General features: G+C 43.4%; 17 protein-coding genes across 29 annotated transcripts in view; 8 read left to right on the top strand and 9 right to left on the bottom strand.

Annotated features, from left to right (window-relative positions):
- myo3a (myosin IIIA) overlaps nt 1–12,404 on the top strand; it is a gene marked incomplete at both ends in the record, with an annotated part of 18,731 nt that extends 6,327 nt beyond the window's left edge. The window contains 13 exons of the mRNA XM_079292382.1: nt 147–220; nt 1,837–1,917; nt 2,238–2,443; nt 2,565–2,676; nt 3,028–3,190; nt 3,270–3,356; nt 3,440–3,563; nt 3,637–4,984; nt 5,077–5,221; nt 7,891–7,982; nt 8,899–8,939; nt 11,673–11,903; nt 12,308–12,404. Coding sequence (XP_079148508.1) covers nt 147–220; nt 1,837–1,917; nt 2,238–2,443; nt 2,565–2,676; nt 3,028–3,190; nt 3,270–3,356; nt 3,440–3,563; nt 3,637–4,984; nt 5,077–5,221; nt 7,891–7,982; nt 8,899–8,939; nt 11,673–11,903; nt 12,308–12,404 — 2,801 coding nt within the window. The remainder of the gene's footprint in view (nt 1–146; nt 221–1,836; nt 1,918–2,237; nt 2,444–2,564; nt 2,677–3,027; nt 3,191–3,269; nt 3,357–3,439; nt 3,564–3,636; nt 4,985–5,076; nt 5,222–7,890; nt 7,983–8,898; nt 8,940–11,672; nt 11,904–12,307) is intronic.
- Nucleotides 12,405–31,697: 19,293 nt separating this feature from the next.
- On the top strand, nt 31,698–42,186 carry gad2 (glutamate decarboxylase 2; the record flags this gene model as incomplete). The annotated part of the gene is made up of 16 exons (XM_079292504.1): nt 31,698–31,872; nt 32,169–32,231; nt 32,388–32,546; nt 33,174–33,407; nt 34,744–34,834; nt 35,683–35,795; nt 36,386–36,501; nt 36,835–36,914; nt 37,057–37,111; nt 37,258–37,374; nt 38,023–38,087; nt 38,193–38,271; nt 38,389–38,538; nt 39,343–39,450; nt 40,529–40,618; nt 42,013–42,186. Exons 1-16 carry the CDS (start codon nt 31,797–31,799, stop codon nt 42,184–42,186), a joined length of 1,770 nt encoding a protein of 589 aa, XP_079148630.1. The 5' UTR covers nt 31,698–31,796.
- An 8,759-nt stretch (nt 42,187–50,945) lies between these two features.
- nell3 (NELL (neural EGFL like) family member 3) lies at nt 50,946–56,347 on the bottom strand. Its single transcript, XM_079291992.1, has 4 exons — nt 55,383–56,347; nt 54,256–54,815; nt 53,888–53,954; nt 50,946–53,746 (listed from the first exon to the last, which is right to left on the bottom strand). Exons 1-4 carry the CDS (start codon nt 56,014–56,016, stop codon nt 52,215–52,217), a joined length of 2,793 nt encoding a protein of 930 aa, XP_079148118.1. The 5' UTR covers nt 56,017–56,347; the 3' UTR covers nt 50,946–52,214.
- A 2,607-nt stretch (nt 56,348–58,954) lies between these two features.
- On the top strand, nt 58,955–97,741 carry apbb1ip (amyloid beta (A4) precursor protein-binding, family B, member 1 interacting protein). Of its 2 annotated transcripts, XM_079292502.1 has the most exons (14): nt 58,955–59,197; nt 64,184–64,243; nt 64,756–64,843; nt 65,868–66,163; nt 67,542–67,619; nt 69,534–69,693; nt 92,707–92,828; nt 93,933–94,007; nt 94,104–94,247; nt 94,583–94,693; nt 96,132–96,230; nt 96,315–96,438; nt 96,533–96,594; nt 96,738–97,741. In XM_079292502.1, the coding sequence occupies exons 2-14, from the start codon at nt 64,184–64,186 to the stop codon at nt 97,347–97,349; spliced, it is 2,031 nt and encodes a 676-aa protein (XP_079148628.1). In that variant the 5' UTR covers nt 58,955–59,197; the 3' UTR covers nt 97,350–97,741. The 2 variants fall into 2 exon arrangements, with proteins under 2 accessions (XP_079148628.1, XP_079148627.1); XM_079292501.1 differs by having other exon boundaries at nt 96,132–96,438.
- Nucleotides 97,742–97,748: 7 nt separating this feature from the next.
- On the bottom strand, nt 97,749–103,092 carry LOC306794431 (protein adenylyltransferase SelO-like). The gene is made up of 19 exons (XM_079292503.1): nt 102,253–103,092; nt 102,028–102,146; nt 101,814–101,942; nt 101,544–101,608; nt 101,390–101,446; nt 101,045–101,143; nt 100,897–100,964; nt 100,713–100,800; nt 100,551–100,620; nt 100,287–100,359; nt 100,092–100,175; nt 99,872–100,001; nt 99,638–99,682; nt 99,443–99,524; nt 99,259–99,351; nt 99,084–99,160; nt 98,864–98,907; nt 98,679–98,758; nt 97,749–98,292 (listed from the first exon to the last, which is right to left on the bottom strand). The coding sequence occupies exons 1-19, from the start codon at nt 102,470–102,472 to the stop codon at nt 98,170–98,172; spliced, it is 1,746 nt and encodes a 581-aa protein (XP_079148629.1). The 5' UTR covers nt 102,473–103,092; the 3' UTR covers nt 97,749–98,169.
- A 112-nt stretch (nt 103,093–103,204) lies between these two features.
- On the top strand, nt 103,205–107,223 carry pdss1 (prenyl (decaprenyl) diphosphate synthase, subunit 1; the record flags this gene model as incomplete). The annotated part of the gene is made up of 11 exons (XM_079292544.1): nt 103,205–103,363; nt 104,094–104,161; nt 104,400–104,535; nt 104,651–104,781; nt 104,908–105,049; nt 105,138–105,249; nt 105,672–105,781; nt 105,873–105,953; nt 106,111–106,224; nt 106,323–106,403; nt 106,673–107,223. The coding sequence occupies 11 exons, from the start codon at nt 103,205–103,207 to the stop codon at nt 106,811–106,813; spliced, it is 1,275 nt and encodes a 424-aa protein (XP_079148670.1). The 3' UTR covers nt 106,814–107,223.
- A 69-nt stretch (nt 107,224–107,292) lies between these two features.
- Nucleotides 107,293–148,135, bottom strand: abi1a (abl-interactor 1a). 7 transcript variants are annotated; one of them, XM_079291993.1, is made up of 12 exons: nt 147,944–148,135; nt 137,986–138,153; nt 126,028–126,204; nt 123,245–123,259; nt 122,553–122,656; nt 121,914–122,063; nt 118,627–118,727; nt 117,521–117,655; nt 114,394–114,675; nt 112,036–112,119; nt 110,951–111,139; nt 107,293–108,840 (listed from the first exon to the last, which is right to left on the bottom strand). In XM_079291993.1, exons 1-12 carry the CDS (start codon nt 148,058–148,060, stop codon nt 108,665–108,667), a joined length of 1,698 nt encoding a protein of 565 aa, XP_079148119.1. In that variant the 5' UTR covers nt 148,061–148,135; the 3' UTR covers nt 107,293–108,664. The 7 variants fall into 7 exon arrangements, with proteins under 7 accessions (XP_079148119.1, XP_079148121.1, XP_079148122.1 ...); XM_079291995.1 differs by lacking the exon at nt 112,036–112,119; XM_079291996.1 differs by lacking the exon at nt 117,521–117,655.
- A 1,336-nt stretch (nt 148,136–149,471) lies between these two features.
- acbd5a (acyl-CoA binding domain containing 5a) lies at nt 149,472–155,003 on the top strand. The gene is made up of 13 exons (XM_079292458.1): nt 149,472–149,543; nt 149,781–149,909; nt 150,196–150,316; nt 150,944–151,016; nt 151,092–151,209; nt 151,544–151,750; nt 151,839–152,012; nt 152,250–152,344; nt 152,433–152,634; nt 152,718–152,914; nt 153,295–153,354; nt 153,488–153,597; nt 153,686–155,003. The coding sequence occupies exons 2-13, from the start codon at nt 149,813–149,815 to the stop codon at nt 153,696–153,698; spliced, it is 1,467 nt and encodes a 488-aa protein (XP_079148584.1). The 5' UTR covers nt 149,472–149,543; nt 149,781–149,812; the 3' UTR covers nt 153,699–155,003.
- A 235-nt stretch (nt 155,004–155,238) lies between these two features.
- mastl (microtubule associated serine/threonine kinase-like) lies at nt 155,239–160,899 on the bottom strand. 2 transcript variants are annotated; one of them, XM_079292591.1, is made up of 13 exons: nt 160,660–160,899; nt 160,342–160,479; nt 160,117–160,256; nt 159,941–160,029; nt 159,744–159,850; nt 159,496–159,649; nt 159,158–159,306; nt 157,925–158,929; nt 157,622–157,763; nt 157,483–157,497; nt 156,575–156,688; nt 156,327–156,428; nt 155,239–156,118 (listed from the first exon to the last, which is right to left on the bottom strand). In XM_079292591.1, exons 1-13 carry the CDS (start codon nt 160,825–160,827, stop codon nt 155,961–155,963), a joined length of 2,481 nt encoding a protein of 826 aa, XP_079148717.1. In that variant the 5' UTR covers nt 160,828–160,899; the 3' UTR covers nt 155,239–155,960. The 2 variants fall into 2 exon arrangements, with proteins under 2 accessions (XP_079148717.1, XP_079148718.1); XM_079292592.1 differs by lacking the exon at nt 157,483–157,497.
- Nucleotides 160,900–161,664: 765 nt separating this feature from the next.
- On the top strand, nt 161,665–168,150 carry LOC306794254 (ATP-dependent zinc metalloprotease YME1L1-like). 2 transcript variants are annotated; one of them, XM_079292276.1, is made up of 18 exons: nt 161,665–161,866; nt 162,399–162,518; nt 162,708–162,876; nt 163,005–163,106; nt 163,203–163,312; nt 163,429–163,579; nt 163,670–163,753; nt 164,200–164,373; nt 164,510–164,662; nt 164,755–164,887; nt 164,979–165,041; nt 165,403–165,515; nt 165,680–165,835; nt 165,975–166,126; nt 166,236–166,362; nt 166,644–166,717; nt 167,054–167,140; nt 167,233–168,150. In XM_079292276.1, the coding sequence occupies exons 1-18, from the start codon at nt 161,831–161,833 to the stop codon at nt 167,383–167,385; spliced, it is 2,157 nt and encodes a 718-aa protein (XP_079148402.1). In that variant the 5' UTR covers nt 161,665–161,830; the 3' UTR covers nt 167,386–168,150. The 2 variants fall into 2 exon arrangements, with proteins under 2 accessions (XP_079148402.1, XP_079148401.1); XM_079292275.1 differs by having other exon boundaries at nt 163,670–163,777.
- A 2,012-nt stretch (nt 168,151–170,162) lies between these two features.
- pks1 (polyketide synthase 1) lies at nt 170,163–177,265 on the top strand (the record flags this gene model as incomplete). Its single annotated transcript, XM_079292381.1, has 6 exons — nt 170,163–170,220; nt 170,308–170,461; nt 170,555–170,715; nt 171,187–171,390; nt 171,489–171,670; nt 171,773–177,265. 6 exons carry the CDS (start codon nt 170,163–170,165, stop codon nt 177,263–177,265), a joined length of 6,252 nt encoding a protein of 2,083 aa, XP_079148507.1.
- Nucleotides 177,266–178,628: 1,363 nt separating this feature from the next.
- LOC306794347 (phenolphthiocerol synthesis polyketide synthase type I Pks15/1-like) lies at nt 178,629–186,453 on the bottom strand (the record flags this gene model as incomplete). The annotated part of the gene is made up of 6 exons (XM_079292380.1): nt 178,629–184,169; nt 184,425–184,606; nt 184,772–184,978; nt 185,129–185,289; nt 185,715–185,868; nt 186,396–186,453. The coding sequence occupies 6 exons, from the start codon at nt 186,451–186,453 to the stop codon at nt 178,629–178,631; spliced, it is 6,303 nt and encodes a 2,100-aa protein (XP_079148506.1).
- Nucleotides 186,454–192,954: 6,501 nt separating this feature from the next.
- On the bottom strand, nt 192,955–197,515 carry rdh12l (retinol dehydrogenase 12, like). Its single transcript, XM_079291651.1, has 7 exons — nt 197,370–197,515; nt 196,996–197,111; nt 195,743–195,898; nt 195,551–195,655; nt 193,904–194,113; nt 193,627–193,819; nt 192,955–193,310 (listed from the first exon to the last, which is right to left on the bottom strand). The coding sequence occupies exons 1-7, from the start codon at nt 197,381–197,383 to the stop codon at nt 193,211–193,213; spliced, it is 894 nt and encodes a 297-aa protein (XP_079147777.1). The 5' UTR covers nt 197,384–197,515; the 3' UTR covers nt 192,955–193,210.
- A 21,787-nt stretch (nt 197,516–219,302) lies between these two features.
- Nucleotides 219,303–225,446, bottom strand: LOC306793879 (carbonic anhydrase 1). Its single transcript, XM_079291674.1, has 7 exons — nt 225,285–225,446; nt 224,836–225,033; nt 223,359–223,477; nt 222,966–223,058; nt 222,799–222,861; nt 222,552–222,707; nt 219,303–220,825 (listed from the first exon to the last, which is right to left on the bottom strand). Exons 1-7 carry the CDS (start codon nt 225,316–225,318, stop codon nt 220,706–220,708), a joined length of 783 nt encoding a protein of 260 aa, XP_079147800.1. The 5' UTR covers nt 225,319–225,446; the 3' UTR covers nt 219,303–220,705.
- Nucleotides 225,447–226,607: 1,161 nt separating this feature from the next.
- rad51b (RAD51 paralog B) lies at nt 226,608–228,240 on the bottom strand. Its single transcript, XM_079291716.1, has one exon. The coding sequence runs from the start codon at nt 228,235–228,237 to the stop codon at nt 227,146–227,148; it is 1,092 nt and encodes a 363-aa protein (XP_079147842.1). The 5' UTR covers nt 228,238–228,240; the 3' UTR covers nt 226,608–227,145.
- Nucleotides 228,241–228,349: 109 nt separating this feature from the next.
- rbis (ribosomal biogenesis factor) lies at nt 228,350–230,234 on the top strand. Of its 2 annotated transcripts, none has more exons than XM_079291717.1 (4): nt 228,350–228,448; nt 229,501–229,616; nt 229,703–229,819; nt 229,919–230,234. In XM_079291717.1, the coding sequence occupies exons 2-4, from the start codon at nt 229,506–229,508 to the stop codon at nt 229,985–229,987; spliced, it is 297 nt and encodes a 98-aa protein (XP_079147843.1). In that variant the 5' UTR covers nt 228,350–228,448; nt 229,501–229,505; the 3' UTR covers nt 229,988–230,234. The 2 variants fall into 2 exon arrangements, with proteins under 2 accessions (XP_079147843.1, XP_079147844.1); XM_079291718.1 differs by having other exon boundaries at nt 228,391–228,460.
- Nucleotides 230,235–252,106: 21,872 nt separating this feature from the next.
- On the bottom strand, nt 252,107–287,626 carry LOC306794081 (RNA-binding Raly-like protein; the record flags this gene model as incomplete). Of its 3 annotated transcripts, none has more annotated exons than XM_079291973.1 (8): nt 252,107–252,263; nt 253,629–253,667; nt 254,565–254,734; nt 255,794–255,910; nt 259,444–259,622; nt 260,252–260,299; nt 261,220–261,295; nt 287,371–287,626. In XM_079291973.1, 7 exons carry the CDS (start codon nt 287,624–287,626, stop codon nt 253,635–253,637), a joined length of 879 nt encoding a protein of 292 aa, XP_079148099.1. In that variant the 3' UTR covers nt 252,107–252,263; nt 253,629–253,634. The 3 variants fall into 3 exon arrangements, with proteins under 3 accessions (XP_079148099.1, XP_079148100.1, XP_079148101.1); XM_079291974.1 differs by having other exon boundaries at nt 254,565–254,731; XM_079291975.1 differs by lacking the exon at nt 287,371–287,626 and adding an exon at nt 273,194–273,284.
- Nucleotides 287,627–288,358: the final 732 nt, after the last annotated feature.

The following is a 288,358-nucleotide window of genomic DNA, read 5'->3' as shown; positions in this document are numbered from 1 at the left end:
GTTCCGAACAGTAACTCGTGTTCAGTATGACGGGACTCTATCCTCATTAATTGATCCCATCGATTAAAAATGTGCGGTTCCTGTGGATGAATCCTACATGTATGACTAACTCACGGACTCTCACCCTCTCTTTGTTTATGTCACAGGTAACCTTGCCCACACAAAGGGTAAAGGCATAAACACAATGCACACCCCGACACGCACCATCACCTTAGCCAAGGTACTTACAGCCCCGTCTGCATTACCTCCGTATTATCTTCTTCATCAACGACTCTCCTCTGAAAAGTCGTTCCATCTATTTCTGTTTACCGTCTCACTCTCACGACCAGAGCCACACACCGCTCTTGATTTAACATTCTGCCTTCGCTTGTCTTTTCGCTTCAACTGTAATCACAGCTTCTTCTATTCTGACCTTTTTTTGTCTCCTTTTCCTCCACATCTCTGTCTCTGCATTTCTGTCGTAAAAGATGGGAGTGCTGACCTTATTCAATTCTTTCTCGTTCAGCGAGGTAATCGCCATGTTTCCGTGTAGTTTGTGTTTGAGGTTATATCTGACCAGTGCAGACACTCTAGATCTCCTTTAAATGCACATATGGATACTGACTTAGTGGTTTGTATATCTATTAGACTCAGTGACGACTAAATCCTGTGTAGATCATGCTCATTTTACAGTGTATGCAAAAAATAGGTATTTTCTACGGAGTTGTATTCGGGCCAGGCTCTTTTATTTAGAATTTTGAGAATAAAGTTGAAATTTCAGTTCATGAATTGATGCCCGTAGTTTCATTTATTCAGAAAGGTTTGACATTCATACTCTTAAAGGGTATTTTTACTTTATTCTAAACTCAAAATGCAAGAAAAAAGAAAAGCAGCCTGGCTCTAATACTCTTCCCTATAACGTTCACTATATGTATAATGTATGTGTGTGTGTGTGTGTGTGTGTGTGTGTGTGTGTGTGTGTGTGTTGTCGTGCTCATACATGTGTGCAACCTGTAGAATGCTGAAGGCATAAACGCTTCCCCATCGTCATCAAGTCCTCTGAATGTAGAAGTTTGTGTGTTACACCCTTTCCCTCGTATCCATTGCTGCAGTAGATTGTCTGTTTATAGCTCCAGACCTCATGCTGAGAACTTAGTGAATCAAAGAGACACTACTGGTGAACGAGTAAAATAAACACCTCAATGTGCATTTTCCATGTTGTCTTTCCACTTGTCTATAGACTAGAAATAGCTCAAACATCTCAAAATTGACCAGTGCATGAAAACCATGTTTTTGCCTGCGGTGCCTCGCCTTAAAACGATTCGTTAAGAAAGTATCAAAACTTTTAATTTTGCATTCAAAGCATTCAATAACCAGTCCGATTGTTGCCAACGGGCAAATAAGCCCTTTCCTTGAGTGGATATGTTTAAACTCTGTTCGTGCACGATTGCGCTGCCAAACGTAATGCTGGAGGTGATTTGCTCACCTAAAAGCAATTGACAGTAGCTACGTTAATGAACAGTGTTTGATGAGCTCCTGAATCTATTTCCATTCATCTGCATATGTTAACGGTGAAAAAGCTCATCAAAGGCGTCGCTCTGAAGAGGCACAATGAGCATCGAAGCAGCATCGGGCTGATGGCTTGCTATAAACTGGTTTCCCTCGGGGTTATACTGCTGAGAATTAGATGTGGAGCTTGTTAAAATGTTACGAAATATGTGCAGGTTCATACAAATGTATGTGGCATTTGTATATTTAAATTCATGCATTCTGTGTTGTTGTTTTTAGGTCTGTAGAGAAACAGTTCTTCGTGAATTATTGTGATTTTTTTGACCAGCTTTGTGTTTGTTTGTTCAGCCGGGTGAACCTGGAGACGCACCTTACCACCCGAGAGAAACCGCCAACATGAGAACACAGACGGTGGCCTCCTACTTCAGAGTAGGTTTCTGTTCTCAACTGCTGATATCAAATTTCAAATTTACGTTTATAGGTTCATCTTTTTTTGCAGATGTAAGCAAGTTATGGAATGTTATTGTCTTTTTACTGTTTACTGTCATTTTGTTGCTTTTTAAAAATTGTTTAAAACTATTAAAAGTACTAATAAAGTTACATAAGATGGAAATACTCAATACTCATACCGCGACCCGACCCCGGATAAGCGGAGGAAAATGGACGGATGGATGGAAATAAAGTAAAGTAAAAGTACCTCAAATGTATACTTAGTTCCAGCACTGCGCTCTTCTTGTACTCTTTTCTAGTACTCTCTGATGGACCTGCTGTCCAAGATGGTGGCGGGGCAGCCTCACTTCGTCCGCTGCCTCAAACCGAACAACGACCGCCAAGCCAACAAGTTCGACCGGGAGAAGGTCCTGGTTCAGCTGCGATACACCGGCGTGCTGGAGACCGCCAAGATCAGACGGCAGGGCTACTCGCACCGCATCCTGTTTGCTAACTTCACGAAGAGGTCAGCAGGCTTCACGCTTCACAACGACACCAGAAGGAAGCAGACGTTGTTTGTATCAAGTGGAGATCGGTGTGTGGTGTTTCGGTGTTCCAGCTGATTGCGGTGTTCCCGACTGTTGCAGGTATTACATCGTGGCTTTCCATGCTCACGAGGAGCCGCCGGTGACTCAAGAAGCATGCGCCGCAATACTGGAGAAGGCCAAGCTGGAGAACTGGGCTATGGGGAAGACGAAGGTGAGTCACTGAAAGTGTTGTTTGTAAGCCGTCATCAGGTTAGTTATATATGACGTGCCATATTTTCATTTTAAGCAGCGAAAGCAACAAATTTGAAGCTGCTTTCCTTCATGTTTTGTTCGCTGAGCTTTGGTAATAAGAGCGTCAAAACTCGCAATCAACAGTAACAAGTCCCCTTTGCAGCCTATGGCGTTATATGTTGTGTTGCACAGTTAGATGGAGCATGCCACAAGAACAAAAGTCTCTATTTAAGTGTCACTGAGCAATGCAAATGAGGCATTATCTTCAGGGGAAATTTACAGATGCAAATTGACAAAGTAGTAAAGAAACACTATGTGTCCCGACTCTCAGGTGTTCCTCAAGTACTACCACGTGGAACATCTGAACCTGATGGTGCAGCAGGCCACACAGCGGATCATTCTGCTCCAGGCTTACGTCCGAGGCTGGATGGGAGCCAAACGATACCGGCGGACATTAAAGGAGCGAGAACAGAGCGCGCTGGTGCTGCAGTCAGGTTAATAAACCGTACGCTCTGTTATCGAATGTTTTTCATGCCAATTCATGTTTTAAATTTTTCGATTCACACTCTCCAGCTTACAGGGGTCATAAAGTTCGGAAGACGGCGGCTGATGACAAAAGCAAAGCAAAGTTTGAGGCCTTCGTCGTCCGGTTTCAGGCTGGTACGAACAAGCCGAGATGGAATCAGATGTCCAACACAATCTAAAGTTGTCGTTGGTTTACGTACTCATGTCGTCTCCTTCAGTTTGCAGGAGCTATCTTGCAAAACAGAAATACAAGGAGCTGGTAGATGAGAAGAACAAAGCTGCAACCAAGATTCAGGCTCGCTACAGAGGCCACAAGGAAAGGAAAAGCTTCAAAAGGAAACGGTATGAAACGGGACATTTTTGACAATAAAGCACTGAAAGAAAAAATGTTCTTTGACGATGTTTTTGTTTGTAGGGAAGAGAAAGAGAAAGCAGAGGAGGCCCTCAAAGAAACAGAGGAAGAGACTCCTGAACCCGAGAAGCTCACCGATGAAGAAAATTCCCCTCCTCCCGTCGACGGAGCGGCTAACGAGGAAGATGAAACTAAGGCGGCCGTGGTTCTGCAGAGCAACTTCAGGGGCTACAAAGAGAGGAAAGAGTTTAAGGAGAGAAAAAAGACGATGGCTGGGGAATTGGAGTTACCACCGAATGCAGAGGTGGAGCAAGAAGGTGGGCCAGAGGAGCAAAAGCCAGCCGATAAACAAGAGGTGAATGACGACGAAGACGAAAGCACGTATGAAGCGGAGGAGAATGACGGCAGTGATCACACACAGGTGGCAGAAGAGGACGAGCACACGGAAGTGGCAGATGAAGAGGAGATGGCGGCAGCAGATGCTGGGAAAGCAAAGCCGGCGGAGGACGAGAAGGAGGAGAACGGACAAGAACAAGCTGCGGGGGGAGAGGTTGTTAACGTAGAAGAAGAAACCAAGGCTGCCACTGTCATCCAGAGTAACTTCAGAGGTCACAAAGAGAGGAAGAGGTTGCAGGACGAAGGCAAGATCCCAGCTAAGAGACAGAAAGCAAAAAGTCCCACTGGTGAAGAAGAAGAAGTGCCCGCGGCGAGCAGCGCTGCAGGTGAGGAAGAGCTGCCCGAAGTTCAAACGCCAGCAGAGGAAGTCGCCAACGAGGCGACAGAAACAGAAGAAGAATCAACGAAAGCTGGAGATGCAGCAGATGTTTCTTCAAGTGACGTCAAGTCAGCAGACCAAGACGAGGCCAAAGCAGCTGTGGTGCTTCAGAGCAACTTCCGCGGCTACAAGGAGCGCAAACAACTCGAGGAGGAAGGAACGATCCCGAAGAAGACGAAGAAGAAGGAGGAGAAAGAAGCAATGCCAGAACCTCCAAGTGAAGAAGAAAGGGTAACACAGACAGAAGAATCGGTGCCAGAATCCCAGCCGGAGAACTCGGGGGGGCCGGACGAGGAAAAAGCCGCGACAGTCCTACAGAGTAACTTCAGAGGCCAGCGGGACCGGAAGAAACTGAAAGCAGAGAGAGAGACGCAAGAGAAAACAGAGGAAGAAGCTGCCGAGGATGCAGAAGAGGAGGCCGAAGAGGAGGCCGAAGAGGAGGCCAAGGAGGAGGCCTTGGACGTGATTATAGAACATAAAGAGGAGACAGACGCCGAGAGAGAGAGACTGGAGGAAGAGCAGGCTGCGGTGAAGATCCAGAGCAACTTCAGAGGCTACAAGGACAGAACGAAGCTGAAGGCCAACAAGAAACCAGCGCGGACAGAAGCTGCACGACTGGAGAGCTTCTCCAAACATGTAATATCCTTCAACACCTTTTTATTTTTGCTCCCAATCACCTCCTTTCCCCCCCCCCTTCATATATTCTCTTCTCAAAATCTCTTCAACAGATCACAAAGACTTCTCAGGACTTCGTGGCCCTGCAGCAGAAGTTGAATGAGATCATCCACGCCCATCAATCAAACCCCGAGAACAATGGCATGTTCATGAGAGGAAAAGCAATCAATAGCTACGCTCCTCCGAATCACCAATCGAGTAAGATAATCGAGATTGGCTCTGAGAAAAACAGATTATAAAGCAATAAATATAATTCATAATGTTGGCGCCGCTTGACCCGAGGTTAATGTGCATTCTTGGTTCTGTTGTTGTAGCCGTCAGATAATTAAGGAAAACAGGCTGCCTGTCTGGAGGACGACATTTATCTATTATTTTGCTCCGTCCATCCTTAACTACTCTTCACCCCCCCGCCACACTGAAAATAACATAAATGATTATTCTCAAGCCTTGATTGTAAATGTCCAGATTTGAGGCAGGAATTGCTGCTTTTTCCGTAGTTATTATTTCAGAGTTGAAGGACTGTGTCCACACTGCGCTTGTTTTCTTTATGTAAAGAGGACGCAGAGGTTTTATTGCCGTCTTCTCACAGAACAAGTTGATGTTATCGCCGTTCTCGCTTCTCCCTCGGGATCCTCGATTAGATCGATTAGAAACCTGGGAAAGTCAAGTGCCGACACAGGAAGCGCTCCTCTCCCCGATGTGTCATCAAAAGTTAAATTTGATTGGCGCAGGTGATCGGTGTAATTGCTTTCGAGGTGGAGAGCGCCGGGGAGACGGCAAAATTGAAAGTTCACCGTCTTAGCAAAACGGAGCTGGCAGCTAAAATGTCAGCGTCGCCGTGGGGTTCAGGTGTCTTGAGAAGATAATGTAATAATTATGTAATAATATCAATCATTGCCTTTTGTTAGCTGTAATTGTGTGTGTTATGCCATTCATTTGATCTTCGGTGGCTTTTATAGTTTTTTTACAAAATATAGAGTGTAGGCATCTTTGTGTTTTGACATTATTTGTAAAGAAAACTCATGAAGTCCAGTGTCTTTAGGAATTACGTTCATATTGGACAGGTCTGCAGCTCACTGATTACGCCCAATTCCTTAATATTAACCTTGATTTAGCTTCCTTAAACTTCACCGTACCTTAAAGCCAGACCATGGAACTTTTGGCCATTCTGGTAAATGGCGTGTGTGCATGTTAATGTGAGTCTCACCCTCCGGTTCCCCCGCGTCAGCTCTGTTGCAGTTGTTTGCATTGTTCATGCTGTTGGCACTATTAGCTCTGTTGACACTGTTAGCCGCTAGCCGCCGGCTCAGCCGTCACCATGTTGAGCGCCGTTAGGAGGCAATTCCTCAATCCTAGATACGCTCTAAATGTTCTCATACAGCAGCTTTAAAACATGCTGTAGTTGCCATGCACAGATTTAAATACATTATTTGTTGATGTTGACATGTAGCACAATTCATTGAGAGTTTGCAGAGTTTGTTTTACTTTCAACAGAGCCAGGCTAGCTGTTTCCCCCTGTTTCCAGTGTTTATGCTAAGCTAAGCTTCCTGGCTGCTAGCTCCAGCTTCAAATTAAATGAACCGAGCAGACACGAGAGTGATGTTGATCTTCTCATCCGACTCTGGGCCTGAAGGCAAATATGCATGTTTCCTAAAATGTCCAACTATCTTTCAGTGGAATTCACTTCCATGCAGTTGCGCTTAAAGATCTGCTTCTGTCTAATTTTATATTGATGACAAACATAAGAGTCAAACCTGATGCACACGTCACTCCACATAGAGTTCTCTGTGTACAGTCCAGTGTTCATTTCATCGGGCATGTTTGCCCTTTACAGCCTTTTCTCTAGCGCTGCGCGGTGCCCGAGGTCAAGCAGAATAAATAATCCGTGTTATTTCCAACGGCGACTGTAACTCCCTATTAAATTCCGCTTTGGTCATTTCCCTTCATCAACAGTCCTAAGCGACACACGGTGACCTTTTTAGATGAAGTTGTTCAATGATATTACAAACTTTTCGCCTCTTTCACCTGAGAGCTGCTGCACGTGATGGATCGCGTGGTTTCTTCTCGTATGAACAGTGATTGATAATCGGCAACAAGCAAAGGTCGTCGTAATATGTTAATAATTGCAATTACGATCACATGCCCGAGGAGGAATATTGTAACGGTCATGACAAATATGATAGATTGCAACTCACCCACGACAGTACGGAAGGTTCTGGCCCAGCTGGTCTCTCTCTCTCTCTCTCTCTCTCTCTCTCTCTCTCTCTCTCTCTCTCTCTCTCTGCTGTTTGATCACGATGGTCAGACACAAAACTAATACTAACCCGTAGCTTTTGTCCCGACGTCCTTTAAATTCCATCACAATGTAAAAGAAAGAAATCACCAGATAACTGAACATGTTGTTAAAAGTTACAATCTCGAAAATCTCTGTTTTGTTCTCCGTTTGCTTGCTTCTAAACGTCGAGATTTGTTCCATGTCTTCGGATCGTTTTTTTGAAGTTTCATCGTTTGTAGTCATCGTTCTTTTCTTAGTTCACACCGAGAGAAATCCATCACAGAAAAACACTTTTCCCTCCTAAACATGAACCTCAGCTGACCATAGTTCATGCAGGCCGATCACAGACTCTAAACCTCTTAGTTGTTGTTGAAAAGCATTTTGGGAAATGTAGGAAATGAGAAGATGCAGCTAACCACTTTTGTAAAAAGCAATAATAAACTGAATATTGCAGATGTGTAAAAGTGTGTTTGAGGTTTAGTTTTCATTTTAGTGTCTGTTCCTACAGGAATCATATTGTCTGGTTGTACCTGCTCAGTATGATCAACATACCTTTTGTCTGATGTTTTTAACGGTCTCTGTCACTCTCCAGCTGACAAGAGACAGTCGAGGACCCCCCGCAGGACCCAGCAGCCAAAGACCCTCAACACACCAGAGGACTCCACCTATTACAACCTGATTCATGTGAGTCACAAAGAGAAGAACGATGTCAGATACTTTCTGTCACAAAGCTTTGCTGCCGCGTGACGTTGTGACTACTTCCCCAGCTGTCGGCTGCCACAATGCGGCGTCGATCGGCAATTATTTCCCTTTGCTTCATATGTTCCAAGGAAAGAAACACCGGACTGTGACAACGATGTTCCAGAGTTTCTTCTGTACATTTGACCAACAATTTTCTTCAGCAGTTTGTTATTTTTATGCTTCTTATTCAATGTTATTCTAACGTAATTACGTATGTTCAATGTTTCATGGTTTCAGCGAGCAATAGCTCCTCACAAAATATCTCTTTTTGCAGCACTTAAGGTTTGTTAAATGCCGTCACTACTTTTTAGATGACCTAGTTATATAACTTAATCAATGAATAATGGAGACATTCAACTTTTGTTAGAGTAATGTTTTGCCATGTTTTAAGCACTATTGTTTCTCAACATGATTGATCAGATGATTATTTGTTTGATCACATGTATTGGAGCCAAATTCACTCAAGATCTTTAATCTATCGGCAATGAATTCATATTTTAGAAATGCTTTTATTGATTGACAAATGAATAACTGCAACAAAACGTCTCAAACAGTGGTTCCCAATATGGGTTCACAACCCCCCAAGGGGTCACATAGAAGAGCAGGTGAGTCAAACAGGATATGCTGAGAATAAATGCAGTATCTGCATCACAGAGTCATGTTTTTCTTCAGCCACGCTGGCGGCGCTTTGAAGTTGCACTTAGTTACAACAGTGCTTTGAGTTAAAACGCCAACACTATCAAGTCAAAAGGTTGGGAGCCACTGTTCTAAAACCACTTTCTTTTGCTTTCCCTGAACACTGAGATTCAGAGTGTTTGATTGACACGTACTTATCTGTGCTCTGTGTCTCTCCACCCAGCGGTCTGTCCAGGATGATAAACGCAAGCCCAGGAAGGAGGAGTAAGTGTGGCACTTCTTACTTCAACCTAATTTTAACAAGCTATCGCTACTGTTTCATAAAGAGGTGGGCCCGCTGCCCAGTAATGACTGCAGCTCAGCGCCAACATAAGGACGGTGTCCGAGTCCAAACTTAATGATCTGCAGAACCACGCACATCCTCTGTGAAATTAATTAGCCTCGGGTACATTCGCTAAATATACTTACACTTCATGTCAGGCATCAGAAATATTATTGTGGAGGTAAGAAAAGAGAAAGAAGCGGCCACAAGGTGAGCGTACTGCCCAGAGTGAGGGGGTGAAGATAGAGCGATAGGGCTGTGCTGAACAAGAAGGGACCTCGGTACTTCATCACAGCAGTCTGAAGACACACACACACAGCGCTGAACATCAAGGGTTATAATTTGTTAGCAGATAAATAAAGCCGGCGATGGACAGGAGCCGTTTACATGCATCATCGAGGATGAGAAGGTCAGCAGGAAAGATAGCGTCTCTGGCTGCAGCTGACAGCAGAGGAGGCTGGGACACGGGAGGCTGGGTGGTAAGAGGACCGAAAACTGAAGAAGACAAAGGTGACGATAGTAAACGGGAGTAAAGGCGAAACTAGGGAGGCAGAGTTCATCAGAAACAGTGATAGAGAACCGCAGATGTTTCATTTTATTGCAATGATCTGTGACATTTCTGTTTTGTACCCTCTGTGTAGAGATTTGACAAAATAGTTATTTTAATAATAATAATAATAATGTATTTTATTTGTAACGCACTTTTCATTTAAAAAAAAAAGAAGAAAATCTCAGAGTGCCACAGAGCCAGTACATAGTAAAACATGGTAAAAAGCATAGTTAAAACATAAAAAAAACTATAAAAAAAAAAGAAAACACAAAAAAACACAAAAAAAAAAGCTTTCCTATGCTGCCGTTCCTGTGGAAAATTCCTCTGTACCAGGAAAATAGTAGTTTGTGTTTCCAACAGCAGCAAAAAGCAGTTTGTTGAACTTAAACAGATTAAAGAAAAACAGGACGTGAGCATGACTCGTGAACCAATGATGAACCAGCTGAAGCAACAGTTAACAAATCTAAAAAAGCTCAAATTCCTGACCTCCAACGATAAAACGTAGAATTATACGATGCTCAAAGTCGGGATTCCTACTTGTAAGATCGAAACAAATCCATCTACCACGACTTCACAAAGAATTGTTCAGCGGTTTGGCCGCCGACATCTTGGATTACGGCCGTCGCCCTTTTTTTGCAACCAGTCAAAGGAAGTTACCATATTTGAACGGCTGAGGAACGACCTGTCAATCACAGTAGCCCCGCCCTAAAGCATACTCTGCTTTATGGTCCGTTTGACTCTAAACGGACCATCATGTACTAAATGAACATCATGCTGTATTGAAGAAGACTTTAAACTAGAGATTGAGACCATAAACTCATGTTTACAATGTTTACTGAGGGAATAAATCAAGAGAGAAGTAGAGTCATTTTCTCATAGACTTCCATACAATCTGACTTCTTTCTGAAACCGGAGGAGTCGCCCCCTGATGGCCACTAGAGAGAATGCAAGTTTTAAATAGACCACACCTACTGAGGCAAACTGCTGCAATCAATGCAAACAGATCACAGGTGAGACAATATCTAAATGAGAGACTTAAAGAAACACTATTTCTACTATGTTTTCAAATTAAGTCTCCAAGATCAGATGAGAAGAATTCAAACAAAGATACAAAAAAAGAAATTTGTTTTACAATGATCTTCATAAATGAATAAATGCCGAAAAAGGAAGAAAGACTGGCACATCTATGTGCTGTTGTCTGATAATGAATCCACTCAGCTTCTTTTTAAAGATAACCGGTAACTTGTACCACTTATTCCCTTTGACGTGTCTTTTAAGATGCTTTGCATTAATATATGTGGTCTCTTTGAGCGAGGACACACCTGGGATCCATCAGGTCTTGATTGCAGTCAGCTGCCTACAGGAGGAGTCTATTTAAAGCCTCTGTGTTTGTTTCTCTGTAAGAAGTTGGCAGAGGCTGAAATGCATCAGCGGGTCTTTTTAGGTCTCCGAAGTCTCCGAAACTCACCAGTTACATTATTTTGTGTTTGTCGATGCACGTTAACAAATTGGCCCCTCAAGTTTCTTTTAAATAAATGCAAATACAAGTCTTTTGGACCAGTTGGTGTGTTTACAAAACCACTTACTACAGTATACAACCTACATTTTATTGTTTAATCTGGAATCTGCAACGACCACTGCTGTAATAATTCCCGTGTTTTTGTCCTCGCACATCTCATGCAACAGATACGCTCTCGTTTTAATATTCAGCCAAACTGCAGTTCACGCTTCATGTCGGCTGTTTCATCTGAATAGCTGAACAGCCAGCCGTCTTTCAGCCAGGAGACCGCTGTGCGATCCCCGTGTGAAACAAGAATCCATGTTGAGGTATTTGTCGCTTAACTTGCGTACTTCAGTAACGACACCTCCGTGGTTATTTTAACCCAAACGACAATCTTTTCTGAAACCCAACTACCGTAAGTAGTTTTGTTGCCGAAACCCAACTGAGTATTCTCCTGTGAAGACATGATATCTTCCGAACTGTTGTTTGAGGATACGTTGACCCCAGTAGGGTTGGGCAATATGTCACAAATATTCAACCAGCGATTGCAGATATATTTGCACTTGTGTGTCTGTGATTGACACCAAAGTCTGTCCTCCTGACATCCTTCTATTTGTGCTCCAGTCCAGGGAAGCTGCTGGATGTGGATGACCACTACTACCAGACGCTGTCCTCCAGCAGGTCTGAGCCCTGCATCTCCACAGAGGACATGCCCGAGACGAGGCCGACTGTAGAGAGGAGAGGGTCCACGGACGGCAGGCGGTCCCCGGAGCAGACACCAGCCGCTGGCAGCAGACAGACCAGAGAGAGGGCCGTCACCGAACCAGAGCCTTCCAGACCCGTCTGTAACGACAGGTATGTCCTGGATACAGAGGGAAGAACCTCAAACATTGTGTATTACAGCCTCACACGTATCAGGATCAGTCTTTCTTTCTCTACACATCAGCTTATTTCACACACACAAAAAAGCCACACTTGCCTTCTTCAGACCAGTTGGTCAAAGTGACAAATGCAAGAAGATATTTCATCTGTTTTTGCGGTCCTGCGTGGCCACTGACTCAGACGGCCCACGCACATGATAAATGATCGCTGCAGATGATAAACAATATGAAATATCTCTCCTGAACGTGAATCGTTTCGTCTCCTCTCTGGTTTTTGGTTTAAATCTTTCAAACCACCGCTTATGTTTTTTTTTTATCATCTTGCTACTTCACACTCTGTCTTTGCGTTCACTGTTGTCTCCTGTGTTGCGTTGGCAGACGCTCACTTGCCTCCACAGAGAGTCGGACGGAGGACAACCCGTTTGACTTCAGACATCTGCTGAGGAAGACCTCCCAGAGACGAAGGCTCATCTAACACTGACCACACAACTGGACTTTTTAACCATTTGGCACATAATCTATCAAAATTCTGAATGTGGCAATGTATCATCATATGTCATGTTATAAAATACACAAGTATTCTATCGGTCAAAGCTTCTGAAAACAACTGATAAGTTCCGTAAATGAAAAGCACTGACTGCATTGATTATAAGTCGTATTGATCTAAATGCAGACAGGATGAAAGTAAATGTAAATAATGAAATGCTTTGCCCTTAAAACTGTAAATGCAGGTTTTATTTATGTGATTTGTAAACTAGTCATTGCTACTTTAGCTCATTTTGCTGCATCAGTTTCCTTCGCTCAAACATCGAGGTTGTCCGTGTCCATTTAAACACCAAATAGAATTGTAAAACATGTATGTATACATCATGTAAATACAAGATCCATCCTCTTACGCTTCAATACTTTGCATTTTAAGCCATTTTGATGAGTTTCTCTCTCTGAAAAGCTGCTTCACTGTTGTCAAATTGTAAGAAATGTACATTGTCTCCTCTGCTGTAATCTGTGTTTTGTTCATTTAACCGTCAAATATATTAAATTCTTTGTGATGTTTAATTGACCTTACATTTAGCAGAGCTGCAACATGAGCGTGGTAGTGATAGTCGGCAGTACATCCTCCTCAATGCATAACCGAGCTTTGCAGATCTTTGATAAAAGAAAAAGGTCCAAGATATCAGAAGCAGCCTGTCATGTAGATATCACACCAGCCTCTGTAAATTCCTCTTTATGTAGTATTTTACATATTAGCTTGAGAATTTCTTTGAGATTCAACCACTGACCTTTTTATGTGACATTTTAAAGGAGAACCCCCCACAGGGAGTTAGTGAAGCCCCAACAACACGCTGACTGCACACACTGTGTCAAGAAGAGTTGACCTCTCAGAGCTGCCACGGTAACATGTCGACACATTCAAGGGAGAGAAGTCAGGCTATAAGAGCGCAAAGCATATATTCAACGTTGAAGTGTAATCAAACAGATAAAAATGTATGAATAATATAACGAAATGTTCTAATCAATGGTGTAACAAATGTTTAACAGCATAGAAGTGATTTAAACAAATGTAATGAATGTTTCTGTGTGTTCTGTGGAGCTGAGATAGATGTATTGGGCAAGTATTGGGCAAGAATGACATTGCTGTAATCAAGACCAGATGTTGGGTGTAGTCAAGAGAAAGATCTAGAAACTGATGTAATAGTTGAGTCATACAGGCAATGTTCGGCTTAACGCCCTTTCCAGAGGGAGGGGGGATGAGTAATGGACCAAACAGGTGGGGGCTGATCACAGCCCATATGAGGAATATAAGGACATGCTTGCAAAGAGCAAGCTGGGATTTCATCGCGGATGCCGTACCAAGCGCATCGGAGGAAGATACTACAGCCTGCAGCTGATGTATGGAGGACTTCGTCTCTGTTCACGGAAAAGAGACCTCTGTTCGTGGACATTGAGATTAAAAGACGAAGTTTCTAAACTCTCCCCACCGCTCACCTCTAAACATCTGGACAACGGAGAAAGCCGCAGCTGCCTGAGAAAGACTTTGTACTGAGTTTTGAGAACAGCTGAACGGGCTCCGTTGCGGAGCGGGAGGATCGAGGGTCCGGCCGGACCTTCGCTCCTAACAACTCCAAAAGAACTCTTTTCATCGCACCATTGGACATCCAGCTCTAACCGAGCCGTCTCGGCAACTAAAACTAATGAGTATAATCGAAGAAGATAATTAAATTGACTAATCATGTGTAGTGACATTTTATGTGAGCTGTAGCTGTGACCCCTGCAAACTAACTAAATATAACCTGCAATAAATATCTAATCTGCATTTAAAGTGAAATCCTCAAGTGCATTAATTTGCCGAAGTAGTAATGAGTTCCTCGTGACAGTAAAAAGTTAAAGCTATTGTATGCCTAACAACTGAGTTCTGAAAGGTTATCCTAGTGACAGAATCCACTTAACAATCCCTTACGGTTTTAGCAAGAATTAATCCTAGCCGTTAAAACCTAACCTGGCATTTACCAAGAGCGCGGATCCATAAGAGGGAAGCTGCCATAACCGACGCGACTGGTAGGAGCGCCCGGGGCCAGGACTGGTCTCTCGGCCGAGTGCGCTCTGACCGGAGGAAGCAGGGTAGACGTCGGGAGTAAAGGCAGTTAGCGGAGCCAGGCGAGTTCCCTCGCCAGAACACCAGCTCGAGAATCTTTTAATAGAGAGCTGAGTCAGTAATTAGCCCCGGATCGGGCCAGAAGTACCCAGGATCTAACACGTGGCGCCCAACGTGGGGCTCGACGGAAAAGGAGTACGTTGAGTCCAAAAGAAGAACCCCGGCAGCTAAAGAGAGGCTGTCGTTCGTGTACGAAAAGACCTGAGGTGAGGCGTTGGGGTAGAAAGCAAAGCTGCCCAAGCCTCGAAGAAGTCCGATTGCGAAGACATCCACGAATCGAAGCTGTGTGTGGTATTTACAGGCCAACACAGGAGAATCCGCAGGCGACGGGGAGCATCGACCAGACTCGCCCGACCTGTAGAGGGACCAGAGCCTGATCCCATCCCTTCCTCAACGCGCGACGAGAGGCTTTGGGAGGAAGGCGACTCGAGACAACAAAGACAAAGACAAAGTCCAAGATGGACGAATCGCCCGGAGGATCCGATAGCGGCGGAGGCGACCCAGCGGGACGAGCCAACGGCCCTGATGGAGGAAGCGCCACCGGACAGCAGAGAGGACCCGACGGCGACGGAGGCAGCCCACAGACGACGGCGACGCCTCAGCAGGACGTGCCAGCGCCATCGACCCCGGACCAGCAGACGGACGACGCTGGACCACAAGGAGCGACATCGGGAGTACCGACACCGATGCCGTATCCAGGGGCACAACGCAGAAGCGAAGTCCAACATCAGATCATCCTGAATGGCAGAGGATGGGACACCTGGGACAAATCTGTTCAACAACACCCGATCGAGCTGCATGAAGAAGCAGATAAGGCGAAGGTGGGGGAAAAAGTAAAAGCAATTTGCAAAGATAAGGGGGGTTATCTTGCTCCCCTTGCCCTTGAGTCAGGACTGGTGGTGGCAGTAGTAGAGTGTGAAGGACCGCCGAAAAGCAAACCGAAGATAACAGAATGGCTACGTTGGTGGCTGGAAGTGATGAAAGTCATAAAAGGAAAAATAGTCACCGTAATCAGCCCGTCAAAAGACTACGACTCAGTCGTAAAGATGCTGGCCGCAGAAATTGTAGCGGGGGCAGTGACTATACAGAAGAGTGTAAAAGCCACCCCCCGCTACAGAGAAAGTGAAAAAGAGCGAGAAGCCATAGCGGCATGGATAGCCGAACAACCAAGTTACCACACGGCTCCCCACGAAGATCAGCTCAGCGCCCAAGGGACCTCGGTGCACACGGACTCCTCCACGGGGGCGTCCTCGGAATCCGACATAGGGGACAAACAGGACAGCAGCAGCAACGGGGAGATCTCAGAGGAGGACGAAGTGAGGGACGACTCAACGCTGGACAGAAGCGATGCGTACCAACCGCTCCCGCCCTTCATGCAAATCGGGACTCCCGCAGCAGCTGCAGTAAAAAAGGTCCTGCGGGACTACAACGGCCCAGTACCGGGAAGGCACAAAAAAGCTCAGGGTAAGACAAGACACGTTCGCTCCCCGAACCCAGAAGAGCATCTTCAAAAATTGAAAAGAATGCCCGAGGGGACCAAAAAATATGCAAACCAGACAGGGTTAACCGCATATAACCACTTCGGAGAGCCTTGGGACATAGACAGCCATGGACTGGTTGTCTTAACCAACTCACATCTAAAGCCTCATATCTCCCGGTTCAGAAAGAGTCTGGTAAGAGAGGCAGGCAGCCTCTACAAAGAAGAACTTGAGGGGCGCCTCCACGGATGCAGACAAAGACAGGAGGAGGTGGTGGTTACGAGCGGCGGAGCATCAAGCCATTTTGCGGTGCTACACGTACCGATCGAAAGATATGAAGATAGCGAAGATCAGAACGCCTATCGGGACAGCATAGAGGAGGCATTAGAAAAAGGTGTCACCCGAGCAAGCGAATTGTCCTACAAAAGAGTCGTTATATGTAACGACGGGGCCCGGTCCGGCAACCTACCATGGGAGGTGGCAGAAGAAGCGGCAATGAGGATTCTGCACCTCCTGATGAACGCTCCCCACGGGTGGAACAACATCCGCGAGTTGGTGTTAGTCACCTCGGTGGCCCAATACCAAGAAAGAAAAGAGAGAATACTGAGACCCCTCTTCAAAACGGAGGGGCCAAACAACTGGAGGGCAGGACCGCCGGAATACGAGGACGAGAACGCCCCAGTTGCGAAAGCAGTTCTGCCACGGCTCCCGCAATCAGTAAGATTGAAGAAAGAAACCAGGACCGAGCAGAGGAGCTACGAGGAATCAACACCCGGTCCTTCAGCACGAGAGGAGCGACGTCCACAGGTCAGCTCAAGCCAGGAAAAACCACAAAAGGAAAGAAGAACTCCAATCCCCTCTCCCCGGACAGTAGCGGTGCAGACAGAAGAGGAAACCCCCGTGCCAACCAAACCTCCACGGAGGATCCTCAGCCCAGCAGAGTCCGTCGGCCTGCAGACAATGCGCTACTCAGGAGGCGGAGAAGCGGCCATGATAAGGTTCGAAAGTCCCAGCGGGAGCAGGGAAAGTCCCAGGGCTCCACAAAGAACGCCAGAACCAGTTCAGCCGGCCTCGCCGTCAGCAGAACCAGAACGAGAGGCGCAAGAAGAAGCCGCAGATGTAAGTTCAGATGAAGCAGAAACAGCGCCAAGCCTGACCTCCATCGAATACGAGGCTCCGGGAGGAATGACCGACCTGAGAATAGGAAGCAGAAAAGGCAAGAAGAACGCGCTGCCCCTAGTTTCAGTGTGCACGGCTTCGCTGAAATTCCCCCGAGACGATCGTTACGGGCCCATGACCACCAAAGACGGAAGAAAAGCCTATGCTCCAGAGGTCGGTCAAACAAGTTATGATGTTCCAGAAATATGGCTGCACGACCTCGAAGGAATGAAAGGAACAATGGTCTACGCGACAAAAAGAGAATGGGCGAATTTTCTAATGACCCCGACCTACGGCTCCCTCGCAACAGCCACGGAGCTGACGGGTAACTTTCGCACAGGCTTTGTAACAATCGTGTACGACGTCATGTTGCGACGCCTGAAGAAAGCAGCCTACAAGCTGGCAGCGGAGGAAGACAAAGCGCGGCAGCACGACATCTCGGACAGCGAAGACGAACAGCCACCTCAAGGGCAGGGCCTCGCACGAAGCAGCTGCCCCACCACCGCTGAAGAAAATGACTGCATAACAAAGATGCAGGCTTCCACCCAGAGCTTTGGTGAGTTCAAAAAGATCAAGGCGATGGTGACAAACCGAGACCCAAAAGAATCGGTGCAAGAATACCTGACGCAGAAATGGCTTATGGTAAAAGCCAGTTCCACAAACGATGAGGCGAAAAGATTGTGGCTGGCTCATGTGACGGACCAACCGATGGGTCCCGAAGAAACCGCGGAACAGCACTACCGGAGATTAGTGCTGGAAGACTGCGAAGACGAGGAGTCACACATCGACAAGGCAAGAAAAAGCTTAGACAAAGGGCAAACTCTCACCCAGGCATGGTACGCCTTGCGACAGGCGATTCCGCCGGACAGAAGTGTGCAAGTCCTTAGGAAGCTGACAAAGGGCCTAATGAATGACATCGATTTTGTGACCCTAAACATCAACAAAAGTACCACAGAGCAAATCCAAGAAACAGTAAGAAAGTGGGATTTGAAGAAAAAACACTTGGAAGACAAAAGAGAAAAAGGAAACCAGCCGAAGCCGCCGGCTCCCAGGCCCTCGTATGACAACGCAAGGCCCACCGAGGGACCCGGTCCTTCACAGACACAGAGAAGGCAGTCGGGAGGATTCCAGAGGAGTCCACAAAACTACGAGCGTGAGCCAGGATTCCGGAGGGGTTCTCAAGGCTACCAAGGCTACCCGCGAGAGCAAGGACCTCAGAGGGGTCCACAAGGCAACCAGAGGGAGCAGGGAGCTCCAAGGCAAGAAGGCTTCCAGAGGCAGGGCGTTTACCACAGGACCCAGCCGGATCAACAACAGGAGGGGCCACGGCCCCCACCAGCCAACAAGAGTGGTTTTCTCTCTTCCGAGGATTACAACAAGCTGACGACAGAACAGAAACAGGCCCTTCGTGCCTCCCGCCTGGAAGCTGGGAGCGAAGGGCAGAGAAAGTAATGGCTAAGCGGGCGCGGGTCACAGTGGATCATGCCTACTGGGTGGGGGACGACATATACACCGACGTGGATGGAATCCCCTATCAGGTAGATACTGGTGCAGAAGTGTCGATGACCCGCAAATGCCTTGAAACAAAAGGACACCTGACTGTTCAACTAGCCGACGGAACCATCAAAAAGATTCCGTTTGGCGTCTGGAAAGGAGTTGTATGGGCTCTAGGACCCTACAATTTAATGACAATAACAGACTTAAAAGAGCTGCATAGCAGCCCAGGAAATCGAACCCCAATACAACAGCGACTCAGAGTCCTTGGGGCAAAACTAATCCAGATGGGATCGTTATCACCGGAGTGGTACAAACCTGTGAACATTCCAGAAGTGACCAAGCAACAAATCGAAGACAGCGACCTTTCTCCGGAGGGAAAAGAAACGCTAGAAGACATACTTTCCAAAGCCGGAGTGGCTAGGTTCAAAAATGACTGCGGAGACATGGGTGCAAAGTACACCCACACCATAGAAGGGGGGGTACACCCGCCTGTTCGCCAATACCCCCTGAATCCAGGGGCTGTTGCAGAAATGGACCTAATAGTCACGGAGCTCAGCGAACTAGGAGTGGTGCGCGAGGAGCCAAATCCCATCACAAACAGCCCAATACAGGCAGTCAAAAAGCCTGAGTCATCGGGAGGAGGATGGAGACCTGTTATCAACTTCAAGGCCCTCAACCGCAGGACTGTCGCCAACCGCGCCAGCCTGATCAACCCACAAGGGACGCTGAAGACACTAAGACTAAAAAGGTACAAATCCTGTATAGATCTGGCAAACGGATTTTTCTCGTTGAGGCTAGCCAAAGCCTCCCAAGGCAAGACAGCGTTCACCCACAAAGGTAAAGCGTACGTCTGGGAACGGCTACCGCAAGGCTACAAAAACTCTCCGAATGTTTTCCAGTCAGCCGTAATGGACATACTCGACGGCCTAGAGACAACAATCTACATCGATGATGTATTCATTGCCGATGACACCGAAGAAGAACATCTGCAAAAATTGAGAAAAGTCGTAGAACGACTAACAGCAGCAGGCTTGAAATTGAATCTGAAAAAATGCCAATTTGGACGATTCCAAGTGAACTACCTGGGATTCCAGGTCTCCAACGACCTGGGACTCTCGGACGGATTCCGGGAAAAAGTGGAGCAGATCGACCCGCCAACCTCGCTGAACGAACTACAGCAGGTGCTGGGGCTCTGCAACTACGTTAGGGACCATGTCCCTAGCTACCAGAAGTATGCAAGACCACTGTATGTAAAACTACGAAAAGAAAAGCCAGAAGACGCCCACAAGAAGTGGGAATGGACCGCAACGGATCAAAACAGTTTGGAAAACCTGCGGACAGCCATTAAAGACGCTTTGCGGCTGGAGCCACGAAGCCTTACAACCAAGCTGGTGGCAGAGGTCAGTTGCAACGACGACGACGCAGTGGTAAAAGTGTGCAATGAGGGCGGGGGAATAGTCACTTTGTGGAGCTACACCCTGTCCTCCGTGGAAAAGAAATATCCAGCAGAAGAGAAGGAGTTGGCAGTTCTGGCAAGGTATTGGAGCACCCTGAAAGATCTTGCTCAAGGGCAGGGCATCAGGGTCCTCACGCAAAGCCAGGTCCATCGATTCCTAAGAAAAGCCACGGTAGAGAGCACGAAGGCGACGAACGCGAGGTGGGGACGTTGGGAGGACATCCTGCTGGACCCAGACCTCGAAATCGGCCCTGCACAACCCGTGAGTAAGAAAAAGACGACACAGGACGAGAAGCCAGCCGAACCTATAGAGTGGACTCTATACACCGACGGCTCGCGAAAAGGACAAGACGACAAAGCCTACTGGGGCTTCATTCTCAAGCACAAAGAGAAGGAGCGCTTCAGACAACGAGGCCAAATCCCCGGCAGTGCCCAGACCGGGGAGGTGACAGCGATATTGGAAGGTCTGCTCGAGTTGGAGCGAAGAAAGGTGAAAAGAGCTAGAGTCATAACTGATAGTTATTACTGTGCTCAGGCCCTTAACGAAGACCTGTCCATATGGGAAGAAAATGGTTTTGAGAGCGCTAAAAACAAGAAAGTAGCTCACGAAAACCTATGGAGAAAAATAGCCGAATTGAGGCTAACACTGGAGCTCGAAGTGGTGCACCAGAGGGCCCACACGCGAGCAGGAACTCATTGGCAAGGAAACGAAGAAGTGGATCGTTTCGTCCAGATGAGACAAATTGTCTTTGTTGGGATCGAGAAGTGGGAAGATTTGCCCAAAGGACGGGTAGTCCCAGAGGAGAACGTGAAGGAGGTGGTGCAAGCAGTGCATGGAGCACTTGGACATGCAGGCACCGTTCCCACGCGAAGGGAACTGGAAAAGCAGCGACTCTGGATTCCTGAAAAAGAAGTCCGCAGAATCCTTCAAGACTGTGAGTTGTGTGGTCGATACAACGCAGGAAGGAGAGGACAAAGAGTGGGAGGACTCACCATTAAAAGTACCGTACCCTGGGGTTCTATCTGCATGGATGTGGCAGGACCCTTAGGGGTACCGGGTAAATGTGGAGAAAAGTACCTGTTGGTGCTTGTGGACTCCATGTCAGGGTATGTAACCACAAAAGCAGTAAGAAAAGCTAATGGCAACAGTGTTGTTAGCATGCTGGACCAAGTCTGTGGCTACTTGGGGTTGCCTAAAGAGCTCAGGACCGACAACGGAACGCATTTTCGCAACGCTAAAGTGGACCAGTGGTGCCAACAGCATGGGGTAATGAGGATCTACTCTCCCCCATACACCCCCCAGGCTAACGGGGTGGTGGAAAGGACCATTGGCTTGGTGAAAAGTTGGATTGGGAAAAACGCCAACTCGAGAGAATGGAGCACTAAGACCCTGGAAATCGCCAAAACCCTGAACGACCGCTACCGAAGTGACAGGCCCTCCCCAGCGGAGGAGCTGATGCGCCGCCCCTTCACATCACAGGAAGTAGGGCGGGGCTCCGAAGATAAAGAGCCCAAGCTTGAGCAAAAAGTGCCACTTCGAGTAGGACAGCGCGTCTGGATCAAGGCTCAGGTCGGTGCTTCTAACTCTGCAGTCAAAGCCAAGTACGATAAATCAGACATAGTTGTCAAGATTTTGGACAGTAATACTGTTCAACTCAAGAAGAAAGGAATCCAAGGAGTAGGGCAGCTGAAGCCAGTTCCGTACTAGGAGAAAACCAGGAACTCAAGAATGGCCACCAACATACAAGCTTTACCACCCTTTGTCAGAGTGGCCAATGTCAAAGGGGTGGTTAACATGAGAAGGAGTACTACGGGGCTCTGGGCAGGAAGAGCCATGAAGAAGTTGGAGTATGCAAAAAAGGGCTTTCTCTCAGAAGAGAATGAAGTCTTAACATGGAAAGAAATCAAGAATGATTGTGTGGTCTGCCTGCTGCCGACCACCCTTAACCTCACATGGCAGGGACCCGGAAACAAGAAACCACACCGGGTCTCTGGAAGAAGAAAGGAATTTGACCGTATGACCCACAAACCAGTGAAGGTTTTGGATGCATATGTGTGCGGTTTTTGTCGTATAGCGCTTTTACCAAGGTTGCACTTCGTCATCCAGTGGGATCTGCGGGGGACAAAGCTGAACCTTAAGGACTGTGTCTGCCAATGGGATGGACACAGGCTGCTCCTCTGTGCGTCTTGCTCCGTACTCCAGCTGAATGGCCTGCTGGTGCAAGCTGGAGCAGCCGACGGATGGCAGGTGAGAAAGTTTCTTCAGCCAATACAAACCCTGGCACCCGCCCTGTGGGAAGGTGAGGGTGCTGCCGCTCCTGTCGATCTATCACACAAGGAGACTGGAGGACCCTCGGCACCAGCTATGAGCCCACTCGACGGCGATCCACACGAAGCAAGTGGAAACAGTAGTGCTGTCCCCATGAGATCCTGGTGGGAGTCGGTGGAAAGGAACTGGCCATACAGCCCAGGCCAGGCCGAGGTTGCCAACCCGCCCCTGTCTTCCGTACAGATCCCAGGGGCCTTCAGGGTCTATCGCAGCCCTGATGACCCAGGCTACGCAGCCACTGCTGCATCCTTACCCGATTGCCGCTTGGAAATGGTAATACGAGAAGGGTGGATGGGGCCCTGGGAATTAACAACCTGGCGCGTGTTAATCGAAGAGGTGTTTTGTGATCCTGATGTGCCAATACATGAGCTTGCCCCAGTGCCAACAGAGGCTGGTGCTCGCGGCACGAATCTCCAGTATAACACCACGGATCTGGACGCCTTCCACCACACCGGTGCCAGGACCAAAGAAAAGAGTAAGATTTTCACGGTCACCCCAGAGGGGTGGCGGAGAGACGGTGTTATGCAACTACCGGGCTCTTGGGCGACCAGAGCGCCAACGCCTACATGGGAGGCCAGCACAATGCGCGTCATGGTGACGCTGAAAACCGTGATGGTTCCATTCGACGGTGTGTACTCCGTCGGGGTGGAGCTGACCAGAGCGGATGAGGCGGAGCCTCCTCCAAACCCACGCGCAGACGCAAAAGGTTTGACCGCTTGGGCACGGAAGTCATTTCGCAAACTGCAGCGGGGTGGAAAGCCTCGCAGTAGCAGCACTTAGAAAAGTATAGCTGCTGGAAAAAACGGAACTTGATTGTCAACATGTCGCTGCCAAACCCACCAAACAAAGATTGCAGGGACCTACCAATAGTCTCTCTGTCTCTTCTCGCACAAAGAAGGCCATATCTGCAATTGCCTAACGAAAGTGTCTTTTTGGACAGACCCCAGCGCGATTTTGCATACCGAAAAGGCCTCTGTGGATCCGGCGCCTATTTCTGCAGCAATGGCGAATATAGGCGCTCGTTTGACCTGTCAATACCCGGGAAGGCGGAATTACTGACTGCTTTTCGCACAGGATGGCAACTCCAATATGACAGAGCCATAGTCAATTGGACCAATCCGTGGCTGCTGCAGCCAGTCCTCCCTTGTCCTGACCAATCCCCCTGGATCCTGAATACCGTTTTCATCACAGTTATGGGTCTACAGCTGAAGTTGCGATGGGGTCCTAACTATGCTGATTATTTGCAAGAAGACTATATTGATCTTTGGCTGGGTGAAAATTTGATCTGGACCACCAGCCCGGTCATGCAGCGTCTCATAGCGCTCCACGTGAAAAACAGCGCGCGCTGTGTAATTGAGAACCAGGACATGCAATTGCGTACGGTGCATTACCGCCTGCCAGGCCTTGGACCACCGAACCCGGACCCATGCCTGAGCATGAGGGCGTTGCCTCCTTCCATATTGCGGACTTGGAGGCTTGCCCTTCACGAACCCGCTGCAGCGTGGGCTAAAGTAACGGAGCTCCAGACGGACGACGGCCAGCCGTTATACGCATCTCTTGCCAAAGTCCGGAACCTTATCGACCTTGTGGACAGACAGGTGTACGCATGGCTGCGGCGCAAAAAAATTGCTGGGAACGAGGGTTGCTTTGGACCCCCCCCCTGCTCCCCCTCGTTAATCGTCACCTATTACCAATGGGTGTGGCGGGGGCTGGACTTAGCCATTGGCAGATACCCCTCGGTGCTATATCACCAGCTACTGAAGGGCAGGATTAGTCAGTGCGATCCTGACTCTCCCCCGCGCCTCAGCTCCGGATGCCTAGCACCTCTTCCAGAAGTGCTACCGACCCGAGCACTGCAGAACCCGAGACCATGGATCTCCCGCTACTTCACGGGAGAGTTCATGAATTTAGGCGATCCTCAACCTTTACCCCCGTCTCATTAAGACGCCCCGGCAAGCGACTGGACCAATCAAGTGAACGACCTCGGAATGGAAAACGACTATGGCTTTGCTTAATGGCTAAAGTAGTTGCAGTACTTGCAGGACTGTGCTCTGTCCTGGCTATACTGTACTACTATGGTAGTATCCCATGGGCCCTCACTCATGTGAGGGTGTCCTACACTACCACAAAGAAGTTCGACCAGACATGCTGGACGGTCGACTCTGGAACGATCGTTCTCTCTCAACTCGCTGGACAGATGCGCGCCTCGCCCTGGTTGGACCTTGAGGTTGGCTCTAATGCAACCCGTCAAGTCCAAGAAGGGGGTGGGACGGCTCCGAACCTGACAGCTACTATCATCGCGTGGATGACTATCTGGGAACAGAAAATCAACGATTCGAAAATCAACGACACGGGTGAAGAAACAGACTGGGCAGGCGAATTCCAGAAGGTAATAGAGAATTCGACATGGAGAATAGATGAAGTATCTACGCTAGGAGCGGAGATGAAGATTACGGTAATGATGAAGAAAGCACAAGAAGAAAAACGGGCACAGTGTAATTGGATCTACCCCGAAAACGGTGTCCCAGGCTGGTACTGTTCATGGGCATGTGTCTCATGGGCAGAGCAAGGGAACGAGGGATACTGGAAACCCGAGGTAACCTATGCAGCGAGCCACCGCAATGATACGTGTTTGATGATTTTGCCGGCAGACGGAATGTTCTGGGGACACTACAATCTCACCTGTGAGGCCACACAACCGCGGCGTAAACCACAGCGGGTGAAAGTTAAAGTGAGGCCAGTGAGGCCACTAGGTAACACCACACTAGGAAACTCCACCGACTGCCAGCGGAACAACCTCACCAGCCGAGCCGTGAATGTCACGCAGCAGAGGGAAGAAGAAGAAGAGGAAGTAACACCTACGGCTTCAGAGGACAAAGAAGAGCAGCCGCAGCCGCCGCCGGTATTCAAGTCAAGTGACAGTCTTCGGAGAAATCGGAGCAGGAAATGGACGAAGCACTGTAAAACCAGCAAGCTCCCTCTCCTAGATAAGTGCTTCTGGAATGTGTTCTTTTATTGCGAAGGTCAGAATTACTTCGTAATAACTCCGGTAAACAAACCACAGTATCAGGCTCATAAGTTCATCTATCTACCCGAACCTAATGCCCGGCACGAGGCCTGGCTCAACAACACCCTGCCGTGGATATGGATAACCGAGCTAAAGCATTTCAAAGGAGCCTTCACGGAGGGATACTCCCGAGCCAGCTTCGGCCTTTTGGGACCAAGGACGACCGACATGTATGTACAAAAGCTGCCGAAACCCGAGGAGTTAATGACAGCCCCAAGAGGGGATTTCCAAAAGATTGACACTTGTGTGACCAACAAAATGTTCATCGCTCTGAACGGAACAGAGTATCTAGCCGACGGCGCCTCCCCGAGATGCACACTCTGGCAAGAATGGTATCGGGCTTGGGGAACGTGGCTATATGACTGCACAGGCCTGAAGACGAACAAGACGATCAAAGGAACCCTGCAGGCATGGAAAGAGGCCCACACCCGGGACGACGGTTCAACCTGGTGGGGCCTACAGAAGGATGAAGTGTTAGAATGGGTGGTGCCATGTCTAACTCAAACCGACAACTACTGGGTGAAGTATCAGTACCTGGCCACAGTGTACTCGAAAGAAAGAGACATCTGGCCTGGTGCTTGGAGCCGACCAGAACCATATGTGGGCCCGCGGCCCTGGAAGATGGAATGCAATCGAGGAAACACGACCTGCAACATCAGCCTGGCCGGGGGACATTGTGAGACTGTGCCAGGATGGGAAGACCATTGCCAGACCCACTATGGAGCAGAATATGAAACCCACGTGCAAGAAGTAACCTGGGTGAAGGCTAGAGACGGGAAATGGCGACGGTCAGGGCCTCTGACTAGCAGCTGTACCAACTTAATCCTGGGCCATCGCATGAAAGACAGAGTGAACGTGAACGGCCAAATCATTCCCCCAGTAACCGACCCTACAGTCTTTCTAGCTGAGGGCCACGCCTTCAGGAAAAGCCTCTGTGAGGGTAAAGAAGACAAAGGATTTGAATGGGTAGGAGCTAACCGCCTCTACGGGAACGGAACATGCTACGAGCCAGAAGAACACTGGCTGAGTTGCGGGAGCGGCCGACGAGAACACGAGTGCAGTTGGATCGAACTAACGGGCGCCTCCATAGTCGGAACCGCAACCATCGTAGTGGAAGAAGTGGCAGGGAAGATTGGAGAAGGATTCACGGTCATAAAGGGATGGATGGGGAGTTTGTTCTCCTGGCTTTGGCCTTATTTGTTGATGATAGTTGGAATTGTGATCTTGGGCCTGATAATCTGTGCCGCCATTAAGGGCGGGGTAGCAGCCACTGTTGCCTCGTGCTTTAAGGGGAAGTTGAAGGAAAAAGGAGAAGTAAAGAAGGGACTCCTCCCACGAAGGAAGGAGGAGTCCACCCACCTATAAAGGGTGAACAACAGGAGCGCCATAGCCATTGCAGACCCGGAACCTGAACCAAGAGCCTCATACTGAAATAAGAACGAATAAACCTAAGAAAGCCAAGATGACCAACGTGACCAACACCACAACCCTTGCACCTCCCGGCATGAACACCACTTCTCACCCAGGCATGACCACTTTCGGAGTGAGTATGACCAACACCACAACAATTGTAACTCCAGGCATGACCACCTTCGGAATGAGTGTAACTGAAGCGTTACAAAACTCCTCCGACACAGCACGCAGCTGCAGGCCATTTATTCGCTTAACCGACCTGGACTTTTGGGTCCTTGAGATCATATGGTTCTTCTACTGTTGCATGGGCGAATGGTCCATGAATCAGCCGCTAAGAATACTGGCCCTGGTTGTAGGGTGTCTGAAAACAGCGATTGAAAACATCTATCGAGGATCACTGTGGCTTACCCTGACATGGTTCGCTACATACCTCCTGGGGAGAATCCACATCGACTCTACTCGCTGCGGTCTAGTAAAAGGTGGAATGGTGATCATCTGGCTGGTAATCGACGTCGCTGCAGTTTTCTACAACCCCCTGAAGCTGGTCTCGGCAATCGTCGAGGCCTTTCTGGCGGTTGCGGCCCTGACGTATCTCGTGGTCATGACCATGGCTATGAAAGAAAGAGGAAGAGGGCGTTGGCTCCACAAGATCGGCGCCATTGCTCTTTGGGGCATAGGTTGGGGCATAACTGTCGCCATCTACTGGTTGGGTTCTGAATCATCAATCGGGATAGCAGCCTGGCTCATGCTGTATGAGCCTTTGTTTCCAAGAAGGGTTAGGCCTACAAGCCCAGGCCTGACACCTCCTCCAATGGTGTTGGCATCTCCATGGCTGCATTCTCTGGCTCAACGGCGCTCTGCAAAGCGCTCCCATAATGAGAGGGGGCCTTAAAAAAGAATGAAAATAAGACCACCCCCTGCTTGCTAAAGCTTGGCTTGTAAAAATTGCGCTGAAAATGTAATGATTAATGAAGTCTTTGTGTTCAACAACATTCAGGAGGAGGTCTGCTGTGTCCGCTGTGGGATTCCTCCGGAGCTAATGTTACACCTGTGGGAGGTAAACCAAGCCCTATGGTGCACCCAATGCTACCTGGGGCAATTCCCGGTAGGAGCAGCCAGCGGCCTCTTCTGCAAAGGAAGTACCCCTTATATGCCTGCGATGAATGTAGTCGACTGTATGGAATTAGAGGCTAAAGCAAAACCAGTGTGGACTTCCGCTGGAAGAACCCGACCAGAGGTCCTGCTCTATGCTGATGGTGTATACTGCCCAGTATACACAAAAATATGGGCGTATCCTGATGGCATCCGGGTGTCCAGCACCCACCTCACCGATGGCCGCTTCGTCGTCATTGGACCACGCCTGCCCGCCCTGCAGTATCCAGTACCAACTCCAGAAGAAGACGACGACACGGCAAGCATCACGGGTGTGGAACACCGAGACGTGGGTAGCCAGACGATGCTCGCAGGAGTAGTACCAAATCTAATGGGGATGTGGGGATACGACGAGGACTGCGGCGAGCTGGTGGAGGTAATCCCTGAAGGATTGATAGTTCCAAGCAAGGAGGAGGACAAAGCAGCAACCAGCAGCAACCAGCTGGAGATCCAGGAGGGCGTTGTCGTACTCCGGCCTCCCTCTCCCCAGACAGCATTCTGAACCAGAATGTGTTGGCCCTGGTGCTGAGCCTGGACGAGCAGATGAAGGATGCCATAGATGACGAGGAAGATGACAACGCCCTCCTGGATCTCCAGCCACCAGGCCTGGAAGGCCTGATGGTGCTCGACAGCTGGCAACACGAGTCCGAGCCGGAGGATGACGTTCTCATCATCACCGCCGAGGACGACGACGAGTTCCTAGAGGATTATCTGGGGCACGGTGCGGCAGCTTGAGACCTCAAGAAGGGGGTGTCAAGAAGAGTTGACCTCTCAGAGCTGCCACGGTAACATGTCGACACATTCAAGGGAGAGAAGTCAGGCTATAAGAGCGCAAAGCATATATTCAACGTTGAAGTGTAATCAAACAGATAAAAATGTATGAATAATATAACGAAATGTTCTAATCAATGGTGTAACAAATGTTTAACAGCATAGAAGTGATTTAAACAAATGTAATGAATGTTTCTGTGTGTTCTGTGGAGCTGAGATAGATGTATTGGGCAAGTATTGGGCAAGAATGACATTGCTGTAATCAAGACCAGATGTTGGGTGTAGTCAAGAGAAAGATCTAGAAACTGATGTAATAGTTGAGTCATACAGGCAATGTTCGGCTTAACGCCCTTTCCAGAGGGAGGGGGGATGAGTAATGGACCAAACAGGTGGGGGCTGATCACAGCCCATATGAGGAATATAAGGACATGCTTGCAAAGAGCAAGCTGGGATTTCATCGCGGATGCCGTACCAAGCGCATCGGAGGAAGATACTACAGCCTGCAGCTGATGTATGGAGGACTTCGTCTCTGTTCACGGAAAAGAGACCTCTGTTCGTGGACATTGAGATTAAAAGACGAAGTTTCTAAACTCTCCCCACCGCTCACCTCTAAACATCTGGACAACGGAGAAAGCCGCAGCTGCCTGAGAAAGACTTTGTACTGAGTTTTGAGAACAGCTGAACGGGCTCCGTTGCGGAGCGGGAGGATCGAGGGTCCGGCCGGACCTTCGCTCCTAACAACTCCAAAAGAACTCTTTTCATCGCACCATTGGACATCCAGCTCTAACCGAGCCGTCTCGGCAACTAAAACTAATGAGTATAATCGAAGAAGATAATTAAATTGACTAATCATGTGTAGTGACATTTTATGTGAGCTGTAGCTGTGACCCCTGCAAACTAACTAAATATAACCTGCAATAAATATCTAATCTGCATTTAAAGTGAAATCCTCAAGTGCATTAATTTGCCGAAGTAGTAATGAGTTCCTCGTGACAGTAAAAAGTTAAAGCTATTGTATGCCTAACAACTGAGTTCTGAAAGGTTATCCTAGTGACAGAATCCACTTAACAATCCCTTACGGTTTTAGCAAGAATTAATCCTAGCCGTTAAAACCTAACCTGGCATTTACCAAGAGCGCGGATCCATAAGAGGGAAGCTGCCATAACCGACGCGACTGGTAGGAGCGCCCGGGGCCAGGACTGGTCTCTCGGCCGAGTGCGCTCTGACCGGAGGAAGCAGGGTAGACGTCGGGAGTAAAGGCAGTTAGCGGAGCCAGGCGAGTTCCCTCGCCAGAACACCAGCTCGAGAATCTTTTAATAGAGAGCTGAGTCAGTAATTAGCCCCGGATCGGGCCAGAAGTACCCAGGATCTAACAACTGGCAATAAAACACCTCCATGCAGCCAAGAAACATCCATAAAACACAGACAGCAAGGGAGCATCAACTGACTCCAGGGTAAATACTATTGTTCCACAAAGAATGAATATTGCTGTTTTTAAAAATGAAGTAAAACTTCCAGAAAAAGAGCTGTTGATGAACAAAAATAGAAATATGAAAACAATAAGGCCTCTTTGGAGATCACACTTACACCAATAAAACGGGATCAACAAGGCTTTGCCAAAGGGTTGAGTTCATTTTAATGAGTCCTTTGTGTCATTAAATGGTTGCTGGTGATTGCATTCATGAATCATAACAGATGTGGCTCAGGCTACAGCTCTCATGCCCCGCAGGCTCCGTTTGCTCCCATTCATGTTTAAACGACAATAAAACAGTGTTGGATTGTAATTTGAAGTTGATAATTTGTGGAATTAGGCTCTGATACTATTTTAATTTCTATATCTTTATTTACCAAATGTACAACCCAGTGTCCATCTCATTGTAGGCTGAAAACATTGGATATGAATCGTTTATCTCGATACTTTATGTGAAGACTGTGTTGATAATATTGTGCAAAAATAAATCTAAGAGAGTTATTCTCCCCCGAAACAAGCAAACCGAAGCAAGTGAACAAGTCGCGTGCAATAAATACTTTTGGAGTAACGAGCCCCTACAGGAGAGAGGAGGGACCCGTGCGCACTTTCGTGCATCTGAAGAAGCCTCCCCGCCGCTTCCTCCGCCCGGAGGCGCGCAATTTGGAGCAGCCGTTCTCCCAAGAAATAGGTCTACAACTGCCGGGCAGATGGATTAGTTGGCATTCGCTGTCCGTATGGAGGGTAAGTTCAGCGCGTGCAGGGGACAAAATCTTGGGGCAATGGAGTCACGACGCACGACGCAGTTCGTCATGACTTGAAGTGCATCACGACGGGACTTGTTTAGTGACGTGATATTTAGGTTGGATGCAATTAGTCGCGTGTGTGCTGCATATGTACCAGCAGCTGTAGCATAGGTGCGTTATTTGACGCCGCTTTTTTGGGGGGGGGGGGGGGGGCTGCAGTTCGTTTTGATTTTATATTTAGTTCACATTTTCATCCAAAAAAACCCGACATTTCACCGCAGTTTGTTTTCTTTGCGCCTGAACTCTTACCGCTGTAATTTGTAACACGAAGTGAGGAGAGCGCGCGCGCGCGCTGACTGAGTCCAGTGTTTGCGGATTTTCTCTCTTGGGAGGACGCTGCTTTTATTCCTCGTGCACCTGTGGACGCCTGTAAAAATAGAGAGCACACCGGGGACGTCTTTTCACTGTTTCTTTTTTTATTTTCACAATACGTGTTTTTTTATTTTTAGGGGCTCTCCTGCAGCATAGAGCGACTGTCGGATGCGCGGCGGGGTTTTCAGCAGTCGGAGAGGTCTGGTGAGATTCAGCACCACATCAGCTTTGAACAGCTCCGGGTCGTCGCGTGTGGATGGGCTCTGTCTGTCTCCGCGTCTCCAGCAGCTCCTAACTACCGGCAACAATGGCATCACAGGGTTTCTGGTCTCTCGGCGCAGATAATGCGGGGGCCAATACCGGGAGTCAGAGCCCCAGCACGCGTGAGTGGCTGTTTTTTCTGTTGTCTTCACACCACCTCTGATGGACCAAAGACTCTGATTCCAGTGCATTGCCTCGATGCATTGGGTGAAAATGCAAACAGGCCTGCTGTGTCTTTGAGACGTCACATCTGCTTTTACTGATTTTATTGTTTCTGCAGGATGCAATAATTCAGTCTGAGCTATTTTACTGCTTCTTGCACGGCGCCTTTTTTTTGTTTGTTCGAATCTTAAAGTTGGACTCTGAAACCCCAAAGAGCCTGTTCATCCGTATTTGATTCATCCATTCTCTCTTCCAGCCAGGGCTTGGTGCCAGGCGGCGGCCCAGAAATTATCCGGAGGACTCGGATCGAAATTATGTGGTACGTCGGCTCACTGGCGGAGGAAGTGGAGGGTGTGTGTGTGTGTGTGTGTCGGGGTGGGGGGTGGCACGCTGTTTCCAACATTATATTTACGGCTCGGCCTCGTCAGGTTAATACAAATATGTCCATATTTGTATTTTTTTGTGATGTCCAAAGCGCTGCTAAACGTCGCGGAGGTGGAGAAACCCGCCGATCCGGCCACCAAGCAGCCGCCGGAGACAGAGACAGAGACAGAGGCTGCCGGCTCGTGCGGCTGCAACAAATCCTGCAACTGCACCAAAGCTCCCCTGGTCTTCTCCGACCTCTATTCAACAGGTACAAAAGCATGTCGTACAAACCTGGACGTCAAACATCTGTCACATCTGTCTCGTTGAGTTCGTCATTTTAAATGAAAGAAAAGCATCGTGCAATAAATGAATGAACACGTTGTAAATCGACTTTATGTCTATAATGTTCATTTAAACGTCATTTTATTGGTTTTTCAAGAGGTGATCCGCTTCATTCTTTGTTCCCAGCGTGAATTAAAAAAATCTACATATGAAAAATATAATGTAAATAAATGGCAGAACTTGAAATGGATCACCATCCTCATATCTACATTTATATTAAATATCAACAATATTCTGCGAGTTAAAGATAACATATTTCTGCATATTTTTTGGAGAGGTCACCTTCAGCAGAATCTCTTGCTTTGAGGTGTTGAACGTCGCAGAAACTTCAAAAACTTCCTTAAATGTTTAGACCTGTAAAGATGTAACGAAACGTGGGCTTTTTATCCCGATTAAAGGCCTGCAGGATCATTTACCAGCAAAAAAAAAAAAAAAAAAAAAAAAAAGGCCTAAACTTTGTGCATCTTAATGTTGCATGAAAACGTTGAACGAGGCTGCTCTCCACAGTACAAATCACAAGATGTCTCCCACGCTGCTGTTATTCTGTCTACAGACCTGTTACCTGCCCTGGACAGCAACGCCAAAACAATGACCTTCCTGCAGGAAGTCGTGGATATTTTACTGGCCTACATCGTGGAGTCTTTCGACCGGGAAACGAAAGTTATTGATTTTCATTACCCGAACGAGCTGCTCCAGATGAACAACTGGGAGCTGCAGGGCGAGCCGGCCTCGCTGGATGACATCTTGATCAGCTGCCGCGCGACCCTCAAATACGCCATCAAAACAGGTCTGAATGTTGGGCACGTGCGTGATGAATAGCCTGCTTTATTTCTGACTTTTTTTCCAAACACGCTGAAGAGTTTCAGTTTGGCATGTTAGGAAATATTCCCCGACTTTTTTTTTATGTATGTATAGGCCTGAAGTCCGGCCTGCAGCTTGTCTTTATGTCAAATCACCAGACATTTAATATCTTACAATAAACATAAATATTAGAAAATATATTTATAGAGAAAATAACTATAAATGGCACAGAGTCAGTGCAAGTCCTAAATTACTACACTCAAATATGTAACAGATGATGAAATCTACCAGAAAATCAGTAATTGGCAAATACAAAATATTATCCTCCATATTATGAAGGAATATCCTCCCAAAAATGCATAGTACAGACAGAATAACACAATCTTTGTTTAGAATAAATAAATGGTATTTAAAAAAAATCTATCTGGAAGTTGTCATGGTCCTCCTCCTCCTCCTCTTCCTCCTCCTCCTCCTCCTCCTCCTCCTCATCCTCCTCCCCCTCTTCCTCTTGGCCACCAGACCGATAAATGCAGTGACGCAGTAAATCTGGTTCACCTAGTGGGAGATAATAGGCTAATAACCGCTCTTCATAGGCCAAGTCCATTATTTTCTCCTCGCTGACACACTGGAGAACACTTACAGCACGAGACAGATTTCACCCCCAAAACAACATTTTGCTTTTAACAGTTTATAAACATTCAATAATACGCATATAACAAGGACATTTTTAATGCACAGTATTTGTCAGCAATCCTATCCCCTCCTATGAATACACCTTTATATTATCAACTGTCTTTTACTATATTGTCATTTCCATTACATCATATTAACTGTGTATTGCAGTAAACATTTATGAACTGCTTATAAATGCTGCATTGTATGTTTATGTTGTAAATTAAAGTGAGACTTTTACTTCACCTTTTTTAGGACACATTACTTTTTTTTCATATAAAAAATAAATCCACATTTAATTGACTCCGTTTCAAATCTGCTCTGTGTGATGCATTCTGTTTTACAAATCAAAGGTGGGAAAAGCCCGTTTGGGTGTTTACACCCTCCATTAAACTCCGACACTAACAGATGCAGCACCAACTGCATTCATTGTCACTCCAGACCATCCACAACGGCATGCAGCTGCATTCGTAGCTGCAATTAACGCATTTAGAAGATGACAGCTTCTGTGTCTTTTGCACAAACTCAGCATAAACACACGGGAAGCGTATTTCAATTTCCCCCGACACCAGATCAAATGTTGAAATTGCAGCGGCCTCGCACGCTTCCTCTCTCATGTTCTCCTTTTGCTGCTTGTATTTCCCCCTCAGCCCATCCCAGGTACTTCAACCAGCTCTCCACAGGATTGGACATTGTGGGACTGGCAGCCGATTGGCTGACGTCCACGGCCAACACCAATATGTAAGTATGTGGCCCAGTGCTTCATCATGATTTCAAATGGTGATAATGACAATGAATGCCATTTCCGGTCCATCTGTATGCCGTCTGCACGGGCCGATAGCGGCTTCTTCTTTTTTCACTCAATCATGGCAAATGAAAAGGGTGAAATGAAAGCCTGATCCTCCCCCTTACTCCCCCCCTGGACCCCTCCCACCTCTGCCTTTTATCCCTCCCCCTCACCTCGGATCTCCATGGGGATTCAAAGGGAGAAAATTAGCCCTGAAATTAAATTCAGACTAATCTGAAGCTAATTTTGGTGTGTGTGTGTGTGTTTTTGTGGTGATAAACTCTGAGTCAGCCTTGGCAACTGTGTGCCACTGCAAAATACGCCTGCTGTTGACACAAGGGGGTGGGGGGTTAAAATGACTGCAGCTAACACCATGCATTAGGAGAAACATACAGGAAATGTGCTTTTTGGTGCAGCAAGGATGATGAAAATGTGAGATTTCTGTACAACAAAGAGCCCTGAGCCTCTGAAATGTGGAAAAAAGAAAAGCGAGTACATTTTGTTCAAGAGCATGAGTGCAAATCAAGACATTGCCTCTTTTAGAAATGAAGGTCAAGCGTGTGCAACCCACAATAATGCTATATGTTTTGAACACAAAATATATCTTGTTACCCTTCACGTATTTGATTGATTCAGTGTTTTATCCTGCAAGAGCCGTCATTTCACCTCTAAATATGCCCCGAAACACACAAACTGCAGGGGGGATAACATGTCCGTCTACTGGCTATTTTGTACGGGGATGAGTCATATGGCACATTGAGTGTAACCGCTGCAACCATGTGATGTCCCTTGTGTAACGCAGGTTCACCTATGAGGTGGCTCCTGTCTTTGTGCTGCTGGAGTACGTCACTCTGAAGAAGATGAGGGAGATCGTCGGCTGGTCGGATGGGCGAGGAGACGGCATTTTCTCTCCTGGTATGTTACGGCGACGCCAACCCCTCCACCCCTCCAGTTCACTCAAAATGGAACTGCCTGTGTGTGTGTGTGTGTGTGTGTGTGTGTGTGTGTGTGTGTGTGTGTGTGTGTGTGTGTGTGTGTGTGTGTGTGTGTGTGTGTGTGTGTGTGTGTGTGTGTGTGTGTGTGTGTGCGTGTGTGTGTGCTGTAATGTGTCAATTTGCATTTTGATGATATAAATGGAACTCGTTTCAAAAGCCAATTAGCATAAAATGATTTTTCCAACTCAAGCCCCAACCTCGTCGCCCTCCAATCTCTAATTCCTCTCGTGCATTTCTGTGTGACACGTGAGGAGGAGCGACCATTGGGGAATCTGATGACAAAGGCCGCGATTGGCTTTGACATTGTGGCCAGTTGGATGCTGTATCATCCCTCTATACGCTCTCGATACGCTGTAAACAAAGGATGTTGTTGTTGTTTCATTATTTGAAGCGTTCACGGACATTTTCTTAAACCCGGCTCTGAAACCCTGCATCACTCCCATGAGACTCTCCCAGTTCCTGCTGTGACACTGACTGGCTGTAAATGACTGAGCCCTGTCTGTCCTCCAGGTGGTGCTATTTCCAACATGTACGCCATGCTGCTGGCCCGCTTCAAGATGTTCCCCGAAGTGAAGGAGAAAGGAATGTCATCTGTTCCCAGACTGGTGGCCTTCACATCCGAACATGTAGGATTTATGTTTCATATCAGCAGATAAACATTGTCAACGTGTGTATATTGGATCAAATAATGAGCGTTTATCACTATTTGAAGGTTCTTTTTAAATGAAAAGTCAAACACCTTCCTCTTCTGTGCAGGAGTAACGTCAGGTCGTTTTGCACATTTTGGTTGTGGCTGTTTGTGTGTTTTTAAACGTGAAATATGAAGGGGACTGCTGTGAGATGCTGTGAGCAAAAAACCAAACATAAACTGCCGTTTGACAAATGTCCACGCATCAGCTGTTGCACAGATAGTAAATGAAACACGACCTCTCTCTCGCGTCTCCTCCGTTATCTTCCAGAGCCATTTCTCAATCAAAAAGGCATCAGCAGCTCTTGGCATCGGGACGGAGAGCGTGATCTGCGTCAAAGTAGATGAAAGGTAAAGCACGAGAACTGAAAGGGAAAATATTAGAAGTTAAATTCCACTGGTGGAAAGTAACTTAGTGCATGATTGATTAGGTTTTTTCCTACAGGACTTCTACTTCTAACGTAGTATTATTGCTTTTTTGTGGGGCTTTCAGTGGTAAAATGATCCCAGCTGACCTCGAGAGGAGAATCCTGGAGGCGAAACAGAAGGTAATGTGACACACATTGACAACACCGCTCTAAATACTGCAGATATTACTTCAACCAGCCCTCGTTTTCTCCCACTCAGTCGACTGAAACACGTCGGCATTGTTATCAGCTGCTTTCACGTACGATCACTTCCTGTCCGTCTGCAGGGCTTTGTTCCCTTCTTTGTAAGCGCCACGGCCGGAACCACGGTGTATGGCGCCTTTGACCCTCTCATCGCCATTTCTGACGTCTGCAAAAAGTACGACGTCTGGATGCACGTGGACGTGAGTGAAACAAGTTCTGCGTAAACGTCTCCTCTTGCCTTATTTGAAACTCTGTTATACGCTTAACAAATACACCTCGCCACCGGAGGGACTGCGGTGGAGGAATACACAGGAATACTGAGCTCACCAGTGACTTTGACAAATCTATTATGTCTGTCTGGCCTCTAACTGCTGGTGGTTGACCCAGATAGGAGCCAGCCATTTCCTATCTAACACTGGGGATTAGAAAAACTGGAACAGAGGCTGTAAATCACCTCCTCCACTGACTTTGCCATCCTGGGCCCTCTCACTGAAGGAACTCTATCTGTTAATGAAGGTGATTTAGTCCTGACAGGGGGACACCTCTATTAAGAGACATAAATGGCCTGATCTATCGTCACTGGCTGGGATGGAGGAAGAAAAGCATCCTGCTTTGTAGCTGCTATTTCTGTCGGGATTTGTGGATTTGTGGATGCAGAAATAAGAGTGTTTGAAGGCCGGATAATCCAGAGATGCTTGTAAAAAAACATGCATGCTTCTGACATTAAGAGCTTTTTGAAAGCTGACATTGGAGCCCATGTTGAAAGTGAAGAATGCAGTGTCCCTTTGAGGACTTTGAAGTTGTATTTACAGCGTGACATGATCGTGATTGTCGGTCTGTGCCGTCAGGGTGCGTGGGGAGGAAGTCTGCTCATGTCCCGGAGACACAGGTGGAAGCTGGATGGAGTTGACAGGCAAGTTACGTTATTTGGGGGGGGGGGGGGGGGGGTGTACACAATCTGACAAGAAGCTAAAGAGCATTTGAAGTGACGAGGCGCGGCGGTTGTTTTTAACTGCAGGGCCAATTCAGTAACATGGAACCCACACAAGATGATGTCCGTCCCTCTGCAGTGTTCAGCCCTGCTGGTCAGAGAGGAGGTAGGCCTCTTCGTCTCTCTCACACACACACACACACACACATATACACACACACAGTGCATGTGAGTACTTGCTTTTCTTGTGCTGATTATAACCGCTGTGGATGTGATTTCGCAGGGTCTGATGCAGAACTGCAACCAGATGCACGCCTGCTACCTGTTCCAGCAGGACAAACACTACGACCTTTCCTACGACACCGGGGACAAAGCCATGCAGTGCGGACGCCACGTGGACATCTTCAAGCTGTGGCTCATGTGGCGGGCTAAGGTAGTTTGCTCTCTTGCTCATGTTTGCATGCAGCTCTTTGAAATACAGTGTTTTTTTGTGTGACGTCTGCCTCGACCAGGCGGCAACCTCCGGTTCTGTAAAGTCAAACCGATGCAGAAGTGTCTTAAACGTGCATTTCCTCTACTGAGAAAGTGGCTCTACTTCTCTCTTGATTTATTCCCTCAGTAAACATTGTAAACATGAGTTTATGGTCTCAATCTCTAGTTTCAAGTCTTCTTCAATACAGCATGATGTTCATTTAGTACATTATGGTCCATTTACAGTCAAATAGACCATAAAGCAGAGTATGCTTTAGGGCGGGCTTACTGTGATTGACAGGTCTCTACCAGAGCAACATTATATACAGTATGCATGACAGATGCAGCAATGTCAAGACACTGGATTAAATGCAAATTGTGGACATTCTTATCCAATTTTCCAGCAGAAAAACACGATTTGTCTCTTCTTATTTACACTGTCGTAGCTGTCAGGAATGCCCACAGTTGGCCCGCTGTCAGTTAGATGTGGCTTGCTAGATGTTTCTAATAGATTCTGACATAGATTGCTGTTTTTGCTGTACACGGTCTTTAAATATGTAGGATCAGAAATTGTTAAATATTTTTCATAATCTGTGAGTGAGGTTTGAAACAATGGAGAGGCAGAGACAATGGTTCACGGACAAAAGCATTTAAATAAACTTTACCATTTTGCATCACAATACAATGAAGTAGGCGTTTGCCCCTGGACCCCCGTCAACTAAATCAACATTTAAAAACCAACCGATTGACACGTTTCCTTCGACAGGGCACCATCGGGTTTGAGTCTCAGATCGACAAGTGTCTGGAGCTGTCGGAGTACCTCTACAACAAGATCAAAGACAGAGAAGGATACGAGATGGTCTTCAATGGGAAAGTACGTCCACATTTAACTTCCGCTCTCCACAAGAATCCTTCCGCAGCCGCACAACCAGAGGAGAGTAGCCGGCATTGGTCCGCGTTGCTTCTCTTACCTCCGTGTGTTCGGTGTCATTACGGGTGACTTGATTGACGTGCAGCGTGCTCCTGCTTTGTGTTGGATGAATGCCATTTTTAACTCTAGCTGCCAGTATAATACGCTGCTATTATGTTTCATGAATAGCACAGCGGCCTGTAATTGCTCATATGCATATGAATGGCGGCGTCTGAAGTATCCTCTGCAACAGCCCAAACATACGATGGGGTTATTAAGATAAAACAAAACCTTTTACAGGAGAAGCGCTTGGACACCCAGAGTCATTTATAGTGAAAGCTGTTGAATGTTTTCAAGGCTTATTGTTTCCTCGCTGAGCCACAAAGGACTGAGAGCATCATAACCCAGAGGGTGGTGAGGGGGAGAAGCCAAGTCTTCTGGGCATCGGCCCAGGTGTTCACTGGTCTGTAGCTCCCATCGAGCCGTTACATCAATCTGATGTGGAACAAACGACGGCGGAACCAGAGCGGGTCGTATAAACGAGGCTGGTGTGCATGGCCGGTCAGCTGTAGGTAATGAATGATCTACACCTCGGCTGCTCCAGCGAGGCTTCACATGCCAAACAAATAAGAGCGCTGCGTTGGCTTTCAGACGTACAGAGGATGTCTGAGCAGGAGGCAGCTACCTGTCTGATGCTGGGAACACATAATGGGTTTCTTACGCCTGGAAACAGAATCCGCTCTGGCTTGAAGCAATCGACGGGCTGCGGTTACTTTCAGAGCTTTTTATTTTGTGGCATCTGTAGGATTTCCACCAAAGATGATTGTTAAATGTGTGTGTCTACTGCATCTATGTTAATATTGTTTGTTTTTAATTACAATGTTGAAGCCACTCTGTGCTATGGGATTATAGCATCTCCTAAATTATTCTTGTGGCCTAAAACCTCCATAAATGTGTTAATAAAAAGCATTCCTCATCCTTCTGTGTGCATGTTTTGCTTTGGTGGCGGTTTATTGCTCTCACCTCTTGTGTGTTCCCTCAGCCTCAGCACACCAACGTCTGCTTCTGGTACCTCCCTCCGGGGATCCGCTACATGGAGGACAACGAGGAGAGAAAGAAACACTTGCACAAGGTGGGCGAGCGGAGATAAGAAGCCCGACTGTGATATCTACCAAAAACACCTTTCACTGCACCTTTCGTTTGCGCTACAAGCCTTTCACTCCTATCCGGTTTGACCATCACATGTCCCCCCGTCATCAGGGACAACATGGCTACCACTTATCCTCTGGATTAAAACAACTATACTTTGCCGTACATGAGGTGTACTTAGTAAATTGTGACAGTGTTGCTCACAGAGGGGTATCACAGGCCTGACTAAAGAGAGTGAGGCTGTTCAGTTAGCTCACGGCGGCCACTCAGAGGATCCCACAGCAGCGGGGGGGGGGGGGGGGGGGCTACTAATTGACAATTAGGACAAACAAATGGGGGACGTGCGGCCCATAAAAAGAGCTCTCTGCATCTGTAAAACCATCCACCGTAGATCGTTTGTCAAAGCACATCAAACGGAGAGATTTCCTTTTGTTGTTCCAAAGTTTGATTGAAAAGAACGCAGTGGATACGCCTCGCTGAAACCCGAGTGTTTGGACAGCTCGCTGTTTTTCCTGCAGACTCTGACACTCAGATTGAGGGATGATGTAATGTTGAGGAAAACGTCCAGACTGGAGGAGCTTGATTTGCACTTAATGGCTACGTCTGAAGGATAACTGGAAAATTGTCAAAAAGACTGATTCGACAGCAATCTGCAGCCTTTATACTGTGACCCCAGTGGTGGGAGAAGTACTCAGATCCTTAACTGAAGTAAAAGTACTTGTTAGTCCTGCATTAGAAAATCTACTTTGGTAAAAGTACATGTTACATTTATATATAAAAACACTCACGATATAAAATGTCCCCTTTCAGAGCGTTAAGTCATTTAAGATCCTGAATGATTTCATGCACCTTAGAGCGTAATGTTAAGTTCTTATTGCTGCCAGGAGGATCATGCAACCGGTGGCTTGTGTGCGTCTGTGAGTGATTGTGCACCTCTGTGTCTGTCCGCGGCTAATCTTGCATTCTGCTGCAGCAAACAGCATATTATTTTGGGTGCTCATTCATAGCTGCATAACAAGGACCTCTCGTGGTTGCGGTGACTCACATTTTCTCGAAACACCTTTGATGGCCTGTTTTATACCGCTATTGACGTAGTCTAACAGGCCCCCGGCCAGTAGGGCGGCCTGATAGTACAGCTGAGTGGATTTTCTCATAAATTGGATGTACTTAACTGTATTCCAGTACCTCCAAATTGTACTTAAGTAATGCAGCATACTTGAATACATGTACACAACCCTACAAGCTCCTGTCATTGCTTGTTTTGTGCCTGGTAGTAAATAGAAATGAACCAACCCAATGGAACGATGAAGAGTTTAAGCAGTGTTTGATCTCCTCTCTGCTTCTGTTCATTCACACTGTATGTGCTGACCCTCTCAGGTGGCTCCGGTGATAAAGGCCAGGATGATGGAGTACGGCACGACCATGGTCAGCTACCAACCGCAAGGAGACAAGGTCAACTTCTTCCGCATGGTGATCTCGAATCCCGCGGCGACCTTCGAGGACATCGACTTTCTTATCGAGGAGATCGAGCGACTCGGCCATGACCTATAAGACTCGCCTCGCCAAATCCTCCCGTACGTTTCCCCCTTGACGGATGAATTGTTTGTGAATGTACTGGTAAACGTTTTTCTTTTCTCTCTCTTTCCTCCAAACATCACATATTTAAGAGTATATTTGAGGGGGAAAAAAAGATCTACAGATATATATATATATCCACATATTATGTATTGTAGCTTTGCCGTGGACTAACTTGGTCCAAAGCTGTGTAAAAGTGCTTCTGTCTGCATTTCCTACAGTGTAGTAGATCCCAGTAAGTGATGTAACTTGTACTTTTTGTGATATGAAACGCTTGTGCAATAGGTCGATGAGGAAGAGTTTTTTATTTTTGGGATCATTTCTCATTTGCAGAGTATGTTGTTAAGTGCCAAACGTGGTCGTGTTCTATTGTAACTTTACAATTTAAACTTCTGGTTTAAAACAAACAAAAAAAAAGCACTTCACCTTACCTCAGCCTAATCAACTGCCTTTACATCTGCACATAGTACGTCAAGCAGTGATGTTGGTCGTTTTTCTCCTGACTGGTGATGTATAGCAGCACCAGCACACGTTAGACAAACTGAAGCAGGCCGTCGGCAGTAAATATGTACAAAAGAAGGCATTTCTATCAAAATGACACAACAGCAAAGCATTTATGAAGGCGTGTCGCTCCATCGCGCTTCAGCCTCTGACAGTTTGATCTGCAGCTTACGATGCTTATTTGATGTTGCACCAACACTTTACACTCATTTTACATACGCACTTCTCTCCGGTGTATTTGAGGTTGTAAAGGCTCGTTTAGTTTGATGTCATATCAAATTGGGGCAACATTTCCAACCAGGCTGTATATTTGGCTGTGCTGAGTGTACTTTACATGATGTAATGATCTAAAATGAGAATAATCAACATTGAAGAGGCAACGTTAAGTTATAATCCTTAATATCATTCTTTATTTCGAACCCCATTGTTTTGCTACGATTAACATTGGTGGAGCCATTCAAAGTATTTGGAGTTTTTAATCTCCTCTCTTTACAGTACTTTCAATTGTTGGTGGCGGAGCTTTGAACTTTCGCAACAAAACTATTTCTTTAGGGTTAGGGTGGTTTGGGTTAAAACAAGTAAGTTTGTTCGATAACTAGCGTTAGTTAAGTGCCGAAGTTACATAACAAAACGACGGTAAATTTACGTCAACTTGGTTTCACACGAAACATGAACAGCGGTCTCGTGGGTGAAAGTCCCGTGTTTGACAAAGCATATTGCCTCCCGCGGATAACGTAAGCGCGTTGGGCCAGTGGGAATCACATGACCTGCAGTACCGCCTGTGGCCACTACGACTACACAGCGCCGAGTCGCACACTTTCTGCTGTCAAAATGAATCGTTAAGGATTATAACTTTCAAGAAGCCTCTCATCTACAGGACCATAATGAGTGAAGTTATGTTTGTCAGTGGTGTTTTTGGATGAGCACTGAATGAAAGATCAAGGATCTTTAAGAAAACTGGGAACGGGACAATAATGGTGTTTTGTCTGAGTAGAGGAACTTCTCCAGACTTGCAGCTACTGCACACCTGACATCTATTGCACTAAATGAGGAGGAGTATCCCTTCGCATTGCAACTGAGATTTCTTCTTTATTCATTCACGAGCAATATTTGAGTATGGGTCCAATCTATACACCCTGCAAAACAAAAAATCTAATTCAAGCGTACGATAGTTAACGGTAAGTTAAACATGCTTACTGTAGGCAGGTTAGCTGATGGAAAGTCTTTGAAGAAGAGCAGCGCTTCACTCGCATTTTCATGAGAACAAGTTAGAAAAGCACAATTTGCTCAACACGGTCAACAATCACTTTTGATCATAGGTTGTAAATAGTGTTTAAGATGTCCTAAGTACATATCTTTGTGTATAAATGAGTGTATATAAGACGTATAATCAGAGACTATTTGTGAGGTAAAGTTATTCATATTTTCTGTATCTCCAATATAGATGACTTGTATTTTCATCCTGTTTGTCCAAAAGGCTTTTTTTCCCGTGTGTGTGTGTGTGTGTGTGTGTGTGTGTGTGCGTGTGTGTGTGTGTGCGTGTGTGTGTGTGTGTGTGTGTGTGTCTGATACTTGACTTGGTTTGTGACTCTTCTGCTATTTCAAAGAAAACGTGTTTCAGGGACTGGCTTTAAAGAAACCGACAGATTTCACCTCGAAACACTTGCGAGTCTTTTGCGAAGAGACTCTGGAGTTTTGATTTTAAATGAATATGCAAAAGCCTCTTTTCACTCTGAAGCCCTGTGTTTTTGTGAATACTTGACAGTGTGTGCCAATGTGTACCTTAGTGTGTTTGTAACTGTGTTGCCTTAGTATAACTTTGCCAGTATTGTCTAGTTTTCTTCCAAAAGGGGAGGTTGTGCACTTTAGAGTATACACATGATAACGTGCAATGTCCAATCGTTGTTCATGAATTGATGTTTAAAAAACAAAAGCTAAAAAATGTAACTTGGCCTGAATGCGACATGCATCGAGGGGCTTTTTTGTTTGCATTTTACAGACATTATGAAAGTTTTACATCCCAACAGAGATTCGATTTATGAATCCTAATTCCCAGATTTAAAAAGAAACTGGCGTGAACACTGTGACACGGACAACGTCAGATTTATTACAGCGACGCAGGAATCTCACCGCGGCGGCCGTGGAAAGCCGGACATGTTTCTTCTCTTGCTGCTGCTGCCAGACTTGCTTCCTTTGCACGTGCATGCGATGCCTTGCCTATCCAGCTTGTTCGATATCTCCTATATATCTATTTCTCTCTCTCTATATATATATATATGTACAGTATGTGTAGCTCCTGTAATTAGCTTTAGTGTCCGACGTATAGCTTTAGCCTGTAGATTAGTGCGCTGTCGCTCGAGCCTTTACGTGTGATTCTCTGTGTCTTGGGCTTCCTGTAAAGTTTCTCCGTGCCGCAAGCATGCTAACCTCGCCTAGCATTGTAATCCTCTCCGCGCTTGATCTCACTATCTCTATCCTCTCTTTCTTCTTCTGCTTGAAGACTGTCGCAGCTCTGAACGTAAAGTATTATCTATCTATCTATCTATCTATCTATCTATCTATCTATCTATCTATCTATCTATCTATCTATCTATCTATCTATCTATCTATCTATCTATCTATCTATCTATCTATCTATCTATCTATATCTATGTGTGTGTCGTCCCTCAGCATGTCTCTCTGAAAGCTCTTTTCTGCTCTGCACCTGTTCGACCTTTTCTCTCTTTCTCTTCCTGCTTCGCCCTCCTCTAGCGGTGACATTGTCACCTCGCGCTTTCCTCCAACGTTTCCCGGCTGCCCGCTGTCGTTCCGTTGTTTTTCCGTGCCGGGTGTGTTGGCTCGTGTCATGGCGTCGCCATTTTATTTTGGTTTCACCGAAAGGCCCTTGGCCCTTTGAGATGTATGAGAAGCAGAATCAATAAGATGTAAACTCGATTGTCCAAAAACTTGTCCAATACAAGTGTTGTTAGCCTTTAACACAAGTACAGAAAACATATACATATAAACCCTGGTTTCTTGCTTACAGGAATATATTGTTTGTTGAACAATTCAAATCTCGAGTGCTCAGAGTGCAGTTCACTTTCACGTATGATTTTAAATCGTATGTTCTGCAAACTGCTGTGCAAGCTTCTCTCAAACAGTCATTTGTCCTGAACTATATGTTACTGTTGGGAAAATATAAATAAATATTGTCAAAACAAAGATTATTGGAATCTGTGTGTTGTTGTGCTTCAGTCTGCCGGCTAAAAACACGAGTGTGTCGTGATTGAGAAAAGAGATCCGATCATGTTTCCCAATACGTCACCACATGTCCGATATTTCTTATATTTATCATTCCTTATTACTTATATGCTGTACATATATTGTGTTATATGGTGTTTCATTGTGAACATGATTGATATTTTGCAGTATCACATTGATAATGTGATACTGATAGATTAAGAACAGATTCAAACACTTTTCATACAAAATATACACAAAATAATGACAATAATGCAAACATAGCGATTTCATGTTTCTCGTGCAACTCCAGTAAAAAATTCAAGATGTTTATTGTCACTCTGGTTATAGAAGTACAATCGTGTGAAGTGCTTGCGCAGGGAGGATCCATGAAGGAAAGAAAATGTATTGTAAATATATAAAGTTTTATAAAATATGAGACAATAAGCACAAAAAAATATCCGTTTGTGCTATTTTTGTGAGAGGCTCCCTAGATGGCACTGCAGCTCCGCACGTGAGTCACCAGGAGCAGCAGCAAGTGTATTTAACCTTTACTAACAACAGACATGCACAGCAAATGTGGATGGAATTTTTGGCAAATAAAACTTATTTTCTGTTCATTGTCTCATTGAGCTGCTGTGTTTTTTTTTGCTCTGAATCTTTCCTGATTACAACATCCTTTTATGTCCAAATGAAAGAAAGCATGCATCCCAAAGTATGTAAAAGGTTCCCAGATGTTTTACCTCAATGCAATCTGCCCCTCAACATTTTGAGATATATCTTTTTACGAATAAGTAGAAGTTCTGATCTGATGGGGGCTCTGCTCTGGTGGCATCTCACAACACTTTAGAGGATTCATCTTTTGGGGATCATGACAGTCTACGCACATGAGCAGTTTATCACCAGCGTCTCCTGGAGGATCTGCTCCCCCGACCGTTTGGAGCACATCACAGGCCTCGTAAAGCCCGGACGCTCTAATCCCACGTGTGATTACACAGAGAGGAGACGAGCTGCAGCGTCCAAACACACGGCTTGCAGACAGGAGAAATGTAGCAAACATGTCATGAAGTTTAAGTCGGAGAAGTTAATCTTTTTCCAGACTGTTGCGGTGATTTATGAGCAACACACTAGATGGTGAAGTGAAGGCTCGAGAGGCGCTTACCAAAGCATTTTGACTGAAAGGACTGAAGTCTTTCCTCTAAACAGACCATGTGTGAGTGTGTGTGTGTGGCGGCTAAGCCAAGCCAGATGTTGGTGTCTGTTGGAATTGGTGGCGTTCACCTCACGGTCCTCTGAGCCGCTGAACTCTGCCTCCGCCCTGATGTCAGCCCAGGAGCTGCTGGGTCATCCGTTCGTGTTTGGTTTCACTTTGGTGACACTGCACGGCGAACACATGAAAGCCCGGTGACCTTAGGGGAGAGGCCGCATGCTTGGTTGACAGCAGATGACGCATTATTTATTCTCGGGCCGGGAGTTTGCAGCTAAACGTGGATTTGTTGACGAAGTTTCAGTGTGTTTTAGGTCGTTATTCAGGTTTTTACTGTTTTGAGTCACTCTCACCGCTCTCATGGCATCGTTTCCAGATGTGGCATGTGGCGTGACTTTGGTGTGTACTTAGACTTGCACGGCTTAATCTTTGAGACAAGCATATGCTACTGGCAGGATCCACCAGGTAGCCAAACTACACCGACGGGGGGCGGAGGTCCGGCCCCGTCGCGTGCGCTGGAAGTGTTTGTACGCCGCCACGCAAGCCCCCCTGAGGGGCCGACATGTGGGCTAAGCGAGCATCGTGGGTGTGTGTGTGTGTGTGTGTGTGATGCAACAATGGTGGCTCCTGAAGAGTTTTTCTTCATAGAAAGAAGAGCAAAAAGAACAACACCGGAGGCTTTTCTCGACAGAAAATGTGTTTTCACTCAGTTTCATTGACTGATGGTGCAACAAATCATCCGCCAAGTGTCTTTTGAAAGCGACCGCCCTTTTCCAAACTGTTTCCAACGACCGGCTTGTCAGATGGTTCTGTGTAAGCAAACCATCTGGCACCTCAGGTTACGACCTTCCAGTCCCCAGCATTAAGAGCCTGACATGATACATGACCATCCGCCACACTCTTGCTTTCCTCCTCCCCGCATAAAGGCCACAGCTCCTCCTGCAATAACACTGAACGTTGGCACTGGACGTAAATCACGAGGTGCGTGATTCTGGGTTCGTTAGAAATGTCCCCATGTTCCCAGATCTTCAGCAGTTATTTTTGCAAATATAATGCCACCAAAACAAAAAGAAGACGAAAGGTATATGAAACCTGAATTCTCCTCGGCAAATCACCAAATCCATACCCGCTGGGTTGCATCTGCCTCAAAAATATAAATGCTGGACTGTCACGCTTGTGCTGAAGGCTATAAGATTCTCCGTTACGTCCACTTTGTTGGTCAAAGTCAGTCGTACTCATTAGCTTCTCCGACCTCGCAGTGCACCCTGCATGCTACCTAAGCAGACACTGTGTTCTGCTGCAAAGCACTGCACACACACACACCTCCGCTCAACTTATTGTGGTATACGCTGAGTCATTTGTATGGATGCATTCAGTGAGATAGTTAATCTGTAAGCGCCTGCCGGAGAAAGCAATTAACCTCCCGGACCACCGGGGAGTTGATATGAGTGAGAGAGCATCTCTCCGCCATTTAAATATGCACCGGAGGGACTCGCTCGCTCGCATTCAGCCAACCTATTATTCATCATCAGCGCTTTAAATGGCCTCTTCATGAAGACAGCAAGACGGGCCTCACTCCCTGTTGCATAAACATGTGCATATTGCACACACACACACACTAACAGACTGATCCCCATGGCTCTGGAGTTTCAGGTTGCCCTTGATTAAGGTCAGCAAAAGAACGAGAAAACGAAATGCTGCATTGCTGGTGATCGGGGACTTTACCAGACACTGGTGGGAACTATGCAGAGCCCTCGCCAAGACTGGAACAGGGAGATGCAGCATGTCCAGCACGATTATTGTCAGTGTCAGTGTAGCTTTCAGCTTTTCAAAAATGCCCGACAGAAAGCGAGTGTTTCTCATGTTGCAGAAACTCTTCAACAACAAAGAAAATATGAGTAATTTAAGGAGCTTGATGGTCAAGTTTTTGGGTGTTTTGTCACACCATGAAACTTTCCACAGGCGGTTTAATATGAATCCCACTTTTGTGACCTGCCCTCTAATGAGGAGAACAACACCGGCACAGATGGACCAAGGCAGGAGGGCGCAGATTGCGACAGATGAGCGGATGCGCGAGAAAGGGAGGATGATGGAGAGCAAGCAGTTACAGAGAAACCCAGAGACGTGGATGCAATACTTTTGCACTGATACAGTGAGACACATATTGGACTTTTAGCCAGACAAACGTCTCGCTGGTCCCTCGGCTACGACTACAATTGTTTCCTCAAAACCTGCCAGCAAACAATTGATCTTTTCTGTTTTCAGTTGTTCTGGAAGGTCTGGTATCTTTCGCTGGAAGGTGCTGTGAACACACCCGTCTCAAGTCAGCGATTCTTGGCAGGTGAGACCAAACTGAACACGGAGAAATTGGTTCCAAACTCAAACGTAACTTTTTGCGGCACGAGTGTTTTTCAGCTGTAACTCCAAGTAGTATTGAAGACATTTGAAATGCCCAAATGGACTTAATTTCCGTATTTAGATTATTTAATATTATTAATTCTCAAAAGAACCCAACAAGCTGTTTAAAAAACAATCAACCACATCATTACAGACTTTCTCCGCACCCCATAAATCCACTGTGGAGTACCAGTGTAACGCACTGCGGCGGGTTCAGCATCAGACCCGACCACATGGCCTCAACATGTCCCTGTAGACAAGAGGCCTTGTTCTCTTAGAGTCACATCCGCTTCTGATTAAAGCAAGCCTGTCTCCGGCTTTGTCCTTTTTAAGTCAACGTCGGAGCAGACGTTTGGGTGAGGAGGGTGTTCACCTCGACACCAACATGCACCCATGAATACATGACGCAGATGAACATTTAGAGCATCAAGTTAAATACTTTACAAAGATAAAAAAGACTCGTATTCGACGGACTGGATTTCTAAGTTGTGTGGTCACAGTTCTGGACTCATTAGAGACTCTGAAGGAACTCCAAACACAGAAACCCTCAGAATGCAAATAAACTCACAACAGATGCATTGCGGTGATGAATGATGTCTCTGTTTTGCCAGAGAGAAATGGTATGCGGCCCGTCAAACAGCATGGCACATTTTTGTGTTTTCACATCACAGCATTTATAAATTGAATTTCCGAATGGAAATGTATTGGTCGTACAACCAAAACACAACTAAAAGGCCAACTGACGTCTGAGGCTAACTGAAAGAAGCGTCGTAGTGCTAAGGGGAACAACTGAGTTTCGCCCTTTAACATCACAATTAGTCATTTGAACCATTGTTAACTCAGGAAATAATGATTAGAGGAGCTAACGCACACACTCCTCCGTTTTCTCTGTTCTCTCTCTGATGTCTCTGAAACTCTTCAAGTGCTGTGGGTCTCATTTGATCTACAGCGTCACACATCTGGAGCACTGCTCCACTGAAACACATGTTTTCAATTCAGGCAGCCGACAGAAACATTTGATTGTTTTTCACATCCAGACCTTTTTTCTTCTTCCCGCCTCTCCCTCTCATTGACTCACTGGCTATTTGATATGTTGAAACCAAGGAACAGCTCTCCTATAGGTAATAGATGGAAGAATAATTTAACCTCGATTCAGACCAATCGAGAGGAAATATACAGTGTATGACTTTCTGCAATGTTGGCACCGATAGCTGTTTAATACGGTTCTAAAGAGGTTCAGTATGTTTGGGATTAACTGGAATGAGTAACATCTGAATGTTAAACTTTTACCCTTTAACTTGATGGAAAATCCGCCAGAAACTAAATGTCAAATGTGTCTGGACAGGAATGCTTCACGTTATGCTAGATGGAAAAAACAATTAACAGAATACAATATGAACAAGCTGGAGTTAAAGTCATTCTCTGGCTAAACATATGTACATTTTATTTGGTGTTGAAGAAGAGTGCATGCATTGACATGTGCAGGGAGCCCAAACACAGAAAACTAAAACTTAAATCACGAAACATAATGAAATGAGAATAAATCTGAAGAATTTCCGTGGCCGGCTTCGTTGCCAACTCCCTGAAACACTTAATTATGCCGAATGGTTTAGACAGAACACACACAGAGGCAATTATGAACGATATGCATGGGCAACTCCTCACAGGGAACCAGCATTCAGGCAAAAGAATAACAAAGTACGATGTTTGCACATTCCATCATACCATGTTAAACTATACGTGTGCAAATAAACGCGCTGCGTGTGCTAATGAATACCAACACTGCCTATTCAGCGCTTTTACCACATACACATATTTTTATGCTTTTCTCATGACTGACAAATATATATTCTATAGTGTAAATACAAAGTCACGTTTTATAAAAGGCAAATAAATATCATCAAGAACAACATCAAACACCAACTCCTGCTTGAGAGAGTTGACCTAGCATGTGTGTAGAGCGATGTCATTCGTCTGCAGAGCATTAAAGGGATCGTTTGACATTTTGGGCAATGCATGTAGACAGTTTATGGGGGGGGGGGGGGACTGTTGTTTTTGTCACACAAACACGCAACGTCTTTTCTCAGAACGTGAATATAGGTTGATTCTTCTCAGCTTTTTGCCAAAATGTGAAACTATTTTTAAATGCCTTGTGATATAATACAGAAAAAGTTTTTTACGTACGGTACAAAAGTTAAATATGTGCAGGAACAGAAGGATATACATATTAAACGACTCCTAGAAAGGTAGGCATGCCAATGTGTACATAAACACTCACACACACATTCACACACACACACACACATAACAAGCACCACTGCACATGTATGTACACACACACACACACACACACACACACACACATAACAAGCACCACTGCACATGTATGTACACACACACACACACACACACATCCCATGTAGAATTGGTCACTGCTCAACCAGCCGAAGTACTTCAAGAAAAAGCAGTACTTATGTTAATCATATCCAAAAGAGATTTCACAATAAAAGTCTAAACAGGTGATGAAACATACATTTAGAACAATAATATGACAAAATATGTGTAATAGATGAATAACATTGTTTTTCATCTGTCTTTATTTGGTAAATTGTTGAATCTGCTCTGCAATTCAATATTGTGCAAAACTGTCTTCTTGTTAACGATAAAAAGGCTTCTTGGATCACACTGCAACCCAGAGGATTGAAACGTTCGTGCCGCCCTCGTGTGTTATCTGGTTAACTCGCCCGCGGATGCAGTCCAGAGTTACATAGACCGCCGTACCGTTCTGGACCGGAAACGAGGCCCTCAGCCCGATGCTGGCCCACTCGCTCCCTTCCGGCATATGTCCAGACACCTGCTGAGTCACAGGACCCGCCTGCTTGCCCTGATCCCCCGCCCGCTGCAAAGTGAGTTTCACAATATTGCAGGAGTGTATCAGCTTCAGGTTGAGGGCGATGTTCGCCGTCCCTTTCTCGTGGAATATGAAGTTCTTCCGGCTGTTTGGCTCGCCGGAGCGGGCCAATCGAACCTGCGGCGTGTCGGCGCCGATCTGCTGGAACGACAGCGGCTTATTCCTGACCGCTCCAGAGGGCAGACCCGTCCTGGACACAGTAGCAGTCAGCGCCGACGACACCGCCGAGGGAATCCAGATGAGGCTCAGCACGCTGATCCCGGTGCTGTCCCCGAAGTAGCGGATGTTGCACTGGGACGGAGACGTGATCTCAAAGCTCAGCGTGTCGCCGCCGGCTACGCTCACGGCGCCAGAGAGGGTGATGGAGGTGTCCCTGTAGTTGACGCCCGTCTTGAAGGCTTGCATCGCCTCCTGGCCGGTACCGTTGCGGTTGGTGTAGGCAATGAGGGAGAAACCCTCTCGAATGCAGGTGTGGCCCATAGAGTAAAGCGCCTGTTGGAGGACGAACTTCACCACACCGCTCTCTGTGAAGCGCACGCCGCGGTTGTCGTGCGTTAGAATGATCATGTAAGGGTCGGACACTGAGGTAATGCGGAAAGTCGGGCGGTAGCTGGTCTGGTAGTGCGTCAACAGGGACATCTGAGCCGTCATAGCAACGGCACCGGTGTCATGCGACAACCAGAGCAGGCTGACTGAGGGGGCGGCGATATCGTAGAGGTGGAGATCCTTGCTCTCGTTGCAGTGTTGATTGGGGCTCTTCAGCCGCAGAGTGAAGGTGTGGTTGGGCTCCACCTCGACTCCACTGCTGACGCTGACACCCTGGAAGTACTTCCCATCCGGCTGTTCGATGCGAACACCACTGAGGTCCCAACCCTCCTCCTCCTGGCTCCCGTTGAGCCTCATCCCCACCTGGAGGAAGTTCCTGCAGCTGTGCTTTATCGCAAAGTTATGATCCAACCACACGAGGCCGTGCTCCAGGAACGTCACCTGCCCCGCCTCGTTGGACAGCAGATCGATTCTCTCTTTGCCTCGGATGTTAAGTTGAAGCCCGGGGAAGATGCGGCCGCCAGAAGACCTGGCGGATGGGACTCCCACACTGGCCCCCCAAGACTGGGAGAGTCGGCTCTCTGAAGGCTGGCCGCAGACTGAGTCAGCGATAGCTGTGCAGGGAGCAGAAACCGACTCCCCATCACAGTCAGAACAGGCCTGGCACTCCTGCAGCTCCTGGTTGAAGAAGTAGTCGGGACCACACAAGCCCATCACTGCTTCTCTCTCAGAAACCCCCAGACACCTGAACCCCCCTGTGCAGTCAAAGACCAGAGAGAATAGAGAAACCAAGGAGTAAAAAGATGTTTTCAAATTAAAATATGAAGAGGGAGATATTGTTTTTTCCCCACTGCCAACAATTAGGAGATGAATTGCTTTAACCATCGAAAACATACCTGGAGTATTAAGGCACTTCACTCGCTCTCCACAAATGTTTGGTACTTCAAGGCATTCATCTCTGTCCTGCAATTCATACAATAATCATTGTGAATACATTTATACAATAAGTATGAACATTTTCCCTCCAAATCAGCTGTTATTATGTTTGGGCATTGCTGCCACATGTGTGAAAACTGACTGATTCCACCACATCAAGCTTTAACTGTTAGCTGAAACCCATTCACACTTTAGTGAGCAGTGGGTTGGTTTTCACACATCACAGATAAGTACAGATAGCAGTCTCACCGTCATGCAAACAGACAGCAGTGTGTTTTAAATGAAGTGAAACGGGTGTGAAAAGATCAGTATTTTAAAAGGACAGTACCTGGCACATCCTGTCTGCAGTGGGAGAACATTGCGAGATCAGAAAGAAGCCCGGTGGACACATGGTGCACTTCTCACACTGAGGTGGGTCCCTCTGAAAATCACAGTACTCCTCCCCCACACAAGGTGAAGGGCAACCCAGCAGAGGTTGAGGAAAATGAGCCTCTCCGACGACATCCATCCCCTTCGAGTCGATGTCCATCTTGTGCACGGCGTAGGACTTCTGCAGGTGGCTGCGGGCCTGGCTCTGCAGACCCGCCAGGTGGCTCTCGAAGTAGCTCTGCAGCTCGCCCTGCAGGCCCTGGAAGGAGACCTGCTTGACGGTGTCCGACAGGAGGCCGTACTGGGCCTTCACCACGTCCATCTGGTCATACATGCGCCGCTGCTGGTCCAGGATCTCCCTCTGCTGGGACAGCAGCGCCTCCTGTTGGTCGGCGAGCTTCTGCTGCAGGTCGCGGATGACGATCTGCTGGGCGCGCAGGGCCTCCACCAGCTTCTCCTGCCCCTTCGCCAGCTGGAGGTGCAAGATGAGGGCATCTTCAGATGGAACTTCGTTCTCCCCTGAGGGGAAAATAATGCAAAATGAAATATGGGATCAGACAAGTTGTTGTTGTTAAAGACTGCAGTGGAGGAAGGGATTAAAAGAGATTAAGACTGCAGCGATAAAGTTTGAACACCCATTGACCCTGTTTTAAGTGCAATGAACGTTTCCTTTGTGGACCAACATCAGAGCACTCAACATTTTCTGGACAACTGACTCACAGACATGTTTCCAGTTCAGCTGCTCTAGCTGTGCAGATATAATTTAGGGCTGAATGTCAACAAGGTCTTCCTTTGCTTTTTGAGCTTAATCCCATTTTGCAGATCGCTGGTGGAAAAAGGTTGGTTAAAGCCAATAAAGGGTTACATGCATGGTTACATTACAGGCACACTGTTTCCAGAGCAAGTTAAGAATTCATCAACTTCTTTTGAAGCTTGTCACTCAACCAGAAATGTCTGGCAGCGGTTAGATTGGTGCACAATTGTGCACAAAGGGCACTTTGAAGAAGTTAATCAGCCTGAAAGCAACAGTTAAAATGTTAGATGACAATGATGATGATGATGATGATGATGATGGTAATAGCAGACCTGGCTTGATGTCACATGTGAGCTGGACACCCAAAGGTGCGCCGCCAAGTTCCGACGACGGATATCCAAGCTCCGGAAAATCTCCCAGAAACTGCGCGGCTCTGTCGGACAGATGGACCGGAGGAAGCTGGCTCGCGCTCTCCTGTGAACTGCACCCCTCTCCCACACAAGACTTCGCGCGAGCTCTTGGCCGTATCCTCAGCGGCAGCCTGCACTCGATCCCCCTACAGTCTCGGGTGTCATTAGCGGGCTGAGAATGTTTCACAACAGGGGCGCAGTCCGCATCGGTGCATCCTGCAGGTACAACTTCTGGCGCTCTCATCCGCGCGCCGCCGCCGTCGCTGTGCCACACGCGAAGCGGCTTGACGGCGGGGTAAGCGTCCGGCGCTGCTCTTGGAGAGCTCGAGTGTGCATGGTGCTGGCTGGCGACGATCTGCGCCGCTCTCCCTTGCGTCGTCGGGTTGAACTGCCGCGGCGGTCTGGAGGATCTGCTCCCCGGGCAGTGCGCTCCGGTGCACGGTCTTGGATCGCCGGTTTCCACGCGGTAGCAGTACGGCCCCCGGCAGATCTCTGCCACAGCTTGCAGTGAGAACCAAGGCAACAGCAGCAACAGCACTGGTGTTACTAAAAACATTTTTTTTGCGTCAGATATATTTAAATCTCTGCCTGCAAAAAAGAAACAGAAAATGCGAGTTGAGCTTTTGATCACCAAATCTGGGAAAATCTCCAAACTGTTCTTTGATTGAACTAAAACAGATCCTGAAAGTCCATCACGGATCTTCTCCTTTCAAATGAAACGAAGCACAAACTTGACATGAGAGACTCTTGATGTGCACTTCTTCACAGAGCATTACCTTCAGCTCCAGGGTGAGACTGTCAGTACGGAGTAAAACCACCAGACTCACGCACTGGCTCTCTCCATGGCCGAGCCACTCTGAGGGCGCACTGCAACACAATGTCAGTATGTGGCATTCCTAAGACTTAATTAGCATCAGGTTTCCCCGGCCACGAATTAACCCTTCACCTTCCCCGCGCTCCTCGCAGGACATTGCGTGTGAAAGAAAGCAGAATGAAACGTTTTTTCTAAAATGAAATATTTGCTCGAATTTTCATGTTAAAAGAAAACAAACAAACAAAGACTTCCCTGTGACCCTATGGCCATCCACGTTGGGGAAAAAAAGTGGCAGAATGTTGAGACAGCTGCTGGTCTTCAACCCAGTGTCCTTCCGGTTAGACTGGCCTTGTCAACACCTCTTTACAGACGGAGCCAACGGAGGGCAATCTTTTGTTGAAGGGACAGAAGTCAGGAATGTGAGACCCACAGCTGCTTTTTGAAGCCTCTCATTTCAGTGCTTCCCGCACAACAACATGTCCAGACGGAGGTGGCCTGAGGCTGGTGTGTGGTGGGAAGTTTGTAGTTTGGCAGATTCTGATGTAATTTTCTGTTTTGATGATTTCAAAGTCAGGCAAGTATGGAAGCTCATTGTTGCCACGAAAGAGGAAAAAACTATGTAAAAAATAAGACATTATAATAAAGTTATTTAACTTAATAATTCAAAAAATAACTTATTACCACCACATTCTGACTTCTGACAAATTTCTTACCTGGTTTCTCATAATGTCAACATTCTTTTGGAATTTTGGCTTGGCCTCCAACATTTGTTATGTTGACTTAATACATTTGATTTACTATCTCACAATTGTTTTAGTGCCTGTTGACTTAATATTTCATCATTTTTAAATACATAAATTAGACTTATTGTCTAATGTTTACTTTTTAGTGACCAATCATCAAAAGAAGATCTCTTTCAAAAAACAACAAAAGTCCACTGATGCGCCATTTAAATTGGGTTCAGTTCAGAAGTCTGTTGTCCGTGTACGATTAATGAATTAAATAATTAATGAATCTTATTTTCCAGTCCAAAATCAATCAGTGTTCATCACGCTGCCTCTCGCTTGCTCTGGAAATAAAAACATGTCCCTTCCTGGTGCTTCACCTGCTCCCTTTATCCTTAATGTGTTACCTCAACAAGTGCTCAATCTGGTGCTTAGTGCCCCTTGTGTCTACAAAAATAATAAATAATTAAAATTAAATAATCAAACTAAAGAATTATCTCCTACAATCCGTCTTGTCAACCAGTTTTCTGGTGTACCCATGCAGAGGGGATGAGCCAAAGTAAGTGGTGCAGGTAGCATGAGCTGCACTACACCCACTGACTGTTTAATACAGCAGAGCACAAACAGAGGGCACCACAACACTCCCAATGCATCGCGTTTCACATCCTCATTGTGACAGTTTGTCCTCTGCAGTACCTTTGACGAATGCCCACTGGTTTTCATTATCACCCCCCTTTTCTCTCGGAGCATGCACAACATCTGCGTTAAAAAAGAACAATCCTCTTTGTCTTGACTCCGTGCCGAGATGTATGAGCTGCAGCATGCACGTTGTTCAAAACACATGATCGGTACACACTCTGCTGGACTACCTTCAGTGACTGAACACTGGCAGCAAAGATACAACAAAGTAGAAAAACCCTCTCTCTCTCTTTGCTGCCGGGGTGCTCGTGTTCAGGAGATGCTTGGAGCTAATGGGAGGCTGCATACGGTGTCATCTGTTTGTCAACCCCTGAGAGAGGAAATGAGGGTGGTTGGGACACATGCCTGTACCCGGAGTGTTTGTTCAATACATCACGAGTCACGAAAGGCTCTTGGACGCTTTCAAGGATACTTTACTTCATAAACAGATTAAAGAGTTGAAAATGAGGCGAGAGACGGGGCAGCGCTGTTCTTCTAAGCATCGTTTTAACATTCCTCGCCACTTTCTGACCTTTTCCACATATTTTGACGTCTCTGTCGGCTGAAGAGGGATTCAAAAAAAAAGAAGTGAAATGTAGTTTATTTTTATTTCAAGGCCTCCCAGGTTGACTCAAGGAGAAATGCAAATAAACAGAGCTATCTGTATCTGCCTGGTCAGATAAGAGCCAGAGGCTATTCATAGCTTGACAGCTTGGCTCTGCTTGGTTCCCCCCCTGAAGATAAGTGAGCTTGTTGCACCACACCAGTGTCTGAACTCCTTCCTGATTTTAAGAGACGAAAAATAGCTCGAATGTACTTTTGTACGCCTTAGTCTCGGGGCTCGACGGCTGTGCAGCAACTTCAAAGCATATGGATGTGTCTAAAGGTGATGCTGTGTGTTTCATAAGAATTTAGATCACAGGAGCTCAGCTGGAGTCCGGTGCTCACCGCTGTGACGTGCAGTATTACTGTCTAAAGACCTGCAGTAAATCAGCTTCAGTGCGGTGAATTATTAACCGAGGCCGTCACATTCCTCCTGCTGAATCAGCCGTTCTCTCGATCCCTTCGAGACCTCGCTTCTATGTTGTTTTCTTTCTTCCGAACACTCCACCATCCACTCAAGTGCTTGTCAATCAGCAGCCGTGATTGGAAGTCACAGCAAACTCCACTGCAGTTTTCTCCCACTCTGTCCTCGAATGAAAAAAAGTTGCATGAATACAGTGCAGATAGGAGAGGACTGTTGAGTGGGGCGGCCCGGCGTTGCCCAGACAAGACTGTTGTGAAAGTGTTGGGCTTTTATTGAAGGAATGCAGTGGCAGGTCTCGACCTGAACTTCCGCATTGAGCAGGAAGAAGTCAACAGTCAAGAGAGACAGATGCGATCCACATCAACACACCCTGATCTGCCTGTATGTGACTGTTTTTTCTGGTGCTTTATTGGAGAATACAACGCTGAGGTGGAACTGAGGTCCATGAAGCTTGAAACTAACTGGTGAAACAAGGATTAACACATTTGAAAAGGTGAGTCGCACCTCTGCTAAAGTAGATGTTGTACCTTCAGTTAACGGTGAACACATAGCTGCTTTCCTCTGAGCGCGTTCGTGACTTTGACTGTGAATCTTTGTTCTTTTTATCTGTCAAATTAAATCATTTTTTCTCCTCCAGCTGGAAGGATAACACAGATAAAGTTCATAATACAGACAAAAAAAATGTAGCCAGACAAATTTTGTAATTTTAAAACCTCCTCGACACAGACTTTTAAAAGTTGTCAAATTATAACAGTACAAGACGTGTATTGTCCCCCAGCATGTTGTACTCATGAGATAAGGCTTTAATGAGCTTTCTGTCCAGCGATGAGGCCGTCATTACGCTATTCTAACATAAAGGAACGGGTGGTCATATGTGCTCTTTCCGACTGGGTGGACCCGACTCTAATTCCAGACTGCTGTATGACTCAGTGACCACATGAAACTGATCCCCGCTTGGTCTCTTGTTTTAAAGCTAATAGTGCTGTCACCGATGACAGGGACATTTAGTACATTTGGCTCTCTGAGATGAGATGAATTACTGATAAGCTGTGTATCATTGCCAGCGTCTGCTGGAGTGAAAACCTTTCTAGCTGACAGTTTTCTGCTTTTCACTGCTGTCGAGCCAGAAAACGTTGCAATATAGGGAGGTTCCACAGACGGTCCGATGACTCATGTGCAGAGGGGATTTCATGTATGAAAAAAAAAAGATTTTTTAAAGATAACCTTAGTGGAAATTAGTGTCCATGTTTGATTTCCACAAAAGCCCAGACTCCCTTCTTCAGCACACATAGATACGATCTGGTGTGTTATGAAATGTCCGTTATGATTCTTCTTTTTTTCTGCCCTCCAGCTCTCTCTTTCTGCGGCCCTATTGCCTCCTTTACAGTCGAGCAAGTCCACTTCTGTAAACACGGCAGCTCAAGTACAGATATTTGAGTCGAGTGAGAAACTTGAGTTCGACGTGTGTGCATTTATAAAATAAGATTTGAGATTATTTAGGAATGTGGAAGTCGCTTGCATGCTATATTTCTTTGACTTATTATTTCTTTGGATCCCAGCCGTAGAGTGGTGTGTTTTCACAATGCATTGTGGAGGTTTGACGCGGCGCCAGATTCCATGCTCAAGTGTTTCCAGCAATATTCATAAATGCTGACGAATCGCATATTTCCAGAGCGGAAAGAAAGTAGAAATGGTTCAAAGAAACAGCGACATACGTTTATGGTTGTCTTCCTTCAGGCTGCAGCATCGGCCACAATATGAAGGAGCACAAATACAAACATTGTTTTACAGTAAATGCAGATATTGACGGGAAATGAAATGATCCCATTACTCTCTCCATCTCACTTTACACTTCTGTCTACACTTGTCATCAGTTTGTCCGAATAAAATTGTAAACTCAGCTCACTTCCGAGCACTTTATGCGTCAGTCAGGCTTTTGTCAGATAGCGTTAGTCACGCCAACGTTTCCCTTCCTAACGTGAAGCTTCTCCAATATTGCTGATAAAAACCTTTTGCATGATTTCACAACAGATCCACGTCACCTCCGATATCTGCAGCCAGTTCTTTTATTCGCGGTCTTAAAGTTAGGAAAGAAACCCTGTTCACTTTCTTGCTGAAGGTTCGATAAGATTGATACCGCTCAAAATATGAAGCTGAAGCCAGGAGACAGTAAGCTTAGCTTAGCTTAGCTTAGCTTAGCGTAACCATAAAGACTGAAAACAGGGGGAACAGCTAGCCTCTAAAGCTAATTAACACTGACTTATGTTTTGTTTGTTTAATTCTTTCGGCTGATTCATGTTTGAACAGAGCCAGGCTAATATTTATGCTAAGCTAAGCTAATCACCTATTAGACCTAGCTTCACATTCTACATTCCACAGACATATGAAAGTGGTATCAATCTTCTCCTATGACTCTCAGCAGAAAAATGAATAGGGCTACCCTTATTTCTCAGTAAAACAACTAGCCTCTACCGTTGACACTATTTTAAGGCTAACACCTTTTCTGTGGTTCTACTTCCTTTGTGTTTTGTTTGCAATTTCACACCTACGAATGAAAAAAAAGTGTAGGCTACCAGGGCTACTTTCTTAAGTTTAATGTTGACGTGTGAAGTGAGACACGAATACAATCGTGCATTTAAGTGATTATAAACATCACATGAATGTGTTTTGCCTCCATCAGCAGACGCCGGTTTGTTTCTGAGATCTGAGCATTTCTCCACTCTCTCTGACTTCTCTTTACGGTGTGAGAGCTCTTGTGCATTTGGCCTCTGAAAGCAGCTGACCTTACTGACGCTAATATTTTCCTTGTGTGACTTTAAAAATGCACATTGGAAGCGGCATCAGACGCTCCCAGTGTTTACGTGTTCTGCGTGGCTGTTTGTGAGCAAAGAGCTGACTTGGACCAAAACTGTGGTCGCTGCAGTGAGATCTGCAGAGAGCTGCAGATTTTTTATCTGCAGAGTGTTTTATTTTTAAGTCTGCAATCACTTAAATTTATGTTTGGTTGAGCCATGATGCAGAATATCACATGCAAGTTGTGTTTTCAGACCCTAAAAATGTGGCGCAGTGTGAGTGAAAGGAAACAGCATTGAGGTTGCAGGTGGCAGCTCGTGTCGCCATTTCCAACACGATTTCAACATCGCAAGTGGCAGGAAGTTCACCCTGTACCACTTCCTCCTGGGGCGTAAACCAGTCTTGCTAAAAGGGTGGAGGAGTGGGTCACGTGGGACATATTGTCTGACACTCAAAGAAGTTAAGTCATGATGGAAAATACTTTGTGTGCAACGGTGTCAAAACCAGAGAGCTTTTACAAGTCTTTATCTGTTATCTGCACAAAACCATTTGCGGTCTCGGATACGGTTCGTCTTCGTCGAGCTTCCAACCATACAAGCACGCGCCATCTGTTAGATGTTGGAACAATGTTGATCCATTTCACATTCAAATGAGAAACATCACGTCACAGCACTGTCTGAACTCTTGCCTGGAACACAATCAATCACTCTTGTCTCCTCCGCAGTGCGGCTGAGGGGTTCGCCTCGACTCTCTCGCTTTGCTTTTGATTAAAACTCTGCAAATGTTTTCTTTCTTTCTTTCTTTTTTCTTTTTTCTTGTTGGCTCTAAAAGTGTAATGAACAGATTCCAAACTGACGAGTGAAAACGGCAGCGAGTTACACTTCGTTGGAGATAATATTTTCATATCTAATGAACCGTGACGGCAGAAATAAAAGTGAAGACCGGAGGTTAATGCAAACATTACACTGAGGGAGAGTAAATGTCAGTGGTTGAGTTCAACCAATACGATTCAGAGTTGGTGGAGCTTTTTTTTTTGTTGAGTGGCAAACAGCACACGAACAGAGATAAAACAAAGTGTGTAGCTGCGCTGAGGTCTGAGACGTGCAGTGGTCAAAGTCCATTTATTATTACCTTAACTTGAACCACACCAACCCTTCACCTACCCAGCTATTTCTTATTCAAATGTAATGACTGTCGTCTTACAGCTTAACACAACCACGTTTGATCTTTATGCTTCTGTGCTGCACAATGAGTAAAGCCACACTAAGATATCTAGGTTAGCCGGTGAGCCCATAAAAATAAAGACAGCAATTATGTCTCGAATGAACAAAAAGCAGTTTGTTTTCTTCTTGTTTCGTTCTAAGCTTTATACAAAGTATTTCAATGTATTATACAACAACAACAACAACTGTGTTTGCCTTTGCTGACATCTTTGTGCCTCATCATGCGGCCCAGAATCAGACAGTCACGAAATGTATTTGTTTCACGCACAGGGACACAAATTCTCCATTTTTTTCATGTCGCTCAGCACAAAACCAACGCCGATGAAAAGTCAATAAGGATCCTTTTTCGTGGTGGACGCACAAATTAAACGCGTCCACTTTACTGTGCAACGGTCAGAGTGTCGAAGTATTACATCGATGGACCAGTTAAGGTGGGCAGCAGGGGAGGTGGATGGGTCCATCAAACACAGGACCGTCAACCACGAGCTCGATGTTCGACACTGTGTCCCAAAGTGTTCGTGCGGTCTTCTAAAACCTATTTACGTGGTTTTGTGGCCTCAATCTAACTTTTGTTTTGTTGCGTAATGTTGTCCCTGACACCCATTAACACCCACAGAGCCACAGGCAGAAAGCGAGCCTTTAGTGTGTAACCAGGCTGGTTCAGCAGTTACAGCAGCAGCCACACTTAATGTTGAATTGTCCTTAATCAGATTAATGTACAGGCTCTGTAGTCACTGTTGGGTTTACAGGACCATTAACATGCAGTGGAGGTGCACAGCAGCATGTTACAGTTCTGGATTTAGTGAAGTTAAAACCCCATCAAAGCACCACTGTGACTGCATGAACTGCCACTGACCCGTCCCACTGCTGGTCATGTTCCACTGTAAGAAAACAGGGACTCTGTTTTGACTGCACATTCTAGCCCATCATAACATTTGCTCTGAGGAAATGTGGATTCAAATAACACAAAGTGAGAGACGGCATACTGTACACAATTACAGATGTCAAGTGAGTCTTCGGGAGTTGTTGTCGTGGGCTATTTCACGACTTTCAGACTGAAATGATTAGCTGTATCGGGGTTCAAGGAGCCGCACTCTATCCGAGCAGAGAATGAAGTCGCTCTCCCTCTGTGAATGTTGGTATCTGAGCTTCTCCGTTCTTTGTTGACATGGCTGGGCCTTTTAGTGCATGTTATCGCATGTTATCGTGCCCTACTGGACATGTGTATCAACGAACGTTTCATTTCACCAAGCAGATTAGAGTTACCTCTTCATTCCACACATTCATTCACTGCCATTCATATGACAACCAAGTCCAATCAATGGAGATGTTTTGCGTCCTTGCAGCACCGATCAACAACAATGACGCACACGGTGTCCCAACAGTTTATGTCACATGGTGGAAAAGTTAACATGTGGGAGTATTTATTTGTGTCTGACACTTTTGTTGTTGCTTTTAAACAGATGGACGACATCGACGCCATGTTCAGTGACCTGCTGGGGGAGATGGACCTCCTCACTCAGGTAAACTAAGACAGTTTGTCATGACAACTATGGCCGTACAGTTTTATTCCAGCACTTCACTCCACATCTTCGGGGTTTCGTTTTGCACTAATTGGTAGATAAGAACTACCAGTATACAGGGCTTTACACTCCAACAGGCTAGTTTGAACAGTCCCGTAGGAACTTACCTTTTTGTGTCAGTAAATAAAAGGTCAAATGGCATGAACCAGCCAGAGATTACACATTTGTGTCTCGGTGAAAACCCCTGCTGATGACTTTGATGTTGTTTTTAACCCACCAGTCATTTTAAATCACTTCCATTTGGCCAGACGGGCTGAATGAAACACAGAGAAGCTCTGTTTGGTGTAATACCTAAAAACAGATGTAACATTAGACATGTAAACATCAAACATCATCACTTTCTTACATACTGTTTGGGGATAGTTTATGTTTCAGAATGTGTTGTGGATGAATGTACAGAAATGATATCAACGCTCTTATAAACACGCTGCCTTGTTCATTCTTCCCTGCAGAGTCTCGGACAGGAAACAGTCCCTCCTGCGTCTCTCCCCAGCACCTACGACAACGTCAACCTATCCATCGGCTACACTGACCTCAATGGTGACTTCACATTTTGTCCGTCAAGCGTGTGGAAATACTACTAATTACTCAGTGTTTGCCTTTGGCTCGTATGGGCTGTAAAACAAGCAGGTTAATGTTAAAGCCAGGTTGCAGAATGTTGGCATTAGCGCTCTCATTGAACTCTTCCTTTCACAGTTGTTTTTTTTAGTGTCAACTTCAGTCTTGTCACATCAGCACTTCACCACACATTACTCTAAGCTACGAGGACAAACCTTCATGAATCTCAACCGAACGACAATCAATCACAAAATAAATCATTTTCCTAACAAGACTGAAAAGCAGCTCTCAGCCGTGCTTTGAGCTAAATGCTAACGTCAGAATGCTAATCTGCCCATAATGACAATCTTAACATGCTAATGTTTAGCGAGTACTGTTTGCCATGTTTACCATTTAGCAAAGTACAGTACAAAGTACAGTGTTGGACATGTCATTCGTTTTACAGCCATTTTGGTCATAATAAATTGTTAACCTGCGTATGGGGATCACCAAAGTCATTTTGATTCATCTTGAGGAGGAAATGAAATGCCCCCAAATTTCCTAACAATCCATCCAATAGTTGAGACCTTTCACTCTGATATGATGGCAAATATCAACCTCATGGTGGCGCTATGGCGGGAAAGTCAGGGGGAACACCAAAATCGGTAGGATGCATCTTCTGGGGACCACGAATGAAGACTAGAGGAGATGAACGAGGAATGAAATGAAAGAAATGCTTTAATTTTATCGATTTCTTTTATCTGCAAGGGCCCATGTATACTATTAAACATAAATGTTACCATTTGATGCATTGCACCAGATAATTTCGTTGTTATTATGAAACTAAGAGGAACTCTTGAGAAAATGAAAGTTCTCAATGTTGAAAGAAACAGCTCATGTCATTTAAAAAAAGGAACCGAGGTATCCTCTATATGACAACATGTCAAATATGTGTCTCTTCGCTTTAATATACTTACTGTTCTTGGGTCAGTTCTTAACAAATAAACAGACTTTCCTCTAACACCAGAGTCCCTCAATGAACTCGAGGACACCGATCTGGATGCGCTCATGGCTGATTTGATGGCTGATCTCAATGAGTCGGAAGAGAAACTTGCAGCACAAATAGAAGATCTGAAGGTGAAGTCACCGCCCCCGTCAGACCTGCCGCCACCACCGCCCAAGGGCCTGAGCATCCGTCCGGCCTCCTCCTTGCCTTCCCCAACATCACCAGCGAGCAGCACCAGCAGCAACGTTAGCACACCGGCCTCCTCCGCCGCCTCCCCTTTACCACCTCCGCCCCCTCAGGCTGCAAAGCCCACAAAGGTGAGTCAGCCAGTGTGCCGATCGTAAGATGAGAGCAGCATCTCTGCAAATATCTTTTAAGCTCTCTGCTACTGGGAACTGGTCCAAAATTAAAGAAGTGAGAGCTTTAACTAAGGCCTGTCAGAGTGATGGAGAGTTTATTTTGGTTTCCAGGAAAAAGCCACAATGCTGTTAGGCTCTTAAAATCTAAGATCCAACGACAGAGACATGAAGCAGAAAGAGACAATGATAATGTCACAATCTATGACCACGAGAACGCACTTCCTGAGCCGTGCGTGAAAAGACAGTATGACAACAAAAGCATGGCTAGTCCCCAGCATATGAATTTCTAGTGATTCCTTTTTGTCTTTGTGGAACTGGGAAGAGTGGTGTTGCTCTTATAACAGTTGGACGGTGAGATCATGGCGAAGTTGTTCCTGGACGGACGCATCTGTTACAGTTACAGAGACTCGTGAGTCTGTCTGGAACAGATCAAACGCAGACAGACATGAGGCAGAAAAGAGTAACAGGTATTACTTTAGCAGCGCTTGTTACCTCATCCTTCCGAGGTGAAAACACCAGCTGTGCTGAGGCAGAGAGCGTGTCATTGTTGAAGAGGTACAAGTTCATTAGAACTGCACTGTAGGCAGGATTCTAATGTAAAAACACGTTGAGTTATCAGGCAGAGTAAAGGGTATCCCTGATAATTGAGATTTAGTAGATTAGATCTAATGGCCCACATGAAATTCTTCAATGCACGCTTCACATATGAGAAGTTATGGAATTCAAATGAAACACTGCAGCTCCTGAGCAGCACTTAATACGCTGCATCCACAGAGATGAACTCAGCAGTCACATATTTTCCCCTCGTTTACCTTTAGCTCCATCTTTTAAGCAACAGATACACATTTTTGGGGGATAAACTTCTTTGCTTTTAGAGTGAGATGAGAATATTGATACCACTATCATGTATGTACCGGTACAGTGAATATGGAGCTACAGCCAGTAGAAGAAAAACAGAAAAGTTACTTTTTTGTATTGGATTAAACAACAGATATAGATATAGCAAATTGATTGCTGAACTTTAGATGGGAGGGTCGACATATTTTGTTTATTTTGGAAAGAGTCATGTTACCTGTTTCCCCATGTTCAGTCTTTATGCTAAGCTAAGCTAACCGGCTGCATGGTCCATAATTTACACATCTGGTCTTCATTTAATCATCTCTGTCGCCCAGATCTCACACTAGTTTTATTGTGCTGTTTACAGTTTGCTGATATCAAAGATGATTTCTTGCTGTGCATTTTCCAAAGTATAACAAGCTTCAACACAATGATTATTGTGGTATGTATATATATCCCACTTACACCAGTAAGTAAACATTATATTCTTTGTCTGTAGGAGGAAATCGAGGCGCAGATGAAAGCAGACAAAATCAAGCTGGCTCTTGAGAAGCTGAAGGAAGCTAAAGTGAAAAAGGTAAGACGAGACGACTGAGGAGTCCTCCTCTGATCTCCCATCCACTGGCAACAGTAAACTTTAAAGGCGCTGTGAATTAAGGCTACATGGACATCACTGTAAAAGACGTAATGTTCAAAGATAGGACGGCTCTTTCTCTTCCTTTGGCGGAGACATCAATCACAGTAATGGACGACTTAACTTTCATCCAGCCAACTTCCTGCAGGACATGCACGGCTTCCCCTCTTCGGAGGATATGTGGACACTTTCTCATCTTCAAAGCAGTCAACAAAAGCAAAGACATGTGGTTTTGCATGCAAAGCTTCACAGCAGGATGTGCAATTTTACGCAGAACCAAACGTAGGTTTTGTGCCAATTGCATAAAGTTTTATAATAGATAATAGTCTGATGATATGACGGCCAATTTCTACACCCATGTCTTGGCTGACAAGTCTTATAATTTACGTGTGTGGCTGCAATAACAGTCTTATAGGTTAGCAATTATAAATTCTGAGAAAAATCTGAAGAAAACCAGCAGAAAACAGCTCCTCCAAATTGGTGTGTGTGTGTGTGTGTGTGTGTGTGTGGATGCTGAGGAAAAACAGACTACTAGCCACTTTCACAGGAACATCTGTCCCAGGGTTGTTAGGCGCAGAAGAGCAAGGTGCACTCTCAGTGGTTTCAGCACAACCGTCTGTGGGCAGTTTCGAGTTTCATGCTTTTGACACGGACCATGTATTTTAAAGATACCCGCCTCGCATGAGGAAGAACCGTAAGAGGAAAAATAATTTGATATCCAGTGACATTTCATTCAACCGTGTGCCGAACCCATTGTTTTCCAAAGGTCGGGACCGAGGAGCGTGTGATCTAACGCGCTGAATCCTCTGGTGACAGCATCTCTGAGTCCCACATTTTTCATGACACAAGCTCAGCGACCGGCTGACCTGGGTTCTGTGAAAGTCCTCAGCTTCCCAAAAGCTGGATTTGTTTCAGATGAGAGGAAGTGTGAAGCCATATGAGCCTGTGAGGAAAGCAGTGCGCCGCTCCAGAGCAGAATTAATCTGGGGGGGGGGGGGGCGAGGAGGTGCTAAGACTGCAAAAAGGAGACGAATACAATGGGGAGGAAATTACTAAAAAAGACAAAGAGGGTGAACAGAATAGAGAGACAGGAGTGCTGATGCTCCAACTCTACTAGTAGAACTAACATTAGGAAACAGAAACAGCCATTTACTGCACATGGCCGGTAATTAAACGGGATAATAAAAAAGCTGCATGTGCTTATCACACTTTAGACACACCTGCCTCTGTCCACAACGTGTTTTAACTTCACTCTGTCATGCAGGTGACGCAGAAAAAAAACATTTTAGAACCAAAAAACTGACATTTTTATAAATGCACTTTATTGCTGAGAGTTTGATGGAAAGATAGATATTACTTTCATATCTGTCCATTATATGTGAACCTAAAGCCAGAAGACTGTCACAGGAGCCGGAGTATCTTCACCTGTATGTTTTATTTGCAAGTTACATGAAATTTAAAAGCAGTTTAGGCTTAAAACTAGTTAAAGAAATTAAATAAACATGCATCTTTTTAAAAGAATGTAAGGATCCATTAGTCAACGTCAAAGGTAAGATAAGCCAATGACTATTGGGTAGATAGCAGCAAGTTTCCAGCAGGTGTGCACCTGAACTGAACCAACTTCAACCATGAGCTACCCCAGTCAGACCCATTACCGACAGGTAACATGGGCGCTCATGCAACAAACATTTGCTTGATGGAAGTTGTATATAAGTTATATCATATAACTGATAACTGAATTTAGATTGAATCTGGTCATCAATGAATTGAGTTATTTCATTCACAATGTAAATGAGGACGGTTTGCCTTCTGAAATGAATCATTTATTTATAATAAAGTTGTATTTGTTTCGGACAGTTGGTGGTGAAGGTGCTGATGAATGACGGCAGCGCAAAGACTCTGATGGTGGACGAGAGGCAGACCGTGAGAGAAGTTCTGGACAACATGTTCGAGAAGACTCACTGTGACTGCAATGTGGACTGGAGCCTGTGTGAGACCAACCCGGAGCTACAACTTGGTGAGTTACTGCGATATAGAATCCAGTTTACTGTACCTATGGTTGATGCTGCACAGACGGAACTGTTGTAAAATGTGAAAGATGTTACACATGTTAAAATATGAAAAATAATTGAATTGTGTAGCTATTTTCTCTTAGCTGTAGAACTTAAAACTCATATTTCAATTCATCCTAATATCTAAAGGAACATCAGTAGGTGTCGTGTTATCAGAAGACACAGCCACAAAAAGCTGTTTGTCGTCAGCATAGAAATATATTTGGAAGTGTTGTAACGTGGGAGGGACGGATGGTAAACGAAGACATGCTATACTATGACTTTTTTATGACTTTTTTCGACATGCTATACTATGACTTTTTTCGACATGCTATACTGTGACTTTTTTCGACATGCTATACTGTGACTTTTTCATGACTTTTTTCGACATGCTATACTATGACTTTTTTCGACATGCTATACTGTGACTTTTTCATGACTTTTTTCGACATGCTATACTATGACTTTTTTCGACATGCTATACTGTGACTTTTTCATGACTTTTTTCGACATGCTATACTATGACTTTTTTCGACATGCTATACTGTGACTTTTTCATGACTTTTTTCGACATGCTATCCTGTGACTTTTTCATGACTTTTTTCGACATGCTATACTGTGACTTTTTCATGACTTTTTTCGACATGCTACACTATGACTTTTTTCGACATGCTATACTGTGACTTTTTCATGACTTTTTTCGACATGCTATACTGTGACTTTTTCATGACTTTTTTCGACATGTTATACTGTGACTTTTTCATGACTTTTTTCGACATGCTATACTGTGACTTTTTCATGACTTTTTTCGACATGCTATACTATGACTTTTTTCGACATGCTATACTATGATTTATTTATTACTTTTTTCGACATGCTATACTATGACTTTTTCATGACTTTTTTCGACATGCTATACTATGACTTTTTTCGACATGCTATACTATGACTTTTTTCGACATGCTATACTATGACTTTTTTCGACATGCTATACTATGATTTATTTATTACTTTTTTCGACATGCTATACTATGACTTTTTTCGACATGCTATACTATGACTTTTTTCGACATGCTATACTATGACTTTTTTCGACATGCTATACTATGTATTATTTATTACTTTTTTCGACATGCTATACTGTGACTTTTTCATGACTTTTTTCGACATGCTATACTATGAATTTTTTCGACATGCTATACTATGACTTTTTTCGACATGCTATACTATGACTTTTTCATGACTTTTTTCGACATGCTATACTATGACTTTTTTCGACATGCTATACTATGACTTTTTTCGACATGCTATACTATGACTTTTTCATGACTTTTTTCGACATGCTATACTGTGACTTTTTTATGACTTTTTTCAACATTGACTTTTTTTGACACGCTATACTATGATTTATTTATTACTTTTTTCGACATGCTATACTATGACTTTTTTCGACATGTTATACTATGACTTTTTTCGACATGCTATACTGTGACTTTTTTCGACATGTTATACTATGACTTTTTCATGACTTTTTTCGACATGCTATACTATGACTTTTTTCGACATGCTATACTATGACTTTTTTCGACATGCTATTCTATGACTTTTTTCGACATGCTATACTATGACTTTTTCATGACTTTTTTCGACATGCTATACTATGACTTTTTTCGACATGCTATACTGTGACTTTTTCATGACTTTTTTTCGATATGCTATACTATGACTTTTTTCGACATGCTATACTGTGACTTTTTCCGACACGTTATACTATGACTTTTTTCGACATGCTATACTATGACTTTTTTCGACATGCTATACTGTGACTTTTTCATGACTTTTTTCGACATGCTATACTGTGACTTTTTCATGCCTTTTTTCGACATGCTATACTATGACTTTTTTCGACATGCTATACTGTGACTTTTTCATGACTTTTTTCGACATGCTATACTATGACTTTTTTCGACATGCTATACTATGACTTTTTTCGACATGCTATACTATGACTTTTTTCGACATGCTATACTGTGACTTTTTCATGACTTTTTTCGACATGCTATACTGTGACTTTTTCATGACTTTTTTCGACATGCTATACTATGACTTTTTTCGACATGCTATACTATGACTTTTTTCGACATGCTATACTGTGACTTTTTCATGACTTTTTTCGACATGCTATACTATGACTTTTTTCGACATGCTATACTGTGACTTTTTCATGCCTTTTTTCGACATGCTATACTATGACTTTTTTCGACATGCTATACTATGACTTTTTTCGACATGCTATACTGTGACTTTTTCATGACTTTTTTCGACATGCTATACTGTGACTTTTTCATGACTTTTTTCGACATGCTATACTATGACTTTTTTCGACATGCTATACTGTGACTTTTTCATGCCTTTTTTCGACATGCTATACTATGACTTTTTTCGACATGCTATACTGTGACTTTTTCATGACTTTTTTCGACATGCTATACTGTGACTTTTTCATGCCTTTTTTCGACATGCTATACTATGACTTTTTTCGACATGCTATACTGTGACTTTTTCATGACTTTTTTCGACATGCTATACTATGACTTTTTTCGACATGCTATACTATGACTTTTTTCGACATGCTATACTATGACTTTTTTCGACATGCTATACTGTGACTTTTTCATGACTTTTTTCGACATGCTATACTGTGACTTTTTCATGACTTTTTTCGACATGCTATACTATGACTTTTTTCGACATGCTATACTATGACTTTTTTCGACATGCTATACTGTGACTTTTTCATGACTTTTTTCGACATGCTATACTATGACTTTTTTCGACATGCTATACTGTGACTTTTTCATGCCTTTTTTCGACATGCTATACTATGACTTTTTTCGACATGCTATACTGTGACTTTTTCATGACTTTTTTCGACATGCTATACTATGACTTTTTCGACATGCTATACTATGACTTTTTCGACATGCTATACTGTGACTTTTTCATGACTTTTTTCGACATGCTATACTATGACTTTTTTCGACATGCTATACTGTGACTTTTTCATGACTTTTTTCGACATGCTATACTATGACTTTTTTCGACATGCTATACTGTGACTTTTTCATGACTTTTTTCGACATGCTATACTGTGACTTTTTCATGACTTTTTTCGACATGCTATACTGTGACTTTTTCATGACTTTTTTCGACATGCTATACTGTGACTTTTTCATGACTTTTTTCGACATGCTACACTATGACTTTTTTCGACATGCTATACTGTGACTTTTTCATGACTTTTTTCGACATGCTATACTGTGACTTTTTCATGACTTTTTTCGACATGCTATACTGTGACTTTTTCATGACTTTTTCGACATGCTATACTATGACTTTTTTCGACATGTTATACTATGACTTTTTTCGACATGTTATACTATGACTTTTTCATGACTTTTTTCGACATGCTATACTATGACTTTTTCGACATGTTATACTGTGACTTTTTCATGACTTTTTTCGACATGCTATACTATGACTTTTTTCGACATGCTATACTATGACTTTTTTCGACATGCTATACTATGACTTTTTTCGACATGCTATACTGTGACTTTTTCATGGCTTTTTTCGACATGCTATACTATGACTTTTTTCGACATGCTATACTGTGACTTTTTCATGACTTTTTTCGACATGCTATACTATGACTTTATTCGACATGCTATACTATGACTTTTTTCGACATGCTATACTGTGACTTTTTCATGACTTTTTTCGACATGCTATACTATGACTTTTTTCGACATGCTATACTATGACTTTTTCGACATGCTATGCTATGACTTTTTTCGACATGCTATACTATGACTTTTTCATGACTTTTTTCGACATGCTATACTATGACTTTTTTCGACATGCTATACTATGACTTTTTTCGACATGCTATACTGTGACTTTTTTCGACATGTTATACTATGACTTTTTCGACATGCTATACTGTGACTTTTTCATGACTTTTTTCGACATGCTATACTGTGACTTTTTTCGACATGCTATACTATGACTTTTTTCGACATGCTATACTATGACTTTTTTCGACATGCTATACTATGACTTTTTTCGACATGCTATACTATGACTTTTTTCGACATGCTATACTATGACTTTTTTCGACATGTTATACTATGACTTTTTCGACATGCTATACTGTGACTTTTTCATGACTTTTTCGACATGCTATACTATGACTTTTTTCGACATGCTATACTATGACTTTTTTCGACATGCTATACTGTGACTTTTTCATGACTTTTTTCGACATGCTATACTGTGACTTTTTCATGACTTTTTTCGACATGCTATACTATGACTTTTTTCGACATGCTATACTATGACTTTTTTCGACATGCTATACTATGATTTATTTATTACTTTTTTCGACATGCTATACTATGACTTTTTCATGACTTTTTTCGACATGCTATACTATGACTTTTTTCGACATGCTATACTATGACTTTTTTCGACATGCTATACTATGACTTTTTTCGACATGCTATACTATGTATTATTTATTACTTTTTTCGACATGCTATACTGTGACTTTTTCATGACTTTTTTCGACATGCTATACTATGACTTTTTTCGACATGCTATACTATGATTTATTTATTACTTTTTTCGACATGCTATACTATGACTTTTTCATGAATTTTTTCGACATGCTATACTATGACTTTTTTCGACATGCTATACTATGACTTTTTCATGACTTTTTTCGACATGCTATACTATGACTTTTTTCGACATGCTATACTATGACTTTTTTCGACATGCTATACTATGACTTTTTCATGACTTTTTTCGACATGCTATACTGTGACGTTTTTATGACTTTTTTCAACATGCTATACATTGACTTTTTTTGACACGCTATACTATGATTTATTTATTACTTTTTTCGACATGCTATACTATGACTTTTTTCGACATGCTATACTATGACTTTTTTCGACATGCTATACTATGACTTTTTTCGACATGCTATACTGTGACTTTTTTCGACATGTTATACGATGACTTTTTTCGACATGCTATACTATGACTTTTTTCGACATGTTATACTATGACTTTTTTCGACATGCTATACTATGACTTTTTTCGACATGTTATACGATGACTTTTTTCGACATGCTATACTGTGACTTTTTTCGACATGTTATACTATGACTTTTTCATGACTTTTTTCGACATGCTATACTATGACTTTTTTCGACATGCTATACTATGACTTTTTTCGACATGCTATACTATGACTTTTTTCGACATGCTATACTATGACTTTTTTCGACATGCTATACTGTGACTTTTTCATGCCTTTTTTCGACATGCTATACTATGACTTTTTTCGACATGCTATACTGTGACTTTTTCATGACTTTTTTCGACATGCTATACTATGACTTTTTTCGACATGCTATACTATGACTTTTTCGACATGCTATTCTATGACTTTTTTCGACATGCTATACTATGACTTTTTTCGACATGCTATATTATGACTTTTTTCGACATGCTATTCTATGACTTTTTTCGACATGCTATACTATGACTTTTTCATGACTTTTTTCGACATGCTATACTATGACTTTTTTCGACATGCTATACTGTGACTTTTTCATGACTTTTTTCGATATGCTATACTATGACTTTTTTCGACATGCTATACTGTGACTTTTTCATGACTTTTTTCGACATGCTATACTATGACTTTTTTCGACATGCTATACTGTGACTTTTTCATGACGTTTTTCGACATGCTATCCTGTGACTTTTTTCGACATGCTATACTGTGACTTTTTTCGACATGTTATACTATGACTTTTTTCGACATGTTATACTATGACTTTTTTCGACATGCTATACTGTGACTTTTTTCGACATGTTATACTATGACTTTTTTCGACATGTTATACTATGACTTTTTTCGACATGTTATACTATGACTTTTTTCGACATGCTATTCTATGACTTTTTTCGACATGCTATACTATGACTTTTTTCGACATGCTATACTATGACTTTTTCATGACTTTTTTCGACATGCTATACTGTGACTTTTTTATGACTTTTTTCAACATGCTATACGTTGACTTTTTTGACACGCTATACTATGATTTATTTATTACTTTTTTCGACATGCTATACTATGACTTTTTCATGACTTTTTTCGACATGCTATACTATGACTTTTTTCGACATGCTATACTATGACTTTTTTCGACATGTTATACTATGACTTTTTCGACATGCTATACTGTGACTTTTTCATGACTTTTTTCGACATGCTATACTATGACTTTTTTCGACATGCTATACTATGACTTTTTTCGACATGTTATACTATGACTTTTTCGACATGCTATACTGTGACTTTTTCATGACTTTTTCGACATGCTATACTATGACTTTTTTCGACATGCTATACTATGACTTTTTTCGACATGCTATACTGTGACTTTTTCATGACTTTTTTCGACATGCTATACTGTGACTTTTTCATGACTTTTTTCGACATGCTATACTATGACTTTTTTCGACATGCTATACTATGATTTATTTATTACTTTTTTCGACATGCTATACTATGACTTTTTCATGACTTTTTTCGACATGCTATACTATGACTTTTTTCGACATGCTATACTATAACTTTTTTCGACATGCTATACTATGACTTTTTTCGACATGCTATACTATGATTTATTTATTACTTTTTTCGACATGCTATACTATGACTTTTTCATGACTTTTTTCGACATGCTATACTATGACTTTTTTCGACATGCTATACTATGACTTTTTTCGACATGCTATACTATGACTTTTTTCGACATGTTATACTATGACTTTTTTCGACATGCTATACTGTGACTTTTTTCGACATGTTATACTATGACTTTTTCATGACTTTTTTCGACATGCTATACTATGACTTTTTTCGACATGCTATACTATGACTTTTTCGACATGCTATTCTATGACTTTTTTCGACATGCTATACTATGACTTTTTTCGACATGCTATTCTATGACTTTTTTCGACATGCTATACTATGACTTTTTCATGACTTTTTTCGACATGCTATACTATGACTTTTTTCGACATGCTATACTGTGACTTTTTCATGACTTTTTTCGATATGCTATACTATGACTTTTTTCGACATGCTATACTGTGACTTTTTCATGACGTTTTTCGACATGCTATACTATGACTTTTTTCGACATGCTATACTGTGACTTTTTCATGACGTTTTTCGACATGCTATACTGTGACTTTTTTCGACATGCTATACTGTGACTTTTTTCGACATGTTATACTATGACTTTTTTCGACATGTTATACTATGACTTTTTTCGACATGCTATACTGTGACTTTTTTCGACATGTTATACTATGACTTTTTCGACATGTTATACTATGACTTTTTTCGACATGTTATACTATGACTTTTTTCGACATGCTATTCTATGACTTTTTTCGACATGCTATACTATGACTTTTTTCGACATGTTATACTATGACTTTTTTCGACATGTTATACTATGACTTTTTTCGACATGCTATACTGTGACTTTTTTCGACATGTTATACTATGACTTTTTCGACATGTTATACTATGACTTTTTTCGACATGTTATACTATGACTTTTTTCGACATGCTATTCTATGACTTTTTTCGACATGCTATACTATGACTTTTTTCGACATGCTATACTATGACTTTTTCATGACTTTTTTCGACATGCTATACTGTGACTTTTTTATGACTTTTTTCAACATGCTATACGTTGACTTTTTTGACACGCTATACTATGATTTATTTATTACTTTTTTCGACATGCTATACTATGACTTTTTCATGACTTTTTTCGACATGCTATACTATGACTTTTTTCGACATGCTATACTATGACTTTTTTCGACATGTTATACTATGACTTTTTTCGACATGTTATACTATGACTTTTTCGACATGTTATACTGTGACTTTTTCATGACTTTTTTCGACATGCTATACTATGACTTTTTTCGACATGCTATACTATGACTTTTTTCGACATGCTATACTATGACTTTTTTCGACATGCTATACTGTGACTTTTTCATGACTTTTTTCGACATGCTATACTATGACTTTTTTCGACATGCTATACTGTGACTTTTTCATGACTTTTTTCGACATGCTATACTATGACTTTATTCGACATGCTATACTATGACTTTTTTCGACATGCTATACTGTGACTTTTTCATGACTTTTTTCGACATGCTATACTATGACTTTTTTCGACATGCTATACTATGACTTTTTCGACATGCTATTCTATGACTTTTTTCGACATGCTATACTATGAATTTTTCATGACTTTTTTCGACATGCTATACTATGACTTTTTTCGACATGCTATACTATGACTTTTTTCGACATGCTATACTGTGACTTTTTTCGACATGTTATACTATGACTTTTTCGACATGCTATACTGTGACTTTTTCATGACTTTTTTCGACATGCTATACTATGACTTTTTTCGACATGCTATACTATGACTTTTTTCGACATGCTATACTATGACTTTTTTCGACATGCTATACTATGACTTTTTTTCGACATGTTATACTATGACTTTTTCGACATGCTATACTGTGACTTTTTCATGACTTTTTCGACATGCGATACTATGACTTTTTTCGACATGCTATACTATGACTTTTTTCGACATGCTATACTGTGACTTTTTCATGACTTTTTTCGACATGCTATACTGTGACTTTTTCATGACTTTTTTCGACATGCTATACTATGACTTTTTTCGACATGCTATACTATGACTTTTTTCGACATGCTATACTATGATTTATTTATTACTTTTTTCGACATGCTATACTATGACTTTTTCATGACTTTTTTCGACATGCTATACTATGACTTTTTTCGACATGCTATACTATGACTTTTTTCGACATGCTATACTATGACTTTTTTCGACATGCTATACTATGTATTATTTATTACTTTTTTCGACATGCTATACTGTGACTTTTTCATGACTTTTTTCGACATGCTATACTATGAATTTTTTCGACATGCTATACTATGACTTTTTTCGACATGCTATACTATGACTTTTTCATGACTTTTTTCGACATGCTATACTATGACTTTTTTCGACATGCTATACTATGACTTTTTTCGACATGCTATACTATGACTTTTTCATGACTTTTTTCGACATGCTATACTGTGACTTTTTTATGACTTTTTTCAACATGCTATACATTGACTTTTTTTGACACGCTATACTATGATTTATTTATTACTTTTTTCGACATGCTATACTATGACTTTTTTCGACATGCTATACTATGACTTTTTTCGACATGCTATACTATGACTTTTTTCGACATGTTATACTATGACTTTTTTCGACATGCTATACTGTGACTTTTTTCGACATGTTATACTATGACTTTTTCATGACTTTTTTCGACATGCTATACTATGACTTTTTTCGACATGCTATACTATGACTTTTTTCGACATGCTATACTATGACTTTTTTCGACATGCTATACTATGACTTTTTTCGACATGCTATACTGTGACTTTTTCATGCCTTTTTTCGACATGCTATACTATGACTTTTTTCGACATGCTATACTGTGACTTTTTCATGACTTTTTTCGACATGCTATACTATGACTTTTTTCGACATGCTATACTATGACTTTTTCGACATGCTATTCTATGACTTTTTTCGACATGCTATTCTATGACTTTTTTCGACATGCTATACTATGACTTTTTTCGACATGCTATACTATGACTTTTTAATGACTTTTTTCGACATGCTATACTGTGACTTTTTTATGACTTTTTTCAACATGCTATACGTTGACTTTTTTGACACGCTATACTATGATTTATTTATTACTTTTTTCGACATGCTATACTATGACTTTTTTCGACATGCTATACTATGACTTTTTTCGACATGCTATACTATGACTTTTTCATGACTTTTTTCGACATGCTATACTATGACTTTTTTCGACATGCTATACTATGACTTTTTTCGACATGTTATACTATGACTTTTTCGACATGCTATACTGTGACTTTTTCATGACTTTTTTCGACATGCTATACTATGACTTTTTTCGACATGCTATACTATGACTTTTTTCGACATGCTATACTATGACTTTTTTCGACATGCTATACTATGACTTTTTTCGACATGTTATACTATGACTTTTTCGACATGCTATACTGTGACTTTTTCATGACTTTTTCGACATGCTATACTATGACTTTTTTCGACATGCTATACTGTGACTTTTTCATGACTTTTTTCGACATGCTATACTGTGACTTTTTCATGACTTTTTTCGACATGCTATACTATGACTTTTTTCGACATGCTATACTATGATTTATTTATTACTTTTTTCGACATGCTATACTATGACTTTTTCATGACTTTTTTCGACATGCTATACTATGACTTTTTTCGACATGCTATACTATGACTTTTTTCGACATGCTATACTATGACTTTTTTCGACATGCTATACTATGATTTATTTATTACTTTTTTCGACATGCTATACTATGACTTTTTTCGACATGCTATACTATGACTTTTTTCGACATGCTATACTATGACTTTTTTCGACATGCTATACTATGTATTATTTATTACTTTTTTCGACATGCTATACTGTGACTTTTTCATGACTTTTTTCGACATGCTATACTATGAATTTTTTCGACATGCTATACTATGACTTTTTTCGACATGCTATACTATGACTTTTTCATGACTTTTTTCGACATGCTATACTATGACTTTTTTCGACATGCTATACTATGACTTTTTTCGACATGCTATACTATGACTTTTTCATGACTTTTTTCGACATGCTATACTGTGACTTTTTTATGACTTTTTTCAACATTGACTTTTTTTGACACGCTATACTATGATTTATTTATTACTTTTTTCGACATGCTATACTATGACTTTTTTCGACATGCTATACTATGACTTTTTTCGACATGCTATACTATGACTTTTTTCGACATGTTATACTATGACTTTTTTCGACATGCTATACTGTGACTTTTTTCGACATGTTATACTATGACTTTTTCATGACTTTTTTCGACATGCTATACTATGACTTTTTTCGACATGCTATACTATGACTTTTTTCGACATGCTATTCTATGACTTTTTTCGACATGCTATACTATGACTTTTTCATGACTTTTTTCGACATGCTATACTATGACTTTTTTCGACATGCTATACTGTGACTTTTTCATGACTTTTTTTCGATATGCTATACTATGACTTTTTTCGACATGCTATACTGTGACTTTTTCCGACACGTTATACTATGACTTTTTTCGACATGCTATACTATGACTTTTTTCGACATGCTATACTGTGACTTTTTCATGACTTTTTTCGACATGCTATACTGTGACTTTTTCATGCCTTTTTTCGACATGCTATACTATGACTTTTTTCGACATGCTATACTGTGACTTTTTCATGACTTTTTTCGACATGCTATACTATGACTTTTTTCGACATGCTATACTATGACTTTTTTCGACATGCTATACTATGACTTTTTTCGACATGCTATACTGTGACTTTTTCATGACTTTTTTCGACATGCTATACTGTGACTTTTTCATGACTTTTTTCGACATGCTATACTATGACTTTTTTCGACATGCTATACTATGACTTTTTTCGACATGCTATACTGTGACTTTTTCATGACTTTTTTCGACATGCTATACTATGACTTTTTTCGACATGCTATACTGTGACTTTTTCATGCCTTTTTTCGACATGCTATACTATGACTTTTTTCGACATGCTATACTGTGACTTTTTCATGACTTTTTTCGACATGCTATACTATGACTTTTTCGACATGCTATACTATGACTTTTTCGACATGCTATACTGTGACTTTTTCATGACTTTTTTCGACATGCTATACTATGACTTTTTTCGACATGCTATACTGTGACTTTTTCATGACTTTTTTCGACATGCTATACTATGACTTTTTTCGACATGCTATACTGTGACTTTTTCATGACTTTTTTCGACATGCTATACTGTGACTTTTTCATGACTTTTTTCGACATGCTATACTGTGACTTTTTCATGACTTTTTTCGACATGCTATACTGTGACTTTTTCATGACTTTTTTCGACATGCTACACTATGACTTTTTTCGACATGCTATACTGTGACTTTTTCATGACTTTTTTCGACATGCTATACTGTGACTTTTTCATGACTTTTTTCGACATGCTATACTGTGACTTTTTCATGACTTTTTCGACATGCTATACTATGACTTTTTTCGACATGTTATACTATGACTTTTTTCGACATGTTATACTATGACTTTTTCGACATGTTATACTGTGACTTTTTCATGACTTTTTTCGACATGCTATACTATGACTTTTTTCGACATGCTATACTATGACTTTTTTCGACATGCTATACTATGACTTTTTTCGACATGCTATACTGTGACTTTTTCATGGCTTTTTTCGACATGCTATACTATGACTTTTTTCGACATGCTATACTGTGACTTTTTCATGACTTTTTTCGACATGCTATACTATGACTTTATTCGACATGCTATACTGTGACTTTTTCATGACTTTTTTCGACATGCTATACTATGACTTTTTTCGACATGCTATACTATGACTTTTTCGACATGCTATGCTATGACTTTTTTCGACATGCTATACTATGACTTTTTCATGACTTTTTTCGACATGCTATACTATGACTTTTTTCGACATGCTATACTATGACTTTTTTCGACATGCTATACTGTGACTTTTTTCGACATGTTATACTATGACTTTTTCGACATGCTATACTGTGACTTTTTCATGACTTTTTTCGACATGCTATACTGTGACTTTTTTCGACATGCTATACTATGACTTTTTTCGACATGCTATACTATGACTTTTTTCGACATGCTATACTATGACTTTTTTCGACATGTTATACTATGACTTTTTCGACATGCTATACTGTGACTTTTTCATGACTTTTTCGACATGCTATACTATGACTTTTTTCGACATGCTATACTATGACTTTTTTCGACATGCTATACTGTGACTTTTTCATGACTTTTTTCGACATGCTATACTGTGACTTTTTCATGACTTTTTTCGACATGCTATACTATGACTTTTTTCGACATGCTATACTATGACTTTTTTCGACATGCTATACTATGATTTATTTATTACTTTTTTCGACATGCTATACTATGACTTTTTCATGACTTTTTTCGACATGCTATACTATGACTTTTTTCGACATGCTATACTATGACTTTTTTCGACATGCTATACTATGACTTTTTTCGACATGCTATACTATGTATTATTTATTACTTTTTTCGACATGCTATACTGTGACTTTTTCATGACTTTTTTCGACATGCTATACTATGACTTTTTTCGACATGCTATACTATGATTTATTTATTACTTTTTTCGACATGCTATACTATGACTTTTTCATGAATTTTTTCGACATGCTATACTATGACTTTTTTCGACATGCTATACTATGACTTTTTCATGACTTTTTTCGACATGCTATACTATGACTTTTTTCGACATGCTATACTATGACTTTTTTCGACATGCTATACTATGACTTTTTCATGACTTTTTTCGACATGCTATACTGTGACGTTTTTATGACTTTTTTCAACATGCTATACATTGACTTTTTTTGACACGCTATACTATGATTTATTTATTACTTTTTTCGACATGCTATACTATGACTTTTTTCGACATGCTATACTATGACTTTTTTCGACATGCTATACTATGACTTTTTTCGACATGCTATACTGTGACTTTTTTCGACATGTTATACGATGACTTTTTTCGACATGCTATACTATGACTTTTTTCGACATGTTATACTATGACTTTTTTCGACATGCTATACTATGACTTTTTTCGACATGTTATACGATGACTTTTTTCGACATGCTATACTGTGACTTTTTTCGACATGTTATACTATGACTTTTTCATGACTTTTTTCGACATGCTATACTATGACTTTTTTCGACATGCTATACTATGACTTTTTTCGACATGCTATACTATGACTTTTTTCGACATGCTATACTATGACTTTTTTCGACATGCTATACTGTGACTTTTTCATGCCTTTTTTCGACATGCTATACTATGACTTTTTTCGACATGCTATACTGTGACTTTTTCATGACTTTTTTCGACATGCTATACTATGACTTTTTTCGACATGCTATACTATGACTTTTTCGACATGCTATTCTATGACTTTTTTCGACATGCTATACTATGACTTTTTTCGACATGCTATATTATGACTTTTTTCGACATGCTATTCTATGACTTTTTTCGACATGCTATACTATGACTTTTTCATGACTTTTTTCGACATGCTATACTATGACTTTTTTCGACATGCTATACTGTGACTTTTTCATGACTTTTTTCGATATGCTATACTATGACTTTTTTCGACATGCTATACTGTGACTTTTTCATGACTTTTTTCGACATGCTATACTATGACTTTTTTCGACATGCTATACTGTGACTTTTTCATGACGTTTTTCGACATGCTATCCTGTGACTTTTTTCGACATGCTATACTGTGACTTTTTTCGACATGTTATACTATGACTTTTTTCGACATGTTATACTATGACTTTTTTCGACATGCTATACTGTGACTTTTTTCGACATGTTATACTATGACTTTTTTCGACATGTTATACTATGACTTTTTTCGACATGTTATACTATGACTTTTTTCGACATGCTATTCTATGACTTTTTTCGACATGCTATACTATGACTTTTTTCGACATGCTATACTATGACTTTTTCATGACTTTTTTCGACATGCTATACTGTGACTTTTTTATGACTTTTTTCAACATGCTATACGTTGACTTTTTTGACACGCTATACTATGATTTATTTATTACTTTTTTCGACATGCTATACTATGACTTTTTCATGACTTTTTTCGACATGCTATACTATGACTTTTTTCGACATGCTATACTATGACTTTTTTCGACATGTTATACTATGACTTTTTCGACATGCTATACTGTGACTTTTTCATGACTTTTTTCGACATGCTATACTATGACTTTTTTCGACATGCTATACTATGACTTTTTTCGACATGTTATACTATGACTTTTTCGACATGCTATACTGTGACTTTTTCATGACTTTTTCGACATGCTATACTATGACTTTTTTCGACATGCTATACTATGACTTTTTTCGACATGCTATACTGTGACTTTTTCATGACTTTTTTCGACATGCTATACTGTGACTTTTTCATGACTTTTTTCGACATGCTATACTATGACTTTTTTCGACATGCTATACTATGATTTATTTATTACTTTTTTCGACATGCTATACTATGACTTTTTCATGACTTTTTTCGACATGCTATACTATGACTTTTTTCGACATGCTATACTATAACTTTTTTCGACATGCTATACTATGACTTTTTTCGACATGCTATACTATGATTTATTTATTACTTTTTTCGACATGCTATACTATGACTTTTTCATGACTTTTTTCGACATGCTATACTATGACTTTTTTCGACATGCTATACTATGACTTTTTTCGACATGCTATACTATGACTTTTTTCGACATGTTATACTATGACTTTTTTCGACATGCTATACTGTGACTTTTTTCGACATGTTATACTATGACTTTTTCATGACTTTTTTCGACATGCTATACTATGACTTTTTTCGACATGCTATACTATGACTTTTTCGACATGCTATTCTATGACTTTTTTCGACATGCTATACTATGACTTTTTTCGACATGCTATTCTATGACTTTTTTCGACATGCTATACTATGACTTTTTCATGACTTTTTTCGACATGCTATACTATGACTTTTTTCGACATGCTATACTGTGACTTTTTCATGACTTTTTTCGATATGCTATACTATGACTTTTTTCGACATGCTATACTGTGACTTTTTCATGACTTTTTTCGACATGCTATACTATGACTTTTTTCGACATGCTATACTGTGACTTTTTCATGACGTTTTTCGACATGCTATACTGTGACTTTTTTCGACATGCTATACTGTGACTTTTTTCGACATGTTATACTATGACTTTTTTCGACATGTTATACTATGACTTTTTTCGACATGCTATACTGTGACTTTTTTCGACATGTTATACTATGACTTTTTCGACATGTTATACTATGACTTTTTTCGACATGTTATACTATGACTTTTTTCGACATGCTATTCTATGACTTTTTTCGACATGCTATACTATGACTTTTTTCGACATGTTATACTATGACTTTTTTCGACATGTTATACTATGACTTTTTTCGACATGCTATACTGTGACTTTTTTCGACATGTTATACTATGACTTTTTCGACATGTTATACTATGACTTTTTTCGACATGTTATACTATGACTTTTTTCGACATGCTATTCTATGACTTTTTTCGACATGCTATACTATGACTTTTTTCGACATGCTATACTATGACTTTTTCATGACTTTTTTCGACATGCTATACTGTGACTTTTTTATGACTTTTTTCAACATGCTATACGTTGACTTTTTTGACACGCTATACTATGATTTATTTATTACTTTTTTCGACATGCTATACTATGACTTTTTCATGACTTTTTTCGACATGCTATACTATGACTTTTTTCGACATGCTATACTATGACTTTTTTCGACATGTTATACTATGACTTTTTCGACATGCTATACTGTGACTTTTTCATGACTTTTTTCGACATGCTATACTATGACTTTTTTCGACATGCTATACTATGACTTTTTTCGACATGTTATACTATGACTTTTTCGACATGCTATACTGTGACTTTTTCATGACTTTTTCGACATGCTATACTATGACTTTTTTCGACATGCTATACTATGACTTTTTTCGACATGCTATACTGTGACTTTTTCATGACTTTTTTCGACATGCTATACTGTGACTTTTTCATGACTTTTTTCGACATGCTATACTATGACTTTTTTCGACATGCTATACTATGATTTATTTATTACTTTTTTCGACATGCTATACTATGACTTTTTCATGACTTTTTTCGACATGCTATACTATGACTTTTTTCGACATGCTATACTATAACTTTTTTCGACATGCTATACTATGACTTTTTTCGACATGCTATACTATGATTTATTTATTACTTTTTTCGACATGCTATACTATGACTTTTTCATGACTTTTTTCGACATGCTATACTATGACTTTTTTCGACATGCTATACTATGACTTTTTTCGACATGCTATACTATGACTTTTTTCGACATGTTATACTATGACTTTTTTCGACATGCTATACTGTGACTTTTTTCGACATGTTATACTATGACTTTTTCATGACTTTTTTCGACATGCTATACTATGACTTTTTTCGACATGCTATACTATGACTTTTTTCGACATGCTATACTATGACTTTTTTCGACATGCTATACTATGACTTTTTTCGACATGCTATACTGTGACTTTTTCATGCCTTTTTTCGACATGCTATACTATGACTTTTTTCGACATGCTATACTGTGACTTTTTCATGACTTTTTTCGACATGCTATACTATGACTTTTTTCGACATGCTATACTATGACTTTTTCGACATGCTATTCTATGACTTTTTTCGACATGCTATACTATGACTTTTTTCGACATGCTATACTATGACTTTTTTCGACATGCTATTCTATGACTTTTTTCGACATGCTATACTATGACTTTTTCATGACTTTTTTCGACATGCTATACTATGACTTTTTTCGACATGCTATACTGTGACTTTTTCATGACTTTTTTCGATATGCTATACTATGACTTTTTTCGACATGCTATACTGTGACTTTTTCATGACTTTTTTCGACATGCTATACTATGACTTTTTTCGACATGCTATACTGTGACTTTTTCATGACGTTTTTCGACATGCTATACTGTGACTTTTTTCGACATGCTATACTGTGACTTTTTTCGACATGTTATACTATGACTTTTTTCGACATGTTATACTATGACTTTTTTCGACATGCTATACTGTGACTTTTTTCGACATGTTATACTATGACTTTTTTCGACATGTTATACTATGACTTTTTTCGACATGTTATACTATGACTTTTTTCGACATGCTATTCTATGACTTTTTTCGACATGCTATACTATGACTTTTTTCGACATGCTATACTATGACTTTTTCATGACTTTTTTTGACATGCTATACTATGACTTTTTTGACACGCTATACTATGATTTATTTATTACTTTTTTCGACATGCTATACTATGACTTTTTTCGACATGCTATACTGTGACTTTTTCATGACTTTTTTCGACATGCTATACTGTGACTTTTTTATGACTTTTTTCAACATGCTATACGTTGACTTTTTTGACACGCTATACTATGATTTATTTATTACTTTTTTCGACATGCTATACTATGACTTTTTTCGACATGCTATACTGTGACTTTTTCATGACTTTTTTCGATATGCTATACTATGACTTTTTTCGACATGCTATACTGTGACTTTTTCATGACTTTTTTCGACATGCTATACTATGACTTTTTTCGACATGCTATACTGTGACTTTTTCATGACGTTTTTCGACATGCTATACTGTGACTTTTTTCGACATGCTATACTGTGACTTTTTTTCGACATGTTATACTATGACTTTTTTCGACATGTTATACTATGACTTTTTTCGACATGCTATACTGTGACTTTTTCGACATGTTATACTATGACTTTTTTCGACATGTTATACTATGACTTTTTTCGACATGTTATACTATGACTTTTTTCGACATGCTATTCTATGACTTTTTTCGACATGCTATACTATGACTTTTTTCGACATGCTATACTATGACTTTTTCATGACTTTTTTCGACATGCTATACTGTGACTTTTTTATGACTTTTTTCAACATGCTATACGTTGACTTTTTTGACACGCTATACTATGATTTATTTATTACTTTTTTCGACATGCTATACTATGACTTTTTCATGACTTTTTTCGACATGCTATACTATGACTTTTTTCGACATGCTATACTATGACTTTTTTCGACATGTTATACTATGACTTTTTCGACATGCTATACTGTGACTTTTTCATGACTTTTTTCGACATGCTATACTATGACTTTTTTCGACATGCTATACTATGACTTTTTTCGACATGCTATACTATGACTTTTTTCGACATGCTATTCTATGACTTTTTTCGACATGCTATACTATGACTTTTTCATGACTTTTTTCGACATGCTATACTATGACTTTTTCGACATGCTATACTGTGACTTTTTCATGACTTTTTTCGACATGCTATACTATGACTTTTTTCGACATGCTATACTATGATTTTTTTCGACATGCTATACTGTGACTTTTTCATGACTTTTTCGACATGCTATACTATGACTTTTTTCGACATGCTATACTGTGACTTTTTCATGACTTTTTTCGACATGCTATACTATGACTTTTTTCGACATGCTATACTATGACTTTTTTCGACATGATATACTATGACTTTTTTCGACATGATATACTATGACTTTTTCATGACTTTTTTCGACATGCTATACTGTGACTTTTTTATGACTTTTTTCAACATGCTATACGTTGACTTTTTTTGACACGCTATACTATGATTTATTTATTACTTTTTTCGACATGCTATACTATGACTTTTTTCGACATGCTATACTATGACTTTTTTCGACATGCTATACTGTGACTTTTTCATGCCTTTTTTCGACATGCTATACTATGACTTTTTTCGACATGCTATACTGTGACTTTTTCATGACTTTTTTCGACATGCTATACTATGACTTTTTTCGACATGCTATACTATGACTTTTTTCGACATGCTATTCTATGACTTTTTTCGACATGCTATACTGTGACTTTTTTCGACATGTTATACTATGACTTTTTTCGACATGCTATACTGTGACTTTTTTCGACATGTTATACTATGACTTTTTTCGACATGCTATACTGTGACTTTTTTCGACATGTTATACTATGACTTTTTTCGACATGCTATACTATGACTTTTTTCGACATGCTATACTGTGACTTTTTTCGACATGTTATACTATGACTTTTTTCGACATGTTATACTATGACTTTTTTCGACATGTTATACTATGACTTTTTTCGACATGCTATACTGTGACTTTTTTCGACATGCTATACTGTGACTTTTTTCGACATGCTATACTGTGACTTTTTTCGACATGTTATACTATGACTTTTTTCGACATGCTATACTATGACTTTTTTCGACATGCTATACTGTGACTTTTTCATGACTTTTTTTGACATGCTATACTATGACTTTTTTCGACATGCTATACTATGTTTGTCATCAGCATAGAAATATATTTGGAAGTGTTGTAACGTGGGAGGGACGAATGGTAAACGAAGTCCGTACTCACAGGCTGCTTTGAATGTGTTGATACTGCTCCATGGTGGTTCAGTCTGTGGTCATTTTATGAGAGACTGGCTCTATTAAACACCTTATGACATGTTCGGCATCTTGAGGGGGAAATTTAAAATCTTGTTTGTGCGGCAGTTTATAATACATCAAAGAACTAGGCTGCTAGAATAAGCAACTATATTGTCTCAACAGAAAAAAGAGAGAAAACACGAGTGGTGATGCTGCTTTGTTGACAAGTGATTTCTGGTGCATTTAGTGCAGGAACACCACAGCATAGCAGTGAGCTTGGCAGCAAATATATCATCAGAACCAGAAACAACACAGCAGTGATCATACAGATACACTTTGACATAAATGCCTTTCGTGTGTTTTTATATGAATTGTCAACTAAACACACACAACGTGCAGGGAGGAGAGATATTTCATTCAGGTCCAGATGATGAACTGTATTTTTATTGGCGCGATGGCAGCCGTACTCACTCCTCCATCTCTCTCTCTCCCTCCCCCTCTCTTTCCTATACTCTCTCTCTCCCTCCCTCTCTGCCACATTCAGTGTAGACAGGTGGGCTTAATTTGCTGTATCGGACACTGTCAGTCATCCTCTCTGTCATACGGAAATAGAAGCCTTATGATCTCAATCCTCCTTCTGAGCTATATTCACTTCAGACGCCTCATCACCGTCTGTTTTCTTGGTTTTATAACGTTTTTATCAGATTGTTACGGAGATCATTCATATTTTCGAAAGAACCAATGAACGGAGAGTCATTTCACGCCTGTTTTAATGAGGCACAGGTGGTAGAGTTGTTAACCTCTGTGAGCAATAGACTGTAAGTCAATATTGTTTTGCTTTATAATTATATTCAAGTAACTTTATATGCAGCTAGTTAAGCTGTGAAACTCTAAATTAAAGGATAAGCCTGGATTTATTATTCCATACGCTCAACAAGTTCCATTACAAGTCCCGGCCCTGTCTGTCCTGTCCTGCTGAAAACATATGTCTTTAAAAATGAATCATGAATATATAGTTTTATTCTATAAAACTAACTGGACACGGTAGTTTGTAGTTTGTTACTCAAACAGGAGGAAATAGTGCAATTGTTGGGGACTATTTTCAGCTTAAGTTTGTATTTTCATCAGCAGATTGGTGTGTATAACATTAAGGTACAATAAACCAAAGTGCACATCTTCATTGTCATGAAGGAACCTGTCACTCAGGGCAATGGTGTATCTCATTCATGTGTTTTTAATAGTTTTTGGACAGTAATAGAGGTGTTTGGCACATAGGAATAAGATGTTTTGGATACACAGACAACAGTTATTAATCGGTACAATCAGTACTGTAGATAAACCCGAAAAGGTGTACTGACTCTTTTACTTCTGGATATTTAAAATGCTTCTGTTTTTCAGAAAGACGAGATAAACTGCCGCCGCACAATGAATGAGGAAATGCGTGTTTCCCTTTGGTCAACAGTTTATTTTGAACCAAATGGCAGCTCGTGTTTAAATTAGCTGTCTGACACACAGATTTATTTACAGCATGTCGCCCATGCAAAACTTTAGCTCCCTTGACTTGTAATCACGGGGGAGCGCAGGACTTTGTGTCATCTCTGACTATCCGCAGTGTTGCCGTCACGGCGGCTTGACATTTGAGTCGGTTCGTGTTTTAAATGCCTCTGAACCTCCCCAGAGTGTAATCTTTACCAACAGAAAGTCATGCCGAATAAACAGCCACAAAGCTCAACAAGCGACACCGTCTTCAAACAAATCTTCACCCATGTGCTCCCCATGCACTACGAATAGCTCAGCAGCAAAGTCACACCATTCATTTGATGATTGTAACAGTCAAACTATAGACTGGAACCCGGGCAGCGATTTATTTCATGCCGACCTCTGCCTGGGCTGCTGACCTGGAATTGGGGACCACGGCTAAACTACAGTCAAATGCCCGGTGCATTCTGGGGATGTATAGCACCGAGTGTGTGGGTGGGCGGGCAGTGAGCAGGAGGAGGAAAATCCCCTTCATTACCCCTTTGGCCTGTGCCTGTGAGGCCCATTCTGTAATTTATCCATGACTTGTTATGGAGTAGTTTTACATTGTCCCATCAGAGTAATTTGAAAGATGCTATATTCGCATGAAGAACACACGCATAATGACTCTCGCTCGATCATCTAAATGCTGCCGCTACCAATTTGCTGACGTCCAACTTTGATTTTCTTTTGACAGAACGGGCGTTTGAAGACCACGAGAACCTGGTGGAGCCTCTCTTGGCGTGGACCAGGGACACCGAGAACCAACTCCTCTTCCAGGAGCGGGGGGAGAAGTACGAGGTTTTCAAAAACCCACAGGTTGGTCGTCTCATTTGTACGCACCGCTTGAATAACATCTCTAAGCGTATACTGAGTGATCGGAAACGTCCAGCACTGGCCAGTTCGTGTATCCTTGGCCTTGGTTTGTGCAAATCCGTCTCCACGTTGTTGCAGCTCAGAGCCATCTGGCTGTTTTCACTGTCGAAGCGTTGTCTGAATTATGAGACGTCTTTCCTCCAATGCAGGATGACCTCTTACATTTATGTCCTCACTGTAATATATCAGACAAAACGGCCTCAGGCTGTGATATCTTGGCATGTTTGTTGATATAATGGGGACCCTTTATAAACCCAGCGTATTTAATGGATTCGGTCTGTTGGCAGAGACAAATAGTCGAGTTGGAAAACTGGTGAGATATTCTCCTTTTTAAGTACTCCATCATGTCTTCCACATCCCCCCAACAAAAGCCGGATCTGCTTTCATGCAGTATGTCCCCATCGCTATACAGTTTCATCTTCTGACAAGAGCTACCAAAGTAGAATTCCCTGCTGGGCTTTCTCTCACCACAATGAAAACACCGGCCCAGACTACGATATCAAATCAAGCCAGCCCAGTCACACGGGGACAAATCTGCCCGGTGATGTCTTCTTCTGCTCGGTGACGGTTTGTTTAATACGCTTATATTTGATTTCCTTTTTCGGGAAAAAGAAAGAGAACTTGAAGATGTAGTTTTATTTTTGACCAGACAGAAAAAAACACTTGTTGCATTTAGATCAAATTTATTCAGAAAAATCTGGATAATGATCCATATTTGAGGAAGCAGACATTTGATAAATAAGTGTAGCTTTGAGCTGAATGCTAATGTGTACACGCTACAATATTCAAAATGACAACATCCTGATGTTTAGTTTGTCGCGTTAGCATGCTAACATTAGCTACTTAGGGCTCAACATGAAGTACAGTGGCGAGTAATTGGTATTGCAGGTCATAAACCAAAGTATTGGACAAACTAATGTCTAAAATGTTCAAACTTTCATGGCGATCCATCTCGTAGCTGCTGAGACATTTTACTGGAAACCTCTGGTGGCGCAAGAGAAAAAAGTCAGGAGATTTATTGATGCGCTTTGTGTTTCATTCCTGCAGAACTTTTATCTGTGGAAGAAGGATAAGAGAGCCCTGAAAGAGATAAAAGACAAAGACAAGGAGTTATTAATACAGGTAAACAAACTCGTGCACACAAACCAGAAGTGAAGTGTTTTTAAGGTGACACTTCCTCATTGCAGTGACCTCTTTCATCCCTCTTCACCTCTGCAGGAGAACTTCTGCGGGACTTCTATTATCGTGCCGGATCTGGAGGGGGTGATGCACCTCAAAGAAGACGGCAAGAAGTCCTGGAAGACGCGACTCTTCCAGCTGAGGGCCTCGGGAATTTATTACGTGCCCAAAGGGAAAACCAAGGTAAAGGGGACAGACCATAAACACACAACAGCTAACGCTCGAATCCAGGACACTTTCAGCTGGACTCAAGCATGTGGGGAAAGATTAAAGCCCAGCAGATATAGAGATACGTTTGAAATGTCAGCTGACACTTTAGGAATGACACGTTGATTTGTAAAATGTGTCACTGGGACTACATAGTCCTAGTGTCCAGTCTTTCTGCTTTATCAGCCACATGCATCTCTCATGCATTGCACTTGTAGTGTAGATTGTTAATTTAAAAGGAGGGAAAAGGAAAATGTAATTACAATACAGATTCATTTGTACGGTAATATAATCCCTTATGTCTCTTGCAGTCGTCCCGGGACCTCGTCTGTTTTGTCCAGTTTGACAACCTGACCGTCTACTACGGCAAAGACTTTAAGAACAAATACAAAGCCCCGACCGACTTCTGCTTTTTTCTGAAGGTAAATTTGCTTTAAATGTGTTTTTAATCTAGTTTGCCTCAAAGCCACACACCCTTTCACTGTGAACTAATAGAGGCTGCAACTTCCCCTCACCGAAGAACACATTTACAGTAAGACTCTTGAGTGCCTTGTCGTTGTTGCTGTTTCATTCTTTTTCATCACACTGTATGTATCGCGCAGTGCAAGAGGTGTCAATGCAGAGTTGATTATTGCACGGTGGAGCCACACAGCTGCTTATTTAACTGGAACTGTGAAATGCAATAAATACTTGAAATTGAAGAAGTGAAAGGTGACAGTTTTACCAAATTAAGCTGAAAGTGGTGAGAAAAAAACGACTTTTTAAGCAGTTCCTATTATTTCTTTAAATGACCGTAAAGGCCCCATGTCTTTAAGAGAGTACTATCAAACTGAGATGGGAGGTACCTATAGAACTCATTTAAGACGAAAAGAAATGCTGACTGACATGAAAAAAACAAGAATAAGATGAGTTGGTGGTGCGTCTTAAAGGGATGTGAAAGTCCTCTTTCTTTCTTTTCCCCTATCTTCTCTGTGAACTACTGGAATCAGCAGATGTTGAGGATCAAAGCAATAAGAGCTTAGAGAGGCTAAGACACTGAATGAGCTCCCAGTGAAAGACCTCAAGGTGCTGATGGCAAAGGAAAAGGACAAGGACCTGTCAAGGCTAGCCAGGTTTCACGTGGAACGTTTAGGCACCGCACAGTAAACCGTATGACGGTAAAAGCTTCCTCGGTCGTGGTCGACACAATAATAGCTGAAGCTGTTTTTTCGGCTGCCGAAGTGTTGGTTTGGGGTGTGTTTTGACAGATTGGTGGGGTGGTGGACGATTTGAGCAACAAACATCTCATATTTCCTAAATTAAACTGGATTACAGGATGTACTCAACACATTCTAACTTTGTTCATGTTCAGAAATGCTGACTGGACTATTCCAAACAACAGGAATTGAAAATATAGCATCCATTTAACTGGAGTCGGTTAACACTCTGATTCCAGACTCACTCTGCCCCCTCGTGGCTCCCGTAAAGAGGAACTCCGCTGATTTAGCAGGTTTTGAAAATGTTGACGGATGCATGGTTTGAATTAAGAGCTCTGGTCCTGCAGTATTGATTGTGATCCTTTATCTGGAAGAATGGTATCGAGATGCGATGCTGAATCGTTCAATCAATGAGTTGGTTAAGTCTCTGAGTCGAGGAATGTTGTGTTTCAGTAATAATGAAATACAGACAACAGCTAAAGAAGGCTTGAGGCTAACGTTTGTGTTTTGGTCTTTCGCTGCCCAAAGAAATATCTTATTGCACATTAAATGTGAACGATACTCTTCGCGTCATTAAATGTTACCTTAACTTCTCTCAAAAAATCTTAAAAATCTCCTGTTAACTGTATGTTCTTGACTAACCTGTTTGGATTTGTTTCTACAGCATCCTCAGATCCAAAAAGAGTCTCAGTACATCAAGTACCTCTGCTGCGATGATGCTTGGGCCATGAACCTTTGGGTAACAGGAATACGGATTGCAAAGGTACATTTCCCCACATCTGCATTCAAAAGATCTCCATTTGAACAGAACTCACGCTCTCTCGTGATGCGTTTCTTGCACTTCCAGTACGGTGCGTCGCTGTATGAAAACTATAAAACCGCAGAGAAGAAGGCTGCTGCCAGCTCTGTGTGGACGAACCGAAGCACTCCGTCGAGCTCCAATCCGTCAACGCCCTCACCCACCATCAAAGGTAGCACGACACGCCAGCTGCCCTCACTGATGCGAAACAACCCACATGTAGTGATATTAGTTCAAACCTCACCGTGTTTATCTTTCTCTGCCAGCCAAATCACCAAACCAGGCCAATGGACACGCTCAGGAGCCCCAACCAGGACCTGTTTCTACGGTACAGAACTCTTCTTTAGGGGATCATGATCAATCTATCTGTTGATTATCATTGTTCAGTCTATAAAATGTCCAAGAAGTCATAGTATAATATGGCATAAAAAGGTGCATGTTGAATCATTGTGATATATTCTGTCTTCTCAGGACTTCGGACATGTCCCACCTCCACCTCCACCATTGGCAGACTTCCTTCCGCCACCACCTCCGGACCCATTCCGCCCTGTTCCACCGCCTCCTTTGGCTGCCAAGAGTTCTTTGAAACCTGCCCTCCCTCATCGACACCTGCCAACCACCTTCCCTCCGCCTCCACCTGTAATGGACAACCTCCCTCCTCCCCCGCCACCACCACCCAAAGACGACGCTCCGCCGGACTTCCTTCCACCCCCTCCTCCGGCTGCTGGCTTTGGTTCACTGTTTCCTCCTCCACCACCGTTGAACTCCCTCCCACTACCGCCACCCCCAGTGAGTTTCAGAGGTGTGGACCAGTGGCTGCCTCCTCCACCACTAGATCCAGGATTTTTACCTCCGCCTCCACCTCAGCCAATGTTCACAGGGGCTGGAGCACCCCCTCCACCCCCTCCGCCACCTCCTCCACCTCCACCTGCCCCAAAACCAGCGCTACGGCCTTCTGCCTCGGTGAAGAAGATGCCTCCGGTTCCGCCGAAGAGAACTACACCATCTATGCCTGGAGGTGGAGGTGGAGACTTTATGTCAGAACTGGCGCTGGCCATGAACAAGAAGCGTGGTCTTCATTAGCCTGAGTCTAAAAATAGCTTGAATGCACCACTCCGTTACATCCATAACAATACTGAACATCTCCAAAATGAAGCCAGTGGAGATCATTCCATCTCTTCCAGAGAACAGACGGCCATCCATCCATTTTTATGGATGCCTTATCCAAGACATAATCTTGCATGAATTAAGTGAAAGTGTAATTATTCTCAAGACCAAAACAGTTCATTTTGTACACAGTTTGTAACGTTGCTGAAGAGAAAACATGAATAATGTGGTCATCACGGTTCAAAGAGACATTTTCATGGAATTGTACATATTGACATGTTTGCATGGAAGGCTGTAAATACTATAAAGAAAATTCCCATATACAGAGTACACGATGAGTTTTCAAATGACTAACAAGCTAAATAAAACCTGGCATAAGACATGCGTAAACATCATTTTTTTATTGGGTTTTCTTGTCATTGAGTACAACTTGCTGAAATCTGAAAAGTGAAGGCTCTGGTGTGTGCATAAAGTATATGAATCGGGTGAATAGTCATACTGTATGTGAACCTAGGTCTTAAAACAAACAGTACACCCTCTGCTGTAGCATCTTTGAATATATTTAGGCGTCAATATGGCATTCAAAAAATGTTAATTCCTCTGTTGCACTCTTTTTTGTTCACTGTATCAACATGGTGGGTCATTTTAGTAGAAGAGAACATTTAACAGCCATGACTTTGACATTTTGGACCACTTTTTTTCCACCAGCATGAAACAGTTTACTAAAATATACCATAAAGGCTCAGGTATGCTGTAATCTTCTTCACGAGTGTCTTTTGCGCAATCCAAGAATCTCTCAGGAGGAACAGCTGACCTTTAACCTCTTAGCCCAAAAGGGAGGTCTTGAGGCATAGCCCGCCTCCTCTGCAGTCTCTTGTGTAACAAAGGGGAACGACAGAATATGGTGAAGCAGCTCCACCTAGTGAGGGAAAAATACAATCAGAACAACTTGTAACAGAAAAGTAGTGGGCACTGCTTTGATTTTGGAGAGTACTTCAAATGAAAAACGGTATGTCAGAGCAATATTTAAAAAGTCATGATATGTCAAATAGTCACAAAAGTCATAGCTTAGTTTGTTGAAAAAAGTCACAGTGTAGCCTGTCAAAAAAAAGTACAGTGTGTCGAAAAAAGTGTTACTATGTCGAAAAAGCCTTCATATATTACGTCAAAAAAAGTTAGATAAAAAGTCATGATAAAGTATGGTATAAAAAAGTTATAGTATGGGAAGTCATAAAAGGTCCTAATACATTATGACGTAAAAATGTCCGAATAAATGCTGTTGAAACAAGTCATAGATATACACACCTCAGAAAAATCATTTATCTCAGCTTTACTAATAGCAGACTCCGCCATCCAGTTCCTCAGCACATATCTGGGATTTACATCTGCAAGACATATTTCACAATCAGACAAACTTGTTCCTGGTAGACTTCAAAAAGTTACATATTACACGTTCAAATCAACACTAATATGTACATTTAGTGGCTTACTTCTCATCCTCTGCTGACGATCCAAATCACTGTCATTTTGTTGTCTGAACAGAGAAAACAAACTTTTAAATCCACTTCGATAAAGTTAAAACATTATGACACCAAATAGAAATGAGAGCATAGCAAATAGTGAAAAAACAACAACCTAGTGAACATTTCAGAAAAACGTGGGATACCAAAGTAAGTGGAAGGTCTCATTACTCTGCATCTCTTTGCTTACCGGATGAGCCGGAGCTGGTACACGCTGAGCCAATCAGAAAAGAGCTTGTGGGACGACAAGTCTTCAAGAGCCCACAACTAACACAAAACAAAACAAGATGACAAAGGATGCCAGATACAGATGTTAAAGACGCCACCAACTCCTCAACTAGATCGAGAAGCTGCTTCAGCTCTACCTGTGTGAAGTCCCTGTCGTGAAGCCGCTGGGCTGAAACTTCACTGAGCTGCCTGAAGGCCATGGTGAAGTCTGATTGTGTGTCCTCCATCATCTGACGAAACAATCACAAGATTAGGAGTAAAAATAATGTTTGCAGATGAACAGTGTCGATATGTTATTACAGTACCAATGCAACGACTTGCCTTAAGCAGGAAGGCAATGAGGAAACCATCATCCTCCTCTTCCTCCAGAAGCCCCAGTTTAGCTTTAAATAGCTGATGAATCCTGAAACACATGCATGAACACAGCTCGCGAATAATATACTATCACCGTCACTGCTTGGAGATAGAATTAGGGACAATATAAAAGGACAAATCATCATTTCACACGGACCTTACCTCTTATGGTAAATATCAACGTATCCATTTAAAATATGTTTAGCCCTGAAAAAAAGAAGATTAAGACGACAAGTTAGTCCAAAATGATTCCTTCAAAGGAAACAGTTTGACAAGGTGCTGACCACCATTACTGGGTCCTCATTCCAGGTTAGTAAAGTTCAAAAGGTCTTGTATTTGTTGACTAAATCTCACTTAAAGTTCCCTTAATATAAGCAGCTATGGCGGTGTTCTTACTTGCTCTCCTGCTGTTTAGAAAGCACCGGACTGAGAGCCACCAAGAGCTTCTGGAGGTTAAACAGTCCCACGTCGGCCTGAGCTCCGATGCTGTATCTGCCCTCATCGTCAGAAGTGTTGGGCACAAAATCTGCAAAAATGAAACATTTGTTTGCCGTTTGACAAGAACGGGACATTCCGTTATTGTTAAAGAAACGCAGACGTGCGTCGTCGTACACACTGGGGCTATACGACTCCATGAAGCCGAAAGGTCCGTAATCGATGGTGATGGACAGGAGGCTGAAGTTGTCCGTGTTGCACACACCTGTTGTGATGAGACGTAAAATGATAAATGAATGTGATGAAACACATATATGTATCAGCAGATGTGGATTCAAACTGTATGGTAAAACGATCCGCCACAACAGGTTCTCACCGTGTGCAAACCCAATCGACATCCACTGGGCAATCAGATGTGCTGTTTCATTTACAACTGTGGAATAAAACACCTAGAAAAATGGGAATACAACCAAATACAAAGCATTAAACTAGGAAGTTCCATAAAAAACGAATAACACACAACATGCAGAAACACAACAACAGTTTAATTCCTCCAATTAATCATTTTATAAACTAAATTAAGAAGTAAAACCTTGCATTCAGTTGGCAAAAAAACATATTTCTGTTTCATCTTACTGACCAAATATTTATCTGGGTCATCGGAACTGATTGAAGGAAAATGTTCGTCAATCACAAAGATCAACAGCTTCCTAAAATCAACAGAACAATAAGCTGCAGTATACTTTATGCAACAGGAGGCCTTAGAATGAGAAAGCCTGAGAGATAACGTGAACATAATCACCTCAGGAGATCAATCTCTCCACTTTGAGACAAAATCTCGAAAGATCCGATCCGAAACCATGACCTGGCTAACCTGAGAACAACAGCTCCTGGAAACATTAAAAGAAACATACAGTGAAACATACAGTGTGATGAACCAGTAAACTAAAAATAGTTCAAACCAGTGTTTGCATGAACCGCTGCACCTCTCTCTGTCTTCACGTTGCCATCGTAGAATTGATCCCTCGTCACCGGCTCGTCACTGACAATCAGACTGAAACAAAGCAAATCATCACATCAGTAACATTCAGATTTCCTCCGTAACATTTCACACTGTTGCCTTTCGTCCATCACCTGGCAGCCCGGCTGGTCGGAACACCCAGGAAATGCATGGCTTCGCTGCACAGGAACTCCCGTACAGAGGATCGGATCACAGCTCGGCCGTCTCCCGACCTGGATCAGACATTATCAAATTCATATCTGGCATTTCAGACAGATTAAAGATAGTTGCCTCTTGCTGCCATTTGGTATCACTACTGTTGGCAAATGTGAAAAAGTGAAACAAGGAAGAAGAGAGTGATCTCGATCACATTTAAGACACAGTAACACCAGGTGTAAATGTAATCAGGTTAAATCATATGAACACAATCTGATTACGAGACACATTTTAACTCAAGGTGTAAAGGGAGTCCAACATACCTTGAATAAGGGGTTTTCCCAGAGCCTTTAAGCTGCAGTTCCCACACTTCTCCTTTCCTGTGGCACATTTCATAATGAATACAGGTTTAACGTTGGAACTGTGATGCACCTTGAATACACTTTGAATACAAGAGGAAACCTAATTCGTTTTCACCTGTTGGTATATTGACCAAGGGAATGTGCTCGACCATCACCCAGCTGACCTGCCCAGGAGCCAAACTGATGATGAAATAGTTTATTCATCAATACATTTCACAGTCATCGCCTGTGACAAGACCTAGTCTCAGATGTACGCAGATATTATCTTACAGAAGATTCAGAGACCTCCAACTTTACTTGACTTTGCTAATACACTTGTTTTTGGTATATGTATTCCTGAGTTGATGAGTGACTATGCATGCCAGTGAAACAAATGAACCATTACCTGATATCCTCCATATCTGTGAGCAAGTGGAATTGACCCTGGTGGCAGTCTGCCACCGCTGGCATAATGCAGGAAATCATCCGACTGGGTTACAGCCACATCCAAGTCTAAAATACCCTCGATGACGTCCTGTCGAGACAAATTCAGCCATGATGAAGTCTTCACATTTCACTGTAAAGACTCTGTGATGCTGCTGGTGGTGTTGTAACGTCACCTTGGAAGCTGCTGCCAGTCTCAGCGGGCCTTTCAGTGGTGTTGGAATGGATTTGGAGAATATGCAGTTCTTTACAGAGCGAGCAAAGTTACCGTAGACTACATCGATTGGGAACGCTTCTGCACAGTACAGAAATGATTGAATCACGACATTATCACTGTCAGTAACTGGGGAACACATTTTGTACTGACCTAATGAAAAAATACACGTAAATCACTTCTGTACCTATTAGCTTCTTGCAAGACACTCTGAACCGGTCCAGGTCCTGTATGAGGTTTGAGACGCTCATGTTCCACCTGGATTTGAAAGTGTTTGGGGACAGCTGGCTGTTTGATGCCGTGTTGTCGTGACTGTGGTAGTCACGGTCAGTGCAGAACTCCAGAACATGTACAGGTGTGAAGCTGCATGCTGCTGCCAGAGCAAAGACTAAAAAGGGGCTCCACATGTCGCAGACACAGCGACTGCCTCAAAGCTACTGGACTGTAAGCACTGATGTAACGTTAGTTAGTCGTAGATCTGAAAATGGGTAAATTAGGATTTCCAGCTGGTAATGCACACAGCAATGGAGGGAAGAAGTACTCTGATGCTGTGAAAGTATTAATATCACAGTGTAAAATACTCTACCCTGCATTCAAAACACTCCTTAAGTTAGAAGACCCTAAATTAAGGAAATGTGTATCAGTTTTAAAGTAATAACGAACATAATAACGACTAAGACTCAACCTTGAATGTGTTTTTAACAGCAGTGTGTGAACGAAAAGGTCAGTTTATTCGGCATTTACACTTTACCCAGATTATAGTTTAATAAACTGTTTTGAAAACCCCAGTAAAATCAGTCAGCTAGAGCAAGCTAGGGCTAGCCAGAGCTACAGCTAGCTACAGCCAGCTACTAACGTTAGCCCCTAATAGTACGCTACAGTTTTCCGTGCTATTTCCCCGGAGACCTGTAAGAATACGTATTTTATATCTTCGGTTTAAAGGGAAAACAACCGTTGCTTACATCTACCGCTGCATTTCTGATTAAAAATAAGTAACCTTCGAGGAATGAATTAATGTTTGTCTCAAACTCCCATATATGGCTAGCTAGCAGTAACCTAATTCCTAGTCCGTTGCGGACTTCCGGTTCCGGTGACGCAACTATATAACCTGCCGTCTGACGCCCAGACGCTCCGGGAACATGGCGTGCCCGTGGCTGAGGCAGTGCCGGAGGTGGAGTACGAACTGTACGAGCAGGAGTCTATTAGAAACCTTGAGGCACTTTAACGGCCGGTCCGTGCCCACGTTCTCCACCGTCTGTCTCCGGCGGACATCATGGAGCTCCGGGCCGGGGAGCGAGGTGAGTTGGCCGGCTGAGAATCCAGGAAGGTCACCGCGGAGCTCTCAGTTTGAAAAGTGAATGGTAGTCATTTTCTAGCTAACCGGCGTATCAACGTTACTTCACTGACTTTTTACGCAATGCAACATCAACGATTTTAACCATTTATTTATTTCGCAAGAGTGTCTCGTGTTTCGTAAGAATGTCCTGAATGAATGTGGACATGTTGACTTCTGGGTATGTTGTTGGCATGTGCAGAACTTCTTCAGCACCCATAAAGGTCAGGACCTGCGTCTAATGTTGCACAGACATGAATCTACTGCTGTCCTTTACTTTGATAGTTGTCTACTTTAAATCGAACCAACGTCAACGTCCATCTAGATGTTTTATGTCATTTATTTGTGACCCACATGCTACTTAACACTTAAGTGTTGACTTTTATGAAGACATTGCATGTTGTTAGTCTATCTGTTTACAGTTTCAGTACCTTTTGTTCAGCTTGTTGTTTTTAAGCTCCATGTCCATTTCTATCCTCATCCTAAGTACATTGAGCTGTATTGGTTAAGTATGTGTACAAATACACATAAACATATTTTGATTTCCAACAATAACAGTACAAATGCTAAAAAGAGTAAAAACTACAAGATTTCCACCACCTGTTTGGGGTCAATTGTTCTGTTGACTCTGTTGGCCTTTAAAGTATTTAAATAGTCTAAAATCCTTTTTGGTCTCATGTCCTCTGTTGCTTCAGGGGCAGCCATCGGCTCTACCGACACAGATGCTCCCAAAAACCTTCACCTCCACCACATCTCTACCCAGGTGAGTTATCATAACCAACAACTATTTACAGCAGTTGTGCACATAAATGTGACGGTCACCGTATTAGCACATTATACCTTAGCAATTTTGGTTAAATCTCAAGCAATGTAAGATTTATATCACATGAAATTGTTGTAGTACCAAGGATCTACGGTTGTAGGTATAACAATACTATAAATAGTAATTACCTTATTTTCTGTATATATATATTTGACAGTTTGTTTGTCTTTGTCTCCAGACACACTTCCCGGCTGCTGAATCCAACACTACAGTCTTGCTGTTGCAGACAGAACGTACACACTGACGTGAAGCTGAAGGACCCGTTCACATTAGCACAGAAAGATTTAACAAATTTATATGATGACATCAGAAAGGTACTTTCTCTAATACAGAGAGCGTTCTTACTATTGTGTCCCTACATGTGAAACGCATAACAAGTGAGCCATCCAAGATATTTGTTATAAATGATTTTATTCCCCTGCCTCACAGGAGCTATTTGTATCCAGAGAGGAGCTGAAGTCGCTCTGTGACTACTACTTCGATGGGAAGGGCAAAGCCATACGACCGATGATTGTTGTCCTAATGGCCCGGGCGCTCAACGCTCACAGCAACAGAGCCGGGTAAGCTGTGGATCCCTCCAGATCTACTATGTATTTACTGCTACTGTTAACCCCAGGATGCACCACACCCTGTGATAAAGCACAGTCCAGGTTTTTATTTCCTCTGTCGGTCCGTGTCCTCCGTAGAGATTTGCTCCCGGGGCAGAGGACCATAGCTATGATCGCAGAAATGATCCACACTGCCAGCTTGGTGCACGACGATGTCATCGACGGATCAGATAAACGACGGGGAAAGAGAACCATCAATGAGGTGTGGGGGGAAAAAAAGGTAAGAGAAAATAAATATGCTGGAAAACATTTATTTTTCTCTATACTACTTCATTTTAAGGATATACATATTTATTTTTTATCTCAAGGCCATCTTGGCTGGAGATTTCATCCTTTCGACTGCCTCCATGGCCATGGCTCGTATTGGGGACAACACAGTCGTAAAAGTGATGTCGCAGGTGATGGAGGATCTGGTGCGAGGTACAGAAATTCCATTGTTCGTGCCACCTTAGTAATAAAAGCTGTACTTGGTAGTTTTTTCTTTTTTTCTTTTTTAAAGCACATTGGAAGCAGTTTAAATAAAGTTAAAGTCAAATAGCATTAAAAACCATGATAAGAACTACCTAAAATGACAGAAACCATCTGTGGAAGAAATGTATTCGAGATGTACTTAGATTTTTTTATTTAGTTTGGCTCATGTCCCATCTGCTAACATGGAAGGAGTAGAGCTTATATTCTATACTGCAGCCAGCCACCAGAGGGCGATCTAGATGTTTTGGCTTCACTTTTGGGGAGCTGTCATGTCGCCCATCTTTAAATACAGCTTAGGGTCACAACCCAAAGTCTGCTTGTACAGTACGTCCATTACCAAACTCCCTAATCTGTAAACTCTGGGCTTCCAGGTGAATTCATGCAGCTGGGCTCCAAGGAGAATGAGAACGAGAGATTCAAACACTACCTGGAGAAAACCTTCAAGAAGACGGCGAGTCTCATTGCAAACAGCTGTAAAGCAGTATGTACGTTCTGTTTCACACAAATATCACGGCGCAGAAGAAGAGACTGTTTCTACTCAAATGTTCTTTGTCTCTTCTGTGTCATCCAAGGTGTGCGTTCAGGTAACGTCTGATCCGAAAGTTCATGAAATAGCCTACAAGTATGGGGAGAACGTTGGCATTGCATTTCAGGTAATTTCTGCTTTAGTTTCTGCTTTAATCTTTTTATTTTACTCCTTGCAAGCTAAAGCATGTAAAACATAAGAAACTCCTCTACTGGAAGGATATCTCATCGATTCAGGACATAATTCTGTCTGATTCTATGGGTTAATTCCTCTCTGACCTGTAGCTGGTGGATGATGTCTTGGACTTCACGTCAGGAGCCAGCCACCTGGGGAAGCCCTCGGCTGCAGATCTCAAACTGGGCTTGGCCACCGGGCCGGTCCTGTTCGCTTGTCAACAGGTGAGAGTCGGTCATGCATGTGTCGTAGAAACTACATTTAAATGAAGCTACTGAAACACACAGTCAGCCTTTACATCAATTTCCTTCTCCCTTTCCAGTTCCCTGAGCTCCATGCGTTGATCATGAGACGCTTCAGCTCTAAAGGAGACATAGATCAAGCCTGGCAGTACGTCCTGCAGGTATGACCAGCAACACACTGTAAAATGTGTACATTCAATGCTTCCTGGTATAAGTTTCTACCTAAACTAGACGTTTAAAAACATCTGCTTCCTGCATGAGACACTTTTTAAATGGGGTAGATGAATATAAAAAATTAAGTAATTTGTATTAAGTAAACATTGTGACCAAAACCTTAGCTAAGCTTTCAGTTGGTGATGGAGGCTTTTAACTTGTCGTTATTTGCACTTTGTATAGAACAGTAAAACAATATTTCTTCTTCTGTTTTTAGAGCGACGGCGTGGAACAGACCAAATGCCTGGCTGAGCGCTACTGTCAAGAAGCCATCAGGCAGATCAGTAAGCTCCGGCCGTCGGCAGAGAGAGACGCCCTCATCAGGCTCACTGAGATGGTGCTCACCAGAGACAAGTGAACCTCCAGGAAGCACTTCAGGCAGCTGGCTGTGGAAAAACTAAAAAAAGACTCACCCTGAACTCTCAAACGTTTAAAAACCACGGGAGATTGGTTTGGAAGGACCCCTGGTGCTTGTTTGCTACATACCATAAATAGATACACTTTGTTTTAGTGCAACTCGAAACTTGAAATTCGCAGACTTCTGACTGAATTTGTTCTTACATGCTAGTGTTGAGCCGTGGCGGCGTTGCGAAATCTGTAAATCCAAACAAACTGTTATCTGTTCGTTTGGATCGATGTAAATTATTATTTTTCAAGATCCGTCCACACCTGAGGCCAAACAGTCGTGTCTTTGTGACATGTTATTAAATGAGAAGTGCCCTGTCTACACGAAGGCCTTAACATCGTCAAGGACTGTGTGATCAATAAACCTGCAATTGTTTTTTCAATCTGTGCTTTTTTGATTTCCACCAAGTGACCACACCATGCATGTTGTACATAGAATTGTTTATTATAAAAGACTGTACATTACTTTTTCAATCAACATTATATGTACAAATGAAGGGCAGACGGAGACAGATTTCAATATTTCTACCCACGAGCTTGAGCCGGAAACATTGTTTTTCATTTAATTTGAAATTTCTAAAGCAAGCAGGCAAAATATCAAGGCATAAGCTGCAGTATCCTGAAATGGTAAAAAATAAAAGAAGTCGTCGTGTTAGATGGTGCGTTCGAGGGCCGACAGGAACGATGAATTCTAGACCTGAGTGACAGCTGATGATTTTAAAATATGTACACCTGTGCAGCCCGGAGGATCTCATATTCAACGAGGTCCTTTAAACCCGGAGCAGGTCTGTGAAGGCATTAGTTGTTTATTGGTCTACGTTACATCTGCGGTGTCGGGCACGCTATCTATCCGCTGTTCTATCAGAAGCACAGTCACCGATGGATCCCACGGATTTGATGTGGATTAGTATAAAATAACAGTGATGTGACAATCTTTTAAAATGGAATGTGATCTCCTGCCTCAAACGGATGAGAAAGTAAATTCAGTTTAAATTTTTTAAGACCAAATGCAAAGTGTCATTTAGGACGCGTGAGACCATGTGGGGGAAGCTTGAGAATTTACTTCAGTCTAAAAACGTTCAGTGATTTCAACAGTGTAATAAAAATAAAAGGTGAATACATTTACAACATAATAGAAGCAGAATGGCAATAAACTTAAGATTACATTATATCTCTTAACATTTTGCATGCTTTAATGCAAAGACTGATTTTCAGGAGTAATTGTACTTTTAATTGGTGAGTTATTGACAGGCCATCCTATTTAACGAATGAGGGGGTCGAGGAGGGCGCCACTTCTAATCATATAATCGACATTCACTGAATTCACATTACAGAAACCCCGAGCGGCTGCAGCTCTCGTTATGTACAACTGACAGTAGAAACACTTCGACTGAAGGAGTTTTATTTGTTCCATCAAATCTCATGTTCACAAAAAAAAAAAAAAGGACTTTGACTCGCTAATATTTTTTATTTTTTTTGTCCAGGCAAGATGATGTCGTACATCCTTCAGCTGTGTGACCATCGTCTTATGAGTTCAACGCGTGCAGTCCAATTCTTTAGAAGCATTTTGTTTTGTACATATTCCATAAAAGTCCCCAACCCGCCCATATAACACCAAAAAATAAACTCAATAGATATTACTTTTCATTTTATTTGCAATCGATAAGGGAAAGAAGATTCTGTCATATCAAAAAAAAGGGGGGAGATCATACAGTTACGTCTATCTCAGGAGTCAAGAATGTCGGCGGTCAGTCTCTCAGTGGATTACGATACGACTGAATAAATAGACTTTACTCTTTACTCCTCAGTCCACGTAGTGCATGATGGACTCCACGTAGTTGCCAGGGAACAGCCCGGTGACACCGCCGGACACGCCCTCAAACCAACCGTCGTCGTTCTTCTTGATGACGTAGATGATCGCCCCCTCCATGAAGCTCAGCTCGTCGTCCTTGTCCCTGTTGTAGTCGTAGACGGCCACCACTGAAGAAAAACAACAACCCGGAAGTCAGACGCTTGTTAAGTAGAGACTAGTACCTCTAGTATCCAACGTTTGTTGTTAAGTAGAGACTAGTACCTCTCGTACCCAACGTTTGTTAAGTCGAGACTAGTACCTCTAGTACCCAACGTTTGTTAAGTCGGGACTAGTACCTCTAGTACCCAACGTTTGTTAAGTCGAGACTAGTACCTCTAGTACCCAACGTTTGTTGAGTCGGGACTAGTACCTCTAGTACCCAACGTTTGTTAAGTCGAGACTAGTATCTCTAGTATCCAACGTTTGTTGTTAAGTAGAGACTAGTATCTCTAGTATCCAACGTTTGTTGTTAAGTAGAGACAAGTATCTCTAGTACCCAACGTTTGTTAAGTCGAGACTAGTACCTCTAGTACCCAACGTTTGTTAAGTCGAGACTAGTACCTCTAGTACCCAACGTTTGTTAAGTCGGGACTAGTACCTCTAGTACCCAACGTTTGTTAAGTCGAGTCTAGTATCTCTAGTACCCAACGTTTGTTAAGTCGAGACTAGTATCTCTAGTATCCAACGTTTGTTGTTAAGTAGAGACTAGTATCTCTAGTATCCAACATTTGTTGTTAAGTAGAGACAAGTATCTCTAGTACCCAACGTTTGTTAAGTAGAGACTAGTATCTCTAGTACCCAACGTTTGTTGTTAAGTAGAGACGAGTATCTCTAGTACCCAACGTTTGTCGTTAGGTAGAGACTAGTATCTCTAGTACCCAACGTTTGTTGTTAAGTAGAGACTAGTACCCAACGTTTGTTGTTAAGTAGAGACTAGTATCTCTAGTATCCAACGTTTGTTAAGTAGAGACTAGTATCTCTAGTACCCAACGTTTGTTGTTAAGTAGAGACTAGTACCCAACGTTTGTTGTTAAGTAGAGACTAGTATCTCTAGTACCCAACGTTTGTTGTTAAGTAGAGACTAGTACCTCTAGTATCCAACATTTGTTAAGTAGAGACTCGTATCTCTAGTACCCAACGTTTGTTGCTAAGTAGAGACTAGTATCTCAAGTATCTAACGTTTGTTGTTAAGTAGAGACTAGTAACTCTAGTATCCAACGTTTGTTAAGTAGAGACTAGTATCTCTAGTATCCAACGTTTGTTGTTAAGTAGAGACTAGTACCTCTAGTACCCAACGTTTGTTAAGTCGAGACTAGTACCTCTAGTACCCAACGTTTGTTGTTAAGTAGAGACTAGTACCTCTAGTACCCAACGTTTGTTGTTAAGTAGAGACTAGTACCTCTAGTACACAACGTTTGTTAAGTCGAGACTAGTACCTCTAGTACCCAACGTTTGTTAAGTCGAGACTAGTACCTCTAGTACCCAACGTTTGTTAAGTCGAGACTAGTATCTCTAGTACCCAACGTTTGTTGAGTCGGGACTAGTACCTCTAGTACCCAACGTTTGTTAAGTCGAGACTAGTATCTCTAGTATCCAACGTTTGTTGTTAAGTAGAGACTAGTATCTCTAGTATCCAACGTTTGTTGTTAAGTAGAGACAAGTATCTCTAGTACCCAACGTTTGTTGTTAAGTAGAGACGAGTATCTCTAGTACCCAACATTTGTTGTTAAGTAGAGACTAGTACCTCTAGTATCCAACGTTTGTTTTGTAAGTCGAGACTAGTATCTCTAGTATCCAACGTTTGTTGTTAAGTAGAGACTAGTATCTCTAGTATCCAACGTTTGTTGTTAAGTAGAGACGAGTATCTCTAGTACCCAACGTTTGTTGTTAAGTAGAGACGAGTATCTCTAGTACCCAACATTTGTTGTTAAGTAGAGACTAGTACCTCTAGTATCCAACGTTTGTTTTGTAAGTCGAGACTAGTATCTCTAGTATCCAACGTTTGTTGTTAAGTAGAGACTAGTATCTCTAGTATCCAGCGTTTGTTGTTAAGTAGAGACGAGTATCTCTAGTACCCAACATTTGTTGTTAAGTAGAGACTAGTACCTCTAGTATCCAACCTTTGTTTTGTAAGTCGAGACTCGTATCTCTAGTACCTAACGTTTGTTGTTAAGTAGAGACGAGTATCTTAAATGTTTTGGTGCTTTTGATATCCGGGAAGTGGTCGCGTGCACAAACCTTTCTCCACGTAGCTCTTGGGCGCCCACTGCGGGTCTCCGTCGGCGTACGGGTCGCTGTACTGCACCACGGACGCGTCCTCCTCCTCCTGGTAGTCCACTGGAGGAGGCGGCGGGGGTGGAGGGGAGTCATCGAACATGGGGATGTCGTCTGGGGGCGGAGGGGGAGGCGGAGTGGGAGTATCTGCAACTGATGGACAGAGACGGGAAAAGTGAGGTTATTTTGGGGTTGTCAGGTTATAAAAAGCCTCGAGGAGCACCGGTCAACTGAATCATGCAGAAATAATGACGAGTTTATGAAAGGACGGTATTTGAATGTTAAATTCATCAAGCAGGCAGCATCACCAGTTAGGACTTCACTTAATAAGATTATATGCTGTATGTTTAAGCCTCTTGATTTATCAACACTTGCATGATGTTAAATGATTCCATGCTGTGTCATGCTCTGAATTAGTAGGTTAGGTTTGTGTGACAGCATCCATGTGTTAGTTGTTAACAAATATCTACCGCAGAAATCTCAAGTTACCAATTCTCCCTGAACTGAATATTTGAATGTAATGCGGGTGTTTTGTCCAGCAGGGGGCAGTGAAGAGTCCAATCTTCTCCGGTTGTATTTTGCAGGGACCTCAGGCTCCATCTAAACATTATCATTCACCTCAGCTCAACCCTGCAGAGCTACGTTCAGCGTACAAACACTTCAGTCAGTGATCAAATACTCTGCATGAGACCAAATCACTGAAAACAACAGGTGGCTGCCTCAACTATCTCAGTTGGTGGCTTCTCCACTGCACATATTTAAAAACTGCCATGACAGTGACGTAGCTTTATTGCTACTTAGAAACAGTAGCAGTGCAGTTTAGTAGCTGAAGAGATAAATCTGTCTCCAAACAGCAGAAAAAATGACGGCACTCTAATGAGACCCATTCTTGGACGGTCCATTGCTGCTAAAAGGACAGACAGGGAAGAAGTGTTGGGGGGGGGGGGGGGGGGGGGGGATGAACAAGCACAATGCATGCTGGGTGTTCTAGAAATGGGAGTGGTTGCTACAGATGAGGAGGAAAAGTATGTCTTGGCCTCTTCACTTACTGCTCTCCTGCATCCTGGCCACAAAGCCAGTCAGAGGTATCTGTGGAGTCAGCTGTGGCATGGGGGGAGGAGGAGCAACAGACACTGAAAGCCCAGCAGAGAGGAAGACAGGAAGGCAGAGAGGAAGACAGAGACAGAGAGAGAGAGAGTGTGAGAGAGAGAGTGCACACAGAAAGAAGAGAGAAAGCCCATCAGTGACAAGAAGACAGTGTAAAGTACCTCAATCCCAAGCAAACAGTACTGACAGACGCAAGAACTGTGAGCGTGAACACGTCGTACAGAGAGAGTGATGTGCAACAGAAACAGAGTGACAGCGTCGTCTAATTAGTTCACCCGTCGACTCAAAGACATTTAATAAAGTCCAAATTTGATTTTTAAAGAATATATATTAAAAAAAGACCAATTATTGAATCAACAGATGAATTAAATGAACGGTCTGTAGCTGCAGCGTCTCCACAGATCAGACACGAATGCTGAGAAGTTGAGTGACGTCTGCGATGAGATTTCACATTCACATGGCATCTGGGGATCACTGAGGCCAGAGGATAAACTGAGGATTAGGCTTGATTTCTGTCCATCAGACAGCTCCCACGGTGAGAGGTGCTGGTGGCCAGAGGGAGGCGCTGTTTGCACTGCAGGTCCTTCAACCTCAACCCAGATCCCAGGCAAACCCGCTGAACTCAGATCTGTTCAGAGTGCTTTGAATCACGGCTGAGTAATCGAAATTATTTGACAAGATCACATTATGGCCTGCTGCAATTTCAAATCTCAGTGCGTGTCAAAATATCATTTTAAATTAAATTAAGTTGTGCAGCAGAGACGTCCTGACCTGCACAGCATCTACAGACTCAAAAAAAAACATTTTCTTTGGTACAGATCTCTGATTTAAATATGTTTTTCCATAAAAGTCTGAATAATTATGACTCATTAGATATTGTTCAGCCCTACTTCAAATTCTTAATTTATATTTAAAAAGGATGAGATCAATCCAAAGTTAGTGCCACAGAGACTGATCAAACACATCGAACCCAGGTGCTTCTGTGAATGCACGAGATGAGACACGACGTCGTCCTTCACACCCGGCATGAACGGCGTGTTCATGTCTGGTGTAAATGCACGCCGAGCACACTGTGACCGGAACGCGATCGGCCACATCTGGAGTCTGGCAGGTGGTGTTGTGATGGGATCTCAGCCAGGTGTGAATGCATAACATACAGTGTGACCACATTCTTAAGAGGGGGAAGAAAAATATATATCCTCCCGGCAAGTTGAAAGATCACTCAACTGCACTTCTTGCTGGTTTCTAAAGCGTTGAGTAACGGCAGAAGCTAAGAAGTCTTTTCTTTAAAAAAGTGACATTAATTAGAGGGATTCTGCCCGGACGAGTGTTGTTCATTTTAAAAACGGTTGTAAAAGCAAAGGCCCCCGGAACAGATGTCTTAATCTCTGCAATGTATCCAGATACGGATCACGTCATCACCACACCAAGTGTACGGTTTCAGACTTCGCATATATTGCTTACCGAATATATTGTGACTTTATATTACAAGCAGACATCGAGTCCAAGGACGAGGCGCTCTTGATGAATATTAAAGACATCCCACAGTCAGATAAAAAGCCTTAACCCGCACCATCAGACGTAGAGAAGTACCTCACCCACAAAATGATGAGCATCTTCGCAAAAATCTGTTGAAAACACGTCAGATGACCGTTTAGTGTTTTAAATATATTACGGTTTAAGCGAAGATGTGTTCGGGAAGTAGTGAACAGACTAATGAGTTTGTAAATGAATGTTTTGAGATAGTTTTGTTGTTGTTAAACGTGCTCTTCATTTACTTTTCCACGTTTGTCGTGTAGGCATTAAAAAGTCAAGGTAACACCAGCTGATTAATTAATGTACAAATGATCATTTTGGAGGTCAAGTACTGTGAGTCAGAAGTACAAAATATACTTTATAAATCTACAATCTTTAAGTCTACATTTTGAAATATATACATCTTGTATTTTCTGCTTTTAGAATACAGTCCAGGTGTTTCGCCAGAAACAAATAGAGAAGTAAGGTAAGTGGTTTATTGTTAAGTTGTTTACTGCGCATGTGGAGAGCTTAGAAAAAAGGAAAGTTTTAAATCAGACAAGGTGGGTGTTGTTTTGGACGTTAAAAAGTCAATAATTCTGGTCAATCTGGACCTTCAGACAGCAGTGACTCACTTGCAAAGATGAAATATTGGTCGGCGACTTCAAAGGTTAACTCACTTTAGTTCGTGACTGTGCATGATTTGGAAAAATGTGACGTTTTGTGCTTCGGGGACAGTTGAGGATCTATAAAACAGGCTGGGACTGGAGACAGACGGGCCTTACTTGAGTTCTGGCCATAGCCAGGAGTGCCTCCATTAATATGAGGCTGCTGTTGTTGCTGCTGCTGCTGCTGCTGCTGCTGCTGTAGCTGTTGCTGCTGCTGCTGCTGCTGCTGCTGCTGCAGCAAGGAGAACTGGGAAGTGACCGACGGCGCCCGGCGGTAGGTGCCCGTGGCCGAAACCATAGAGACAGAGGAGTTGGAGGGGTTGTGCCGCGAAATCTGCCGCGAGATGGTTCCAAACAGGGACATTGGAGCGGGGCCCAGACCAGGCCCAGGGGCCACCACTAGAAACACCCACAGACAAGGAAGGAAGGAGATAGGGAGGACCAGAGAGAGAAGGGAGGGGGGGGGTTAGACAGAGGAGACAGAGAGGGGACGAGGAGGGGGGGGGGGGGAAGCACCCAAATCATGAATCAACAAGGTTGTAAAAGATTATTTGAGCTTTTAAATACTGATTAGAGCCCCACACCTTATGAAAAGACAATCAACAACCAATTTGAGGAAGCAGGTGTGATAGGGAAGCAACACAGATCGTGATTCCATTCCATTTATATTATGTATATATTCATTTTTCTATGTATAAGAGCATCTGGAGCACAACTATTTATTTTGGGGATGAATAAAGTTGTTAAATATTTGAAGCCTGCATATAAAATCCTGCATACATATTTCAATGAAATGTTCTGAATATCAAAAAAAAAACACAGTTAAGAGAAAATATCATTTAAGATAAAAGAAAATAGTCAATATGATGCATGATGACACAGTTTCACAGAGATGTTACACGGGCGTACAATGAAAACACAAGAATCCTCAGAGGTCATCTGAATAGATCCTGCACATAGAACTGTAACATCAGTGTCGATCCAGTGAGCAAAGAGAAGCTGCAACAGAACAGACGGATCCCTTCAGGTTCACACGGATAGACAGAGAAAACTACTTCTTCACACACTCGTCAAAGACGTGGGTGCTATCGCAAGGAGGGCGGGGTGGACTTCATGATTGAGTCAATCTTTACACCGGGTGTCCAAGAATAACCAAATAATCTATGACGACAGCAGCATTATTATAACATTAAATCTATTTAAATATTTGAAGATGAAGAGTGCGAATGTGTGTGAGAAAACAAGAGGAAGAGATTTATTTTGGAGTATTTCCTGTTCACATTTCTAGATAACGTGGAGAGAACACGCAGGAGAGAACACGCTCTCAGATCGGAGAGGGTGGAACCGGAGGAGCAAACTAACTTCTCCACATACTGTCACCGGCAGAAGTAATTATAGCTGAACATGTGCATTGATGTTCCGAGGGTGAAAAGTGCATGTTTCAAGTGATCATCCTGCTCAAGATTACAGCACACACACACACACACACACACACACACACACACACACACACACACACACACACACACACACACACACACACACACACACACACACACACACACACACACACACACACACACACACACACACACACCTTTGCAGAGCTCTGACACTAAATCAAAACCAGTATCACTCAGTTTTTCAGAATCAATACCCCACGTATATATTAAAGCTCCATTAGGCAATATTGAATTACCCAGAAGTCATAGTTTGTGACATCAGCTGTGAGTCTAGCAGTCACAGAATTGAGTTTTGTATTTTAGTGTCCTGTTTTTTTTGGGAGCAATTACTTCTTAAAGGTGAAAGATAGGTAGCATTCTGATTGCCTCTCAATGGCTCTCAACATGGCGACGCCTGAGCCGGCATGCTCGTAGCTAACTGTGCTAACAGAGCTAGCGGTGTCGGGACGGCGTTATCGGCTGTACTTAGTGACTCCTAGCTCATTTCAAGGTCGCGGTTAACTAAATCAGGTTGCACCATTAACAGACGATGCGTTGTAAATGTAGGCATGACTTTGTTTCGATATGCAGACATGGAGAAATGGTGCTTTAGTTGAGTTAGTAAGTCTATTAGTCTAGAATTAAGGGGAAATAGCCAAACATGCAAGCTAGTGTAAGGTTGTTGGCTTGTAGTTGGTTGTGCATTCATAGGAAATAAAAAATGCAATTTAAAATCTTATTTTCCTTCTAAATCTAAACAGGTCACATGTTAGCAAGCTAACGTTAGCTCTGGCAGCTGGTTCAGTAAGCTACGCAACATCTGCATTTACTGGGTGTAAATATTATAAAACATAAAGATGGATCTGATGGAGCTCATGAGTGTGGTGCAACCTGTTTTAAATAAGTGATGCATACAGTTATTCACTTCGTAAACACTTGAACTATCACTCGAGGCTAAGTTTGGATTTATCAACAGCTGGTGCAACCGGCTCCAGATCGGCCTTCTTCAGTCCCAGAAATGATTTAAGAGAGAATAAAAGACATTTTCCCTGATGCAGCTTTAACCACCATCACTTTTCTTCCCACATTCTGTGAGTGCCTCAGTTTAGAGGGCTTGAATTTATGTTGTTAAATCATCATCTGGTCTGTCAGCGTGGATGACCCGTCTAGATATGCAGCAGATTGAGGTCAAATTTGTAGAGATTCTGAAGGCCGTAGGTGATACGAGACTTCTTCATTAGCCAATTAAAGCAGATAAGTGAAGAGCAAGGAAGCACCACCACCACTGAGGATCACATAGTATGCAACCGGTCTCCAAAAAGAAGCACATGCAGTCTGTTCACACTGCAAGCACGACTCAGCAAGTCAGTTCCTACAGAGCTGAACCACCAGCGGAAGCTCAACGTGTTTATCGACTGAAAAGCCAATCACATTTACAGCCTTCCTCATCCCCGAAATATTTACATTTCATTCAAACCTCGTGTGTTTTCAAACTTTACATTCAGACACTGGTAATAAAAAAGCTTGTAGAACAGTTGCATCCATGACTCAAGTTTAAAGTTAAGCATTACGTTTTTAATCCTTATTTTCATGAACTAACGAGTGGTCTTTACCAAGCTTTGTTTACTCATAAACCAGAAATAATCTTCCTCTTGCTTGCAGTGTGTACAAACAGTCAGAAACCCATCAACACCCTTATTTGTGCGTCTCCACCAGAAGAAGATCCCAGGAGACGTGATGATTATCCCAGCGTCCGGGCAGAAGAGGCCACAGGAGTGGCCTCGGAGGTCGAGGTGTCTCACCTATAGGTGGTGGAGGTGGAGGTGGTGGTGGTGGTGGTGGTGGTGGCGGGGGGCCGAACCCGGCCATAAGAGGAGGAGGAGGAGGTGGGGGTGGGGGAGGCGGAGGGGCTCCCGGGGGAGCAGACATGGGCGGGACTGAAAGGACATTAGTCACCATTTAAAGCAGAGGTCCGGACAGAGTCGGTCCTCGGCCGCTCTCCTGCACCTCGACTCAGTTACACAACACACTTCTACTTCATTAGGGAACCCCTTGGGAGGCCTTTTCAACTTGGAGACAATGTCAGAGCTGTGCTTAGTTCCGTGCTGCCGGCCTGATCCCCGGCGCCGAGCTACAAAAAGCTGCTCCATAAACCGAAAATAGTTCTTGTTCAGCTCAAAACAAGTCAAAGCGCAGTGGTGTCTGAGGCGTGTGCGTGGTGTAACGCAGCGGCCTGACTGTTCCACTGTAGAGCAGCAGGCCCAAAGCGGCGTGGCCTATTCACACAGTAGAATAGAGAATCAGATGTGCTTAGAACACAATGGGCACTCTTAATCCCCGTCTGGTAAACATGGGCTTTGTGTGTAGCGTGGCCTCACTATCTGCACATGCATGTTACATTTACAACGTGTCAAGCAACGCCCATCATTGGAACATTCATGTGTATTGTATTTAAATTTGTACACGAAAGGCATGTAGTAGTATGAAGTGTTATGCAGCAGCTACTCTGTCTACTGCACCGAAGGAAACCCTCTCACAGGTAGGAGCACTGTGCAAACAGCGCAGTCGCTTTCTCATCATTTCCTGTCAATGTTTAAAGAACGTTATCTCATTTCACACCGGGCGAACACACCAGACTTCCAAGTGCAAGAAACTGATTTTGTTTTGGATTATAAATCGATATTTGTTCTTTTTATATACTCAAGCCACTTTTTGGAGCATGGGAAAGAGTACCACAGATCTTCGGCGGGTTGGCGGCGCTGTAAATCAGGGTGGGGCAGGATCTATTACAGGTTTAAAATAAAGAAAATGCCTGAAGCTGTTCCACTGCATTCCTGCCCTCATCCAATATCAGTAAGGAGAGAGGCTGGTTACAGTCACTGCATGATGTGCAGCTAGCAAAGCTCACCTGGTCCAGAGTTGGGGATGGAGGGCGTAGGCACAGCGATGGGAATGCCAATGCTGCTGCCGCCGCTGTTCTCCCGGCTGCTGCTACCCCCGCTGCTTCCACTGAGGGAGGGGGGGGGGAAGAGAGCGAGAGAGGGCGTCGTTTTATTCAGGGCGACCTGCTCACACTTCATGGCAGGTAACACTGCAGATATATGGACTCTGCTGCATCTGTGCTCATGTTTAATGTAGAATTATCAGACCGTAATCCATTTCATTATCATGATATGAGAGATTTCATGTACAAATGTTTTCTGGTCTAAACAGCTGCACTACAGTAGACACAGTCATAGTTAAGTAGCATGATAAACATTAAACTTGGCCATTATATCCACAAAAGTATTAACTGTTTACAAATAAACTCCTCCCCCCTGTGAGGATATACGACATGAGAATGTAACATGCATGTCAGCTGTGCAGCGGCCTGTCTAAGCGCTGTTCACCCTGTTTGACCCCGGGGCTCGCAGATCAATGCCCCTAAACTAAATCCCCCCTCTCTCGCTCTCTCAGCCTGTCCTTGATCCTCGTCTCAGCTCCAGCCCCACCTCACCCTTTCATCCCCTTTTCTCCCCCCCCCCCAACCCACCAGTCCTTCTCCCTACCTCTCACCCCTAACCATCCATCGGCCTCTTTCCTCTCAACCTCCGTCTCCTCCGATTCCTTCCATCCCTCTGAACCCGCTCCCAACCTCACCTCCCCCCACATATCTTGATCTCCCCCCCATCATCCCCGTCTCCCCCCCTCCCCCTCTCTGATCCATGTCAGTGGAGCCCCGGGGCTCTCTGGACACAAACAGCAGGGGTTGCCCCCCTGAAGGATGTTGGTGGCGGTGGGAGCTAAGTGTCTCTGGGCATAAAGGCTAAACAATGTCACTTCGTACCCCCGCCCCCCCCCCCCCTGCCCTCTTCTGCATGTTTTGGATTAATCCTTTCTAATCCCCCTATAACTTTGCAGCTCCTTTGCCAACCCATTTATCTCCTCCCCGGCTTTTGCTTTGTTTCAAAGCGCTCGCTGTGATATAAAAGCACTCGGCTCCATCTTCTCCACCTTCCTGCCCGCATTGCCTGGCTCATTCAGCCTCCACTCAAAACAGTCAGCCGTTTATAAATCGCCCATCTGTAACACGCAGCGAGGCTTTTCAAAAGTTCCAGCTCACTCGCTCACAAAAAAACAAATCCCAATGGAGGCCAATGGAGAGAGAAAATAAACACTTTTCTCTGTGTAAGGAACCAAAAAGAGTTTGAGCTAAGCCATCGTGACGCGATGGCTAGACATGGGTGGGAAAAATAGACTGAGCCACATATCGATAATATATCGATATCATGATACGACGCCAGACATCTAAGATCTTGGATATCGTAATATGACACAAGTGTCTTTTTCTGGTTTTAAAGGCTGCATTACAGTTCACTGATGCCATTTTCTGAACCAGATGGTTCTAGCTGTATTATTATTTGCCTACATCCACATTGCAGCTGATTATTCAGTCAAAATATCATGTTTGTTTAAAATGAACAAACATTGAAGTGGACGAGTAGATAGTAGTTGAGGGAGAACAGCTGGCACAATAAAAAAAAAATTAGTTTAAAGACTTTATTGTATTTTGATTCCACATTCAGCATCCTAAATGCATCCTGTTTAGTTTGGATAGTCGAAGCAGGAATCCTGTGATCTTCCCCCACAGGAAGATGGAAGATAACAACAGCAGATATTGGATTCAGGCCTCAGTCGAGCACGGCAGAGACCGATGAGCTGAAGAAGCACAGTCGACTTTAAGCCTGCGTAAACAAATAGTGATGCCACAGCAATATCGGTCAGTTAAAGGCACATCAGAGCGGCTGTAAACCACAGGCCGGTAAGTCCTGGACTTTGGTTTGAGTTGATAAAGCAGAAGAAGAAGTTCTGCGTGAACGAGCCTCTTCGTGCAAACACACACGAGCGAGAGAGAGAAGTTGGTTTCCGCAGAAGGGAAAATAAAATACTTGTGTGATATTTATGAGCATCACAGTCAGCATCACAGGCTTTTTAGCTAATGAGGTGACTTCTCTCGCTCGTAACTCAGATTTGATGAAAGAGAGTTCTGGGTAACAATCCTTGAGAGCCGTGTTCCAGGGTTTCCATGCTGCAGGGTTTTTTTTTCAGCACTTCATAATCAGAGGCTTTTACAGATATTAATATCAAAGTGATTCAGGCTGCAGCAACAAATCCCCTGCCAAACACTACATGCTGGATTTAGTGTGGAGGAGAGGAGGAAGAGGTGAGAAGATGATCAAAACAGCTGAACTAAGAGGAGATTAGAACTCTACGACACAGAGGGGAACATGGTTTGGAGATGCTTTTCTCACATGACAGTACACACTTAGTGCTCCGTTTAAAAGGTGAAGCTGGAGCACTAATTCCACTCGCATCCAAAAATGGATGAAATAAATATGACGTACCGGTCTTGCTCGCTGTTAAAAGCTTTGTAGAGTTTATTAATAAAGTGATATTTTACCCATAAAGTTTGTTGTATAACTTTAGATCTATAACTTCATCAATACTGACTCCACATTATAACATCTTTAACTGTAAGCTGTTGCGTCTTAAAGTTGTTTATATGCGACATTTTCTACACATCACGTCCTTATTGGTTTCTGCTCCCACTTTGGTTTGTATACTGTAAAGTACTTGTGTTGTTGTGTATTCAAAGTACTTTGCAGTGTTGCTACTTTGTAGTTCCGTGGAGGTATACTGTCATTTTATCTCTCTACACTGTAATCTACTTCTTCTGTCTACTCTGTACTTGCTGCTCATTTCATTTATTGACTTTTATTTCATATAATTGAACTTGACTTGACTTAAGTAGTGTGTGTGTGTGCGTGCGTGTTTTGATCTGCTGCTGTAGCTAATCGATATACACGTGTCCACATTTTCCTGCGAAGAACGTCCCAGTTTGTCGAGCAAGTAATTATTTTCCATTGTCGACTAATTTATTATCTATTTTTCTGATTAACGGGTGAATCGTTTGGTCTGTAAAATGTTTAAAAATAGAAGTTAATTACGTTAAAGCTCCCAAAGCTCAGCATGGCACCTTGTTGTTGTTTGTCTCACATAACAAAGATATTTAATTATCAACGATATGAAACAGAGAAAATAGTGACACATAAATCAATTATCAAGAGTCTATTATTAACCTGCAGAGCTGCTCTGGTGTGTGTGTGTGTGTGTGTGTGTGTGTGTGTGTGTGTGAGAGAGACTCTTCTCATCTACCTGTGTGTGCGTTGCCTCTGGTTGAGCGACGCCGTGCGTCCGGGGCTCTGCTGGCCGTGCTGGGCGCCGAGGCGGGCGGGGCTGGTCATGTAGTCGTTGGGCACCGTGGGCGGCTTCACCGGCTCCAGGGTCTTGTAGGACGTGTTGCGTCTGCAGCGGCCGGAGACGGAAAGGCAAGTCAATATTAAATCATGGACAGGACCGATCAGTGCAAATCCTACTGTCAAAACAGCGAGGCCGCGTTCACGAGAGCGTTGTAAATCCTATCGGTTTACTCAGCTGGAGGCTCCAGGCTGCATCACCGTTTGAATTAATATCTGATTAATGTCGGCGACTGCTGCTGCGCGTCAGACGACACTAACAGATACAAAGTTCCCAGACTTTTCTTTTGCCTGGATTCAGTTTTGTCATTTCAAATGTGAAATGACGTCCTGGGGCCTCCTGTTAGCTCAGTGGGTTGTGTTTGTTCACCAAACATTTATTCATTAAAAAAAGAACTCTATCTAAAATATGATTAAATGTGACATTTACTTTCACTGCATGCTCTTGTATCGCCCCCATGAGAGCTCTGATTTTCTTTCTCTCATTCAATGTTTCTCAATGAGAGGATTAGTTTTCTTTTCAAACAGAAATCTTTACCCGAGCGTGCCGCGCCCTGACATGGGAGGGCTCGGCGGCTTCTGCGTCGGCGGATTGGTCCTCGATAGTGTTCCTCCTCTGACTGACTGATTGTTTCCATGTTGCTGTGGTTAGAAGAAGAAGGAGGAACACTTTCAATAAACAAATTACTTCACACACGTCAAATGTTATAGGCTGCCCAGATGACGACAGAGAGGTTTATTTCTGTTGCTAATATTTGAACAGTTATGCAACGCCTCCCCAGCTCATGTTCAACTTGCCGAATGCAGGTTACAAACCTCTGGGTTGCTCCAACAAGGCTTCTTGCAAAACAAGCACGTAACCACCGAAAAAAACCAGATAACTTAAAAGCTTTGAACACCTGGATTTAAAGTATTGCGAATTCCGCATAACCGTTGAGTAAAAAAATCAGGATATGGAGCGCATGCTTTGTCTGGGGAGCCTATAAGGATGGACTACAGCACATTTATGGACAACTACACGTGTAGAGTAAGGGACAACATACACAGTTGGTAAATTGACGAGGAGGGTGCACTTATACTAAGAGGACTACAGCACAAGTCTGTTAATGGGAATAACGTGGGAAAGGACAATAATAATGACACGCACAGGGGTTTGCTTTGAAAGGGAGTTGGACGAATCTATCAATAATACATCATGGTAAAATGGGTCATGTGACAAACCAGACTTACCTTGGCTTTTAGCCACTTATGAAGGCGAAGCAAGAAAAAAAAAGAGAGAGAGGGAGAGACAGAAAGAAGGCATGTCAAAATGGCCATAAACGGATCAGAAGAAGTCAAAGTACAAGCGAGCAGGAGGAAAATGATTCCTCTTTGTATTTACACTGAGTAAACATTCAGTAAGACCCGGGCAGGTCAGCGGTTACGAGTCATTCTAGCAGAGGAAACCACTGTGGCTGCAGACCGACAGCACCACACCCAGTGCCACGGTCGGACTGGAGGGAAGTCATAGGAGGAGACGACACGGATAATGTCTTTGTGCATCAAAAAGCTGCCGCATACAAATGTTTTTTAAGTCCACTGAGCATGTATTCGATTCTTTTTTGGGAGAGTTTGGCGATGACTGCATTACTGGCAACGATAAAAACCACCTTTGTACCGATGTCAAAGGGAATACAGAGCCAACAGAAGCAGTGAGAAGGGATTGACAACTGCAGAGTCAAGTGGCTCATCTATAATGCAGCTTCCCCAGTGGCCTTTGCAGAAAGCATTGTAGCTTCTCACAAGTCCATAAGACTTGATAAAATCATTAGAAAAACAGAAAAACACCTTCAGTGCAGCTGTGAATGGTACATTTCACATTCAAATTTCACTCACCCGAGGTTATCAGCGCTAGACGAGATTCACTTTACAATCTAGGTCACGCAAAGGCCCACGACTGCCTTCCCTTATCTTCATGGCTAATGCCGTATCTCTGTTTATTTCTGCACAAACCAGACCGGCAGTGTGGGAAACGTTTTGGGCAACGTCCCGAGTTGAATAATGGAACCGACGGGTTCAGATTAAGGTCATTATCAAGTCCTAAAAACCGGAGCAGTGCAGCCTGTCAGGGCTGGGTGAGTCTGTCCACCATCAGTAGGAAAGACTTCCCGAGTTTATTATGGTAGTCGCCAAGGACACATCCCGAAAAATATCGTCCAAAGAAGATGACACACACGTTGGGGCAAACTGTTCCAGCTGGTATTGATATGATGCTCAGAGAAGAATCTGTTTATCTACGCGTGAGGCCGTAAAAACCAGTTCAGGCCGATGCACACAGTCGGGCACATGTGGCGGGTTTCACAGGTAACCGGCGGCAATAGACATGATTTACACTCCAATAAAGTATTGATTGTGGTCAGTAAGTAAACCGTGGCTATAGATATTCTGTACAAGCCGGGCATCTGACAGCGGCCATCACCGGATACTATATGAATAAATATGGAGCATTGATGTCGAGTATTGATTGGCTCTTTGGGCTGTGACATGCATAGATGGGAGGTGAGTGATGCAGGAGCGTATGTGTGTGTGTGTGTTCCCCATCACATTCACCACGTAAATGCTGCATTCATAAAGACATTTTAAAGAGAATATAAACTGAGATTAGGCCAAGAGTAATATGTAATGTTCCTAAAATAGATGCATCGAACACTCTCAAAGCAGCCATGAATCACTGTGGTTTCAGTAATTTGAGACTTTTGTTCAATGACGTCGTGCTCTCCTAATTTGGAGAGAGTAAAGTCAGACGAGCGGATGATTCACACGGGCCTCACTGTGGTTTAGGGTTAGATAGAGCCGGGTGTCAATTAGCTTAGCTTAGCATTAAGACTGAAAGCAGGGGGAAACAGCTAGCCAGGCTCTATACAAAGTTTCTAAATCTGCCTAAAGTTCACTAATTTATACCAAGAAACAATAACAGCACATGTATGAGACGCAACGTGTTAATAACTTTGTCTTTATGCTAGGTTAAGCTAACAGCCTCTAGCTTCATATTCATCATCTCAAACTTGGAAAGAAAGTGAATTCGCGATCCAAAAATGTAGAACTCTTAATTCAATAATAATGAAACACGTCCAGACTATTGGACTGGTCACCGGCGTGGGAAATGCATCCAAATAAAATCTTCCACTCCCCATTAGCCATGACGGAAGTGTCCAACGTAATTCCCTAAACTGAGAGCGACCCAATGGCTTTCATCCTGCTTTATCAAGGCCTGTAACGCTATGATGGCGGGCCTCTAATCCAATACGTCTGAAAGCTGCAATTGATTGGCTGATTGATGGGGCAGAGGATGCTCGCAAGGGGGGATTGCAAAAAAGCCTCCGGCCGTCAGGAAATGATGTCATTACCGCCCCTGTCGGGACGACCCAGTGACCCTTATAGTGACCCCCCCCCCCCCCCCCCCCAGTGATGGCAGAGAGGGAGTGAACATGTCACACTTGGATCACATGAAAACCAGCTCCTCTCCCGCCTTTCAGATCGTAGCGACGTGAAAATAAACTACAAATCTAATTGGAACAAAATCATTCCAGAGAAACTGGAGAACGAGATTACCAGGGCAGTCCGAGGCCGAAGTGTCTTTAAAAAACGTCTCACAAACTCTCTGAGAATAGAGCTGTTTTTCCTGAACGCGATATGATGTAATCGCTTTTTTAGTTCATCTCCACCCCCAACCCGTTCCCACCAACCCACACTGAAGCATATTCCTGTCGGGTCAGAAGGGGTGCTTTTCTGAAGATGAAAGAGAACGCACAAGAGATGGAGTGTGAGCCAGAAAAACAAGTCAAAGTGGGAGAGAGCGAGACAAGAGAGGGAGGGAGATAGGAATACCTCTGGCAAGAAAGAGAGGAGGGGGAGGGGAAGAAAACTTGATATCGTGGAAGAACAGAAGCAGAGAAACTAATTGAGGGTTGAGAAAGCTGATCAGGGGGAGCAGATCTAAATGAGGGAAAAATCCCCCAAAAATCAGGACTCACCTTAACGCCGTGGCCGACGTCATCCAGTACGTTGTAGTCAACGGGCTTCCTGATGTACCTGACAGGCCGCTCCATGTTAGCCGGCGCTATGATCTTATGGGTCCTCGCGGTGTTCTTGTTGGTGGTCAGGATCCCGATCTCCCGCCGGGCCACCTTCTCTTTGTGGATGTCCACTGTCTGTAAAAGACAAGGAGACAGGAGAGAGAGGGTGAGATCGATGGAACAGAGACGTACGGACCCCTGGGACACAATGAACTCGTCATACAGCAGCTTTGGTTTAATCAAATTAAGGTTTAATTAAATCACGAGGCTGCGCTTTTCATCACCAAGCTTGTAATCTTTTTACGACAGCCAGTGCACACTCATAAAATCGATTGCGCTGGAGACCGGGGCCTGAACGGAATAATAACCCGAGTGTGTCCATCTGGACGTTTGCAACAACGCTGACCCCCTGAATCTAGATTATGAAGTATAATTAATTCAGCAAATTACTAAGGTTATTAAATACACAACAAAAGATCGTGATGAGATGGAATTAAAAGTGCTGAAATGTGATTGAAGTGTGGCACTGCATTCATATTCAGTCTATTGTGTCTCTTCCCTTTGCAACATTCATGGGCCAAATTGTGATGAGTTATTTATGAGTGTTTTCCACCAATTGCACCAATGTTCCATGAATTAGCCTGTCCCTTTTATAAAAAAACAATTCATTTTAAGATGCATAAGGAAAACCTTGCATACAGCTGGCTCCAATTAGCACAAATAACTGAACCCAGAAATACGGCTTCCCTTCTTCATACCCTGCAAGGTGCATGTCTGCAGCCAGGGTTTAATCAGAAAGAACATTGAGGCTTGAACGAGGCAGCAGTTTCTCAATCTTAATATTTTAATTGTATGGTCCATAAAATGTCAGAAATTCATGAAACATTGCCCCCACAAACCGGGTGGACAAACTCATTTTCAACCCTTTTTCCAGCGCGATGCTATGTGACAGGCGTTGAAGTAAATATATAATAAGTACGGTAAAATCAAGAGGGATGTGGACAATTACAATTTATTGACTTGTACAATTACTATGCTCTCCTCAAACCGTCTTGCTGGTATTTTCAATCACCAACTCTGGTTTGGTCAGAATAAACCCTTAAACTACCTTGTTGATCATTGTGAAACACACTTCATTGTTGTTTAAATGGCTTGTTTTGTCTGACTAACAATTCCAGGACCAGAAATATTCAATTCACACTTCTATAAGAAAAGCAATAAATCCACATAATTAAGAAGATGGAACCCAAAAATGATTCACAGTTTTGCGTAATCAACGACTAGTTTTCTGCCAGTTGAACATGAACCATCACGTTCAAACACGGCCAATCTCCTCCAGATCTGAGCACCATCGCACATTTCCATTCCCTGAGCCGGGAGGAGTCCAGGAGCAGCTGCCCTTCCTCTGATAGATGAAAGGCTGCAATGTCTGCTGAGGGCAGAGCAGTAAAACGATGGTCTCTCATGGGGGGGACCAGCCCCAACAGAGGATTCCTTTCATGCCACAGGGATCTGGAGCTGGACTGAGCCCCCTCTCTGTTTCACTGTACGGTCGATTTGAGTATCACTCATCCCAGAGTTGAGGGAGTCAACAACACTGGTGGACTCGTGTGTAGTCCAGTACAGTGCTCTGGACATCATCAAGTGTAATTTTAAAACCCGAGAGCTGACGAGCCAGTGCAGAGTGATGCTAAGCAGACATCACTTCTTACCAGACGGCAACCTCCGGTTCTGTGAAGTGAAACCTTAACCTTAACCTTGCATTCTCTCTACTGAACAGTAGGGGGCGACTCCTCCGGTTGCAGAAAGAAGTCAGATTGTATAGAAGTCTATGAGAATCAATTTTTTATAACAGGAAAAGTTGCTCATACATAATTGCTCCCGCAGAGACTTCTCCATACAAAGAGGAAACATCCGCTCTGTTCCAATGCTTTGTTGTGTCTGTTTGAATTAAAGGGGGATGGCGCAGCGTCTAATACAGTCATCTTTTCTAACCTGAGCTGGCCTGCCAGAACATGAGAGGCTCTTAATATAAAAAAAAGAACTGCGTGACAAAGTCTTCCCCATGAGGCGAACAAACCGATGCACAAATATTCCATTTTAGCAACACTTCAAACTCCAGCGTGTTGCGCCTCCACTGCGACTGGATTCAAGCTAATAGTGTGACTCCACACACAGCTCAGAGACAACGGTCATGAATAACGATCGTCTGGAAACAACTGGGCCAAAATGTAATCAGTCTTTTTGCCTTCCATTTGCATGGGTACAGTGATGTTATGATGGACCCAAGCAGACGAAGGAGTAAAGGAGGATTAGGGAGAATAGCTCAGTCCGTCTAAGTCTGGTTTTACTTCCAAAATACGGCTTTATCCTTATTTCACCTCACTGTGAATCCAACACACCGTCCTCTCCTAAGGCTCTTTCCCACTGGACAAAGAAAACTAACTTACACCCACAAACATCTGGCTTTTGTCTTTAGTGGGAACGGTTACAAATACACCCTTAATTTACAGAGTTGGATGTGAAAAGAAACAGTTATACACACACTCCTCAAAGCTACAAGACTCCATTGACAGAAAGTCATTTTACCTCGATCATTGTGAAACACACAACAAAATAAAACTCATTAAAACCGTCTTTGTTAGTCTTTCCACTGTTCCAACGACCACAAACCCTGGTGTGAGAGTTTAGAGGAACCCGATTAAGTAATAAAAAAACACCGTAACATTTACACTGTTTACTAACCCTGTTTTCCGGTGCATTTGTTCTTGTTACATAACCACCAAAAAAAGTCATAATTGTCTTCTGGCAACCTATACATGCACGAGTGGCAATGGGAAAGGAGTCTATCCTCCATTTTAAAACATGCATATGTGCTAATATTGGTGGGAAAAGGCTATTAGAGACCTTGTAAAATCATGGGACATTGTTATCATTAGATATCACGATGAAGAAGCAGTTTTCAGCCAAAACTCATAAAAGAGGAAAAGTCCCATCACAAACCACCAATAGAAACTCCTCCTAAACGAGAGAACTGGTGTTGAAATATTGCATCTAAATTGGGAAAGCATCTGTTCTTGTCGGAGCACATTCCCCTTATCAGAGAGCAGCCTGTGGACCAACATCATCGCAGCTGGTGAAAAAAGGGGGGAAGTGAGAAGGCGGCGTGGTGTGAGGTAATGTCCTTCCTGTACGCTGAGAGAATAGCCGTGCTGTAACAGAGCGGCCTGAAGATGATCTCAGAGGGGTGAATTCAAAGACCGTAAATGGACCCGACACAAGAATGCAAAGGTCTCAGTCGAAAAGAGTCTTCTGGCTCGACTCCTTTTCGACTGACCGGGTGTGGAGCTCCAATAGCTCCCTTGAATGCTTCCTCTGACTTTTCAACTGGCACTGAAAGGTGTTTACTTGACGGTGGATGATTCACATGTGTTGTTCAACCACCTTCACCCATATGTTTGAGGCCTTGTGGGTGTTTCTCCCAGAACGCTGAGCAGTTCTGGCTCTGGTGTTTGGCTTCCCCGCCGGATTTAAAGGGCCTCCTCTTTCCGTTCAATTCTTCCTCTGCATCCTTTTCCCCACATTCCTTTAATTCCACCCGATTCTCCCCACACCCAGGGAGGACTCGGCCACCTATAGGACTTCTGTGAGGACTTAGGTCACACATCGGAACTGCTGCCAACACCATCATCGTCATCCTCGCATCCAAGCCAGACAGACAAACTACATCCAGTCCAGACCACTTTGGACTGAAGGGGTTCTTCCCATTTTTTGGGATACGAGTGAGTCAGCGCAGCGGTTGTTGCCACGGGGAGAGATTCTTGTTGTGTTGTCAGCAGCAACAAGTGGCTAAATATTTGTGATTTATTTCTTGTTGCCATTTCGGTTACGGCTGCACTTAGAAAGCCTGCAGCTCCAAAGCGGGACGCGAGGTCGGCCATTGTTAATGTTCCAACTCCAACACCCAGGAGTCTGATGACGTCACTCGACGAATCACCGACACGGGCGGTCTGGGATCGGTACTAAGAGACCACACAGATGATGACAAAAGAGCTGGTATTGTCAGCGAATTCCTCGGCTGCACATCTCAAATCCATGACGTGTTCTTCGAATTGTCTTCCGATAGATTTGGTGCAGGAGGAAATGTCGTCCATCCCGTCTGACTGGAAGAAGCATTTCAGTAATTCAGAATTAAGTGTAACGGAGAACAGAGTGCAGGTGATTTTTTTTTATGTGTTGCATCCGGCACCAAGGTATTGAATGAGAATTCGATTCTTCCCACAGTGGACTAACTTGAACCAGCCTCTCCTCGTCACACCGATTAACACTACAGGGTGAAGTATTTGGAGAGCAGGTCACACGAGTGCGTCCATAAATCTCTCCGCCCGGTTGCACGGCCAATCAAAGGCAGGAATGTCGAAGTCTTATGCAAACGTAACTTGACAACTCCCTCCCCCCCCCCCCCCAAGATAAACACACAGCGTTCTGGAGGGTGAGGTAAGAAGAGACTACACATAAGAAAACATGTTGGTAGACTTTGATATGGACTTGAGACAGCCGGTTTCACTTCGACAGATGTTGGAGAAAAGACACCAAAAAGGAGCCTTTTCAGCATTTTGGCAGACTGGCCGCCGGATGATATCCTCAATAAAATGCCAGCTATGCACAAACGCACAGACAAACAAAGAAAAGCTGCCCAGCATGTACTGTAGGGAGCTCACACACAACAACAAAAGCCTGCTAGGAGACAAAAACACCCTACATACCAATGTGTCTGTGTGGCTAACCAGACCAGACCAATGTGCTAATGCTTAATGATAACAGTTTGAGTGCAGATGGCGTGAAGAAATGTGTCAGTGAGGCGTCTCCTTCCTGCTCCTCTGAGACCCTGAGTACTCTCTCTCCAAGAACATTAAGACATTTTTTAACTGCCGCATAATATCATAAAGCAGAGCTACACATAATTATGAAATAAGACGTGCCACGAGGTCTTATTGAAGACTGAGTCTTTAACAGCTGTCCAGGAATTGGAAATCCTTGTTCTGCAGGATTACGAGGAGATAATAACTGCGAAGAACACGTCTGTTAAACACATTTCAACCTCAGTTTCAGGCTCACTGTGCGAGAGGATTTATCTCAACGGTCGGGGGCCGTGAACAGGTGAAGACAGCCTGATGAGGACTATTATCGTTACAGGAAAAGAAAAGTATCTTTCTCTGCAAATCCCTGCGTCACGCTCGCACTGTTACCCACGTTCACCCCGGGGAAGCAGGTTTGAACAATGTGTGATGCTCAATGTGTTCAGTTATTTTATGATGAAGTGCTGAAGTGCATAAGTAGACAGGCGTAGAGCTTTAGGATGTGATCATCGTCATTGAGACATCTTGTGGTGTTGTTGCATTAATGTGTAATCCTCCTTTTGGTGCATCTCTGAATTGGACTTCTGACTCACTGTTTAGTAAAGGTAACAAAAAGACGACGAAATGTGTTTGTAGACGGATTTATAGTCTTGTTTGCTTAAATTTTGATAACACTGTTCCTGATTCAAATCGTGATTTTGCCAATTTTTGACCATGTTATGTAGGCCATGTACAGATGCCTTTGCTTGGACAACATTAAAGGCACATGAATGTCCCTAAAACACTTTTTTTTCATGGATGTAAACAAAAGAGATAACATGTGAACCAGTGAGCTTCAGAGATGCTGTTCGGCAGATTTTGTTTCCTTTGGACAGAGCTCTTTCCCGTGTTTGTGCTAAGCTACGCTAGTTAGTTTCATATTTAACAGTCTTCTTCTATCATCTCGTGACTCCTCAGGTTGATCTTGTGACCCCATCCCTCAGAAACCACTGCTCCAAGACACTGAGATTTGAACCGGTGAACTTCCGGTCACATGCCTGTTTAACAGTCTCTTGGTCGTCTGTCTTCTTCTTCTTCTTCTTACCGTGTTCGGCCTCATCCGTAGGAGCAGTGCAATCCAACCCTCCCACCGGCTGCACTGAGCCAAAACGGCTGTCGCAGCAGAGCGAACGCCTCCTTTGTCCGGTTCGGTTTCTCAGCGTGACTACAGCCAGCACATCTGAAGGCCTTCATCTGCGGAGTCATACAGTTGTCCAAAGGCCCTCCTGTTTGGGCCGTTAGTGCAGCACGGAGCATGACGGAGCGTCCATCCACACTCGGAGCATAAACGGGAGGGCAAGCGCCCGGTGGGGAGCTCTCCGTTTGGCAGCTTCTTGTTAAAACAACCCGTGTGTGGTATGACGGAGCCAGAAGAAGAGGTTGTGTGAGGATTTGAAGTGTGAAACCTTGGAGGGATTGTCTCTCCCAGCAAAGGGAAACAAAACAAAGTAAAGATACACATATGGAAACACCTCGGCTGTCTTTTGTCAATCTGGCTTTTTTGGGTTCCTCTGTGAGAGGAGTGTTCCCTAATCAGCCTTGTCTTATACAGAGCGGTTCAATAATTGCCTACAGGATCCTTAAACAGGGGGAGGAACTGCAGAACAGAGGTGCAATGATTACATGTAATCGCAGCGCGTTGTTAAGTGGGAGAGACTGCACTAGTAATAAGGCTCTACAGTGGGGAAGAGGAAGAGGGCGGAGAAGGAAGAGCAGGAGAGGAAGTGAGACGCCGAGCAGGAGGAGCTGATGAGTCACTGAACAACATCAGTCACCCGTCATTTCACATTTAACCTCTATTCGCGCAGAGCGGAGGCTTGATAGCCGGGCGTGTGATGCAACGCTTCACATCCAGTCACACAGAAACACAGCCCGCAGGAAAGTCAGGAATCGACAGACAAATCAACAACAATTTAATCTAATAAAACGGATATTTGCTGGTTGCAGCTTTTCAAACCTGGAGATCTGCATTTTTTTTCCCTCTTTGAGTTCTGGACTTTTTTGTTTTTTGTTGACTTAAATTTAGGTCTTCTGGGAAATTGTGATGAGCATTTGTCACTTTATTATGACATTTATGTATAACTTGAAAGAAAACATTAAAAGAAAGCTTAAAATATGATTAAAAAAAATTATGTTTTGTTGAAGTACAAGTACATTGAGATTTTAGATGCTCTTGAAAGACTCTGCCACACACACACTCCACTGAAAACAGAAAGAGGCATGAAGACAAATATCCAACAGTGAAAAAAGAAAATACAGACAAACTCCGCATGGAGCTCTGCATTTCACAGCCAGGTGAGTGGGAGAGACCACCAGTAGAGGCAGGAGAGAGCGCAAAATGCACAGCAAGCAGTGGGATCACCAGGAAACACGGAAACACGAGAACACGCGCACACACACACACACACACACCTTCATTTCCTGTTTGGATGAGGGCCATTCTTCCTCGACGGGAGGTCAAAAAGCCACCACTGCAGCACACAGACGCAACCGTAAGCCTTTGCATGAGTGTGTGTTCTCTCTCTTACACACTCACACACACACAAACAAAATAGCTGCAGAGCGTAACGGCATGTGACTGTGCATCCGAGGGAATAAGGACTGGGATGAAAAAAGTAACCAAAACAATGAAATGCGCGCCGCGCTGAGAGCACAAATACAAACAGGGCCTGACTCGTGATCAGATAACAATATTGTTTAACTGTGTTAACAGCATCTCAGTGAGAGACACACACACCGCTGTGGGAACCAGCAGAGTACAGTAGACGTGTCAGCTGCTTCCTGCATCCAGCCTGCTGCTGCATCACGGTGGTCACTGGGTTCAATCAGCACACCGGCCAAGCTCCAAATGTAAGTGCAAGCCATCTACCATCACTGTACGACAACGCAGCACTAAAGGAACAGAGAGTTGAACAATTCATTTTAAACAAATCACACTCACAGTAGTTTTATCACCACTGTAAACTGCTCTTTAAGATATGGACACTCACATGTGCACTTCATTAATTAACAGAGTGGTTAGTTTGTGGTATAATTTTTAAATAAATACATCTTTTAAAATAAAAAGGAAGAAATCCCTCTAAATTTCTTGCATTTGATCCTTGCACTAAAATAAATGTTTGCATTTAGTTTCTATCATATTTTACTGATGCTGGGTATTCGTTATGATGGTTTATTGTCTTTCAATGGAATCATATCACGATGAAATCATGCATCAAATATCATGATACGTGATTGAATTGTCTAAATTAATCATAAAAGGCAAAATATTTCAAATTTCTCCGAAATTCTGACAATTTTGCACTTAAGTTCTTAATTACATGAGAAAATACTTCGTACTTTTCATTTGTTAAGTATTTAATGCAGAGACAGATGTGATTAGACTATTTATGTATTCATTAAATCCCCAGAAAACATCGTGATATATATTGTTATGAAGATATGAAATTACTTATATTGTGCTTAAAGATTTTGGCCATATCACCAGCACCAGCTAAAGACTCAGTTCCCCTCAGCTGCTGCCTGAGCTTGACTCAGTATTTCCTCCCTGACTAACATGTTGCTGTGAGACAGATACGGAAACATTGGTCATTCGTGCTATGAATGTTCCAGTCACAGATTTCACTCTGAAACCAGGGGAAGAGAGCGGTGATGAAAATAGCTTCGACCGGATGCAAACAAACATCTAAAATGCATCGCCGGCTGTTTTGAGGTCACACGTCTTCATGCTCAATTCATCAGTCATGATTTCATCGTTGTTTTGTGGTCGTATTTGAACTGTGTTTCACGGTATTAACTGAACTTAAAATGCTTGTTAGCTCTACCTTTATTCCTCTCAGGGGAATAAAAGTACCGTCAGTTTATTTTCACTTTTCTATAAATATCTTCAGCGGATCAAACCGTGACCGCTGTGTGGTGCATCAGGCTGAACTGTGAGCTGAAGTATTGTTTGTTTCCTCTTTGCATGCACAAACAATGAGTTTATGTTGTTGTACCTCTCCCTGTTGTTCTGAACGCCCTTCATTTTAAGTGTGTCAGAGTTTCTCCAAACAAAGTTGCTTTTATTCCATTGTTATGTCTCAGCACTTACACTCCCCTCACCAAACGGTGTACCGGTACTTGTTTTTATGGCAACAATGGCAAGTTCAGATCAGATTATATCTCACGTGCAGCGTCTCCATACAACTTGAATATCAACAATCAGGACAGAGGAGCTGCAGCTTGAACATTGGCTGTTTGTGCACGAACCCCCCAACACACACACACACACACTCTATCCTCCCTCTCTTTCCTCTCTTTTCGGGTATCACAGAGAGGTTCTCAATGTGGGGCTTTTTCTTCCGCGGGGCAGACAAAGCGCTCCCTGTTCGCAGCCTCTTAGCAGCCACTTCACACGCAGCACAAGGTGGAAGCCCCGCAGGCTACGCTACTTTCCCATCAGCCCTTTCTGCCTCACTGCTGCGGAGAGACCCCGGCTTGTGGATGACGGCAGGGGAGGTGACACACAAACAAATACCTGTCAACACACACACACACAAACATTTGTGCATCTGTCACTCCGCAGTCCGCGCACACACACACGTTTGGCTATGAAGTGATACTGCAGCCCGACGTACACTGAATATCAATAAGCAGCATACTTAATAAACACCATGCGCAGATTCAAACACATTAGAATTCGAGCACATAAGTTTCTACCGGCCTCTTGATTAGTGTTTAGACTATTTCTTCTACATGTTTCTGTCTTTAAAGACGATTCATCATTCAAACTGCATTGGTTCCAACTTCTACAATGGGACGATCATCCTGCTAGTTTTCTCTTCTTTACATCATTGTAATTTGAATATTTTTGGGACCCGTTCGTTTTGTCTAAACGAGTAATTGGGTCCCAGTGGGCTCTGGGAAAACATTTGTATGGATCCAAAAAGTATTCACGGAGGAATTGGTTGCAGCCTTACAGGTGTTTGAATATTAACAGAGGCCTAAAATATTGCAGCAGCTGAAGTTATTAAATTGGACTGCAGCGTGTTTATTTTCGGTGTCTCGAGGATAAAAGGAGTCGCGCTCGTGTTTCACTTGTTATTCACCTGAGAAGACTTCCTTTCCACTGTTAAAACAACGTAGACTATATATAAATATATATATTTCAAGCAGCAGGCTCCATTACACATTCAGCAGAATGCAACGCTAAGGGCGACGTGATAATGATCCACCTCTGAACCGGACAGTGGAGGGCAATAAAACACACCCACGTCCTGCAGAGCTCACAGCTCTGCTTCTTTATTACTAAAGCACGTTAGGAACTCTCCTCTTGCTGTTTAAACCAGAAAGAAAACGGCTCGACGGAGATGAAGACGGACATTAGGCATTCAGCGTTTGCTAACTTATTAAGGCAAAGCTGCTAAATCATTCAAGTTATGCAAATTAGAGAAAGATGAGAAAGATTGAAGGAGAAGAAAATGTGCTCGTAGATTAACTTCACTTTTTTTGCATTTTTCTTTTAAACAAAAAAAGAAAGAGGAAAACATTTATTTGCTGACCATCAGCGTGTCTAGTTCATATTCAACATGGCTGCACACAAAGTACACAAACTGGGGCTTAAATATAGCAGAGGAAGGAGACGGTGATGCAGACAGAAGTCAAACAATGTGAGCTGATATAAAAATGAATGATCTCAACTAAAGCACCATGTCCTCCTCCCTCTCAGACGCTTCTCAGACGTGGCCCTGAGACAGAGACAGAGACAGAGAGGGACCTTGGTGACTGTCGGCTCAATGCTTCAGTCAGGATATTGACTCAAAACCTGAAGGAGCAATAAGACGCCTTTCTTCTCTGTGTGTGTCTCTCTCCCCCTCTCTCTCTCTCCCTCCCTCTGAAGCCCCCTCTCTCCCCCCCCCTCCCTGAAGCCCTCAAGTCCTCTTTCCTTCCATTCGACTGAGAATCTGACCTTCACTGTGTCCAGAAGGAATTTCTGTGTCTCTCAGTGAAGCACCGTCAGAGGACAAACACAGATAGCGAACACGGGAAAGACAAAACCAAAGAGGACCTACTCCCTCCATTCCATCAGAGATCACTCCATCACCGCATAAAGAATGTTTACAACCAGAAACTTTGACTTTACAAGTCTGTATTGAACCACGATGAGAACGAGCTCCAGGTTTGTAGTCGTCCACTTCTAATCTACGAGATGCCACGTGGCTGCAGCTCTTTGTTTGATTTGTCTGAGCTCTTAATGCCTTCATTGGATGAGCGGATGGATTTACCTGCACATGGCAGGAGTCCTCATGCTATACAAAGAAAAAGGTTCGGGGAGGAAAAACCTGATGAATGACCTGATGGGTTCACCGTAAAACTAAAATAATAGCCCGGGCTTATATTCGCATCAATCACTGAACTCAACAGGCCTTTATTATTAACGAGTCTTTATGGGACAGGTCTTTAATTCCTTTTCCTTTGCTCAGCAAAGATACTATTAACATCCTTATCATGAAATGGTTTATTTAATCCAGTATTATTCAACTTCCAAATGTGTGGATCTGGTATTTGTGTCCATCAAATAAGCCGAGGAATTAACAGAATAAGAACTAAATTATCTTTTAAATACCAGATATTACTATACTATACCAGACAGATATGTAACCACGGCCCTCTGTGTGTTTGTGCTGCTCAGTAATGAGTATTACAGACCAATAATTACAAGTTTAGAGTGATTGTGCGCGATGTTTTTTAATGTTTGTACGTCTCCTAAGTCGACAAGAGCATAAAGGAAGAGGCAAACAGAGCGGCAGTCATTTCGCCGAACACACAGCCAGTCAGACACTTGTGCAAGACCGATACCGAATACCGACCAATAAAAAGGAACCATGGAGACTACAGAAGGCCTCGTACTGTGTTTGAAAATAACAGAGTCTGTGTGAAAGTGAGAGGAGAAGTGGGAAGTGTGGGGCACCAGTCTTCACAGCTGTATGGTCTGTGGTGTGTGTGTGTGTGTGTGTGTGTGTGTGTGCGCGTTTCTGACCTGGGAGATGTGGTTGATGGAGGACTCCATGCGCCGCAGCTGCGAGGCCTGGATGTCCAGCAGCTGCAGCACATTGTTGGCTAAGGCATTGATCTGGTAGGCCACGCTGGCCAGGGACTGGGTGGTATAGGCTTTGGTCTCCTCCAGAGCTTTCCTCTTGTCCTGGGCCTGTGCACGAAAAGGGATTAGAGAAAGGAAAATAAATAAATAAAAGAGATTGAATGGGGACCCAGTTACGTTATTATCGCATAACATTCGCATTTATCTTCTATCCAGGTCAGGTTTGTGGTGGATTCGAGCCAACAGAGCAGCCACGGCATCCGTTTCCCACCCCAACTCTCACTCCCCAGACACCACGCTCTCTCTGGGGGGATGTGAGATGATGCAACTCATCCTGCAGCAGCCATGCTGGAGGCTCTGGGAACAGAGCGAGAAGAGCTAACTACAGCTCTTAACAAAGAAAACCTGGCTAGCTTGGTAGAATTTAACATACTTAGATATTAATCAAAATATTGTTGTTTTTACTGACAAAGTATCATTTTGCAAGTGACAATTTTGGCTGAAAAGTTTCTGTTCATTGCTAGTACACTAAACACATTACTTTTGTAGCACCTAGCTATGTTTGCTTGGTCACAAATGACAAATGCTAACAGCTCACTGCACTAGCGACAAAAATAAGATGTATATTTAGCCAAAGTGTGGCGAAAATATAAGTAAACATATTGTACATCTTAATAGATAGAGTGGAAGTGGATTGAAAAGTCCGGTCCTTGTCGTTACTATTATGAAAAGTATGGCTCACGTTTTCTACAATGCTTTAAGCTAACGTAGCTAGAAACTGAGGGGCATCTTTTTAAGTCCTACAGTTAGTAACTGTTTAATACTCAAAACATGAGTTTTGTTGGACTAATCTTTTATGTATTTAGTAGAAGCTAACATTAGTATCAAAGGCAATAAGTAGTTTCGACAATAAATAAGCTTGCTGGCTAGTTAGCTTAGTTAGTTTGTTAGCTTTGCTAGGCAGCTAACTAGCCAGCAGGTTGATTTCTAACACAAGTACAGTACTTGGTGCTTCTGATGAATGATTAATACTTAAAACATTTGGTGGATTATTTCTTAAATGTATTCAGTAGAAGCTCATATAGCATTAGCAACAAAAACACAGAGTGGCTGGTTTCATTCATTAGCCTGCTGGCTAATAAGCAGGCTAATATGGCCAAAAACAAAGTGTTTTTAAGGTTGACTGAGCTGACACAAGCTTCACCCCATAATGCTTTGAGACTTACTAATGCGGCAGTTTGGTTTTCTTGCACCATATTAGTGTGAGAGGACAACAACACACTGACAGTTACAAGAAGTGGCTAAACCAGAAAAACTGTGGTAATGAGGCCCACCGCACATCAAACAGGCCGAGCCAAACTGAGCCATCGCGTCTGATCTCTGCGGGCTCTTCCCAACGCTGCTTGCTAATAAAGTGGAGCCCAAAGAGCGCTGCCTGGAGGGGCCACACTGAGCTTTGATAACAGGCTGCCGTAGCAGGGGGTAGGTGCTGGTGGAGGAGATGATTACTGGTAGTAGTGGTTAGAGGGCTAAACAGAAGAACATTTGGCCGTATGAAGAAGAGAGGAAAGCGGACGGACACGACGAGAAACAACCGTGTCACTGTGTGTCTCATTGCTCATTCGAGCGCGCAACTAATCCCGAAGCAATCCGTACGGCTAAAAGCTCCTGACCCCGCAGGGCTGCTGTGCCGGTTCGCCTCGGAGATGACAGCGTTTAGACGAGTTTCTTTTAGCGGCAATCAGAGCAGCAGATGTGTTGCGCGATAACAGCCTGAGGAAGGAGGAGAGATTCCTCCAGTGGGCTCGGAGCAAAAGGCCATCCTGCTGAGAGCACATTCACTCGTGTGCACACGCAGACACCTACTAGTGACACTGCAATACGCAGCGTGGTAGATGGAGCAACAGCTGCAGGAAAATGTATGAAACAAAACAAACAAACAGCTTTATATGCATCACGGCCATTTCTAAATAGCAACGGGATGCAGTTTTTACCCAAACAGATTACTGGACAACATACGCCTGCCTGTGCAGAACTGCTGGCCTACATATCAAGCTGCATATGAGATTGTGTTTATGTTGCTGAAAACTACTACAATTGTTCAGCATTAGAATATTATTCCTCCCTCTGAATCTATTTGAAATCCTAGAAAATGTAATTGTAGAACAATTATAAGGGCCACAAATTTCAGTTGACCTCAGCGTCTGCTGATTCAGCTTCAACCAGTCGCTTTTTACTGCTGGTGCATCCTTTAACTTGGTTTTGTCAATATCTTGCAGACACCATTGACACAGCAGCTACTGCACACAAACTGTAACGTGTAGAGAAAAAGTAATTTGCAAACCACATTCATTTGCAGAAACTCTGAACGTAAACATACGTTTGCAATGCAAATTACCACATTTCAATACTAAGAAACTGCACAATTGACTTGTTTTTGTCCATATCTTGCAGCTGTAAAAGCGCATTGACAAAACAGCACCATTGATGCTTTCGGCGCACAAATGCTTATTTGTGATGTGTACAGAAATACTAATTCACGTCCTGCATGTCTTACAAACACATTCATTCAAGGTGGTCCTTGCCTCCACACAAAGAACAACATGTGATGTCGTTTAGTCCAACTTCTTCAATGGCTGCAATTGATGTTTTTCAAATGTGTCCAATCCTTTTTCAAACCCATCATGCATTCTGTGTGAATAGTTTGTTATCTATAAAATAGACGGACTGTCTTTTATTTTGAGTCAAAAATGACACTGTGTCATATAAAATTTGCTAACACCAGTTTCAAATGTGAAGCTGTTAAACTAGGCCACCAAAGACTATTCAGTCATCCCCACCACTAAAGTTAGTTTTTCCCCAGTGACTGCAGCCACAATGAATCACATTTAATTAGTCAGGAAAGCAGACGCAGTGAATGGAAAAGCCCGACGGCTTCCTTTCCTGGTTCACACAAGGTTAAATCTTAAGCCTCGTGTTGATCATACAAAGTGTAACTCTTCATATCCAGAGTTCAGTCTGCACGATCAGTTGCACGTTTTCTTAAAGAGTCGACATGTTAAAAAATAAACACGCTTTCTGGACAAACTGATCCGAACTGCACGAGCCGCCAGAGACATGACGCGAGGTCAGCGGTGGGAGTCGGGAGGATGGAGGAGACACTCGGTTGCATCGCCTCCGGCGGCGTCTTAGTGCCGTCTGCTCCAGTTAAAGCCCCAGTCGTCCTTTCACTCGTTCACACATCACAAATCCTCAAACTAACCCGATTTGTTGTTCAATTACCCGAGAATCTTTGCTCCCTATGACATCCATTGTCAGCCTGGATCTTCAAACAAACAGTGCTTGAGACACTCGCCAAGAGCAGGGGGGGGGGACGGGGGACGGACGACGACAACAAAATGAGTGCTTGCTCAGTACAAAAAAAAGGTAAATAACAGCGCTGGAGAGCTTGAGTGTAGTGTACCATAGCGGGAGAGGGAACGAGGTGGGAGCTCCCAGAGAGCCTCGGTGCCCCGGGGGCACTTTATCTCATACTTCTGAGCTGAGTAATGACAGAAAGACACCGCAGAACATCCAGGCAGCATTAGACAGGCTGTCAGCACCTCAGCTGGGTTAAAAAAGGGAGTACAGAGGAATGCACGGGCCGTGTACACAAAGTCAAAATGTAGCTGTGGGAGCTGAGGGAAGACAAGGTAATCACACGGCCGCTTGACTAACGGCAAAGATACCAGGCCAGCGTGGAAATGTTTGACTGCAGACGCTGGAAGGAAGCGTGGATGTGACGTTGGGGAGCTAGAAGGGAGTGGCAGTAAACGGGTTTGCTTTGTTGCATGGGAACCTTTTGAAGCGCTGAATTGCAATTCACTCAGTCACCAATCCAGTCTGGCAAGATAACGGCCAACAACCGCAAGTGAAATGCAAATATGTTTTTTTCTTTCCTAAACAAAGTGGTGCATCGAGTCTCAAACCACAGAAGGGAATCGGCATTTTCATACTTAAAGTTCTCTTGTATCGAAGTCAATTGTTTGTTTGTTTTTTGGTTAAATGCTTGAAATAAGATCTGTGGTTAACACAAGCTTTAACATCTTCTTCCACAACATGGTTTGTTTGCAGCCTACCATTCCTCTGATGGCTGCATTAAAAGTGGTGTTTATTTGTGAAGTTTATCTTGCTGGAAGTATCATTAACGTCTTATTTTCTGCCGTTATCCAAGACCCGATGGGACAATCTCGTTGGCTTTATGTCGAGGGGAAACGGGGCGATGCTAACTTCCGGTGTCGGCTGAAGGAGAAGTCCAGGCTTCCTCAGAGGAGATGCCTCTCCGCCCAGAAGCTGGAGCACAAACAGCAAAACGGAGAGAATGAGTTTTCCTCCCGACTCTCTGACATGACTAAGAGAAGATCTGAGGAAGTGAGACATCAAAACTCTCTGAATCATCCCTCCAAAGTTTGGAACATGACAAACCTCCAGCCTCTTTACTCAGGGATTAAAAGAAAAGAGTTCAACCGTGTGTGAACATTTGATAATGTAACAACATCACGCAGGGTTTCTACTGTGCTGGGTTTGTACAGTTGACGAGCACATTTGCGTTCATGTGCTCCCACTCGTCCGCAGGGGAAATGCTCTCGGTACAAAAAAACAAAAAAGCGTTGAGGAATGTTTGGAATCCTTCAACATGTAATAGGTCTCCAAAGTGTTGCTGGAGAGCTACAGCGTCAGCAGCGCACGGAGGAATAAAAACAAACATGCTGTAACGGAGCAGCCGAGGATTCATTTTCCCTGTGAGACTGACAGGTCGGGTTAGAACGGGAGGGGAACGTCGCGGTACCCAACGCGGTCCGGAGCAGAACGAGAGTAAATCCAGCAGGAAGGTCTCACATGGCACCTCGTATCGACCGCTGCAGACCGGACAGCGTGAGATAAGGGAGGCGGGGGAGGCAGGGGAGAGCCGCTGCTTTATGGGTCGTTGCATTGAAGTGGCTGTCTGACGCCGACTGAGGAATTAAGTGGAGAACCGATAAACGTGAGATTAGAAGGACACGTTTAGGATCTGATGGAGTGGAACTCCAGCTACTTCTTGGTCACTTAGAGCCATAGAACACTGTGATATATTAAATAAAACCCAATGGTGACTCATCTATTACTGCAATGTGATCAGACACGATCACACGGAAGGACAAAGACCAGCATCAGTCATCCCGCGTCTCGTTCCCTTTATTTGGTTCATGATGACGCTGGCATTTTACTCACCAGCTGACATACGCTGGTGAGAACAATACTGATTGGGGTTCACTATGACGGGTAGTTAGGTGTTAGTACACGCCTCATCTTATATCCTTAAATTTAAGGGATCCTGACCAAAAAAACGTTTGTTCATGTCATCCGTTTATGTTAGAAATAATACAACATGAATATATCAAATGTTCAGTATCGGTTAGATGCTGACAAAGACTAAAACATGAGAATAACATCCAGGTTGACAAACACCAGAGTCTCTCTTTAACAGTACAGTTATCACAACCAGTGCTTTCACACTTTGTCAAAACATATTGATCTTAAAAAACATAACCGACGTCTCATCAACAACGTATTCAGGAAGCATCCAAACTGTTCAAAATGAAACGTATGGCCGACACAAAGCCACCTGTGGAGACGGCCGAGGTGGTGAAAGTGACTCTGGGACGTGCGGCGAATCAGGAGAAACCTTCAACCCTTCCTCCGGCGAACTCTCAGCGGCACGCACCGTGAATTCATAATCCCTCCGGGGCAGATGGAGGCCGGCTGAAAGGCCGCGAGGTCTACCTAACCTTGAAGAACCGTCAGCGCAGAATTAAAAGTTCCTTCAGCGGGTCAGAGAGGAGACACGAAGAGGAAGTCGGTGCATGGAGGAAACTAATTGACCTTTCTGGAGCGACTCGTTCAGTGGTCGCTGCTCTGTACCTGAAACAACACACTGAACTGATAAATAAACACAAACATGAATCTATTTTTCAGTGTTTCTTCACCAGCAGGATGTGAGTTTGGGTGGATTACTCGCACGATTCTACACGAAGACGAACAGTGTGAACGATGCATGAAAACACTACTTCTGTATGAATCCAACTACAAGCAGACATTCTCCGTAACAGATCGGCCCGACCGGTGCGGACCGGTGCAGCCCCGGTCAGCTGAGGGGGAAGGAGGGACAGGTGGTGAGAAAGGATGCTGGGAGAAAAACAAGGCCACTCCGCAAAGAGAGTGGGCGAGAGAGAGAGAGAGAAGGAGAAAAAGGATAGGAAACGAGGACAAACCCAGAGAGACACAACTGTGTCAAGGAAGGACAAAACACCTGCTCTCTCATTAATTCACCTGAGAAACCTGCAGAGGACAGGTAGACCTACAGGCTGTATGAACAGGACAGGTAGCCCTACGAACAGGACAGGAGCGACCTGCGTTCACTACCAACACATCAGCACACGTTTCAAAAGACGGATCATTGAGGAGCAGAACCAAAAGCACAAGTGGGCATCGTGCTGGCTCAGCAGGTCACATGTCCTGAGGTTGCAACACGGCATCTGATCCGACCTCTCCGTCTGCCACTTTCACTTCCCTATTCCTGTATGTTTATTCAACCTGAAGTCCTGGCTATGACTATTTAGCAATCAATTGGCATTTTAAATTTAAAAAATCTAAATATTATTCCATACATTTTAACAGATTACATGATCATTGAGCGATTCACTTATCATAAAATGAAACATTAATTGCAGCACAAAATTATAATAATTCATATCAATCCGCTAAAATTATAAATATGTTAAAAGTAAATGAGGATGCTTTTCAGAATGTAATATCTAGACCTTCAAATTATCAATTACCGTAATTGCTTTCTCAATGAAATGTTAAAAAAGTGATAAAAATGCCAAAATGTAAAAAATTCCCAGAGCCCACAATGACATCGTCAGACTGCTTGTTTTGTCTTTGTCAGTACAAAACCCAAAGATATAATATTTACTTTCACACGACAAAAGAAAAGCAGCAAATCCCCAAAACTCCAGCAGCTAGATGTAACAAATAAATGAAATACATTTTCAAAATCGTTGCAAATTGATTTTCTGAATCGTTTTTTCAGCTCCACAAATATGAAATGCAGCTCGGGCACATCTGATAGAAGCTGAATCACAGTGTTTGTGTTGAACAATACAGTCTGCAGCCTCTCAGTGAGCTGCCAACAGGACCAGGTGGCCCACTCTGCATACAGCGCGTATGCGTCCTTGTCTCAGAGGTTAAACAAACCAACTTGCATCAATTAAACCAAAAGAATAATCAATTTCCAGGGGCAAGAATACATAAAACGTATTAAAATACAAAGCCCCGGATTACTCGGACTAATCTGATCTAAAGGGTGTTTCTAGGCTCCGTTATGAAGCCACTTCCTGACGCAGAGCGAAGGCATTTCCAGGGAGTCATTCTTCAGAGTCAACAGGAAACATAACTCTGACCAGTCGGCGTGTCACAGAACATACACACACACACAGGCGTGAAAACACACACACACACGCGTTAAAACACACACACGCACACAAAAGTCACTGTCAAGTTGAGAAAGTGGGGCAGTGATCTGTCTTTGGTAAAATAGAGCTTTCGCCATCTGCTGAGCTGAAACTCACACTCACAACACCACGGCCTCCATGACAAGAACCGGGAGAGGAGAAGAAGAAGAAGAAGAAGAAGAAGAAGAAGAAGAAGAAGAGGGGATGAAAACGTGAAGGAGGAGCGCTGAAAGGACGAGCCGATTCGAGCTGAGGCATGTTGATATGTGCACGGTTCACAGAGTGTGCACAGTATTTGTTGTGTGTTTCTATACAGAGACAGAGACAGACAGAGAGAGAGACAGACAGAGACACAGACAGACAGAGAGAGAGACACAGACAGAGAGAGACACAGACAGACAGACAGACAGAGAAAGAGAGAGACAGACAGACAGACGGAGAGAGACAGACAGACAGACGGAGAGAGACAGACAGACAGACAGACGGAGAGAGAGAGGGAGAGAGAGACAGGGAGAGAGAGAGACAGAGAGAGAGAGACAGAGAGAGAGAGACAGGGATTACGAAAAGTGCACTGTTAGTCTGACACTCGCTTCACACAAAGTGCCGAAAAGCTTAAAATCCTGATTTTTTTTTTACGTCAGCGCTTTGAAAACAAGATGCTGAAACAGAACACAATCCTAAAATGTGTTTGACTCGTGAGACAGAATAAAAGTCAGAGCCAACACTACTGTATATATCCCTACTGTATCTTTATCCACAGCTACATTCAAATGGATTTTACATCTCATTATTTTGGGTCCTAGTGGAGAGTTTTAGCTCATTATGAGCGAAATAGTATTTTTGGATCCTCTTCTATTTACCAACAGTGCTTTAAAAACACTAAATATCAGCAACAAACATTGGCTACTGTGGTCGGGACTCAACGGTATCAGCAGCTGGCCTTCAAAACTTACAAAATACTGTCACGCTGCAAAAGATTGACTCAAAAGTAAACATTCCAGCGTTCCTGCTTTTATACAGAGATCTCAACACAGTGTCAGGGTGGGGACATCAGTGTGTAACACCTTTATCTCATGTCCCAGCATGCAGTGGTAAACAAGATCCACAGCAAAGATTCCCACATGCACATATGTCACTATCATGATCAATACATGAATAAAAGAAACCTTCATTTTAGGGCTCGTGTGGGACAAAGACGACAACCTTCCCGCTCGGTTTAGTTTGCGTGGGTTACGACACAGAGCTTCAGAGCCTCACAAAGCCAAATCACCGGAGGAGGAACCAGAAGAACTGAATTACAGGGAGTCCTCTGGGAGTACAGCTGGAGAGGACACGCCCTCTCTGGAGCTGATATGGTGGCTCGTCTTCCTGCTCAAAAAAAACACCGTTTGTGTGTCACTCAGCTTGTTCTCGGGCTTCTTTTAGAAGTGGCTTACCACCAATATGTTGTGCTAAAAATAACAAAAACACATCCTCTGTGGTCACTGTGACACCACATTGAAGTTTCATTTTGACACATTCACATGAAGATAATCCTGCTAAAAAAAACATGACAAAATGAGCTCTGTTCCCACCAATAAGTTGAGAAAAATCAATAAATCAAACCTTTATTGACCGACTAACAATGGCTTTGCATTCCTCACTCGGCCTCAATGCAAAAACCTGAATTATCTTTAAATTAACTCTCCATTAAGTGGCAAAAACAAGAGGCATTTCATGCATATATTTTGCTTTAATGTGGCATTACAAGTTGTTTAATGGTTAAAGAATTATGCAGCAACAATAAACATTATGGGATGTCCACTGAGTGCTTACAAGCCCATAATGTAGACACTATAGACCTCCACTGTAGTGCTGCTGTAGTGTCCCAATGGGGACTTTTTGTGGTATCAAATGGTGAGTTTAATGACCTTATGGAATGTAATGGACTGCAATGTTAATATAATATTCATGTGGATGTTTAGTTTCCCCACTAATGTAGTTAAAAAAAATATTTAGGCAGTGTCGGCGAGAACTGGAGGAACTTGCTTGTTGGTGTCTTTTTTTTAAACAATTAAATAAATTCATTTCCAGCAGCTAAAACTTGCTGCTGTAAAAAAACAGGCGTTTTCCAAACCGACCCAGTGTGATAATAAAATAAATATAAATACAACAAGTAGACACACCCTTGGAATAAATGTGTATTAATGGGAGCAAACTAGATACTAGGTGTCTAAATGTCCCACGGTTTTGAATGCATCACACTGTTCCTGCAGCCCTTTGGGTGGAGGAGCTCATTCCAGCGTCTTTATCCACGTTTCCTGTCCCAACAACCCGATTCAATCCCGGGCGTTTTACGCGACAAAAGGCGGTAGTTGCTCTCTTACCTGCACATAGTTGGTTTCGCAGTAGTCTGCTACTCTGGTGAGGTTTTGGTAACTCTCCACGAGCGCTCTTTTACCGGCAGGAATCTCTTCCTCTAACAACATTTGTAGCTCTGCCATCTTTCTTACATCCCTCCTGCAGAGCCTCCCTTCTCTCTATCGCTGCCTTCCCTGTGATTGAAACGGCAACCAGCTCAGCTCTGCTTCAAAAAAAAGAGAAGAAAAATCCTCCGCCTGCTATTGTGGGATTCCTGCCCTCGCGCTGGCGTAACATCAATCCCGAAGATCGTCTGTGTTGAGGCGGAGGAGTCACTCTGCGGTGTAAAAGTGGGACCATATTGGAGCGCTGGATTCAAGATGTCTATGAGTTATACGAGTACATTCTTGGGAAATATTTTCACTGGGTGGGTCCATTAGAGTAAAAAACAGTAAATGTGAAATCATTATTTAATACCTAATTCTAAAAGTGACTGTTATACTTTGGTACTTTTAGTATATTTTGATGCCAATAAATTTGTACATTTGAGTGAATGATTGAGTATTCATTTGCCCTCCAGTCTATGCTTATCCTAAGTGCCATTATTATACATATATACCTAAATACTTAAAGTTTATTAAAGTTGTATGAGAGTATTACATACATGGACTTGGACCTCTGCATTTAACCCATCGTACATGTGGAGAGTATAGTCGGGGATCGAACTACCACAAGATTGTTGCTCTTTTGAAAACTTTGTATTGCTTTTTAAACCATGCAATGAACATAAAATACTTTATTTTAAAGATTAAATAGCAACAAAAAAGCCACGGTCACCAATGAATATTTGTAAATTATTATGGCCTCTACTTATGAAAGCAAGTTATCTTCTTCTTTTGTCTTCAGTTATACATGTTCATGAAATTAAGAAATACAATTCTTTTTTGGTCTTTGCATTGTGGCCAAAACAAACCTGAGGTATCTTTACATCTACCGTTACCAATTATTATTATGTTACTGATCCATTCATGATTAAATGCCACAGAATAATGAAAAACACATCACAATATCATCAAGAGCAAAGTGATGTATTCAAGTCTTGTTTTGTCTGACCAACAGTCCAAAACCCCAAAAATATATAAGCAAACCTTTATATTTGAGAGCTGGAACTTGGACATTCGACTGTCGAGTTGTGGTACTCGTAAATAAAGACACAGTGAGAGCTCTTTCTTTTTTGCCCCCGTCTGCCCATCACCCTTCCAACTGTAAAAAAAAAAAAACATGGATCCTGACTAGGGATTATGGGAAGTGTAGTTTTACTTATATCTGTAACCATGACGGGTTCATCTTATGAATTCGAGATAACATCGAAATATAGCACCACAAAAATGTGTATGTTTCACTTCTTCATAGTTTTCTGATTTATTCAGTGCACATTTGTCAATCTCTGTTGAGGCGGACGCGAAGGATTGTGGAGCTTGTAGGAAATATCGATATGCAGTAGGAAAGGAAACTACAACTCCCTTACGACACCTCTGTCTGGCTTTATTACACTGTTCATGGCGTCTGGTCGAAGGCTAAAGACGGGTCGCCTTCTGACAAACAGCTAGGTCGTTGGCTTTAACGGTAAGTGTCGGTTTTTAAGCGGTTTCCGTCGACAGGACAACCGTTACATGTTGTATTCAGCACAGATATTTGGGGTAGTTAGAGGTGTGTCGCATAACAGATGATGTGTCCTACATACACAACATCCTAGTGGTGGCTACAACAACAACAACAACTTGCAAGTTTGCCTCACGCTAGTTGCTAGTTGCACGAGCGCTGTCAAAGTCTGTGTTTTTTTTGTTCACTTCCTGTCTGCAGGTTATTTGTGTTGCCTGCCTCCGTGTGACACCATGGAGGTGGAGAGAGTCAACGTGAAGGATGAGAGGCGTCTGACCCTGCTGAGGTTCGAGGCTGCCGTCAGAGTGATCAAGAGTCTGGCCCCGGATGGTGAGTTCAGGAACGAGGCCAGATAAGCCAGTTGATGGCATCAGAACGGTGTCAGACCTAAGTGCTGGTGCAACAGCTTGTGCGATTTAAAAATAAAGGGGCTAATCCACTTTGCTTGCAGTGTGGGGAGCTTTTCCTCCCTGCTACAGGTCTACAGGTGAATGCAGAATCACCTGTGAATGTCTTGTGTTGTCTCTTTTCACAGAGGTATACAACAGTAGGAAGAGTGCTTAGAAAGTGGCTATTTTGCACACTGTCAGTGTGAAATGTCCTTTATTTCCCTCAGGTCCCTTTCAGCCCTCCAATGATATGATGCTCAAGTTCTACAGTTACTATAAACAGGCCACTGTGGGCGCGTGCAATATACCCCGACCTGGCTTCTGGGATGCGGTTGGCAAAGCAAAATGGTAATGAATAAAAGGAAATATACAACCAGTCAATGTGTTGTAATTGTAGCCTAGATGTGTACATATTTGTGTATTTAATCACACTGATCTCTGTGGTTCTTCTATTACTTACTTTCAGGAATAATTGGCACACGTTGCATGAGTACCACAGTCTTCAGTGTTGAAATTGATGTGTGCACATTGCGCAACCTGTTGCTTTTGTCCCACTTTGACTGTGTCGTGTTTTTGCACAGTGAGATCAAATTCCCTCCGCTGAGTTTTCTGACCAACAGCTCCTCCGCCTTTATTCTCGTGTTGTGTTCGGTGATCTCTGGACTCGAGGAATGTAACCTCTTACCCACTTTGCTGCACGGTTTCTCTCGTGGTCCCGTTGCACAGGGGGGGGGGGGGGGGTTGGATTTGCAAGTTTATCAGGAAATTGTACCAAAAAAAATCGTAGTCATAGAATAACTGTAGCTACAAATGATTTGTTACGTTTCTAACAAAGATTAACTCACATGAACTGGCCTTTTTTGACAAAGTTGAACCCCAATCTAGGCGCTTTAAACTTCTTGACTTGAGTAAAGTGATATGACAGGAGTAATAATAACAACAATAATACAGTTTCTGTTAAATTTGATGATTCAGGGACGCATGGAGTTCTCTTGGAGACATGGCTAAAGAAGAAGCGATGGCAGCCTACGTGGATGAAATGAAGCTGGTGTGTAACTTTTACAGAGGAAGTAATCTGTTTTATTGTACAGAAATAATAACAATTTGTCCGTGTGATGCGTAGATCCTGGAGGGGATGCCCATGTCGGACGAGGTGGAGGAGCTCTTGCGTGTGCTCGGCCCGTTCTACGAGCTGATTAACGAGAAGAAGAAGATCACACAGATATCAGACCTGAGCCCCGGTAGGTTTCAAGCACCTCCTTCCACTTTGTGACGTCAAAGAAACAGCATGCGGAGCTTAACCTTCCTTATAATTTGCCTCTTGTCATATGCTCAGCCCGTTTGACACGGTTTGCTAGACAACTGGAAGGCAAGTATATCCCTGCGTAGATCTGTAGATATCTGGGTGTAGTGGTAGAGTTTGGTATTTGTCTGGTGTTGTAGCTCAGATGCTTTTAATGCTTATTAGCAGTCATGTTGCGCATTAGTGGCACACAACGTACGTGAGGACCCTTAAAGGAAGTGTTGTGTTTTGGTATTCGTGGTTTTATAATTGGGTTCCATTTCTTCTCGCAGGGCTTGGCACGATGTTGAATTCAGTGACGTCGAAGAGCGTCACGAGGAGCATCGTCAGAACGATGGAAATGAACGGCACCCTGGAGACTCGTCCTGCCAGGCTCGAAGTAGAGGAGGAGGAAGAGGAGGAGGAAGAGGAGGAGGAGGAGCAGGAGGAGGAGGAGGAGGAGGAGGAGGAGGGAGAAGTGATACGGGAGGTCAGAAAAGGTAACAAAGTTATAAATACTGTGTCAGAAGATATTGTCAGAAAAACGTTTCGTTGACGTGCTTTTTCTTTCTTGCGGTTTTATTTCAGACAAGAAATCTGCAGCTTCTCAGCCGAATAAGAAGAAGAAGAAGGGTTCAGCCAGGAGACACGAGGCGCCGCTGTCCAACGGCAAAGTGGCCAACGGGGTCACGCACCTGACCAACGGGAATCACTCCAGGGACTCCCAGGAGGGAGAGACTCTGCTTAATGGTCACCACGCGGGTAAGGAACGCCGCAAACACGTTTAAATGGTCACTGAGGACTCTACTCGCCTCGCCCACGGCCTGCGGTGTAGCAGTGCACCATGTGATCAGATAATCTGCTGCGCTCCATTCCCAGTTTAACACTGCAGCTGCTCCTGGGACACTTTTAATGAATGTCTCTGTTAAAATGGCACACGAAGCTCCCGGATTCTTCCGTGTCACAATGCTGAGCTTTTTTTCATCGTGCTGATCTCAGATCCCGGTGATGAAGTGTCGGGCCCGAGCCACGTGGCCAGTGACTCTGACAGCGAAGTCTACTGTGATTCTGTGGACCAGTTCGGACAAGAAGAGGCAAGTTAACGACTTAAAGCTCCCGGTTTAGTGCGGAGGACTTAGCTCTCGCCACTGATTCATTATTAATGTCCATCTTTCCTCCCAGAGCTCAGAGCACAACCGCTCTTTAGACGACCTGGACGAAGAGGAGAACCACGTCCTGCCGGGTCTAGAGGAGCCACAGACGGATGTTGACGGCGCACTGCGGGGCATCAGGTGTGGAGGAGAAGATGGGGAGACCGGTGGAACGATGTCACAGAGACCGAACACAGACCGGCCGGACGGCTCTCTGGTCAGAAGAGGACGGGGTGAGCTTGTCCTTCTTACTGTGTTTTTGTGGTCTGCAGATACAACAGTCTGAAGAGGACACCCCGTGTCAATTCTCTTTCAGGCTCTCTTGGCGGCGGCTTTGAATCTCTGGCGCCCATGTACGGTGGTGGGGACGGGGACGGGGACCGCTGGGGAGGAGCGCTGACGCCCGGAGGGAGCCTGAACGAGCAGATCGTGGTGGCGTTGGCTCGACTGCAGGAGGACATGCAGAGCGTTCTGGAGAGGCTGCAGACCCTGGAGGCTCTCACTGCCAGCCAGGTCAGACCCGTCCGTCCTCTTAAGCCATGAACATGCAACAACAGGCCCAAAAGCATCACATTTACACTGAAACAACTACTTGTGACTCGGTTCTGTGTAAAGAGAGGGCAATATACGCGTCTCAACCACACTATTTTAATTTTGAATCAACACGACACGAATAAAATCCTTCATACATAAAATAGTTTTTATCACAGGGAATGGCAGAGAACACGGTCTATAAATAGCTGATGAGGGTTTTATGGACAGAAGATACGGGGTTTGTACTTTGACTTTGTAAACACTGAGGACCGATAATGACAAACATACTTTCATGTTTTTTACCTTTGACAGAAGTTTATGGACTTTTCTTTTCTAAATTTATTTCTTGCTCTCTGCAGGCGAGATCAGTGTCTCTGCCTCCAACGTATGCGTCCCCCCTGGTGAATAAGAGGAGTCAGGTAAACCTTTGAAGATACTTTTCTGTCTTCTTTTTAATCCGACACCAAAACAATGTTTCAGGTTTTCCGATCACCAGTGGGAATTAAACCGATTCAGACCTGTCTGATATGAGATCGTGCCGATTGTTTCTAGAAACCGTCCTGGTGGCCTTTCGACATTTCTCCCACCAGCTTGGCCTTCGCTGTTGTTTGGCCGTTCGTGGTGCAGTGGCTTATTCGCCTGTACCTGCAGAGGAGGAGAAGGTATTCTTTTACAGAATAATAAAAGCTTGAATGTGGAATTTAAAACTGCAATTCCCACTTTAACTCCTTCTTCAATGTTCTTTAACAGGCGGATCAACTGAACCTGCTCCCGTGGGCATCGACGATGAAGAGGAGTCCTTCACATGTCTTTGGTTGCCTTAGACTCACAGCCACGTAATTAGCTTTTGCACTATGAAGAGTGAAATGAGTGCGAGGAGGATACCGCTCCAGTGTGTTGTACTGTGGATGTGGAATCAAATAGAAACATGAATGTGTGGAGCAGCCTGTGACCGGGATCTTTGTCTCTGTAACGACTGCTTTGTGTTGAGAGGGGGGGAAACGTACACATGTTGTCAGCGTTTTGATCAACCTGAACTGCAGCAGCTTCTCCGTTACTTCCATAACTGAGGCGGCGGCGGCGGCGTTGCACATAAAATAGATGATACTTTGTTGTTTTGAGCGTAACGCTCGATGTGGTTATAAATTCTTACGATTATCTTTCATTAGTTGCCCAGAAAATGCTGCTATAATACAACTGTTGTGTAGTTTAGAAGGGAGGATTGAATGTCGTAATATATTGATGTGTGAGATTCTGATAAGTTAATATTTATTGCTTTTAGCAGGTTAGGATGAAGGCGCTGATGGCCCAGATTCCAGCCGTATAAATGAGGTTGAAGTAGCCGCTAATTGTTGCGTGTAGGTCAGACAGCGTTGACAGCTGTCCTGCTGCACATCAGTCTGTGCTTTACGTCACAGAAGTGCTGTCCGTTCATCATCGTTTCCAAAATAGAAGAAGTGCCTGAACATCATAAGGCACATTCATACTGTAGGTGGCATTATGGTTTTACATTCACAGATTGGAGCATAACTGTTCCAGCGCTGGACCAAATTAACATTAATCATACGACCTCGTGAGAATCTCAGCCGTCTGATTATCAACACTCGTCTGATTATTAACACTCGTCACTGTTTATACCGTCCAGATTTGAATCGGTGATGTAATATGTTTGTAAGCATATTGTGGAAAGATTTCGTGTGAGTGATATTAATCAAAGGTTTGCAAAGCAGTGAGGTCTGTAAATTGTAAACAATAGCTGTACAGTTCAGATTAAAATACAGTATTTTAACTGCATTTCCATGTATTAATGATGTAGAATACCATATAATTGACAAATGTTTGCGTCTGCAATAACACTAATATTTCTCAAGAGCAATTATGTTTTAATAAAGTAATTTACCTTCCTACTGAAACGTGCTGAGGCTTCTCACCTTCTCTGCCTGTGGACAGAGTGGTGTTTGCATGTGATGATCCAAGCCGCAAATAGTTTAAATATTTTAATTTGTCCAGATTATTTCAAAGAACTTGTTCGATATTTTTGGAAAACTTTGTTTGTGCGCTTTCTGTGTGAGAGCTGGATGAGAAGACATGCTACAGCTAGCAGACAGTTAGCTTAGACACTTAGACAAGAGTAAGAGTTGTTGATCTCATCTCTCTGTAATAAAGCAAATATTGCAACAAGTCTTAAACATGGACAGTTTAGATTTGTATCAAATAAGCCGCTGTGATGTTTGAGTTACCAGAAAAGGCACAAAGTACATCATGTTACAAACAAGATTTTATTTGTATTTTTTCTTAGAATAAAGATAAAATGTCACAAGCAGCTGTGAAGTTATCGAAAAGAACTTGTAGTGTGAAAAAGACGAAATTACAAACACAAGTGACATAAAAGCAGCAAAACAAACTTCTATGACAACACAAAGTACTCTACTCCAGAATAAAACAATGACACAGAACGTTAACAAGATTTACATATAAAATAGATTATTCATGAATATATTACCATGTTATTCAGCAGTATTGTACCCTTAAAGAGGGATTCAGGGGGCCCGCCCACCCAGTCTGCTATCAGCAGAAGAACATTACAATGATGAACAGTGCAGCAAAACATGGAGCGGCTCTGAGGCTCAACACCACATGAACGTACATATAAAGTTATCATTTAATCAACACTGCAACAGAAATCAAAGCTAAAGGAGCAAATACTATTCTGCTGGAATAAGATCCTAATTTAAGAGACATAACTGTGACAAAAGAATACTACCGTAAGTTTTAAAAGAAGTTTCTGCAACGCATCCTCGTCACTAACTGAGCAGTCAACAGATTCAGTTTGATGACCGGCGATTGCACATTAGTAAAATGTTTTTAAAAACAATATTATAACTTGAAGAGAAATCAGAATCCACATCGTTACTGCGTATTTATTTGTATAACGGATTTGAAATCTGAATTTCACGCGTCGACCGCTGCTTTCATAAAACTCAGCTGTTAAAAAAAAAAAAAACTAAAAGAAAACTGTGCAACTCTACAGACTGAAGCCGGACACGGCGATGTGCTGAGCGTTGTTTCTCGCATCGAAGTACGAGGTGTCGGTCTCGTCCTCTGGCTGAGGGATGAAAGGCATCGGCTGGTTCTGCAGGTTGTCCCAGTCCGAGCCCTCGAACAGGGGGTGACGCTTGAGTTCTGGCATAAATGATCAGAACACACAATTAGATGTACTGAGAACAGGTGGTGAAGCCAAGGACAAAAATCAGCATTTGATTATGTGACAATTCCCTGACTACAAATACTTAAAAAGACCCAATATTTATATTTCACTACTAGATGCCAGTATTTCTTACACACTGCTCCTTTAAATTTAGAGAAGTAAAAAGATGAACGTGGTCCTCACCCTTCAGACCAGCTCGTTTCATCATGTCCATGGTCAGGAGAATTTCAATGGCATTTCTTGAGTTTACAGACAGTTCCTCGTCTTCCTCAGGCCAGGGGATATCTAAACATTGTGGACGGTGAAAGAAGCAACAAAAGCATTACCAATACGTCCGGCATGTTGCTCATCAAGAGCAGGCTTCATTACATATTCAAGAGGATTTTGCGGTTTTATGTTTGGATGCGTCTGCCAAAGAAACCCAAACCCACCTCTGTTGAGAATATTCTGGAAGACCAGCTGAGGAGTCTTGTCGTTGAAAGGTGGCACGCCTGTGAGGAACTCGAAAAGACACACACCAAGCGCCCACCAATCCACCATGCAGTCTGGACGGAAGCGAAGAAAAGACACATTCCATAAAGCTGCTGCCTCTAAACACAACACATTCCCGTTAATACGTGTACTGCGGTGGCAGAAGCAGGGACTGAGTTAGGTTGAGGATGGAGGGGTTGAAGTCATGGACAGAGACTCAAGCACTTCATGAGATATGTTATTAACACATAAACCTTGATTTGTGTGCTAGCATTGTGGTTCTAAAGAAGTAATTGTGCCTCAAGGATTTTAAATTCATCACAACCATCCATTGTTGAGTTTCTGTAAAACCCTTGACAGCTGATGAATAAAAGCTGCCACACGGGATCCTCCATGTTCACTGTTCACGAATTCAAAGAGCAGCAATCACGCTACAAAATGGCATGGTGCTGACAGGAACCACTGCCCTCGGTGTGTTGAATGAATAGCAGCTTGTGCAATCAATAGGTTATTATTAGATGACATTTTGCTTAATGTCAAAAATAAAGCCAGCGCCATAACACATTCACCGTGTGCCCCGATGACCCAAAATCTGCAGAAAGATACGAGCAGAAAGACCCTTCTGTCCAGTTAAAAGCACATCAGCCTGATTCCACAACCGTTAATGTTGTTAGCTTGATGTTAGAAGACGATCCCATTTTATAAGCCTTTGTAATCACATTTTAAATGCTGCCCCCCCTTCCCTCTGATCAGGCCCACAGTTCGTTCACCAATCAAAGGGGAATCAGCTCATTCCCTCGAGCGTAGCAGCAGGCTGGGGCAACATGCAAGCTCGCTTGCACAAACAGCAACATCATGATAGACTTACCACACCGACAACTTCCTGAAACTCAAAGAGAACGCCGGTCACAAGGACTACAATCCATCCAACGTCAGTACCGTAACACTGTGTTGGGCTATTTTGGTGTTTGTGGAGGTGCTTGGAATTTTGAATTTCCTTATCTTACCGTGCGGTTTTCCCAACAGAAGCTCCGGAGCCAGATAGTCGGGAGTTCCTAAAATGTGTGCACCCACGACAGGCAGCGCACCCCGTCTGACGCTCTTTGGGGTCCTGAACGGGGTGTGAGAGGACGACATGGGCTGAGGAGTCTGGTGGGAGGAGGAAAGAAAAGGAAATGTGAAAAATGTAATTAAAAACCCTTCAAGAAATTACCTTTGTGAGAGTGAGAATGTTGGTATTTTTACGAGGAGTTCTACAACTGTGCAGCCGGCCCAGAACCTTCTTCTAAACGGTGTCCCTGCATGATCACCTGATAGAGCGAGCTGTTGGAGCTCGGCCTCGTCTGCACTGGCGTAGCGATGCCAGACGCAGAGTGGTGAGAAGCTGCGGTGGTGACATCCATGGTCTCGACAGAACCGACGCTAAACCGGGACGCCCCCGACAGGTTGGAGCGGTCAATGGAGCTGCAGTAGCTGCGGAAAGCTACGATATTCCGCGGCTTGAGGAACGACGGCGACTGTGCGACCTGATCGGGGAGCTGGTTGAGAAAGGAGCACTGAGATCCGATCCGGCCAACGTTACCGAGTTTGGGTGTTTCGGTGTTGCCAGCAGACGGAGTTTGTGGGAGCGATTCAGTGATGGACGTGTCTGTATTCCCCTCTTGCTCCGCATTCCTGTTTTTGGAACATTTGCTTGGCTTGACAGATGCCCGGCTGTCGATAGTGAGCGACGTTTCATGCATGGACCCGTCAGAGCCGAGGCTCAGGCTCCTGCAAATGTCCCTGTTCTCATCAAGTGGCGACGTGGACCTCGAATGAGACTGGTCTTTGGCTCCGTCTTCAAACACCTCCTCTGTCGGCTCCTCCAGCTCAGCGAACAGGCTTTTGGCCACAACAATCGGGCTGGAGCGCTTCGGGATCCGGTCTTCAGCTAAGCCGATCCCCTTGGCCATGAAGTCATCCATCTGGACGGTGCAAAATTTTCCAGTGAGGCCAGAGTGAAACCTCGCCGCCTCCTCTGGAATCTCGTAGCATCTCTCATAAGCGGCGTTTCTCTTCTTGGCTTGGATCTCACAAAGCTCGGGGCTTCTCTCCACGTCGGAAAATTTTCTCTTTGCAGACGAGGCCGACGGACACATTTCCTCTGGAGCTGTGGAAACAGACTCCAGTTGGTTTGCACGAGGCGTCTTTTCTGCGAGATGGTCTGGATCCGAGAGAGCGCTGGTGGCCAGCTTTAAGGCCATGTCCGCCCGTTTAGGCCCTTTGGACTCAGAGTGCCTTCTCCCCTTCTGTTCATTAGCATGTTCATTTTCTTTCTGAAGACGAAAGATAAAAAGGAAAATTAAAGTCACATAATGAAGGCAGATCATCAGCATCCAATCCAATCGTATCTGCTTACATCTACACAAAACTATTTGAAACTACATAATAAAATTAAGATTTTGAGGTGACAAAACTGGTGAGGACTCCCCTAATCAAAACATAACATTGTTTAATAGACTGTAAATGACATAACATAAAGTTATCGGTTTAAGATCACTGACCTCCACACACTCCCACAGTGGACTGATGCCACCTTCAGTGTCGGTGGTGCTGCCTGCACTCATCGTCTGAAACCTCTTCCTGGTCTTCAGCAGTGAGGGGGTCAGGTTTTTAGCCAGGTTGTGAGGGCTGAACATCATATTGTTGGGTCCTATAGAGACAATACAGACACAATGTTTCAACACACTTTCAATGCCAAGCTCTCACCATGAGTCAATGCTACGCACACGCCTTTTATAAAAACCAGTTGTTGCGTAACTCGTCATTCCACAACGGTAATTAATGGGCAGAGAGAAAAAAAAGAAGCCAAGATGTGCATCTCTTGATTAACTATAATGACCTGTTTTCCAAGGAACCGGAGAGTACTGCTGATCTTTTTTCCTCATCAAGGGAGAACCAAGAGAGCTATTCCTGTGTTTGATTTTGCCACAGGACATGGGACTGGACACAGCGGATGCGCTGCAGTGACGCTTGCTTTCTCCTGCAGGTGTATTCTGTGTTTGATTCAAGCAAAAAGGAAGAGTCATTATTCAACAGCGATGCATAAAGCATGCATTTCACCAGGCAGAATTATATTAATTCACTTACAAATCCAATGGCGCTGATTAAGGAGAGGACTTGACCCGGGGTGCGGAAGTAACCTTGTCTTGGTTGAGCCAAAGATGGAGTAGTAAGGATATCCATGAGACTCAGCTCTGATAGAGATGAAATAAAGGAAATGTTACAGACATTACAAGCGGGGATAGTCACAATTTGTTCAAGTGTCCAGCTGCTGGGACTCATACCGTGGTCAAGCTTGACTTTAGAGAGGCCGAAGTCGGTCAGTTTGATGTGACCTTTGTTGCATATAAGCATGTTGTCTGGCTTCAAGTCCCTAAAAAAAAAAATGTCCGGGTCACACAATACATCTCACCAGGCGGATAAATCAGTATTATACACATGAACTGACATTAAATTGTACCTGTGGATTATACCATGACGGTGGAGGTAGTCCAAAGCCAATGCAACCTCTGACAGGTATTTCACAGACATATCCTGGTCGAAGTACCCATAGATGTGAAGCAGAGATTTGACATCTCCACCAATGAGGTATTCCATCACCTGTAAGTCACATGCAAATTTAACTCAAGTAGTTACTTTTGATTTGTTGTGTGCAAATGTCATTATTTGGTATTCTTGGTGTTACCAGGTAGATATTGGTGGCTGTCTGAAGGGAGTAGAACAGGTGAACCACGAAGGGGCTTTTGCTCAAAGCAAGTGCATCTCTCTCTGCCTTCATCTGGCCCGTCATATTTTTGTCCACCATGTCTGCTTTCTTCGTCATCTAAAAGAAGAAAAAAAAAACACACATATATATATATATATATACATATATACATACATACATACATATATATATATATAGAGAGAGAGAGAGAGAGAGAGAGAGAGAGAGAGAGAGAGAGTAATTTAAACTATAATGAGAATCGTGAATTCAAAGTCGTCAAAGTCCAAATAAACTCACCTTAATGGCATATAATCGCGTATTGCACTTCTTCCGTGCAAGGTAGACTTTGCCAAAAGCACCGCGGCTGATGGGCTTCAAAACGGTGAAATCCTCGATTGAAGGCGGTTTAGGAACCTTCACCGACTTATTATTTGTACTAGAGTCGTGCTTTTCATCGGCGTCCATTTTTATGAATAAACGTTTGTCAATTGAGGAATTGGGTTGCGTCTGCAACAGCCAGCTAGCTCAGAGCAAACACTTGCATGTTAAAACAACAATCTCAGGTTTGTTTTGAAATTTTTTGAATTCGCTGCTCTTTGGGGTCCTCTACGTCCGTTCGATTTAGCTGTTCAACTACTTGCCTGTATGCAAATCCTAATATTATCTTGCTGTGGGCTGTAATTAAGTACCAGTTATTCATTGTATACGTCGAATTGCTGAATGTATTAAAATGTATCAAGATAAGGTAGCTAGTATGTAAAGATATTGTGTAGTATTTCTGTATTTATATTTTTGTATTGTATTTTGTTGCTTTCTCTTTATTTTGTTTATTTTATTTTGCTCCAAGCTGCTGTGTGTTGACATGTGTATTTCATTCATCAAATACTCTCTCGCTCTATCTATCTATCTATCTATCTATCTATCTATCTATATATATATATATATATATATATATATATATATATATATATAGATATATATATATATATATATATCTATATATATATATATATATATATATATATATATATCTCTTCATATTTTTATATTTTCGTTTTAATCAGGCAGTAAGGAACACACACACAATTGTGTAACATTCAAGCTTATTATCCCTGTAGGATAAATAACGGAAACATTTAAATAAGTAACAATAGTAATATTTCTGTCAAACATCTTTTTTATTCATCTGATTTGAGTAAACTTTGGCTGTTTGGGGTCCAGAAATTGACGATGTAATGACGCAAGATGCACCCGGTGGTAACTCCCGACATGACGTCATATTGTAGTCCATTTGACCCTCAGATGCCGGAGAATCCATTTGCAGTTTGTTAGCTAACGCTAATCTGCTGAAAGTTGTGTAACGAGGAAAACAAAAAGGACACCCCGCTCGCAGGAGGACTCGTTCTATAGAGGGACTCTCTCCTCACACAGCTAGCATCCTTCTAAGCTCCTACATTTGAATTTCATCATGTTTTCACTGTCAACGTCGTTTCAGCCACAGCAGGTGAGCCTGACTGGATAGCAGATTGTTTTATTTAGCTAGCTAATGTGTATTCTTCTGTCAACGTAGTTAGAAAGTCAGCGGTGTACGGAAAGGACTATTGTGGGAGGTGTTATAGCAATAACGAGCTCTGTCTGTCGTTGTGTGTATGTGTATATATGTGTGTGTATATATATATATATTCTGTTATGGTCAATGACAACCTAGCTCGGCTAACGTTAGCATTAACAAGTCAACGGTAGAGCTCTTCATAAGCAGCCCCCGCTTACGTCACGTTATCATAGTGAAGTGTTTCAGAGCATCTGCGGGGATTTTTTTACCTGATTTGATATATTTAGGTTTAAAGTAAATTGACATTTCAGGTTCAGGTTACACCACTGTCACACGTCTGACGTATGTGCACTGATGTAAGCGTCCTGACACCACCCTCCTGGCTGGAAGAGTTACATGAAATAAACATCAACTTATGCGAGTGTTGAGTCCATGCAGTGACAGAAGGTTCCATCGGGACTGTTCCTCTTTGTTTACATTCCAGATGATAGTGCCCATCAGCCAGCTCATCAATGCCCTCCACTCTCTGAAGAACTCGGCCACAGCTTCAGTCCAGACGCTGCACAAAGACTACATTCCAGAGCACAGTTCCTATCTTAAAGAGGTGAGACACGGATACATGACATGATCTCATGAGGGTACAAAAAGTATTTCAATGTGTTACCCTATTGTTCACTGTTTACATTGGAGAACATACAGTAAACAATAGCTTTGTCTTAAAAAGCCAAGCACATGCAATTATTGTCTCAGAAAGGTTTAGATAACTACTACTTTTGCCGTCCTCTCTCCGCAGCCGAGTGTGAGTCTGAGGGAGCTGGGCCTGTCGGAGATCCGGGTGAGTCAGCTGGACGAGCTGGTCAGCAGGTTGTTGCCTCTACCGGGTCCAGAAGAACCTCCTGCTGTTTCCTCCATATGGAGGTCGAGTCACGTTTCTGCCGACAGCTTCTTTCACAACAAGCACGGTGAGCGGCTCAGGCTTCCCAGCTTTCTCAGATAATCATACTCCTATGAAAAAATGTTACACATTTGTCAATATATTCTATCATATAATTATGTAAACAAACTCCTTTTTTTTGTTTTTGTCTGACAGGGTTTTCACACAGAAGGTTGGGAGTGTTCGGCTCCCATATACTGCACAGACAATACCACGGTCCTCTAAGAGAAGCTTGCTCCGAGCTACAATTCTTGCCTAGTAAGAAACAATACTTAACCTGCTGTGTGTAAGTTATGTGTATTAAAAGCTTGACATTTTAGGGTAGTGTTGATCGACGTGTGTCTCTATTTGTAGTATGGGTCCAGAGTCGGGGTTTCAAGACTCTCCAATCAAAGACCAGACGGACGAGGTCCAGTTATGGCGGTCCGGTGGAGTCAGAGGCCTACATGCCATCCTTCATGAAGGTCAGCGATTCTATCGGGACCTATTGAAAGGATCCGTGTTACCAAAATAATTACGGGCGGATTAGGAAGTGAAAAGGGGGGATTTTTGACCAACCAACTGTGTTTTCCCCTCACAGGGATTTCTTCAGAGGGAAAAGATACCAGGAGCACAGTCACTTGACCAGCTGACGAAGCAACAGAACCTTCCTGTTAACCAGCAGGAAGCCTTCAAGTCGGGTTTCACTGAGGGGTTCATGAAGTCTCAGGCCTACACTCAGAGAACACAAGGCATGTGGCTCACTTACTTAATTCAAGAAAGGGAACCTCATTAGGTTATGATTGACATGAAGAACTAATATTGGTGCTCTCGTTTTACAGACTCGCTGAGGAGAACCAGGTTGATCCTGTTGGTCCTGTTACTTGTTGGTATTTACGGCTTATCAAGAACCCCGTTTCTCTCGGGTAAAGGCTCCTTTTCTGATGCTGGTTTGTTGGTTTTTATTCTCTCGCATGCTTGCAAATCACCTCACGACCTCACATGCACCCTGCAAAGAGATCAAAGCCTCTCTGTGTTTTACTTGAGCCCATTTACAGCTGAAATATTTGATATTGTTTTTTAATGTGTACCTTTTTAAGGTAATACCTTACAGCAGCTGATAAGATATGAGGTCTCTCTTGCGGTGTGCATGTATAGTTTGACTGATTATTCTGCTGTGTAGTAATACTTTAATATCTATTTCAACTGTGTATGTTTTCATGGATGTATTTGAATGCATTTGGATCTTCATATTTACATTTGTGCCACAGTAAGGATGTTGTAAGCAGCAGTTATAGTCTGTCACTGTAAAGAAGCAGAAGGTTTTTCCGGCGTACTCTTACTGATCCGGTTGTGTTTTGGGATTTGACAGTGAGGTTCCGCACCACATCTGGTCTCGACTCGGCGGTCGACCCCATCCAGGCGAAGAATGTGACATTTGAGAATGTCAAAGGCGTGGAGGAGGCGAAGAATGAATTGAAAGAAGTCGTCGACTTCCTCAAGAACCCCCAGAAATTTACTGTTCTGGGTGGAAAGCTGCCAAAAGGTATCGTATGTCTTCTACACACGTGTCAGTTCTTCTGTTTTTAATTCTGCAGGAAATTAACGCACAAATGTGTCAATTGGTGTTGTCCTATATGTTGTTATTTTATACTAATTAGCTCCCGCTGTTCTCCTCTCAGGGATCCTCCTGGTCGGTCCACCGGGCACAGGAAAGACTCTGTTGGCCCGGGCCGTGGCCGGAGAGGCCGACGTGCCTTTCTACTACGCCTCCGGATCAGAGTTCGATGAGATGTTCGTGGGCGTCGGTGCGAGTCGAATCAGGAACCTTTTCAGTAAGTTTGCCGAACGTGAGCGAAAGTGAGCGACCAGTTGAAGGTGTATCCAAACAACTACAGTCCTGTTCTTCTTCTGTCGTGGTTTGCAGAAGAGGCGAAAGGTAATGCTCCCTGTGTCATCTTCATCGACGAGTTGGACAGCGTCGGCGGGAAAAGAATCGAGTCTCCGATGCATCCCTATTCTAGACAAACCATCAACCAGCTGCTGGCTGAAATGGACGGGTCAGTTTCTGCCTTTTTCTTTTTTTTAAACTGCAGAAAATGTGGCGATCAAGAAGTTTCACTTCTTCCACTCAATGTTGGTCTTTTACAGGTTTAAACCAAATGAAGGAGTCATCGTCATTGGCGCTACAAACTTTGCAGAGGCTTTGGATAAGTATGTTTACTACCATATAATTCTACTGGAACCATTTCATGCACACAAATAACAGAACATACTCTGTGTACATGTACACTATCGACTACACCTAGACAACAACTTTAAAGTCATACAATCATGTTTACACAGGAAGTGAATTAAAATGTGCTCGGCAGTGGTACGATTTCTCATTCTGGAATGATGGTGAATTCAAACCATAGCTTTGATTTCAGTATCTGAAAACATACTTAATACTCTTCAAAACTCATCATATTTCATGTAAAATAGTCAAATTGAAGCAGTAAAGTCATGTAATTTAGCAGAAAAGAAGAGTATTATGTGCTGTGAATCTTAACACTACTTTGCTGCTACTTTCCAGCGCTCTGGTGAGGCCAGGGAGGTTTGACATGCATGTTACTGTCCCTCGCCCCGATGTGAAAGGACGCACGGAAATTCTCAACTTGTACCTCTCCAAGATCAAAATGGACCCTGGTAGGTCTCAGACATCGAACGTTGGCTTTCTTATCCATTAAAACCTTTTTAAAAGCAACCGGAGCTGAAAACCTGTGAGAGAACCTTTGTTTGCCACGTCGGTAAAGGACAGCATTGTCTCCTGACCACTGGTCACGTCTTCCATTGTGTTTCCCTCTTCACAGCCGTGGATGCGGCGATTATTGCCCGGGGCACAGTGGGCTTCACTGGGGCCGAGCTGGAGAACCTGGTGAACCAGGCCGCCCTGAAGGCAGCCATGGACGAGAAAGACATGGTCTCAATGAAGGACCTGGAGTTCGCTAAGGACAAGATCATCATGGGTGAATATACACAACACCAGGTTTAGATCTGCTCTGCACCTCCTCGTTAGGAGACGAGAAGGATGTCGAGTCAACGAGGGAAAACGAGGACGGGAGTCGAGTGTTTTAAACTCTTTTATTTCTGTCCTCGGCACACCAGGGCCCGAGAGGAGGAGTATTGAAATCGACAAGAAGAACAAGACCATCACAGCCTACCACGAGTCCGGCCACGCCATTGTTGCCTTCTACACCAAAGATGCGATGCCCATCAATAAGGCCACGATCATGCCGAGAGGCCCAACTCTCGGCCATGTGAGCTCTTGTTATTTCGCACTCTCCTTACCGGTAACGCTTGTGTCACTTTCTTTTGTTAAAACTAAACCTCCACCTGATCCCTTCTGGCCTCGTCTCTGTCCTCTAGGTGTCCATGCTCCCGGAGAACGACCGCTGGAGTGAGACCAGAGCCCAGCTGCTGGCTCAGATGGACGTCAGTATGGGCGGTCGAGTAGCGGAGGAGCTCATCTTTGGAGACGAATACATCACCACTGGTGCGCGAATCCAATAAGTTCATGTTTTTGTGTCAGTCCTGTTGATCTACTCTATTGTATAACATTTTAAAAGTGTCTCAGAGCTGAGTCTGTACGACAAAAAACACATTTTGACAGATTAGTATCATTAAGATAAATACACTATTTTCATTGTTTCTGCTGGTATGAAACGAGACTTTATTCACAACTTTGATGACATTACAATGATGATAGTACATGTTTGATAGTCGTTTGTGATGTAGCGTTAGTTTCAATCTCCTCCTGTTATTGTGTGTTTTTAGGAGCCTCCAGTGACTTCGATGGAGCAACCAAAATAGCAAAGATGATGGTGACCAGGTTCGGCATGAGTGACAAGGTAATGTTTTAATTTGTACGGGTAATGAGGGAACATTCTTCACTCGACAGCGCTGCTCTCAGGGCTTTTATTGCTGCGGGGCGTGACCTTTTGTTTACAGTATATTCAAGTGTTTGCACAAATCGAAATGTTTGATGCGTGTCTCCATCAGAGGACTGGGACACTGATGTACTGTTGAGTTGGAATGAAAACCTGCAGTCCTCTAACATTAGTATAACCCATAATTACACCTAAGTCTGGACTCGGCTCATAATGATCAGTAACTACAAGTGACTCAGGCTTGAGAAGGTCTGTTGTTCGTTCAACCTAAAGGGTGTAATTTGGGTTTTGCTGCAGCTTGGTGTGATGACCTACGGTGACGTGACCAAGCAGAGCCCCGAGACGCAAGCTATCATCGAACAGGAAATCAGGGTGTTGCTGAATGTGAGTGTTCCCGCAGCGCTCTCAAATTTACTTTAATTTGCACGAATTTATCCATTTCTTACTCTCCCCCTCATCCTTCCTCTTCCCTCCAGGACTCGTACGAACGTGCCAGAAACATCCTGAAGACTTACAGCAACGAGCACAAGAAGCTAGCGGACGCCCTGCTGGCACATGAAACTCTGGATGCCAAAGAGATCAAGCTGGTGCTGGAGGGCAAATCACTGGAGCAGATGATACCTCAGTAGAGACTTTAGACTCTTGTATCATGTACATACGAAGCTGTGCAAACGACGCACGGGCCCTTTGGAGGCCTTGTATTTCATTTGTTTGTATTCCTCTTATTTTATCCATGTGAAGATGACACTGAAATGATGTTTCACCCCTAATTTTTGTTTTCATTTGTCTTGCATTTCCTATAGAGCAGACTTCTGGTTTCACAGCGATTTTTAAAGCAATCAGTGTAATGGGATGGAAATACATATTCTACTAAAGTTCACAAGGGTGTTTGAGCGGCTGGTTGTCCTTTCACTCTGAAGGCGGATGGTTTCTGTAGTGTTATGAATCGGTCATAGTCGATCTCATAATGAGGTTCTCAGGCAAAGGCATTCGACAACGCTCACAGTTAATCAAGATGAGATGAATGATTTCATGTACGTCTGTGTCTCATTTTAAATTTGTACAGACTGGTGAGCACCATAGGACCTTAAAGTACCTCAATCTAGAATGTACCATTTGGCTGTAGCACGGTACAGGTGGTACCGCTGTTCATATGTAGTTTATTTCTCAAACTGTCTTACAGTTGCATCGATTTTGTTTATTTAAGTGCCCAAAGGTGTGTTTTCTTTTTCTGAAATTAGTGAGGCCCTCATGCCCTATTTTAAGCTCACATGTAGCTGTTAAATGAGGGGAAATGTGTGTGTGTGTATATACACTATGTATGAGTGTAAAATGATTGACTTTGCTTCTGTTCGTTCCTTCTTGGAGCTCAAATAAAGGTTACTTTCACTCATGGATGTGTTCAGTTACTCAGTACATGACTCAAGGGAAACTGATATTAGCCACTTCAGATCAGAAGAGTGGTTTATGTAGCTTACATGGCTAATGTGTCAGCAAACAGTCTCTTATTTACACATGCAGCCGGGAAACTTCAGCGTTCATTTGGAGATGAATGAGATACTGTCTCAGTATTTATTTTCCTGCTGGTTCTCGGCAACTTGTGAGTGAAATATTTGGCTTTTTATCGTAAATTGCCAACGTCTGTCTGCTGGTAGGGGCTGCACAGATAACTCAGCTTTTTACACTAAACCGCTGCTACTGCTGGAAGTGAGATTGATGACAGCAGTGAGACTGAATTAAAAAAAGTTACAGATCGTCAACCTATAAGAAGCTCCTTAAAGCTGGGGGGGAACTGCTAAGTTGGTTTATCATTCAGTGACTCCTTTCACTCAGGTGGCACATTGTCAATTAGTTAACAGCCTTCAGTAATTCAGACCCCCTCACTTTCTTAGTGTTACACTAAAACAGTTTAAATGAATGTGTCCCCATAATCACAAGCAGACAGGATTTGATTTGTTTTATTCAAAAATAAAACAAGACACATCAGTGTCTTGTTTTATTTTTGCATTCAGACTTTTAATCCAGAACTGAGTTGAAGCACCTTTGATGACAGTCTCAAATCTTCATGGTATGAGAGTTTGAACACCTGGATTTGGGGATTCTCTGCAGCTTCTCTCAAGCTCTTCTCAGTTTAGATGGGGACCGTCGGATGACAGCTATTCTCAGGTCTTTCCAGAAAAAACGTTCGATTGGGTTCAAGTCCAGCTTGTTTCTCAGTCCATGAGTCCTTTAAGTGCAAAGGAGGCCATTGTGCTCTTGGGAACCTTCAATGCTGCAGAATTGTTTTTGTCGCCTTCCCCATCGCTGTGCCTCGACACAACTCCGTCTCTGAGCTTTGCAGGGAGTTCCTTCGACCGCACAGCTTGTTTGTTTGTTTGTTTTTGCTCTAGTATGTGTTGTCTGCCGTGAGTCCTTATATAGACAGGTGTGTGTCTTTCCGAATCATGTCCAATCAATTGAATTCACCACATGTGGACACCAATCAAGGTGTAGCAACGCCTCCAGATGATCAGGAGAAATTGGAGCCACCTGAGCTGAATTTCACAGCAAAAGATCTTTATACTTATTTATTTTTCTTGTTAATAATTTAGCAAATAAATCCTGTTTTTACTTTGTTATTATGGGATATTGAGTGATGGTGGATGAGAGAAATTAATTTAAACAATTTTAGCATAAGGTTACAACATAAAATTTGAGAAAGTGAAGGGCTTTACATATTTTCTGAATTCACTGTATAGTATAATATCAATTAGACTGGCTTTAATAAAGACTACAGTCAACACTGTCAAGAGACATTAATTCATCAGCATGCATGTATCTGATTCGTTGGCCATTGATATGTTGTTCTAGGGTTTCTTTGTTCAAGCATACTTTTAAATTAAATCGAAAAGAAAAATGTCTGACTCGTTGTGAATCTCTGTTAACAGCTGATCAATGCATCCTTATGCACCGTAATGATGCTGTGTTTAAGAACTGTGAAGTAAACGTTTTACTATTTCCTTTCAGAGATGATGTGACCAGGTTCCCGTTGAAATGACCACTTAGAGGACTTTGTAATCTGCCAGTGATAAGCAGACTGTAGTATACACTGTTTTCTTTTGTGGAAATAAGAACAAAAACGTAGTCACTACTGCCTTTCAATGATCTGAAGTTACAATGAGTGCATTTAGTTCCAGGTGAAGGCACCTGAGATGCAACAAGGCAGAGCATTGTTGTGTCCTCTTGACCCTTCTCATGGCACAGTCTTTAAAAAGGATGGGAGGCACAGCAGCTCTACTTCTGGCTAAAGACAGCAGCCTGGACTGAACATTAAGCTTCACTATGGACAGGCTTACATTTTTACTTTGGCTTTTAGAATAAAGCAACCAAGACCCCGGAGCAACTTCACTGCTAACTTAAAGGAACAATGGAGGACGCAGACGATGACATAGCTGTTGTCGGGGTTGGATGCAACTTTCCTGGAGGTATGATGCAAGCATTTTGAATTTCTAAATGTTTTTTTCCAGTTGTCTTGAGGTGAATCATAGGTTTTGTGGTTTGTTTTATTATAGGTGAAGGGTTGGACAACTTCTGGAGGGTCTTGTTGGAGGGAAAGAACTGTGTTGTAGATATCCCAAAAGAGAGATTTGACACCACTTTCTGGTATGATGCCGATGACAGCAAGCCCGGAAAGACACAGACAACCAAAGCAGCTCTTATAGAAGGGTAAGCGGTGTCTTTTTTAAGATTGAGTGTTAATCCTTCCGTTGAAAAATGTTTGAATTGTGATGGATTTGCGTCTTTTTTTTTATATTTCAGCTTTAATGAGTTTGATCACAAGTTCTTTGGCATTACTGAAGCAGAGGCTGAATTCATGGACCCTCAGCAGAAACTCCTTCTGCAGTGCACATACAGGGCATTAGAAGACGCGGGAGTGGCTATGGAGAGCATCAGTGGAAGCAGGACTGGAGTTTACATAGGTGACCGCTATCACCGATTATATTTTTAACACTAGAACCGCCAGGGGTCACTGTATACCTAAAAATGTACCCCCGTTAGAATGCACTGATTCTCAAGGTACAAGGTTCAGTTATTTGTTGTTGTTATCTTCCTTTTTTGCTACTCAGAACAACAGTCAACCCAGGACGCAACGCTCAGTCCTGAAATCATTGTATTGTGCAAGTCTAATGCTTGATGTGCATCCATGAATGTTTCTCTTGTCCATCGTGAAGGTTAGCCGATGACTTATAATGCAACGTTTTAACAATAGGGGTGCTAAATAACATACTTTTAGGAAAAGTCACACACTTTTTATTGAAACAAAGTCCAAAAGTTTAAATTGGAAAACACAGGTGGGTAAATTTGACCTGATGGCGGTTCTAATGGTAAAACAAGCACAATTTCAAAATACACAATTTGTGATGTACTCTGCTTTTATAATAATGTTGCAGGTCTGATGAACAGGGATTACGAGATACTTCGAAGCAACAGTCCTACAACGATAACCCACTACAATGGCACTGGGACGGCCATGAGTGTGGCAGCCAATAGACTATCCTTCACCTTCAACCTCACTGGCCCTTCTCTTGCTGTTGACAGTGCCTGTTCGTCATCTTTGGTGGCTCTACATTTAGCCTGCCAGGCTATAAAGCAAGGTATTTAGTTCCCTTTTCCCCTACAAATGTCATGCCCGAGGGCAAGATAATCCTCGTTTAAATGTTCCATATTTAATTGTACTTTCTTTTTCGACTAGGAGACTGTGAGATGGCTCTATGTGGAGGTGTCAGTTGTATAATCGAGCCCAGAGTGTTTGTTGCTCTCAGCAAGGCCAAGATGATCTCACCTGAAGGGACCAGCAAACCTTTCTCCAGCAGAGCAGATGGCTATGGTAGAGGAGAGGGCTGCGGGGTCGTTCTCCTGAAGCCGCTGAAAAATGTAAGCGAGCATTGTGTATATTTCTTTACAGTCATTACATGCCATTATTAAACTGCAAACAATACTGGGTTGCATGCTAATAGTGTGACTTTCTATACAAAGGCGATGAAAGACTGCAACAAAATATGGGGTATCGTCAGCAAAACAGCGGTCAACCAAGATGGACACTCAGTCACTCCAATCACCAAACCCTCCATGACTCAACAACAGGAGCTTCTGCAAAGACTCTACTCAGAGTCTGACCTTGCAGATGTCCAGTACATAGAGGCACATGGGACTGGAACACCAGTTGGAGATCCGATAGAGGCAGGAAGCATTTCAAACGCCATCGCTAAATCCAGACCTCCTGGTTCAGAGACATTGCGTGTCGGCTCTGTGAAGGGCAACATTGGACACACAGAATCTGCTGCAGGTATGGCCGGACTCATTAAGGTACTCTTAATGATGAAGCATGAGACCATTGTGCCCTCTGTTTTCTACTCAGAAGACAATGCCAGTGTAGATGTAAAAGCTTTGAGTATAAGTATTCCGGTTAAAGCTGAAAGATGGGAGACCAAGGGGTCAACAGGAAGGAGAGCTGGAATCAATAGCTTTGGGTTTGGAGGCACGAATGCACATGTGATTATAAGAGAGTACAGAAAGACCACTGAACCCACTCAGATCCCAAAAAGCTGTCCAAAAGTCTTTGTAATATCTGCAGCCTGTGAGAAATCGTTTATCCTGTCCATCACTGACACCCACCAGAGGCTTTGCCGCAATCAATCAGTTGATTTACAGGCACTGTCATACACGTCAGCATGTGGAAGGAGTCATTCTAGACACAAATATAGGAAGGCCTTCCCAACATCTTCCCTCTCAGATTTAGAACAACGGCTAACATCTGCATTGAAAACAAATGTTGACTCAATAAGGTCTGACATCCAGGTGGTCTTTGTGTTTTGTGGAAATGGGGTTGCTTACAGGGGTATGTGCAAGCAGCTCCTGAGAGATGTTCCTATCTTTAGAGACAAGGTCAGAGCAGTTGAGGATCTCTTTCAGAGTCATAAAAGCATCAGCATCAGCCAGTGGCTTGCTGGTGAATACGATAATGATGCTTTCAGCAAGCCAGATGTCGTCCAGCCTCTTCTTTTTGCGATTCAGGTAGGCATTGCCACTCTCCTGAAACACTGGGGTGTCACACCGGATGCCGTGCTTGGGCACTCCGTTGGTGAGGTTGCTGCCGCTCACTGTTCTGGACTGTTGTCTCTCGAGGACGCCGTGAAAGTGGTGTACCACCGCAGTACTCTCCAGAGTAACGTCACAGGGGGGAAAATGCTTGTTGTTGGTAATGTAGCTGTTGAAAAGGTATTAAAATTCCTTCCAGAGTTTTCTGGGAAAATTAGTGTTGCAGCGTTCAACAGCCCCCAGTCCTGCACTCTGTCGGGGGATGCAGCCGCTATAGACATCCTTCATCAGAGGCTGAAGATGTTTACGGAAGAAAATCTCTTCCTCCATGAGTTGGATGTGCCAGCAGCATACCATAGCCATATGATGGATCCTATACTTGATGACATTGAGACAAGTATTGAGCACTTGGATGCCAACAACAAAGAGTGCAAACTCTTTTCAACGGTGACTGGAGACAGTTGTTCAGATGGTGACTTTAGAACAGGCAACTACTGGGCAAGGAACATTCGAGAGCCTGTCTTATTTGAGCAAACACTGCGTGCAGCCACCAAAGACAAGCAATCAAGGGCAAACGTGGTCTTTGTGGAGATTGGACCTCGTAGGGCTCTCCAAAGAAACATACATGAAACTTTGGGGGAAAACACCATAGTTCTTTCCTCTGTCCAGCCAGAGAAAGATTACGACACAATCTTGTCTACCGTGGGAAAACTGTTTGAACTGGGCATCAGTGTGGACTGGCATCAGCTCTACAGGGGTTGTGAGACGTTGCCCACAGTTCTTCCAGTCTATCAGTTTGTCAACACGAAGAAAGAATTGAATTTTGAAGCTTTGAGAAAAGGTGGTGACTCATTTGCCTTTCCCACCCATAAGCTCATATCCCAAACAAAGCAGGACAACAAAGAGTACATGTGCAACCTCTCATTAGAGACTGTCCCGTATCTTTGGGAGCATAAAAACAATGGTGTTTCCATTGTGCCAGGCGCGTTCTATGTTGAGCTAGCTTATGCCTCAGTGATGGCAAGTTTAAGGCCCAGGAAACCGGTTTCTCAGCTCCAGCTCAGTGTAAGATTTGAGAGTCTGTTTACACTTAGCTCAAACTGCCATCAGTTGAAAGTGACACTGGAGCATACAGAGAATGGAGGTTCATTTAAAATACAGTCTTCTGTCGCAACACATACCTCCGGCACATACAGGTGTGCAGATGGCCAACCGCTGTTAGAAGAACCAACTATGTGTCTTGACATGATCTCCCAAAGGTGCAAATTGGTTATGAAGAGAAAAGAGATTTATTCAATTCTTTCTCTCGCAGGATTTGAATATGGAGCTGTCTTCAAACAGCTTAATGATGTGCATTTTGGAGATGAATTCAAGGAAGCTGTGACAGCAATTCAGGTGCCTGGTGAACTTCTACCACACCTTCATGAGTATTTCATTCACCCTGTGTTATTGGACTATTTCTTGCAAATGACTGCGGTGGTAGCTATTGGACGACTAACAGCAAAGCAGGGATTCCCCTCAGCTATCGGTACTGTAGCCATATCAGGACCACTACAAGAAGAAATGGTCATGTACTTACGAGCCACTCAAGAGACTCCAGACTTCTTGGATGTATGTGGTAGCTTTTCCACCCCACAGGGTCATGTACTGGTGGAACTTAAGGGGGTGAGGATCTCATTTTTGGGCAATTGCTCAAGTGCTCTTCAGTCACGGTTCTTCCACAATGAAATAACTGCAATTCCTGACACAAGAGACTTGCAAAATTGCAAGATAAAAGCAATCGTTTTTGAAGACAAACTTGGCGTAGCTAAAGGGCTGAAGCCATACATACACCCAGAGTCAGCACTTGTGGAGAGCAGAGAGCATTGGATGGCAGACCAAGTTCAAAATGTAGTGTTCGATACACTTACCACCAACGATGATATCGGAAATGTTCTCTTCATCTGGGGTGTAGAGGACCTCAGTCACTTGTCATCTGAGAAGATGCTTGAGTGCTTGGTGAATTGCTGCGAGCTGTTTCGCCAGATTGTTTTAGCCTTGAAAGAGAGCAAACGCTCTTGCACTGTCCGCGTCATTACCTATAGATCGACAGAAAAGAGTGTGGACCATGTCAGTCCTGGTTTTGTGCTGTCTGGTATGACAAGGGCTTGTGCAGCAGAGATGGTGGGTCTCTCTTTTCAACTGATTGACCTTGCTTCTGTGACCAGTGAAGACATTGAAACGCTTGTTTGTGTGATAAACACCTGCAAAGAACAAGAGGTTGTGATCAGCAAAGGCCAAGCATTGACAACAAGAATAGCACGGACGCCCATGAGTGACGGGGCTGTATGTGAAGGTGACATGCACTCAGTAAATGTGAGCGACTTTGTTCTACAGACAACTGATCCATACAGAATGGCTCACTTGTCTGCCATCCCCTACGACACAAATGGAAATCCAATCCAAGAGAAGTCAGTTGAGATTCAGATGACCAATGTATGCGTACATTCATCTGATTACTTTCCCGTCACCACATCGCATTTGAATTTTGGAAAGACGATGTATTGGAACAAGCACACGTCACAGAATCACAAGCTTCTCGCTTTAGATTTTAGCGGCATTGTCACAGCTGTTGGGAAAGATGTTCACAGCCTAAGCGTGGGAGATCATATTGCTTCATGTTATCCAGTTGCTGCCACTGCAAAGATTATGATTCCTGAAGCTGTGTGCTACAGCACAAAGAGACTCCCGTTTCTGAAAGAGACCCCGTGTGTGTCTTACTTCATACTCGCATGGGAGATCCTGCAGAAAATGCTGTTTACGGTAAAACAACAACACAGGAAGCTGACCATCATCTCCTCCAACTCAGCCTCTGCTCTGATAAAAGTTTTGGCCCTGACGGCAAACAGGTCCGGCTGGAATGTTTCCTCTCTGTCACATTTCGGAGGAGAATCTCTGCATTTTGGTCAGAGCCATGCATTCGTTTTTCTGCCCCCGTTCGATCACTCTTGGCAAGAGATGCATGACAGCGGAAGTCATGACAGACACATTATTTTTGTATATAGCAATCACATGTCATCCTCCTTCTCCGCAAACATGTTTGCACTACATAGTGAACACATCCACGTTCATAAACTTGATGTGGCTGATGTTCTCCAGCGAGCCAGGCTGCAAGTGCAAAACAGGGATATCTCTAATTGGCTATTGTCATTAGGCTTTGATACAGTATCTCTACCTTTGAAAAGAGAGACTTTTCAATTGTCTAGCATAAAAGAGCCTCAGAACGATGCAGATGCTGAGTCTTACTTCACAACAAAGACGGTGCAGCAAGTTGTTCTGGATCATGGAGAGCCTGATTGTCAAATGTCAGATATCCCTTTGCTTACAGGTTCTGGACAACTCTTTAAACAAAGTTGTGTTTATATTGTCACTGGAGGTCTCTCAGGTTTGGGATTTGAGACAGTGAAGTTCATTGCCTATAATGGGGGAGGTTGTATTGCAACACTGTCCAGAAGTACTCTGACTGATGAAATACAGTTTGAAATGGAACTCCTCCAGAGAAGATATGGGGTGACAATCATGAATGTCAAATGTGACGTTTCTGTGTCGATGCAGGTCGTGGACGCGATCTCAAATATCGAACAAAGATTCTCATTGTGTCCAATCAAAGGAGTGTTTCACAGTGCTGCAGTATTACATGATGCGTTGATCGAAAACCTTGATGAGGCCCTCTTCAGAAAGGTGCTGCAGCCTAAAGTGAGTGGGGCTCTAAACCTTCACTATGCAACACTTCACAACAAACTGGATTTCTTTGTCTGCTACTCCTCCATCTCCTCATTCATTGGCAATGCCTCACAATGTAACTACGCAGCAGCCAATTCTTTCCTCGACACATTCTGTCATTACAGGAGAAACCTTGGACTTGCTGGACAGTCCATCAACTGGGGTCCTTTGAACCTCGGCCTCTTGTTGAACAAAGACCATTTCCAAAAGTTCCTGGAGGCAAAAGGAATGATGACAATGGACGTGTGTGACATCCAAGAGGCACTTGAAAAGTGTCTTCTGATGAACAGACCGCAACAAGTCATATGCAAGTTCAACTTCAAAAATCTTCACATTCACGTTCTGTCACAAAATGCGTCTCTCAGACAGCGTCTGTCAGCGCTGGTGGAAATGGAGCTAAAGGATGAACTAAGTAATGAACCCAGGGTTCAGCATTTGTCTTCCGCACATGAAAGTGTGAGAACTATTGTCAGTGACATCAGCAACGTTGCAGTTGATGAGCTGGATGATGACTTGGCTCTGTGTGCACTGGGTATTGACTCGATGTTGGCCATGACACTGCAGAATAAGATTTTCCAAGAGACAGGCGTAAATGTACCTTTGGTTAAAATATTGGGCCCCAACTGCACACTGGCCACTTTGGCGGCTATTGTAAAGAATAATGGATAGTTTCAATGGACCGCATCAAATAATACTCTGAGACTGCACTCACTGCTGTGGTCTTGTTCTCAGTCAGATTGGTTGAAATTATTTGGAGTTTGTACAAATCTATCACAATATTTTATAGTTAGTAAGTATGTTATAGTTGGGTTTCTGACATCTTGGCTGGGTCACAATTGTTGAATATAACTCAGTACTGACTTATATTGTAATGTTTATATCTTGATGTTGCTGACAAGTTTTCTGTGGTAGAGCTGTACAACAAATGAATCAAAATTGAATAAAATGATTGGAATAAAACAAAAAAATTGGTGTTATTTATTTATAACATATTTAACATTTGTGATCACTGAAGTACAGCTGACTTTCTCAAAATAGGCCTTCGTGATTAAATTTGGAGCCGTACCTTGACAGTTTAATTAAATTCCAATTAAGTAATCTGCATGAAATATTTATCAATGAATAAAGCAACCTTATCAAGTGCATGAATAAATTGGCAGCTTGTTTTATTGTGTCATGAAGAGGCAACAAATAAAAACAATAAAATGAATTAGTATCACATTTTTCATAAAAAATGTTCTTTCATGTCAACACCAAATATATATAGTGTCAAAACTTTCCTTTTATTTGCATGTTTGTCCTTGTGGTGGCAATGTCCTTGTCTGCACATGTGTTAAATTAGTGGTTCAATCAGCAAAAGACTCAGTAATCACACATGCCCCCAATTGAACATTTCTGCGACATGCCAAAATACTATCACATGTTTTGCTCCATCAACATCATAAAAATGATAATCAGAATCAATGAGCTAGCAGTGATAACAACTGGCCATATGAGAGATGAGTGAATGTAAAATCGGCAGATAAAAGTAAGTTGACGTTGGAACAAACCCTGTGACGGATTAGAAAAATTACAGACGAGCTTTAAAGATTGATGAAAATTAAGAGAATAATAAGAATGTACATTACATTACCATTGATACTTAAATTCACACTTCTTCACATCAATCATTCACTATTAAATCGTTACTTATCAACAATAATTATCTATTTAATTGTAATGCTGACAGTTTCATATTTACAAAATGAATATATCACTAAACAGAATCAGTAAAACTGATACAAAACATCAATTTAAAAAAAGTGAGTAAAATAACGGTAGTGTTATAACAATGTAATAATATTTGAAACTATAACACCAAAATTAACAAAGACAATAACCACATCCAAAAATGTACAAAACAACACAACAAAATAGGCAAAATATAGTATGACCATGTGGCATTAACACAAGAATGCTGTTGTATTGCATTGGCTATCATAAGCCTTCTATTGTCTAAGCCTTAAGCCTTATCTGCTTCTTTATTTAATTTTTACAATCTGGTAGAAACTACGCCTTTAACAGGAGGAGACTCTTGGTTATCACTTTCACCGTCACCTTTTTCACTCAGTATAGCTACTATCGTTGATAGCGTGGCATTGGGATCCAACAGTTTTACCAGAGGCACATTCACACCTCTCTCCTGAAAGATAAGATTCTGCAGAGTCATGGCCTGCATAGAGTCAATGCCTAAAGATGAAAGAGGTGATTCATCTTTCAGCTCACTTTCATCCATGCCGATGGTCTCGCAGAGCAGAGAGACGACATAATCTTTAGGTGAGACGGATTCAGATTGTGTAGTTTGAGAGTCTTTCTCTTTGGATTTTTTGAAAGCCTCATCTACCAATGCGGTGAGACGCAAGGTCAAGGCTGCATTTTGAGATAGGATGTTGTACCTGATGTTTCTGAAGTGAAACCTGCAAACAGCCTGTTGGGGTCGATTGAGCACAAGGCATTGCTCCAGACTTTTATGAATCTCAGCCACATCCAACACCATCATCCCCTTTGCCTCCAGAAACCGCTGGAAATGTTCCTTGTTCAAGAGGAGGCCAAGGTTTAGAGCTCCCCAGTTGATAGACTGTCCAGGCAGCCCGAGTTTGCGTCGGTACTGACAGAACAGGTCGAGGAATGTGTTGGCTGCTGCATAGTTTGTCTGTGATGCATTTCCCAGAAAAGCTGAGATTGAAGAGTAACACACAAAGTAATCCAATTGACAGTGCTTTGTTGCATGGTGCAAATTCAGTGCACCGTTTACTTTGGGTTTGAGAACTTTCTCGTAAAGAGATCTGTTAAGGGTCTCAATCAGGCCATCATGTAGGACAACTGCACTGTGAAACACTCCTCTGATTGGACAACCGGGGAATTTCTGGCCGATGACGCTGATAACCTCGTGCACACTCTCGGACACGGATATGTCACACTCCATGGCAGTGATGTGATTTCCACACTGTGTCTCCACATTGTGTATCTCTTGCTGCACATCTACTGTGGGTTTGCTCCTGGAGAGTACGACAATGTACTCACCCCCTCTTTGCGAGATGAACTTGACAGTCTCAAAGCCCAGACCAGAAAGACCACCTGCCACTATGTACACTGCTCTCTTTCGGAAAAGCTGTTTTTTTGTTGGCAACAATGGAATGTCAGATAGCGTACGGCTGACGTCTTTTTCCAGAGCTACAACAGCCAGCTTCTTCGAGTTGAAGTATGACTGTGGTGTCTCTGAATTAAGGCTCTCAATGCTTTCAGATTTCACATTCTGAAAGGTAAAGCTTTCAAGAGAAAATTTCCTGCTCAAGTTCAAGGATTTCAGCCATTGATAAATGTGTGGCCTCTGTGCACTCAAGGATCCTTTTTGCAAAATGACCGGCATCTGAATTGTCTGCACGTGAACACTTTCTTTTACACTTTGGAACACATCCTGAGCAAGCGAACACTGCATCTGAGATTCACAGACGAAGACAACATGTTGGACACCTGGGAAGTTAGAAATGTTTGCAATCAGAGATTCATCAAATGGAGGCAGGACGACAAACACATCCATTTGACTGACATCTACAAAAGAGCCATTGCACTGTGTGCCAACAATCACATTCCAACCGGACTTGTACGAAGTGAGTGCCAAGACTTTCACAAGAGCAGAATCAGGCACAGATGATATGATTCCTAGATTGTGTTTGGCTCTGGGCAACGCTCTATGCAGGATCTCCCATGCTAACACAAAGTAGGAAACACAGGGTGTTTTTTGAAGGAATGGGAACCGCTTGGTGCTGTAGCACACATCCTCTGGAACTCTTACCTTGCTAGTTGCCACCACAGGGTAACAAGAAGCAATGTGGTCTCCCACTTTCAATTTCCTGACATCTTTCCCAACTGCTGTAATAGTACCACTGAAATCAAGAGCCAGTAGCTTGTGTTTCTGAGATGAGTGTTTGTTCCAGTACAGTGTCTGTCCAAATTTGAGATGTGAAGCACTGACAGGGAAGTAATCAGAGGAATGAACACATATCTTAGTGGGCCGAATTTCAACTGATGTACCCCTGATTGGCTGGTCCTCCCCCTCAAAGACAATGGCACTCAGTTGAGTCATCTTATGTGCTTCTGCTGTCTGAAGGATGCAGGGCTCAGACATCATAGAGGTAAAACTGCCCTCTGAACTGTCAATGATCTCAGGTGGAGTACGGACAATGGAAGGTTTCTGAATCAGCCCATCTTTTACCACCAACTCCGGATACTTGCTGCAAGGATGCGATCTTAGGACCTCAGCCAGAGCTGCAATGTCCTCAGCAGAGATCGTGCTTATATCGATCAGCTGAAATGAAAGATCTGGTATCTCTGCAGCAAATGATCTCATCATGCCAGCAAGAGCAAAACCCGGACTAATGTGGTCTACTGTGATGTCAGAGGAACAGTAGGTGACTGCTCTGATGGAGTTTGGGAAGAAAATCCGCTTTAGCTCAAGGACTATTTGGCGGAATGTCTCACAGCAGCTCGCACAATTCTGCATGACAACCTCAGCTGCCAATGAGGTGAGGTCTTCTTTGCCCCACAGAAACAAGACCTCATCAAAGTTTTTCTCAATATCCGTGATATTAAGAGTTTCCAAAAGAGAAGGAAACCCATGGCTCAAGATATCTTTTGCATGTGTGAAGGGAACATATCGAGACCTCGAGTCCAAAAATGGCTGCAGGCCTTTAGAGATCCCTAAACGGTCACAGAAGACCAAGGCCTTAGGAGGAGGAACAGATGTGATGCCTTCAGGGATAACTGTAAAGGCATTGTGGTAGAAATACTCCTCAACCACATGAGAGCGACTGCCAAGGTATTTGATGATCACATGCTTCAGTTCAACCAGCACTCTCCCTTCTTTATCCGCAAAGCAGCCACAAATCTCAAAGTGATCTAAGCCAACGTCAATTGCTCTCAGATAGACAATCATCTCCTCTTGCAAGGGTTCAAACACTGTCAAACTTCCTATTTTGGCAGGAAATCCTGGTCTACCAGCAAAAATGTGCTCCACTGTAACTGGGAGAAGCTGCATGAGAAAATCCAGCACAACGGGATGAATGCAGTAGTCATGTAACTGAGACTGCAGTTCTTTTGGAACTGTGACTTTTGCAAAAGCCTCCTTAAGATCTTCTCCATAGTGCACGTTCCCCTTATTCTGGAAGACATCTCCATACTGAAAGCCTCCTTGAGAGAGATACCCATAGAACTCCTTACAGCTCACTACAGATTTGCATCTTTTGTAGATGGAGCTTAGTGAAATGCGCTGCTCCTCAATCAGCCTCTCTTTCTTTGAAACCACTGTGCCCGATGCATACATTGCAGATGGTGAGAGTACCATGAACCTAGTTTCCATCTCTGTTTGTTCTAGTTGCACCTTCATTTCTGGTGAATTCTGGGCTAAAAGAAATGGACTGTGAAAACTGACACTGACCTGCAGTGAGCTGAGTGGTACTTTTGGTTTGGCACTGGCCATGAATGCGGCTAAACCCAACTCAGCATAGAAGGCACCAGGGATGATGGGTATGGAGTTGTGCTTGTGCTCTTTCAGGTAGAAAGAAGAGTCAGACAGCAGATCACAGCTGAAGACGTTGCTTTCACTTCCTGTCTGACACAGCACAGGATGATTACTTACTGTGTTTTTCTGTGCTGTTCCAATGATAACATCTCTGTCTGAGCAGTCAAACTGGTATTTAGGAATAGGCAGTGGCACTGTCTCGTATCCCTTGTAGAAGGTGTTCCAATTTAAGTGGACACCCAGTTCAAACAGCTTCGACATAACAGACTTTATCGTGTCATGATCTTTCTCTGGCTGCACAGAGGCAAGAACTGCTGTGTCATCACCCAGAGATTCCATGATGTTTCTCTGTAGCGCCCTTCTTGGCCCTATCTCCACAAACACTGTATTCTTCTTTCCTTTGGTTGCTGAAATCACTGCTTGCTCAAAGGCTACTGGCTCACGAATGTTTCTAGTCCAGTATTTCCCAGTGCAGAAATCTCCCTGCTGGACTTCCTTGCCTGTCACTGTTGAGAACAACTCTGTGTCCAGATCATTCACCTGTAAGGAGCCAATTGTCTCCTCAATTTCTGGCAGAATGGCGTCCATCAAGTGGCTGTGGTAAGCAGCTGTGACATCCAGTATACGAAGGAACAGATTCGGACTGTTGGCTGAGGTGCTTAGCTCGTTATAAAGGCTCTCAATTGCATCTGCATCCCCTGAGAGGGTGCAGGACTGTGAGCTGTTGAACGCAGCAAGGCAAATTCTACCAGAGTAACGAGGGAGAAGAGCAGTTACCTCTGACACAGCCATGTTGCTGATCACAAGCATCTTCCCCCCAGGGACTTTGCTCTGGAGAATGCTGCGGAAATAGATGACTTTTACCGCATCACCAAGAGACAGGAGGCCAGAACAGTGAGCGGCTGCAACCTCGCCAACAGAGTGTCCAAGTATTGCATCGGGCTTGACTCCCCAGTGTCTGAGTAGGGTGGTAATGCCAACTTGGATAGCAAAGAGGAGTGGTTGAACAACATGTGGCTTGTTTAAGTCACTACGCTCAAACTCACTCTCGAGTGTGTCCAAGATGTCCAGGGTACTCCGTATTTTGAAAAGTTTTGCAATCTCTTTGATCTTACGTCTGAATATAGGCTCGTGTTTGAGTAGTTGTTTGCACATGCCATGGTAAGTGACGCCATTTCCGCAAAAGACAAACACTAACCTCGGATCTGAGTAGGACGGGCGAATATTTTTGCCCACAGTGGCACTTAACTTCTCTTTAAGATCGACTGCAGATGAAACAACGATGGCCTTTCTGTATTTATGCTTTAGATGGCTCCTCCTACAAGCTGATGTGTACAACAGAGAATCTAGATCAACTATGCTATCTGCTTCTAGCTGTTTAATGGTGTCTTCCGTCATTAGAGTCAGAGACTTTTGTGAATTTGCCGACATGACAAAATACTTCTCCCGTTTCCCACTCTTCTTTTGCTCAATGCGTGACTGTTTGTACTGTTTGACAATGGCGTGTGCATTTGTACCCCCAAAGCCAAAGTTGTTCACTCCTGCAATTCTTGCACTGGAGGATTCCCACTTCTCTGCTTCTTTAGGAACTTTAATGTTCAGGGCTTTGGCATCTACACTGGCAGAATCCTCAGAGTAGAAAACTGAGGGAACGATGATCTCATGCTTCATCATTAAGAGTACCTTAATGAGTCCGGCCACTCCAGCAGCAGATTCTGTGTGTCCAATGTTGCTCTTCACAGAGCCGATACGTAGTGTCTCTGAACCAGGTGGTCGGGCTTTAGCGATGGCGTTTGAAATGCTTCCTGCCTCTGTTGGATCTCCAACTGGAGTTCCAGTCCCATGTGCCTCTATGTACCGGACATCTGCAATGTCAGACTCTGAGTAGATTCTGCGCAGGAGTTCCTCTTGTTGTGTCATGGAGGGTTTGGTGATTGGAGTGACTGAGTGTCCATCTTGGTTGACCGCTGTTTTGCTGATGATACCCCAGATATTGTCACGGTCTTGTATAGCCTGTAAAGCAACAACAAGACTGAAATGGCTATGGATGTATAAAAACATGGGAACTGAATAAAATGCTATTTAGTTGGTGGAGAAACACAGGGCTAACAGGAACTAGTAAGTTGCTGATTAATATAACATTATGGGTACTGTTCCGACTGTTTAATCTTTAACAGAAACACATTTCTTAGTTACGGGAAATGAGAATCAGTTATTTATTGATCCGAAAATAAAAAATTGTTGCACTTTTACTCTGCATATTCTGACCTTTTTCAGCGGCTTGAGGAGAATGACCCCGCAGCCCTCTCCTCTTCCATAACCATCTGCTCTATTGGAGAAAGGTTTGCTGGTTCCTTCAGGTGAGATCATCTTGGCCTTGCTGAGAGCTACAAACACTCTTGGCTCTATGATACAGTTGACTCCACCACAAACAGCCATCTCACAATCACCTGATGAGATAAAAACACATTTCATGGTCTCACATTACAAATATCTGAATGCACTTTTTTTTACGTGCATCCTTGTAATTAAAACCACAATGCTGTGGCATGGTTTGACATTTGAGTTATCTAACATGCACAGTCATTGACTTCAGTGAGACACATTGCACAGACCTTGTTTAATGGATTGACAGGCAAGATGAAGAGCCACGAGAGACGACGAGCAGGCGCAGTCTATGGACAGCGACGGCCCAGTGAAGTTGAAGATGTAGGAGACTCTGTTTGCTGCAATACTCATGGCAAGCCCTGTGCCGGTCCAGTGGTTGATCACACTTGGGTGCACGTGTGCAGCATTTGTCTCATAATCTCTGTTCATTAGCCCTATAATAAAATCAACATGAATACTGGTAAGAAAAGTGCATGTATGGATATTATTAAGAGAGTTAGATAATTCAAAGAACAGTAGTTGAATCTGATGGAAATATTACACAAAACTATAAAAAAATAAAGCAGGTCAATGGCAACATGTACCAAAATACACTCCTGTCCTGGTGCCGCTGGCCTTCTCCATAGGAATCCCAGCATTCTCCAACGCCCTGTAGACACACTGAAGGAGCTGTTTCTGTTGAGGGTCCATTTGCTCCACTTCACTGTCACTGATGCCAAAGAACTTGTGGTCAAATTCATTGAACCTGAAAATATTCAAAAAAGGTTAAATCAAATTGACCTATTTAGTGGTCATGCGTTAGTTTTCGAGACCATATATTGAAGAGAAGATGGACTCACACTGAGCTCTGATCTTATTGTTTAACCAACGTTTCGACCACGCTTTCTTTCTCAAGACAAGTTCAATAAAGTGTCAGTTTAAAGAGTGAAATTTAAAGTATAAAGATACAAAGAAATGGACACACTTGTTTTCATTTACTCATCATAAAAAAGAGTTCAGGGCCCAAGCTAAATAATCAAACAATATAGAGACATGAGATTTGGTACAAACATTAAAATATAATTTTCCCCATATGGAAAAAGTGTATAAGACTATCTGTCCACACTTATTTACAAAACACATAAGTAGGCCGTTCTAAATACGGTAGGTCATAAAGTAAAGTTTAAATACCCGTCAAGGAGAGCAGCCTTGGCTGTGCGGGATTTACCCGGTTTGTTGTCATCAGGGTCATACCAGCTGGCTAAGTCAAACCTCTCTTTGGGAATTGGCACAGAACAGTTTCTTCCATCCACCAGAACTTTCCAGAAATTCTCAAGCCCTTCTCCTATTTGGAAAAAAAACACACACATATATATACATATACATATATATATATACATATACATATATATATATATATATATATATATATATATATATATATATATATATACGGTATATATATATATGCCCATTGTCTGTATTACGTATCTTATATTTTCATGACTTCCCTGGTTATGCAAACTCAAACTCAAAGGTAGAAACTGTTACATGTAATGAAAAACAGACTTAAATTGAATAAAATAAAATAACACTTCGTTTAGTTTTACCAGGGATTCATTTGACCAGCCCCGGCGGTTGTTAAAAGGTTATATGTGTCAAGTGAAAACATTTTTATCTGTTGATTTCAGAGCTGATCTAATAATGTGGAAATGATCTTGTTTGTCTTTAACTTTTCTATGACCACTACAGGTATCTTAATATACGTTGTGGGAGAAGAATTCATCTTTAAATGGCAAATATGCAGATAAAATATGAAGAAACAAAAGAAAACAAGCCAAAACTAAACTATCCCAAATTCAAATGGCTTACCCCCTGGAAAATTGCATCCGATGCCCACCACAGCAATACTGTCTTCAGCTTCCTCCATTCTGACTGAACATCACTGAGAATGAAAATCAAAAATCTTTCCTGAGGTCAACGTCTCTTTTTCTACCAGGCAACATCACATCCAGTAATAAATGTGTTCAGCATTCTTTAAAACTGTGTAATTAGTCCGGCTGTGTCGTGCACCGGTGCATCCTTACATCCATTTCGTTTGCCTTTTTCCCTCAGTGATGGTATCACCGCTGCCTGATTCTTATAGCCAGCTTCTTTTCTTTATTAAACATTAATGATTGATTGTGTTCGTGACCATGGAGATGAAGGACTCCAGTGCACACATTTATGGCCTTGCAAATGATTAGACGTCGTTTAATGAGTGAATCAATATGTTATCCCATGACTCCGGGTCTTGTTTCATTGACGCTTATCACAGTTATACCATAACTAGAAAATCAAACAATCACTCGAGGGCATTTTAAGTTTGAAAGGGGTAACGTTTTAAATCGAAATCTAATTATAATAATTTACCACAATTTAAGATCCACGATGAGTATTAATGAGTCAAAACAACGTTATCATTACTCCAATGCATAATGCATCCATCACCTTAAGGAGGAGAGTGGCCTTAGTTCACCTTCTGTTAGCTTTATGTTGTGATTAAATACGTTGAGTTCAAGGTTGATGTTGGAAGATGCACTCGGATAAACTCTGGAAGAAATGGAGGCTTTTAATGACAAGCCATCGTCTTCAGATGTTTTACGGGAACTGACAAAGACCACTTTAATATACATAGAGAAATTTTTTAAAGTTTTAACAAACGCTGAATGTTAAAGAACCTGAAACGTTCTCTAAGGTACCATGTTTACTGTTATTTCTACTGGGTTCTCCTCAGCTATGTCAAATCAGCGATTTCACTGAATCCCATCAAAACAGCCTCACGCGCTATGACTAAGATTTCATGTTTGGTTTCATCGTTTGATAATTTGACGAATTGAGTTTCATGGAACGCCGTCAGTTCTTGTGATGGTCATCGTAGCTGCAGCTCCCTGTGTATATTCAGTGCATGTCCAGTACACATTGAGCCGTTATCTCCGTTTTATTGCCTTCATCAATCCACCGCATGCACACAGAGATCATAAGGTGGTATTAAAGTTATTGACTCTGATTATCTTTATTACTCTCAGTCAAAAAAGTCCAGAGGTGAGATCAGGACGAGCGTATTTGGGGAAGGCAGCGTGTGCCAAGTCAGTGATTGAGGTCATTTATTTATAAACTACTATGAACAATAACATCACATGTTAGTTGATAGCAGCCTGTGCAAAAAAAATGAAAAGGACTAAATAGTTGCTTGAAGTACAAAATCTAAAAAGCTGACAAATATATAGAACCAAAATACATGGAGAAGAGATACAATAATACATCACATTGACAATTAATCAAGTCACAATTCTGTTTTGTCATGTTGTGCTGCTAGCTGTTCACTTGTTCAATGTCAACTATGTTGTTGACCAAAAATATGTGCAAGTAGGAACAAAAACAAAAGGGATGGATTGTAAAACTTGAGTTTAATGCCATGTTAGATCCTGGGTACTTCTGGCCCGATACGGGGCTAATTACTGACTCAGCTCTCTATTAAAAGATTCTCGAGCTGGTGTTCTTGCGAGGGAACTCGCCTGGCTCTTCTAACTGCCGTTACTCCCGACGTCTACCCTGCTTCCTCCGGTCTGAGTGCACTCGGTCGAGGGGCCACCCTGACCCCGGGCGCTCCTACCAGTCGCGTCGGTTATGGCAGCTTCCCTCTTATGGATCCGTGCTCTTGGTAAATGCCAGGTTAGGTTTTAACGGCTAGGATTAATTCTTGCTAAAACCGTAAGGGATTGTTAAGTGGATTCAGTCTCTAGGATAACCTTTCAGAACTCAGTTGTTAGACATACAATGGCTTTAACTTTTTACTGCCACGAGGAACTTTTTACTACTTGAGCAAATTAATGCACTTGAGAAATTTACTTTAAATGCAGATTAGATATTTATTGCAGGTTATATTTGGTTAGTTTGCAAGGGTTAAAGCTACAGCTCACATAAAATGTCACTACACTTGATTCGTTAATTTAATTTTCTTCTCTGATTATACTCATTAGTTTTAGTTGCCGAGACGGCTCGGTTGGAGCTGGATGTCCAATGGTGCGATGAAAAAGGTTCTTTTGGAGTTGTTAGGAGCGAAGGTCAGGCCTGACCCTCGATCCTCCTGCTCTGCAACGGAGTTCGGCCAACAGTCCACAAAACTCAGTACAAAGTCTTTCTCGGGCTGCTGCATCTTCTCTGTTGTCCAGATGTTTAAGAGTCGAGCAGTGGGGAGAGGAAAACCTCCGTCTTTAAATCTTCTTGTCCACGAACAGAGGTCTCTTTTCCGTGAACAGAGACGAAGCCCTCAATACATCAGCTGCAGTCGTCCGTATCTTCTCATCTGGTGCATTTGGACAGCACGCGTGTTGAAATCCCAGCTTGCAGCAAGCAAACCACTTCTTTTATTCATCATTTGGGCTGTTAGCCCCCCTCCTGCTCAATACATGCTCTCATCCCCCCCACCCTCTGGAAAGGATGTTGGGTTCGAACATGTCCGGACATGTCCAGGCTTCATCCTGTATCATGCCTCTATGACTCATCTCTTGCGACAGTCTGTCCCTTTTTTCTGCAAGTCATCCTGACTAGCACTTTTATCGCAGCTCCGTTTACACAAGACATTTGTTAATCAGTTTTTACATTTGTTAAATCGGTTTGGTTAGTACACATTTGCTTATAAAATGATTATTGATCTCATCCTTCATCATTATTGTGCTTTGTGTCTTTTCTTCTCAACCATCATTATTTCCCCATCCCTTGAAGCCAACACCCTGCTTACTTCCTCTTTCTCCGTACTTTCTACACTCAGACTGCACTATACTCAGATACACATATTATTATTATCAGGTCTACATTTGTTAAATCACTCTATGTATTAAACATTTGTTATGTAACGATCATACACTTTATCTTTAGATTACACTTTAACTATTGATTTCTGATTATATGCTTTTTATATCCTGACCTTCCCCTGATCGTGTATGCATGTTTTCGAGGCAGCTCTGTGGGCTCAACTCTTCTTGACATCCCCTTCTTGAGGTCACAGGCTGCCTCGCCTTAGCTAGTAGGAATCTCACAGGAAGGTTTCGTCGGCCGGGGCAGTGATGACGAGCACGTTGTCCTCTGGTGAAGACGGTCCTGATGCCTGCTCCCAGCTGTCGATCACCACTCGGTGATGAAGGTTAACCTTGTTAACTTCTCCACACGGCATGTACCGCATATGCATGCATCCATAACCTTCACCGGTTTATGGCGCATGCGGTTAAACTCTTTTCTTTTTCCTGTGACCCGGAGTGGTTTCTGGTCTCCGCGTCCCTGCCATGCAACGGCTAGGGTGGTCGGCAGCAGGCAGACCACACAGTCATTCTTAATTTCTCTCCATTGCAACACTTCTTTTTTCTCCGGAGAGAAATCACTTCTTGCATAACCCAACTTCCTCAGGGCTCTTCCTGCCCAGAGCCCCGTAGTGCTCCTTCTCATGTTAACCACCCCTTTGACATTGGCCACTCTGACGTAGGGTGGTAAATCTTGTATGTTGGTGGCCATTCTTGAGTTCCTGGTTTTCTCCTAATGCGGAACCGGCTTCAGCTGCCCTACTCCTTGGATTCCTCTTTTCTTAATGGTGAGTCCTCCCCTCCCTTTGTCCTCTCCTTCCTGCGTTGTATCGACCACACAACTCACAGTTTTTTTAGGATTCTGCGGACTTCTTTTTCAGGAATCCAGAGTCGCTGCTTTTCCAGTTCCCTTTGCGTTGGAACGGTGCCTGCATATCCTAGTGCGCCATGCACTGCCTGCACCACCTCCTCCACGCTCTCTTCTGGGACTACCCTTCCTTTGGGCAATTCTTCCCACTTCTCGATCCCAACAAAGACAATTTGTGTCATCTGGACGAAACGATCCACTTCTTCGTTTCCTTGCCAGTGAATTTCTTCTCGCGTGTGGGCCCTCTGGTGCACCACTTCGAGCTCCAGCGCCGTCCTCCTCCTGGTCCGCGCTGCCGTCTGCTGCCGGGTCCTGGGTCGATGTCGCTGGCACGTCCTGCTGAGTCGTCGTCGTCTGCGGGCTGCCTTCGTCGCCATCGGGTCCTCTCTGCCGTCCGGTGGCGATTCCTTCATCTGGGCCGCTGGCTCGTCCCGCTGGGTCGCCTCCGTCTGCCGGCCGGTCCCTGGAACATCTGGTCCGTTCTGCTGCACTTGCATCTTGGACTTTGTCTTTGTCTTTGTTGTCTCGAGTCGCCTTCCTCCCAAAGCCTCTCGTCGCGCGTTGAGGAAGGGATGGGATCAGGCTCTGGCCCCTCTACAGGTCGGGCGAGTCTGGTCGATGCTCCCCGTCGCCTGCGGCTTCTCCTGTGCTGGCTTGTAAATACCACACACAGCTTCGATGCGTGGATGTCTCGCCATCGGACTTCTTCGTGGCTTGGGCAGCTTTACTTTCTACCCAACGCCTCACCTCAGGTCTTTTCGTACACGAACGACAGCCTCTCTTGGCTGCCGGGGTTCTTCTTTTGGACTCAACGTACTCCTTTTCCGTCGAGCCCCACGTTGGGCGCCACATGTTAGATCCTGGGTACTTCTGGCCCGATACGGGGCTAATTACTGACTCAGCTCTCTATTAAAAGATTCTCGAGCTGGTGTTCTTGCGAGGGAACTCGCCTGGCTCTTCTAACTGCCGTTACTCCCGACGTCTACCCTGCTTCCTCCGGTCTGAGTGCACTCGGTCGAGGGGCCACCCTGACCCCGGGCGCTCCTACCAGTCGCGTCGGTTATGGCAGCTTCCCTCTTATGGATCCGTGCTCTTGGTAAATGCCAGGTTAGGTTTTAACGGCTAGGATTAATTCTTGCTAAAACCGTAAGGGATTGTTAAGTGGATTCAGTCTCTAGGATAACCTTTCAGAACTCAGTTGTTAGACATACAATGGCTTTAACTTTTTACTGCCACGAGGAACTTTTTACTACTTGAGCAAATTAATGCACTTGAGAAATTTACTTTAAATGCAGATTAGATATTTATTGCAGGTTATATTTGGTTAGTTTGCAAGGGTTAAAGCTACAGCTCACATAAAATGTCACTACACTTGATTCGTTAATTTAATTTTCTTCTCTGATTATACTCATTAGTTTTAGTTGCCGAGACGGCTCGGTTGGAGCTGGATGTCCAATGGTGCGATGAAAAAGGTTCTTTTGGAGTTGTTAGGAGCGAAGGTCAGGCCTGACCCTCGATCCTCCTGCTCTGCAACGGAGTTCGGCCAACAGTCCACAAAACTCAGTACAAAGTCTTTCTCGGGCTGCTGCATCTTCTCTGTTGTCCAGATGTTTAAGAGTCGAGCAGTGGGGAGAGGAAAACCTCCGTCTTTAAATCTTCTTGTCCACGAACAGAGGTCTCTTTTCCGTGAACAGAGACGAAGCCCTCAATACATCAGCTGCAGTCGTCCGTATCTTCTCATCTGGTGCATTTGGACAGCACGCGTGTTGAAATCCCAGCTTGCAGCAAGCAAACCACTTCTTTTATTCATCATTTGGGCTGTTAGCCCCCCTCCTGCTCAATACATGCTCTCATCCCCCCCACCCTCTGGAAAGGATGTTGGGTTCGAACATGTCCGGACATGTCCAGGCTTCATCCTGTATCATGCCTCTATGACTCATCTCTTGCGACAGTCTGTCCCTTTTTTCTGCAAGTCATCCTGACTAGCACTTTTATCGCAGCTCCGTTTACACAAGACATTTGTTAATCAGTTTTTACATTTGTTAAATCGGTTTGGTTAGTACACATTTGCTTATAAAATGATTATTGATCTCATCCTTCATCATTATTGTGCTTTGTGTCTTTTCTTCTCAACCATCATTATTTCCCCATCCCTTGAAGCCAACACCCTGCTTACTTCCTCTTTCTCCGTACTTTCTACACTCAGACTGCACTATACTCAGATACACATATTATTATTATCAGGTCTACATTTGTTAAATCACTCTATGTATTAAACATTTGTTATGTAACGATCATACACTTTATCTTTAGATTACACTTTAACTATTGATTTCTGATTATATGCTTTTTATATCCTGACCTTCCCCTGATCGTGTATGCATGTTTTCGAGGCAGCTCTGTGGGCTCAACTCTTCTTGACAACTATGAACAATAACATCACATGTTAGTTGATAGCAGCCTGTGCAAAAAAAATGAAAAGGACTAAATAGTTGCTTGAAGTACAAAATCTAAAAAGCTGACAAATATATAGAACCAAAATACATGGAGAAGAGATACAATAATACATCACATTGACAATTAATCAAGTCACAATTCTGTTTTGTCATGTTGTGCTGCTAGCTGTTCACTTGTTCAATGTCAACTATGTTGTTGACCAAAAATATGTGCAAGTAGGAACAAAAACAAAAGGGATGGATTGTAAAACTTGAGTTTAATGCCAGAAAATACAGAACAACAGTAGCAACATGAAGAAAATCCTTTTATTCCACAATTTCATCCAAATATCCACTACAAAGCCATTATAAAAATGTATAGAAAAGTATTAAAGTGCCATGAGTGTTATGCGACTACTGCGTGTTAGTAAGTAAACAAACACAAATCATAACACGATAATGTTTTGACACGTCAGTGTCAGTGAAATATATTGCAAAGCAAACTCTGTAAATGGAGGGATTGTGTTTTGGAGCCACTCTGCCTCCTCACCACGGTATCGACAGCATCTGACAGCTCAAATCCCAGAACTTCTGCGCCAGGACGTCGTCTTTACCGGCCGCGGAGCAGCTGGCAGGAGCACAGTCGCTGTGAGCAAAGACACGTCAGACAGGTGAATTAAAAATCCACATGTACAAAGCCATGCAGCAGTTATTTCAGATGAATAGCTCCCGTTTATAGAAGACCGAACTGCCCACACACCAAGAAGTCTTTTACCAGTTTTGTGACTATATTGTGAATTAGGTCGGTGGTTCCCAATCTGGGAGGTTGCAACTGATGAATCCAAAAGTTTGCATGACAAATTACAGGATTAATACATTTTACATTCACTTGTTCACCAATCATCCTCCATAAAAAGGTATCGGGTGTTGCCGATGAGCTGCATGTTTAAAACAAAGTGTACCTGTAGTATCCACCGCTCTCCTTCTCCAGCGACGGTTCCACCGCGCAGTAAATGCTGGTCTGAGCTCCCTGGGAAGAGTTTTTGGTGAAGGGGCTGACCATCTTCATTAAGAACTGCTGAGGGCCGCTCAGATGACGCCACAGATCCGTCTTGACGACTCCAGGGTGGAGAGAATACGTCGTCACGCCTGTGCCTGAAAGACACGCCACCACCCGGATTCACCGTTACCGTACGACATGAGAGACACGGCGCGTGAACAATGGAGGACAACGCACACCTTCTAGTTTCTTAGCCAACGAGCGGGTGAAGAGGACGTTGGCCAGCTTGCTCTGAGAGTAGGCGGCCTTCTTGTCGTAACTCTTCTCGCTGTTGATGTCCTCCAGGTTGATGGAGCCCCAGGAGTGAGCCATGGAGGACACCGTGACAATCCTGGCCGGTGCCGATCTTTTAATCAGGTCGATCAACAAATGCGTCAACAGGAAGTGACCTGGGGGAACAAGGAAATGACTTTCATGTTGACTTTATTTGATTTTTTTTCCAGTAAATATGTGTCCCGATGTAAGAAACGTGTCAATTTCTAGGTTGTTTCTGTTGTCGGTCTTTGTTTAAACAGACACTCAGCAGTAAATAATGGCAAGTACATGTCAGCATATTTCAATCTGGTAGAAAACTGGGAGAAACTGTAACTGGCAGGCCTGGGCTGACAAAATGCTTGGTCTAAATGATGTTAAAAATAGTCTTTGATTAACATATGAATACACAATTAAGAAACTGGACAGCTAGAAAAAAAAGAGGGGATTTTATTGATCGATGAAGTTCTGTCCAATAAGACACAAAAGTCACACATTTCTCAGTTATACTTACTCCGTCCTTGTAATTTTGACCTATTTATGGCCTTTTCATACCAATAGTGTAATAAAATAAACCTTTGGACTCTCAGTGAGCGAGTGTTGATCAACACAACAGACCAGTGAAGACTTTTACGGCGAACTACATGGATTATTAGTGACCAAGTTTACAAGGAAGTTATTAAAGCAACATTCTATAAACCTCGACAGGGACAAATGTTCTGCTGGCGGGGTCATAAACCGGACTCTTTATCTTCCCACGAGACTATTTGTCTTATCAGACACCAGCGCAGCAAGCGCTAACACCAACACCAATAAATACTTGACAGCTGGATCAGTGTTTCACAAACTTTTCTTTCTGGGAACCCACTTTAAAAAAACAAAAACAAACCATCAATAGGCCTCATCTATTAATAGTGAGAAGACCATTTTTACTGCCATTTCTGCATAATCTTATATTATCATTTAGAAGCGATCTACGTTTGATAAAACATAACTTTGTTTTGTGTTATTATATACACGTTATATTATACTTTATATAAATGGACCAAATAAATGCATTTAGGTGGAGTTAACAGGAAATCTCATCTTTTCCTCTCATGAGTAGAACAAACAGAATGTGAGCTGTTCTTTGATGTCGTAGACTTTATCAGAACAACGCAAACATTCAGGCTCCCTCGTGAGGCTCAAACATGTACTACAGATATACATCTTAACTGAGGAATGATGGGATGTTTCTGACCCTAATGAAATCTCCTGCGACGTTTATACACGAGGGCCATCTACAGGTGAGTGCGAGAGGTTTTAAAGTGACTTAGTGATCTTTTTTATGAATATCTGTATTTGTATAATTTCTGTTATGATGAAAGAAAGCAGAAAATCTAAATAAATCTGCTGAAAACACAAAACAAAATACACGCAGAGGTTCATTTAAAATGGATTCTATATAACAGGAGACCATAGTAGTAATACATTGGGCATTAAATCAGACACTAGGTTGTGTATTAAGCCCAGAAAAGTCGTTTCTTGACTCGTTTCCTCATGACACAGGTAAGAGATGACATCGTGTTGTTTACCAAAGTGATTGACGCCGATCTGCATCTCGAAGCCGTCGGCTGTTTTCCCATAAGGACAAACCATCACACCAGCGTTGTTGATGAGGAGGTTGAGCTTCGGCTCTCCTGTGGAAAAGGACAATAAGAGGTGAAATAGTTTTGTCTCCTTAAAGTCCCTTAATGTGTACATTGATCTACAATGATTGGGTTCACCTGTATTAATGGCTTCGGCGAATTCTCTAATCGACTTGCTGTCTGCCAAGTCGAGTTTCATGCAAACAACATGTTCGCTGCCTGAGATTTCAACGACTTCTTTCACAGCGGCCTGTCCTCGCTCCATGTCCCTGCACGCCATGATCACCTTCGCCCCTGAACAGAAAGACGAACAGCAGTGAACTACAGCAGCATGAGAAACGGCCGTTTCTTGCCAAGTACACATACAAGGAATGTGACGAGGTGAACAGTGCATGACAACAAACACAGTGCAATAGAGGTTCACATGTTCTATGCCTTAATGATAAAAACGTATACATCTGTGCGTGTGTGTTACACAGATAAAGCACCTCTTATACTTTAACTACCACGGCCTGAAACAGCCCTGACTAATGCGGAGAGTTCAAAGAGCAACTTCACAGAATCCAAGAGAACTCTGACCTCCTTTGTGCGTTATCAGAAGATATTTGCGGCGTAATCAGCCTGCAGTGTGTTGTATACGACCGTGGTGAGGCTTAAAACTGGCCGTATAACCGCGCAGTGACAGCCCTGAGCGGACTCGGTAAGAAGGCTTTCCTGCAATCTATGAACCTGGAAGACATCACACCAAAGAGACATCGAAGCAGGCGGCGGGGCGGACCGACCAACACACCCACACCACAACACAGAGGGTGAGTTAACTTTAGATTCTGACTAGGACAATCTCCCACACAATCGGAGTTGTTTAAGGGGGAGTTCCCACGTGACCCTCCCTCCCAAGAGAATACAGGCAATCCAAAATGTGCCTCAACCACAAATTAAGACACAAATGAGCTTTTAAGGAATGACGTCATCTTATAGACAATGGATCCCAAACTCCTCAGAAAGAGAGGCACTCCTCTCTTCCATGATTCAGGGTAAACATCTTTATGCGCATGACAGACTGACTCCTGGGCTGCTGCCTTTAATGACATAAAGAGCGCTTTACTGTCAGCTCTGACACTTGGACTACCTACACGCTGACCTAAAGGCACGGTTACATGACATCAGCTCGGACTCGGGAACATGGGAGAAAACAAAGACCTGTTGCATATTTCTCTACTAGACTAGACCCTGCAGCAGCTGGTCTTCCCCTGTGCCTGCATGCACGTGCCATTGTGGGTTCTGCAGATGAAGAGATTTGAACTCCAACTAGAACAGTAATATACATGATGCAAGTAACAGTGGCAATCCTGTAAGTGGCTGTGAGGATCAGTGAGAGGTGTCGGGCCCACCTCTCCTCGCCAGGTCGATGGCTGTCTCCTTGCCGATGCCAGCGTTAGCGCCGGTGATGATGGCCGTTCTGTCGTCTAGTCTCTCCGTAGAGGACCAGGCAGCCCGGAAGACGTTTCTGCAGCATTGAGAAACCAGAGTTACCCAACCGTTAGTGACTCAACACAAGCACAACTGGGTGTGATGTGTGAACAATGACAAAGCAAATAGCTAGTACAACTAATTAATACGTTTGCTCTCAACTTAGGCAAAACTAATACTTGTATGAACTATAATATAGCGATTAAATTGTAAACAAAACTAGCTAGTTTAAAACTAAAACTACATACATTATTCAGACAGCCGGAGTGTTTTCATGACTATAAGAAGTCCTCACCTTATTGCCTCCATCTTTCTTTACTACAGCAGTCAGTTCGTTGTCTGATGAAACACTGAACGAGCTAAAACACCTGAAAACGACTCTTCTATCTCAGTTTTAACGGCTCAGGAATCACACAAACTTCTTAAAAGGCGTCAGGTTGAAATTTGGCAATGCGGAACTGTCATTGTTATTGCGTATGATCGGCTGTAATTTCAGCCAATCGGCTGCAGCCAGTTTTCTTTTGGCCAACACTGATTGGTTGAGCTTCGAGCTTTAGGCCCGCCCTTTGTGGTGTGCTCGATTATAAATACGGGCTACGCCGGAAGGGTGGGGAGCAAAAAATAAAGTTTTCCTTTATTGATCATTTAAACATATATCAAATATTTTACATTATTATTATTATTATTATTAATAGCAATAATAACAACAATAATATTAATGATAATCAAACCATCATCAATGTCATTATTATTGTTATCATTATTTATTTTTTCTATATACGTACGTATAAAACGCTGACATCTTCAAAAAATAATTAAAGTATAATTTAATGCAAAGTAAAAAAATGAATAAATATATAATACTATCTATAGATAAGTCTTATCTATAAAAACAAAGAAAAAAATCACAAAGAAAAGCAAGAAAAACCCACTTGCTCTCCAGAAGAAAACCCTCATTATTACTCAGTATTCCTGTCTCTCCAGCAGGTGGCAGCCAGAGACCGTCTACCACCACGAATCAGCTGTGGAAGCCTGTTTCACTGTGACACCAGCCCTGTGTTACTGTGTTGTGTCCATGGACAGATTAACAGGTTGGTATTCGGGCAAATCTTGTCCTTGGCTCAGATCTCACTCTGCTGGCAAATAATTAGAAATGACTGGTCAAAGTTCACCAACACACCATGAATGGTTCATTCATACGCTACAGACAATATCACAGCATACATTGGGACTACATGGTGGCGAGAAGGTCATTAGAACAGGAAACACCTAGCCAGTCATCAGCTGATTGTGTGAAAGCAAACATTTCCTTCCCTTTTCTCTGCGATAGTCAGCAAAGCAGTGTGTGTGTGTGTGTGTGTGTGTATATTGTGCAGATTAAAATACAGATATGTATGTGTTGATGTCAAATCAAGATTGTGTGCATTTATTCAGATTGTGTCCTCCTGACCCACCACCTCCCCTCCTTCACTTCCTTCTCCATGTTTATTTAAGCAACAAGTGGTGGTCAGTCGTACAGGAAGTGGTTGTAAGTGGATTCATTTCTCATATGACAGCATGGCTTATTGTGATGGCCTCTTGTTATGTAACAGGTTGTCTGTGGTTCAAATGGCAACCCAGACAAAAACACTCAGGTGAATATTTGACTATCCAGGATCTCTTATTTTTGCGATTGTTTATGGGCTACTGTTTCGTCATTAGTGGCAAAAAATAAACATCAGACATAACAGTTTACCGAAGCTATTACTGGCGCCGCATTAGCAGCTTCCCAGAGGCCAAAGACAATGGAGAGGCAGGAGGATGCACTGAATAAACGATGAGAACAATCCATCAGCTATAATGGGACTATTAACTTTACTTTGGCAGATGAGAGAAAGAGGATGTGTTTTTGTACACTTTCATACAGAGGGGAGAAAACACAAATAAACAAGTGAGAGCAGAAGGAGAACATCTTGTGATTGTGCAGGTTAGTGACTCGGTTTAGAAGTAATAACTGTTGAATTTAACAAAATGCACAGGAAATGTGGAACATAATCCAAATGACTGCACAGTAAAGGTCACTCTGTTAAGAGTTTGAGTGGAAGGGGACTTTAAATATTCCAACAATAAATGTAGAAAAAGTCCTTTTCATGAAACTGTTTTAAAGAGGAGTTTTTGTCTAAAGACTGACTTTGCAGTAGGGATACACTTAGGCTGAAACGCCCACAATAAACAACTCAAAATATCGTCATTTAGACAACAACTATGATTAAAAAAAACCCAACTGTTTGCATTATAAGATAATCTCTCAGCAGTCTGGCTTGTCCAGAAAGTTCTCATCTACAAAAGCCTGGTAATCATCTGAAGCTGTGGGACACGATACACATCTCCACGTGTCCTTATCTCCTGTGTCACCTTCGCTGTCCAGACACACCTTTGGCCCGTCACTCGCATTCTGTTCAGTCTGGCTGAATGTGCTGCACCCCCCCCCCCCCCCCTGTCATGCTTTAGTATTGAGTTACATAACACATGAACGCTGCCAGTCATTGGCTCAGCCCGTTTCACTTTACTGATCCAATCTCCCGCTTGTGATGGCTTTTGCAACTGCTGCTGCGTTTCCCAGCGATACCGATCTATTCCTTCATAATTACGGCCCTCTTTTCAAATAGAGGTTCTGCTCCACACCAGCTGACGGGCTCCTTCATCTCACCACTGCACTGTTGACTGACACACACACACACACACACACTGCAGCGTTTAGCTCCGCCATCAGTGTCCTTCATCATTGGGCCAAAGCCTTTTTTTGTTTTCTTGTGTTTGCTCTGGATGAATCAGCACGAAGGTGCAAACACAAGAGGGTCATTTAGAGGTTGTCCTGTTTCATGCAGCCCACAGTTGATTTCGGAGTGTTTCCTCCCTTCGTGCAACAAGCAGTACGTGTCGGCAACAACACCTCACGCAGCATCACCCTAAGCACTGGGGCCCCACAAGGCTGTGTGCTCAGCCCCCTGCTCTTCACCCTGCTGACTCACGACTGCGAACCTACATACAGCACCAATCACATGGTGAAGTTCGCAGACGACACCACTCTGGTTGGTCTCATCACCAAGAACAATGAGACCAACTATAGGAAGGAGGTCAACCTTCTGACCACGTGGTGCAGCGACAACAATCTCCTGCTGAATGTCACCAAAACTAAGGAGATTGTTGTTGACTTCAGGAGACGCCACACTGTACACCCGCCACTGACCATCGATGGTGCTGCTGTGGAGCAAGTAGAAAGCACCAAATTCCTGGGGGTGCACATCACTGACGACCTCTCCTGGGCCACCAACTGCGCATCACTGGCAAAGACAGCCCAGCGGCGCCTCTACTTCCTCCGCAAGCTGAAGAGAGTAAAAGCCCCCACATCAGTGCTGAAATCATTTTACAGGGGCACCATTGAAAGCATCCTGTACAGCTGCATCACTGTGTGGGGTGGTAGCTGCACCCAACACAGCAGGAAAGCACTCCAACGCATTGTAAAGACAGCCAGACAGATCATCGGTGCCCCACTCTCCTCGTTACAGGAAATATACACCACCCGCCTCACCCGGAAAGCCATTCAAATTGCAAGCGACACCAGTCACCCTGCACATAGTCTGTTCAGCCTCCTACCCTCTGGAAGAAGGTACAGGAGCCTCCGCTGCCGCACCACCAGACTAAAGAACAGTTTTACCCACCAAGCTGTCAGGACACTGAACTCTCTCCCCTCACTCCCCCCAATCATATCCTCCAGCCTGACGGGAAGCTGAAGCTGAAAGTACAGAAGTACTGTAAATATGTACTCATATTTATATTTATATTATATTTATTGCCCACTTTTCACACACACACATACACACACAGTATTATATTAATTGCCCATTTTCCCATCATTATTATATCAATGGCCCACCTGCCCCTACATTATTAATTATTTATTATATTAATTGCCCACTTTTCCCGTTTTTATGTGTATTGAATGTTTTATTGTAGTATAGTATATGTTTTAACTAGGATATCTGTCTTCACTTAGCCTAGGAAGTGTTTTATGTTTTATGTGTTGTGCTGCACTTTATGTTCCACCGTGGGAGAGTGGGAAACGTTATTTCGATTCCTTATATGTCCTGACATGCAAGAATTGACAATAAAAGCTACTTTGAACTTTGAACTTTGTATCCAAACATACAACATGTTTTTTGAAAAAGAAAAAAACAAGGTTCATGTTACATAACAGCTCCTCCTTCGGGGCTCATATCAGATTTTGTTTTGGTAGATATGTACAGTTTGTGTTCTCTGCAGAAAACTGAGCACAGAATAAATAGAAAATACAGAAAATGGCTCATCGTGAAATCACTAAAACTGTTGCAGAATATTGTGTGCTCATATAAGACTCCATCCTTTGTAACGGAGCCGATTGAAAACATAGGCTTGCAGGCCCTTTGATTCTGACATATGCACCAGAAGCATTAATCAGCTTTCTGCAGATACCCACCTTTCAGCTCCCTCCCTTCATCTCCACCTTTTGATCTTCACTGTTTCCTCTTAGTGGCGGCATGAATCATCACAGCTGAACCTCTGTGTCACTTTGGCACAGAACATTGGACGACAGAGAGCAGCGTCAGTGTCAAGAGAGTGTTTCAACAACAACAACCTGAAGCCGTTAATGTGCTCTGGCTCTGTTCATCAGATGGCAAGATGGCACTGTGGTGGGTTGAGGTTGTGTTGCCCTTTGAGGGTGAGCAGACAGTCATCGGGGCCCCGCTATGAGCCCCAGGAAACAGGAGCTCGGTGCTATTTGTAGAGCTGTCTCATGGAGTCAATACTGTAGTTCAGAGATGTGCAAGTGAGCTCCTGTGGGGGGAAAAGGTGGCACGTTTCAATGGCTGCTTTATGACGTTTACAGCAACATATTTCAGTGTAAAAGATCTGGTGGATTTGGATTAAAACGGTGGCATTTTATTAATTCAGCGGACTGCACCGAGAGAATAAGATGCTGACGCGGTATTTTTCATCAAGATGTTTTTTTAAGAAGCTCTCTTGAAATTCGGTTGAGTTAAAGGGGAATCTCTGTTGACACGTCCTACATTCATTTGAAGATAAACTGTTAACGTTAGCCAGAAAGATGTAAAAGAAACAGACAGAAAGCTGCAGCATTGGTTGTTGCCTCTCCCGCTGTCGTGTTGACAGTGACGTCTTGTTGGCTCTTTGATTGTTTTATGACGTTCGTACTGTGGGAGAATGATTTTTCTTGTACCCTTTCACAAGCAGTGTGGTAACTGAGCCTGCCCTCTCCTCGACACATTTATTTCCCTTGTCTCCGTGGGAGCAGCACACTCATGTCATTCAGCCTTCAGAGTCTGATTTATTATTTTACACCTGCAAACATAATATATCAACCAGTAGGAACCACCATCAACAATCTTTACTGTTATTGCTGTTTACGTGTAACCAGTGGACCCAGTGACAGCGTCCTCGTCCTGCAGACATTCAGTTCAAGGTGCAGCTCCAGAAGTCAGCGTGACGCTTCAGCAGCCGCAGAGAAACAGTGTCAGGCTGCATCGTCTGAGCCTTGTGTTGAATGCATGTATTTAGAAGTGGCTATAAACAATACCTGCATGAATGAATGAAGGGTGATACAGTTCATATTATTTTTTATAATATTAGCTATAGAGTGTGTGTTATTTCATTTTTACAGTCTAGAAACTACGCCTTTAACAGGAGGAGACTCTTGGTTATCACTTTCACCGTCACCTTTTTCACTCAGCTATTTTGACAGTCTGGGCTGTGAGAAAATGAGAAAGAAAACTGTAATATTTTGTTTGTTTGAACTGGGATTTCTGTTTATTTTATGATTATTAAACATCTGTTGTTATCGTACAAGAGATGAAATATTATTTTAGTCAAATGATTAGAAGAGTCTTAGATGCTGTATCTAGAAATGAATATGTTTTCTGCCCGTCACATGAGGTTTGTAATGCTTTCATACTCCACACCTACACCACCTCGTGATTTACAGAAGATCTCATGATTCATTATTAATTCATCACAAGAAGTGGGAGCACTGTTGTGATGGCAAATATATCTTCAGCAACTGTTATTTACTTGTCATATCGCCCTGAAATGAACAATCAACAATTCAGTTGCAATTGTTTGTGTTTCTATGAGTGAACCTCATCTTGTAGCCTCGGTATTCCGGGTTGAGACGGAGCCACATGGAAGGAGCAGCTGCACGCTCTCTGATGAATGACTCTGTGAAGACTGCTGGGAGGATCCACCACTGTGTGCCTCTTTTCATGGATTCTCAAAAGGCATTCAAATCCTGACCAGAATATCTGACTAAGCAAATGACTATCTGTTGGTCAGGATGATTTTGCATGGCCTGGAAGTACTGAGGTTATATTTGGGGTGCTAATGAATAAAACCATTTGATCTCAACCCTCAGCCTGTCTGTCCAACCATTGTGTTCAGGCCAGATTCACCAATTGAACACATCATTTACTGGTCTTGAGGAATAGCAATGTACAGCAACTTCATACAACTGGTTTCACAATTGTATTACGTCAGGAAACACAGACAAACATTTTGGCAACTTACCTGTTAGGTTTCGTACAGGACCGTGTTTTGGGCTCAAATACGTATTATTTTTTTCGTAGGCTTAGTAATTTGACATGATATAAAGTTGAGTACTTTATGAACTTCAGGTAAGTCAGCATTGGTTTCACACAAGAAACAAACACTGGTCTCCCGAGTGAAAGTCCCGTGTTTGTTTGACGCTGATGTCCATTCATACTATGTCCCCTGACTTCCAGAGTAGTTGCTCCGAGTGCCTAATGTTGCTGCGGATGATTTAACATTGGAGAAAACCTGGCGTGTCTCAGATGCTGAAGTTTGCCATGTGAGCGCCGTGAGAAAAAGTCTGTATTTGAAGCCCTGACAATGAAACCGGACAAAAAAAACATCTTGTATTGCTCGGTCATAGATTTCCTCATGTATATTTAAGCTTGCTTATTCACCTGCTACAATTTAGACTGTACAAAGTAATTATACTCGCTTACATTAATCAGGTCATCACACTGAAACAAAGTGCATCCTGTGCCTTGAGGGGGGGTCACACACACAAACTGAGAGGCACGCAGACGGGGTCCAAAATATACACAAAGTGAGACCAGATGATTCATTTGGAGCGATTGGGGACACAGTTTTATGTAATCGGAGTGGAGTCACGTTACGAAACACAAATGAAACACACATCTGTGTTTGGGGTGAAACTTTGCACTGTAATAGAGTTACACATAGAGTGATGAGAATGTTACTGAAGTTAATATTTGTTATTTTTGAGTAATTTAATAATGTAAAGAGATATGAAAGGACCTGAATGCAACACTGTTCTTGCTTATTTTGCAGCCTCGCTTACAAAAACCAGGAAATTTGCCATATTTCTCCTCTGAGGTGAATTCACGACGAGGCGTTATGTTAAACACTGCACCGTGCTGTCGACACACACATACATACTGTACATACACAGAACGTCTGTCCTCCCAGCTGCTCTGTGGTCATCAACAACTCTGAGGGAAATACTCGACATCTTACATGCAGAAGATGAAGAATGGCTGCTAGAGTCCAATACATTATGCTCCTCACCGTTGTCATGCAAAGCACGTCTCCTCTGCTCAGTTTTCTCATTGTCAAAAAGGGAGAAGTGGTCCGTTACAAAAGCAGGGCAAGGAGCTCTTTGCTATTCACCGGACACATTCACAGAAAAAATGAGCTGCAGAGCCGGGGGGGTGGACAGAAAACTGGACTTTCCAAAGAAAACTGAGCCGGAGCACATGGCGGAGAGAGGACCTCGCAGGGTTCATATGCATCTGAATGAGTGAGTGACATGCCGGGTTTAAGCTGTGATCCTTGACGCTTCTTTTCAGTCTGGCAGTTAAAGCGGTTCAGCCTTTCACTATTGATATTCCGTTCATGTCCTCGGGTGCTTGTCCCCGAGCGGATTTCAGGTCTGAGCAGATGTTTAACACGAACCGGCACCAAGAAAGACATCGTATAAACATGTTCGTTGACCAACAGAAACCAGCCAGGCACGCGTGGATTCATTGTGGGTTTTCTCTTGTTTCACAAATTCCCTTTTCAGGAGATTTCCCAAATACAAATATTTCTACATTTCTCATTGGAAGTGACGTCTCAACTTGAGCAATGTGTTAAGCCGAATGAACTCAAGAAGAGTTGAATCAACAACGGTTACATTTACATAGAACCAGTTCTTCATTTGCTGCAAAGACATTGCATCTGCGGTTGCTGCTGTTTGAGCGTGTGCAAAGGCAAAACAGTGACTCTGTGGACTTTCAAGTGTCTGGGCGGAAGGATTGACTTGAATACCTAAAATCTTGGACAGCTTGGTTTTCACTATTTAACCTGTAAAGACACGTTTACATCATGTATGTTTCATTTGAGCTACAAAAGAACACAGACAACAATGCATGCTGGGAAGTATGTTGCTCACGGTTCATTCAGTCAACTCATCATTTCAAGTTGAAATACCTAAAGGAAAAAAAGTAGACATTTGAAGTTGAAATTGGATGGAGTGTATGGAGGCGAATGGGTCTGTAGAAGATGTGTTTAAAAATCCTTTGTTTGCTTGATCGTCACACTCATCCATCAGGAGATGAACGGGTGGCAGGTGGTGGAGAAAAGCTAAAACGCTGCTGAAATCATTACGCATAGACAAAGACTCTATTGCTACTCCCCACATGCCATACACTGCAAATTGAGGGGAAATTGAGGGAATTGTTTGTCACTGCAGGCAACCGGCTTTCAGTCACCCCGGCTTCAGATGGGAAGCACACAATAGGGAGCTGGCCTGGTTTCTGTGCCTCCCCTATAGGACGTGCAACAATGCTATTGGAGGGGAGACTTGGCTCAGAGTGTCCACACTGAATCCCCCACACCTCCCAGCTACATCTCCCCCTGGTTTACATGCGAGAAAGCCTTCTCACTTCTATAAGAGCCAAGAGCCAAACAAGAGTGTGTCTGTGTGCTTGTGCTGGATTTATCCAAGGACTAAACAGAGGAGAAATGGCGCAAAATGTCTTATTTCATCGTATGTGGACGTGACTGACAGACAGATGGTCTTCCTTAGGTGAGGTGGGAGACCTTCCACATGTCAGGAAGACCATCTGTTGAAAAGGAACATGTTAAATGTACAAATTCCTTAAAAAGACGTTGCAACAAAAGGCCTCTGTATGTGATACAATCGAGTGTTTGTTGGATTTTATTATCCGCAAACATTTGCTACACTGTCATTTTTTATATCATGCAGTCTATATGGTATGAGATTTGGGACATGTATGAGTGTTGAGAGTTTCTGGATGGTCACCATATGGTACATTCATCTTTTAATTAAGGACGGATGATGAATTATGGCTCAGAGAAATGAACAAAGGGAGAGAAGACCGACGACTGCAGGGCATCAGGTTCCTGGAAACCCTGTTTTAAATGTTCATCCTACAGAATGATGCATTATCCCTTTTGGTTGGATTCACTCACTATATTAAAATGCACCAGTCACACCATTAGCCCCTGTGTACACTGGTACAATGATATTATGAATCTAAAGCATGCAAATCCTAGTTATTCACTGTCGTTCATGATTTGTGCCCAGAAGGATTTAATGCAAAGAATAAAAAGATTTTAAATATCTACATTCTTTAAGCCCTTTACTAAATACGTAATCAAGTAAATATCATTTAACAGTGATCGTATAAAGAAATCCATACATTGTGGTTTTCATAACACCAGATGCTATTTCTGCTTATTTCATGCTCCTTATACTCATGTTTCCTCACTGCCGAATCCTACATTTACTGCTGCAACGACCTCATTTCTTGACTGATTGACAATGTTTCATCATATCTTATCTTCACCTTTTACTCATACCTGCTAACCACCAGTTACTCATGTGGGTGCAGTGGTAGCCATTAGCATGATGTGGCAAAAGATTGTGGTGAAAGGGCATAACCTGCTCAAAGGCAGATGTAGTCCACCCCAACTGTTGAGGATGCATAAGGTGAAGACTGACTGTTCCCCCTGCAATACTTTACTGCTCCTATCGAGAGGTTAAGACCACGAGACAGTGAGAGAGAACACATAAAATACAGTAATAACATGGTCATTAAAGGAGACATATCCTGCTCATTTTTAGGTTCATACTTGTGTTTTGGGTTTCTAGTAGAACATGTTCACCTGCTTTAATGTTCAAAAAACATTTTATTTTCCTCATGTTGTCGATCTGCATGTATGTTTTCACCCTTTGTCTCACACGCTCTGTTTTGGTGTCTGTCTCTTTAAGCCCCCCGTAGTCTGCTCCGATTGGTCAGCGTTTTTCGATCTTCAATGATGAAGATTGATGACTTCGATGACGAAATGATCTCCGTGATTCAAAGTAAAAATCATTTGCATCGACAGCCATGTCACCCTCGTCACCATTTCAGCATTGCACTCTGCCTTTTTCCAACATTGTCCGTCTCAGAAAATAAATTGGGCGAAATCATTGCAGCAAAACCAGAGATATCGTCTTTCACTTCCGTGCGGTCTTCTTCCTTGTCAAAACCAGCTGCCGACATTACCCAGAATGCAACGCGACTGCAGACGGTTCTGTTTGAACGGCCAGCCTCATTCAGAGATGAGGAGCGGGCGACAGATATCTGGTAAACTCACTCCTTTCTAACTCCTCACCTCCAGATACATTTGACATTTTCAAACTTGTAGTCTTCAGCCACAAATGACATCACAATGACATCACATGAAATGTAATTTCGCCATGTTTTCCTATCTGATCCAGTAATGTTCCAGCCTTGATATTGATGCTTGCTCAAAGGATTGAGGTCTTTGGGAAACTCACACAAGCCACAGACCTGTTTGACTGAAGTGAAAATTGAGATCTCATTAAACCTGCCTGCCTCCGATGTGTAATGGTCAGTGAGCATGCAGTCTAACAGAATTACAGCCAGCGACTGTGCGTTTGAGGCTTTGGATTACAGCTGCTGTGTGCTATTTTAAGATGATGAGATCTACTTTCTAAGGACGGATCTTAAGACAGACCTTGACACATAACTGAGAACGAGACTCTCACCAGCTCGGCACATTATCACAACGCTTTTCATTGTTTCTGAAAGAAATAGTCAGCAATGAGGGAGTGCTGTGTTGAGCCAGAACCAGAACTAAGCCTCAGGTGCAAACCACCCCTGAATTAACACAGTTTAAACTGGCTTAATTATTAGTAAATGCAGACCTTTGTTCATTCATGAATATGTTAAGGGAATGATTGTGCAGGAGCAGGAAATTGGCAGATGTAATCCCTGTTAACCTGAAAACAGAGTTTTGTTGTGACGCAAACTATTAGCCTCTGAAACACCTTTTTAGCTTATTGGGGTAAGTACAGTTCTCCCTTAATTATTGGATGTTCATTTTGTTTATGCACCTTTATTGAGTGCTGTAAGAAACAATGTTTGACTGCACTTCACCTCATTTTGAATTTTAAAATAGAAAAATGCACTTTGACAACATGATGACGATGCTGAACCTGGGATGTAAACAGACATTACCGCAAAAAATGACAAGACAGAGAAAAGAACAAAGGTCAGACTGAATCACTGACTTTCACATCTTTTGTGGCAAAAACAATAACGCTAAGTCGAATCGTGATCTTTTCCTTACTGCCAAACACATCAGGTTTTGCACATTTAAATATTTTGTCCAACGCCTACACACACACACACACACACACACACACACACACACACACACACACACACACACACGCGCGTGTCTCTGCATCCCGTGAACCCATAACCTCTGATGGCCACTCCGTGCACTGTGTGATGTACAAACAGATAAATGTGTGACCCTTATCTTTTGTGGACAAACCTGTTCCCCCATTTGTCTCGGTATTTATACACCAGTATGATATGTGGGTGCCAAACAGACAGTGTCTGGTTGCATAAGGAGGCCGGTCACTCCCCCTCCACAGCTCACTGGGGAGGAAGTGTGACGGTAATCACCCGGCCTCACTCTCTCTGTTTTTACTTCAACTGACGGAGGCATTCGTGTTTGCTTTGCCAACACTGAGACACACTGAGTATCTGGTTTTGGAGCTGGGCAGATAAGGCGGCGACATCAGATGAGTAGGTCAGAGAAATGTCACGCAAAATGAGTCTACTTCAAATCAATAAATGTTGAATATATACAACAAGAAATGCTCATAAAATCAAGCCCCATTTTGAGCTGAATTGTGAGCTTTCGTTGCTGCTGAGGACCCCGGAGCAGAGTGAGTCAAAACATTCTACAAAGCGATCATCCAAACGCTGAATTCAGGTCAGCAGACTTATGCAGCAGATTTGTGAGCAGCATCTCACATGAAGCACGGCGATAGAAAAACAGCACCCAGCCCGACCAGCTTCCTGACGCCCATGTGTAGATACTTAACAGCAATCATCATTATCTGCAGAGACATCAGATCAACTCATTGAAGCAGCAGAGGGGAAACACACTGTTCTGCTGTTACATCACTTTTGATGAACCCATTTTCAAGCATCCCTTGAGCATGGCAGTAACATCCTGAGATATCTGAACGCAAAGCAGGAGATCAAAGAACAACGCATCCTATCAAACGTGTTGAATGCATTCCCTTCCTCATGAAACATATGAAAGGCCGATTGTTTTGGATATTTAAGTTTCCATGATAGTCTTCTTAACCACCTTTTGCTGGTGCATTACTACAGTTTGTGGCGGAGTACGCCATGTTCTTTTCAGTGGTAACATGTTTCCAGCTAAGGTAAGATCCTTAACACCTTAAAAACACAAGTCAACAATCATATTCAACCAAGATATAGATAATTTGTTCATAGTTGCCTGCCCATTGCTGCCTAGTGCTACTAGTGGGAACCTTTAATTGTCAGTCAACCTTTTCCTACATGAATGAAATGTGTCCATTTGATGTTATCGTCACATAAAATGTACTTGAATGGTCAACAAATTGTTGTTTTGAAAATCCTTTGGAGACATGCACAAGAGATCTGTTGCATTAGGGTTTGGGAAACAAGTTGTACAACAAAAGGTGAAGCACATGTGGAGAAATACGCATTAATTATTCATAATGTAAATAGTGACATTGAAGTGCGTGTGTGGTCGAAATGACCTTCAACGTGTGATTACGTGACAGTGAAAATGTTCAACAGATTTAAGCCCCGTTTGCAGAGGACTAGTATTACCAGGAGACCTCATGTGATTTGTCTCTTTCGTGCACTGCATTTACGTGGGATGAGCAAAGGCTGTGTTTTACTAACATTTACTGACATTAACCCCCGGGTTTGATGTCAAAGGCTCTGCGCGACATCCACCTCCTGAACATCAAGAGCAACGGCTGGAAAACAGGTATTGAACCTCGTTATCATGGAGATCTGCGAATGTGTCTCCATGCAGCGAGGCAAGATGAGCCTCCTGATTAATCTGCAGCTAAAGGGCTGTCAAAACATCTTCCTCAGCAAATTCACTTTTAGGGTCCTTTTAAGGACTTCTATGTTGAGAACATAAGATTGTTATTTTCACCTATTTCTTAGAAGTACGTTTGTCATTTAGGAACTCAATACCGTTGAGAAATCAAACTTTTATGATATTTATATGTCAAATCAGTCAAATCAAATAAAACCCATTTAGGGGCATTTGGCACTTTTCCTACAGTCTCAAACAGTTAATCTATCAGTCACCGTAGGTTTGGGTGTTCGCTTTCCCTCTCTTGCTGCACAGTAGTCTCCTCAAAACGAACGTTCAGTACGTTATCATGCGTAACTGTTCGTTATCAGGGAACCAACACGTGGTGCCAGAAGTCTGGAGCAGACAAAAGACAGCCGCACCCTGGTGCATCAGAGACGACGCATTTCTTTCGCAGCATGAACACAGTTTTTAAAAACAAATCAACGGTTGCTCTTTTATAGAATATAAAAATAAACAGAGCTCGGGCTGTCACATGTGCTACACATTAACTCTCTGTCAGCGGTGTGGGCGAAGATCACCTGGGAAACAATTAACCACACAGAAGCAGCGAGTTGTCGGTGATATTTTGTGAGTTTTTATCTGTAAATGGCAATTTATAATTCGCTTTAGTTGCCAAATGTTCTGTTTCCTTCCATTCAGGTATGACTTTTAATTAGTATCCATCTACATATTTAACTTAATAACACATCTTGAAACATTTCTCAAGCCTTACGTTCACATAGTTGTTCCCATTCTCTTTGATAACATTCACATGTGAACGTCTCAATCTGTGGGAATGAGGGTGAATGTCAGTTTCAGTGAATTTAACAAGAAGCTTATCTCTGCTGATGCCGTGTTGATTGTGAAACCCTCCGCGCCCACATGCCTGAGAACAAACCCTGAAGGTCTGTGTGGTGTTGATGACCACAACGTCGCTGGGTGAGAGTTGACGGAATGATGCTGAAGATTAACAGTAGTGGTGGTAGATGATGGAAAAAGGGGAAGTTCACGGCTGAATCAGCACAACGAGGATACATTTACATTGACCGCATCTGAGAACATTCCCCATATCGGCGATAACTAAAGCATGATTATTTTCTGATATGTAGTCATGAAATGTAATGGATATATCATGCTTTTGGTTCGATATCAAATAAACACTGACTAGAAGCATGAGATGGGACGCATTGACTTCCACCAAAACCATGAACTTTGCCAAACCTTAAAGACATGATGTTTTTTCTTGACTTTTCGGTTGCGGTTTGTAAACACAACATTCAAAGTTGGCCCCTCCTCCCCAGTTCAACGACGACAGAAGCCACGCCCCCTGACCGCGTGTAGGGTTAGATACTTGCCAGCGGCTTGTTAGATCCGGGTGTTCTCTGGCCCGATACCGGGCTCCCTACTGACTCAGATCTCCGTTAAAAGATTGGCGAGCTGGTGTTCTTGGGAGGAAACTCGCCTGGCTCTGCTAACTGCCGTTACTCCTGACGTCTACCCTGCTTCCTCCGGTGAACACGCACTCGGCCGAGGGGCCACCCTGGCCCCGGGCCACAGTTACAGTTGTTAATCACTTTACTCAGTACACACTTGCTCATAAAATGATTATTGATCTCATCCTTCATCCTGATTATGCTTTGTGTCTCACCTGGCATGTCATTAATCATGGCTGCATGTGGGTATGCGTTTGCATTGCGGCTTTGAATGTCTCGGATAAAGCTACATGTGCTTCACGTGTGTGATGTGTATCACCTGTCGTAGGATCTCCAGAATCTCTCTGGCATCTCGAGCCTGTTTGAAAGCCGATGAGGGCCGCGGCTGCTGCACTTTATCGCCCCATCACTCCGGGGTGCAGCATTTCCTCTGCCGTTAGATGCTCTGATTGCAGCTATTTAGGCTACGTCGGCCTATCGGAGGCGTGATCTTTCTCTGCGCTGCTGTTTTGCGTTGAAGGAATTTCCTTCACGGCGCCAGACAAGTGTTCCTTTAGACAGTTGTTGTGGCGTTGTGTCGAAGTGGTGAGGGATGTTTGTGGCGTTGTGTCGAAGTGGTGAGGGATGTTTGTGGCGTCGTGTGATATGCGTCTTTATCCGAGGAGAGAACATTGTGCTATGTTTCAGCACAGAATGATGTGTTCATAGAGAGGTTTTCAATGTGTAAGAGGACAAAGCATTTTCAGGCAGCAACGGAATATCAGTTTATCATTTTACTGTACCTCTTATGTTCTGTCACCACTGTGATATTTATTTCGTTGCATTTTAGGCTGCCATTTTGCTTTTAGTGAGATTAAATCTGACTTTTTTCATTTAATTACATGCATTATGACCATAAATACATAAACTGACGGCAATATGAAGTTCTTTTGAAACTCAGATCCAGTTTTCATGATCCAGTCTGACACTTTGGGTGAACACCGTCGACACCAACTCAAACTTTACTTTGTTCGTGTGTTTTTATCCGAACGCGGGTTGAATTCAACTGGTTTCCAATAGTTTTCTTCTTGTTTTAAGAAAACTGCAAGAGAACATTTGAGAGTGTAATAAAAAAATAAATAAATAAATCACTCGCAATTGAAATGGAAGATTTCTATGATTAATCGGGAGAAGAATCAAAGTTTTCAATCTATGGTCAACAAACAGAGTCTTGAGAGAATCAACGATATTTGTTCTTTTATTGTTTGCAAACAAGGGCGCGGTCCCACGCACGCGTATCTCAAAGTACCGAGAGAGAGCTTCGACTAATGTTCAACATGTTATGCATACAGAGGTTCACGCCTCTGAGATAAATCAGGTCTTTTGACGCTGTCGTGATCTGATCCTTATCTCGTTTTTAAAAGATGCGTTCTGCATAGTTTTAAACGCACGGAAGTTTCGTGTTCACAACACGGGCACACATTCAATATATGCCATTATCATCATCCCACCGGCAGATTTTGACGTGAGTATTTTACCGTCACATTATCTTTGAATCAAGTGCTGCCAAATAATTTACAAAGAGGAATGATGATTAAAAAAAAAAGATTCCAGTAATCTCCTGATAGCAGGTGCAATTCAACCGACAGGTAAACCAAACATGAGATCTTTATTACATGATCCAAAACAAACACACACACACACACACACACACACACACACCGTTAAGTACGGATGGCCGTCATGAATTTAATAACTATGACGCAAAGTAAAATAGCTGAACATCATCAAGGACTTTTTACAAAATGAAATGAGCTGTAAATGTTGCCCTACAGACAGGTGGTAATGTGAGAAACATGCCCCCGGGCTCTACAGGAAACCCTACTCCCCATGGGTAATGCCAGCCAGTATGCAACCGAGAGAGAGCACGGGAGCATGAAGTGAAATCCGGCCCATGGGTGGTTTCATTTGACTGTGGTCAGGAGCAATGAAAGGGGGAAATCAATGGATGACATGAAGAAGAGGGAGACGATTTTTTTCCGCTGAGTGACTGGGAAAAAAAGAAAACAAAGGACGGAGGGAATGAGAAAGTGAAGAACACATCCCTCCACCTCCAAATAAGTTGTTCTCCTTGTGTGTGTGTGTGTGTGTGTGTGTGTGTGAGAAAAAGCGAGGGACAAAGAGGACAAAGAAATGGCTGGAGCTGGTACAGGTTTGGCTCACTCTCACTGGCCCGATAGCCTCGTTGAATGGACTCATTCTTCTTATCAGCGTGGCCAGCAGAGCAGCAGCAGGAGGAGGAGGTGAGGTTCTGTGCGGGTGACCGACATAAGGTTGTTCCCCAGCCGCACAAGGAGAGTGGGGCGGCCTCAAAGGCGAACACACCCCTCTGCTATCAACCGCCACGTCTCTGTTATCGGTGGAAAATACTGTCATGTTAGTCAGGAGATATCAGTATCAGGGCCCTCACTCCAAGGAAACATGGCGGATACTTTGCGTTATGTCACATAGCTTTCCCGTGAGTGTCGTGCCTACAGTGACAACTTGAAGATGCTCCCGTTGCTTGGAATGCTGACGTCTTGAGATCGGCAAGTTTGTTTAACTTCAGACCTCATGGAAACATTTACAGCACTCCAGAAATACACAGCTCCAACTGAGTCATTACTACTGGGTCTCACTTGTGATGATGTGCTAAATGCTGTCGTTTCTTCTCGTCTTCTGATACTGAGGCACAGACAAACACAAGACTTTAACCCAGGAGGCAGCTGTTTGTGTCCCGTCTGAAACCAGGTCAACGTTGACTTATTTTACGTCAATTTCGTTCAGTAACTGCCGTACCTTGTGCACATAACGCGGTTCCACTTTGCTGAACTTGTTTAGCAACTGCAAAGAACATTTTTTTCAGAGACATTAAGGGTCTTGAGAGAATGTTGCTTTCAGACTGACTGCTTGGAAGTACGACGGCTTACAGGGCCGACCTGGAGGCTCGTGCACCCGTCGTATAGTGGACTCCAGTTTGTAAGCTTGAGCAGCAATGACCACCGTATAGCTGAGAAGATTGTCCAAACACAAAAGAAAGAAAAACTGATTTAAAGCTAAGAGGAAGCATGTGCATGCGGGGGCCTCTCTGGGCCAAAGATAACTTCCAACACACCGTTGGATGGAAAAGTGGCGCCCAATGAGGCCAACGGCATCCAATTAATAAGCATCTTGTGGATTATGGGTTCAAAACAGACACACAAAATGCTCACCAAAAAGCTTTTTATGATTAAGAATGTCCGATCCTTTAAACAAGTGTGGTGTGACTGATTTAAGACATTATTTTTAACAAAGCAGTGGACGTACTGGACATTGAAATAAAGTGCGGTAAGAGAAGAAAAAGAGGCCACAATAGGAGATGATTAATATCGAGGCTTTCGGTTGATGGACACGATTTAAAACAAATGTTTGTGCTGATTCGTTTTTCCTCGTGGGAAACTAAACAGAGTGCTTCCACTTGAATGAATATTTGCATTTTTACTTTGTTTATTGACATATTTTGTCATCCCCATGGCCTTTGAATTCAACTCACTGAATGGATTACACCGTGACTTTGCCTGTAGAGGTTTGAGAGTCACTCTACGGGTCAGTGTTTGTTAATACGTGCATGTCTGGGAAACAAAGTAAACACTTGCATGTGCTTTATACAAAGGATTAGGCTCTGAGATGTAATACGTTTGTTTCATTTCAATCTATTTCATGCTTTATATTCCCAGAGTGTGTTGAAACATTTATTTCTGAATCAAACAATAAGGGAGAGCATAATGACGCACACTTTTGTCACAGTGGATTTCACTAAAGTCAGTGAAACACTCTACTTGAGAGGTCGGTGTTTACATAAAATGGCAATGAAGACCAAGAAGCAGGAAATTACAGAGGAGATTTCTGTAGAAATGTTTACGTGAGACCATTCCTGAATACTATCTTTGAACTGATGACTTGTAGATGTGGGAATGAGGAGTTTTGCGACAGAAGCAGATATGAAATGAATATGCCATTCATGGTGCTTTTTTACTTTATCATTTGAAGAATGTTCTCATAAAGACAGTTATAAAAACACTGTCTTTATGGCAGAGCTTTGGTAAACAGGTAGGCAGTCAGCAAATACAAACGAACCCAAAACAGGGGTGAGGCAAAACACTAAGACGCACTGGTTACTCAGACGAAGTGGAGCACAGAGACTAAATACTGGAGGGAGGACGAGAGGTAATTGGGAACAGGTGACGCTGATCAGGGAGAGGAAAGGTGATCACACGAGGGCATGAAGTCAAGTTACCTGAAAGGTAAACGACAAAATAAAACAGGCAACCCGAGAAATATATAAACGTGAAACCAAGGAAAACATAACTTCTGGGAACTTGACGAGGTGTTACAGTGAGAGGAGTATCTACTGACGTATTTCACGCCATATGACAAAACTTTAAAATCTCCAAAGCTTATATTGTATATATATATATATATATATATATCCATCTAACCAAAAACCCTTTAAAAAAAAAACCTTCCACTTATATCATCAATAAAATCCATTTAAACGACAATACGCCATCGTCCTCTCATGTATTCCATGTGCGGCTCAGCGAAGTGCAACTAATGCAAATCTGTTATGCCGTTGAGGTTTCTGACCTTGCTGCAGACCAGGACCGGCCGTGTGCTGAACTCTGATCGGTCTATTAAAGCATGTTTTCAGGGAGACAAAACATGCAAGTCAGCGTGGCCACATGTGTGTTACACGATGGTGACCCAGCAGGATATTTCCTCTCACCCAGCTGTCACAACAAGCAAGTGAAATGAAGAGATGCAACACAAAGGCAGCGCCGGTGGGATAATAGGACTGTGGAAAAAGGGACGCTGCACTGAGATGAAGGTGATCAAAACCAGTGTTTTTCAAACAATCCAGCAAGGAGGATGGTAAAAGGACATCTTTGATTTCATTTACACCTTTAGTTCGGTTAGTTTGTGCAGAGAATTTCATTCAGAACAACTGGTTAAGTTCGTCGAAGAAAGCGTTTTAAAATACGATAAGAATATCAAGTTTCTATTACACCAACAGCAAGATACATTTGAGCACGTATGTTAACGTTCAGAGCAAAAGTACAAGCACTTCAGCATTTACACAACATACGAAGACGTTTTCCATTACACAGGACATCTCCATCTCCGTCTCCGAACTATGTTTTTATCACCAAAACACACGCCACTGATACGCCTGTTTCCACACGTCTCTGCTATTTCCCCTATCAGTCACTGTGTTATGTTTATTCATGCAAACATCCAGCAACCTTGGTGCAATGACTGCAAATGCAACACATTGCACACACACACAGGTGGGTGAGGCGACCCATCCGCTCGGTTTTCCCTCAGCTCGTGTCTTGAGCTCTCATTGGCTGTAGCTCCCCAACAGACTCCCCCACACGTCCAGGTACAGAGAGGCCAAGCTCCGCCCCCCCCTTCTGGTGTCCGATTGAAAAGTCAAGAAACAGAAAGGCACAGTTTGTCGCAGTATAATTTAGTTTTGTGTGAACGACATCTCTCGTCTCGCTAAATGTGCAAGGTAACTTGGCTATGTTACCTGAGCCGTGTTGTATCCAGCAACTCTTTCTGTTGTCTTTTTAATCCCATATTTTTACTTACGTGTCAACAATTTTACCAGGTTTTCTCAATTTGGACAGTCCAAATTTATCAGTCGATAGCTCTCATTTCTATTGATATTTTCTGGACACATTGGGCGACTAAGAGTCCACTGGGGATAACTCCAGCTTTAATTAGAGCTCTGTGTGGTCAAGACAACTTTTCCGGTACGTTGGGGACACACACATTCCTCCACAGAGCCTCAAGACCAGCTGACAAAACGATGGTAACACCAACCCTTCAAGCAGAGGAGGTCGAGAAACTCTGTTGATTAAAACCCGTCTCATCTTCCCGTCGAGGGTTAACACGAGAGGGGAGAAGTCAAGCGTCACTCACATTTCACACAGGGCGGAAATCGCCCATCGCCCACCATCGGTGGTTTCTTTGGAGGATTTTTTCCCCACTCGACTTTAATGCGGGAAAATACTCCGTCCCCATTGCTGAAGGTGCAGTACTTTGGACTGTGGGCAGTTTTATTACAGGCAAGTATTTCCACAGGTACTTACACAATCCACCAACGGGAGCTACTGTTTCTGAAAGAGCTACACTACTGCCCAAAATATAGATTGTTTATGAAAGACTTTGGGCTATGCTGCTTTCATAACATGCCTTATTTCAGACGAGTGGAAAGAAAACATCCAAAATACATAATTTCCACATTGTGAAACAAATCCCTTCATGAAAGGATCAGTTCTTCCTCCACCCCTGCATGTTGCACTCACAGCTGCAGATAGTGCGTGGATGTTTGCAAAAGGTGCACAGGAAGTCTGATAACATCTCATTTCTTTTGTGCCACCACATGATCCCCAGGAATGCTCTTCCAGGAAGTTTAACCTCACGTCAATCTCGAGAGACATTTAACTCTCATCCCATCAACTGGGGGTCCCTGAGGGCACCAGAGACATACAGGTGTTTCATTTCATCTTTCATGACTTTGTCAGTCAATTGGTTGCTAATGACTTCATATCATTGTTTCTGTTTCGACTTTTTTTTTTAAATAGAAATGTATTTGGGTTTCAGGGGACCTCAGTCAAAAGCACCCATTTGCAGTCGCTGCAGTTTTAATAGATAAAATAGAATAGATGGATAACATGTTTGCCATGGGTCCTAATTTAAAGTATCACACACTATCAGGGGGGTAGTTACCCTCGGTCGGACCAACACAGGAGGACATGTGTTCAAAATGACTATTTTAGTTTGACACTATATGCAAATGAACTGTAACTTTCCTTCAATGATAACAATCGGTTTCACATTTTGCTGTGATAGATGATTTCACCAGCCAGCACAACCTAAACATTGAAGCACATGTAGACATACTACTGCAGCATGGGTGTCTCTTTGATACATTCCTTCATTTTGAAATTATTTGGCTGAGAAACAAATGATAAAACAGCAATAATATTTAGAGATAGCATACTTAGAATAATCATTTTACAGACTCGTTTTTCACCAACAAGTCATTTGAGAGTGTGTAGTTCTAGTCCTGTTGGGCTTCAGGTGTTGACACAACAGAATACCAAACATGACGCGGTCTGATTGACTCAAACAGGGAACATGGAGGATTCGTTGACTTGTATAGAAAGAAGCGAAACACTTGACACTTGTTAGTCATAAAATATATTTATTTCACGAGTAAAACGTCCACTTCAGAAATAGAATGACAACAACACATACTCATGGGACATCCCGAATAAAGATTGGCATATGGTCATTTTTTTTCCTTTTTATGTGAATTACAATCTTTCTTTATCGTTTCATAAATGCATAAAGGGCGAACACCAGAGGTCTTCAGCCCCTCTCATGGTCTTTTGTTAGTTCTTCTCCTATACAGGGCCTGACAGACACTATAATCAGATCCATTGGCAGCTTCTTTTCTTCCCGTCTTCCTTGGCAGGGTAATTTATTCCTTGGCTTTGTGCATCAGCCACTACGGCTTCGCCCACAAGGCGACTGTGCGTTTTAAGCTTTAGCACTCGCTGGGGTTTCACAACACACATTTCATGTAGAAACTGAGGATCATTCCTCTCTGTTGATATTCCACCACGGCATCAAAATGCAGCCGGGCTTTTGGTTACAAAACAGCACTTATTTCGCATAAGCGGTCAGGTTAGAAAAGACACAATACTAATAAAAACACAATACAGGATGACAAACGCATGAACGATTTAAAAATGAGGCTGCAAAATAAGAGCAGTGAGCCATTGTCATGATGTTCGGTATCTAACAGTAGCAGCAGCCCGTCCTCATGTCCTTTGCTGCTCTGCACTGCATTCAAATCAATAAGCAGGTCAGCGCCTATAGGCATCATGTCTGCACGAGGCTGAGCGTGCCATGGTGTGTGTGTGTGTGTGTGTGTGTGCCAGAGGGGGATTTTCTGAGTCAATTGTTTGTGATGGAGGCGGCTGCAGCGTTTCATTAAGCTGCTGTGATGCAGAGGCTGGCAGTCGACAGTGATTACAGACTGGCAACGGGAGTGTATGTGTCCAGCGTGTGTGTGTGTCTTTTTTATCTGCACTTTAACATCCTCACAGATGGTGATGTAATCTCATCCTCCCCCCCTCTGCCCACTGCGACTAGCTTATGCGTTCCGCTTCCTGCTGGCACCATTTTGACTGCAGCTTATCTTCATATTTTTCATCCTTGTGGTCTTTGTTGACACAAAAGAAGACCTACGAACACCGGTGATACATCTCTGAAAACATTAGCACCAGATGCTGAATCCTATAAACGTGTCGCAGCCATCGTGAAGTGTTTTGTCTTTTAGAATAAATTATGAAATGGAATCTTTGCTGGCTCGTAGCTTACAGAGAAACTTGAAAATCCTTCAAGTGCTTCACATCGCAGTTAGAATGGCCAGCAACGGGCCACAGGAAGTTGATTGCTTTTAAAAAATTGGATGGAGAGAGATATGTGTGCTTCGTGGCTCACTGCAAAAGAGGTAATTCTGACTAACGGGAGGGGGAAGGGAGAGGACAACAGGGCAGAAAGGGCAAAAGGGGGGGAAGGGGCATTACTTAAAGGAAGCACGGACAGAGCGACCCTTGAGCAGCTGGGGAGGGCGGTAGTTGTCCATCATGCAGCACTCCTTCTCGCCCTCAGCAGAGAAGAGCAGGCTGCGGAATTTGGCCATCTGTGAAAAGGGAGAAGACGGTCCCGTTAGTCATCCCTGCTGACCCGCTGTGACGGTCACTCATCAAAACACGTCACGAGTCTCACCGTTGAGTCATTGACTTCAATTCAGAGTTGTGCCCTATAGTTGCATTGTTGATGCTTCAGGAGAAGTTTCACGTTGTGGGAACCAGGTTTTTTTTTTAACTTTCTTGCCGAGAGTTAGATGAGAAGATTGATACCACTGATGTTACCACTATGAAGACGTAGCTAGCAGTCGGTTAGCTTAGCTTAGCATAAACTGGAAGAAATAGCTAAAGTACAAAGTCAACAAAATCAGACCAGCTCCTCTAAAACGCACCAATTAAAAAGATATATCTCATTTGTTTAATTTTACAAAAACAAAAGTGTAAAAACTACAAATTGTGGTCGTCTACTGTTCGTAGTCTTTATGCTAAGCTAAAGCTAGCCCGCTCCTGGCTGCAGCAACATATTTAATGCACAGACATGCAAGTGGAATCAATATTAACTCTCAGGAAGAAAGTAAATTTGCGTATTTGGCAAAATGTTAAATTATTCAGGCCTAGCAACGCCACGTTGTGAAAATACTCTTTTACACGTAAAAATCCCAGATTTTAAAATGTTACTTTTATAGATTTTATTGAGGATGCATTATATTTTACCAGCAGGAGGTGTTTCAAACGAAAAACAATCTATTTTCAGCAAAGAAACAGCTGTTTCTAATATTTATTCTAAGATAAGATAACTGGCTGCTGGCGTAAGCTTCATATTTACCGCACAGACATGAAAGAGGTATCGATCCTCTGACCGAACTCGCTTAGGAAAACAAATAAGCGTATTCCCAAAAGAGTCAAAAGTCAGACAAGGCAAGAGGAACCAATCAGCTGCTACAGCAGGGTGTCAGATGACCTATTTTAAAGGGTTTAACATTAACTCTGGCTCATGAATCAGTCTATTGTCATTACACTGCTTCAGCCACATGATGCACACATGGGGTAACTATTCACTCGTGGGACAAAATAATATAATAATGTTGTATTACCTGACGAGAAACCGTTAACTAATGACATGTATTACTTTGTATGAATGAGTCCTTTGTCATTATCTGCTTGACCTGCCTTACATGGCACCAAGTCTAAAGGTTGTGTCAACACGCCTCACATCTTTGCCCTTGAGGCACCTACTCGCCGCCAGGAAATAAACATTTGAGCAGGCGGTGTTCATTCTCACTCGGCCACGAGTGACAAACCTGCCCAGAAGAGGCTGTTAGTTTAGATTAACGAGTTAGAAGTCAAATATCCATTTCAAGAGCTTGGATTAGGGGTCATTTCGGGGAGTAAATACTTAGCAAATGCAGGTGGTGTGTACTGTGGTTACTCAGAATGAAATCACTCATTGACTGAAGCTAAAGTACAGAATGATACATGTGCGGGGTAGACGTATCCTGTTGACTCCCACGTACTGAAACAGAAACACTGTGCAAGAGGAACGGCATCTGTGTGACCTTTCGTTTGCCCTCGTTCTCTTGGTGGTCTCATTTTGAAAGTGCCATATTGCCTTTCCTCCCATTACAGAGGGGCTCTTCTTCTCGTTTCAGCCGCTTGGCTAATCTGAACAATTAAGCCCTTGATTTAGATCGAAGTGTAAGAGAGGATTTGCAGCCGGGGCTATTCTAGGCCAAGGCTTCTGCTGCCGCTGAATGGGCTCTGTGAGCTACAGCCACATACCTGCTCAGCGCTGACACTGATTGACTCTTTGCAGACAATCCAGGTAACGCTCTCCAGCAGAGGGGGTGTGGTCAGGGAGCCGTCATAGGTCCAGTAATCGAGGCAACCAGGGAGCAAGGTGGAAGGGTCGAAGCCGGCGAACGTGGTCTGCTTGCCCTGAAAACAATAAAGAAAGTGAAGAACACGTCAGTCAAATTGTCATAAATCATCAAATTCAGGAGAATATAGGTTTTTTTTATGGACATACTTTGGTCTTGATGTCACTAAAGGTGTCAAGAACCTTCTGGAGACTGGCATTTGCACCGCCAATCTGAAAAAAAAACAAGAATACACATAAAGTTAACTGTATGATCATCTGCAAACAGTATACAAGCACTTTACTACGGTAAACACGCTCTAATCGTTGCTGCTGACCTGCAGGAAAACTCCAACAACAGCGAGCCCATCAGGCTGGCTAGCAGCGTCACCAAAACTTGGGTATTTTGTGTTCCAGTGGACCAGATGGAGCTGGGAAAAAATGACAGAGATAAATAACAACAACGAATCCCCTCAACAGTAATCTTATTGAGTGGAACAGTGCAAACCTGTCATTTCTGATCTGGTAACCTTTAGTGCAAATAACAATATATAACAAGAAAAACGAATTAAGAATAATAATAATAAAAAATAAATAAAAATAATAATAATTTAAAAAAGAAAAATAACTAATTAAAAATTACATTTATATACATATATATCTATATATATATGAAAATAAATAAAAATAGAAATAAAAACAAAAACGTCAGAGTCAGAGCAGATCCGTACCTCAGCAGGATACTTGGTCCCGTCCACGGTATGTTCGGAGCCTTTGTCGTCAGACGCTCCCCAGTGGAAATGAAACTGCTTGAGCCTGTAGATCCCTGAGATGGGGCCTTCTTTCAGAGCTGCAGGACAAAACACACATCGCCCGTCAGTTCATCCCACACTGCACCCGAGTAGTGCCTCATTGATGAGACTTTGTTGTCTTTATACTTTCTGAACAGAAAACATGAGGAGCAGGTTAAAAAGATGAATAGGACATATGTCATTTATATATAAAGACATATTACGTCAACACTCCTGTCACCGTGGCAGACTTCCTATTTCATGAAAGCAGTCTCAGTTCCTGTTGTGTAAGCTCTAGAGTCCAGACAAATACATTCAGCCCTACATGATGTCCACACACTGCCTTCTCCAAACAGGATATTCGTTTCTCAGCAGTCGACCTCAAATGATAAGAAGGTGCAAAACTAATCATGGAGACATTTGAGGTTGCGCCTGAGTTTAAATGAATCCTGGAAAATATAAATAAAGAGCCTGTGCTGTTCATCTTTTCCACTGTGCATACACATGATGCATGACATGATGTGTGACGATGACGTGCAGACTTAGCTTGTCCTTTATTTAGCAGGGCAGGGTGCAGGAAATACCAAGGGAGGATTTAAGAGGCTCGAACTCATCTAGCTCTTATTCTTAGCAAAAGTGCTTTTGTGTTTTTCATCTTGATGTGTGCACAGAAATAATCCATGATTCTGTTGGTTATGTAATCTGCATTATCCTTTATCAGATAAGCTAAAAGGACAACCAATCCAAAATCATCCAAATCTAAAATCCCTTTTCTTGAAATTAACCAATTTTATAGCAGAAGGGGGAAAACAACCCCGCGCGTCTTTACGTGGTAAATCACTCCCACGCATATTTAGCGCATTAACAGTCTACAGAGCCAAGGCTTGTTTGCAGAGTAACATTCGGGTTTTGCACGTTTGACTATCGCTGCAGAAAAGAGTCGGCGTGGGAAATGTTTGCTCGGGGTTACATTACCAATTAAATTAGTATCTGAATGCTTCGTGCTCGGCTTTTGAATGGAGCCTCTGGAGCCGAATCACCAACATTTATTTTTCTATTAAAAAAAAACACAAAATAAAAATAAAAATGTATGTTCGTCTGTTTGATCACTAATGTGAAATCACTGTGCGCTTGTGAAAACGGGGGCGCATTAAACCTGAATGCCGCATTTTGCAGGTTATTGCATCCCATCAATCATCATGAGGACATTGATTGTCTTTGTTTGCAAACCATTCACCGTAAAGCTCCTCTATTTCATCTAAAACATTGCAATAATAATAATCGAAAATGCAGTAAAATATTGCGTTTTTCTCCAGATTGAGACGAAGCATTTCAACGCACACTCCTTAATCAGATTGTGGAGCGTTGATATCAAGTGCGGGCTCCAGAATTCATCCATTATTAATGTCACACTAACTTGAGCTGTCGGTGTCATCGGCGAAGGTCACTTGGAAGGAATGTCCGTTGTTGAGGATCTCAAGGCAGTTGGAAGGGTCGTACTTCAGCTGGAGCGGCTTCAGCCCCGCGTCGTATGCTGACGCACCAGGTAGGATGTCAATGGGAGACTGGCGGGCTCCACTGGCAATGGGGAAGGCATCGGCCCATGTGTCGGGTCCTACAAATGATATAATTATACATTTGTTATTATTAGTATTTGCCCTAAAATATGAGTTTTTAATGACACATATTTGGGTATGGTGATGCGCGTAAAAGGCCCCCTCCAAATGTGCAGAATTAAAAATCTCTGCAGTGACCGGTGCAATCCCTGTTTTCCCATTCATTCTGTTCCCGCTGGTATGACAGGTTGTAACACCCCTCAGCAATGTCATTATAGCATTATAGCCACACGTGCAATGCGCGCCTCACCGTTGTTAGCTGCGTATCCCCAAGCATGAGACATTGTTATAGAGTTTGGATGTACTGGTATCTAGAGCTGTAATTCCCTAAAGCGAGTCGTCCCCAAAGCAGCCAGTGTCGTCCACCTGACAGCTGCAGACCTTATATAGGGTCCCCTGTGAGCGGTGTGTGTGTCGGGCTGGTGTCAGCCACATGATGTCCGCGCAATGACCGGGAGGAGTTTAGATGCGCCGCAACACTGTGGATCTATGCGGATATATCTCTCTCTCTCTCTCTCTCTCTCTCTCTCTCTCTCTCTCTCTCTCTCTCTCTCTCTCTCTCTCTCTCTCTCTCTCTCTCTCTCTCTCTCTCTCTCTCTCTCTCTCTCTCTCTCTCTCGTGTCTAACGGGTTTAATTTACGTGTCGTGTCAGGAAGTAACGGAATTACGCGGCAGCATATGTGTCACCTTCAAACTGAGCGTTGGCTACAGCTGATGCGTGAAGAATGGCTGCGGAAATATACGAATAAGATGCAAGGTAGATAGGCCTCAAATGGTCATATGTTAAGTTATTATTGCATATACATACGCACAGATGTTACTCGTTGGACTCAGTCTCAACTGATACAGAATTAACTGGCAACATTATCATCACATATTACGAACCTATACATGCCACTAACATGCAACAAGTATGGAGAAACAACAATTATGAAGAAGTAATGACTTGTCTCGGTGAGGAATCTTTTTATCCTTCTATTTTATCTTCTAAAATTTCAATTAGCAGTTTGATTGCAGCCTAGTGGCCAGTAGCTCAGTGTGCAACGACAGCTCCGCTCATCAGGAAATCATTCAGGCTGTAATGAACACTGCGGTGATGGTGGTATGGCGCCACCTGCTGTTGGCTAATGAAACTACAGGCTTTTTGTCTTTCTTCTCCCACCATGCAGCTTTGACAGATAAATAAACTGGAACAAAAGTATTATTCTGTGTTATATCATTGAATTCAGGATATTTTTCGGGTCGGGTTTAGTGTTTAAGAAACAGATTGTTGCAATTTCTCCAAAGTTAACTTCTAAATCTAATATACTTCTACATTTCAGAGGGAAATACTTCACTACATGTGTCTGACAGCTTCAGTTACTTAACAGAACACAAAATATAATCAAAAAAAATGTAGTATGAAACTACCCACCTTAATCTGCAACATTGAAGGGATGAAAACAAATAATCCAATAATTTAATACATAACCTGAAATGGGTCATTCTGCATAATGAGTACTTTTACTTTTTGTACTTTAAGTACATTTTGATGCTGTTCATTTTGAACTTTTAACAGGTTATGAAACCTCAGTTTAACACCGATGCCTTCATGTGGATTATGTGGAGAGCTCTTCCTCCGGCCAGGAGCCGAGCGTCGCCTCGCTGCTCCGCCGGTCCCCGCTGGAAGCAAACACCGACACCACGCTGCTGGAGGCCCAGGCCGTATTGATGGGCCCGCTGGAAGGAAGAGAACCAGAACCAGGACTGCATGAGGCGGACTGTCAGACCCCGCTGCAGTAAAATGGGACTCTGGTGCTTTAGTGAGTGGGGCCGCCAACATCAACACAAAATGAAAGATTTTGAATGCAGGACTTTTACTTGTATTTCTACACTGTTGTACTACTTTTGCTTCAGTGAAATATCTAAGTACTTCTTATAGCTCGGAATTCTAGTAGTAGGGCAATTAGCAAAAAATATGGTGCCAGATATAAACTTTTGTCATCAGTCTGTGATGAGTGAGGATGAAACAAGTCAGGTGAAATGATGTATTGGCTTTAATAAAGTAACCGTGTGTCTCTCTCTCTCTCTCTCTCACTCACACAACACACACACACACACACACACACGCGTCATTGCTGTGTTTGTTCAGTCCGGTCCATAGGTTCGGTCTGGTTGTAGTTGAATTCCGTCTGCACCCTGATTGGCTGGAGGCCCGGATCTGTGCCCTCATACAAGGCCCCCTGACCGTCCTCTCCATCCATACAGATGCCCTGCTTCTCAATGGTGTAGTTCAGCACAGCAAACGGAGCCACGGGCGACTTGGCGATCAGTATCTGTCGCTGGCGTGCGTCCACATACTGGACAATAAGACGCGTGTTGACACTGTGACTCCACGTGTTCCCCAGAGCCGCTGTCACGAACCCTGAACCCCCCTCCGAACCGTGACCCCCCAGGTGAGTTGTGATCTGGTTGGTGAGAACCACAGGTATGTTGAACTGGTGGGCCAGGTACTTGAGGGTGGAGGCCTCGTGGCTCAGCATGTTGCTGCGGTGCATCAGGTTCCCGGGCAACGTCGTGTCAAACTCCTTTCTCACCACTGAGGCCACGGAGTCCAGGATGATGAGACCCGCTCCGGTCGAGATGATGTCCTCTTCCAGTCTGTCCAGTCTGTTGAGGACATTTTGACAGGTGAGCTCCCTGAAGACGTGCACCCGCCCGGCCATCTGCAGGGCTCTCTCCCTGCAGCCGAAGTGGTCTGGGAACCGGCTCTGAGCGATCTCCACCAGCCTCTTAGCAGAGAAAGCAGACTCTGTGTCTATGTAGATCACACCGCTGTCCAGGCCGCCCTGGCTCTTTGGCAGAGTGGCCAAGACGCTCAGCATCAAACACATCTGGGTCTTCCCACAGCCAGAGGGCCCCGTCACCTCTGTGAGGGTCCCACGGTGCAGACCGCCCCCCAGCAGTCTGTCCAGGGCGGGCAACGACGTGGAGAAGCAGGAGTGTTGCCTCCACAGCTCCAGAGCCGTGGTGACAGGCGGTGCGACGGCTCTGCTCACCGACTGCAGCAGCTCCGAAGCTCTCCGGTAGCTCAGCTCCGCGACATTCATCACCTCAACAGGACTCAGAGACAACAGGTCCTTACAACTTTCTATTTGATGCCGCTTGAGTTGCTCACACATGTCGTCTGAGACGCCGGCTCGCTTCAGCTTTCTAGTCGCCATGTTGGCGTCTTCTCACCGGGTCTCCATCAACTGCTTTAACACGACAGCGACATTAAAAAACCCACTTGCCCGCCGGTCGTGTTCTTCTCGGTTCTTCTTCTTCGCCATCTTTGACAGCAGCCGTCGCACGCAGATGACGTAACAAGGACGGTACGTTCGCAGCAGCTAACACGTGAGGATATCAACAGCGACGAGCAGCTCCTGAAATACGGTTTGTTTTTAGGTATTTACGGCTGAATCGTTAAGCTATGAACACCGTTTTATATCCCGTTTGTTAAATGTAATCAACATCATGAGAAAATGACAAAAATATCGAATGCGACACATGTACAGTGTTGGCAACTAGCTGGCAACAACATCCGTGTTAACCTATATTTTAACTGCTTATCCAGAGGGATGTTTCCAGTTGAATGTTTATTTAAATGTTTCTCCAGCAAACAGACTACGAGTTGTATCTGTTCACCTCTAGATATTATCAGGACTCAATTCCTCAGATATTGTATTCCACGGTGTGGAAAAATACTCACTTAAAATACAAAAGCATGAGCATCAAAATATACTTCAGTACCAAACTAAGAGCACTCATACTGCGACCCTTTTCAGACAAGTATTATATTATAATTCCAATTATTAATGCATTAATGTGTTCATTGCTTTAACGTGGAAGCTTGTAAAGGTGCGGCTAATTTTAATTAATTTACAGACTGCTGAATATCTTAATTCATACAACATAACAATGTGTCAAAACTCATTCGTTGATTTATATTTATAACCTGATAATCAATAACTAACACTGTCAAATAAATGTAATGCAGTAAAAGTATAAAGTTGCATTACATGCAAATATTCATGTACTCTATTGTACTTTGTTACGATCCTCTCCTACAATCCATTTATAATTCATATATTTCTCATATGTTGGCAGGCCAATGTCCTATATGTGTAAAAGTATTATTGTCACTTCTGCTTCTAGTGCATTAGATTCACTTGGAAGGTGCTTTTCTCAAAAGCGACTTATATCTTTTACTTATTTGAGACCACCTGTGGTGACGGTTTGTTTTCTTTTTGCTTCAACTCTTTATAAAAGTTGTGCATGAAATCAGCTGAAAAATTGGAAAATGCCCGAATCGGTGCGTTTGGCCTCAATTCATGCAGCGTATTCATCTGAACCTCTTGCATCTGAAACACTGCAGTAAGGATTAAACCTAGAAATGAAATCCCCTCCCGTGAGCTGATCCAAGCTAATTGGTGTTCTCTCCTCAGGTAACATGGGGAAGAATAAACCAAAGGGGAAGAAACAGAAGAACGTCTTTCGAGTGGAAAACAAGCACTTGAAGCACAAGAACAGAACGAAACCCGTGAAGACGACGCTCAAACACGTAAGATGTCTTTGTTGTCGTTTCTTTCTTTCTTGCATATATTTGTATGTAGTGTTTGCTGCAAACTGTAATTTGTGGATTCACAGATCAACGCAGTGAAGAACGAGAAAGTGGAGAAACTCAATCAAGTCTTTACAGAAGTCCAGCGGGATGTTACGAGTATCTCCAAGTCTGTTGCTCCCGAACCAAAGAAACAGACAAAGGTAGGGGTGTAAAGAAGAATTAAAACTTGTGTTTATCATCCAGCATGGTACTCCTCTTAATGTTTGTAATGCTCATGTGTTTTTTTGTTTGGTCTTTAGGTTGTCAGAGAGCCACCAAAGGAATCTGTAAACGTTGACGGTGCTGCTCAACTCCTCTCTCAGCTATAATGGAGCATGAACCGGTCATGAAGTCTGAGGACAAACACGCTGACCAGCGGTTTGTGCGTCTCTCTGTGTTGGACATGTGAAAAAACATAGTCAGCTTACGTCCAATGCATTGAGACATCACATGTCAGAATGAGGACTGCAGATGAGCTGAGAATGAATAGAGGTCATCACATATTAGGAAAACCTTGTGTGTGTGTATTTTTAAGCATTCTGTAAATTCAGTGCAAATAAATGTAATCAATTAACAGACGTGTGCTCGGTGTTAATTGTGATATTGTTTCAGCAACAAAGGAGTTTTCTTGTTGTTATTGATTCATATTATTTTGTGTAGACATGTTTGCTTTATGGGCTGCAACTAATGATTATTTTCCTGATAGATTAATCTGCTGATTATGTCCTTGATTAATTAATGACGTGAGAAATGCCAATTATAATCAAAAACCCACAGTCCGAAACACGCCGTTCACTGTCATGTTTAATAAAAACATCCGCAAAACTCCACATTTGAGTAAATGGAATCAGATATTTGGCTTTTTTTGCTTGGACGGTGCCTGAACCAATTAACAAAATAGTTGCTAATTAATTTCCTGTTGATTGACTAATTGTTTTATCTCTACTTTATTTTCTTACGTGTTGATATTGGCGCCCTCTTGAATGTGGAATGCAATTAAATGCGAACATATTCGAAATGTGCACTTCATCATATTATCTTTGAGTTTGTGTTCTTTTTTGGCAAAGCAGTTCAAGGCTTCACACCTTTTATTCTCATGCTTTTCATTCTCCTGATTTGCTGTAAATGAAGTCACAGAGGAGATCATGGTGACTGCTGTTTGAAGTGATGAAAGTGTTTGCTTCAGAGAGCGTTGTCCTCGTGGAAGTCATTCAAACTTTATGCAGAAGTTTACAAAACCAGAATTTAAATGAGAATTCCACCAACATAATTAAAAAGTAAAATGTTCACCGCTGTGTTTGTTTCAGAGAGGTGTTGAGGTTGTATCCCAGCCATCGATTTCAGGGCTTCACACTGTCATTTCTATTAGGACTGCGCCTGAAGAGGAAGTATAGATTTTTCGGGCTCCAACTGCGAGCAGCCGGCCGGTATCGGCATCAGGGGTCATGTGTGTGCCAGAGCCCAGCTGATTGCTTGTCTTCGTGGCGACCTTTGAGTTAGCTGGTCAATACATTTGGAGCAAGGTGAGAGCAGGAGTGAGGCCTGTAAACAAACCAAACCATGACATAAATGAGCTGAGAAGGAGATTCTCAAGGTGCGGATGGCTAAAATAAAGATTTCTTATGTTGTCCAGTGGAGGTAGATTTTAAGACGATAAGATGAACTTGTTAGTTTCTACATCCAGCAGTCAGGGAGCAACATGTATACTTATTTGGAGTCATGTTTGTGTTCACCGGACTCGTTTAGTCTCCAGCTGCTCCTGTGGGAAATATCTGACTCTTTAAATTCTCCGCTGTGCCATTTGATGCTGAAAACATCTGCCTGTTGTGCTTGAAATCATTGCTGACGAGAGGGCACCAATTCATTCAAGCTTTGATCCATAAAACCAAAACTACGAGCTGAAAGAAGCTAAAACGCCACATAAAGCTAAGGGGGAACTGTTCTTTCACATCAAAAGCAGCAATTTGATCATTTGTTAATGTAAAAATATTGATGAGAGCAGCTTCAAAAGATGTAAAGTGGTTGAAGCAGGATGCTGATACTGAACGCAAAGCCCGTTTGGCGTCAATAAAAGTTCCAAAAAACGACAGCATCCTGCAATGCATTAGATCCACGCCTTCAGGGCAGAGACGTTCATTCCTGATAGGGAGGGGAAGGTCTTCAGCTGGAGACGATGGGCGAGGAGAGTGTAGCAGATGCATTATTAAGGTGTCCGGTGCTCCCCACTGCGATGCAGATGGCTGCACCGCAGCACCGGCTGTGGGGCTGCATCGCTACACCCCCCGGGGAGACGGATATCATCCACACATTGAATTATGAATGCGAAGTGCTCGAGCTGGAAGGGGGTGGTTGGATCTGTGGCGATGGGGTGAGGCGGTGTTTGTGTGTTCGTCAGCAAAAAGAGTCTTTTTTTTGGTTGTCGTTAGTCGTGGAAAAAACTGCTTGTTGCTTTAACATTTTCATTTGATCCAACTTCAAACTTAAGAGGCATCGATATATGAAATGCCAAGGACTGACGGACAACGCCAATGATGCGATATTTTCTAGCAGAGAATTGATTTTCAGAAATTAGATTCATAATTAAAATTGTGTCTGGTGATAAAAAGCACCTCCCAGGCTCTTTTGATTGGACCTCATTAGGCGGTTGCTTAATTGGATGTAATCAAAAGAGACATTTTAGACAACTGGCAGAGTTGGAAATGTCCACAAGATGGTGCTCTGGATGGGCTTATCAATATGCATGGTGACAAGCGAGGAAGTGTGTGTGTGTGTGTTTGTGTGTGTCTGCTTGTGTTTTGCCAATGCAGATTTGCTTTTCACAGCCATTTCGGATCGCAGCAGTTGTGACAACCCAGGCGTCAGTGTGTTTTAAAGAACTGTTCTGTCTCCCTTCCTGTTCACCTTGTACACCACTGACTTCCAGTACAACTCGGGGTCAACTCGGGTTCACAGACTAATTTCCTCTTGGGGATGAATGAAGTACATTTCTATTCTAAAGCCTTACTCCTCTCTCAACTTCTTGATTTCACTTTCTTTTTTTTTTATAAATATGAATGCCGGCGGTAGCAAAGACGTACATGGTCATGGCTAATGCCTGAATGAAATGTGCTTTTGAATGATTGCTGCTCCTCTGAACGCTTGGTCTTGTCAAAAGAGAAGCCGGTGAATCATTCAAAGCAAAGCTGCCTTGATGTAGAAAGAAATGAGCAATGTGCAATTATCGTTTTTAAAAGGTCAAAATTAAAGTATTAGTCAACATGAAATCTGACGCATCTAATGTGTCACAGCATCAACATCTGATGAATCTGCCTGAACAGGATATACGTTATAAAAGTTCAACTTTATTTCAACATATATTCCCTTTAAACAACGGATGCCTTCCCCTCCAGTAATCTCCCTTTAATGTGTTTGAAGGCATTTTGCCAACAAGTTAGACAGCCAAGATTCAAATTATGATTAAAGTTTCCTCCTCAGACCAGAGTCCAGTTGAGCAATGTTCAAAGATTCCCCTCACGCGCTCACGCCTGCACACTTATCGCATGTGAATCTGTATATTTGGCTTCAATCTTCAGATTTGAAGTCAGGGATGTTTTTGGGCTGCTACTGTGCCCTCAGTGTGATTTGCTGTTTGATGGATAGTCTGTCCCTCTGAAGGTCAGATCAAACCCATGTGGTGTTATTCCACAGACACACCTACAGCATCCCTGACTGACTTAGTTAGCAATGTTATTCATGTTCAATCTGAAAAGGTCTCATGGTTCCTGATCCTCAATCCGATCTCCATCCCTTTACCGTCTTGGGACTCCAGTTAGAGAAATATTACAGAATAAATCAAGCTTTTATTCTCATTTTTCAAGTGTTTTTGCAACAGTTGTGATTAAGCTTGTTACAGTGCGGTGCTTAACACCTGGGGTAAAGGTGAAGAAGCCTTGATTAAGAGGGCTCCTCTGAGTTTACAATGTTAACAGTGCTAACAGTGCTAACAGTGCTAATAGTGCTAACAGTCTTTTACCTGAGGGGGAACCGCAGGGTGAGCACGTATAAAAGTGAAGTTGACATTTTGTCACATCAGCCGTTAGTAATGTGAGTTAGTCACGTGACGTTCCCATCAACCACGCTCTTTTCCTAAACCTCACGAGTGTTTTTTGTTACCTAATGGGCCTCTACCACAGAACAGAATTCTCCTCTGAGTCAAGTCCACGCCACAAACCAAATCTGGATCCCAACCAGATGCCAGAACAAACAAACCCAAACCTCTGCAGCTCTTTTCTCCATCTGCAACAAACCACCCGAGCGTCAAGCCACTGCAAGCTGTTTGGCTCGTAGGGAATGAAATAGGCTTTACACTTGAGAGGACACAGCACACACCGAGTTGCCGTTTTAAGGATCCCGAGCACGTTGCTGGAGTCGCCGGTGAGGCCCCACCTGCGGGTCCGGTTAGTGGCTGAGGGACAGCAGATCTGGAGGAGAGTGCAGGCTGGCTTGTCAGAGAAAGTGGAGAGAGAGATTTCTGGTACACCTGTCAGAGACATGAACACAGTACATCTGTTCATCCCCTCCTCCCCGGAGGATGTCACCGTCTACAAAACACGGCCCACTTATTTCTGCCTGCCTCCGTGTCACTGTCTCTTTGTTTTTCACACGCAAATGAGCACAAACACATGCACTCATACGCACACCGACGAGGGGAACGCGGCGCATCCACAGTGCGGCTCTGTTTACCGCACCGACGGAATCCGTGCAGTCGCCAGAAAAAGCTTGTGGTTTCAAATTGACACAAAATGCACGTCTGCAGCAAAAGTGAAAGCGTGCAGAATGTGTCACATCCAAGGGTATCCAGAGATTATTCATTTTTAATCACTACCTCATGGCTTGGACATATTAAACAAACATATAGGTCTATGTGAGAATATATTTCACAGATTGGCCGACACATTGGTTTGCAGATGAGCAAATCTAACACTGTGTGGTGGGCATTGTATACAGGCACTGAGAGCTTTAACGTATGTTCTTTAATTGGTTTCATTTCAAAGGAGAGATTGTTTTGAGGATGTGTTTTTGTCCTGGTTTGAAATGGAAGCTGTGATACCTTCGACTACATTTGAACCAACGCCTGGTGATGGCTGTGGGGTTGTCTTCTTGTGTTGCCGCCACTGTCGGTCAAATGTGACCAGGATGAGGAAAGTGTGACGGCTTCTGGTGGACAGTTGGAGAAGGACTATGATGAGGAAGTGGGGGATGAGGAAGTGGGAATGCAAAAATGTATGTACATTTCCGTTGTAAGGCGGAAGCATTTTCAGCGTTAGCAGAGGAGAGCAAGGAGGGAGCGAGGGCCGTGATTCAGGAGAGAAAGGGCCGCACGTGATGCGCTTGTTGATGAGAGGAAGACTCAGTGGAAGAGAAGGAGACTCTGCCACCGGACCGTCGGGGATCCAGGAGGTGGAGGATCTGAGGCTCCTCAGGAGCAGTGTTGAGTGAGGAGCAGCAAGACAATGTGGAGGCTGAATGGAGCGGAGGTGGTGCAGCTCCCTCTGTAGCCACGAGTCCCAGTGCCAGGATTGTACATTTTGTAGTTATGTTGCATTGTTGGTCACGTTCCAATACCCTGAAGGATGTAAGACTTGCAACATGAAAGAACAACACTTTTTTTCTGGCAGTGTTCAGAAGGATTTAATGTGTCTATTTAATGCTGAGACATTTGGGGTTTTATTTTCTCAACTTTTTATCCACTATGACAACAAAACGTCAGCATGTACCTTTCTTCAAACCACCGATAAGTTGAATCTCGACATATCTGAACCAAAACACCTACCGCCAAGGAGGTGACGTTTTTGGTTCGGTTGGTTCTTTTCTATGGTTTTCATAAAGGAATAAATAATAAATCTCATCTGAATTTAGACAAATGATCTCATGAATGAGATTTTGAAGGGCTTTAATTTTGAAATGCTACATCAGAATGTCCTGGTACTCTCTGAGTGACACCCTGAGGTGGTCTGCTATTAACCTGGAGTGAAATAATGTTATGACTGTCCACCACTTCCTCTAAAATCGAATCTCAAATTAGACAAATTGTCTCACGAATGTGATTTGACGTTGGCTCTTTAAGGAGCAAAGAGGTGGATCATCGGGAAAGCTGAAACAAGGCAAGACGTGTCGGGTCTGCATCTCTCCACTGCCTGGACAATCTTTGCTTTTCTGCAGCACTTCATTTTGCCATGCCTGACAAAGAGTACGAAATATAATATCACTTTTTTCAAATTTAATGTTACATGTTTAACCTTTAAGCGTCACTCAAAATTCTTAAACCAATCATGATATTTTAAACAAATTAAGTAAGGCATGTGACTTACTTCCTCCAAGGACTTCTTGATCCAGGAAGAACTTCAAAGACTCAGTGTAGTATTTCAAAATAAAAGTGTTTTGTGTAGCATTAACACCAATGACGTCATTCTTTTTGACATTGTTATTATTACTATTAAAAAAATATTGTAACCATTTCAATCTTCTATTTGGTAATGTTGAATGTAAACTTAAATACATTGCCAAAATGAAACATTGAACATCAGCTGAAAAAACTATATTTTATCATTGCAAGGACAATCTTTAATGCTTGAACATATATCATTTGTATGATTATTAAGTTAACTTAAAGTATTTTGGTGTCTGCAAAAGTACATAACAGCACATCCACCATTTTTGTAGAATGAGCCATTTGCTAAACTTGATCCTTCTCTCACTTTTAAAGCGAGAGAAGTAGTGAACATCTCATTTTAGAGCCAAACTCATCAATTGATTTCTCCACTAGGTGCTTAGCAAACATGGCAGCACAGCGTTGGAAACAAACCTCATTATCCCCACCGTGACACCGCAAAGTGATCGCAGCTGTGTTTGTTTTGAAATCGGAGGGGGTGATGCGAGTATTTGAACTGCTGCAGTATTCAGTTATTCCAACTACAGCGGTTTAATCCCACCTCATTTCAAACAGCAGCCGCTTCACACGTGGCGGGCCTCGAATCGATCACACCCGCATCCTTTAATTTAAAAAGTCATTAAATCGGACCGGTATTCCAGACATTCTCATCGGCCGTGTCTCGGATTCCTCCTCCCTCCATCACCTTCCCATGAACTCATCCACATTACTCTTGAGCAGCTGTTTGGCAAAATCTAATTATGCACGGAGATGAAATTTAAATTCAGCAGCCACCCTCAGCGCAACTCATGATTTATTGATACTTTGGAGCAGACATTAATATTGTGTGTTAGGATTAAGACTCGCCTGACTCGATTCATGATCGGCTCCCGTCGTGATGTCTTTATGATCTTCCGGTCAGTTTGCAGGGAGGTTAATCTTGTGTTGGGGCCACACTGCTAGTCAGGCAGCGGGGTTTGTACAGTAGGACTTCCCTTGTTATGCCTAACCTTTTGAAAGGTTGCACCGTTTCACTTGGCATTTAAAAAACGGCCCATTTGCTTCGACAAGCGCGCGCCACCACTGAACGGAATAACCTCTTTCTTTGACGTGCCGCCAAACCTGGAACGGGAGAAACATTTTGCCTTTCAAAGCAGCGTGCTCTTTTAATGCATTTTTGGTGATTCATGTTCTTTAATGATGAAATGCTGCAGTTCAAGAATTTACTAGATGTGGTAATTGAAAAAAAATATTAATCACAAAGTAGCAAAACATTTTTTTTCTTTTCTCCACAATCGTCACTTTGTAACTGTCCTTCATCCCTGCTGAGTGTTTCGTGAGCAAGGCTAGGTTGCAATGACAGCTTTTTAATTGCACTGTTTCAATTGATCGTTTTTAGAGCAGCTTATGTACAACCTTGGAAGAAAACGTCTTCTAAAACAAATAAACTCTTTGGTTCACAAAATATGTATGTTCCATCCCCTCAACTCTGCACAGCGTTTTGGCGCCTTTGAGCTCATTGTTTTGGTTTTTAGGCCCGCAACTTTGTCATTTTAATTTAATCTCATGCTATCGTGAGCATTGTTTCCTGATGCCTGATGGATCCACTGTACAATATCTATTCAACACTCAACAGCAGACAGAGGACACAACTAGCTACTGCCAGACACTTCCTCAGGAGTTGGTGGAGACCAAAACAGAGCAAACCAAGAGTGAATATTGGACTTAAATTAATCAGATGGTCAAACTCCAAATGAACGCTAATGGATGCTAATGCTGTTGCTAAGTGTCTGCTGGATGTGGAAACAGGCTTTTGTTAAAAGTTCATAAGAAATACGAACATGTCAATGTTGTATTTACTCGGGGTGTAACGGTTCACAAAATCCACGGTTGGGTTTGGTACGATACAGTGGAGCCACGGTTCGGTACGTTTCGGTACAGTAGAAAACTATAAATGCAGAGAAATGTACTTGATTTTGAAATATATTTATTCATTACAACTAACATCATGAAGTTATTCTTTGACTTTGAACAATGATGGAACTATACCTGAGTGACCCATCTTCTGGGGTGTCTTCTTAGCAACACATAAGCATAAAAAACAAAAACTGCTCCTTAAAAAAAATGTTATGTAGTATTGTTACTTACATCTTGCTTACATCTTGTATTGTTACTTACATCTTGCCAAATAGATTTTTAATCTCAATGGGACTACCTGGTTAAATAAAGGTTTTAAAAAAAAGGAAAAAAAAATCTTTTTTTTATTTATTCAAACGTATTCGGTTCGTCATGCGTACCAAACCGTGAGCCTCGTACCGAACGGTTCAATATGAATACGCGTATCGTTACACCCCTAGTATTTACAGCTTATCTGTTCATGCAGATTTTAATATTATCGACTAAATACACTTAAATGTTCTTAAAGCATTCCAAGTATGATGCTGAAGACTGCATCTGTTAGTGGTATATTACACTAGAAGTCATATAGTATAGTATTATTTTTGAAACATTTATGTGTTCGTAGCATTTTAGAGTTGTAGTGGAGTAAAAAGTGCAATATTTCCTCGTGAATTTAGTAAAGTAGAAGTAAGAAATTTCTTAAAATGGTCGATGTAAGGTACAAATTGTCATGGGAGTTCACAGATCGGACCCAAACGCAAGACCACAGGAGACAGAAGTGAATGTTAAACAGGCTTTATTTATAGACAGGTGGGTGCAGGTGTGGAGCCCGTGGTCCGACACCCGAGTGGCAGATCGACAGTGTGATGTCCCGTGGCTCGACACTGGAGAGTTGACAGATCGACGGTGTGAGTCCCGTGGCTCGACACTGGAGGGCTGGTGAGTTGACGGCGTGAAGTCCCGTGGCTCGATACTGGAGTCGACAGAGTGTAATCCGTAGACCACAACGAGAGCAGAGCGGCAGAGCGCATCCACAAAACACAAGGAGGGCAGAGCGGCGAAGTGTAATCCACAGACACAAGGAGGGCAGAGGAGCGGAGTGTAATCCACAGACACAAGGAGGGCAGAGGAGCGGAGTGTAATCCACAGACACAAGGCGGGCAGAGGAACCACGGGGTTTCAGCGGGAGAAGACGGTACGACCTGACACTCCCAGACTGCAGGACCAGAGTTTATATAGTGGCAGGCTACTCATTAAGGGGCCCTGAGTCTGGTGTGTCAGGCTGCAGGAGGTGATCAGCTTGAGTGTCCTCAGCCGTGCACGATTAAGGGTGCGGCCCTGGGAGGTGTCTGAAGGCAGAGGACAAACAGAGCACATGGCACACCACAACAGACAGGGGAATCCTGGATCCTGACAGTACCCCCCCCTTAAGGCACGGATTCCAGACGTAACACAAGACCCAACACAGGGCGGGTGGAGGGGGTCCGGAGGAGGGATGTCCCCACAGCTATAAGGCCGACTAGGGTGGGCGGCGGGGGTCCGGAGGAGGGGTGACAGGATCTGACCCGCCACGGGGCCGCCGAAGAGCGTCGGCCCCCGGTGCTCCGGCGGCCGGCCGGGAGGGCAGAAGGGCTCCGGACACGGGTGCTCCGGCGGACGGCCGGGAGGGCAGAAGGGCTCCGGCCACGGGTGCTCCGGCGGACGGCCGGGCGGGCGGACGGGTTCTGGAGAATAGGATGCTGGTGCAGCAGGGGCAGGTCCTGGAGGTCTCTGCTGCTCCGCGACGGCAGCGGGCACTGGAGGTCGCTGCTGCTCAGAGACGGCAGCGGGCACTGGAGGTCGCTGCCGCTCAGAGACGGCAACTGGAGGTCGTTGCGCCTCTGGGACGGCGGCCGGGTGTGGGAGAGGCTGCGGCACGGAGGCGGCGACAGGAACTGGAGCGGACTGCGGCGCTGAGGCGGCAGGAACTGGAGCGGGCTGCGGCGCTGAGGCGGCAGGAACTGAAGCGGGCTGCGGCGTAGAGGTGGCAGCGGCAGGAACTAGAGCTGGCGCTGCGGCGGCAGGAACTGGAGCGGGCTGCGGCGTAGAGGCGGCAGCAACTGGAGCTGGCGCTGCGGCGGCAGGAACTGGCGTAGAGGCGGCCGCGGCAGGAACTGGAGCTGGCGCTGCGGCGGGAACTGGGACTGCGGCGGCAGGAACTGGAGCTGCGGCGGCAGGAACTGGCGCTGCGGCGGCAGGAACTGGAGCTGGCCCTGCGGCGGCAGGAACTGGAGCTGCGGCGGCAGGAACTGGAGCTGCGGCGGCAGGAACTGGAGCTGGCCCTGCGGCGGCAGGAACTGGAGCTGCGGCGGCAGGAACTGGCGCTGGCCCTGCGGCGGCAGGAACTGGAGCTGCGGCGGCAGGAACTGGAGCTGCGGCGGCAGGAACTGGAGCTGCGGTGGCAGGACCAGCGAGCGGCTCTGGCTCCGCGGCCGCGAGGTCCGGGGATAGCTGCGGCTCCGAGACCACAGCTGGGACTGGAGGTCGCTGCTGCTCCGGGACAGCAGCGGCAGGACCTGGAGGTCGCTGCTGCTCCGGGATGACAGCGGCGGGAACTGGAGGTCGCTGCTGCTCCGGGACGGCAGCGGCGGGAACTGGAGGTCGCTGCTGCTCCGGGACGGCAGCGGCGGGAACTGGAGGTTGCTGCTGCTCCGGGATGACAGCGGCGGGAACTGGAGGTCGCTGCTGCACTGCGACGGCAGTGGCGGGACCGGGAGGTTGCTGCTGCTCCGGGACGGCAGCGGCGGAAACTGGAGGTCGCTGCTGCTCCGGGACGGCAGCGGCGGGACCTGGCGGTTGCTGCTGCTCCGGGACGGTGGCGGCGGGAACTGGAGGTCGCTGCTGCACTGCGACTGCGACGGCCGGGACTGGAGGTCGCTGCTGCTCTGGGATGACAGCGGCGGGAACTGGAGGTTGCTGCTGCTCCGGGATGACCGCGGCGGGAACTGGAGGTCGCTGCTGCACTGCGACGGCGGCGGCCGGGACTGGAGGTCGCTGCTGCACTGCGACGGCGGCGGCCGGGACTGGAGGTCGCTGCTGCACTGCGACGGCAGCGGCGGGACCTGGAGGTTGCTGCTGCTCCGGGACGGCAGCGGCGGGAACTGGGGGTCGCTGCTGCACTGCGACGGCGGCGGCCGGGACTGGAGGTCGCTGCGGTACGGAGACGGCGGCGGCCGGGACTGGCGCAAGCTGTGCCCCAGAGGCGGTAGGAACCGGAGCTGGCTGTGGTGAAGAGGTGACAGGAACAGGAGCTGGCTGCAATGCAGTCTGACTACGGGGAGCCGGAGTCAACCGGGCCACCGAGTGTTCCGCTACCCTTGCATGGCTCCGTCTCCGGCTGAGAAGGTGCTTGACCCTATACTCAGAGTTCCCCAGAGGGTCAAAAACTCTCATCAGAGCAGTCACAAAGTCCACATACCCCACAGTATTAGGCTGGTCGCTGCTCACTGTGTACATGGCCCAGTCCAAAGCCCTTCCCCGCAGTAAGCAGACCACGTAAGACACCTTGGACCTGTCTGAGGCGAAAGTCAGGGGCTGTCGGTCAAACACCCGTTGGCATAGCACCAGGAAGCCTTGACACTTCCCCAGTGTTCCATCATAGGGACTCGGAGCCGGCACGGGGGATTCCCAGACCGGCGGAGCGAGGACAGGCGGGAATAGTGCGGGTGCTGGAACTGGTGGAGACTTGACTGTCCGGGCTAGTTCCTGCCCGCACCAGCCAACCCAGAGAAACCTCAGCAGCGAAACGTCTCATCTTCGCCAGGGAACGTCTCGTCTCCTCCAGCAGCCTGGTAGTGCTGTACAGCGCAGCTGCTCCTGTGGTTGCTGGGTCCCCCTCAGAGACCTCAGCTTCCATGGATTGCAGGGCTTGACGCATCTCCATGAGCCTCTGCTGGTGTGCCTCCAGCTGCGTGCTATATCCGGCCAGCGTAGCTGCTCCTGTGGTTGCTGGGTCCATTATGGTCAGGTCGTTCTGTCACGGGAGTTCACAGATCGGACCCAAACGCAAGACCACAGGAGACAGAAGTGAATGTTAAACAGGCTTTATTTATAGACAGGTGGGTGCAGGTGTGGAGCCCGTGGTCCGACACCCGAGTGGCAGATCGACAGTGTGATGTCCCGTGGCTCGACACTGGAGAGTTGACAGATCGACGGTGTGAGTCCCGTGGCTCGACACTGGAGGGCTGGTGAGTTGACGGCGTGAAGTCCCGTGGCTCGATACTGGAGTCGACAGAGTGTAATCCGTAGACCACAACGAGAGCAGAGCGGCAGAGCGCATCCACAAAACACAAGGAGGGCAGAGCGGCGAAGTGTAATCCACAGACACAAGGAGGGCAGAGGAGCGGAGTGTAATCCACAGACACAAGGCGGGCAGAGGAACCACGGGGTTTCAGCGGGAGAAGACGGTACGACCTGACACTCCCAGACTGCAGGACCAGAGTTTATATAGTGGCAGGCTACTCATTAAGGGGCCCTGAGTCTGGTGTGTCAGGCTGCAGGAGGAGATCAGCTTGAGTGTCCTCAGCCGTGCACGATTAAGGGTGCGGCCCTGGGAGGTGTCTGAAGGCAGAGGACAAACAGAGCACATGGCACACCACAACAGACAGGGGAATCCTGGATCCTGACACAAATAACCAAACACTTTCCTCACAGGACTTTTAATTGAATATTGCATTCAGCCAGATAAAAACACATCACATTTTAATGGTGCATCTGGTGCATCAAATATACACTGAAGCTGATTCCTTTTCACGGCTCTGTATCCGAGAGATTTATAAAATACAAAACAAGCATGTGAATGAGATGAGATTTCTTCTCATTACCATTAATCAGGTTGTTGTTGTTGAGCGTGAAAGCTGGAGGAGTTCTGCTGAGACTGCAGCTTCACCTGAAATTACCAGGAGCTTCTTTTAAAAATCAATGTGTTGTGTAAAAATATTTTTGGAAAATCTTCATGTGTCCAAACACAGTTGGATTTGAACAGGAAAGAAAATAGCTTTAAGTTCGGAGTTTTCTGTTTTTAAAATCAATCAACTCATTCGAACCAGTGAAAGGCACAAGGCACAGTTGAAAAGGGAGTGTTCTCTCACTGGCTCGCAGTAGGGGGATTTTCCTTTCTTCTGCTTCCTTTTACAATATCACAGTCGAAGTCGTTGCACTGCCTAAGCCGCCGCTCCATCATTCCACTCTGCCAGTATTGATTGCATCAAGGCTCTCCAAACGGATGAATGGAATAACCTTCCTCTCTGTGTCCATTTCCTTTTTCAGCTGATGGCAGAGACACAGAGGGTAGCGTCGAGCCAAAGAAACGAGGCAAAAGGATCGGCCCATTTGGATTCCTGCTCTACCGATCATGTGCATCGACTGCCGGGCCGACACCAACCTCGGACAATCGTCCTCATCCCCTCTCCCATCAACCTTGGCTTGGCCCGGCCAACCACAGCCTGCACAGAATCAATCAGCACTGAGATATGGGCAGCCGTCTCGGCGGAGACTGATTTTGGCACGCAAGACTCTCCCTTAATAGACAAAGAAACGGAGATCAATAGCCAATTTGGGCTTGGAATGAGGCTGGAATGGACCAAGGAAAATTCATCTTTGCCTGGAGAAGTCAGGAAAAGTATGATGAACTCTCCTGACTGGTACAATGAAGAAGTGAATCATTCGTCAGCTGTTTATGGCTGGTCTTGGCAGAGCAGATACGACTGTAAGATTGCTTTTTTGTGAACTGCAGTTTTGGTATGAGCCCTGCTCACGCTTTTACCTCCATACATCTCCACATGGCTATAGAGATAGCTGTCACAAGAAAGAATATGGACATGTGTATGAACCTCCTGAAGAAGCACATTTGATAGGTTTGAGAAATAAAAGGTTTCTCTGTATCTGATTCAGGGCAACATTGTGCATATAGGTTACTTCAATGGAGGACTTGTAATATCACAAGATCATGCAACAATTGTGGGATCCCGTGTCACATGTGATCAGTTTGTGCACGGACCAATCAGCGTCCTTTGAGGAGCCACTCCGGCATTGAGAGGCGACTGTTTGATCCAAACAATAATGGCGGCTCCTGAAGAGTTTGGCGTGGATCAGTTATCTCAAAACTGGTGAGTGTTTCTCAACGAAAGAAGAGCGAAGAACGACACTGGAGGCTTTCCTCGATGTAAAACATGTTTTTGCTCTTCTGAGTTTGACAGACAGAAGGTGCATCCAATCACCCGTCATGAATTTCTTTGCCTGCACTTTTTTCCAAACACTTTCCAAGGACGGCTTCTGAAATGTCTCCGTGTAACAAACCATCTGGCGGCTTGAATGGCTGCAGGGTCGTTCTACAAATGAAAGAAAGCTAAATCAGAAAGTTGGGATCTCACCCTCTGATAAGGAAGACAGGGGGTTTGAGGGAAGCAACCTTCGAGGGAAGATGTCAGAATCAGGTGTGAGATGCATAAAAATACTCCTGGAGTGATAACACCCTCACTTCTACAACCTGACGTCTGATCATGTCCCCGCTCCATTTCTTCAAGAGCTTCTTGTAAAAAGATATCCTTGACGTTATTGTAGAGCAGTCAAATCTGTGTGCTGTACAGGTGGATGCCACTTTAACCTCACTGCCAATGAGTGAATCAAGTATTTCACAATAGAAATCGTTTCGTCATCAAAAAACCCGGATGAAATAGTTTTATTTGATGAAAAAGCATAACCTGCGCAGCACAGGGTTAAGGTTTTGACACAATGCGAGTGATAATTATGACATTTGGGAGCAAAATGACAGTAATTTGTGTCTGTGCATGAATGGACGGCGGCCTCTCCGCAGCGTAATTGGAGCAGGAGCGGATTCAGTCAGCAAGCCTGAAGGGTTCCCTTTCTACCCATTCACCGCTCATGATTATAATGTGACAATTCTCTGTACTGTGCTATCATTTCCCCATTGAGATGCATAATAACTATTTTTCCATTAGGAGTCTGTCTCCATGGAGAGTTATCAGGGGGCGATACTGCTCGCAGTGTTATCAGTGGGGGGGGCGGTGGCCTGCGGGCCCTGGAGGTGTTCGCGTCGCCGTCCTCGGGCTGCGGCGTCACAAAGGAGAGAGGGGATTCAATTATGAAGTGACACCTTGAAGGCATGTAGCAAACAAAAAAAAACAACCCAGAACACACTGCTTCAAAAGAGATCACTCAACATGTATCCCCTCCCTTTATCTCTGCCCGCCTGTCTCACCCTCTCTCAAGTCAGGTATTCCCAATGTGTTGCTCTGGAGAAGGGAGATAAACGTGTCGCCTCTCTCGTATCCGTACGGTGACTTTACTTTTGGACGAGACGGTTTTGTTGATTCAGAGCAGAACTGAAGGGATGACGCGGCCCACACAGCTGCAGAGGTGATGAGGATTACTCCCTTCTTGTTTCCAGCAGTCAGACCTTCCACTGCATGAGGAGATTCATCCTCTTTACAGTTGTCCTGGCTTCTGTAGTTTTTACTTTCCTTTTATATTTGACTAAGAATTCCACTACTAGTACTGCAAACACAGTAACATATTCTATATTGTTGTATTTCTTTGCACCAACAATGAGTAGATGTAATGTGGAAGCCGTCGCTGGTGATGAGAGAGAATTATTGCACGACTTTGCAGTTCCCCACAAAAACAATTGCAGAAAATACAGGCAAAGCAGAAATATCTAGAAAAGACAGTAGCCCTGCAGTAAACACCAATTTGCTGAATGTTTTCTTTTCCATTTGCTCCAAGAAATTGATTCAATGTGATGTTCGTGTTCGTTTAAATTTGAAAACAGATTAAAGTTGATGTACTACATGCGTAATTAAATTCTGTTTCCTCCAAACTTCCAGCTTTTCAAGCCTTGTGACATTTAATTTCTGCTGAAACAGCAAATCCGAACCCCACACGCAGTCAAGCTGTCTATTTCAGGTTTAGATTTAACAGGATCGACCTTTACAGTCATGCTGCTCTCCGCTCCACCTTCCTATACAACGTCACCGCGACTTGTTTTCAATCTTAAATTACTTCGGGATGGATGTCATCGAAAAAACCTGATGACATTCGCAGCTCGGGGACGGGAGGAGGGATTCTTCTTCCCCTGCTCCTGAATCAATGCATTATCATCCAATAGGCATGCTGGCAATGTTACCAATTGATAATATTTTGGAAGCTGCACTGTAGCATTGAAATGCTCTCACCAAGGAGCTGCATGTACATATCTGTTTAGGTTAGGTGAGCAGAATGCTTCTGACCATCTGAGGGTGTAATCACCATGTCAAATGAATAATCCGACTGCATATTTCACACCATCTAAAAAAGGCTGATATTGTCCACCATGACGAGCTAAAGGCTAACATTAGCCTTCTGGCCTCTAACCGAACGTAATGGCTTTGCGACACCTCATCCTTCACTGCACCCATAAATCCTCTGCTGATTCCATTAAAGCCTCTGCAGAGATGAGAATGGAGACTCTTCATTCTTACTTTTGCAACTTGACACTCGGGTTATTGGCAACACGTGAAGATTCATTTAAATATTTTTCAAATCAGACGTGGAGAATATGCTCATCTTCGCGCCCCTGAGCTAATATAATAAAAATGTTAATTAAGATTTGTGCAGCGAGCTGCGGATTTGAATATTTCCAATAAAGCAAATGCTCTCCAACTGGTGAAATGTAATAGAGTATACGGGTTTAATACTGTACGTGTTTTAACTGAGGATACACAGAGATACAACTTATAATACATGGTTAAGATGTAGCGTGAGGTATTACCCAAATGCTGCTTTTGCTGTAAATTTGGTTCCAAATGATGTTTATTTTCCACCACAGTAATCCATATGAGGATTCAAAGATGCAAAGCTATATGTGAGCGCTAACTGACTCATTGATTATTTCCCAAATGGCGAGAAACAAGCAAAAATGAGTGGATTGAATCTGTCAGCTGCTATAAACAAACGCGAGCCGATGGTTACATTTACGTTCACAGCAGCAGCAGCAATCATTTTAATACATTTTTTTATTTCCACAGCTGTGAAAGTTTAAAAATTCAATGTCGCAGACGCTTAACGGCTCCAGTGTGAAGTGAAATCGTGGAGTCGCTTTCATCCTCCGGCTCACTATCACGGCTGAATATCTTCACTTCAGTTCTGTATAAATGAATAAACTGCAGTGCATTGAGCAAAAGGGGTGAAACGTGTTCTCATTTGTGGGTCAAACGGAACCAGCTGTGTGCAATCATGCCAGCCGCCGGTGCTGCGGACGTGACACCGCGGGCTAATTGTGTGTGGCATGGTAGTTGGCCCTCATTAACCTCACTGCGTTGCCTTTTACCGTGGCTTTAAAGCTGCCATCTGTTGCCGCCCAGCTACCTTTACAGACTCGCTATAACAGAGTGGAAGTGACATGCTGAAACCTTTCAAGAACATGAATGCTGTAGTCTGTATAATGAACACACAGGAAACCCTGCAGAGCTCAGACTGGTTCTTTAAAGTCACTATAAACCCTCGTTGATGAAAGGATTGCCTTTAATGTCAGGAGCTTTATTGTTGCTTTTGGCTTCCTGTCTCCTAATGGTTCTTGTTTTTATTGCAGCAGCTGTTGGTGTATTGGATTTTATTCTGGTTTTGATCCTCTGCAAAGCACCTGATGTTTTGAAAAAGAAATCCAGCATCAATCTATTTCTTTTATGAAATGAAGGCGTTGTCTAAAATGGTGAAGAACTGATTTTCAGGAGGAGACACAATCAAAACAGAAGAGTCCACGTGGACTAAAAACATGCACCCAACTGTGAAAATGCTGCGCGTCACACATCAGACCGACGCGCACAAGAGAGACTTCAGTGGACGTCGCTGTTCACCAGAACAATGTTGGTCCCAGCTGTTGCATGCACAGCTCTGGAGAGCGTCCACGCTGTCCACGCTGCTCTGCACAGTCAAGTGCACACTCTCCGCGGTCTTTAAAGAAAAGGCCGAATCAGGGTCACAATCAGCCTCTAGATCACGTTGTGTGTTCCCCAGAGAAGCACAGGAACTGGAGTGAGTGTAATGAGTTTGGAGACGGCTGCTCCACCAGAGGACAAGTCCCGTGTGTCCTACAGAAGTGTCCTAAAGCGAAGCGTGGCAGTGATTCTCCAGCACTTGTTGTGATGGAGGTGATCCTGGACTCTGATCTTCTTTTAAAAAGGCGGCAAACAAAAACTGTATTTCTGTGCACGATAAAGAAATACATCTCACTTTAAGTCTTTCTGCATTTTGGTTAAACTGTCAAAAACATTGTCATGAGGCCTGTATGTCAAGGAACGATCAATTTCTGGTTTCATATGTCTTCGTCATTTACATATTTACACCACGAAAAACCTTAGATTATTTATCTACGAAACACTACCGCTTTTGTCCATAGGGACCGCCAAAAGCAACACAAAATTTAAGTCATTTGTAGAATAGCTTTGCGATTAGGCAACAAAGTACTCGGTGTGATTTTGGAAAATATCATATTTTTGGGTTTGAATAATGACGGAAGGATATTTTACATGGAAGTTACGTGACAAATAAATCAACGTTGATTTCTGGTTTCACACGGGACACAAACGACGGTCTCCTGGGTGACAGTCCGGTGTTTTTGGACCTCATCCCTACATGGAGTTTGTCGCTCTTTATTCTTCCTGCTTAACAATTGTGTGTATGACAAACAAAATGATATTGTGAGTTATATACAAATTGCTTTTCATGGGTATAGCCACGAACAGTGTACGAGAACAGTCTGGTTCATGTGGGATCCCATCACCAGCAGTAAGAAGCTACATTTCAGTGCACGTTGATAGACACCGATTGATTTGATTGGGTTGATGTATTCCTATCATCCACAGTCAGTCAGGTGTAGAATGACCTAAAACCCAGATGACAAGCTGGCGTTATGGTGTCCACTTCCCCGCTGACTGACGTTAATTTGACGTGCTTTCAAACACGCTGCCGTGTATCTTGTTAACGTGTCATCTTGACGGCAAGCGCCCTACATGCCAAACGATATGAATCATAATTAAATCAGCAGTCTGTGTTGACGGAAGATGCGCGGTAATGAAAGGAGAGAATGGATTTTTTAAGAGGCACGCCTTAATGATGCATCAAACATTTACAGACACGTCTGTCAACAATCTGAGAGCAACTATCACGTCTGCTTTTGATGTGCAATGAAGCCAAAAGGTTTCTTTGTCCTTCAGTTCATATTTATTTGTAAAATAAGTGTTATTTGACGAGTTAAACATATATGACAAACATTATATTTACTGATAAGAACACAAGTATTTATCTACAATGACGATGAGTTTTCTAGCCTTACAACAGTTGGAATACACCATTTGTTTTAATACATGAACTGAAAATACAAAGTTACAGTAAACATGCCTTTTGATAAAAATATCTTTACAAAAAAATGTACATTTCTATACAACAGTTGTCAGTTACACTACAATTGTGGTTGAAACCTGCAACGACCCCAACAAACTGTCAGTATACCTTTTCCCGCTTTGTTTTAAACGTCTCTTTCAGTCGATTAGTGTTTGAAATAAACATGAGGACTATTTACAGGGCAAAATAAAAGTCGACTGTCGAGCCAGAAATGTTTTAAAGTGACCCAGATAAATCACAACAGTTAAAAGCAATGAGGGTTTTTTTTCTTGTACTTTTTGCAAAATATTTGACACATCACCATACTGCTTATTAAAGAACAGGCTACCAGCAAAACAGATACACGTGTAGCAGAGCCATTATCCCGTAAACATGTTTTTGTATCCAAAAATAGTGCTAAATATTACACATCATCATTCACCAGACACTTATTTTGAAGGAGCTGCTGGACAGACTTTTTATTCAATTTTATTTTTTTCAGGCAGATTGTTGTGTTCATGAAGTTGAGGCGACCTTTCCTTCACATTTAATTAATTCTCGGTTTAAAGGGTCATTCTAACCAAATCACAAAACAATATTTCCTTATTTCCCGCGGTGGTTTGGTTTCATTTGCCCAGGTTTTGTGCTAATAAGGGTGAAGAGACTTCTGTTCATTGTGTTCGAAACGTTGAACAATTACAAATAAACAAAACATTATTCAGGCTATTAATCCACATTTTGGATGGGATCCATTTTTCTATCCAAATGTCTACAGAGCATGCGAGCATCTCCCAGAGTAATTAAGAAACCCAATAACCAAAATGTTGGCATCGCACGTTTCATCAAACCACGGATGTCGACATTTCTGAACCAAAAACAAGTTTCATATCAGCCGCTATCAATCTTACAGAAAAGCAACAAGGACAAGCTGTTAAATGATTGGAACGATTGAGGCAACAGAACTATTTAAGTTTTGAAAAAGCATCATCTTTAAATAACAACTCAACAGTGTAAATCAACAACAACCGACCTTAGTGGAGTTTCTTACGTAACAAACGTGTTTGTTTCCACCACTCCGACCCACCTTTTGTGGACTTTCTCGCTCTTAATACTCGTTATTATACCACGAAACTTCCCCAACACATTCACAGTGTCCCTTCTTTACAGTTGTGTCCAATGCCAACATTTCTGACTGGATTGAATTGTGTCTGAAAAGAAACACCGCGGTTGAATTCTTCAAATGCCAACGACAAGAGGCCCGTCTGCTTTCTGTAAAATTTCATGAATTAAAAGCAAAAGAAGAAGAAAACGTTTGAGTTTTACAAGCAGCAGAGGAGGAGAGACGATATGGGGCTGCAGTGGGTGCAAGGACAAAGCCAGCGGTTAACGACAGCCGAGCGTTCGACAAGAAGCCGCTTCATTGACAGCTGTGATGAACGTCGTTGGCCCACCAGCCGTTCATGCTGACAGCCTCATCTCCAGCTAATATATAGCAGGTGTGCCAGCTGATACGCATCATCACCGTGATTGTTGCTGCTGACCATCAGCTGGCACACCTGGCCCCACGTTAGCTGTGGATCCAAGCACCTGCCTCCGTCTGAGGCTTTCTATGAAGAAGAAGCTTGAGACTACAAACAGGCCTCTGTCATTGTCTGGAGGAAATTTATTTATTCTATTTTATACATTGGGGGAAAGAAATGGTGACGTGATTTCACTTTGCAGCTGTATGTTTACAGCCGGGTTCATTGAAATCGCTCAGCTGAAGCTGCATTTGAAATGTTTGCACAATGTCACATATGAACCATAGAAATCATGTCAAACATCATGTTAGTAAAATGCACCAAAATGAGTGGACGAATCATCCGACTCTGGCCAGTTCAGATCTTTCCCCAGTCTGTATTTTACTTTATTATTTACATTTAGGGTCATTCTATTAAAAGAGTTTTTATTTATGGTTAAGGCTGCACAAGCCATTGTGTCATGTTCAATTATTCCACATTAATTCATCAGCGATCTGAATCACAGATCACGTCGATAATATCGAGGCATTTCGACTCGAAACGCTCGCTCTCCTGCCTAGAGACGGAATCGGTGCAGCGGGAGGAGAACGGGCGTTGGCTCCCGAGCGGCAGCGGCGGTCCGTGTCGGGACGCACAGGCTGAGCGGGGAGGAGCGCATTGAGACGTCGGGGCCCTGCTCCCCGGCAGGACGCCTGTGCCAGTGTTGGCCCCGGACCACAGGAAGCCCTTTCTGCATCTGGAGCTTGGCAGGAGTTGGAATATATGATGGAACAGCCCCACGGGGCATTTGTGTGACAAACGGATAAAGCCATGCCCGCAGATATTGGCTTATGCATGAGTCAAATCCGAAAATCGTTTGTTTGTGAATACCATTCTGCGGTCGCAGATTGTTTCCGACTGTTCCTTTATTCATTTAGATTTTTGAACACAAAATTCATAGGAAAAGATTTAGAAATTACACCGCAAACACATTTCATCAAAGCAGCGACGGTGGATCAATGTCATGTTCCCCTCTTCCCACGTAATTTAATTTACAAATGAGAATAAATGCCTTTTATTTCATTCCCTTCTGTTTTATTCATTTCACAAACAGGATTAGCACACGATGCTGTCGGCCTCTTGCAATGAAATATAAGTTGCACAGAACACCCACGAGGCCGATGCATTAAAATGGGTCTTGAATACATTTGGCCGTCTAAATGTGATTCAGCATCTCTTGAACACAATTTACAGTCCGGAATGAGAGTCTTGATCCTTCAGAAATCCTTTTCTGTCTCTTGAAGGTGACGATGAATTCTAATACCACTGACCGGGGGGGGGGGGAGGCGGGAGAGGGGGGGGGGGGGTGTCTGCTGCCTCCTCCTGAAGGGATGAAGGGGAAAACACATTATAGGGGCCGTCTGCTCCTCGAACATCAGTGGCTATTTATAATGCTGTAAATCTGAGGAGGATTAGGCAGAGTGTTAAAGCTTGTCCGTAAATATCTTTGTGGTCGCCCAGAAGATGCCTCTCTGATCCTTCTGGACACGACTTATTGAGGTTCTTCTCACTGTGATGTTCTATCCTCGCTTATAGGTCCGCAAGCAAAACATTCACACGTTCTCCGAGTGGGATTGTCAGGTTGTTCAATGCATGGAAATGGAAAACGTGAAGTGTAACGTGGTTTCTTAAGATGTGGATAGAACTGGGACACCAAACGTTTGGACAGGCAGATGGGGGGGGGGGGGGGGGGGGGGGGGAAAGGAAGCTGGGGACATTTTTGCTGAGATATACACACAAAAAAAAACTTTAGAGCAGCTGACAGTTCTTTGACGGTGAGAAGAAAAAAAGATTTATGGAATAAATTCATCCGTAATCCCACTAGAAATGAAAAAGAAGCGGCAACTCAACAGCAAAAAGAGAAGCTTACAGTGGCTGTGGATGTAATGTCAACAATACTTTTACGTGCCGTCAACCATCTACATCTTCTTTTTGTTCCCTGCAGTATTATAGCATTTCATCTTGAAGGAACAAGTTCGACATTTTTGGGGAAATACACTTATCGTCTTTCTGTCAAGAGACAAGACGTCGATTCATCTTCAAAGCTTTCATGTTGTGTTCACACCAAACTGTGGCGTTCTGTGGTGACTCAGCGCTCCACCGCGGCACCTGATCTCTGTAAACTATGAGCATAAACCACAGACCGGCTACGTTACAAACAACAATGTCGCTGTCGTACTTTTTGCCGATAGATCTGAACCTCACTTTCTGGATTCTCCTTTGCTCGCCGGGAAGCAAAAGAAGACATCTTAACTCAGCGTTAACATCAACAGCGCGCGACTCGTAAACACAGCTGAGCACCGAGGCCGACCGAGGATGTGACCACATCATTACCCCCGCTCTCCGCCAGCAAACTCTTTACCTCAGGCCTCCACATTCATGCCCCCTTCCACACAATTCAATTAGATGAACATTGTTTATGGGCAGTTCTGGCCCATCGGAATGCCATCATCGCTCCCTTCTGTTGGATTCGGCATTAGACGCCCTTCAGTGGAGCTGGGCCTCTAAATGTCATCGAGCTCGTGATTTAGGAGATGACGAACGAATGTTTCGAGGTGCTCAAGACAGAGTTGGGCGGATAAGGCCTTTAATGAGGACCTTAGTAAGGCCTTAAATAAAGACTAGCTGCAAGAGCCTCCAGGACCTTTAGCAGGAAGCTCACGCATGCTGGAATGGATTCATCCTTACCTGATCTCAGTTGTCGATATCCGATACATGGTTCTCTATCTGGAAAGGAGAGAGCGAGAGAGAGAGAGGGTTGTAATCATGGGTAGGATTCAGCGTTTTTAAAACTGAGCACACAGGTTGTATTTAATCTTTTCCAAAGGTCAGCGCTGATGAACAGGAGCAGCCGCGCCGACCGTCTTTGTGGTGCGTTATCGCGACCTGTGATCAGTCTGACCTTTCCGCAAACAAATAAATCACCTCCGCCGCGTCCCCGGGAAATAACGTGTTCCATTAGCAGAGGGGCACCGAGCTTTCATCGAGGAACGGCGCGGCCATGCTCGCCCGTTTGAACAGACGGCGTAATAGAGAAAGCCCGTTCTAAAGCACGGCCACACCGCACAACGGAACCCAGGTGAGGCCGAGGACGATTGCTTTGATCTCGGTGCTTGAACTCCAGAAGCCGTGCGTGTGTGAAATGAACCCGAGCGGCCACAAGCTTTACTTGAGAAAAAAAAACATGAGAAATGATGTTTTAACTGCTGTATAATACGGAGCCTTCAGCATGCAGATACCTTTTCATTATTGAATAAAGTTGAAAGGGAAGACATCTGAACACAACAGTGTAAAGACGACGGTAATTAGCTCTTTTGGTTTCGATGCTTCAGCGACATTCTTATTCAATGTTTTTGGGATTGTCAAAGCTAATTGCAGCCTTGGATGAAATATCAAATCATGTCAAAATTAATTGCAACCTTTTTCGAAAGGTGACGACCCAAAAGACAGGGAGAAACTGTCAGTCCGGGCGCTCTCACCATTCACTCATGTGAAGCTCTCTCAGGTCTGTGGCCATGAATAATTTCTCGAAAATTAACTTTCAGAGGGGAAGACTGTCTGCCCACTTGAGATCTCCCAAGGTGCATTGCTCTCTCCCTTCCCGTCAGGCACGTTTTCTCTTACCAGATGGTGGTTTCCCTCCTCGTCGTAGTCGTCCTCTCCCCCGTCGGTCATCTCTCCCGCCTCCACGTCCAGCGCCCCGTCGCCCGCGTCTTCCCCGGAGTTTTCCGCCGTCTCTGACACGGACTCCTCGTGCAGGGAGTCGCAGTTGTCCTCATACTTTCTCTGAGCTTCTGAGTGAAGGAGAAGGGCACAGAGAATTGGTTTTCTTTGCTTCACGCAGCAGTAGAAAAGTTTGGTCGGCTGCTCTTTGTTTCCGTTTTTCAAAATCTGTGCAGAAACAAAGCAAAGTGTTGTCCCGTAGAGTCTGTGCTGCTCCATACGTTCAGCTGGACAGACGTGGTTTAACCTCAACGAGTCAACAACGAACTCATTGTAGTTCTTCAACAGAACAGACGAGCACAACTGTAAGCCAAAGCATCTATTTGTCAACACAAATAAGTATATGATTGAATAAAGTGCAGACAGAGGGCCTTTTCAATTGTTTGTCAAGTGAATTTAAAGCGAACATTTAAAAACGTCGCAAAAAGAAACGCAAATGAGGCGAATGGACTCGGCCGCAGCGTAGCTTGGCCAGACGTTAGCGCTATAAGCTAAACATGGCTCTAAAACACATTCCATCTTTTTCTCTCCCGTTTACAGCAAATTCAACACCGAAATGTAAAGACCAGTTTTTACAGTTAAAACATTTTTAAGGTAAATTCCCGTGACAATAATTGCTAAAAGGATCAGTTGATAATTTAAACACGCGTACCTCTCGCTGCTAGTTGTTCGATACAAACAACAATCTCCTTCCAACCAGAAAAGCTTGGATTGGTTTGTTCTAGTTTCTAGTTCGTCACACAACAGTTTCCCTGGAAGACGACCAAGACATGATTTATTTGGTGTCACGGAGTTAAAGAGAAAAAGCGTCGCGTGTGAATAAACCAGAGCAGCCTGCTGACACATTGTAACATGCACAACAGGAAGTCTAAGTGACCTTCACAGGGAGCTGCTCTCAGACGGCCCCGCGGTGCAGGTCATCTACAAAGCCCTCCCGTAGAAACAGAGTCAGCGTGAAGCTGACGCCTGTCGGCTGTTATGATGGAGAGCTCTATTGCTCTTATCTCCCACAGCGTCACAAAGACGTATGGCCAGCGTGTGCTCTTGATTTCCCTGCCTCGGTGGTGGGTGTCCTTTCCCCCCCCCTCTCTCTCCTCCGACGAGCTCCGATCCGCCGGTCGGCTTCTTACCGGACTCGGCCCTCTGCTGCTTCTCGATCTTCTCCAGGCGTCCCAGCAAAGAGTCGATCTTCAGCTTGATCTGAGTGAGCTCCCGTTTGATGGTCTGCAGCTGGTCCGTCTTCACCGCTGAGGGACAGAGATACAGAAACGGAATTCAGAGATACTTTTGTCCTAATGTCATCCGTGCACTCGCTCTAACGACGCTGCGTCACACGGCGTGACCGCAGTCATCTGTTAATGCTCTCAGTTTTGGATACGGTATCATCACTCCGATTCCCACTGTCCTCGGGGAAGAACATCTCAATCTGGCCGACTGCGGAGTTACGCTGCTGAAAATGTGGACCTGCTGCTTTCAATTTGAAGATTAGTGCGCAGCTTACGCCCACCGTGCTGTGCAGCGCTGCTCACGTTTCGCTCAACGATGCCAATATCTCAACAAACTGTCTGCTATCCTTCACTCAGCGTTCGGCGATTACAAAAGTGTGGAGGTGGTCTACACTTTAGGATAGCATCTGTAGGACTTCAGTGTTTGACTTAAATGAACTCACTACAACTATCTCAGGATATGATCTCTGCAATATACCAAATGACATGCTTCTTTCCAAGACATTAGTAAACCATTATGGGAACCCATAAAATAAACCATTACCAAACGGACTCATCGTGACTGAAATCCAAACAGCAAATTCAAATGTAACACTTGGAGCACAGTAAACGGACTGGAACTCTGAACATTTCACGATTTGAAACATATTTTAGTTTTGCCTTAAAAAAGGTGGTTTTATTGTAGAAACGGAAACAACAAGCAGCGCTTTTTTAGACTGAATCTAATTTTGATGCGCGACACTTGTGTTTAGGACACTAAACTGGATTAAAAAACAATCATACATCATAATGTTATAATTGCATTTTTTTTATTTCATACTGCAACAATAAGCGATCATTGCCTCACTAACGGTGCAGCATGAGAAACAGGGCAGTTTGCCCCCCCACTGCTTCTGTTTACTGCCGTATGAATAATTCCTCTCCTCTTCCTGCGTTGGGTCTCACGCTACAATACATCTCTGAGCTTTGGGTAAATGAGGCGTAACTGCATCGTGCCAGGAGTTTGAGTTTTACCCTTCATGTGTCATATGCAAATATGGAATAGTGAAAATAAAAATGCATCTGTAGGACGTCACCATTAATTCAATCAGATAATCTCATTCGTAAACCCCTCGGCAGCTGAAACGTGTCTTTTTTTTTTTGGAGCGGACGGGGAAAAAACACCAGAAGTTGAGGGGAAAACATAAAATTCTCTTTGACACCTATCAGAGTCTGTCGGGGCTGGTGAAGAGGACGGATGAGCGCTCGGTAAACAAGCCCACGAGTTCCTGTAAAGCTGCAGCCGGATAATCAGCACGCAGGAGGCATGCAGAGAATCAACACACTGCGTGTCTGCTATCATGTCTACATGCGGCTCTTTAAGTTTGGTTTCTTTGATGTTTATTTACACCCACACCACATCCCGATGCAGATTCCCTTCCATGTCCGTACGTATGAGCTGAACCAATGCATCAAACATAAACGGTTAGAGAAGATGTCTATTTATGATTAAAAAAAACAAACATAAACATGTTAGCTTGCTCTAATCTAGCTTCTTTCACAAGAATTCATGCTGAAAAACAACCCAGGTGAGATCCAAGGCATGCATCCTGCACGGTATATAATACATCTTTAAAACGCAGCAGGATGATTCATGCGTGCGAGAGGTGCGTGGAAATCACAAGAATGAGTCGCATGTTTTGTAAAGCAGCCGTCAAACCCAAAGCTACATGCAAAAAACAGAAAATCAAGCTTTCTGGAAACGCAAAAAAAAAAGGAGAAAACAGTCGATACGCAACGATGTCTCGGTGGCGGGCGACACTGAAGTGTCTCTATCGCCTTCTCAGTATCGCACAAGCTGACATCCACGAATGCACGCACGTGAACCCCCACTTCCTTATTCCAACATTATCCGAGCTCGCTCAGGGCAGCTGACTTTGATGATAAGAAAGTGTGGAACACTTTTTAATTTATCGGCGCCTCCAGGCGTTTTTTCCCCTTTTGTGATATCAGTCACAGAAGCTGCAGAGAGACAACATACACATCCTAATCCAGCGCCATCTCATCAACACGCCATCTTTAAATAGCTTGTGTTCAAGGAAAAGGGGGGGAAATGCCATTGCTACTCAACAAGCATTATTAGATAAGATTTAGGGAATGAGTCATGGATCTAATTTTAGGACTTCACGATCAACGTTTTTCATCTCAGGGACAGTGCGGATCTCTTGAATCACTGATCTGGGATCATTAATCCGGACAGAGTTTTGGGGCTGGTGGTGCTGATACAACACAGACTCTAAATAGTCCGGCCGGTTTGGACAGATGAGGAGGATTCTGTGAGGCCGAAACATGATTTTTAAAGCATCTTTATGACATGCACAATATTCAAAAGACATCTGTGCATTATGTATTTGAAAAGAGGTTCCCAGTGCCCTTGGTGATGCTTTCAAATGTCTTCAATTTTTCGATCAATTGTCCAAAACCCAAACATAGTTCATTAATTAAGTATCATTTTTTTCGTCTGTTTATCAGCTAATTGGTTATTGTTGTAGCTCTAATTCAGTATCAATTAACACCACTGTGAAACTCTGAAAAGTTGCCTTTTAGAGCGGAAAACAATCATGACCTAGTTTAAAAGATATTGAGCAACACAGAATTGAATAGATTTCTGTCCCATTCCCAATGCAGCCCGTGACTTTACAAAGTACAGCAAAACAAGTCTTTCAAATCACGCCTTCATAGTTCATCCATCCCTGTGATCCATGCACGAGACGGCCGTTTCTCTTCTTCCCCTCCTAAAGTGAATTATTCCTCGTACAGCCCAAGTGGCACCGACCCGCCCCCTCTATCTCGGCCAAAGTCAATACAAACTGTGATTTCTCACAGCACTGCAGGGGCAAATTAGTCTCCCAAACATACAGCAGCGCTGCTTAGACACAGCAGAGAATTCATTGACTCCGTCCAAAAAAAGAGATGGGCTTTTTTTCCTCCTCTCCCATCCCTGTCTCTATGTAACACCAGCTGCAACTGGGTCCTCCTCACAGATGCTACCAAGCTGCTCGCGCTGATAACACTGGGCCTAGACGGGCAACAATGGAGAACACACTGTGGCCAATTACACGCGCTACGGATAGAGTCTAACGTTTAGGTAAACACAGCTGACCACAGCGCCACAGAGATGGCGCCCAATCTCACGTTAATTACATTTAGGACGCTATAATGCATCAACGGTTAATCAAAGGAGCGGATGAGATCCAGATGGATCCTGGGTGACAGGAATAGCACTGATTCAGTGTTTTGCTCTACATTGCGGTGTGGCTTGTTGTGAGCTGCTGGAGTGAATTAAATAGCTTTTTGTAGTGGCGTAAGTAGCACAGCAGACATCATGCCGCCGAGACATGGATTTGACATCTGCATTAAGCCTTCACTGTCTTTTTTTGTTATGTTTGACGAGGACAGAATGCCATTAGCGCAATTAGAGGGTGCTCTTTTGAAAGATGAATTCATGTAAAATCTGAACAGTAGAGTGTAAAACACAAGACAAGTTTAAAAAAAAGCACCTTATTTGTACGTACGTTTGAGCCCGGAGGCGGATGATGTGGGAGGTCTGGAGGATGAAGAGGAGGAAGAGGAGGTCGTCTTGATGGGGAAGGAGGTCTTCCCGCGGCGGGAGGAGGGAGCGAGCACCCTGGAGCGCTTGACGGGGATCACGGCTCTCGGTGGGGGGGCCACTCTGCCGTGGTAGTCAAAAAGCCTCAAGAAAAAAAGAAATGCATACAATATCACACTTCACTTCTTTCACTTTTATTTGACTGTTTTTCACAAGAGGCCCTGAAGCATTCAGAGAGTCCATCTAGACTCTAGATGGACGTTTGGTGAAGTAAAGCGTGAAGCTCTAGATTCTAGAGCTTCACGCTTTACTTCACCAGCACCTCTTTCTAAGGCGTATTATCTCTTCCCCGTATGGTATTTCATGGTCGATTTTTTCATGTATTTCTGTTGGGTTCTTTCCCTCAAACGGCACACATTAAACAAACGGCAGACATTCCAGTTGAAATCCACCACCATCCCTCTTTTTCGGTGCGACTGCATGCAAATAACCCCATCGCCAAATCTTGTGAAGAGGATGAAGGGAAGAGGGCGCTAAATGCCAGCTTTGACTGTGCTCGGCCACAGTGGTCGTTTGTCACGGCCCTCAACAAGTTTGACATTTAGAAAATGTCTCCGCAGATAAGCAGTCAGATCACTGGCGGATACATGACACAGAAAACAAGTGTTCCTTCACTTCCTTGAATTTAGCACCAGTAACGAGGGATTACAGGAGCAATCAGCTGTTTCCTGGTTTAATCTCAGAGGTGACAACATAACATAAACGACACATACCTGTTGTAGAAATCATCCCTGTAGTACTCGTAGTCAAATTCATAACCGCTGTGAGAGAGATCAACGGAGACACAGAGACACAGGGAGAAACATTTAAAGAAAGAGATGCGTTCGTATTAAGAGCAGCCATTTTGGATCTGTCAAAAGCAAGCAGATCAAACTGAAGCCGTTTTGACTCGAGGGGACACGCTCTAGTTATTGCTTAAAAGTCTCCGCAGGTTAAGAGCAAGCCTAAGCCATGCTGGCACAAATACCACACATAACAAAAGAGGTTTCAGAGGGGGAATACAGTCGGAGAATGAAAGGCAAATTATTTCTTAGACCTTGGAGAAGAAAATCATTGTTAAGTAGGCTGCACGCTCAGTATGACAACTCGTTTATAATTTAGGCAGAGAGATAAAATAAAGACAAGAGGAGAAAAGAAGAAGCTGTTTTTAGACCGCTGATATTTTCGCAGGAATTCTAATTGAGGTTCTTGCATTTCTATTTCAATTTAGAGTGGTGTAGCGTGCCTCTGCTGCTGCACAATTACCACATCACATCCTGGCTGTTTCCAGCCGCGGCTATGCAATGCAAATGAGGGTCAATACTAACATGAAGCACAAACTAATAAATTAGTAAAATTAGACATGCAACGCAACAAACACTCAGAAGGAATTAATTGGTGGGAATATATACTTTGCTATTCGACACACAAAAGTGTCCCAGTGAATTAACACGTCTGCCCCGCCGTCACATTAGACTGCAGTAAACAAGCACTGCTTTCATCTGTTTGTGATGCGTACGGGCCAGAACATCAGGGTCTTGCTTAATGAAGCTTCTACAACAGCATCTCCTTTGAGCTTCACAAGAACAAACTCCAGTCGTGGCTGAGAAATGTGGAGAGCGTCACAAACTCAATCGGAAAGTCAAGGTTCACAAGAAGAAAGGCTGCAAGTGAAGGAGTGCGTTCGGAGGGCAACTCTTACCTGTAAACGGCTGAGAGCGGCCGCTTGGAGCCGGCTTTGGGCCTGTACGGCTTCGGCTCGCCAGCCATGTTTATGTCTGCAAAAAACACAAACGCACGGACGAATCACTTGTCAGTCATTGCTGCATTACAGCGGACTTATATTAATAAAGACTGACTGATAACACTTCATTGATTTATTTATTGAGTTCAGAATTATTTTGCCAAACCGCAGTGAAATCGAATCTAAAAAGCCGAGAGTTGTGTCAATGAAAGAGGAACAGCTTCCTTTCTTCATGATATTGATGGTACTGAAGTACAGCTCGAAGCCCTGACCGAGCACAAAGGGAACATAAAAGTACTACCACACAATAAAATGTCAAATATCTATTTGAGCTCTGCGTAAAGCTCTGCCCTGTTTCTATTGTGGACATTTAAAATGTAAAAAGCTGCAGTACTGCGGGACATATTCACTGATGTCAAGGTGCACCCACAGAGAGCCAATGTTCTGAGGCAAGGCTGGAGACCTTGCTGCCGTGCACTGGAAGAGATTACAAAAATAAATTCCTGTTGCGAGGCAGGAGAGGGTCCTTGAACACGTAAAAGCAATGAAAAAGAAGAAGCATACCGACAAAAAGTCCCACAAAAGCTGGATGTTTTGGGAGTCTTGATTTATAGCCGGCTGTTCACCCTTTTATGTAAATAAATATGTATACCATCAGGTGAACAGCTTTATAACCAGGCCAGTCAGTGACGCTGCATTTTTCAAATGGATATCTGTGCATTGCCAAGGGTGCTGCAAGGTCCTTGTGTTTCGTGAACTATCCGAGTGGCTTCTGGGAGACGAGCCAGTGGTTTCAAAGCAAGCACTTTGAGTGAGTAGAAGTATTAAAAGCAGCAAATGCATTCTTATCCGAGGTGAGAGCCATACAAACGTTCTCAAAAACACACAATGCACGGTATTCTGAAGAACAGGGATCGCTTGAAGTGAGAAAAATATGAAGTGCTTTATGACTATAGCAGAATCACAACATGCGGGGTTTTTCATAGACTGTACGTAAGGAGTGGACGAAGTCGTGGTGACGTCACCCGTTGGTTTGGGGACTGCCGTTTTGAAGCCTCCACTTCGGAGTCTTGGCCGTCGCCATCTTGGATTAAGGCTGAATGGAAGTGATCATATTTGGACGGTGGAGGAGTGACGCAGGGATGCCGTGCATAGATCCGGTAGCGTTAGCTTTATTGCCTATTTTACTCTTAAATGTTCCATACTTTACTAAATGAACATCATGCTGTATTGGAGAAGACTTGGAACTAGAGATTGAGACCATAAACTCATGTTTACAATGTTTACTGAGGGAATAAATCAAGAGAGAAGTAGAGTAATTTTCTCATAGACTTCTATACAACCAGAGGAGTCGCCCCCTGGTGGACAGTAGAGAGAATGCAGGTTTAAAGCTCTCACTTTTCAGAACCGGAGGCTGATGCCTGTTTTTATTTCTATCGTGTCTTTGATATTCCACAACTGTTTGCAAGCATCTGTATGCAGTGAGGTACTCAAAAGGGTAATTTCATAGTCTTAGATCAATATACTCGTAAACAAGGTGCCCCTGAGAGACCGAACCCAGCCTCGGCTCGGTCTATTGGCACATCGATCACTGTAAAAGCCACTTTCTGACACATTCGGCGTTTTTTTTGCATGCAGCCAAGTTCTCACTATCATTTTGTCCCTTTCAGCAACACACATTTGCTTCAGTAATTTATGCATCCGCCCTGCCCTCCAAATACCAAACAAGTCCCTGGGAGTAGAGAGCTGCAATGGGGTGAAAATAAGCTCCAGGCAAACTCCTGCCTCCTCCTCCCAGTGGCTGCTCACACGAGAAACATGATTAAACCCTGGTCTGTTTGTATTCTGCCTACTTAGACATGCTAAAACGCAGACTTTTTACGCAGAGCTGCATGACCGAATGAGTGTACAAGTGTGTGTGTGTGAATGTGTGTGTGTGCATGATGGGATTGACTGTGACTGCGATGATGATTTAGGAGATAATTATGATTTTGCTTATTAACCTGAAGGTTTACTTAGAGTGTAAGACCAACCCTTTAATTAGCCCACATCAATCCAGCTAAATATAATTGGCATCCAAAACCCTCAAGCAATCTAGAAATCCCTGATCCCAGATCTTCTTGGCGGGTGACAGAAAGCGTTACTATACGGTTCATGAACAGCTCTTAGTTGAGCCGCATCCGCGCTATTCTGTCCTAAAGCTGACAGACGGTGCAGATACCAGAGGAGAGCTTCAGCCCACAGGATGAGTTTGGTTCATCTTCACCATGTTTTTTTGTCAGGGCTGCCTGATACAACGAAAATCCAAAATCACCATGTTTTATTTTAGCAAATACCTCCATATTGCAGCAGTACTGTAGGGTTGACCATTGGTGCTCTCACATTAACATTAAATGATATTTGTATTATATCCACATCAGTAATGTGGATATAATGACTTAAAGTTCAGAAAATGACATCACTTTCCGGTGATGCGGACTTTAAAGCCTTATGCGATATTTCAATAACCAAAATCTAAGACGATATCTAGTCTCGTATCACAGTGGATCTCATATCGATATATTGCCCAGCCAGAGTATTTTTGATTGTTATTCGAGCAACAGAAAAAGATTCTGAACTCTTGATATTTGATGAATCATTTAATTAAGTCAGACATTTCATAAATATGAATTGTTGTTTTCCGGATGAGTTTTACAACATTGTAAATTCATTGTCTTTGGGCTTTGGACTGCACGCGAGACATTTGAGATTGTCGCCTTTGGGAAATTGTGATGGAAATTCGTTGGAAGTGGAAAACCCTGCAGTATGCTCGAGACAACAGCTGCTAACACAGTCATGTGGCGGTTATGTTTGTCTCACATTAAAAAGACAAATGAATTAAAAAATGAATCCAAACTGTTGCTATTCATTGTTTCAGCACTACTCGTCAGGATCAACGTATACAGAAATACTGAATACTTTGGCATTGTTGCACATCATAATGGCTACCGGCAGCTTTGGTACAAGTCATTCTCCTTCCCATTGGTTTGCATTAGTTTGTCTGCTTGCTCAATGTGCAGCTCGGTCAGACAGCGACGAGGCGGAGCTGTCTGTGGTGCTGAACGAAGGGGGTCGTTAAGGTCTGTTGCACTGCTGTCTGGGCAGCCAATGAAACAAAAGGGCCTGACCTTGCCGCTGCGTGAGCCTACACGTGATGCAATTTGAATTTTGCAGGCGTGAAATTATTTATAGATTTGTTTGAGCTCGACTCCTATCTTGACTTTTCTATCTCTCGGAGAGAGGTGAGAGAGAGAGAGAGAGAGAGAGAGGGGAGGGGAGGGGTGTCTGTCTGTTTATAGATACTGAAACAAACACAGAATAAATATTTCAAGGCAACACTGTTACCGGGAACCAGGGAAGGAAAGGTTGTGGAGGTAAATTGCAGTGGAAAGACAGAGGCACAGAGCGTCGGTAATCACTGAGGACAGACCTGTGTTCTCTGTCGAGAAAACAAGGATCCGTGACTCCTCGAAGCAACCTGTCCATGTGTTTTATTGGTCTCATTTGTTGCCTTACATCTCTGTCTGCCTCAGACTACTCCTTGCTCGTGCTTCCTGTTCTGCCCTCGGCCTCAACCCGATCCTTCAACGTCTCTTTCTTCCGTCTTCATTCCTCCCTCTTCCGTATCCAAACTCCCCGCCATCCGTCACTCTCTCCCTCGAGTTCTTTACTTCTTCCTGCGCCTCCGTGTGCACCGAGGAAGCTCATTATGAGACATTTCAGCGTTGAGCATCACCTGTGGGGCCTTTCTCTATTCCGACACCTGTGTCGACAACGAAAGCTTTGCAAGTCTTATTTCTCCCTTCCTTTCATTAGCGAGGGATGAATAGCAGTGCCGAGCAGTGGAAGACGAGGCCTTGAATAAATCAAGGCTGTAAACTCAGCCATATGGCAACATATTGCAGGGGAATGAGCAAGCACTCCTGTGGAAATCAACAGGACCCAAAAACATAAGGAGAGGGTGAGTCTCGTGAGAACGCGGGGAACAGGAAGACACCTTATCATCCTGGAAGGAATATGAATGAAGTACTGCAACAGCCACAAAAACCTCCTGCTGCTGCGGAAGACACAACAAATCTGACTGTAATCTTTCCGTCTCTCTCGCTCTGCGTTTCTACGCCTACCTTTTTGTCTTCCGCCCGTAAAAAGAAGAGGGGAAACCAGCTAATAGCCCGAGGCTTCAGAGGGAAGCTAACAAGCACGGGTCACCGCAAGGTCTCAGAGAAGGAGAGACGGATAGATTGTATCACAACAGCCAAAGAATCTCTTTGTATGGGCAGAGTGTTTGGAGGACGGAGAGATTCACGGAAATCTATTTCTCCTCCGAGACGCTGTTCTCATCAGCGAGAACTCTGTGCTTTTGGAATAAAGACAATTCAATCACTCTGCCTTTCAGCTCATTTGCATCACAGGCTTTTCTTTTAAATGTGGCGATAAAGACTATTGTCTAAACACACGGAAAGCCACATCCACCAAAGTAATCAAGATAAAACATTCAAACTGCAATACTCATGAGTAAACACCGACACAACAACATTTACATCTGGGGAGAAAACTCGAGTCTTGCAGCAAATTACACAAACTACACGGCTGAAAACGCACCAAAAGCCGCCATTTGCACGTCAAACTCTGTTGCTTTAATGTCCGGTTTTCTCAGCAGTTACAGAAAACCCAGCAACCGAAACACAGCAGATTTTTATTGGTTTCTGCTGCTGCAAATGACCTGTCTGCACACCTGCTGTGGTGCAGCACAGACGCTGTAAACAGGCGCAAACGTGCCTTTTACTAGCTGTTGTACAGTTGGTTGGTAGATTATCATATATGTTAGAGTGAATTCCTCGACAATAAATCAATATTTTTGAAATGACAATCAGTGCTTTTACCCACAGGAACATTTATACTGCTGCATCAATATGAAAATTTGAGCTGGAAGATATTTAGGCGATCCAGGATTCCAGAAGTCTTGGCCCTATCATGCCATCAAAGAACAAAAGAGCTGATTGAGCTACGCCGTTGCCCTTTGAGTCGTATGGCAGACGGCGACCAGGTGATCGACTGCAATGAACTCCCCTTCAGACGCATCAGCGAATGAGAAATGGGTTCCTTTCCTTTCCAAGAACAGCGGAAAATTCCCCACGGACCACAGCCGACGGCTCTACAACACATTTGTTGTTTTTTCCCCCCTTTGCGGCGAGGCCAGAATGAAAGATAAACATTAAAGGGTAGAGAAAGAACGCGGGACGCAGAGGGAGCTGCCGATCATCTCCTCGTGGAACCAGAAAACTCCCCAATGACTTGAACAAAGTAACGAATCATACTAATTGCTCCTCAGCACGAGAGAGGAGAGCGAAGACACAAGACGGAGCTGAATCGAGCGGGTGACGGACGTGCAGATCCGTCTCTTCATCGTGACCTCCAGGAGAGGCCCTGGCAGGTGGAGATACACCTTTTGATTTTGATAAAACCAATTATTGCAGGCATTAACTGACAACCATCTGCATATCAAGAGGCGCTCTCCTTGATCCAACATCTAACGTGGCTCCTCAGGAGAACCGTCAGGTGAAGGTGTGTGGCTCTCTACATTCTGTTACAATCCAAAACTTTCAGTTCACACATCGAATTCTTTGGTAAGTTGCGGCACAATTTTGGGAGTTTCTAACATGAGACATTCCATTTAATTGAATGCTGGAGGTCATGCTGATATGCACCGCGAGACACAATATATTGCTTTAATATCTCTGGTTGATTGTGGGTTTTTTTAAGTGACAATGTTGCAAATCAACGAGCAACTATTAACTGCTTTCTGCCGATATTGGATTTTAATTCGATTTTTGGGGTCAACGTGATAAAGTACTTTGATTTGACGGATGTTTTATTTGCTGGATTTACTTAAAACTGATATTCTTGTCTGGTTATTTCATCCATTAATAATGTTTTGATACAAAATTACATTAGAGCTTAAACATAAACATGAGTCACATGAGGATGTCCTACTGGGCATCTTTCTCTATTTTCTGACATTTTATAGCCAAAAAGATGAATTGAGATAATAGCCAAAAGATGATTACAATGATTGGTAGTTGCATCTCTATATTACATATGATGTGATGTGAGGATTTTACCGATATTATAACTGCCCTCGACCAAAGAGTGTCTTAGTTGACTCACACTCATAAGATTTTGCCGACTAATCGATTTGTTTCTCCGCAAGCACCATTTGAAATCTTGTGTTCACCAGATGTGCTCATAGGTCGCTCGTAAAAAAAGTAATTGAGCAAGAAAAAAAGCATAAATAATCACAAATCAATTCAAATAAATCTTAGTCGATTGAGACCAAAACAACTGATTACGGTAGTTGACTAACCCGAACCAATATCATCCACCACTGCTCTAACGTGTTATTAAAGGCACAGTGACATGAAAAATCATTACTATTACTGTCAGTTAATTTTGTGCATCACGAGTTACACTTAGTAATGTGTTGCAAGAATAAATACGCAATTAAGATTCCCAGCCATTCATTCCTGCTGCCGTGTCAAACAACTTTCAAGGTGAGCTCCAAATATCCGCCTTCAAAACAAAGCTTTGCAGCCCGTCTTCACCAGGACTCCCTAAAAGAAGAAATATTGTATCTCAATGGGGCCGTTCTGGTGAAATAAAGGATGAATGAAAAGAATAATAAAGCGGGACGCAGAGGGAGCTGCCGATCATCTCGTCATGGAACCAGAAACTCTGGCGACAATCTCCCCAACGTCTTAATTAAGTGAACAAAGTAACAAATCATGCAAATTGCTCCGCGGTGGGAGAGAGACAAAAGCAAAGCGACATGAAGGGAGTGGAGGAGTTCAGAAGGGACACTGTGGACGTCTCTGACACAAACTCCTCGCTGTGTTTTGAAGCCGGACCGGTCCGTGAGAGACGGAGGTGGTCTGAGATGAAGGAGTTGCCACGGCGTATATTCAGCGCTGTACCATCATGAAAACCCTGTCTGGTGCGGGCATCGTAACAGTCCAGACACGCCTTTTATCTTTGCTTCTCTGATGTATTTCTAAGGGCTGATAGAGGCCATCCTGCAGGTACAACTACACATCCACAGATTTCCCCAAAGTCTCAGAGTGGATTAAAGTCAAATATGCCATTCACAGTGGACCTTCACAGTTTGTTCACTTTACTCTCAGACGGACAACACATTTAAATGTTTAATCTATAACAGACTGCAAGAAATAGAAGCAAAGTGTCACAAATGCCGATCACAGGTTCCCAAAGATGTTTAATTCACAATAATATTAAATATAGAAAAGCCTATTAATGGAGATCTCCGGACCAACTAGTTTGGTATGTTTGGTAAAAGACCAAATGATTTATCAATTATCACAACTATGGTTCGGACATTTTCAATGATGGTTATCAAACTAAAAGTAAGAAATCTTAGTAATTGTTTTCTTTGGGGCTTTAATGGCACATCTGTGTCGGGCTTCAACCTATGATTATGATTATCAGTCCACTATTTACTAATTATACGTTTGGTTCATAAAATCTCAGAGAAGAGATAATTAACCCTAAAGGTCACGTCTCAAATTGCTGTTTTTGTCAAACCTATAGTTCAAGGTCCAATATTTAGTTAAATATCATAGAAAAATCAGCAAATGTTACTATTTTAAAGGCTTGTTTGGGCGCAATTTTGCTAAAGATAAAGACATAAATCGACAATCCAAATATCCGATTCATTGTCCGTTTCATTTGTACTACAAGAATTTCCCAGACTCCTCCTCCACCCTGGCTTGACAAGGATAACCAGTGTTTTTTAAAGCCCCATCCACACATCTCAGTGAACTCATTCTGAAACTGGAGCATCTCTCGCTGTAAACACTGGAGTGTGACTTTCCCTCTGCAGCGCCGCCTCGCTGCCTCTCCGAGGCTTCGTGGCCCAAAGTCCGAGGGGGATCAGCTCGTAATCCGCGGCCCCTTCAGGCACCGGCACTGGATAAAGGCACGGCATCGCTTTTTGATCACATCCCTCTGTGTGCACTGTACAAACCCCAGTGAGCTGTCTCGCGCGAGTCAACAATGCTGCTGCCCTTCAGGAAGCGGACGATTCGGGCGTCTGAACATGTTGGGGAGCTCAGCGGTGGGGAGCGAGGCACGGAAAACCAACACTTGGCAGTCAGTCGCCTCTGAGAAAGAATCCCACTGACGATCAGTCGGGCTGGAACTACACGTCGATGTGAATCGATATTTTGATTCGATGGTCAACGAGCTAACCAATCGATATATCGTGCATATCATCATCTTTAAAATACGTACTATGGAATTCCATTGTACGTCTGTGTCACCATTTCCATTTCTGGTAATTCAATAAATATATAGTCTACATGAAATAACCACATGGTTTTCAATACTCCCGTGTGAATTAAATACTTGTAATTTCTCATTTAATTGGGAACTTGAGTGCAAAATAATCAGATTTTCTGAGAAATTTGAGTTAACATGTGCTTGTTATTGTCAATTTAGACAACGTATCACGATATATGATTTCATCACGATACGATTCCATTAAAAGTGATAAATTATCACATTGAAATATCTCCCGGCTCTACTTGTGAGTTAATATAAATGTACCGGATCGTGTTCGAGGGGCATACGATATCGTCTCGTATCGATCGCAGGCCCCTCAACTGAATCCAAATCGTATCGCGGCAGATTTCGTGATATCAGCATATATCGTATCGTTGTCCAAAGAATCAATTTAATATCCTCTCGTGAGGCAGGTCGTGATTTACAGCCCTGAGCATCAGGCCGTCGCCATCGAATTTTCCTTACTACGACCAAAAAGAGAATTACACACCGAGAGAAATGTGACGGGCATGTTGCTGCTGGCCCACATGCATGAATATGTGCTCGCCTCTCAGATGCCATGTCCTCCCTGCATCGGGGAGCACGAGCCGGGGAGACAGAGTGAGAGGTTACAAGCCCTCCAATTATTTCAGTGTGCTTGCCGTGACACTCGACGGTCCTTCATTTCGCCATCCTCACACTGCTACACCGCTGCAGTCGTATCTGTCCAACGAGCACTAGATCCAATATTCATACACGCCATTCACCCAAGCCTGTTGCTCTAAATATTCTGCTTCTTCACGATGAGACAAAACAATAAAAATCTGCCATTTTGCAACATTGTTCCCCTCCCAAAAGCTTATTGCACAGAGGAATACGGATAATAAAGGGTCATTTGCTTCTGATTGCTGGTGGTTTTCTCTGTGCATCAGCGCTTGTACGTGTGTGTGTGTGTGTGTGTGTGTGTGTGTGTGTGTGTGTGTGTGTGTTTCACTGAATGCTCGTCTTTATGTGACACTGATCGGTGCATCTCTTGGCAACAGTCCAAACAGTGGAGCTGCTGGTGGGCGAGGACTCCGGGGAGCGACATCTTGTGACAACTCTGTCACATAATTTCATCATCGAGCATCGATCGAGGAGTCTCATTAGGTCCTTTCTGACAGATAAAAATCACATTTTCCAGGACAGAGCGGAGTGTGATGTGGCTTGTCAGGGTCAAAAAAAAAATATATAGCGTGGAAGCACAACTGGTGCATTTTTGAAAGTGCATCTTCGGTGGCAACATGATTTGTATTCCTTCCCACGGTCATGCAAACGGAGATTTTGGGGACAGAAATGGAGCTAAGCTGAAAAGAAGTGTAGTGTGCGAGGCAGAGAGACACTCACACATACAACCACGACTGCCCTTGACACAAGGCTTAAGATACATGGAGGACATCTGACAGAAGATGTAACAGCCTCCCCCACCCCCCACCATCCTCCTTCCACCATCAGCAGCACACAAATACAGCCACAAACGAACATCTGCAGCACAGAGAGACACATTCATTTGTCACGCGCCGCGGCTTTTCCGTCGCGACACAAATTGCAACCGAGACGAGACGAGAAGGCCCCAGATGCAGAAACGACAGAGCGCCAGTCCAAAATGAAGTTCTCTTTGTGTGAACAGTTTTTCATTCGCAAGGATCAGCCGCCACGGATGAAGAGGAAGTGGCAAACTGTACACAGACGGAGGAAAACAGACACACACACACACACACACACGTGCACGGAGGAAAAAATCCCCGGTGGTGCAGACGGCTGGAACCTCATCTGATCTCCAAAGATTCCTGAGCTGCAAAATCTTAAATATTGATGGACTTCAATTCAAACGCTGGAGCTCATGCTCACAAGAGAAGAGGCCGAGAGGTTTTTTCTCCTCCGAATTAAATGAATCACAATCGGCTCAGAGTTCACCTGAGAACAAAGTGATTTACACAGCACATCTGTATCAACTCATCTTAACGAGATTCTCTTTCTAAAGGGATGATTTGGTTTTTTAAAATCTATGGAGCACTGTAGGAGAACATTTGAAAAACAATAAGAGCAAAAGCTGCGACTACATTCACAGTTGTACGTCCCTCGCACACGTTCATCGGCACCGACTCTTCAGTGCTCTGCGTCCACATTAACATTTCCTCCCACCTCGTCCGTAAAAGCAGCTGTACGTCCACACAGTCCTGCAGCTCGGCCTGTTTGTAGCCTTTGCAGTGCAGTTTTGCATTTCCTCTGCTGAGGAGAAGACAAATCAAGGCCTCGATCCACAAACCAGATCCCCGAAACCTGAATCGCACTCTGCAGCCAGGTTCACCTGACTATGTAGTGTGTGTGTGTGTGTGTGTGTGTGTGTGTGTGTGCCTACAGCCATTTAACTCAATGGTAATTGGTGGACTACAATGCCCATATGCTTTAAATATCAGAGCATGCACAACAGTGTGATGCCATCCCGATTACACAGTTGACTGCAACAATTACTTTCATTGTCAATTAATCTCCTGATTATTTTCTGAGTTCGTTGTTGAATCACATCACCATGTGGTCCACCAAACATCAGAAGATATCGAGTCATAATTGCCTTAAGACCAAGGTGACATCCTAAAATAGTTTGTTTTGTATGACTCACCATCCATAACCTGAAGATCGGTCCGTTTACAATCACACGACACAAGCAGACGACATGCTGCCGGAAAAATAACTCAAACTAATAAACAATGTCAATAAATATTTTATTAACTGTTACTATAGTAACTGATCCTTCACCCACTAGTGACGTTTTCAGGACCATCAGTGCTCCATCACTGCTCCATGGGTTCAGACTTCATACTGTACCACTCCCCATATGAGTGAAGCCATTAATGGAGATGAATCCACTACAGAAGAACGTGTGTGTGTGTGTGTGTGTGTGTGTGTGTGTGTGTGTGTGTGTGTGTGTGTGTGTGTGTGTGTGTGTGTGTGTGTCTTAAGCACCAGAAGGACAAGTTTCACATCAAACAGCATTTTGGAGCAGAATTTACATTTTTTAAATATGAGTTGACTTAAGTAAACCTACAATGATTTATTTAAGAATCATAATTATTAATAGCGACCTTACAACCTTGATGGGTCGACACATCTCACGGTAATGTCTGCCAATTTGAGCAGCATGAATATATTACAGCAGAGCAGCTGCGAGGAAGGCTTTCCAAACTAAAAGCTCGATGGAAACACTAATCAGCAGGCAGGTCGCTTCCCTTCCTGTTGGTGACCATTTAAAGATATATATTATAATATTACATGTAGACAACAACGTCCACGCAGCCCGAGAGACAGCGCGCTTTTAATTGTAACTTTAACTGAATTCTGCGTCTCCGCGCAACTTAAATGGCCCGCAGTCAGTTTAAAGGGGACACGGATGCATCTTGAAAGACATCACTCACGGCTCACTATTTGCAACTTGCATCGCGCGACGTCAGCACAAACAAAAAAAATGCGCCCCCCCCCCCCTCGCGCGTATCCCCAAAATGATGGTGCGTAAACTTACATCGGTTGTTGCGACGCTTCCCCTTGTACATGGTCATGGTGTAATACGGGTCCAGCTTTGCGCTCGTTCGGGTCTTCTTGCAGGTGCTACGTTCACTGACACACACACACACACACACACACGGCGTCGGGACTCCTGCGTGCTGCGATACTTTCTGACCAGAAATAAATTAGCCCTTCAGAAGAGGGGATTGGAGGCGCCGCTTGTGGGAGGACCGTACCATTGCTCAGAGACGGCGGGGGGCGAGACTACAGTGCATCTCAAACACACACACACACACACACACACACACACACACACACACACACACACACACACACACACACACACACACACACACACACACACACACACACACACACACACACACACACACACACACACACACACACACACACCAGATTCAGTCACCTCATACTTAAAAAATGTTAATTCTGCTTCAAAGTGCTGTTTTATGTGAAACTTCTCCTGCTGGTGCTTAAGACACAGACTTGACACACACTTGAGAAGAAGGTGCACCTCATCCTACTTGCAAAGGGGACTGTGTTGCTACGGAGACGGGGGTACGGAAGCGGCCTGGATGTTGATTTTGTGCGATCCATTTCTCGATATTACATTATTGTTGTGTGGGCTGAATACCAACACTTTTTTTGGGCCTGAGATGAATTGTGCCGTGAAACAAACAACTCTGAAAGCCAACTGCATGGAAGTAGTTGGGATTCAATCAATATTGCTCTCCTCTGAAGCTGCTGCTGCTCTTACAAGCTCCAGAATGACAAACACTCTTCTTTGTGCTTTTATTATGACACACAAAAACCTGAAATCCTGTAAATTTAGTGGAAATCAACTTGATTACTGGTTCACGCACTGGGCTGTAGGTCAGCGTCGTTAGTTGTGAGAAGTTTTTCTTCTCATTTAAAATATATTTCTTTGGATGAGGAAACAAAAAACAAGGCGTGAACAATCAGCAGCCAGCGATGAGAGAAACCTCTTCATTTAAAGGAATACAGGGACATCTGGTGTCCATGATGGATTAATACACCCAGCCTCAAGAATCCAATAGCAAGCATGAAGCCAGCCTGATAGAAGACGAGGACATTTGAGTCCTTCACAATCAAAACTCTTAATTTTCATTTTAATTTAATATCTCCAGTGAGATATTAACGACTTTATGACTGTTGCTGCTCCAGAAACAATCTTTCGTTTTATCTACATCCATTTTTTTACAAGCATCAGACAGAATAAATCTCTGAGGTAAACTAAACTGCTCATTAGAAGTCTTTTACATTTTACTTTTTCATAATAATATAGTGTACTTTATTACTATTGTTGTTAAATATTATGTGCGAGAGGAGAAAAACTGTAATATGCAGATCTTCCCTAAGGACCACAGAGCTGTCATTTCCCCACAGTGACTCTCCATCACTGCTCGGAATACAATAACACCTCTCCTAAGCAGCCATTGTAGCTTTTCTTGCTGTTCTGCACCACCGGGGCATTTAAATACACTTAGACTGATTTCACTGAACAACCCGGGTGCAGAATTCACATGTTATCAGTAAGAAATGAAGAACTAGTGTTTACGTGGACACGGTGATTTCCTGAATAACAATAGACCCTGTTTGTCACCTCAAAGAGTCTTTAAAGCACGAAGCACATCATTAACTTTAAAAGATTTGAAGAGCTTCCCACAAGAAGTACATGCATCAACCTGATCTTAAGTGCTCAGACACTCTGCTGGCGTTTGAAACACACTTCACGTTAACGAATGACCCTCACTTATAGCCGGGATGGAGGGATGCTGCGAATGTGACAGACCTGTGTCAAGGTGTCAGAAAAATACACAGACAAACCTAATCTATCAGTCTCCAAGGCTTGTTATCTGCACATTCTGTTCATTTAAATTCTCGGCATTTACAATTCCCACTCACCCACATAATCTCTGATACGCCGCATAAACCAGCGCCACATTGTTCGGAATTGTTTCACGACTTCATCACTTTCTTTCTCCAAGTTCATGCTACTCAAAGGGGCATTGTGTTCAAAAATAATGTTATTTCTATACTGACAGATTAGTTTGAGGATTTTCTTTAAAAGCTGTACACCAGAGAGACAGATGTGGTGACGGTGTGTGACAGCAGCCCTGGTGGTTTTATATTCATGTGGGCATTTTCCACTTCAGCTGATTAAACCTCTATATGTAAATAAAACTCCCTCGGATCCTGTGTTTTTAAGAATCAGGGTCAGTGGGCAAACTCAAGAAGTCTATCACCTAATATTTTGCTCTAATTTGTAGTATAAAAGGATACTTTCTGTGTTTTCACATTATGAATCCATTGTCTGAATACACAGGAACAGAACAATTTGTTGTAGGCTGGATTTAGCTTTATTCCAAAATTGCCTGGCTTTCGTTATTGGACTGTAAAATGCTGAACATTCATCCGTTTGATTCCTATTGAGGATCACATGGGAGCTGACATCTACCCCAGCATGCCTTGGGCCAGAGACTGAGAACCACCTGGCAGCCAATCTGTTACAGAGCATAAAATACAGACAGAAAAGTGCTCTCAGCACAGTGCAGATCTGTGCCAGGTGTATCTGCAACGGCCACTGAGCGCTTGATTGAACGAATATAAACCAGGTCTGCGCAAAGTATCAACCGCGGGCATACGAGATGCATTTTTCACCCTCATGTAACAGATAAGCCCTCATTTTAATCCATGCAGCTGTCTCCGTGCAGCCAAACTGCAGTTCGCTTTGTGCAACCCTTCGTGTTGGCTGGTTAACGTTTCCTCTGCACAGAAACTGTCAGGCCTAGCGTGTGTTTAGTTCTATTAGCTGTTAGCCAAACACACCGCAGGACCCTGCTGCCCACCGGCTGTTGACAGCTAACTAGCTCTCCTCCTACCAACATGAGGAGAAGCAGACATACATACATGCAATTGCAACAAGTAAATAAATACACATGTTAAGAATTTATTTTAATTCTTTTTTTTAGTAATTTGAGGGATCGTTTCCTAAGGCTGGGCAGGAATAAATACAATTTTCACCCATCCCTATTGTTCCATCCAGCCGACATCCTCTTGCGTAAGACTTCATTTAGTTTGTATTTAGGCACTAATCTGCATTATCCCTCATCCTCCTTCTTACTTATTTTCTCTCATTTCCCCTCGCTCCTCTCTCTCGCTCTGTTTTGTCTCTTTCTCTATCCATCTGTCAGGGTCAGTGGAGTGCAAACAATCACATTTAGAAGTATTCAAATGTTGAACTTGTCACAATTGCTATTCATACAGGCATGAAAGGCTGCCAAATCTAATTCAGCTCAGTGCCGAATCAGTGCCTCTGTGATTTGGAGAAACCCGATTCATACACAATAATGTCTCCTGGAAGTAATAGAGTCACAAAGGCCTGAGCCATTGCCCTCTAGAAGAAAAGAGGCGGATTTTTACTTCATTTTTGATTCTACATCTGAGATCAACAAGGCTGGGATTTGTTTTGCTTTAAATTGGAAAGTGACACTCGTAAAGAATTATGCTCCAAGGATGACGAATGGCAGTTTTGGTTTGAGGTGAAACACTTCATGACACAAGTGCACATCAGACTAAATGTTGGCAGTGTTGTTAACGGATATGCTCTCACTACTAACCTTAAATATAACTTGTGATTATCTTATCACTTATCCTTCTGTTTTTATACATATATCACAGACATGTTTAACAAAATCCAACAAGGAAAGTTCAAATCAGAAACACTTTTCTTGGCTACAAAGAGTCAAATCCGGAGGAGGAAACATCAGCCACAGACTTTAACTTTGTCTTGTTCCCACCACAAACTTTACATATCACTGCTATAGATATGTACTTAGGCCCCATCTGTGTGTGGATGATTGTACTTGCTACATAGTGAGGTCCAAACCAAGAACCACAGAGTAAGGACATTTCTCCTCACTTCTTCAAAGGCCCTCTTGAGGGTTAAGAAGTGGTTTTAAGTTTCAGTCCAGGATATGAATTGTTGGTTAGGCATTAAGTTGTTATGGCTGAGGTTAGGGTAGTGGATAGGGACTGCATTATTTGAGGGACCTCAGAAAGATAGAAGTACAGGGATGTGTGTGTGACTGCATAACACAAAACACGACTTCCAACACTGTAATATAACAAAATAAAACGTAAAGGTGTGTTTGTATAGTCAGTATTAACTCTCCTGGCCACATCACACCTACTGCATGTTATGTACAAGCATCTCATCTTGTCTCCTGAAGGGGTCACTGTTGTACAAATGCAAGTCCAAGGATGTGATAGATTATAATGAGACAACATGTAGGTCACCTGTTGAGATGAAAACAAAATCGGCTATGGTTCCTCTATTTATCGATCTGTTTTTAAAGTAGAAATTAATCTGTTGAAAAACACACAGAGCTGACCCACATTTCCTAAAGGCCAAAACCAAAGACATGGGGTTTGGTTTTATCGGCTTTGATTTATACGTTGAAGTGCAGTGTAAGCCAGAACATTCGTGTGCAGATGATAATGTGGAGGAGGATTTGGGGCATTTCTGTGAACCTATAGCAACTGACAATTACTGGATATCAACACATTCAATTCTAAGTCCAAGCAAGGCTGTATTAAACAAACATTGAGAGTTTTGAATTGTTAATGGTGAATTGTATTGCTTATGCATACATGTCATTCGTAAGAGAAAGAACATGTTTTTCTCTGACACAGTCTCACTTTAATGAATGCCTAACCCTAACCTTAAACATAAAAAGTCTAAAGCCTCAAACAGCCGCAACATGATTGCCTTTTCTCAGAAGTCCTCACTAAAACATGGTCCTCACAAAGAATTAAGGCATGTACAAGAGCACACACACACACACACACACACACACACACACACACACACACACACACACACACACACACACACACACACAGTATGACTGCAGCACTTTGCAAACAAGTTAAACTGCAAAGTAATTTCTTCATCTCAGACACATGCATAAAAAACCATCTCTTCACATCTGTTCATGCATATTTATTTAAAGCAAACAAACTTCATGTGCACTGAATCTGATCACCTTTATCAACGTAATGATATGTTAATGCCACTCTGCTTCCAGGCCTTCAACATGAAAAAATCCTGGATCAAAATCCAGATTTGTCCACGGTTTTTAGAAGGTCACACACATTTCCTCTCAGCAGCAAAAAAGGCAATTTAACAAACAAAACAATTCGAGAGGAATTAATTGAAGACAATTGTAATTTAGGGAGAAGCAGCATCAGTGCACATACATATGGGAGGCATGACTGCAGCTTACTGTATTGGTTGTGATGGTCACAAGTGGTAATAACTGCTGTGAACCACAGTGTGGTGCTCAGTGACCATGCAGTGAAAAAGGGCTGTTTCTCACACACACACACACGCACACGCACACTGCTGACTCCATGATCTTCATTTACTCCACGTATGGGGAGACGAGACTGACACTGTCGTGACCCATCATCTCAAACCAAATGAACACTTGATGAATTTCCCCTTTTGTTATAACAAGCGCTCGTCTCTGCCGAGGCTCAAATTCCATGTGACAGGACGGCTCCCACAACTCAAAGTACTGAAGGCAGCCCATCTTCCCCTGTTAGATGAGCTGCATGAATACAGACACAGCTCATTAACATTCTGTCACACAGGTAGGTATACGGGGGAGTAACAAAAAAAAAGGTGACATACTTTTAAAGCTCAAGCACTCCGAGTCCCAGAAGGAACCCATGTTCACATGGTGTACCCTGTACCCTGAAAACTAAGATGCTTCAGACCTTCACGTCAGGCATGCACTTCAAGCCAGCTGCTATCTATTGAAGACAACCCCTCCCTGTGCGTATAAAGCTGCCGCTTGTCAATTATTCCTCGGAGACACGGAGCGGACAGCTGCACGTTATGCTTCCTCTCCCTCCAAACAGCCGCAGTAGACGCGTGGTCGTCCTGACGGCTCGGCGCAGCGTGCACCTTTCTATCCGGAATCTCTTATCCAAAGGGAATTGCACCGAGCGAGCAGGCGGTTCAGTGTTTTTAATCAGATCCTCACAGAATATGCAAAAAGGAAAAAAAAAGTGTCTTGAAGCTTTTGCATAAAGAGGTCAAATCAGGTAGAAGTCATTATGCCGTACTGATTTCCTTAATTGAATCCATACCGGTTCACAAAGGAGGAGACAGATAAAAGGAGAAGAAGCTGAGTTTGAGAAAAGAGTTTTGAGATAAGTGAGGCTGTAAAAAAATATCAGGACAATGTGCCAGATGTTTGCTTTAATCGCTGTATATTCAATTAGACTTGTTTGCATCTGGGTCTTTTGTCTGTGTCCTCGTAGCGGCTCCTCCCCTCCCCGAAATAGCACAGTATAGCTGGAGGTCTAAGGCGAAGTGGCCAGTTTTGTCATGCGCCGGCGATCTAAACAGTGCTCCGAGTACCTCGGGATGGTTATGGGCCGACTGTAAACGGTGTCTGGATGGTGTCAGAGAGGTTACTCCTGGCTGCAGCTAATGCAAAGTGTTGACTGCAATAAACTTGAGCGAGTTAACCGCCATAATGCTCAGCGTGAGTCTGTCACAGTGATGTCTAATTCGCACATTACGCGTAGGGGGTGTGTGTGTGTGTGTTAGAGTCAGAGGGTCTACACTGGACAGCCCTGTGAGCAGGGGTCCTCGGGAACCCTCCGGGGTGGCAGTAATTATCACCGCATGTGTAATCACAAAGTCACACAGCATTTCTCACACAATGCGTCACCTTTAATCGCCCGGATTCCTCTTTTGTCGTTCCGCCCGAGGAGCAGGATCAACAATTACGGGGCGAATTAAGAAACAGACATGACTGACTGGATCAATTGTTGTGGGAGTGTTAAAGGGCAGGTTTTCCATTCTTGGGGTCTGTAAGAACGTCTTGTCTGTTTAGCTGGAGCTCCGTGGAAAGGTCGCACTGCAGTGGTCTCTGTCATAGCAAGACCGCACACCTGACACACACACACACACACACACACCTGAAGTATTATCTCCCAGCACGCACAAGTAGAGCATCTGTTGGAACACTAATCCGACACAAAGGCCTCATTACTCTAGATACACATTGCTGGGATGTGGGGGGCGCGACAGAAAACAACTGTTCGGATCGTATCATTGTTTTAAGTCACAGATCGAAGCAGGAGATAGAAAAATGGAGCAAATATATCTTTGAGAGATGCCCCAATCAGGTTTTTTATTGCTGCCAATTCCAAATATGTTGTCATATCACAAACACGCGTATCTAAAGATTTACTTATATGAAAGCCTGACTGTTGAATGTCAAACAATGATCATTTCATTTAAAGCCGTCCCGTCTGCATCAGCATGCCCGTGAACCTAAGCTCTCCGTAGGAAACAGGCCTATCTGATTATGCACGGGGAACAATTATCCAACTCCATTCTTCTTCAGTGGGCCAAAGCCACTTCCCCTTGCTGCCTGGGCGCCTCTCGCTCTCTTCCTAGACGGATGTAATATTAATGAACAGATCTCAGCCGGGATGCTTGTTAGGCTTCAAGATAATCCTATTTCTCGCTGCCCCCACTGTTCACCTCAGACTGGGCCTCCATCAGTTGATTTACTGACTGAGGAGAAGGGACAGCAGCTTCAGGGATCCTCCTCAACCCGACCAAGGAAAGTCGTGCGGCCTTGGAGTCCGAGGTGGCCGGTCGGTCAGATGGAAGAGATGAAGACGGGGATGGAGATGGATGTGCCCTTTACTTCCTGACTCATGTCGGCATGAATGTTATATTTCAGGTCTTGTCACAGGTACAGAGTTAAGGAAAGAAATCACTTTACCTTAAAAACTGATTAATTGTCTGTTACACATGCAGCATTGAAATATGGAGGGTCTCCATTAACCACATCAGGGTTTAAGTAGAGTTACCCTTTCCAAAAATGGCTTGTCTGCATTTTTTAGCGTGATGCAAGACTCTGTCGCTCCGCTTTCAAGAACACTGACAGTGTTGCTTGTTCCAAGAAGACTGATTGTCTTCCTCATTAGCGGCCTTTCATCTGTGCCAGATCACAGAAGAGTTCCTGTTTCTGTTGAATTCATGCAAAACAGAAAGCACCGTCTCAATTGAAATACACAAATCTAATTAAAATCAACACAGTTACATGAGCTGCCGTGTCATCCGCGTACATGTATCACAGAGAACATCATCATTAATTAGTTGAAAAAAGAAGTCGGTGGCCACATTGTTGCACATATTCTACAGCCACAACAATCTCAGCTGCTGTGAGCTGTTAGTCTTTGTATGAACACTTGTCAATCAACTTTTTAAGGTTTGATTCTGTTTTTGTTGTTTACTTTTGTGGATCATGCAATCCACCTAGACATCCACTGGGATGCTCAGAGTGGATACAGTTTTGCTTGTGCTGAGGAAGCAGGTTTCTTTGTTGTGCTCAAGGGCACTTTGACACCAGCACACTGCCCTGCACCATGGTTGTGATTTATTTATACGATACAATATCAACTGGCCTGTTGCTCTGTGGCAGAGCGGAAGGAACTGTGATTAAACTAATTTAGCTCATATTAATACCGACACTGTGATGCAATACGAATGTTTGTCTCCAAACAAAATGTACGGTGAAGCGATTCTGCCGTGTTTTAGCTCCATTTTAATCGTTTCAACGATTTTCAGTTCATTATTGTGAATAGCAATGATAATCGTCGCATGACATTTTCACATGGTGCCATGTCTACTCCACACGCTCAGGTTTCTGCACTGCTCCGACTCCGACTCACAGCTTCTCTGCCTTCTGAACCCGGGTTTCTAATCAGAGAATTAGCTTCAGCTTCCCCTGCCAAAATCCACACGGTAATCCATCTCACTTTGTCCACACTGTGGCTCATGACCCAGTAAAGCATTTGTCAGTATGCTTGAACGAGTGGGGGAGAGAGAGAACGAGAGATCCTGGCCGGGGAAATGTGCTTTCCTGGTTTCCTGGGTGGCTATATTAAAGCCTATTATTTGCACAATGACACTCTTTAAATTTCTCCCGTATTGTTTCCACAAAAAGAAACACGTTCTTATGTCCGATACATTACGGCTCAGATGAATCCTCGGCTGTGCTGTACCGTCCATGTTATTGTACGACTGTGAGCCTGCACACTGCTCCTGTGCCTGCTGTTATGGATGCCTTTGTCGAGTGCTGGGTCAGGCCAACTGTGCATTCCACGTCCGGCGCGGTCTCTCAGAGCGTGATTAATGAGGGAGGAGACGGACAACCAAGGGTGCATTCTAATCACCATCAAGGACAAGGAGAGATATGGAAAGGAGGGGAGAAAGGGAATAAGAGAGCAAGGAGACAGCTCATGTATTGATACAGTTTGTGTGGAGCGTCGGGGTTGAAATCCTTCTCTGAGAGAGGCACAAACCTGAATTCTCGAGCATTTCCCATCTGCAAGCACACACAGAACCCCCACTTACGAGCACACGCGCATGCTCAGACACACTGAATACTCTCACAGCCTCAGCAGCAAACACGGGGACGTGAAAGACACAGAGGGGGCCTCATGGGGTTAGCTTTGGCAAGGCTCAGTCCGATGGATCAGGGAGAATTGGCCCATCCAGTTGCATACTGCAATACCCATAAGGCCTCTCACTCATGACTGTTCATGCCTCTAAACCTGGCTCTCTAAATAAAGTTACTGAGCTGTGCAGTTATTGTAGACATAGTTGGAATTATCTATGCAAATTTCAAAGTGAACGCTAGCCTGTGAATACTAATGGTGAATGAGAGAGAGAGAGAATTACAGCAGCCAGGTGGAGAAAATGCAAGAGGATTGGTTTGGATAGACATTAAAGAAAAAAAAATCCCCCTCGGGTATTCACTTATTACGTTAAGCCTCTGATATTCATAGCACCATTGAAGGAGTTGCAAGTATTTTGTGAGAAAGTGTTGCAATTTACTTAAAAGGTACCTTCGTTTTTTTTTCAACTTTATCCTTTTTTCTCATGTTTAAGTGACGTATGGAGACAACAAATCATCTGCACTTTTAATTCTTGCAGGCCGACAACAAATTCTCACTCAGAGCAATAGTCGGACGTTTTGGGGAAGATGGTTAAACAATTTCTTGCTGTAAAGAGAAGATTGATGTTGTATTGCCTGTCAAAGTCTTGTGGAACAATCTGTTTGACTGTATTTGATCAATTATGAGGCATTTCAGATCACACCACTGTCAACGTTTCTTCCCCCACATGTCGTACAATTGTCAACTTCCAAATGGGACAACGCAATATCCCACAGTACAAAAGGAATTTAAGTGAATCAAAAACATTTACGCCATCAAAGTCCATTGTAGGAGTGACTGGGAATATTCCCAAATTACATCACAGCGACTCTATTTGGCCAGTTATCAACAAGAATACAACAAATGCCATATTTTGTAAGAGCACAAACACTACCGTTACATACTACACACCTGTCTCTGCTCAGTGCTCCCCTTCTTCCCAATATACCTCCGTGTCTGAGCTCCTTGCTGTGCATCATGTTGGCCCAAAACGACGATTGATGGCAGTGCCACTGCTTTTGTAATCCTCTTAGGATGGATTTTGCATCTAAATCACTTCATTATTTATGTGCCTAACTCATGCCAATGCCCTTTGGAGGCGGTATGATTGGTGATCCATCACACATTATCCTTCACTGTGGACATTAATATTGTAATGGGATGGACCTGCAGCATGACACTTCCAGGTGGAAGGGAAAGCCGATCTTTTGGGCGTCAGGCTGCTCAGAGTCAACAGAGGGAAGAATATCTGGTGTGCTTGCTTTCAGACAGACTCTCCAGAGATGTTGTTACTTGGCCCTCGCTCTGCTATTAACCTCTCCTCCCTTCTCCACAGAAGCTTGTATCTTCATACATGGCCTGTCTTACAAAATTGTCACTCTTTCATTGTCCTTTTCCATCAGGGCTTCAATCGCCGCCTGCCAATCACACGCATCTGCTGCCTACAGGCATGAGCATGCGGTGCCACAAACACCTCTAGATGAGAAAAACAAGAAAAGAGAGATCTTCATCTCGCCACATAGAGGGCATGAGTGATATGCATGGCAAAGTATTTGAAGCAAACAATGCTACAATTCTACCTCTTTCTAGAATCTGAGACAACTTTCAAACGCCTGAGTTAGATTTAGGAAGGGAGGTCGTCCACTGGCTGTGCCATCTGTATGTGTGTGTGTGTGTGTGTGAACAAGCATTTAGATAAGACGCCGATGGGCAGGTTGGGAGCGGAAGTGCTCCCCTAGTGACCCTGTTAATAAGCAACCATGACAACACTGTAGTCCTTCTCTTCAGATGGGGAGTGACACTGAGTGCAAAGGAATTAGTCATCAAAGCGGTGCAACAATCAGATTGCTTGATTTCAGCTACGCGTTTTCCAAAGAGTTGTCTACTTAATCTTATTAATTGCGACAGCGTTTGGCTTTGAGTGTTTCAGCACCATGCAGGAAGATGGAGGTGTTCATGTGGAGTGCTTTTAGAGGAATTTCTTCTTGCTCGTAACTCTGACTTGCGTAGAGACACTGCCATCCAGAATAGCACAGCTATTTAGTAATGATTGCTGTGCTCACAATCCTCGATGTGAACCGCTATCCATAGATAGGGTAATGGAGCATCCACTTTTTTCCACTGAGCGGAGAGTGGGAGGAAGATGCTGCCAGCTGTGCTATAATAGAATTTTTGCATTTGTTCATCAGCTGTTTTTCATCCATACTCTGTGACAGTCTTATCTTCTGTGGCGGCGGCAGGCTGTGACCCTTGACGCTCGTGTCATTGAGTGCAGAGATTAGTCATCACCGGTGCGTCGCAGCAGCTGAGGTGGATCCGTGCAGTCGTAGCATGATGCGATTATTCCACTGACCTCTTCTGCAGTGACCACTGCCAGCAGAAAACCAAGCTTTTCAAAACGCACCTCTGCCTCCACAACAACATGCTCTGCTTCTCTTTATGTGGTTCTCTGGGTGATCTCAGCAGCCAATGGTGGTTGTAACAGACACCTAACAGATCTGTTCTTCAATGTGATCTCTGAGTTTAATCTTGCAGGCAACAACCCTTCAATTAAACAGGAAGACAGATCCTTTGCGGAGGTCATTCCTCCACTACAAATCATTACGTGGCTGAGTCATCCCTTCGCCACGCTAATATAAAAAGCATCAGCTCGAGAGGTTGAGACCGAGGGTGTCCTTAATTGTCAATTAAGGATGTATCTCGCAGTCATACTCTTGCCGCATGACTTGTAGATCGAGTGATAACAACGATGGCATGGGTTTGCATTGCTGCGAGGTCAGTTGGAACGACGATGCTTTCGATTATGTCCGCTTACTCAACCAAAAGCGAGCAATCACCCGTGAAGGGAGTCAAATAATTTGCAGAAAAGTAAGGAATAACTCAGTGACACCGTCAATATGGATACGGTAGAGTGCTCAGTGATGGTTTCGGCTCTGATTGTCGATGGTCCTGGTTGCGAGTTCATTTAAATGACTGATGCGTTTCATTCATAGTGCCAAATATGAAACTAATGAAAGAAGCAAAAACACGTTAACCGCCATTTATCAGGCAAACAGAGCTTTTTGTTTCTTGCTGTTGTCTTTTCCATCCTTCATCCATTGTTCCAGTGATATCAGATCAAAAAAATTGTGTCTTGGCATCGCATTTGTTGGGGGTGGAAAGGTTAGATTTCATACCTGTCCAAACAGGCAGTCCTTCATAAAACAGCCATCATCTGTACAATAGGACAGCAAAGGATAGGTCTCTCAGCAGCCAGATGGATTTTCGAAGAGGCTGGGAGAGTCGAGTCAGCTTATTGTTTTGATGTTTAGGTTGATAAATGTAGTCTAGAAAGAAAAGTTAGACCGATAACCTGTCCTGGTGATGCAGAGGAGACACAACAACCTCTAAATACTTTGACTTTTTTATGACTTTTATCGACATTCTATACTATGACTTCCTTGTCTTCCTCTGCATTATGGACCAGGTGATGATTGCCAACTCTCCCACTGAAAACTAGTCCCCATCCGGTCCGGGAACTCTTAAACCTGAACATATGCAGACGAGGCCAACCAGACTCATTTAAACCCTAATAATAAATGTAATCATATCAAAGGTATTTTCACGTCTGGCTTGCTGTAGTGTCATCCTGATCTCACCACTTAACCCTCTTCCCACAAAGACAATACCAAGGCTGGGACCTTGGCCTTGGTGGATGCATCAGCAGACAGAGGAGGAGGACATCTGTGAAGGGAGGGGGGGGGGGGAGACGAGATAATGTGCATATATACTCTGTTAAACTATTCCTTGTTGTTAGACCTCTGAACCATCTGTGGGGAAAGAGCTCTATCCATTCAGCTGAATTATTATTAGTGTCTGTTCAATAAATACATCTGGTGGGTGTCCCACTTCCATCGTGCGTCCTGCTTTCTTACAGTGCAGATGCTTTGCTGCTAACACATTACTGCTAATGTTCTTGCTTTTCTTCTTGTTTTTATTGCCAAATATATATATATATATATATATATCCATATACATTCCATGAGACACCAAAACACCAAACGCGTTTCAAAGACTTAAATCAAAAGGTCTGCTGCCTGCAGTCTTATCCAGTCGTGGCTATTTTAAAATCATGTAAAGCAGTCGTGTCTATGAATGAGCTGTATCTTCGCAATTTATCCCCAGGCTTCACAAAGATGGGTTGAACAAGATAATGCGCAAGACAACATTCCTCAAAGACAAACCTAATACGGATTGAGCAAAACTAATGTGAATAAAAGACATTTCACAGACATTTCACAGCCAATCAAAACTGTGCTTACATTCACGAGTGGATCATTTAACGGATTCAGCAGGGATTTTCTCCAGAACAGCGTGACAACAAACAGACACTTCACCATGTAGGAGCCCAGGGAGACTCTAAGTCTGAGAGATGCCCCAGACATTTTGTGTTCCCAAGAGATACAATCCATTCCTCTAGCAAAGAACAGGCTTTAACGAAACATTCTGTAATTCAAGAGGAAAGTTTTTCGTGAAGTGACGTACAGATTGTATCTTGCTGGCCCTTCATGAGTTCATCTGCAATGCAAGTAAATGCAGAAAACTCACTAAAGAGTGAAAAAAAGAAAGACTCACCAAGAGGCTGTCCAGCGATGATACGGGCATATTCTCCTCCCACAGCTGCTCGGGCGTTCCTCTCTTGCAAATACTGTACGAAGGCGTAACCTTTGTGCACAGAGCAACCCACTATCTTGCCGTACTTGGCGAAGATGACCTCTATGTCGGTCTTCTTGACGATGGTTGTGTTGAGGTTGCCGATAAAGACTCTGGAGTTTAGGGAGCGCGGGTCATTCTTGTTGGTCACGTTGCTGGTCTGGAGTTTACCAGTCATTCTCCTCCAGTTGCCCTCCTGGGACACAGACAGAGGGGGGGAGGGGAGGACATAGCTTTAGAGGTTTGGGGCAGGCTAACTCCAGCTAATACTGCTGAACACTATAAAACCCTTGGTTTATTATCATTCAATAAGACATTATGAAATAAATAATTATATTGGAAGTAATATGAATAAACTACTAAATTGTTAAATTATTGAAGGAACCCTAAAATGTGTAATTGTATCACTCATTTTCATGCCCCCAGCCTCCCAACCAACCACCAATGGGTTTACTAGCTAACTCCTGCTGGTTAGAGAAAACACAGAGAAACAGTGTATGTTTTTGCTCATCCTGGTTGTGTGCCTTTGATAAACATCTTTCAAATCACAACATTACCAATAATTAACCATCTAAATGCTGCTATTAACATCTGCTCTTTACTTTGGCTAGTTCGCTAGTTAGCTGGGGAGGTGCTGTAGTAGCTTGTTCAGAAAGCAACAACTACTACTTTACCACAAAGACATACAGTCTTTAGATGTATTTTTTTCTATTATTTCAGAATTTATTGGCTTATTTATCAGTTTCATTTTAGTCTATCCATTCAGATTATTATTTACTTCACAATGTCTTATTTTTGTATTCAATACTGAACACATTGGGGCTTCATAAAACACAAGGTCAGTACATAAATTAGTTGGAATCTAAATCTAATTATTTTAAACACACTTTTGTTCAGTCGATGAAGGCTT

Source organism: Melanostigma gelatinosum, assembly GCF_949748355.1.
Source record: "Melanostigma gelatinosum genome assembly, chromosome: 20".
NCBI lineage: Eukaryota > Metazoa > Chordata > Actinopteri > Perciformes > Zoarcidae > Melanostigma > Melanostigma gelatinosum.
The sequence above is the reverse complement of the archived record's forward strand: the minus strand, read 5'-3'. Positions and strand labels throughout refer to the sequence as shown.

Excerpts from the sequence above, each read along its gene's own strand:
- rbis (XM_079291717.1), top strand. The coding sequence starts at position 229,506 with ATGGGGAAGAATAAACCAAAGGGGAAGAAACAGAAGAACGTCTTTCGA. Across the intron at positions 229,617-229,702 it reads TGAAGACGACGCTCAAACAC|ATCAACGCAGTGAAGAACGA; the intron begins GTAAGATGTCTT and ends GTGGATTCACAG. Across the intron at positions 229,820-229,918 it reads AACCAAAGAAACAGACAAAG|GTTGTCAGAGAGCCACCAAA; the intron begins GTAGGGGTGTAA and ends TTTGGTCTTTAG.
- rdh12l (XM_079291651.1), bottom strand. Across the intron at positions 194,114-195,550 it reads GATCGGCGTCAATCACTTTG|GTCACTTCCTGTTGACGCAT; the intron begins GTAAACAACACG and ends TTGTTCCCCCAG. Across the intron at positions 193,311-193,626 it reads GAGAGCGGTGGATACTACAG|CGACTGTGCTCCTGCCAGCT; the intron begins GTACACTTTGTT and ends CTTTGCTCACAG.
- LOC306793879 (XM_079291674.1), bottom strand. The coding sequence starts at position 225,318 with ATGTCTCATGCTTGGGGATACGCAGCTAACAACG. Across the intron at positions 225,034-225,284 it reads GGGATACGCAGCTAACAACG|GACCCGACACATGGGCCGAT; the intron begins GTGAGGCGCGCA and ends TATCATTTGTAG. Across the intron at positions 223,059-223,358 it reads GGACCAAGTATCCTGCTGAG|CTCCATCTGGTCCACTGGAA; the intron begins GTACGGATCTGC and ends ATTTTTTCCCAG.
- abi1a (XM_079291993.1), bottom strand. The coding sequence starts at position 148,060 with ATGGCAGAGCTACAAATGTTGTTAGAGGAAGAGATTCCTGCCGGTAAA. Across the intron at positions 126,205-137,985 it reads CCATCAACCACATCTCCCAG|ACAGTGGACATCCACAAAGA; the intron begins GTCAGAAACGCG and ends TGTCTTTTACAG. Across the intron at positions 108,841-110,950 it reads CAAGAGCTACGTGGAGAAAG|TGGTGGCCGTCTACGACTAC; the intron begins GTTTGTGCACGC and ends GTTTTTCTTCAG.
- nell3 (XM_079291992.1), bottom strand. The coding sequence starts at position 56,016 with ATGTTTTTAGTAACACCAGTGCTGTTGCTGCTGTTGCCTTGGTTCTCA. Across the intron at positions 54,816-55,382 it reads CACATGTGACATCAAGCCAG|GGGAGAACGAAGTTCCATCT; the intron begins GTCTGCTATTAC and ends TTTTCCCCTCAG. Across the intron at positions 53,747-53,887 it reads GAAGTGCCTTAATACTCCAG|GGGGGTTCAGGTGTCTGGGG; the intron begins GTATGTTTTCGA and ends TTGACTGCACAG.
- LOC306794254 (XM_079292275.1), top strand. The coding sequence starts at position 161,831 with ATGTTTTCACTGTCAACGTCGTTTCAGCCACAGCAG. Across the intron at positions 162,877-163,004 it reads CTTCTTTCACAACAAGCACG|GGTTTTCACACAGAAGGTTG; the intron begins GTGAGCGGCTCA and ends TTTGTCTGACAG. Across the intron at positions 163,778-164,199 it reads AGGCTCCTTTTCTGATGCTG|TGAGGTTCCGCACCACATCT; the intron begins GTTTGTTGGTTT and ends GGGATTTGACAG.
- apbb1ip (XM_079292501.1), top strand. The coding sequence starts at position 64,184 with ATGGACGACATCGACGCCATGTTCAGTGACCTGCTGGGGGAGATGGAC. Across the intron at positions 66,164-67,541 it reads AGGCTGCAAAGCCCACAAAG|GAGGAAATCGAGGCGCAGAT; the intron begins GTGAGTCAGCCA and ends CTTTGTCTGTAG. Across the intron at positions 67,620-69,533 it reads AGGAAGCTAAAGTGAAAAAG|TTGGTGGTGAAGGTGCTGAT; the intron begins GTAAGACGAGAC and ends TGTTTCGGACAG.
- mastl (XM_079292591.1), bottom strand. The coding sequence starts at position 160,827 with ATGGACGCCGATGAAAAGCACGACTCTAGTACAAATAATAAGTCGGTG. Across the intron at positions 160,030-160,116 it reads CGTCATGGTATAATCCACAG|GGACTTGAAGCCAGACAACA; the intron begins GTACAATTTAAT and ends TTTTTTTTTTAG. Across the intron at positions 159,650-159,743 it reads TAATCAGCGCCATTGGATTT|AATACACCTGCAGGAGAAAG; the intron begins GTAAGTGAATTA and ends AATCAAACACAG.
- acbd5a (XM_079292458.1), top strand. The coding sequence starts at position 149,813 with ATGGAGGTGGAGAGAGTCAACGTGAAGGATGAGAGGCGTCTGACCCTG. Across the intron at positions 150,317-150,943 it reads GCGGTTGGCAAAGCAAAATG|GGACGCATGGAGTTCTCTTG; the intron begins GTAATGAATAAA and ends TTGATGATTCAG. Across the intron at positions 152,635-152,717 it reads TCTGGTCAGAAGAGGACGGG|GCTCTCTTGGCGGCGGCTTT; the intron begins GTGAGCTTGTCC and ends ATTCTCTTTCAG.
- LOC306794431 (XM_079292503.1), bottom strand. The coding sequence starts at position 102,472 with ATGTGGAGCCCCTTTTTAGTCTTTGCTCTGGCAGCAGCATGCAGCTTC. Across the intron at positions 101,609-101,813 it reads ACAGATATGGAGGATATCAG|TTTGGCTCCTGGGCAGGTCA; the intron begins GTAATGGTTCAT and ends TTTCATCATCAG. Across the intron at positions 98,759-98,863 it reads TCGTCAGCAGAGGATGAGAA|ATGTAAATCCCAGATATGTG; the intron begins GTAAGCCACTAA and ends TATGTCTTGCAG.
- rad51b (XM_079291716.1), bottom strand. The coding sequence starts at position 228,237 with ATGGCGACTAGAAAGCTGAAGCGAGCCGGCGTCTCAGACGACATGTGT.